Source organism: Dendropsophus ebraccatus, chromosome 4 (genome assembly GCF_027789765.1).
Source record: "Dendropsophus ebraccatus isolate aDenEbr1 chromosome 4, aDenEbr1.pat, whole genome shotgun sequence".
NCBI classification, from domain to species: domain Eukaryota; kingdom Metazoa; phylum Chordata; class Amphibia; order Anura; family Hylidae; genus Dendropsophus; species Dendropsophus ebraccatus.
Genome location: NC_091457.1, coordinates 39,993,130 through 40,235,762, shown reverse-complemented (window position 1 = coordinate 40,235,762; position 242,633 = coordinate 39,993,130). Strand labels below are relative to the sequence as shown.

The 242,633-nt window shown below is 43.8% G+C and overlaps 1 protein-coding gene across 1 annotated transcript; it reads left to right on the top strand.

The window, feature by feature from the left end:
• Positions 1-20,976: 20,976 nt before the first annotated feature.
• Positions 20,977-219,791, top strand: LOC138789264 (mucin-2-like). The gene is made up of 43 exons (XM_069967868.1): positions 20,977-21,901; positions 24,484-24,596; positions 31,094-31,244; positions 34,453-34,484; positions 45,424-45,598; positions 48,772-48,870; positions 49,462-49,497; positions 53,816-53,851; positions 59,388-59,423; positions 68,472-68,855; positions 87,917-87,973; positions 89,803-89,859; positions 94,445-94,498; positions 97,165-97,227; positions 99,990-100,031; positions 104,448-104,504; positions 109,223-109,276; positions 111,946-112,008; positions 114,785-114,826; positions 128,884-128,937; positions 132,445-132,507; positions 171,141-171,194; positions 171,993-172,024; positions 175,507-175,635; positions 177,442-177,540; positions 179,588-179,719; positions 180,654-180,755; positions 183,727-183,855; positions 183,947-184,045; positions 189,294-189,422; positions 189,509-189,607; positions 191,350-191,478; positions 191,570-191,671; positions 197,799-197,927; positions 198,016-198,117; positions 201,458-201,577; positions 204,675-204,773; positions 206,664-206,789; positions 210,640-210,738; positions 213,042-213,170; positions 214,138-214,183; positions 216,517-216,625; positions 218,854-219,791. Exons 1-43 carry the CDS (start codon positions 20,977-20,979, stop codon positions 219,002-219,004), a joined length of 4,938 nt encoding a protein of 1,645 aa, XP_069823969.1. The 3' UTR covers positions 219,005-219,791.
• Positions 219,792-242,633: the final 22,842 nt, after the last annotated feature.

The following is a 242,633-nucleotide window of genomic DNA, read 5'->3' as shown; positions in this document are numbered from 1 at the left end:
CAAAATTATCGCAGAGCCCTGATGGTAGCCATGGAACCCGGAAGCCTCAGGCTTCCGGTTTCTAGCTACGGAGGCCGGCGGGGGGAGGGAGGGAATAGAAGATGCGCGCTGTGCGCTCTGCCTCCTCTCCTATGTCCCCTGCCGCTGTCACAAGATTATGACAGCGGCAGGGGACATAGGAGAGGGGGCAGAGCTAGGGACATCAGCTTATGGAATCATTATGATCCCATAAGCTGATGTCTTAAAATGACCTGGGCATTGAGGAATCAATGGTCCCAGGTCGTGGAAAGGTTAACATGCATTTTCTGATGCAAAATGCATGTTAAAAACACATAACTAGGGCGTATGCTGGTCTTGATAAAAGCCCCCCTATAAGTTTATCAAGTTTAGTTGTAACTGGATTGTCAATGGATTGAAAACTGGACGATACCACGAAAGTGGTGGCCAATGATTTCTACTCTGAAAAGTTATAAATGGTCTATCCCATGGTTCAGTACCTGCTTTAGTTTGACTTATTTATTAATGATGTAGAGGATTGACACACTTGGACTTGGGCACACTGGAAGACATTCAAACGCTGTTCCGGTGGTATACAGTCTTACTATCTCCGTGCCATAACCATTGCCCGCCTAATGGGTGTTCGGTGGGGGGTGCTGGGGGGCACAGCATGGTCTCCTCCGGCGCCAAATTTACCATGATTTATGCCTGATAGCAGGTGAGAATCACGGCAGAAATCTACACCTGCTTAGGAGCAGGTGTAGATTTCTGTGCACGCCGTATTTACCTAAGAGGCATGCCGGGATTGGTAATCTGGCATTCTGGCAAATGCCCAGTGGGCTGGCCAGTTGTTCCGCAGCTGCACGTCTGCACCGGCCTTCTTCAGTGGTTGAGAGAATAGCGCAACCTTTGACTTGAACAAAATGTTTTTTGTACATTAAAATTACTTACTGAAACGCAAATCGAACAATACATGCTATTTCAAAGATTTAAGTATACAGCTAGTTTACTTAAAAGCAAAAAACAAACAGGTGACCTAAAAGTAATCTATAAAGTAAAAAATCCATCCTAGATTATGTCTCTTTGTTTTCTTTGTGTTGTCTACTGGCAAATCCTGATTCGCTGAGAATCGCGTCGTCCATTCACTTTGTTCTGTGAAGCGAATTCAGTGTGATTGGCTTCGAAATGTGCTAAACATGGCAGCCGCACATGTTATCTTACAGTTCTGTCACTTGGCAGGAGCAAGAAATTATTCACAATCCCTTGTGGCCGTCCAATCACCTGCAAGCCCCTCTGTGATGTCAGCACCTCCTCCTCACCCTGTATATAGTGTTGTCCACTTTCTGGAGGCGGGCAGAGAGATAAAGGGAAAGAGAAGAGAGAATGGGAGAGTCAATTGTGGGTGTCTGTGGGTGCTGTGGGTCAGGTTATGTCAGTGGGAGAAATGGTCAGTGCCCATTGAATCCAGGCTGTGGGTGCTGTGAAGACAGTGTGCTTTCAAACCAGTCTGTGGGGGCTGTTAAGCCAGCATTGTGCAATCAAACCAGTCTGTGGGGCTGTAAAGCCAGCAGTCAGGGGCGTAATGTGCAGTGCTTTGTGTTGTGCTTAGGGGAGGGGGGCCCCTTAAAATTTTTTGCTAAGTGACCCAGTGTTTACTAATCCATAAAAAGCAATGTTGAGGCAGCACATCCAAAGAACTTCGCTTTTATTCACACCAGTGCATAAACTGGTGTGAATAAAAGCAAAGTTCTTTGGATGTGCTGCCTCAACATTGCTTTTTCTGGATTGTTATACGTACCTGGGTCCGGTTCGGTGAGACTAGCACCCACCTTTTTTTCTTTTTTCTGGTGCTGCTGGGACTTGTTTTTTCTTTGTCAGTCTTTACTAACATGCTGCAAAACAAAAAAAGGGTTAACAAGCAGAAGACAGAGATCTGTGCTTCACTGCAAAGATAACCTCTGACCTCTGTTCTGCAGCTGCGCAATCAAGTAGGAAAATGTGCAGAGCTCCATGCAGAGGTCAGGGGTTATCAGTGCACCAGCAGTAAGGCAGATATCTCCTTGTCTTCTGAACTTACTTGCACACTTACTTACACACTGCAGTACATAAGGGGTTAAGCAGATGGTAGTCTGCTCGTGCACCTTTATATTTAACCATAGCCTTATAGGTAAAAACAGTGGACTGTCATAGCAAGAAGCCATTGGCTCTCTGCTCTGCCAGTCACTCTTGAGGCTGCAGCCAGGATTCTGCCTCTGGCCACAAAAGATTATATATATATATATATATATTTTATTTTATTTTTTTGGCAACATCACAGAGCATTATATATATATATATATATATATATATATATATATATATATATATATATATATAATCTTTTGTGGCCAGAGGCTGAATCCTGGCTGCAGCCACAAGAGTGACTGGCAGAGCAGAGAGCCAATGGCTTCTTGCTATGACAGTCCACTGTTTTCACCTATAAGGGCCCATTAGAAGCACTTATGGTTAAGTACATAGGTGCAGGTGAAGACTACCTTCTGCTTAACCCATTAAAGTGACACTGTCACCCCCTTTTTGCATTTTGACTGCTCTCCACAGGTGTAAAGGGTAAATGTTGCAGCTTTCATTACTTATTTTATATTATTCGTCATTGTGCTTGTTCAGGTAAAAAGTGTTTTTTATTATCTGTGGATTGGTATATGTGGACGGGCTTCGCGGGCTAAGCGTCACTTAGCCCCGCCCCCATCCGTGACGTCATCGCCGCATAGGCCCTGCCCCCTCAGCATCCATTGGAAGGGTCAGCCTAAAGATCTAGGCCCCACCCCCCTAGATTGACCCACACCAATGGCCGCTAAGGGGGCAGGGCCTATGCGGCGATGATGTCACGGAGGGGGGGCGGGGCAATGTGGCGCATTAGAGACTAATCATGCCCCTTTGGCGCAGTAACAAGTGGATACAAGTACACTTTTCACAAGAACAAGCACCATGATTAATAATCTGAAATAAGATATGGAGACAGCTAAATTAGTCATTTAAATGTTTTTAATGATGTAAAAATGACAAAATGGGGTGACAGTGTCACTTTAAGTACTGCAGTGTGTAATTAACCCAGAGTTCAGAAGACAAGAAGATATCTGCCTTACTGCTGGTGCACTGATAACCCCTAACCTCTGCACAAAGCTCTGCACATTTTCCTACTTGATTGCGCAGCTGGAGAACAGAGGTCAGAGGTTATCTGTGCAGTGAAGCATAGATCTCTGTCTTCTGCTTGTTAACCCTTTTTTGTGTTGCAGCATGTAAGTAAATACTGGGTCACCTACACACTGCAGTACATAAGGGGTTAAGCAGAAGGAAACATGCTCTTACCTTCTCCCCCAGGCCCCCCTCCTGCAGAGCCTGTGGGGGCTGTGGGTGAAGTTAACACAGTGTTTCTGCCCAGTGAAGTTCTTGCTTAGTCGGATTACTGGGTAGTTGGTTCTTGTAAATCTTCACTGTACAGTAAAACACACGTGGCTGAAATATTATTGAGATTCAAATCCCCATAAAACTGTCCCATCTATTGAGGCACCAGTAGTGGCACTATTCACCATATAAATCAATTATTTTACTCCATCTTAATTTATTTAGCTCCCTAAACCATTCATGTAAGAAAGCAAGGTAGCCTGCCGTTCAGCAACAAATTGTTGCTGGTAGTTGGAAGATTTAACAGCCAGTCACCATGCGTGACCATACAAATGGGACATGAATGCTACTATTCCTTGTCACAAGTGTCACAAGAAGGGGATGGGTATTGTCGTATTGTTGTTTAAGGACAAGATTTGGCATGGGATTCTCAATTCTTTCAGACAATGGAGTGGTGGCGTTACATGTGCTGACACATGGACGTTGAAGCTGGGTTTGAACCCAAACCCTACTTTATGGTCACAGATGCTACATATAGCATAAAGTCTTTGCCGACACAGAAAAAAATGCCACACTACTAATAGCAGTGGGTGGGTCTTTGTGGCAGGCTAGCCTGTTGTCCAACCCCGCTGCTGCCTTGCGTGGCTGTGCCTTCCTGAACACCAGTTTGTTGACCAGCTGACACTGTGCCCCACCCCCTTGATTGGCTGATTGATATTTTTAAAAATGTGACATTTTCCAATTTTTGACATGGTCACACCAACAGCTATTGAACACAGTATTACTCTTTAATAGCCCCACAATTGTAGCTACTATAGTTTGGCTATTTTAATAAGAATCATTTCCATGCGATTCACAAACATTCGCAAATGAGGCCGATTATTTGCGCACCTCACAATTTTCAACTGCTTCGCTGCATCTTTAGTGTTAACTGCATCTAGTTGAATTTTAACCCTTTCAATAGTGCATGGGACACTAGGGATGAAGGTTAGTTTCTTACCTTCATCCTCTGCACCATTTCCGTGATATTAGCAGTTAATCCCTTCACTAATAAGTTGTTTTGGTGCACTGGGGATAGGAATACCACCCCTAGTGCATCGATCCGCCCCCAGTAGCCCTGCTTCTCCTATAGAATATCATCAGAGTGGGACGGCTGAGGTTGAATGTAAGATTATCTTACTTGTTCCTTAGCAGTACAGTACTACAAATTATCACTCTTTAAAATGACAGTGAGCACTAAAAAATAAGTACATTGTAATGGCATGGTAAGCAAGAATCAAAACTATTACTATTGTTGTTTTTTTAAATTAAAAATGTAATCCCTTAAGGACACCTTCTAAAAGCCAATGTGCTTTTATTTTTCCATTTCCAAGGCCATGTTAGGGATTGTTTTTTCAAGAACAAGGTACTTTGTAATGGTGTCTTGGGAAAAAATAAAAAAAAATTTCACATTTTTGATTCCTGTGTTTTCATTATATGTCAGTCTAAATACAACAATGCCCATGTTTACTTTGTTTTTATAATGTTTTGCTATCTTGTAACTTTTTTGCAAATAATTACGATTAAAATGGCCGTATTGTGACTCTTATAGGGCTAATTTTTTGCATAATGAACGCTAGTTTTTATTGCTACCATAATTGTGTAGATGGGAGGTTTTGATCATTTATATTTTTTTTATAGATAAACTGTAGAAAAAAAATCAGCAATCTTGGTGTTTTATCTCCTTTTAATTTGCGCCATTTACTGTGCAGAAACAATATTGTTATATTTTAATTTATGGGACAAATGCGCATGCTACAATACAAAAAATGTTTACCGTATTTTCCTGCGCATAAGACGACTTTTTAACCCCGAAATATCTTCTTAGAATGGTCGCCCCATACGGTGGGGGAGCTCGAAATTGGCTGCATTCCTACCGTATGGATCGACCACTATAAAAAAAACAATTCTACTCACCTGTAACCTTTTCCCGGCAGCCGCACGTCTCCTGTCCCCTTCCCGGCTCAGGGAGTGTGACGTACACTGCCTGCCCCGGAGATCCCCGAAGCTCTCCCGGGCAGCCAAGCATCTCATCGGAGAAGCTCAAAGCCACTCAGCCGCCAAGAGAGCTTGGGGAGAATGACAGAGGCTCTGGAAGTCCCCAAAGGCTCTGTCATTCTCCCAAAGCTCTTACGGCAGCCGAGTGTCTCCAAGCTTCTCTGATCAGATGCTTGGCTGCCCGGGAGAGCTCTGGGGACCTCCAGAGCAGGCACACACTGCCTCACACACTGAATCACACTGCCTGCATCAGGAACAGGACAGGAGACGCTCGGCTGCCGGGAACGGGACACAGGTGAGTTTATTGTTGTTTTTTTTTCTTTAGCTGCAGCTAACACCTGCCTGATTGCAGGAGGGCTCCAGCTTGTAAAGCCTGATGCAGGCAGGGAGGGGTTAACATTTTCCGGCATATAAGCGAACCCCTCTCAGGCTTCTTAAAAGTCAGGGGTCATCTTATATGCCCAGTCGCCTTATACACCAGAAAATATGGTATTTTTTTATTTTTACATGTTTAGGCAAAGTTCACACAACGTAAATTTTAAATAAATAATGATGACCATTGCAACTCCGGCCTCTATTTATTGAAAATTAAAATTAAAATAACATTGTGTCCTATGGAATCTCTGTATACACTCCGGCCAGAATTCCATGCGGCCGCATAGAAAAGTGACATGTCAATTTTGTGCGCCCGCTATTCATTGAAACTAACATGTGCAGACAATGTTAAGAACGGTTCCAGTGGCACTTTACATTGTCTTCTATGGTGATTTGAAATGCGGGCACACCTGAATGCGCCAAATCCAATTGAATTCCAATGCAAAAGAAGTGAAGTTCATCCTGCAATCTTGGCCAGCGTGAAATTCGCTGACATCGGCCATTCCATGACACGCTGTCTAACTAAGTGTGAACCCGGCTTAACTTTGTAAAAATGGGTGAGGAGTTAAACTTTTTAACAGGACAGTAACAGGAGCCGCTTTAAAGGGGGTTACTGACAGGCGGTGTTTGGGGGCTGCTGATATCAGATGGTCCTCACCTTTTATGACGCGAGCTCAGCTCCTGACCTTGCTTCATAGTTCTGTAACAAATAATGGAATACGGGAACGTCATGGGTTGTTCATGCAGATCTAGGGGTTAAATAATGTACATAAATCTAAAAAGATCAAAGATATTTGTTAAAGCATCTGAAAATTAATGTCCACAAAAAGAAGGCCTATAACAATATTCTCTGCTTCACTTTCCTGCAGCTTAGTATCAAATGGCCCTAGTGCTGAATGGTAACAAAGTTTATTAACAAAACCATGCTTAACCCCTTAGTGACCGCCGATACGGCTTTTTACGGCGGTCACTAAGGGCCCTTATTCTGCTGCCATCAGCTTTTTACGGCGATGGCAGAGAATAAGGCTACGGGGCCGGGACGGCACCCCCCTTACCGACGATCGCCGCTATTAACGTTATAGCGGCGGCCGTCGGTAAAGGAGATTACCGGTGCTGCCGCCGCCTTTCATCTCCCTCCGCCGTGAATCTACGGCGGGGGGAGATGAAATAAGTGTCCCCCAGACCTCAGATCAGCCCCCCCTAGTAGGGCGATCATTAACCCCCCTCCTCCGGCGGCCATCATTTCCAAGATGGCTGCCGCCATCGCTGTGAACCGACTAATGTCGGTTCACAGAGATGGAAAAGTTAAAATGAATGAAAGCCCCATGCTCTCCGCCACCGGAGGTAGCGGAGAGCATGGGGCAGTCATCGGGGACCCCCCTGTTGGGTCCCGGTACAAGCGATCAGCGGTATATACTATATACCGCTGATCGCTTGTACCATGTGCATCCAGGCACTTTTTATCCCCTGTCACCATGAATGATTGGTGACAGGGGATAAAAAGTGATGTCCCCCCACCCCCCAAGTCGCCCCCCACCCCCCCTGTCACCCCCATCCCCGAGTCACCCTCCCCTTCCCCATATACTCACCAGCTCCTGGAGCTCCTTCCTCCTCGACGTCCTGGCTGGTTATGAAGTGCGCATGCGCTTCACAACCAGCCAACTCTGAAAATTTAAAGTGACAGAGACCAATTTGGTCTCTGTCACTGAACTATGATTACTGAGATAGAAAATATCACAGTAATCATAGTAATACAGTGAAAATGAATATGTAAAGTACAAAAAGTGACAAACATACAAAAAAATAAAACACACACTTTTTATCATAGTAATAATTGCAGTTTACTCCCAAATTACCCCTAACCCCTCCCCAGATTACCCGTAACCACCGCACGTTGCCCGTAACCACCGCACGTTGCCCGTAACCACCGCACGTTGGCCGTAACCACCGCACGTTGGCCGTAACCACCGCACGTTGCCCGTAACCACCGCACGTTGGCCGTAACCACCGCACGTTGCCCGTAACCACCACAAATTGCCAGTAAACCCCTCCCGATTGCCCGTAACCACCCCAAATTACATGTACCCACCCCAGATTACCTATAAGCACTTCAGTTTATCAGTAACAATCCCAGATTGTCTGTAACCCTTCCAGGTTGCACATAACCCCCCCAGGATGCCTCTGACCACCGCACGTCGCCTCTGACCACCGCACGTCGCCTCTGACCACCGCACGTCGCCTCGCCTCTGACCACCGCACGTCGCCTCTGACCACCACACGTCGCCTCTGACCACCACACGTCGCCTCTGACCACGCCACGGCGCCTCTGACCACCCCAAATTGCCAATGACCCCCTCCAGATTGCGGTGCCCATGCCAGATTACAGGTATCCACCCCAGATTGTCTGTAAGCACTGCAGGTTGCCCGTAACCACCCCACATTGCCCGTAACCACCCCAGATTGTCTGTAAGCACTGCAGGTTGCCCGTAACCACCCCACGTTGCCCGTAACCACCCCAGATTGTCTGTAAGCATTGCAGGTTGCCCGTAACCACCCCACGTTGCCCGTATCCACCCCAGATTGTCTGTAAGCACTGCAGGTTGCCCATAACCACCCCACGTTTCCCGTAACCATCCCAGATTGTCTGTAAGCACAGCAGGTTGCCCGTAACCAGCCCACGTTGCCTGTAACCAGCCCACGTTGCCTGTAACCAGCCCACGTTGCCTGTAACCAGCCCACGTTGCCTGTAACCACCCCACGTTGCCGTAACCACAGCAGGTTGCCCGTGACCACCCCACATTGCCCATAACCACCCCTCGTTGCCCGTAACCACCCCACGTTGCCTGTAACCACCCCAGGTTGCGGTAACCACAGCAGGTTGCCCGTGACCACCCCATGTTGTCCGTAACCACCCCACATTACCTGTAACCACCTCAGGTTGCCCATAACCACCCCTGGTTGCCCGTAACCACCCCACATTACCTGTAATCTCATTTATTTTATTTTATTTTAGTAACTGCGCTATTCTAATAACCATTACTAGCTGCGGTTTTGCTCCTGTAAATTGGCGCTCCTTCCCTTCTGAGCCCTGCTGTGTGCCCATACAGTGGTTTATGCCCACATATGGGGTACCGTTGTACTCAGGAGAACCTGCGTTACAGATTTTGGGGTACGTTTTCTCTCCTGTTCCTCGTCAAATTGAGAAATTTCAAACTAAACCAACATATTATTGGAAAAATTCGAGTTTTTCATTTTTACTGGCCAATTTTGAATACTTTCCTCTAATACCTGTGGGGTAAAAATGGTCACCACACCCCAAAATGAATTCTTTGAGGGGTGCATTTTTCAAAATGGGGTGACTTTTGGGGGGAATCTATTCTGCTGACACTACAGGGGCTCTGCAAACGCACCTGGCGCTCAGAAACTTCTTCAGAAAAATCTGCACTGAAAATGCTAATTGGCGCTCCTTCCCTTCTGAGCCCGGCTGTGTGCCCATGCAGTGGTTTATGCCCACATATGGTGTACCGTTCTACTCAGGAGAACCTGCTTTACATATATTGGGGTGACATTTCTCTCCTGTTCCTCGAGAAATTGAGAAATTTCAAACTAAAGGAACATATTATTGGAAAAAAATCGAGTTTTTCATTTTTACTGTCTACTTTTGAATACTTTCCTCAAATACCTGTGGGGTCAAAATGCTCACCGCACCCCAAAATAAATTCTTTGAGGGGTGCACTTTCTTAAATGGGGTGACTTATTGGGAGATTTTACTCTGCGGACACTACAGGGGCTCTGCAAACGCACCTGGCGCTCGGAAACTTCTTCAGCAAAATCTGCATTGAAAAAGCTAATTGGCGCTCCTTTCCTTCTGAGCCCTCCTGTGTGCCCATGCAGTGGTTTATGCCCACATATGAGGTACCTTTTCACTTAGGAGAACCTGCGTTACAAATTTTGGGGTACTTTTTTCCTCTTATTCCTCGTGAAATTGAGAAATTTCAAACTAAAAGAACATAATATTGGAAAAATTTGAGTTTTTCATTTTTACTGTCTACTTTTGAATACTTTCCTCTAATACCTATGGGGTCAAAATGGTCACCACACACCAAGATGAATACTTTGAGGGGTGCACTTTCCAAAATGGAGTGACTTATGGCGAGATTTTACTCCGCTGGCACTACAGGGGCACTGCAAACGCACCTGGCGCTCAGAAACTTCTTCAGCAAAAATTGCATTAGAAAAGCTAATTGGCGCTCCCTTCCTTCTGAGCCCTGCTGTGTGCCCATACAGTGGTTTACGCCCACATATGGGGTACCGTTGTACTCAAGAGAACCTGCATTACAAATTTTGGGGTGCTTTTTGTCTCATATTACTTTTGAAAATGAGAAACTTTAATCTAAACGTATATATTTTTGGAAAATTAAAATTTTCCATTTTTTACTGCCTAATTGTGAATACTTTCCTCCAGCCCCTGTAGGGTTAAAATGCTCATTATACCCCTAGATTAATTCTTTAAGGTGTGTTTCCAAAATGGGGTCACTTATGGGGGTTTTCAGGATACCAGACTTCTAAATCCATTTAAAAAAAGAACTGGTCCCTAAAAAAATCAGTTTCACGAAAATGTGATAATTTGCTGATAAATTTCTAAGCCCCATAACACCCTAAAAAAGTAAAATATGTTTACCAAATTATGCCAGAATAAAGAAGACATATTGGTAATGTGACTTAGTAACTAATTTATGTGCTACGACTTTCTTTTTTTAGAAGCAGAGAATTTCAAAGTTCATAAAATGCAATTTTTTTAAATTTTTCATGATATTTTGATGTTTTTCACAAAAAACACACAAAGTAGTGACCAAATTTTGCCACTAACATAAAGTGCCATATGTCACGAAAAAACAATCTCAGAATCGCTAGCATACGTTAAAGCATCACTGAGCTGTAAGAGCATAAAGTGAGACAGGTCAGATTTTGAAAAATTAGCCTGGTCATTAAGGCCCAAACTAGCTGCAGCACGAAGGGGTTAACATGAAAGCATTGTTGTTGCTGTAAACAAGTAAAGGGTGCAAGACATGTCATGTATTTCAAATGTGTATACTCTGTATTTCAACATGAGATATTTTTTTTTACATTTAGATTGGTTAAAATAACAGTGTCTCACTTTCTCCTTTTTCTGCAGATACTGTAATATATATAAACTATGAAAACAATACCAGCTGTGGAAATAGAGTGATATGTAACAAATTTTGTAAAATAAAAACAGAGCCATTGCCATGTCCAACTACAAAAAGAAGTACTACAGCTAGGCCACAAACTACTCGCACTACACCCAGAACGCCATTCACGGGCACAACAAGATCTACAACTAGATCTACAACTAGGTCTACAACTCGCACTACACCCAGAACAACACTATTTACGGGCACAACAAGATCTACAACTAGACCACCATCCACTACTACAAGAAGTACAACTCGACCCACTACATTAACTCGCACTACACCCAGAACAACACCATTTACGGGCTCAACTAGGTCTACAACTAGATCTACAACTAGGTCTACAACTAGGTCTACAACTCGCTCTACACCGAGAACAACACCATTCACGGGCACAACTAGATCTACAACTAGACCACCATCCACTACTACAAGAAGTACAACTCGACCGACTACATTAACTCGCACTACACCCAGAACCACACCATTTACGGGCACAACTAGGTCTACAACTAGACCTACAACTAGGTCTACAACAAGGTCTACAACTCGCTCTACACCGAGAACAACACCATTTACGGGCACAACACGATCTACAACTAGACCACCATCCACTACTACAAGAAGTACAACTCGACCCACTACATTAACTCGCACTACACCCAGAACAACACCATTTACGGGCACAACTAGGTCTACAACTAGACCTACAACTAGGTCTACAACTAGGTCTACAACTCGCTCTACACCGAGAACAACACCATTTACGGGCACAACTAGGTCTACAACTAGACCTACAATTAGGTCTACAACTCGGTCTACACCAAGAACAACACCATTTACGGGCACAACAAGATCTACAACTAGACCACCACCCACTACTACAAGAAGTACAACTCGACCCACTACATTAACTCGCACTACACCCAAAACAACACCATTTACGGGCACAACTAGGTCTACAACTAGGTCTACAACTAGGTCTACAACTCGCTCTACACCGAGAACAACACCATTCACGGGCACAACTAGATCTACAACTAGACCACCATCCACTACCACAAGAAGTACAACTCGACCGACTACATTAACTCGCACTACACCCAGAACCACACCATTTACGGGCTCAACTAGGTCTACAACTAGACCTACAACTAGGTCTACAACTAGGTCTACAACTCGCTCTACACTGAGAACAACACCATTTACGGGCACAACTAGGTCTACAACTAGACCTACAACTAGGTCTACAACTCGGTCTACACCAAGAACAACACCATTTACGGGCACAACAAGATCTACAACTAGACCACCATCAACAACTACAAGAAGTACAACTCGACCCACTACATTAACTCGCACTACACCCAGAACAACACCATTTACGGGCACAACTAGGTCTACAACTAGACCTACAACTAGGTCTACAACTAGGTCTACAACTCGCACTACACCGAGAACAACACCATTCACGGGCACAACTAGATCTACAACTAGACCAACATCCACTACTACAAGAAGTACAACTCGACCGACTACATTAACTCGCACTCCACCCAGAACCACACCATTTACGGGCTCAACTAGGTCTACAACTAGACCTACAACTAGGTCTACAACTAGGTCTACAACTCGCTCTACACCGAGAACAACACCATTTACGGGCACAACTAGGTCTACAACTAGACCTACAACTAGGTCTACAACTCGGGCTACACCAAGAACAACACCATTTACGGGCACAACAAGATCTACAACTAGACCACCATCAACAACTACAAGAAGTACAACTCGACTCACTACATTAACTCGCACTACACCCAGAACAACACCATTTACGGGCACAACTAGGACTACAACTAGACCTACAACTAGGTCTACAACTAGGTCTACAACTCGCACTACACCGAGAACAACACCATTCACGGGCACAACTAGATCTACAACTAGACCACCATCCACTACTACAAGAAGTACAACTCGACCGACTACATTAACTCGCACTACACCCAGAACCACACCATTTACGGGCACAACTAGGTCTACAACTAGACCTACAACTAGGTCTACAACAAGGTCTACAACTCGCTCTACACCGAGAACAACACCATTTACGGGCTCAACAAGATCCACAACTAGACCACCATCCACTACTACAAGAAGTACAACTCGACCCACTACATTAACTCGCACTACACCCAGAACAACACCATTTACGGGCACAACTAGGTCTACAACTAGACCTACAACTAGGTCTACAACTCGCTCTACACAGAGAACAACACCATTTACGGGCACAACAAGATCTACAACTAGACCACCATCCACTACTACAAGAAGTACAACTCGATCCACTACATTAACTCGCACTACACCCAGAACACCATTATTTACGACCACAGCTAGGTCTACAAGTAGACCTACAACTAGGTCTACAACTAGGTCTACAACTCGCTCTACACAGAGAACAACACCATTTACGGGCACAACAAGATCTACAACTAGACCACCATCCACTACTACAAGAAGTACAACTCGATCCAGTACATTAACTCGCACTACACCCAGAACACCATTATTTACGACCACAGCTAGGTCTACAACTAGACCACCATCCACTACTAAAAGAAGTACAACCCGACCCACTACATTAACTCGCACTACACCCAAAACAACACCATTTACGGGCACAACTAGGACTTCAACTAGACCTACAACTAGGTCTACAACTAGGTCTACAACTCGCACTACACTGAGAACAACACCATTCACGGGCACAACTAGATCTACAACTAGACCACCATCCACTACTACAAGAAGTACAACTCTACCGACTACATTAACTCGCACTACACCTAGAACCACACCATTTACGGGCACAACTAGGTCTACAACTAGACCTACAACTAGGTCTACAACAAGGTCTACAACTCGCTCTACACCGAGAACAACACCATTTACGGGCTCAACAAGATCTACAACTAGACCACCATCCACTACTACAAGAAGTACAACTCGACCCACTACATTAACTCGCACTACACCCAGAACAACACCATTTACAGGCACAACTAGGCCTACAACTAGACCTACAACTAGGTCTACAACTCGCACTACACCCAGAACAACACCATTTACGGGCACAACTAGATCTACAACTAGACCACCATCCACTACTACAAGAAGTACAACTCGACCCACTACGTTAACTCGCACTACACCCAGAACAACACCATTTACGGGCACAACTAGGTCTACAACTAGACCTACAACTAGGTCTACAACTAGGTCTACAACTCGCTCTACACAGAGAACAACACCATTTACGGGCACAATAAGATCTACAACTAGACCACCATCCACTACTACAAGAAGTACAACTCGATCCACTATATTAACTCGCACTACACCCAGAACACCATTATTTACGACCACAACTAGGTCTACAACTAGACCTACAACTAGGTCTACAACTCGCTCTACACAGAGAACAACACCATTTACGGGCACAACAAGATCTACAACTAGACCACCATCCACTACTACAAGAAGTACAACTCGATCCACTACATTAACCCGCACTACACCCAGAACACCATTATTTACGACCACAGCTAGGTCTACAACTAGACCACCATCCACTACTACAAGAAGTACAACCCGACCCACTACATTAACTCGCACTACACCCAGAACAACACCATTTACGGGCACAACTAGGACTACAACTAGACCTACAACTAGGTCTACAACTAGGTCTACAACTCGCTCTACACCGAGAACAACACCATTTACGGGCACAACAAGATCTACAACTAGACCACCATCCACTACTACAAGAAGTACAACTCGATCCACTACATTAACTCGCACTACACCCAGAACACCATTATTTACGACCACAGCTAGGTCTACAACTAGACCTACAACTAGGTCTACAACTCGCTCTACACAGAGAACAACACCATTTACGGGCACAACTAGATCTACAACTAGACCACCATCAACTACTACAAGAAGTACAACTCGACCGACTACATTAACTCGCACTACACCCAGAACCACACCTTTTACGGGCACAACTAGGTCTACAACTAGACCTACAACTAGGTCTACAACAAGGTCTACAACTCGCTCTACACCGAGAACAACACCATTTACGGGCTCAACAAGATCTACAACTAGACCACCATCCACTACTACAAGAAGTACAACTCGACCCACTACATTAACTCGCACTACACCCAGAACAACACCATTTACGGGCACAACTAGGTCTACAACTAGACCTACAACTAGGTCTACAACTAGGTCTACAACTCGCTCTACACAGAGAACAACACCATTTACGGGCACAACAAGATCTACAACTAGACCACCATCCACTACTACAAGAAGTACAACTCGATCCACTACATTAACTCGCACTACACCCAGAACCACACCATTTACGGGCACAACTAGGTCTACAACTAAACCTACAACTAGGTCTACAACTCGCACTACACCCAGAACAACACCATTTACGGGCACAACTAGATCTACAACTAGACCACCATCCACTACTACAAGAAGTACAACTCGACCCACTACGTTAACTCGCACTACACCCAGAACAACACCATTTACGGGCACAACTAGGTCTACAACTAGACCTACAACTAGGTCTACAACTCGCTCTACACAGAGAACAACACCATTTACGGGCACAACAAGATCTACAACTAGACCACCATCCACTACTACAAGAAGTACAACTCGATCCACTACATTAACTCGCACTACACCCAGAACAACACCATTTACGGGCACAACTAGGTCTACAACTAGACCTACAACTAGGTCTACAACTAGGTCAACAACTCGCTCTACACCATTTACGGGCACAAGATCTACAACTAGACCACCATCCACTACTACAAGAAGTACAACTCGACCCACTACATTAACTCGCACTACACCCAGAACAACACCATTTACTGGCACAACAAGATCTACAACTAGACCAACATCCACTACTACAAGAAGTACAACTCGACCCACTACATTAACTCGCACTACACCCAGAACAACACCATTTACGGGCACAACTAGGTCTACAACTAGACCTACAACTAGGTCTACAACTAGGTCTACAACTCGGTCTACACTGAGAACAACACCTTTTACCGGCACAACAAGATCTACAACTAGACCACCATCCACAAGTACAAGAAGTACAACTCGACCCACTACATTAACTCGCACTACACCCAGAACAACACCATTTACGGGCACAACAAGATCTACAACTAGACCACCATCCACTACTACAAGAAGTACAACTCGACCCACTACATTAACTCGCACTACACCCAGAACAACACCATTTACAGGCACAACTAGGTCTACAACTAGACCTACAACTAGGTCTACAACTAGGTCTACAACTAGACCACTATCCACTACTACAAGAAGTACAACTCGATCCACTATTTTAACTCGCACTACACCCAGAACAACACCATTTACGGGCACAACTAGGTCAACAACTAGACCTACAATTGGGTCTACAACTAGGTCTACAACTCGCACTACACCCAGAACAACACTATTTACGGGCACAACTAGGTCTACAACTAGACCTACAACTGGGTCTACATCTCGCACTACAGTCAGAACAACACCATTTACGGGCACAACTAGATCTACAACTAGACCACCACCCACTACTACAAGAAGTACAACTCGATCCACTACTATAACTCGAACTACACCCAGAACAACACCATTTACGGGCACAAGTAGGTCTACAACTAGACCTACAACTGGGTCTACAACTAGGTCTACAACTCGCACTACACCCAGAACATCACCATTTACAGGCACAACTAGGTCTACAACTAGACCTACAACTGGGTCTACAACTCGCACTACAATCAGAACAACACGATTTACGGGCACAACTAGATCTACAACTAGACCACCATCCAGTTCTAGAAGAATTACAACTCGATCTACTACTTCAACTCGAACTACACCCAGAACAACACCATTTACGGGCACAACTAGATCTACAACTAGACCACCACCCACTACTACAAGAAGTACAACTCGATCCACTACTATAACTCGAACTACACCCAGAACAACACCATTTACGGGCACAAGTAGGTCTACAACTAGACCTACAACTGGGTCTACAACTAGGTCTACAACTCGCACTACACCCAGAACAACACCATTTACGGGCACAACTAGGTCTACAACTAGACCTACAACTGGGTCTACAACTCGCACTACAATCAGAACAACACGATTTACGGGCACAACTAGATCTACAACTAGACCACCACCCACTACTACAAGAATTACAACTCGATCTACTACTTCAACTCGAACTACACCCAGAACAACACCATTCACGGGCACAACTAGATCTACAACTAGACCACCACCCACTACTACAAGAAGTACAACTCGATCCACTACTATAACTCGAACTACACCCAGAACAACACCATTTACGGGCACAAGTAGGTCTACAACTAGACCTACAACTGGGTCTACAACTAGGTCTACAACTCGCACTACACCCAGAACAACACCATTTACGGGCACAACTAGGTCTACAACTAGACCTACAACTGGGTCTACAACTCGCACTACAATCAGAACAACACGATTTACGGGCACAACTAGATCTACAACTAGACCACCATCCAGTTCTAGAAGAATTACAACTCGATCTACTACTTCAACTCGAACTACACCCAGAACAACACCATTTACGGGCACAACTAGCTCTACAACTAGACCTACAACTGGGTCTACAACTCGCACTACAGTCAGAACAACACCATTTACGGGCACAACTAGATCTACAACTAGACCACCACCCACTACTACAAGAAGTACAACTCGATCCACTACTTTAACTCGAACTACACCCAGAACAACACCATTTACGGGCACAACTAGGTCTACAACTAGACCTACAACTGGGTCTACAACTAGGTCTACAACTCGCACTACACCCAGAACAACACCATTTACGGGCACAACTAAGTCTACAACTAGACCTACAACTGGGTCTACAACTCGCACTACAGTCAGAACAACACCATTTACGGGCACAACTAGATCTACAACTAGACCACCACCCACTACTACAAGAAGTACAACTCGATCTACTACTTCCCTTCGAACTACACCCAGAACAACACCATTTACGGGCACAACTAGATCTACAACTAGACCACCACCCACTACTACAAGAAGTACAACTCGATCCACTACTTTAACTCGCACTACACCCAGAACAACACCATTTACGGGCACAACTAGGTCAACAACTAGACCTACAACTGGGTCTACAACTAGGTCTACAACTCGCACTACACCCAGAACAACACCATTTACAGGCACAACTAGATCTACAACTAGACCTACAACTGGGTCTACAACTCGCACTACAGTCAGAACAACACCATTTACGGGCACTACTAGATCTACAACTAGACCACCACCCACTACTACAAGAAGTACAACTCGATCCACTACTTTAACTCGCACTACACCCAGAACAACACCATTTACGGGCACAACTAGGTCAACAACTAGACCTACAACTGGGTCTACAACTAGGTCTACAACTCGAACTACACCCAGAACAACACCATTTACGGGCACAACTAGGTCTACAGCTAGACCTACAACTGGGTCTACAACTCGCACTACAGTCAGAACAACACCATTTACGGGCACAACTAGATCTACAACTAGACCACCACCCACTACTACAAGAAGTACAACTCAAACTACTACTTCCCTTCGAACTACACCCAGAACAACACCATTTACGGGCACAACTAGGTCTACAACTAGACCTACAACTGGGTCTACAACTCGCACTACGGTCAGAACAACACCATTTACGGGCACAACTAGATCTACAACTAGACCACCACCCACTTCTACAAGAAGTACAACTCGATCCACTACTTTAACTCGAACTACACCCAGAACAACACCATTTACGGGCACAACTAGGTCTACAACTAGACCTACAACTGGGCCTACAACTAGGTCTACAACTCGCACTACACCCAGAACAACACCATCTACGGGCACAACTAGGTCTACAACTAGACCTACATCTGGGTCTACAACTCGCACTACAGTCAGAATAACACCATTTACGGGCATGACTAGAACTACAACTAGACCACTATCCACTACTACAAGAAGTACAACTCGATCCACTACTTTAACTCGCACTACACCAAGAACAACACCATTTACGGGCACAACTAGGTCAACAACTAGACCTACAACTGGGTCTACAACTAGGTCTACAACTCGCACTACACCCAGAACAACACCATTTACGGGCACAACTAAGTCTACAACTAGACCTACAACTAGGTCTACATCTCGCACTACAGTCAGAACAACACCATTTACGGGCACAACTAGATCTACAACTAGACCACCATCCACTACTACAAGAAGTACAACTCGATCTACTACTTCCCTTCGAACTACACCCAGAACAACACCATTTACGGGCACAACTAGGTCTACAGCTAGACCTACAACTGGGTCTACAACTCGCACTACAGTCAGAACAACACCATTTACGGGCACAACTAGATCTACAACTAGACCACCACCCACTACTACAAGAAGTACAACTCGATCTACTACTTCCCTTCGAACTACACCCAGAACAACACCATTTACGGGCACAACTAGGTCTACAACTAGACCTACAACTGGGTCTACAACTCGCACTACGGTCAGAACAACACCATTTACGGGCACAACTAGATCTACAACTAGACCACCACCCACTTCTACAAGAAGTACAACTCGATCCACTACTTTAACTCGAACTACACCCAGAACAACACCATTTACGGGCACAACTAGGTCTACAACTAGACCTACAACTGGGCCTACAACTAGGTCTACAACTCGCACTACACCCAGAACAACACCATCTACGGGCACAACTAGGTCTACAACTAGACCTACATCTGGGTCTACAACTCGCACTACAGTCAGAATAACACCATTTACGGGCATGACTAGAACTACAACTAGACCACTATCCACTACTACAAGAAGTACAACTCGATCCACTACTTTAACTCGCACTACACCAAGAACAACACCATTTACGGGCACAACTAGGTCAACAACTAGACCTACAACTGGGTCTACAACTAGGTCTACAACTCGCACTACACCCAGAACAACACCATTTACGGGCACAACTAGGTCTACAACTAGACCTACAACTGGGTCTACATCTCGCACTACAGTCAGAACAACACCATTTACGGGCACAACTAGATCTACAACTAGACCACCATCCACTACTACAAGAAGTACAACTCGATCTACTACTTCCCTTCGAACTACACCCAGAACAACACCATTTACGGGCACAACTAGGTCTACAGCTAGACCTACAACTGGGTCTACAACTCGCACTACAGTCAGAACAACACCATTTACGGGCACAACTAGATCTACAACTAGACCACCACCCACTACTACAAGAAGTACAACTCGATCTACTACTTCCCTTCGAACTACACCCAGAACAACACCATTTACGGGCACAACTAGGTCTACAACTAGACCTACAACTGGGTCTACAACTCGCACTACGGTCAGAACAACACGATTTACGGGCACAACTAGATCTACAACTAGACCACCACCCACTTCTACAAGAAGTACAACTCGATCCACTACTTTAACTCGAACTACACCCAGAACAACACCATTTACGGGCACAACTAGGTCTACAACTAGACCTACAACTGGGCCTACAACTAGGTCTACAACTCGCACTACACCCAGAACAACACCATCTACGGGCACAACTAGGTCTACAACTAGACCTACATCTGGGTCTACAACTCGCACTACAGTCAGAATAACACCATTTACGGGCATGACTAGAACTACAACTAGACCACTATCCACTACTACAAGAAGTACAACTCGATCCACTACTTTAACTCGCACTACACCAAGAACAACACCATTTACGGGCACAACTAGGTCAACAACTAGACCTACAACTGGGTCTACAACTAGGTCTACAACTCGCACTACACCCAGAACAACACCATTTACGGGCACAACTAGGTCTACAACTAGACCTACAACTGGGTCTACAACTCGCACTACAATCAGAACAACACCATTTACGGGCACAACTAGATCTACAACTAGACCACCATCCACTACTACAAGAAGTACAACTCGATCTACTACTTCAATTCGAACTACACCCAGAACAACACCATTTACGGGCACAACTAGGTCTACAACTAGACCTACAACTGGGTCTACAACTCGCACTACAGTCAGAACAACACCATTTACGGGCACAACTAGATCTACAACTAGACCACCACCCACTACTACAAGAAGTACAACTCGATCCACTACTTTAACTCGAACTACACCCAGAACAACACCATTTACGGGCACAACTAGGTCTACAACTAGACCTACAACTAGGTCTACAACTCGCACTACACCCAGAACAACACCATTTACAGGCACAACTAGGTCTACAACTAGACCTACAACTGGGTCTACAACTAGGTCTACAACTCGCACTACACCCAGAACAACACCATTTACGGGCACAACTAGGTCTACAACTAGACCTACAACTGGGTCTACAACTCGCACTACCGTCAGAACAACACCATTTACGGGCACAACTAGAACTACAACTAGACCACCATCCACTACTACAAGAAGTACAACTCGACCCATTACATTAACTAGCACTACACCCACAACTAAGTCTACAACTCGCTCTACACCGAGAACAACACCATCAACAATCAGAACTACTATTGGTAAGTTATTTCTCTAGCTATGTTTTTTAAGGAGAAACTATATTCACCCCTTTCCCAAGGATACATTCTGTGCTGTAGTGCCTAAGTGTATTTTTTCACAGTTAATGTTTACTTTTTACTGGTACCAATTTGGAGTATGTATGATTTTTTTTTTTTTTTAATTGTTTCATTTTTTTGGGGGGTGGGGGTTGGGGGGGGGTAAGGCAAAATAATGAATAGAAGAATCATATATATATCTTTAACTAATATAAAATATTAAAAATATTAAAAATATTAATAGAGCAATGTCCCATTGTGTTCAATGGAATTTCCACTCTGTTGTTCACACTGCAGAATTTTCTGCCGCAGATCTGCTTTCTGCCCAAAGAATTGACATGTTAATTCTTTGGGTGGGTTCACACTGAGGAGTCCAGGCGGATCACATGGCTTGCCCCGCTCATACCGTGCGCACCTGCGCCCATGCCATAGACTCCATTCTATGGTCAAACGGATTGCGCCAAAAAAAACTGACATGTGTGAACCCACCTTTTCAGCGGATTCTGCTAGAGGAATTCTATAGAAGTCAATGAGGCTTAAATTCTGCTTGTTCTCAAATTCTGCTCCTATTCTGCCAGAGCTGAAAAGATGAGGAATTTCAAGCAGAAAATTTTCCTCTTCAATTACTCGCCTATTCCTACAGCATTTTTTAAATAATAAAAGAAAGTGGGGACTATTGAAACAATATGGAAGAGGAGAGAGACCAAACAGCTAATATGAGTACTCTAGTGTCATAAATGTTTTTATTACACTGGGGGCACAGTTCAATTAAATATACTTCTTGTCTGATACTTATCCACTCAGCCAATCCCTGCAGCCAGTTATTAACTGAGTGGGCAAATCTTTCTGAGACATCCTGGAATCAGAAATAATTAGTGATGAGCGGGGCACCTGAAGGTGCAGTAATTAAAGCTGCAAGTGTCTGTGTAGCTGAATATCACTATTTTTATTTTTACAGTGTCCCAGCATTTAAAAAATGTACTTTTATAATACTGCAATATCTTTTAATATACTAGGAAGACAGGCAGGTGGAAGAGAAGAAGCGAAGGCGAAAGGAATTAGACAATTAAACATTTGAATCTCCAATTTTAAGCCACTTGGCCACACAATTTTCACTGCAGTTGAGAATTTATGACTGGATTCAGACCTAACATTTTTCTCATGGTCCCTAAGATATTTCTCAGCCACAAAAAGAGTGGAAATAAATTGCAAGTATTAAGCTAATAGACTTATCCATCATCTCAAGGCTTTATTTGCCATTGCTAGGTGTACTAAACTGTTACATTCTATAAACATTTCTTTGAATGCTTACCATGGACATACTGTATGTACTCAACCTTAACTTTAGTCAAGGATTCCAATTTCTCAAAAATTCCTTTCAATACAATATCACCGACAACAGAAGAGGATTTCTATAACAATCACTGTGTGTCTACATATTTGCAAACACAGTGTATACAATTGTGTCAGGAAATCACATAGTTAAAAAAGCAGGTGATTTTACACATATATTTTTATATAATATAATACATTTTTATGTTACATACATTTCAAGATACAGTTAAGAAAAGGCACATCTGTAATATTACTTTTCTGCCTCAGAAGTTGTTGCAGAAAAAGTGTGTGGGTCTGCCATTTTGTTTGACTTGAAATATAATTTCTTTTTTTTTTTTTTCATTAAAGGAGAAGTCCAGGGAAATTTTTTTATTAAACTATTGTATTGCCCTCCAAAAGTTATACAAATCACCAAGATACACTTATTACAGGAAATGCACATAAAGTGCTTTTTCCCCTGCACTTACTACTGCATCAAGGCTTCACTTCCTGGTTAACATGGTGATCTCACGACCCGATTCCCAGAGCTGTGGCTGCTGGAGAGGATGAATGCAGGGGGACACTGAGGGACACAGGGCACTGGAGGGACACTGAGCATCCCTCTGACATCATCCTCTTTAGCAGCAACAGCCCGCACAGCTCTGGGAGTCGGGTCGTGACATCACCATTTTATCCAGGAAGTGAAGCCTTGATGCAGTAGTAAGTGCAGTGAAAAAAAATCACTTTATAAGCATTTCCTGTAATAAGTGTATATTGGTGATTTGTATAACTTTTGGGGGGCAATACAATACTTCTCCTTCAATGCTTTCAGTTTTTTTAATGTTATAAAGGAAATTATTGTGTAAAAATATTAAAGGGAAACTATCATCAGGTTTATAGAAAGAAACCTGCTGATATGTACCTGTTGCGGCTGAGGTGCTAATTCCGACACAGTCTACTTTTTCTTCTTTGTGGCGCCATTTAAAAGTTAAATAACCATGCAAATTAATAATTTTGGTGCACTACCTGCCTACCTGCCATGTAACACCCACTGCCCAGTGCACCAAAATGCCTAATTAGCATATTTATTTAGGTATACATAACTCCTTAACATTAAGAAGACCGGCACCAGAATGAATACCTTAGCCACAACATTTATATATACCATATTCAGTAGTTTACTTTTAAGCACAAAACATAAAATATTGACGCATCTTAACTTTCTACTACAGCTACTTCAACAACTAAGACACCTATTACAAACGTAACAACCGTATTGCCATTTACAACAACAACGAAAGAACCAAAGGACGCTACTTTAACAGGATTTACCTTTACACGAACAGTAAGTACCTGTCTGTTGGCATTCTACTTTATATTGGTATACTGGTTTCTCCTTCTACTGTAATAATTTACTGTATATGCTCCACACTGAAAGGATGACCTGAAATACTTACATAATTTTTTAGGCATAATTTGAATAAGGGTACAAACCCACACAGCGTATACACAGCAGATACGCAACAAATACGCAGCAAATACGCAGCAGATTTGTTGGTACAGATTTGATGCTGTGTTCAGTTATTTAGATCTAATCTGCTGCGTGTTTGCTGCGTGTTTGCTGCGTATTTGCTGCGTATCGCAGCAGTAAATACGCTGCTTATACGGTGTGTGGGTTTATACCCTTAAAGAGGATTTTTCATCGCAAGGTGTGAAACTAGGCATATATTATGACATCAGTGTTTAAAGTAAAAATTTAGGGGGAGATTGATCAAGATGTGCCCCTTACGTATGCAGCAGAAAAGGGGCAGATTTGCCTCTTGTCCGTGAAATATATCAGCTGTAGCCCCGCTTGCCTGATTGGCGAGCAGTGGGGGCTCGACAAAGTGAGGAGAAGGTGTGGCCTCCTCTCACTACAGAGTTATTAGGATCTTTTAGGCGTAAATTATAATACAAAACTACATGTGCTCCTGAGCAGGTATTGATTTGTTTGGCAATGCCAGTGCCAGATGCATGGCTGGCTGGCTTTACTAAGAGGCATACGTCTCATTGTAAATCCTCCCGGGGAAAAAGACACAAGGCTTTATTTGGGACTGGTGTACATGCTCCTTGATAGACATAGCCATATTATGAGTTATTTTTTTGGTTCTGTTACTGTTCTGTTTGGTTCTAAGTACTGTTTGCAAACGAGGTTAATAAAAGGTGGCTGCCCCCTTTAAGAGGCACAAGTCTCTAATAAATTTGGCGTTTATCATGGACAATCTGTGTCAGACTTGGATATCTACATTAGCATTGAGCTGGATCAGTTTAATGTCATAATTGACACCAATTTCTGTCATTAATCACAATAAATCCACCTGGCTGCAAGGAGACCAAACACCCTTATCTAAGCCTCACCTGCCTTTTCTAAATGTGGCAGCAAAGTGATGCAGCAAAGTAAAAAGTCACAGTTTTTTGTGTGCAAAACTATACTTGTGCAAAAGCATTTCAACTTTTGTTTACCAGAAAACTGACATACAGCCTTAAAAAATTCCCCACATAGTCATTTTACTGTGTTGTTGTAGCAGGAAATGTTATTGCTCCTTATGAAACTTGCCCTCTGGAGTGGCAGTGCACATGGGGGGACATTTACTAAGTCCTGCGTTTTTTACGCTGGGCTTACAAATGTCCCTGCAGCCCCAGAGCTCAGGGGATTTATGTAGAGGCGCACTGCCTCTACATAAATCCCGATTGCACTGAGCCCATCTGTGCGGAAATTTTCAGCTCAGAGCTGGCGTAGGTTTCAGTATTATTTGCGTTGCCCCCTCTGCGAGCTGCCGCACCCCCCAGGGACGCCCCCTCTCTGCCCCACTGGCGAAGGTGGCGCAGATGGGGCAGATGCGAAAAAAATATTTGCAAAAATACCATTTGCGAATATTTTTACGCCGATCTGCCCCATCTGTGTCTAAAAAAGGCATTTACGCCTTTTCATACATGTCCCCCCTTGGTGCTCTTATCCCGTATGATCATGAACAATCTTCCCTCTTATTTAACCCCTAGACTACCAAGGACGTACCGGTACGCCCTGGAAATCTGTCCCCAGATGACCCTGGGCGTACCGGTACGTCCTTTGCTGTGGAGCGCGCTTCATAGGAGGTGGGGGCCGGCTGCAGTGAGCAGCCCAGCCCTCACCGTTAATGACTGGCCACACTGGATCGCACTGCAGCGTGTCATTAACCCCTTAAATGCCGCAAACCGCGGCTTTTAAGTGTAAGTGACAGGGGGAGTTTGACACTGCGGGGGTCCCGATTGTTGTAACGGACTGCCGGAGGACTCTCACCTTCTTCCGTGTGATCCGATGGTGCTTTGCTCACTGAGCCTGCACTGAGCCAGGCTCAATGAGCAGATCGCCTATCACACTGATCAATGCTTTGCCTATGGCATAGCAATGATCAGTGTAAGAAATCAAAGAAATGTATGTAAAAGTCCCCCAGAGACTTACACTACCCCAAAGCCCCTCCCCCAATAAAAGTTTAAATCACCCCCCCTTTCCCATTATATAAATGAAACATATAAAGATAAATAAATAAATAGACATATAATATATCGTAGCATGCGTAATTGTCCAATTTATTAAAATATAACAAGCATCATCACTAACAGCAAACAGCATAGACGAAAAGAACGAAAAAAGTGCCAAGATTACTGATTTTATGTTACATTATATATAAAAAATTTTTTTTATAAAAAGTCCGATCTTCACAAATATGGTGTTAATAAAAACTAGAGATCATGACGGAAAAAAATGACACCCCATACAGCCCTGTAGGTAAAAGAATAAAACCGTTATAAGCATCATAAGGATTTCATAAAAAAAAAAAATATATATATATATATATATATATATATAACATTAGAGAATCTGTGTAAACCTGCATATAGTTGTGTTCGGACTGACCTATTTAATAATGGCATCATGTCACTTTTACCGTATAGTTCATTACGTAGACACAGGAACCCCCCAAAAGTTACCATATTGCATTCTTTTTTACGATTTCACCAATTTATATCTTCATAAATAATAATTTTGGGGTTCCATCATACATGTTATTGTAGAATGAAAGACGCCATTACAATGTACAACTATTCCTGTAAAAACAAGCCCCCACATGGCCCTGTAGATAGAAAACTGAAGTGCTAGAGCTCCTAGAAGGGGAGGAGGAAAAAACACAAAAATCTAAATTTGCACAGTCCACTGGGTCATTTTGGGCTTGGTCCTCAAAGGGTTAAATATATATGTATCTGCAATTTTTCGATTTTGTATTGTTTTTAGTTTTAGAACTTTTTCTGTTGTCTAATGATTGTTAGCATTTTTTCTATGGCACTCTGCACATACTGAGGTGTATGTATAGAAAACTATTTTGCTTATAAATAGTTATATACACTAATTCAATTTATAGACTTATTTGTTCATTTAATGATCCACAAGGGCTTGTACTATTGGGTATTAATCCGCAAATTTCTTGTGTTTGTTCAGATTTTTTGGGTGTGACATTTGTCATTTAATAAAGACTAGAAAATGTACCCAGCGTTGCCCGGGTATAAAGTGTCAGTGTGTTAATTAGATTTGTTCCAAGGTCGCCCAGAAGGCAAATCTATGCCCTTGTTTTTTTTTGTTTACGGGGAAATCGCCAGGAGCCCTATATACACCTACATACACTATATACCCCGACAGTTCTGCACTGTTTATGTAAATTGTAGGTTAGAAATGAACTAAAAACTTTAAACATCCTAAATACCTAATAGCCAAACTAAGATGTCATCATGTGATCAGACTGTATACAGAGCCTGGTTATATACAACATTGTCAGTGTTATATACAGCCTGGTTATATGCAACATTGTCTGTGTAATAGACAGCCTGGTTATTTGCAACATTGGCAGTGTTATACAGTATACAGCCTAGTATACAACATTAACAGTGTTATACTGAGCCTGGTTATATACAACATTGGCAGTGTTATATACAGCCTGGTTATATACAACATTGGCAGTGTGATATACAGCCTTGTTATGTACAACATTGGTAGTGTTATGCGGAGCCTGGTTATATGCAACATTGGCAGTGTTACATACAGTCTGGTTATATACAACATCAGCAGTGTTATATATACAACATTGGTAGTGTTATGCTGAGCCTGGTTATACAACATTGACAGTGTTAGTAGAGGTCCTGTATACCTGTAGTATATAGTTGGTGGAGGTCCTGTATATCTGTAGTGTATAGTTGGTGGAGGTCCTCTATATTTGTAGTGTATAGTTGGTGGGAGTCCTGCATACCTGTAGTGTGTAGTTTAGGTCTCCCCCCACCAACTGCAGACCATAAGTAATGTGTGTGTGCAGAAAACCTGCAGCTTATAATAATAAGTGCATACACAATCCTGCATCATCATAATCTGGCCCTCTTCGGCACTACCTTTCATCTTTGGTGAGGACAACACAGAAGAGGTTTCAAAGTTTCTAATATTTTATACCCCCCCCCCCCCCGCCGGTAGCCCCCGTACTGTATACACTCCCCCCTTTCAGGTACTCCTATACTGTATACACTCCCTCCCTGAAGGTGGCCCCCATGTTGTATACACTCCCCCCGAAGCTAGCCCTCATACTGTATACACCCCCACCCCTGTGGGTGGCCCCCATACTGTATACACCCCCACCCCTGTGGGTGGCCCCCATACTCTATAAATTCCCCCACTTGCAGGTAGCCCCATACTCAATACACCCCCCTCCTTGCAGGTAGTCCCTATACTGTATACACTCCACCCCCGTAGGTAGCCCCCATACTATATACACTCCCCCCCCTTACAGGTAGCCCCCTTTACTGTAAACACTCCCCCCCTGCAGGTAGCCCCCGTACTGTATACATTCCCCTCTGCAGGTATTCCCCATACTGTATACACTGCCCCCCTTGCAGACAGCACCCATACTGTATACATTCCCCCCTTCAGGTAGCCCCCATGCTGTACAAACTCCCCTCTGCATGTAGCCCCCATGCTGTATACACTCCCCCCTGCAGGTAGCCACCATGCTGTATACACTTCCCCCTGCAGGTATCCACCATGCTGTATACACTCCCCCCTGCAGGTAGCCCCCCATGGTGTATACATTCCCCCCATCAAGTAGCCCCCATGCTGTATACCCCCCCAGGTAGCCCCCATGCTGTATACATTCCCTAACACCCCCTTACTGTATACATTCCCCAACACCACCACCCAGCAGGTAAGCCCCTTACTGTATACACTGTGTATACACTGTACACTGTTAGGGTGCCTTCACACCTACCGGATCCGCAGCGGATTTCACGCTGTGAATTCGTAGCGAAATCCACTGTGGATCCAGTGTCATTCAACCCTATGACACTACATACTCTCAGTGGGATTGACATCCTGCTGCGAGTATGTAAATTAACCCCCTCGGCAGCCAAAGGGTAACTTACACTGACAAAGGCATCCATCATCCCACCCTCACAGACAGCTATTAGATCATGCAGGCTCCCCTCCAGTGTGTTCAGCGCTGTGCTGCTGCTGCTGGGCACGGCTCTCTCCTCACGGCTCTGGACGTCCCCCCCCCCCCCCGAAGCAAGCTGGAGCGGTGTGTGCAGTGTCCAGAGCCGTGAGAAGAGAGCTGTGCCCGGCAGCAGCAGCACAGCGCTGAACACAATGGAGAGGAGCCTGCACGATCTAACAGCGGGATGATGGGCGCCTCTGTCAGTGTAAGTTATGCTCCGGCCGCTATGGGGGTTAATTTACATACTCGCAGCGGGATGTAAATCCCCCTGCGAGTATATAGTGTCATAGGGTTGAATGACACTGGATCCGCAGCAGATTTCACTGTGAATTCGCAGCATGAAATCCGCTGCAGATCCGGTAGGTGTGAAGGCACCCTTACTGTATTTATTTCTGTGGATCTTTTGTGAGGCAGCTGGCCCTAGCAACCAATCAGATTCCAGCTCCCTTTGAAAATGAAAGCAGTAATCCTATAGGTTGCTGAGGCTCCCAACTGTCATTTCTGCTGGTCAGCTTCAGCACTAATTATATCACCTGTGTGCAGTGTGGAGATTTTCCCGTTCATCTCTATGGGGCGCTCTTACCCCTCCCCTCCTGTACATCTTGCTGGGACGGGACCTTTGCTCTAACCTTCCTGGGAACCCAATGTATCGGTGGGCCAAATTTGGGGTCAAACGGTTCAGCCGTTTGGAAGTCTATAGGGGACAGACGGACAGACAGACAGACAGATAATGACTCAAAATCACAAAAACTGCCTAAGGGGCCCTTGCACACTACGGAAATCAAGCGATTCCGTGCGTGCTCCCGGTTTACATCTGGCCGTCCCATAGGCTTCAATCTAGGCACAGGCAGATTTCACTGTCTCTCCAAAGAATTAACATGGCAATTCTATGAGCGGACGGCAGAGCCTGCTTGACCGTGACCATAGAATAGAGCCTATGGGACCAGCAGAACTTTAAGCATGAGCACAGGGGTGGGGGAGGGGCGTATAGTGTGTGCAAGTGCCCTAATTCTTGGACGATGTAAACCTAGGTTATATGCCTTTCTTATATGCCCTCTTTAGCTGTTTTGAGTAATATTAGTATTTTGGCCATCAACATGCCAAGGTTCCTAGAATAGAGGTCATTCTTTTCAGCAGCTTATTTAAATCCTTAAAGGGTTTGTTTGTTTGTTTGTTTGTTTGTTTTTTTAACATTTCGTATAAGCCATATTTCCATCTAGAAAGAAAGTTTGTATGATTATATGTGGGTTTTTATTTAATTAATTTTTATTTGTTTATTTTAACTTTTTTTTTATAGACTCCAGCTTATTGTGAAGCTGCACCTTGCTATGAGCAAATGTTCAATCTCAGTCAGCTAGACTGTCCAAATGTACCGAAACCCAAAGAGTGCACTAGTTTTCTACGGCAGTATGATCCACTCGATTGTTGTTTCATATATACCTGTCCATGTAAGTAATTCTTAATGTATTCTAAATACATAAAGGAATGTACATAAAGGTTGTAAATAAATCATCATCATTGTGCAGTTAAAAGAATACACAGTGAGGCCAATTTATCATTGGTACCATTCCTGGTTATCATTCAACTCCGCGGTTGGTTCCGGCTTCTTGAGTCATGATGTTACAGGCCCTCTCAGCCAGTTGCCATCTCTGGCAGGACATCGCTGCATTCTCTGACTGGGTGGGCTTGCAATGGCACAAACCAGAACCTAAAAGCAGCAGAAATGTTTTGTTATGTAATTTGCATAATATAAAAACATCCACAGGGATATAAAAGAACATGCACCAAGTAATTTGTATTATAGCCCATAAACTATTTCATGCAAGAAAATGGGGCTTTCCAATTCGGCTCCCCCCTCAATGGCAATGTTCAGTAAAGGCCCTATTTCACGGGCCGACTGAGAGGAGCAAAGGAGTGCCATTAAGCGCTTGTTTGCTCCTTGTTCCCTGCTCGCTGCCGCTGCTATTCCACTATTTCGCTATTCCGGCAGCAGCGAGCGGGTGAGTCCAGGGGGTGCCGCGGGGAGGCGCGGGGGGCTGCCCAGGTGATCGCTAGATCGTCCGGGCAGCCCATAGCATACAGCAGCGGTCTGCTGCTGCCGCTCCTACTCCACGGAGCGATGGCAGCAGATCGTTGCTGTATGAGTTGTTTGTCTTTCAACATGTTTGAAAGACAAACGACGCAACGATCAGCCAACATGAGCGATGTCGGCTGATTGTTGCCTTCTATTCCAAGGGACAATCATCGTCCGTAACGGCCGATAATCGTTCCGTGTAATAAGGCCTTAAGAACAGACTCAGGCATGTTAAATTTTAAATTCCAAATCCTCTTATTAGGTAGATAAGCCAGCCAAAGGAGTCTGGCTATGACTTTATCCACTAAAAATGCAAGCTGAGGGTGCATATGTATGAAGTGATGAATAAGTATTACCCGAACATGTGGAGAGTTGCTCTTCTGCCGTATAGGTGGTCAAACTGTACATCTTGGCTATTGGCTGGTATAAAATTGATAAGAGCCAGCAGCAGTTACCTCTGCTCCACACGTACACAACATGAGGATCCTCCACATCATCCAAACATCAAAGAAAAGCAGGTCACAGCGTAGCCAGAGGCAACAGATTAGGAGTGGACGAAGGTTATTCCACTGTTCCCAAACAAACAACAACATTTTGGCAGATACAGTCACCTTTATCATGCTTGACACTTTTAAAAGTGTGGAGGGCGGACTTTGCATAAAATGCCCCTGTGGCCTGGCCCATTTCAGAAGCCTATGCCTCTTAATACATCAAACACATTTTCACCAGCATGATTTTATCTAAAGCGACTCTGTACTCACAATCTGTCCCCCCCCCAAACCACTTGTACCTTCAGATAGCTGCTTTTAATCCAAGATCTGTCCTGGGGTCTGTTCGAAAGGTAATGCAGTTATTGTCATAAAAACAACTTTTAATCCGGCAGCGCTGTGTCTAAAGGCCAGGGCTTACATTTGTATATGCATTAGGCTGGCACCACCTCTCTGTCCTTCCTCCCCACCCTCCTCATCATTAGGAATGATCCAGGAACATTTACTGCTGTTTGAGCTTTGCACAGGTGTATTAACGATCCAGCCCATGTTCATTATACACACAGGTGGGGAATAGGAAGCAATCTTCCTGGAGCATTCCTAATGATGAGGAGGGTGGGGAGGAAGTACGGAGAGGTGGTGCCAGCCTAATGCATATACAAATGTAAGCCCTGGCCATTAGACACAGCGCTGCCGGATTAAAAGTTGTTTTTATGACAGTTACTGCATCACCTTCCGAACGGACCCCAGGACAGGTCTTGGATTAAAAGCAGCTATCTGAAGGTACAAGTGGTTTGGGGGGGGGGGGTCAAATTGTGGGTACAGAGTTGCTTTAAAGGGAACCTGTCACCCCCCGTACCGGGGTGACAGGTTCCCGACCCCCCGTTAGAGACCCCTATACTTACCTCATCCCGCCGGGTCCCGCTTCTGGATTCAGTCGGGTCCCGGAGATCTCAGCCGCTGCAGCCCGGCGCGCGCGCTGAGAGATGAGTCCAACACCCATAGAGAATGACAGGAGAGTCCATTCTCTATGAGCGTTGGACTCATCTGTCAGCGCGCGCGCCGGGCTGCAGCGGCTGAGATCTCCGGGACCCGACCGAATCCAGAAGCGGGACCCGGCGGGATGAGGTAAGTATAGGGGTCTCTAATGGGGGGTCGGGAGCCTGTCACCCCGGCATGGGGGGTGACAGGTTCCCTTTAAGACTATTGCATGAAATGCTGGTTCAAGTAAATCTCCCTCGAAACATTCAAGAGTGAAAAAAAAAAAAACATGATCCGTTGGCCACATGTCACTAAAATGCAGTAGCCAATCAGCACACAAGTTTGTCCTCACCCAAAAAGTTGCAACTGTCTACAGGAAAATAAACATAAAAATGCATCTGTGTGACTTGCTAATATTGTGATTGTGATTCATCCTTTACAACTAAACAGTGTGTTATTGTCTCTACCTCCCCGGCTCCTCTCTCCTAAGACAATAAATCATCTTTTGATGTACCAGGAGGCTTGGTTGGATCTTGTCTCTTCACTCATGAGTGATGTTACCATCTGTCACCAACCCTTACAACCTACATCACCATTCCCTGTGATATACACATAAATATGCAGTGGGGAAAATAAACATTTGATACAAATTTTTATCAAATTTGTATTTTCCCCACTGCATATATCTTTACTGTGATGTTTAGGGAGAATGTTTACAACATGTTGCCATGTTCAGACATGGAATAAATGCAGCAGGAACGGCAACCTCATCAATTGCCTGTTGTAAAATGAGATGCAATAAGGGTAAGGAACTGGCAGAAGTGCTGTGGATAAGGATTAGGTAGGGTGGGAGGTTTCTCATGAAGAGCTGAGGGAAAACAAAGCATTCTGGGAATTGAAGTACTCAGCTAAATGGATTTCTGGTGGTTTAAGAACTGGGACAGTCAGGTAAGCAATGCTATATGCTTCTGCAACATGCTTAGTGTGTTTTTTTATTTTTTTTTATTTTAGAGGACACTCTTAATGACAAAATTGATACAGGTTAGACTGTCTATACATATTTAAAAAGAAAAAATACATTTACATAACAACATTATTTGCTTTTCCCCTCAGTCTGTATAGGTGCAAATGAACGCCAATATAAGGTAAATTTTCTGCTTTATATTTTTATTTACCATAAAATGTCTTCATGATTATAGACAATGAAGTACGATGAGAAAAAACCACAATCAGAGGGAATAATTCTTAGGAAAGACATCTAAAGCACGTAATTCCATCCCCGCCGATTGACTGTTAGCAAAAAGGGTGGATTTGTACCTTTGCTCCCAACTTGAATGTCTATGTTTACAACAGCCCCATGCACAAGCTCATGTCATAGAAGACATACTATAAAGTTAATCCCAGGCTTACACAGGCTGTCCATACACAGGCTGGCTTACACTAGCATTAGTCAGATCCATTTTGCATCTGTATTATGACTACAAATGACTGTGGGTGTGGTCGCCCAGAGACAGGGCACTCGACACTGTCAGACCGGCCTGACTCCTTCAGTGATGGTCAGGTAGAGAGCTTATTCAGCCCACTATAGGAATCTAAAACCTCGAGATTCCTGCATATAATAAACCCAGGGAACTTACCCTGGGGCTGAAGGACCTCCAGTGATGTCACTGACTAATCACATGACTTTCAGTTTCAACTACTGTTCTGGGTGTGCTCTACTATGTAAGTAAATACAATATGTAGTGTGTGTGTATGTATGATATAGCAGAGGTGTGTATGTAGGATATAGCAGAGGTGTGTGTATGATGTAGCAGAGGTGTGTGTGTGTATGATATACAGTAGCAGAGGTGTGTGCATGATATAACAGAGGTGTGTGTATGATATAGCAGAGGTGTGTGTATGATATAGCAGAGGTGTGTGTATGATATAGTAGAGGTGTGTGCAAGGGCTGGCTGGAAGATTTTAGTCTGGGGGCAAGCACACAGCACTGGCCCATGAGTAGCAGGCTCGTGGTCCATCCTTCAAGGACCACACTAGCCCTTAACCTCCCCACATCAGTGCAGGGAAGGTAGATGGCAACCCGGACCTGTACTTCCTCCTGAGGCACTAGTTTGAATAACATCTTCGTCCCCTCCAGTCATTTGTAAACAGGGAATTCCTACTGTGCCCTGTGAAGGGGTCGGAAGTCACTTTCCTGTATATGGGACAGCTCAGCACTGACACGGAACTGTCCCATAGACTTACATTGAGAAAGTGACTTCTGGCCCCTTCACACAAAGCAGTAGGTATTCCCTGGTCACAAATGACCAGAAGGACTGGAGACATTATCCGAACTGTTGGAACAGTGCTGCTGGAAGAGGTACATGTGAGGGTTGATATCTACCGTCCCTGCACTGATGTGGGAAAGGTAATAGTAGATAAGGGCTGGAGTGGCCCTTTAAAGGGAACCAGTCAGCACAATTGTGATGATTTGGTTTTCAGCTGCACAGTATTAATCTACTGTGCAGCTCCCCAAGGCTACCAGCCACTGAGCATAAGATGGTGGGAAAGCAGGGTGACCACATCATACTGAGTATAAGATGGTGGGAAAGCTGAGTGACCTCCGTCATACTGAGTACAAGATGCTGGAAAACTGGGTGACCTCAATCATACTCACTACTATACAAGATGCTGGAAAGCTGGGTGACCACATCATACTGAGTATGAGATGGTGGGAAAGCTGAGTGACCTCCGTCATACTGAGTACAAGATGCTGGAAAAGCTGGGTGACCTCAATCATACTCACTACTATACAAGATGCTGGAAAGCTGGGTGACCACATCATACTGAGTATGAGATGGTGGGAAAGCTGAGTGACCTCCGTCATACTGAGTACAAGATGCTGGAAAGCTGGGTGACCTCAATCATACTCACTACTATACAAGATGCTGGAAAGCTGGGTGACCACATCATACTGAGTATGAGATGGTGGGAAAGCTGAGTGACCTCCGTCATACTGAGTACAAGATGCTGGAAAGCTGGGTGACCTCAATCATACTCACTACTATACAAGATGCTGGAAAGCTGGTGACCACATCATACTGAGTATGAGATGGTGGGAAAGCTGAGTGACCTCCGTCATACTGAGTACAAGATGCTGGAAAGCTGGGTGACCTCAATCATACTCACTACTATACAAGATGCTGGAAAGCTGGGTGACCACATCATACTGAGTATAAGATGGTCGGAAAGCTGTTTGACCACATCATGCTGAGTATAAGATGGTGGGAAAGCTGAGTGACCTCCGTCATACTGAGTACAAGATGCTGGAAAGCTGGGTGACCTCAATCATACTCACTACTATACAAGATGCTGGAAAGCTGGGTGACCACATCATACTGAGTATAAGATGGTCGGAAAGCTGTTTGACCACATCATGCTGAGTATAAGATGGTGGGAAAGATGGATGACCACATAATACCGAGTACAAGATGGGTAGAAAGCTGGTGACCTCCATCATGCTGACTACAATACAAGAGGCTGGGAAACTGGGGTTTCTGTATTTCACCATAGTTTTTATCACTTTTGCCCCCCCCAAACAATACCCTCTGTGGGTATAGGCAGGCCCCCATCCATGGTTTATTCTTCCTTTCAGAATACCCCCCTCATGTGTGCACCCCCTATAAGTAAAAATAATAATAAACAAAACAACAAACACCTATACTTATATGTACAGTATCCTCTATGTACTCCTGTATATATCTCTTCCTGTATATATCTATCCTTGATGCACTCCTGTATATGCCTCCTCCTGTATATACTGTATATGTATCCTCTGTGCATGCCAGTACAGTATATATGTACTTCTGTGTATGCCTCCTCCTTTAATTATATGTATCCTTTATGTACTCCTCTATACTCCTCTTATGTCTCTTTCTGTATATATATTTCCTCTATGTACTTCTGTATATATGTCTCCTCTATGTACTCCTGTGTTTGCCTTCCCCTGTATATATATTTGTATCCTCTATGTACTGCTATGTTGGTCTCCTCTGTACCTTACTTATTACCTGGCTTCCTGCAGAACACCATCTTCTCTGTCCTCAGGCTCCTCTAGTCAGATGCAGAAGTGACAGCTGGTAGGAGACAGTGGCCTCTAGTGGCCGGAGGAAGAAAGCAGAGCAGTTTGCTTTTAACTACAAGCCTCAAAGGCTTAGTTAAAAGCATGGGGGTCGGCACAGGTCTTGACATCATGGCCGTTTCTAATGGCAGGCGGGCCGGGCGAGCACACGGGGCGCGGACAGCTACGGGGAGCTGGTGGCACCCCCCAGACCTTACCTAGCGGTGCCCGGCTGGCTTCCCGCCCCATCATCTGCCCCTCCACCCCATCACATGCCCAGATCGCTGCCATTGCACCAACACCTGCCCGAGACCGCGCTCAGCCACTCAGGACCTGCCAGGCTGCCGCGGCCCCCGCACACATCTTCTCCCTCCAGCAGGTGCAATGACGTCATATCACTGCGTCTGCAGGAGGGAGAAGATGTGTGCGGGGGTGGTGGCGGCCTGCTCCTCGTAGCTGGAGAAAAGGAGAGGAACCCCCTGTATGCTATAACAAGGTGAATATAAATGTTTTTGTTGTGTGTGTGTTTGGCAACTGGGGGGGGTTGGGGGAATTATTACTCTATGGACAAAGCATGGGGGCTTATTACTATGGGGGGAGCACGGGGGGGGGTTATTACTATGGGGGTGAGCACAAGGGGCTTATTTATATGAGGGGGGAGCACAGGGGACTTATTTCTTTGGGGGGAGCACAGGGAGACTTATTACTATGGGGGGGCACAGGGGGGCTTATTACTATGGGGGAGCACAGGGGGGGCTTATTACTATGGGGGGAGCACAGGGGTCTTATTACTATGTGGTAGAGCACGGGGGATTATTACTATGGGTGGAGCACAGTGGGATTATTACTATAGGGGAGCACGGGGGGGCTTATTACTATGGGGACAGCACAGAGGGGGCATTACTATGGGAGAGCACAGGGGGGCTTATTAGTATGGGAGGAAGCACAGGGGGGCTTATTACTATGGGGGAGCACAGGGGGATTATTACTATGGGGGAGCACAGGGGGGATTATTACTATGGGGGCAAAGGGGAGGCTTATTACTATAGGGTAGAGCACAGGGGGATTATTACTATGAGGGGAGCACAGGGGAGAATATTACCATGAGGGAGCACAGGGGGGATTATTACTATGGGGACAGCACAGGGGGGCATTACTATGGGGACAGCACAGGGGGGATTATTACTATGCAGGATGCAGCACAGGGGGATTATTACTATGCAGGATGCAGCACAGGGGGATTATTACTATGCAGGATGCAGCACAAGGGGATTATTACTATGGGGACAGCATAGGGGGGGATTATTACTATGCCGGATGCAGCACAGGGGGATTATTACTGTGGGGGCAGCACAGGGGGATTATTACTATGGGGGAAGAGCAAGGGGGGATTATTACTAGGGGGACTGCATAGGTTGGATTATTACTATGGAGACTACACAGGGGGATTATTACTATGGGGGAAGAGCACAGGGAGGATTATTACTATGGGGGAAGAGCACAGGGTGGATTATTACTATGGGGACTGCACAGGGGGGATTATGACTATATGTGGACAAACAATGGGGGGATTATTACTATGGGGGAGCACAGGGGGATTATTACTATGAGGACTGCACAGGGGGGATTATGACTATATGTGGAAAAACCATGGGAAGATTATTACTATGGGGGAGCACAGGGGGATTATTACTATGGGGACTGCACAGGGGGGATTATGACTACACTACCGTTCAAAAGTTTGGGGTCGCCCAAACAATTTTGTGTTTTCCATGAAAAGTCACACTTATTCACCACCATACGTTGTGAAATGAATAGAAAATAGAGTCAAGACATTGACAAGGTTAGAAATAATGATTTGTATTTGAAATAACATTGTTTTTACATCAAACTTTGCTTTCGTCATAGAATCCACCTTTTGCAGCAATTACAGCATTGCACACATTTGGCATTCTAGCTATTAATCTGTTGAGGTAAGCTGGAGAAATTGCACCCCACGCTTCTAGAAGCAGCTCCCACAAGTTGGATTGGTTGGATGGGCACTTCTGGCGTACCATACGGTCAAGCTGCTCCCACAAGAGCTCAATGGGGTTCAGATCTGGTGACTGCGCTGGCCACTCCATTACCGATAGAATACCAGCTGCCTGCTTCTGCTGTAAATAGTTCTTGCACAATTTGGAGGTGTGTTTAGGGTCATTGTCTTGTTGTAGAATGAAATTAGCTCCAATCAAGCGACGTCCACTGGGTATGGCATGGCGTTGCAAAATTGAGTGATAGCCTTCCTTATTCAGAATCCCTTTTACCCTGTACAAATTTCCCACCTTTCCAGCACCAAAGCAACCCCAGACCATCACATTACCTCCACCATGCTTAACAGATGGCGTCAGGCATTCTTCCAGCATCTTTTCATTTATTCTGCATCTCACAAACGTTCTTCTTTTTGATCCAAACACCTCAAACTTGGATTCATCCGTCCACAACACTTTTTTCCAGTCCTCCTCTGTCCAATGTCTGTGTTCTTTTGCCCATCTTAATCTTTTTCTTTTATTGGCCAGTCTCAGATATGGCTTTTTCTTTGCCACTCTGCCCTGAAGCCCAAAATCCCGCAGCCGCCTCTTCACTGTAGATGTTGACACTGGTGTTTTGCGGGTACTATTTAATAAAGATGCCAGTTGGGGACCTGTGAGGCGTCTGTTTCTCAAACTAGAGACTCTAATGTGCTTATCTTCTTGCTTAGTTGTGCAATGCGGCCTCCCACTTCTTTTTCTACTCTAGTTAGAGCCTGTTTATGCTGTCCTCTGAAGGGAGTAGTACACACTGTTGTAGGAAATCTTTAATTTATTAGCAATTTCTCACATGGAATAGCCTTCATTTCTAAGAACAAGAATAGACTGTCGAGTTTCAGATGAAAGTTCTCTTTTTCTGGCCATTTTGAGCGTTTAATTGACCCGACAAATGTGATGCTCCAGAAACACAATCTGCTCAAAGGAAGGTCAGTTTTGTAGCTTCTGTAATGAGCTGACTGTTTTCAGATGTGTGAACATGATTGCACAAGGGTTTTCTAATAATCAATTAGCCTTCTGAGCCAATGAGCAAACACATTGTACCATTAGAACACTGGGGTGATAGTTGCTGGAAATGGGCCTCTATACACCTATGGAGATATTGCATCAAAAACAAGACAATTGCAGCTAGAATAGTCATTTACCACATTAGCAATGTATAGAGTGTATTTGTTTAAAGTTAGAACTAGTTTAAAGTTATCTTCATTGAAAAGTACAGTGCTTTTCTTTCAAAAATAAGGACATTTCAATGTGACCCCAAACTTTTGAACGGTAGTGTATATGTGGACAAACCATTGGGGGATCATTACTATGGGGGAGCACAGGGGGGATTATTACTATGGGGGAGCCCAGGGGGATTATTTTTATGTGGGAAGAGCACAGGAGGCTTTTTTTTCTATGTGGGGCACAGCAGGGGATCCTATATACAGGGGGCAACCCACATACCTACTGACTTTACTGCACAAGACAAAAAAAAAGTGGAAGTTGTAAAAGTGCAGAGCTTAAGATGTTTGTCTGGCAGATTCACAAGAGATAAATTGTGGCTGCAAGAAATCATCATGGAGGCCTGGACCAGAAGAGAAGAGGAAAAGGAAAGTGATGTCTCAGATCAAAGAAGAAATCATCTGTGAGTCACTGAATTAGTTTTTTCTTTTTTTAATGGGAGGGGAAGGGGGGGGGGGGCGCTTTTAGCGAGCTTCGCTCTGTAGTCAAAATTACCTAGAAACGGCCCTGCTTGACATCATCGGGGGCGGAGCTTCAGTGGCAGCCCGAAGCACAGACCAGTCCCTCAGCACTGTTTAGGTGGCAGAGACAAGAGCGCTGGGGCGGTAAGAAGCTGCAGCATGGCCCTGAGACATTCAACCAGCTGTCAAAGCTGTGGCAGCTGAGCAGCCCTATAGTGTACTGGGGAAGACCGGCCCAGGGGGCAGATGCCTCCAGCCCACTCCTAGGCGTGTGTTTGATATAGCAGAGGTGTGCATGTATGATATAGCAGAGGCGTTTGTTTGATATAACAGTGTGTGTATATGCAGCAGAGTCGGGTGAGTATATGCTAGCCCTGTCATTTTAATAAACGTTGACCCCTTCATTGCATTATCCCATTCATAGCCTTCGACAACCAGGGAAATTTAATTAGCATGAAAAAATATTTTTTCTGTTTTGTAGTTGTCTAAACCAGGGGTGCATCTTGTAAAGCGAAAAATCGGGTAATATTCAACACTAGTCTTACCCAGCTACACTGACATTTTCCAGTCAGCATGAGGCTATAGTTACACAACTTGTTTCAAGTCTCATTTTGAGCCATCAGCCAACAGCTAAAGAAAATGGACCAAAGGAAAAACATCTGAAAATAAGCTAAAAAAAAAAAAAAAAAAGAAGCTATGAATAGCAGAAGAAACTTGCAACACAGAGTTATATGCATTTTTAGTACATAGAGACGGTATTTAGCAAGATTGAAAGTTCAGGAGCAATTTTTATTGTAGAAAAAAGTCCATCAAAAAACTATATACAATGGCAACAGGACGTTTCAGCTTTTTGAGGACCTCCACCCCCAATATGGCGAACACCCCCGTGGGTGGAGCTGTCTTTATAGACCACTGCATTAAAGGGTTAAACAGTCAGGAATGGACTGCTTTACACCCCTGTCTGTTGCAGTAGGGTCGCGGCTGTGTGTCACAGCCAGTACCCTGCTGATGGATCTCAGGGAGTTCACACACACACACACAGTCTGCCTCAATCTTGGTCAGGGAAAACTGTACTGGTCTTGGTCAATCAGCCTGACCATATATAATATATTCCTATGCGACCTCTGGAGAACAAAAAAATCTATGAAAATATCACTACAATACAAAACTGTATTTTTTCATTGAGACAAATGAAATTATTAGCATCTGTGTGCTATGTAATGAATATTCAGACGCTGGGCATGTTGGTTATTAACATAACACCATACATTAAGGTGTAGACCCGTGGTTCGAACTTGAAAACAAAAGTTTGCCCACCTGTACTTTAACCCGAACTTTTGCATGGAATCAAACCCTATGGAAGTTTGATATAGATCAAGTTTGCAATATACTTTCATAATTTTTTTTTAGTTATCATGGAAAATACGGCACTTCCTGTGTCTTGATTGTTCCTGTCAGAAAACAGGAAGTCCCGTGTTTTACAAGTCATCTGAGTGCTTAGAGAGAAGGCGGTCATGTGAGTGATGGACACATTGAGCTGTGACTCTCTGTACTGGTCAGACTTCCTGTGTTTAGTCTGTTTTTTCAATCAGCACAAGTCAAAATCAGCACAAAATAATGCATATGGAATGGAATGTATATGGTAAACTTGCTTTATTTCACACTGTTGATTTAGATTTTGAAAGTTATAAGGACAGTGACACTTTAAGTTTTTTTTCTACCTACCTTTCTCAGCCTGCAGCGCCAACCTCATCATACACTAACCAGCAGCAGAATGGAAGTGGGGCACATTACGAGCGGTATTATACACCAGGGTCACATGTCCCCTACGGGGAATGGCTGGGATTGCCAGGGCACTGGAGCTGCATAGAAAGTTTGCTGATTGGCTGCTGAACCATCAGCTAAGCAGCCTTTCAGCAAACTTTATTGCAGAACAACGAACAGATACACAAACAGGCATGTTACGGTTGTGTAACACTAAAGACACTAAAAACCTTAGCCTACTGAAAAGATTGCACCACAGAAGAAAAGCTGTAACCTCATTGTACGTCGAGGGCTGTGCCTGGTGCGGGATTAGAAAAAGTTAAACATTTTTGCGCAAACCCCCAGGTTGCACAAACATTTTTATCTCAGTCTGCATCACACTCAAGTGGATGGGAAGGGATTGTGCGAAGAGTGACATCTTTCATAGACTGTACTGCAAAGCTTGGTGTCATCTTCAAAGAAGATGGTGTATCCTCTATATTTAATAAACAAGTTAAACAGAAGGGGGCTCAGGACTGAACCTTTGGGTACACCACTTATAACCGGGGACCATTCAAAGTGAGAATAATTAACCACCACTGGATATGGTTTTTAAGCCAGTTTTCAATCCAGTTATAAACAACTTTCTAAATTCATAGACCTTAATTTACCCATCAGGCATCTAAGGGGGACAGTGTCAAACACTTTTGCAAAGTCCAGATGCACTCCACCCACAGCCACCCCACTATCCTTGCTTTTACTCACCTCTTTATCAAACTTACTAGGTTGGTTTGACATTGTGTCCTCAGTAAAACCATGCTGGTTACCAATTATAATACTATTACATTCTAATTATTGCTGTATGTGGCCCTCCATAGGCCCCTCAATTGATAAAGTGACTCTGTATACACCAACCCACCCCACCCGAGCAAACCACTAGTTCCACCTATTGATGAGAGTAAGTTCCTACCTGCCATGTTTTTTAAAATGCGCCTGGTGCCTTGGTTAAAGCAAAAAATTGACTTTTAATGTGTAGCAGGCGAGTAAAACTGGTGTGGCCTAGAGTGTCTTTGCCCCAGGTCTGCGACACCTCTCCTTTCTTCCTCCCCTTCATCCTCATGATTAGGAACACCCCAGAGAGGATTTCTCGTATTGATCATTTGTCTAAACTGCAAATGTGCTGTTTTGACGCAGTTTAGACAAGCAATGAATGGAAATCCTGCCTGGTGGTGTTCCTATTGATGAGGAGGGTGGGAAGGAAGAAAGAAGAAGCGTTGTAAACCTGGAGCACAGACACCCTAGGCCACACAAGTTTCACTTGCCTGCTAAAGATTAAGGTTATGTTCACACACAGTTTTTTTGCTCAGTATTTTGCAACCAAAACCAGGATTAAAAACCCAGAAAGGCTATGTTCACACACTGTTGAAATTAAGTGGATGGCCAACATTTAATGATAAATAATTGCTGTTTATTTTAAAACGGCTGTTGTTTTGAAATAACGGTAATTATTTGCCATTAAATGACGACCATGCACTAAATTTCTATAGTGTGTAAACATAGCCTTTCTGGGTTTTCAATCCACTCCTGGTTTTGGTTACAAAACACTGAGCAAAAATACAGTTTGGACACATAAGGGGAGATTTATGAAACATGGTGTAAAGTGAAACTGGCTCAGTTGCCCCTAGCAACCAATCAGATTCCACCTTTATTTTTTAAATAGTCTGTGAGGAATGAAAAGTGGAATCTGATTGTTTGCTAGGGGCAACTAAGCCAGTTTCATTTTACACCATGTTTGATAAATCTCCCCCTTAGCCTAGAGGTCATTTTTTTGCTCTAACCGGTTTGGTGGGGGTGGGTTGGTGGATACAGAGTTGCTTTAAGCTTACCAGTCTATGCTAAGAGCCTTCTTTGCTCTACATTTGTCTCACGACCTTCTGTACAATACCAGTCACTAGAAAGTCTCTAAATGTTATAAACACTGAGAAATTATCTGTGGTTTTAGAACATGTCACTTTTTCCCAGTACTAATACTATGGACATTTGTTTTCTTTATACCATGTAGTGTTTATTGATGGGGGACTAACTAAATGTCTATTTATAGTTATTGTCACCTGTCTGTCAATTACATTTTTTGTTACTACAGATACAGTAAAAAAAAATACAGTAAGCTGTTTTATCCTAGTGAAGCGGCCCAATTTTCCTCGCTTCTTGTGTTATTCTTCTATTTTTATCCAGTATTTTTTTTTGTCTCAATGAAAGAAAGATATATTTGATACCATCTATTCCATTTATTCCATTTTTCTAGGTTTTGTTGTTCTCATACAAACCTAGTTTGAATGTAGATATGCAGATATTCCCTGATGTTTTTTTATGATCATGCTATACTGCAGTTTAGTTTAATTAGCTATTATTTTCAGGCTTTTAAAAAAATCTAAAAAGTGCCTTTTAAGAAAATTTGACATGCCTTCTTGGTATTTTTTCACCTCTTATCTAGATTGACCAAACATGGATAGAGGATTGCCAAATATGCAAGTGCACATCAACTACTGACATAGTATGTAAAGCAGTTAATTGTTCAACTCCTATAAAACATCAATGTAATGAAACAGGATCTCAACTCGTGAAGATTGTAGATCCAGATGATCCTTGCTGTTCTATCTACCAATGTGGTAAGTACATAGAGCAAAATAAAGTACCGGCCTTCCTTGCCTTATACGATGCAATAATAATAATAATAATAATAATAATAATAATAATAATACAGTACCAACTGATTCTGCAACACTTCACATAGATTTGTCAACTTCTTGTCCTCATTAGGGCTCACAATTTAAATTCACCTACAGTATCTGTATGCTTTTTGTATGGGAGGAAACCCATGTAAACACAGGGAGAATACATATTCCTTAAAGATGTTGCAATTGGTGGGATTGGTAAGGCTACAGTGCTAACTAGAGATGAGCGAACCGGGTTCGGGTTCGAGTCCATCTGAACCCGAACGTTCGGTATTTGATTAGCAGTGGCTGCTGAACTTGGATAAAGCTCTGAGGTTGTCTGGAAAACATGGATACAGCCAATGACTATATCCATGTTTTTCACATAGCCTTATGGCTTTATCCAACTTCAGCAGCCACCGCTAATCAAATGCTGAACGTTTGGGTTCGGATCGACTTGAGCATGCTCGAGGTTCGCTCATCTCTAGTGCTAACCACTGATCTACCATGCATCACTAAGCTACAAAGAGCTTAATTATTATTTTTTTTTAACAATACAATGTATGCAAATGACTGATATATTCAGTCACAGGGAGTGAATGCACTGGCTTCACATCACTCTCGTCTTGGCCTCCTCCTGCCAGTCAGGATTGATTGACAGCCTGCAGAGAATGCAGGACGTCTTCCACAAAAGCGAAATAAAAAGTGATTTAAAACTAAAATCTATGCACAAATACTGATACAAACTAAACAACAGAGTGCAAAATATTAACCATTGCAAAGCTCCATATATTAACCCCTACCTGTTAGCCATATGGCTATATACCTTCCTACTGCCGATGCCCCATGCAGAAGGAGTGTATATACAGTATATATATATATATATATATATATATATATATATATATATGTTCCTGCCGTTAACAGGTTTTAATGTCTGTGGGCTCCTTTTGTGTGAGCCCTGCACACATTAGTGTCCCTAGAGGGACTTATAAATGTAAAAAAAAATAAAATGAAATATAAAAAAAACCTCCTCCAATAAAGTTAAAATCACCCCCTTTTGTATTATACAAATAAAAGTATGTAAAAACATAAATAGGCCTGTTTGGGCCTTAAATCCTGGGGCCTATTTTTCAAATCTGACCTCTCTTTCTTTATGTAGTTATAACTCTGCTATGCTTTTAACTATCGCGGTTATTCTGAGATTGTTTTTTCTTGACATATTCCTATTTTTGTTTGTGGTAGATTTTGGTTGATACACTCAGTAGTTTTTTGTAAAAAAAAACAAAAAAAAAAAAACATTTGCCCAAAAATTTTAAAAATTTACATTTCTTTATATTTAAAACTCTCTTTTCCTAAGAAAGATAGTCATGCCACATGAATTAATTATTAATGCAACATCTACAACATGTCTACTTTATGGTGACGTAATTTGGTGAACACCCACTTACTTGTTAGGATGTTAGAGGGCTTTGAAATTTTGCAGCGATTTTTCAAATTTTCATTTCAAGTGTGACATAGCCTCTTCCTGCTGCCCGATCATTGTTAGGGACCTCAGGGGGAGGCAGGGAGAGAATGACGTTCCGGGAACGTAATTTTCCATTAACTACCTGCAATACATGACGTTCCCAGAACGTCATTTTGCGGCAAGGGGTTAAAGAAATTAAAGAGTGAAAAGGTTCTGAAAAGTATAAAACATGAAGAATATAAGTTGTAGAATACAGATGTCAGAACATGTCAGATTTACCACATGGGGTACCAAATGGTATAAAACACACACACACACACACACACACACACACAAATTTTGAAAACTGCAGATAGTTTTGTGCAGTTCTCACAAATAATTTTTAGTTTTTCAGTATATTTGTGATAAGCAACAGATGTTGAGCCACTGTGCCACTCAACCTGTTTGGCTTTGGGTCACACCAGAGAGCAGAGGCCGTGTACCCTTCAGGATGGGGAAACTAGACTTAGGGTCCCATTCCACCGGCCGAGCAGGGCCCGATCAATGATGTAAATGAGCTCCAATCTGCTAGATCGGCGCTCGTTTACTGGGCCTATTCCAAGGCCCCGATGATCGTTAAGCGAGGTCTGCAGGGATATCGTTACCGAAAATTTTCTGTTACACCAATATGATATTAATTAAAACTAGAGATCATGACACAAAAAAAGATACCCCAACCAGCCCTGTAGGTGGAAAATTAAAAGCGCTATGGCTCTTAGAAGGCGAGGAGGAACATTGCATTAATTTGACCCGGTTATCCGGGCACCAATGACCTCGGTCATGAAGGGGTTAATGTACACTAGTGTATAGTAATGAACACTGGTGTAAAAGTGAAAAATGTTTAAAATGCATGAGTTTTGCATAATATGCATGAGTTTTTAATTTTATTATTCATGTTTTATTGTTACTATATTTTCTAATAGTAAACAAAGCACTGCCATTGTTAGGATAGGGACAGGGAAACACAAGGACAGGTGAGCCCTGAAGCTGGCACCTGCCCCGCTGCCCCTACCTATTTGCCGCAGATGCTCTAATATAGCAAACGGACAACTGGACGGCAGTCCCTGATCTCACTAAAGTGAAAACACAAAACAAGACAAGACAATACACAACACAATGAAGGGAAGTCAGAAATCTGGGTCAAAACCAGCCGAGCAGCAAAGTACAAAACGGTGTCCAAAGGGGTAGTCAAATTGTCAATAGCAAAAGTCAGGTTACCAGAAAATGAATACAGGGAAATGCTAGATCAAGTAACACTAGGGTGAGCTAGGCATTTTCACAGGCAAGAAACATGAGGCAAGTGTAGATACTTATAGGACTAGAAGTCCCAGCCCAGCTCAGATACTGGGACAGCTAACTGGGAGAGTCAGAAGTCAGTCACAATCACTCTGATCACAAACACCTAGTGCTGATCTGCTGGGTGAGTGCAACACTGGACTCTGCTATAACCAGGAATAGCAGAGCAGAGTAAAAACATGAAAAGCAGTCTGACTGCTATGGACGCCGAGCTGAGCACATGACTCGAGTTCTAACAGCCAATATATGTAATTCAAGCTTTAATTACTTATTGTAGCAAAGATGGAGAATTGCTGTGTACTACATTTATATCTTTTCTTTGTAGTGTGCAATATAAGTTTATGCAAGGACCCAATAAACACGTGTGGTTCTGGAACAAAGCCAGTGTACTCACGGGATGGTTGCTGTTATGAAATTAATTGCGGTAAGATCCTTCAGTGATATATATGTCTTTCTTAAAAACTTTCAGAGCAGTGAACTAATGATAAGTCTCTATGGTTATTACTGTAAATCAATAGGATTGTATGTTTTAAATCAATTTAATCCAATTTTTCCTTCACATTGACACAAGAATTGATGTGCTTTTTACTCATTTGACCTAAGAAATCATCCAAAATGTTTGAAGAACACAAGTGGCCAAAACAGGGAGAGAATATTATATATCTATATCTATCTGTCTATCTATCTTATCTATCTATCTATCTATCTATCTATCTATCTATCTATCTATCTATCTATCTATCTCCTATCTATCTATCTCCTATCTATCTATCTATCTATCTATCTATCTATCTATCTATCTATCTAATCTATCTTATCTATCTTATCTATCTATCTCCTATCTATCTATCTATCTATCTATTTATCTATATATCTTATCTATCTATGATATCACAGAAAGTAATATCTGATGACTATCACGAAAATAAATAAATAATGTTAATAGCCGAGTGGTACAATGATAAGATCAGTTTGTATTGCTAATTTTGTTTATTTGATTACTCTTTGTTTGTAGAACCTGAAACCACAACCAAAACAATCCCAAGGACAGGTATGATTATACAAATGTATTGAAAAGTGATAAAATATAAAGCGACAATCTTCTCCCCCTCCCCCAACCACTTGTACTGTCGGATAACTTTTAAACCTGGCGTGGCCTCTCCATTCCTTCTCAACACCCTCCTCATCAAAAGGATGCCTCTGGCCAGGATTTCTCCTATTCTTCACTTGTCTAAACACAGCACATGTGCCTTAATAATTCAGCACTGACAAGTGATGATTAGGAGAAATCCTGGCCAAGAGAATTCCTAATGATGAAGAGAGACGGAGAGGTGGTGCAGGCCTAGGGCACAGACACTCTAGGCCATGCCAATTTGACACCGGGCTCCAAATTTAAATGTTGTTTTTTATGACAATAACTGTATCACCTGCTGAACGGACCTCAGGACAGATTGTGGATTGAAAGCAGCTATCCGACGGTGCAAGCGGTTTGGTATGTGTGTGTGTGTGTGTGGGGGGGGGGCAGATTGTTGGCACAGAGTTGCTTTAAAGGGGTTGATAAAGAAGACATAGCAGTGCTGAATACTGTATTCTGGTTCCTGGGCCACATAGACAGTGTGCTGAGTAGTCATTTTCTGTGCGTCATTTTCAGGAAGTATACAGCACTGTTATATCTCCCGCAGCATAAAAAAGACTCCTTTAGGCCATGTTCACGTAACGTGAGAGACCGGCCGTTCCGTGACCCCGGCCGGGTCACGGAACGGCCGATCCCTGCCCGGATCATGCCGGCCGGATGATCTTTCTGGCCGCAGAGCTCTGATGCGGGCGCATCAGCGCGTGCCCGCATCAGAGCTTCCCATAGCACACAGTGAAGTGAGCGGCCGGAGCCACTTGCTTCACTGTGTGAACTGACAGGGTTTCCTACGGGCGCAATTCACTGAATTGCGGCCGCAGAAAACTGACATGTCTGTTATTTGCGGCGCCGCACGGATCCCGGCCGGAGCGTATACGATGTGTACACGCTCCGGCCGGGATCTCATTTTAAATAAGGCATTGTTCCACCCCGCAAAAAGTACGGCCGTACTTTTACGTAGTATGAACATAGCCTAACACGTACAGGATCTGCAGCAGATCCACAGAAGATTTGATGCCGCTGATTTGAAGCTGCAGATTTGTTTTGAATCTACAGCTTCAAATATGCACCATCAAATCTGCAGCTCCTATACAAGTAAACGCACCCTTAGGCTGGTTTTGCATAGACTAAACTTCTGTTCGTCACAATAACGCCAAAGCCCAAAAAAGCCAATCACACTTAAAGTAAAAAATGCCAGAAAAAAAGCCAAAATAACTAGAGATGAGCGAACCGGGTTTGGGTTTGACTCCATCCGAACCCGAACATTTGGCATTTGATTAGCAGGGGCTGCTGAAGTTGGATAAAGCTCTAAGGTTGTCTCGAAAACATAGATACAGCCACATAGCCTTAGGGCTTTATCCAACTTCAGCAGCCACCGCTAATCAAATGCCGAACGTTCGGGTTCGGATCGACTCGAGCATGCTCGAGGTTTGTTCATCTCTAAAAATAATCTTTGACAATTTTTCTGCCATTTTTTTGGAGGCCAAAAAAAAAATGCCACAAAAAAAAAAGCTATGTTCACATTTAGTATACCACCATCTTTTGCATAGCAACAAGTGGTGCTATGCTACCGGACACCGGGCAGCATTCAGCGTGTTCCTGCAGCACATACTGCTGTATCAGCTGCAGGAACATTATCTTTTTACAATTGAATTGCGGGCACCGTTGGGTGTGTTTGCAATTCAATTAACCATTGACTACAATGTAAAGTACGACTGCTGGCTATCTTTTACGTTGTGTGAACTGCTACATTCATTCGTTCTCAAGAACGGACATTAAAATAACAAAGTCGGAACACAGCGAACGGCATTGCATTCAATGCAATGCCGCTGCTGCAGAAAAGGTTGGACGCTGATTTCATTGCATTCAGCATTCATTCTTTTCCAAAGAACAACAGTGTGAAAACAAAGCCTTTGGCTACACTGTCTTTTTTGTTAAAGTAACAGCCCTCATTTTTATTTGAAATAATGGGCGTTGTTCGCAGTGGCCATCAAATTAATGTTCAGGACATTTTGCGTCTGTTATTGAGCGAACAACGAAGGTTATTATGAGTATCAGATAATGCTGTTGAAAATCGCTGTGTTAACATGGCCATAAATGGATTTAAGTTAAAGGGGTTGACCACTTTACAGTAAAATAGTTCAGTGTACAGTATTAGTAAGTATACTGTATATACTGACAGCAGCTCCCCGTATACCTCATAGAGCTAAAATCAGACTCTCCTCCTAAAGGCTGTGCTACTTTGCTCTGTGGTGAGCCTGTCCATAATATGGCAGAGCATGGACCAGCTTTTGACCATGCCCCTCCCTCAGTGTCCACAAGTGAGCCTGTATATGCCTATGGAGGGCACTGGGGGCGGAGCATGATCACATGCTCCTACATGTCGGCCACCTTATGGACTTACCACAGAGCAGGGCAGCCCAGCCTCGAGAAGGAAAGTCCCCTAGCACACAGGGAGCTGCTGATAGTAGGTGCTGTGAGTACTCTTACTAATACTGTACACTGAACATTTTTCCTATTAAAGAGGTTGTCCAGCGAAAAAAAAATTCTTTCAAATCAACTGATGTCAGGAAATTATATAGATTTGTAATTTACTTCTATTTAAAAATCTCCAGTCTTTCCATACTTATAAACTGTTGTATGTCCTGCAGGAGGTGTTGTTTATTTACATTCAGAAACAGTGCTCTCTGCTGACGTCTCTGGCCAAGTCAGGAACTGTCCAGAGCAGGAGAGGTTTTCCATGGGGATTTGCTGCTGCTCAGGACAGTTCCTGACTCAGGCCCCCTTCACACGTCCGGAAAAACCATCCGGATTTCCGGACCCATAGACTTTAATTAGTCACGGACACCCTTCCCGATTTTTCCGGAAGGGTGTCCGTTCCGGAAAAAATAGGACATTTTCGATTTTTATCCGGAATTCCGGCCCGGACGCCCCCATAGAAGTCGATGGGAGCGCCAGAATCACAGGCACTTTCCTGATGTACATCAGGAAAGTGCCCGTGATTCCGGATGGTTGAGAGCCCGCCGGCCCCCGCAACCACAGGCACCCCTGCTGCCCCCCCCCCCCCCCACACACAGACATCAGCAAAGGGCTGTCCGCCGCCCGATCAGCCAGCCGCGCCCCCTGCCGCCCCCCACCCCGGGACCGGACAGAACATCAGCTACCCGCCGCCCAAACAATCCCCCCCCAGCCCCCCGTCCCCCACCACCCGGAGAACTCACCACTCCTCATCTCTGTCCCCCGGACCAGACAGCAGCCGCCTGATCATTGAAGTCGCCACTCTTCTCTGCACCCCCACCGGCCCGGGACTCACCACCAGCTGCCACCGCCGACAGGTGAGATAAGACATCCCGCCGCCCCCCCCCCCCAGAACTAAAACTCCCGTCACGCAGGCCAAGATGGGAGTTGTAGTTCGGCAGCCTGTGGCCATCCAGGTTGCAGAAGTACAACTCCCATCATGCCTTGCTGGCAGGCCATGATGGGAGTTGTACTTCTGCAGCCTGTGGCCATCCAGGTTGCAGAAGTACAACTCTCATTATGCCTCTGCTGGCAGACTATGATGGGAGTTGTACTTCTGCAGCCTGGTTGCAGAAGTACAACTCCAATCATTCCTTGCTGGCAGACCATGATTGGAGTTGTAGTTCTGCAGCCTGTGGCCATCCAGGTACACTAGGGGATGTGTGGGTACCTGTGATGTATGTTGGCATACTAGACCATATTAAGAACTATTTTTTTTCTCATCAGGAAATCCTGAAGGTTTTTCCTGATGGTTTCCTGATAGTTTCCTGATGTTGAAAACGGATTACTGTCAGGAAATCCTGATACTTTCCTGATGACATTTGAGGCCTCCTGATCAGGATTTCCTGACAGTAAAAACTGAATGGGGCCTCAGCCAGAGATGTCAGCAGAGAGGACTGTTTCTAAATGTAAATAGACAACACTTCCTGCAGGACATACAACAGTTTATACGTATGGGAAGACTGGAGATTTTTTTAATAGAAGTAAATTACAAATCTGTATAACTTTCTGACATCAGTTGATTTGAAAGAAAAATTTTTCGCTGGACAACCCCTTTAAGCGGCACAACCCCTTTAACATGTTATCATAGATATCACAGAAAGTAGTATCTGATGACTATCACAAAAGTAAATAAATAAAGTATATAGCAAGGTGGTACACTGATAACATCAGTTTGTATTGCTAATTTGTTTATTATTTGATTACTCTTTATTTGTAGGCTCTGAAACCACAACTAAAACAATCACAAAGACAGGTATGAATAACGACATTATACAAATGTGTAGGAAAGTAATTTAAAGGGATTGGTAAAGGAGACATAACAGTTCTATATACTTCCCTGTCTCACTCTGCTGCAAAATCCCAGGCCACATAGACAGTGTGCTGAGTGGTCATTTTCTGTGCGTCATTTTCAGTAAGTATACAGCACTGTTATATCTCCCGCAGCATCATAAAAGGCCAATGACACAGCGCAACTCTTTTAGGCTTGTTTCACACAGACTAAACTTAAAAAGAAAAAAAAACTTTTTTTTTTTTTTTTTTTTTTTAATAGCAAACACCATGGCCAGATCTTAGTTTTAAGTCAATGTAATTTTATGAAATGCCATACTTACACGCCTTTTTTTTTTGCATTTTTTCTCTCTTCTCTGGCTTTTTTATGGGCTCTGTGGCAGTTTTTTCAAAACACAGCATGGTGACGGTTTGGATTTTTTTTTCCTGCAAACTGTGGTGTTTCTCTCCAATAGAGTTCAATGTAATTTCTTCTGTCAAAAACGCCAAAAAGGCAAAAAAAAAAAAAAAAAAGCCAATCACACCTAAAGTGAAAACACCAGAAAAAAACACTCCTGGTTTTGGTTGAAAATAGACTGACCAAAAACCCTGACGGAAATACTGTGTGTGAATATATCCTAATTGTGTGAACTTATTTCTAATAAAGGGAGTTAATATCAGTTTATGGACATGCTTATGCAGTCAAGAGGTGTGAATTTTTACACTGAGGGGTGTATACCTAATAGAACAGGTGTATACCTAATAGAAATCTCTTGGCTATCTTCGCACTACGTTTAAAATACAGAAAAGGTGGCCGTTTTTTCTATTTAAAAAGATGTCTGTTATTGACATGATTTAATTGACATTGATGCAGTGCATTAAAGTGAATAGAATGACATATGTCCAATGCACATAGTGTATTAAATAAGGGACGTTGTCTGAGCAGCCGTCAAAATAATTATCATGGCCATTATTTTCGGACATCTATTGCAAATGCCAGATGTTATTTTCCTTTTTACCATTAAATTCAATGGACCTTTTAATTAAAGACACACCCAAAGGCCAATTAGTCCACCTAATTGTGCGTTTACACATAGAGATTTATCTGACAGATTTTTTTAAGCCAAAGCCAGCAACAGACTATAAACAGAAAACAGGTCATAAAGGTAAGACTGAGACTTCAACTTTTCTCAAATCCATTCCTGGCTTTGGTTTCAAAAATCTGTTAGATAAATCTCTCTAAGTGAACAGAATAATGTACCGACAGCCATTAACTGTCATTGACCATGCCTTCACAATACAGTTGGGTTGCTTGTTGACATCCTTCCATGTTGACTAAATTTATCAAAACACAATAAAGAGGTACTATGGGCTATATCACTTAACTCCCTGGCTCCAGCGCCAGGTCCTGGATCGCGCCGCCCTGTTCTCCTCTCCAGCCACCACTTTCTCATCTGAGCTGCGGCTTGAGACCTGAAGTCTCAAGGCAGCTCAGCCAAACACATGGTTTTACTATAATCCTATAAAGCAAGCTCAGATGCTGATTAGAAGCATGCTTACATGTGCGGCACCCGCCTTCTTTACTGAGTGGCTGAGCGGACCTGAGACGTCACGTCTCGGGCCCGCGTCAGACACCCGGAAGCAGCCGGGAATGGGCACCGGAGCGCCGCGATGTGGGACCCGCAGCTGGAACTGGGGAGGTGAATGGACATCTTTTCCCTCGGCCACCTCGTCCCCGTTCCCAGTGCAAAAGTGCCCCCGCGCTGGAGTACCGCTTTAAGGCAGGATTGACCAGAGCAGTAATGGACATTCATGTTGACTACTGCTGTGCCTGCCCTTGCCTCCATGTTGGCTATTGCTGGGCCTTCACTGGCATCCATGTTGACTACTGCTGGGCCTTTACTGGCATCTATGTTGACTTCTGCTGGGTCTTTACTGGCATCCATGTTGACTGCTGTGCCTGCCCTTACCTTCCTTGTATTGTGCATTTCAAACCATATTATCTGTGGATGTCATCTTATCTTATGGGTGTCCTATGCCATTCTTTCACCAGTACCTTCTACCTTTTTTCAATGTTGTAGCCGTTTTTAAGGCAGGATTGACCAGAGCAATGGACATTCATGTTGACTACTGCTGTACCTGCCCTTGCCTCCATGTTGGCTATTGCTGGGCCTTCACTGGCATCCATGTTGACTACTCCTGGCCCTTTTACTGGCATCCATGTTGACTACTGGTGTGCCTGCCCTTGCCTCCATGTTGGCTACTGCTGGGCCTTAACTGGCATCCATGTTGACTACTGGTGTGCCTGCCCTTGCCTCCATGTTGGCTACTGCTGGGCCTTAACTGGCATCCATGTTGACTACTGGTGTGCCTGCCCTTGCCTCCATGTTGGCTACTGCTGGGCCTTAACTGGCATCCATGTTGACTACTGCTGTGCCTGCCCTTACCTCCATGTTGGCTACTGCGGGGCCTTAACTGATATCCATGTTGACTACTGGTGTGCCTGCCCTTGCCTCCTTGTTGATGGGCCTTCACTGGCATCCATGTTGACTACTGCTGGGCCTTTACTACCGAACGTTTGGCATTTGATTAGCAGGGGCTGCTGAAGTTGGATAAAGCTCTAAGGTTGTCTGGAAAACATAGATACAGCCACATAGCCTTAGGGCTTTATCCAACTTCAGCAGCCACCGCTAATCAAATGCCGAACGTTCGGGTTCGGATCGACTCGAGCATGCTCGAGGTTTGTTCATCTTTAAAAATAATCTTTGACAATTTTTCTGCCATTTTTTTGGAGGCCAAAAAAAAAATGCCACAAAAAAAAAAAGCTATGTTCACATTTAGTATACCACCATCTGTTGCATAGCAACAAGTGGTGCTATGCTACCGGACACCGGGCAGCATTCAGCGTGTTCCTGCAGCACATACTGCTGTATCAGCTGCAGGAACATTATCTTTTTACAATTGAATTGCGGGCACCGTTGGGTGTGTTTGCAATTCAATTAACCATTGACTACAATGTAAAGTACGACTGCTGGCTATCTTTTACGTTGTGTGAACTGCTACGTTCATTATTAAAACATCCGTTCTCAAGAACGGACATTAAAATTACAAAGTCGGAACACAGCGAACGGCATTGCATTCAATGCAATGCCGCTGCTGCAGGAAAGGTTGGACGCTGATTTCATTGCATTCAGCATTCATTCTTTTCCAAAGAACAACAGTGTGAAAACAAAGCCTTTGGCTACACTGTCTTTTTTGTTAAAGTAACAGCCCTCATTTTTATTTGAAATAATGGGCGTTGTTCGCAGTGGCCATCAAATTAATGTTCAGGACATTTTGCGTCTGTTATTGAGCGAACAACGAAGGTTATTATGAGTATCAGATAATGCCGTTGAAAATCGCTGTGTTAACATGGCCATAAATGGATTTATAAGTTAAAGGGGTTGACCACTTTACAGTAAAATAGTTCAGTGTACAGTATTAGTAAGTATACTGTATATACTGACAGCAGCTCCCCGTATACCTCATAGAGCTAAAATCAGACTCCCCTCCTAAAAGCTGTGCTACTTTGCTCTGTGGTGAGCCTGTCCATAATATGGCAGAGCATGGACCAGCATTTGACCATGCCCCTCCCTCAGTGTCCATAAGTGAGCCTGTATATGCCTATGGAGGGCACTGGGGGCGGAGCATGATCACATGCTCCTACATGTCGGCCACCTTATGGACTTACCACAGAGCAGGGCAGCCCAGCCTCGAGAAGGAAAGTCCCCTAGCACACAGGGAGCTGCTGACAGTAAGTGCTGTGAGTACTCTTACTAATACTGTACACTGAACATTTTTACTATTAAAGAGGTTGTCCAGCGAAAAAAAAATTCTTTCAAATCAACTGATGTCAGAAAGTTATATAGATTTGTAATTTACTTCTATTTAAAAATCTCCAGTCTTTCCATACTTATAAACTGTTGTATGTCCTGCAGGAGGTGTTGTTTTATTTACATTCAGAAACAGTGCTCTCTGCTGACGTCTCTGGCCGAGTCAGGAACTGTCCAGAGCAGGACAGTTCCTGACTCAGGCCCCCTTCACACGTCCGGAAAAACCATCCGGATTTCCGGACCCATAGACTTTAATTAGTCACGGACACCCTTCCCGATTTTTCCGGAAGGGTGTCCGTTCCGGAAAAAATAGGACATTTTCGATTTTTATCCGGAATTTCGGCCCGGACGCCCCCATAGAAGTCGATGGGAGCGCCAGAATCACGGGCACTTTCCTGATGTACATCAGGAAAGTGCCCGTGATTCCGGATGGTTGAGAGCCCGCCGGCCCCCGCAACCACAGGCACCCCTGCTGCCCCCCCCCCACACACAGACATCAGCAAAGGGCTGTCCGCCGCCCGATCAGCCAGCCGCGCCCCCTGCCGCCCCCCACCCCGGGACCGGACAGAACATCAGCTACCCGCCGCCCAAACAATCCCCCCCCAGCCCCCCGTCCCCCACCCCCCGGAGAACTCACCACTCCTCATCTCTGTCCCCCGGACCAGACAGCAGCCGCCTGATCATTGAAGTCGCCACTCTTCTCTGCACCCCCACCGGCCCGGGACTCACCACCAGCTGCCACCGCCGACAGGTGAGATAAGACATCCCGCCTCCCCCCCCCCAGAACTAAAACTCCCATCACGCAGGCCAAGATGGGAGTTGTAGTTCGGCAGCCTGTGGCAATCCAGGTTGCAGAAGTACAACTCCCATCATGCCTTGCTGGCAGGCCATGATGGGAGTTGTACTTCTGCAGCCTGTGGCCATCCAGGTTGCAGAAGTACAACTCTCATTATGCCTCTGCTGGCAGACTATGATGGGAGTTGTACTTCTGCAGCCTGGTTGCAGAAGTACAACTCCAATCATTCCTTGCTGGCAGACCATGATGGGAGTTGTAGTTCTGCAGCCTGTGGCCATCCAGGTACACTAGGGGATGTGTGGGTACCTGTGATGTATGTTGGCATACTAGACCATATTAAGAACTATTTTTTTTCTCATCAGGAAATCCTGAAGGTTTTTCCTGATGGTTTCCTGATAGTTTCCTGATGTTGAAAACGGATTACTGTCAGGAAATCCTGATACTTTCCTGATGACATTTGAGGCCTCCTGATCAGGATTTCCTGACAGTAAAAACTGAATGGGGCCTCAGCCAGAGATATCAGCAGAGAGGACTGTTTCTAAATGTAAATAGACAACACTTCCTGCAGGACATACAACAGTTTATACGTATGGGAAGACTGGAGATTTTTTAATAGAAGTAAATTACAAATCTGTATAACTTTCTGACATCAGTTGATTTGAAAGAAAAATTTTTCGCTGGACAACCCCTTTAAGCGGCACAACCCCTTTAACATGTTATCATAGATATCACAGAAAGTAGTATCTGATGACTATCACAAAAGTAAATAAATAAAGTATATAGCAAGGTGGTACACTGATAACATCAGTTTGTATTGCTAATTTGTTTATTATTTGATTACTCTTTATTTGTAGGCTCTGAAACCACAACTAAAACAATCACAAAGACAGGTATGAATAACGACATTATACAAATGTGTAGGAAAGTAATTTAAAGGGATTGGTAAAGGAGACATAACAGTTCTATATACTTCCCTGTCTCACTCTGCTGCAAAATCCCAGGCCACATAGACAGTGTGCTGAGTGGTCATTTTCTGTGCGTCATTTTCAGTAAGTATACAGCACTGTTATATCTCCCGCAGCATCATAAAAAGGCCAATGACACAGCGCAACTCTTTTAGGCTTGTTTCACACAGACTAAACTTAAAAAGAAAAAAAACTTTTTTTTTTTTTTTTTAATAGCAAACACCATGGCCAGATCTTAGTTTTAAGTCAATGTAATTTTATGAAATGCCATACTTACACGCCTTTTTTTTTTGCATTTTTTCTCTCTTCTCTGGCTTTTTTATGGGCTCTGTGGCAGTTTTTTCAAAACACAGCATGGTGACGGTTTGGATTTTTTTTTCCTGCAAACTGTGGTGTTTCTCTCCAATAGAGTTCAATGTAATTTCTTCTGTCAAAAACGCCAAAAAGGCAAAAAAAAAAAAAAAAAAAAAGCCAATCACACCTAAAGTGAAAACACCAGAAAAAAACACTCCTGGTTTTGGTTGAAAACAGACTGACCAAAAACCCTGACGGAAATACTGTGTGTGAATATATCCTAATTGTGTGAACTTATTTCTAATAAAGGGAGTTAATATCAGTTTATGGACATGCTTATGCAGTCAAGAGGTGTGAATTTTTACACTGAGGGGTGTATACCTAATAGAAATCTCTTGGCTATCTTCGCACTACGTTTAAAATACAGAAAAGGTGGCCGTTTTTTCTATTTAAAAAGATGTCTGTTATTGACATGATTTAATTGACATTGATGCAGTGCATTAAAGTGAATAGAATGACATATGTCCAATGCACATAGTGTATTAAATAAGGGACGTTGTCTGAGCAGCCGTCAAAATAATTATCATGGCCATTATTTTCGGACATCTATTGCAAATGCCAGATGTTATTTTCCTTTTTACCATTAAATTCAATGGACCTTTTAATTAAAGACACACCCAAAGGCCAATTAGTCCACCTAATTGTGCGTTTACACATAGAGATTTATCTGACAGATTTTTTTAAGCCAAAGCCAGCAACAGACTATAAACAGAAAACGGTCATAAAGGTAAGACTGAGACTTCAACTTTTCTCAAATCCATTCCTGGCTTTGGTTTCAAAAATCTGTTAGATAAATCTCTCTAAGTGAACAGAATAATGTACCGACAGCCATTAACTGTCATTGACCATGCCTTCACAATACAGTTGGGTTGCTTGTTGACATCCTTCCATGTTGACTAAACTTATCAAAACACAATAAAGAGGTACTATGGGCTATATCACTTAACTCCCTGGCTTCAGCGCCAGGTCCTGGATCGCGCCGCCCCGTTCTCCTCTCCAGCCACCACTTTCTCATCTGAGCTGCGGCTTGAGACCTGAAGTCTCAAGGCAGCTCAGCCAAACACATGGTTTTACTATAATCCTATAAAGCAAGCTCAGATGCTGATTAGAAGCATGCTTACATGTGCGGCACCCGCCTTCTTTACTGAGTGGCTGAGCGGACCTGAGACGTCACGTCTCGGGCCCGCGTCAGACACCCGGAAGCAGCCGGGAATGGGCACCGGAGCGCCGCGATGTGGGACCCGCAGCTGGAACTGGGGAGGTGAATGGACGTCTTTTCCCTCGGCCACCTCGTCCCCGTTCCCAGTGCAAAAGTGCCCCCGCGCTGGAGTACCGCTTTAAGGCAGGATTGACCAGAGCAGTAATGGACATTCATGTTGACTACTGCTGTGCCTGCCCTTGCCTCCATGTTGGCTATTGCTGGGCCTTCACTGGCATCCATGTTGACTACTGCTGGGCCTTTACTGGCATCTATGTTGACTTCTGCTGGGTCTTTACTGGCATCCATGTTGACTGCTGTGCCTGCCCTTACCTTCCTTGTATTGTCCATTTCAAACCATATTATCTGTGGATGTCATCTTATCTTATGGGTGTCCTATGCCATTCTTTCACCAGTACCTTCTACCTTTTTTCAATGTTGTAGCCGTTTTTAAGGCAGGATTGACCAGAGCAATGGACATTCATGTTGACTACTGCTGTACCTGCCCTTGCCTCCATGTTGGCTATTGCTGGGCCTTCACTGGCATCCATGTTGACTACTCCTGGCCCTTTTACTGGCATCCATGTTGACTACTGGTGTGCCTGCCCTTGCCTCCATGTTGGCTACTGCTGGGCCTTAACTGGCATCCATGTTGACTACTGGTGTGCCTGCCCTTGCCTCCATGTTGGCTACTGCTGGGCCTTAACTGATATCCATGTTGACTACTGGTGTGCCTGCCCTTGCCTCCTTGTTGATGGGCCTTCACTGGCATCCATGTTGACTACTGCTGGGCCTTTACTGGCATCTATGTTGACTTCTGCTGGGTCTTTACTGGCATCCATGTTGACTGCTGTGCCTGCCCTTACCTTCCTTGTCTTGTCCATTTCAAACCATATTATCTGTGGATGTCATCTTATCTTATGGGTGTCCTATGCCATTCTTTCACCAGTACCTTCTACCTTTTTTCAATGTTGTAGCCGTTTTAAGGCAGGATTGACCAGAGCAATGGACATTCATGTTGACTACTGCTGCACCTGCCCTTGCCTCCATGTTGGCTATTGCTGGGCCTTCACTGGCATCCATGTTGACTACTCCTGGCCCTTTTACTGGCATCCATGTTGACTACTGGTGTGCCTGCCCTTGCCTCCATGTTGGCTACTGCTGGGCCTTAACTGGCATCCATGTTGACTACTGGTGTGCCTGCCCTTGCCTCCATGTTGGCTACTGCTGGGCCTTAACTGGCATCCATGTTGACTACTGGTGTGCCTGCCCTTGCCTCCATGTTGGCTACTGCTGGGCCTTAACTGGCATCCATGTTGACTACTGCTGTGCCTGCCCTTACCTCCATGTTGGCTACTGCGGGGCCTTAACTGATATCCATGTTGACTACTGGTGTGCCTGCCCTTGCCTCCTTGTTGATGGGCCTTAACTGGCATCCATGTTGACTACTGGTGTGCCTGCCCTTGTCTCCTTGTTGCTGGGCCTTAACTGGCATCCATGTTGACTACTGGTGTGCCTGCCCTTGCCTCCTTGTTGGCTACTGCTGGGCCTTAACTGGCATCCATGTTGACTACTGGTGTGCCTGCCCTTGCCTCCTTGTTGGCTGTCCACCCGGGGAAAGCAGCTCAACATGAAGATTCTTGTTATCTTCTCTCCTCCTCCTCTTCCTTCAATTCTCAGCCAACAACTAAGTCTTCTTCCGCCATGCAGTGTCTGGCCTAATTATTGGGAGGCTCAATTGCTTCCTCACTCATTTCTAATGGTTCTCTGTGTCCTCACTGCCATGCTCTGAAGTCACACTATGTCTGCGGTGGAGTAGGACTGGTTGCCGGGGGCCCGCCGATCATGTCCCCGCCAACCAGCCAGCTGTTTTATTTTATTTTTACTCTTACTCAGTGTCAGGCCTAATTTTTGTGAGGTTCCACGACTACCTCATCTAAAGGCCGGTAATGGCCACTTTTTTTTTTTTTCTAACCTTCAATTTAAATTTTAAAATCAAATCGACTTCAATTCAAGTGTTATTTTGCAGGGCTGTCTGGTCATCTATTGTATTTCCAAGATACACGCCACTGTTCAAAGAAACAGACAGTGATAATGGTGGATCCTAATTTAGCATCCTTGTGTTGTCCATTTTGTACCAGACAATCTGTGGATGTCAATTTGCGGGTGTTCTCTGCCGTCCTTTCATTTTTTAGCTCGGGGCCTCTAAAGAAGACTGTATTGTTATTCTTCGTCCCTAGAGAGATGCCTATCACTCAAAACTGCATGAGGGTGTGAGGCAAAATCTAGCCATAATGCGGCTATTTTAGTTTTAGGCGCAACAGCACTGCCGTGGGTAAGCGCCAACAGGCGGTGCTTCAAACTGATGAACAGCACCTTCTACCTTCCTTGGATGTTTTAGCTGTTTTGAAGGCAGGATTGACAAGGCCTTTCATCAGTAGCTTCTAACCTTCCTTGGATGTTGTCGTAGCCTTTTTGAAGGCAGGATTGACCAGGTCTTTTTAATACACAGGCTACCGCACTTGACGTCTCTTAGAGACTCTTTAAAGGATTGAAAGTGTATCCGTTCAAATTCCGGGGCCTCTTAGGAAGACTGTATTGTTCTCTGTGTCCTCACTGCCATGCTCTGACGTCACACTACGTCTGCCGAGGAGCGGGACTGTTTGCCGGGGGCCCGCTGATTGCGCCCCCGTCAACCAGCCAGTTGTTTTATTTTATCTTTTTTGGTCTAGCCGTGGCCGGGGCCTCACCACCCCCGGTCGAGAGGCATCAGGTGTACCCTTGATGGTGACTGACAGCTGGCCTAGCCAGTTAGCTGTCAGCACCCGGGTTTGTGTCCACTAAATATCCCAGCCCTTGGACTCCAATTTTTGGGTGGGCTCACTTGCTTCCTCACTCACTTTTAATGTTTCTCTGTGTGCTCAATGCCATGCAGTGTCTGGCTTAATTTTGGGGAGGCTCACTTGCTTCTTCACTCACTTTTAATGGTTCTCTGTGTGCTCAATGCCATGCTGTGTCTGGCCTAATTTTCGGGAGGTTCACTTGCTTCCTTACTCACTTTTAATGGTTTTCTGTGTGCTCACTGCCATGCTAGGTCTGGTATAATTTTTGGAAGGCTGACTGGCTACCGCTTCTACCTTGTTCACTCTGTCCTCACCGCCATGCTGTGTCAGGCTGAAATTTTTGGCTGATTCATGATATGCTACCTCTGTTTTAATGGTTCCCTGTGTTCTCACTGCCATGCTGTATCAGGCTGAGTTTTTGGGTGGTCCCTATACCTACCTCTGTTTTAACCAGGCTGTTGCACAGTATTAGGCATAATGGTGGCATTAGGCAGCCTCAGAGGCATGCATACATGCTGCACCTGCTTTTTCCTGTCCATTTCCGTGGTGTTTCCATCATTTTCTGAGGTTGACAGGTTTTCACACGACCTTCCCCCTACCGAACTTAGGTCCCCTGCAAAAATGCTCGAGTCTCCCATTGACTTCAATGGGGTTCGTTACTCGAAACGAGCACTCGAGTATCGGAAGATATTCGTCTCGAGTAACACGCACCCGAGCATTTTAGTACTCGCTCATCGCTAGTCATTACTCCTTTTATACAATAATTCAATACAATAATTCATTACACTAAGACTATGTTTACACATAGTAAAATAAATGTAGAAATACGGCTGTCATTTTTAGATCAAAATACGTATTATAAGTATTGTCAATATAATAATGCACTCTGTTGAAGTCAATGGGAAGTTTTTCGGCGATGCCAGCCTGTATTTGATATATATATATATATATATATATATATATATATATATATATGCAACTACCTCTGCACTGAGGTCATTATTTTTGAGTAAAGAGGGTGGGACTTCAAAAGAGGGAATGTGGCATGTCAGATATACTACAATTTACTACAGAAATTGTTATTTATGGGGGAATCCACACCAAAGATATGTCAGATATAAAAATGTCTTAAATGCCTCAGTACCTCCCCTCCCCCAATTTGTTTCTGATATAACATAATGTCACTCACTAAGGCTATGTTCACACAACATCAAAAATAGAGAAAAGGCTGCCGATTGTAATGGCAATGCATTGAAGTCAAGGGGAAGACAGACGTCCAATGCACACAATGCATTGAATAACAGACGTTTTTACCGCGGACGTCAAAATAATGAACATGATCATTATTTTCTGACCTCTTTTGCAAACAGCGGACGTTTTTTATTAGTTGTTCACACACAGTTTTTCTTTTGTCAGCATTCTTTCTCCGTTTTTACTTTTCAATTCAATGGACTTTTCAATTAAGACACACGCAAAGGCCAATTAGTAAACCCTGCGCCAGTGTTATTGTCACGTACCGGCACGTCCATCTGGTGGAACGATGTGCAGATTTGGACGCTTTGGTACATGATGATGGGGGAAGGGGTTAAAGGGGTTGACCACTTTACAGTAAAATAGTTTAGTGTACAGTATTAGTAACTGTTCTCACTGCATATAATGACAGCAGCTTCCTGAGTGCCTCATATAGCTAAAATCAGACTCCCCTCTGTCTGCTTCACTGCCTGTCAATCATCCCCCTTGAGCGCGCTGACAGGCAAAGAGCGGTGACTAGTGACGGGCAGGAGCCGCCCAGATGACTACCACCACACCTCTGCCTGTCACATGCCCGGGTTATTAAACCTCTTTTTCTTGGGTATACAGCTCCTCCCGCTAGCCACGGCCGGTATGTGCCGCAGGCTGCTCTAAGCTGTATATAGCAGTTCAGGGAACCATATCATCCCAATTGGGCTGATTGGTTCCCTTTAACCCTTAGGCGACCCTGGACGTCCCTGCTCGGTACTCGATTGCTTCTGGCTGCAGCAGCCGGAAGCAATCAAAGTGCCTATCTCATCGATCTATCGTGTATTAGTATACAGGATAGATCTCAATGTTATTAATAAAAAGCCCCCTCCCCTAAGAAAAGTTTGAATCACTCCCCTTTTCCCATGTTATAAATAATAATAATAAATAAACATGTTTGTTATCGCAGCGTGCGTAATCGCCCAAACGATTAATTCATCATATTCCTGATCTCGCACGGTAAATGGTGTAAGCGTAAAAAAATCCCAAAGTGCAAAATTGCGCATTTTTGTTCGCATTAAATCCAGAAAAATTGTAATAAAAGCGATCAAAAAGTCGCATGTGCGCAATCAAGGTACCATAGAAAGAACACATCATGGCGCAAAAAATGACACCTCGCACAGCCCCATAGACCAAAGGATAAAAGCGTTATAAGCCTGGGAATGGAGCGATTTTAAGGAACATATATTTGTTAACAAATGTTTGAATTTTTTACAGGCCATCAGATACAATAAAAGTTTTACATGTTTCATATCGTTGTAATCGTAACGACTTGAGGAACATATATAACAAGTCAGTTTTACCCCAGGGCGAGCGGCGTAAACACGAAATTTCACCACACATTGATTTTTTGGGGGGGTTTTGCAGTGTCCTTTATGAAAAAATTCAGCATGTCCTTGCAAAGTACAATTAGTTGCGCAAAAAATAAGGGCTCATATGGGTTTCTAGGTAAAAAAATGGCCTTTTAACCCCTAGACGACCCAGGGCGTATAGTTACGCCATGGAAGTCTGTCCCCAGACGACCTAGGGCGTAACTGTACGCCCTGGGTGTTTCTCCCGCTATGAAGCGTGCTCCGGAGCGGAGCGCACTTCATAGCAGGTGGGGGCCGGCTGCAATCAGCAGCCGGGACCTCACCGGTAATGACACGCTGCAGCGATCGCGCTGCCGCGTGTCATTAACTCCTTAAACTCCCGATCACTTACCGATCGGGACCCCCGCAGTGTGACTGCGGGGGTCCCGATCGGTAAAACGGACTGCCGGAGGTCTCTCACCTGCCTCCGTGCGGTCCGATCGGCGATCTGCTACTCTAAGCCTGCACAGGCAGGCTCAATGAGCAGATCGCCGATAACACTGATCAGTGCTATGCCTATGGCATAGCATTCATCAGTGTAGAAATCAAACTAATGTATGTACAAGTCCCCCAAAGGGACTTCAAATGTGTAAAAAAAAAAAAGTTAAAAACACTAACACACTACCCCAAAACCCCTCCCCCAATAAAAGTTGAAATCACCCCCCTTTCCCATTATATAAATAAAACTTATAAAAATAAATAAATAGGTAAACATATAATATACCGTAGCGTGCGTAATTGTCCGATCTATTAAAATATAACAAGCGCCATTGCGAACGGTAAACGGCGTACACGAAAAGAGGGAAAAAAGTGCGCGGATTACCGATTTTATGTTACATTATATATATAAAAAAATTTATAAAAAGTGATCAAAACGTCCGATCTTCACAAATATGGTATTAATAAAAACTAGAGATCATGGCGGAAAAAATGACACCCCATACAGCCCCGTAGGTGAAAAAATAAAACCGTTATAAGCGTCACAATAGTCCCATTTTATTTATAATTAATTGCCCAAAAAAAGGATTTCATTTAAAAAAAATATATAACATTAGAGAATCTGCGTAAACCTGCATATGGTTGTGTTCGGACTGACCTATAGAGTAATGGTATCATGTCGCTTTTACCATATAGTGCATTACGTAGACACAGGAACCCCCCAAACGTTACCATATTGCATTCTTTTTTGCGATTTCACCAATTTATATCTTCATAAATAATATATTTGGAATTCCATCATACATGTTATGGTAAAATGAAAGACGCCATTACAAAGTACAACTATTCCTGTAACAAATAAGCCCTTACATGGCCTGTAGATAAAAAACTGAAAGTGCTAGAGCTCTTAGAAGGGGAGGAGGGAAAAACGGAAACACTAAGATCAAAATTTGCGCGGTCCACTGGGTCATTTTGGGCCTGGTCCTCAAAGGGTTAAACACAAGGAGGGAAAAACGAAAACGCAAAAATTTAAATTGGCCCGGTCCTCTAAGGGTTAAACATGGTAAATTTAGGTAAGGGAAGTCTAAATACCTCTTGTGCCCATAAGACCTGTACAAAAAGAAGAACATGGATAAAAAAAAAACTAAATCAGACAACCTCTTTCTGACACAATGGAAGTGCAAATGTACAGGGAGAGAGAATTAGGCGGGGAGAGATTTTAAAGATCCTAATTTAGTCTAAGTTTCTATACCTGTGCCCATATGGCTTGTACAAAAAAACAAGGGTTTGTCCATAACAACCATTCAAAAGCAGCTTTGAGAGAAAGTTTCTATGATTGTTTGTTGTGTACAGATCTGACACTTTTTCATAGAACAGTTTTTATACAAGGACCCTGTGCAGGGTAGCTATTGCACACTTTGTATGGGCACCTATAAATAAAAAGGTTACAAATGATCACTTTTGTTGAACTGATATACATGCCAATCTTTTGTCTTATTGCATTTGACAGCCTCTATTTGTGGGTCTGTTTGCTCATGGTCGGACTGGATTGATGTGTCTACTCCTTCTCCTTCCCAAAATGGAGGAGAATATGAGACATATGAGAACATCAGGAACACAGGAATAAAAGTGTGTGACAAACCACAGAATATTTCCTGCAGAGCAAAGGATAATCCCTTTACCCCAATTCTCCAGCTGGAACAGATTGTGAAATGTGATGTCTCCACTGGGCTTACCTGTAACAACAGAGATCAGGCAGGGCTCCAGGCGGAGTGCCTCGACTATGAGATCAGTGTGTACTGCTGCGATATTTCTTGCTCAACAGCAATCCCTAAAACCGAAGGATCAACAACTACTGTAGCTACAAGAACTACGCCCAGAATTTCTGCTACAAGTAAGTCGATAATAGAAAACGTATGTTATTGACACACTGTATCTAATCTAATCACACTGCTCTGTATCTAATCTTACTGTGTGATACTGTATGCCGGGGCTCTATCTGATCCCACTGTGTGTTATACCATCTGCTAAGGTGCTGGTCAGTGAATGGAGGGATAGGCCATGCCCGCTTGCAGTCAGGCAGAAGAAAAATTCATTGATTCTTCTGAGCCAAACAACTGTATCCCCAACAACTGTATCTAAGCGAGCACATACACTATCAACACAGTTTAGGGCTCTTTTTAAAGGGAAACATGTGGGCTTTTTATTTGAGAAATTTCATTTTTTGGCTACTTAAATTATAGTTACGCTTTATAAGTGTACGTTCACACGTACCTACTTGCAGTGGAAATCTCGCTGCAAGTTTTGCAGCGAGACCCGCTACAAGTTACGGTTCTGGCAGGCCCCTGTCAATACATACTTGCAGCAGTTTGAAAGACCGCTGCGAGTATTTATTGCAGCCGCCCCCTTAACCCCTTCAGCTGCCGCTTGGCTAACGCGCTGTCTGTATATACATTACCTGTCTCCTTGCCGCACAGGGTCCCTGCATCCTGCTCTGCCGCCCAGCCAATCAGTGTGTTGCCCAGCCAGATTGACTGGGCGGGAGAGAAGGACGTCAGGACCCTGTGTGGCAGGGAGAGAGGTGATGTATATACAGAAAGCGGGGGAGCCGAGCGGAAGGGGTTAAGGGGGTGGCTGCATTACATACTCGCATGTATGTATTGACAGGGGCCTGCCAGGACCTTGACTCGTAGCGGATCTCGCTGCTAAACTCACTGAGAGATTTACGCTGCGTGAACGTCAGTGGCGTCGCTAGGCAGTTTTATTCGGGGCTTATGCCCCGAATAAAATGCCTGCTGCCCCGGATCTCTTCTACCCCGCTCTTGCGAGCCAGATGCGGCTCTTTTGGTGGCCGCATCTGGCTCGCAGATTGCAGCTGCTGCTGTCCTCCTTACCTACTGGCCGCCCACAGCGCCCGGACACGCTCCTCCATCCAATCAGCGGAAACCGGGAGTGTGCGGCCGCTGCGGTGGGCCGTGGTGCACGCATCCAATTAACGCGTGCGCTACGGCCCACCGCAGCGGCCCCACGCTCCCGCTCTGAGCTGATTGAGTTGTAGGAGCACCTCCGGCCGCTACGGTAGGTGAGGCGGACAGCAGCAGCCGCGACTATCTAGGAGGAGGTGAGCAGGCACGGGGGGACAGAAACGGGCAAGAAGCACAGGGGGAAAGAAGCAAGGGGGGAGAGAGACATGGGGGAGAGAAACAGGAGAAAAGCATGAGGGAGAGAAACAGGAGAAAAGCATGGGGGAGAGAAACAGGAGAAAGTAACAGAGGAGAGAAAGCATGGGGGAGAGAAACAGGAGAGATAACCATGGGGGAGAGAGACAGGGGAGAAAGTAACAGAGGAGAGAAAGAGGGGAGAAAAGCATGGGGGAGAGAAAGAGGGGAGAAAAGCATGGGGGAGAGAAAGAGGGGAGAAAAGCATGGGGGAGAGAAAGAGGGGAGAAAAGCATGGGGGAGAGAAAGAGGGGAGAAAAGCATGGGGGAGAGAAAGAGGGGAGAAAAGCATGGGGGAGAGAAACAGGAGAGATAACCATGGGGGAGAGAAAGAGGGGAGAAAGCATGGGGGAGAGAAAGGGGAGAAAAGCATGGGGGAGAGAAAGGGGAGAAAAGCATGGGGGAGAGAAAGAGGGGAGAAAAGCATGGGGGAGAGAAAGAGGGGAGAAAAGCATGGGGGAGAGAAAGAGGGGAGAAAAGCATGGGGGAGAGAAAGGGGAGAAAAGCACGGGGGAGAGAAAGAGGGGAGAAAAGCACGGGGGAGAGAAAGAGGGGAGAAAAGCATGGGGGAGAGAAAGAGGGGAGAAAAGCATGGGGGAGAGAAAGAGGGGAGAAAAGCATGGGGGAGAGAAAGAGGGGAGAAAAGCATGGGGGAGAGAAAGAGGGGAGAAAAGCATGGGGGAGAGAAAGAGGGGAGAAAAGCATGGGGGAGAGAAACAGGAGAGATAACCATGGGGGAGAGAAAGAGGGGAGAAAGCATGGGGGAGAGAAAGGGGAGAAAAGCATGGGGGAGAGAAAGAGGGGAGAAAGCATGGGGGAGAGAAAGAGGGGAGAAAAGCATGGGGGAGAGAAAGGGGAGAAAAGCATGGGGGAGAGAAAGAGGGGAGAAAAGCATGGGGGAGAGAAAGGGGAGAAAAGCATGGGGGAGAGAAAGAGGGGAGAAAAGCATGGGGGAGAGAAAGAGGGGAGAAAAGCATGGGGGAGAGAAAGAGGGGAGAAAAGCATGGGGGAGAGAAAGGGGAGAAAAGCACGGGGGAGAGAAAGGGGAGAAAAGCATGGGGGAGAGAAAGAGGGGAGAAAGCATGGGGGAGAGAAAGGGGAGAAAAGCATGGGGGAGAGAAAGAGGGGAGAAAAGCATGGGGGAGAGAAACGGGAGAAAAGCATGGGGGAGAGAAACAGGAGAGATAACCATGGGGAGAGAAAGAGGGGAGAAAGTAACAGAGGAGAGAAACAGGGGAGAAAGTAACAGAGGAGAGAAATGGAGGAGAGAAACAGGAGAGATACCATGGGGAGAGAAAGAGGGGAGAAAAGCATGGGGGAGAGAAACAGGGGAGAAAAGCATGGGGGAGAGAAACAGGGGAGAAAAGCATGGAGGAGAGAAACAGGGGAGAAAAGCATGGGGGAGACAAACAGGGGAGAAAAGCATGGGGGAGACAAACAGGGGAGAAAAGCATGGGGGAGAGAAACAGGGGAGAAAAGCATGGGGGAGACAAACAGGGGAGAAAAGCATGGGGGAGACAAACAGGGGAGAAAAGCATGGGGAGAGAAAGAGGGGAGAAAAGCATGGGGGAGAGAAACAGGGGAGAAAAGCATGGGGGAGAGAAACAGGGGAGAAAAGCATGGGGGAGAGAAACAGGGGAGAAAGCATGGAGGAGAGAAACAGGGGAGAAAAGCATGGGGGAGACAAACAGGGGAGAAAAGCATGGGGGAGACAAACAGGGGAGAAAAGCATGGGGGAGAGAAACAGGGGAGAAAGAATGGAGGAGAGAAACGGTAAAAAAAGCATGGGGGAGAGAAAGAGGGGAGAAAAGCGGGGGGGAGAGAAACAGGGGAGAAAGCATGGGGGAGAGAAACGGGAGAAAGCATGGGGGAGAGAAAGAGGGGAGAAAGCATGGGGGAGAGAAAGAGGGGAGAAAAGCATGGGGGAGAGAAAGAGGGGAGAAAGAATGGGGGAGAGAAAGAGGGGAGAAAAGCATGGGGGAGAGAAAGAGGGGAGAAAAGCATGGGGGAGAGAAAGAGGGGAGAAAGTAACAGAGGAGAGAAACAGGAGAGAAAGCATGGGGGAGAGAAACTCAGAGGGCCCGGGCCCCGGATGTTTTAGGACCCTAGCAACGCCCCTGGTGAACGTACCCTAAGAAAGTAAAAGTCAGGGCGTGGCTTTCTTAGGAGAATATAACTACTGCATCAAGGCTTCACTTCCTGGATAAAATGATGATGTCACAACCTGACTCCCAGAACTGTGCAGGCTGTGGCTGCTGGAGAGGATGATGGCAGAGGGATGCTCAGTGTCCCTCCAGTGCCCTGTGTCCCTCAGTGTCCCCCTGCCATCCTCCTCTCCAGCAGCCACAGCCCGCACAGCTCTGGGAGTCGGGTCGGGACATTACCATGTTATCATGGAAGTGAAGCCTTGATGCAGTAGTAAGTGCAGGGAAAAAAGCACTTTATAAGCATTTCCCATATTAAGTGTATATTGGTGATTTGTATAACTTTTGGGGGGCAATACAATACTTTAATAAAAAGAATTGCAGGACTTCTCCTTTAAAGGAGGTCAGATCTTTAAATTTCCTGATTTTTCAATGCAAGTCCAGAAAAGATTAATATTGTCTGTTCAATGATACCCAGCTTCTATGCATCTCTTTGATATGTCACAAAATACCATGGAGTGGTTTCACATCAATTAGCATCGGTTACCCTATATGCTCGGTAGAGGAAGTTTCACCTAAGAAACTATTGAGGACCATGGTTTTCATATCCTTTCATATTAATGTCTAGTTTAAAAAGCTATAATTTTGCACTGTAAAGGGCATATATAAGTGTTGAAGTTATGGTAGGTTCAAATGTTGTATGACAAGTAAAAAGAGCTTGATAGTTGACCATGTGTAGCTGTTTTTCAGCATAAGTGCAGATTCACATCTCAAGTTTTGTGAAATGAAAGTGACACTTTAAAGCGAATGTACCACTGGTACATTGTTTTTGTGATTTTTACATGGATGGACATGGAGATGCCAGTGCCGCTGTCCTTTTAGACCGCGTCCTATTTCCCGCATGCTACGCAGGTCCAGCAGGGGGCTCTCTATATGTAGAAGCCTATGGCACTGTATTGTTTCTATGTCTATGTCTATGTAAAGTAATGGAATGTAGTGTACAGTGTGCTTTATTGACTAAATACATCTATGGAATACTTTAGGGAGCAAGTGTGCTTGCTCCCCAAAGTATTCCATAAATGTATTCAATCAGTACATTAGGAGGACACCGAGCAGGGAGGGAGAGAGGTGCCCGTGCATCTACCGCCCCCCTCCCTCCCTGCTCGGTGCTGCTGCCACATATATACTGTACTATTCTTCCTATTATCTGCTCATAGTATCTCCATCACCAGTAAGCCCGCCGATCCGCCTCCGCCGCCTGTACACTGGACTATATGCACTGAACTACTACTCCCATCATCTGCTCATAGTATGAGAAGATGATGGGAGTAGTACCAACATTATCCCTATCACATGCCTGCCGCCGCTGATGCCGCTGGGAGCAGGGGGGAGCCACTCATCACACAGGGGCTTCTGTGCAGGAGCCATCATGCCCCCTCCGCTCCCCCCTCCTCCTCCTTCCATGATCCGGGGAAACTCCCCACTATTCCATGGCTGACTCCCAGCCGCCGATCTCCGTTCACCAGGGCCGGATTAAAGGGAGGGCACAAGGGGCATGTGCCCAGGGGCCTCCACCACTAGAGGGCCTCCACCAGCCCAAACCCAGAAGTGGTATCTTTGAATGGATTCTTCCTGTCAAGCTTCCGGGTGCCTGTCTCCTGCCGAGGTCCTCACTCCCCCTTGCCCCTCCCCCTCACTGAGGAGAGGACTGCGTGGGACCTTAGCAAGGAAACCTGATCTCTCCGGCAGGGATGTGACATCATGGAGCATGCTGGAGCATCTGTCACAGTGGCTGACAGGCTGAAGGAACAGTGAAGAGCCAGAAGAGAGAAGACCTTTCATCTACCCAGATCAGGTGAGTATGAGGTTTGTTTTGTATTGGCACATCAGAGCAGGGGTATATACTATAGAGGAATATATCAGAGCAGGGATATATACTATAGGGGCATATATCAGAGCAGGGGTATATACTATAGGGGCATATATCAGAGCAGGGGGCATATACTATAGGGGCATATATCAGAGCAGGGGTATATACTATAGGGGCATATATCAGAGCAGGGGTATATATATATATATATATATATATATATATATATATATATATATATATATATCCTGTGTGCAGCATATGACATGTTGCCTGTGTGCAGTGTATGATATATAGCCTGTGTGCAGCCTATGACATATAGCCTGTGTGCAGTGTATGGTATATAGTCTGTGTGCAGTGTATGGTATATAGTCTGTGTGCAGTGTATGATACATAGCCTGTGTGCAGTGTATGGTATATAGCCTGTGTGCAGTCTATGATATATTGCCTGTGTGCAGTGTATGGTATATAGTCTGTGTGCAGTGTATGATACATAGCCTGTGTGCAGTGTATGGTATATAGTCTGTGTGCAGTGTATGATACATAGCCTGTGTGCAGCCTATAATATATAGCCTGTGTGCAGTGTATAGTATATAGCCTGTGTGCAGTGTATGGTATATAGCCTGTGTGCAGCCTATGATATATACCCTGTGTGCAGCATATGACATATAGCATGTGTGCAGTGTATGGTATATAGCCTGTATGCAGCATATGATATATAGCCTGTGTGCAGCATATGATATATAGCCTGTGTGCAGTGTATGGTATATAGCCTGTGTGCAGTATATGATATATAGCTTGTGCACATTGTATGGTATATAGCCTGTGTGCAGTGTATGATATATAGCCTGTGTGCATTATATGACATGTAGCCTGTGTGCAGCTATGTATGCCATGATCCTTAGGGTACGTTCAAATGTACCATATCAGCTATAGATTATACACAGCCTTTAAGTACTTTCTGGGTGCTCCTTACTGCTTCAGGTAGTTTATATGGTTGGGAACTGAAGATAGAACTTAGACTTGCAAGTCCAGATTCTGCTTGAACTGCATATGCTAGCTGTGGTGGCTAACACAGTGGGCAAGAGAGCACAGAAAGTGCTAAAGTGCTGTGTTCTCGCATTGAATTAAGTGGGAACACACTGCGATGCTCACCCCATCCTGTCTCTAGATCCTGGCATCTTCCTCTGGACTGCAGCCTCTAGGGACCATCATCTGCAGAACAGAGGAGGTTGCTGAGCCTTACAGCCAGGAGTGAGGAGGGGTAGGTACTAAGTCCCCTACAGTAAGAAGCCACCTGTATAGAATGCTGTATGGTTTATTTGTGGGGAAAGAAAATGGGGGGCCCCCAACAAAATTGTTGCCCAGGGCCTCCACCACCCTTAATCCGGCCCTGCCGTTCACACATACCGACTCCTGGTGCTTCCCGATGTCCGCACTGACCATCCTCACCCACACACAAAGGCTTCGTGCTGGTCGGGCAGGGAGTCAGCCATGGGATAGTGGGGGGGTAGTTTGGTGTATCAGCGCTCTTACTGGTGATGGATATCGGCACTGGTACTGCTCCCCCATCATCTGCTCATACTATGAGCAGATGATGGGAGGAGTAGTACAGTATGTATGTGGCAGCAGCACCGAGCAGGGAGGGAGGGGGGAGGTACTGTAGATGCACGGGCAACTCTCTCCCTCCCTGCTCGGTGCCCTCCTAATGTACTGATTGAATACATTTATGGAATACTTTGGGGAGCAAGCACACTTGCTCCCTAAAGTATTCCATAGATGTATTCAGTCAATAAAGCACACTGTACATTCCATTCCTTTACATAGACATCCATAGAAACAATACAGTGCCATAGGCTTCTACATATAGAGCGCCCCCTGCTGGACACTCCTTTGGAATTACACCCTGGTTCAGAGAATTCTAACACTCCATGATCTACTAAATTAACCCTTTAAGGACCAGGCCCAAAATGACCCAGTGGACTGCGCAAATTTTGATCTTAGAACAGGAGGAGGAAAAAACGAAAACACTAAGAGCTCTAGCACTTTCAGTTTTCTATCTTAAGGGCCATGTGAGGGCTTGTTTTTTACAGGAATAGTTGTACTTTGTAATGGCGTCTTTCATTTTACCATAACATGTATGATGGAATTCCAAAATTATTATTTATGAAGATATAAATAGGTGAAATCGTAAAAAAGAATGCAATATGGTAACGTTTGGGGGGTTCCTGTGTCTATGTAATGCACTATATGGTAAAAGCGACATGATACCATTATGCTATAGGTCAGTCCGAACACAACCATATGCAGGTTTATACAGATTCTCTAATGTTATATACAGTATATATATATTTTTTATGAAATCCTTTTTTTTGGCAATTAATTATTAATAAAATATTTCTATTGTGACGCTTATAACGGTTTTATTTTTTCACCTACGGGGCTGTATGGGGTGTAATTTTTTCCGCCATGATCTCTAGTTTTTATTAATACCATATTTGTGAAGATCAGACGTTTTGATCACTTTTTATTAATTTTTTTAATATATAATGTAACATCAAATCGGTAATCCGCGCACTGGGAGTTTCCCAGGACTGGATCCAGCTTTTTCCAGCTCCAGGGGAGGAGCGGCATGGAGTGGAGCAGACTTCAAAGCCCCACAGCCTCATGAGCAGAATGCTGCTAGGAGCTAAGTGTTTCGCTTCTTTCCTACTGTAGATACGCTCATCTCTACGCAAAAGCATACATGCCCAACTGCTTCTCCATTCAAGAAGAGAACACGGTACCACAGTACAGTACTGTATCTCCTGATTGCTGGGGCCCCCAGTGATAAGATATAGCACTGTACTGTATTTCAGTTGCAGAACTTTCTGCATTCTTTTATACTTTTTGGTTTGCAGTGTACTGATGTTATACTGTACTGGTGTTATACTGTACTGGTGTTATACTGTACTGATGTTATACTGTACTGGTGTTATACTGTACTGATGTTTTGCTGTACTGATGTTATACTGTACTGGTGTTATACTGTACTGATGTTATACTGTACTGATCATGATGTCAAACTGTACTGATGTTTTACTGTACTGATTAGAGATGAGTGAACGTGCTCGTCCGAGCTTGGTACTCGATGGAGTATTAGGGTACTCGATGGTACTCGTTACTCGGACGAGCATCCCGCGATACTCGAGGAAATCTCATCATCCATTTCCTGTAAGTTTGCGCTCTTTTTTGCAGCCAATAAACATGCAGGAGACTCTTTGGTACATCCTGCGATGACGTGGGACCCATACATGTCGATAGCAGCGATTGGTTGGCCAGATCAGATGACCCTGCCATATAAAGCTCGGCGCCGGCAGTACTCGCTTCAGACGCATGCTGTGAGAGATCAGGGACAGAGCTGCTGCTGGTCAGGGAGAGTGTCGGTGTAGGATTTATCGTTCCAGTAGGCACGGTATATACTAGCAACATAAACAAACAGCCCTTTTCAGGGCTTAAAAGCTTTTATTAATACTATTACTACAGACTGCTGGCTGGGAGTTGCAGTGCTGCTACCGCGATTTAACCAGCACACTATGGTGACCGGCTGCTGGCAGAAAGGGGGCATTAGGTGTTGCATACACACCCCTAAGAAGTTCTCAGTGTACTCCTTTTTGATTTTGGGGCTGGTGGTCCTGGTGCACTGCACTGTATAGCTGGGATTTGTAGTGCATCCTGCATAGAACTTACTTCACTGCTCATTGTATTGGGGTGACAAAGTGTGTACAGTTGTTGCCCATACCAGATAGCACCGTCAAGCCCCCCCTAAACTAGTGTGTACTTCACTGTATAGCTGGGATTTGTAGTGCATCCTGCATAGAACTTACTTCACTGCTCATTGTTTGGGGGTGACAAAGTGTGTACAGTTGGTGCCCATACCAGATAGCACCGTAGAGATCCACCAAACCATTGGTTACTACAACTATTTTTCAAGAAATCTGTATTTCGTACGCAAGGCCTATCTCAGTTCCATACTGTGCAGTGTCCATAAAATGGTGAACCCCAGGGGAAAGGGTCGAGGGCGTGGTCGTAGGCGTGGGGTTCCAAGTGATGTGGTTGCTGGAGGGCGGGTTTTAGGGCAGGGTGACACAGCAGCACCTGTTGAGGAGGTAGCAGTGGCACACCGCAGACGTCCACTCCCTAGCTTCTTTGACCAACTTACAGGGTCTCAAGGTAGACCGTTATTGAAACCGCAGCAGTGTGAACAGGTGATCATGTGGATAGCGGATAATGTGTCCAGTAACTTATCCACCACCCAGTCTTCAACGCAGTCCGCCCACGCTACCCAAGGGAGTGGAACCCTTGCTCCATTAGCTCAGCCTCCCTCCCCACAGCCTGGCCCCTCCAGGGAAAGAAGGGATTCTGATCCACCAACATGCTCCCAGGAACTGTTTTCTGGACCCTTCCCTGAGTCAGAGCAACCGGAGCAGTCGATCTGTCCTGATGCCCAAACTATGCAGCTCACGCAGTCAGTGGGTGAAGAGAGTGGGGACTTGCAAGCGGGGTTGGAAGAGGTGTCTGATGACGATGAGACCCGGTTGTCAGACAGTGAGGTTGTTGTCATGGATGTAACTCAAAGTGAGGAGAAGAGTGAGGAGCTGGTGGATGAGGACAAGGTGACTGACCCGAGCTGGGTGGATAAGCCTAGTGAAGACCGTGCTTCTGAGGGGGAGGCAAGTTCACCCGCAGGACCGGTTGGAAGAGGAAGAGGGGTGGGCAGAAGGAGAGGCAGGGGCAGAGCCAGTAGATCAGCAACTGTTTAACGGAGTCAAACTCCCGTGGCCAGGGCTAGATGTTCCGAAGTCTGGAGGTTTTTTAAAGAAACTGCGAATGACGGACTGTAGTGTGTAACGTGCGCCACGCCAGGATCAGCAGGGGAGCCACCACTACCAGCCTAACCACTACCAGCATGTGCAGGCATATGAGTGCTAAACACCCCACTCAGTGGAACCAAGGCCGTTCAGTGACTGCAAGTCGCACCCCTGCTCCTTCCCCTGTGTCAGGTGCTGGCTCTGTCTGTCCCCCCGCCCAGGCCCCAGGCACGAGCGCCTCCCACCCTACACGCACCGCTTCACCTCCACTATGCTCCACACCCTCCAGCAAGGTGTCCAAGCGCAGCGTTCAACTGCAGCAGACCTTTGCACGGAAGCGCAAGTACACGGCCACTCACACGCATGCACAAGCCCTAAATGTGCACATAGGCAAACTGCTGAGCTTGGAGAGGCTGCCCTATCGACTGGTAGAGACAGAGGCTTTTAGGAACCTCATGGCGGTGGCTGTCCCTCGGTACTCTGTCCCCAGCCGCCACTACTTTTCACGGTGTGCCGTCCCAGCCCTACAACAGCACGTGTCGGATAACATCATCTGTGCCCTGACCAACGCGGTCAGCGACAAGGTCCACCTAACCACGGACACGTGGACAAGTGCTGGCGGGCAGGGAGGCTTCTGGCCTAATTGTTGGGAGGATCACTTGCTGCCTCACTTACTTGTAATGGTTCTCTGGGTGCTCAATGCCATGCTGCTTCTGGTCTAATTTTTGGGAGGCTCACTTGCTTCCTCACTGACTTGTAATAGTTATCTGTGTGTTCAAGGCCCTGCTGTGTCTGGCCTAATTTTTGGGAGGCTCACTTGCTTCCTCACTGACTTGTAATAGTTATCTGTGTGTTCAAGGCCCTGCTGTGTCTGGCCTAATTTTTGGGAGGCTCACTTGCTTCCTCACTGACTTGTAATGGTTATCTGTGTGTTCAAGGCCCTGCTGTGTCTGGCCTAATTTCTGGTAGGCTCACTTGCTTCCTCACTGACTTGTAATGGTGTCAGAAAGTTATATAGAGTTGTAATTTACTTCTATTTAAAAATCTCAAATCTTCCAGTACTTATCAGCTGCTGTATGCTCCACAGGAACTGGTTTATTCTTTACAGTCTTACACAGTGCTCTCTACTGCCATCTCTGTCCATGACAGGGACTGTCCAGAGCAGTAGCAAATCCCCATAGAAAACCACACTCACTCACATCATTACTGTATGCTTATCTGTGGCACCTACCCACCCCAAAAATCTATTCATGTACGACAATGGCAAGCCTAAAAACTTGGATCATTTCACACACTGCTATAGGAACAAGGCAAAATATTATCTTGCCACACCTGCCATGGGACATACTTCACATTGCTATTCCCACAATTGATTTATCTAATTGGATGACCCTGGGTTTTTTTAGATGTAAGCCAACTGTTCCGAGAAGGCATTCTCCACTTGCCTAAAGAAGATCTGAGAAAGTGAGACACTATCTCATGTCAAAGAAACACACCTTACTGAAATACAGTACTGAGCTTTTTTTAACCCTTTAGGGGAGTCACAGAAATAAAAGTGTGTAAGAAATTTTAAAATTTTAATTTTCTGTGCAGAGATTGTAGTGTAATCCAATATCTTTCATAATGATAAACCTATTAGCAGAGAAATGCACCCCAATATTGATTGCCCCGTTTCTGCAGTTTATAGAAATACCCCATATGTGGCCCTATTGCATTGTTTGACGCAACCACAAGCCTCAGGTATAAAGGAGCGCCTAGTGAATTTCAATGCCTCCGTTTTATTTGGTCATTTTTGACCGTACCACTTCAAGTTGGCAGAGGCTCTGGGGTGCCAAAACCTAAAAAACACCCCTAAACTACACCCCTCAAGGAATGTAACAAGGGGTGCGGTGAGCATTTGGACCCCACAGGTGCTTCACAGATTTTCAGTGGCGTAAAAAAGGAAAAATTCTATTTTTTTACACTAAAACGTTGTTCTAGCCTTCATTTTTCATTTTGACAAGGAGATAAAAGAAAAAAAACACCAAACGTGTAGCGCAGTTTCTCCCGAGTACGGAAATACCCCACATGTGGACATAAAGTGCCAAGCGGGCGCAGGACAAGCCTCCAAAGTGAAGGAGCGCCAATTGGCTTTTGGAAGCTGGATTTCACTGGAATTGATTTCAAGGGCCATGTCGCATTTACAGAGCCCTCGTGCTGCCAAAACACTGGAAACTTCCCACAAGTGACCCCATTCTGGAAACTACACCCCTCAAGGAATCTAACAAGGGGTGCAGTGAGCATATGGACCCCACTGGTGACGGGCACAAATGTGGAACAATGTGACATGAAAATGAAAACTTTCATTTTTTCACTTTCACGTCACAAATGTTCCCGTCATCAAGGGGTCCCTATCCTCACTGTACCCCTTGTTAGATTCCCTGAAAGGTGTAGTTTCCAGAATGGGGTCACTTGTGGGGGGTTTCCAGTGTTTTGGCAGCACGACGGCTCTGTAAATGCGACATGGTGTTCATCATCCATTCTGGCCAAATCCAGCCTCCAAAATCCAAATGGCGCTTCTTCCCTTCGGAGGCTTGCCCTGCACCCACATGGCGCTTTACAGTATGTCCACATGTGGGGTATTTACGGACTCGGGGGAAATTGCTTTACACATTTTGTGTGTTTTTTTCTCTTTTAACCCCTTGTGAAAATGAAAAAATTAAAGCTAAACCAACATTATAGTGTAAAAAATTTAATATTTCATTTTCACGGCATATTGTTCCACATTTGTGCCCGTCACCAGTGGGGTCCATATGCTCACTACATACCTTGTTACATTCCCTGAGGGGTGTAGTTTCCATAATGGGGTCACTTGTGGGGGGTTTCAACTGTCTTGGCTACACAGAGGCCTTTTAAATACAACAAGGCCCTCGAAATCCATTCCAGCCAAATCCAGCCTCCAAAAGCCAATTGGCACTCCTTCCCTTTGGAGGCTTACCCTGCACCCGCATGTCGCCTTAAGTCCACATGTGGGGTATTTCTGTACTCAGGGGAAATTGCTCTACACATTTTGTGTTTTTTTTTATCTTTTAACCCCTTGTGAAAATGAAAAAATCAAGACAAGATAAATGATTTAGTGTAAAAATTTAACATTTTTTTACACTAAATGTTGGTCTAGCCTTGATTTTTTCCATTTCAACAAGGGGTTAAAAAAGAAAATGAATGCAAATGTATGGGTAATTTCCCCCGAGTACGAAAATACCCCACATGTGGACATAATGTGCCATATGGGCACAGGGCAAGCGACCAAAGGGACAGAGCGCCATTTAGAGTCTGGAATGGAGGATGGAAGGCATGTCGCAATTACAAAGCTCCTGTGCTGCCAGGACAGTAGAAACCCCCCACAAGTGACCCCATTCTGTAAACTACACCCCATAAGGAATCTAACAAGGGGTGCAGTGAGCATATGGACCCCACTGGTAATGGGCACATATGTAGAACATGTGCTGTGAAAATAAAAAATACCATTTTTTTATTTTTATGGCACAAATGTGCCAGTCACCAGGGAGCCATATCCCCGCTGCACCCCTTGTTAGATTCCTTATGGGGTGTAGTCTCCAGAATAGGGTCACTTGTGGGGGGTTTCTACTGTTCTGGCCGCACAGATGCTTTGTAATTGCATCATGGCATCCTCTAATGGGATTGGCGGCCATATCTATTTAGCTGGGGAAAAGGGACAATTCTAATTTATTTGGGGATATTAGGCCAATTATTAGTTTATAAGGTTAAAAATGACAGGTGTCCATCAGATTCAACCTGTGTTGATCCAGAGGAAGGCAAAAAAAAAACCCTCGTAAGGCAGACGACAGTAGCCTCATCACTGGGAAAAAATTCCTTCCCGACTCCATAATGGCGATCAGAATAATCCCTGGATCAACGTGACCCCTGAAATAGGAATAAGACGGAATTTAGAAAATGTAGAACTCCAATGACGTGTGGTACGCCTTGAAGCCTTGATCCAGTATGCAGAGGCCGGGGTGATCAGGACAGGTGTCACACTGGAAAATGGTGTCCTTCCTGATCCCCCTGTTACGCCACACTCTGCACTACTTCTGGGGTCTCCTGTTTTCCAGTGTGGGGGACGTCACCTGGAAAATGTTGTCCTGGTATGATACGGGGTCCCTCATATCCCGAAGCGATGGGTCCGCTCCATGGCTGCTAAATATTAGGGCTCTATTACTGCTTCAGATATTTTTGGATTGTGCCGCAAGCTACAGTAGCTCGGGCAGCGAGGGACCGGAAGAGGGGGATGCTGGTATAAAAGTTATCCCCGTACAGGTGGTAACCTTTATCCAGCAGTGGGAAGATCAGTTCCCGAACGATCTTCCCACTAACTGCGAGGATGGGGGGGGGCATCTGGGGGCAGGATTCGGGTGTCCCTTCCTTCATACACTCTAAAGGTACATGCACACTGCGAAATGGCGAAGGATAACCCTTTGTGCATTCCGCAGCTGGCACCCACCGGCGGACTGATGGAGCCGTGCGTCTCCGCTCGTGTCACACTCCATTCTATGAACGTGTTCATTTTTTGGACGGACGACGGAATCCGCACGTGCATAGAATGGAGTCTATGACACGGGTGGAGATGCACACGCCTGCATCAGTCCGCCGGCGGGTGCCAGCTGCGGAATGCACAAAGGGTTGTCCTTCTCCATTCCACAGTGTGCATGTACCCTAAATCTGTAAGTGTACCCTGAGGTACGCTCACAGAGTTTGTAGAATTTCACGCCATACTGTGATCTCTTATTGGGATGGTACTGTCGGAAAAGACGTGTCTGGGGGGGCAGCGTACGCTATGCTACCCCCAGACACGTCACTGGATGATGATGATGAGGATGAATGGAGGGAAAAAGGATCCCCCCATTCATCCTCACTGGCTGTTTCGGTGTCGGAGGCAATAATAGCATATGCGTCCGCCACCGAAAACACCCTGGGGGCCATCTTTATACGGGGATTGGTATATGGGGTATGTAAATGTGTGTAAAACTTTATTTCATGTAATGTAATGTAATGTTTTTTACGTTTTTTTGACAGTAAAAAAAATATCCCTACGCCAAGAAAGCAGTTGCTGATAAATGCTGCACTTATGTGCGGCATTTATCAGCAGCCAGTAGTGGTAGGATATAGGGGGTAAAAAACGCCCCTACGCCAAAAAGGAGAAGTTGCTGATCAGCTGCGCACTTACGTGCGATGCTAATCAGCAATCAGCGGCGTTAGGGTGCATAAAAAGGAAAAAAAAATTGGGGGAAAAAAAACAAAAAAACTTTTTAACCCAAAGCAATTGATCAGTGAATAATATTCACTGATCAGCCGCTAGGGGGCAGTAGAGCGACGCTGGCGAAGACTTCCGAGGCCCGCCGAAGCCCGAGGAGCCGAACATTTCCGAAGTTAGACGACGCTGGACCCGACGAAACCCGGAAGCGACCTGATGAAAACGCGAGGACGCCGCGGACTGCAGATCTTCGCTTCGGATGCCCAGATCAGGTGAGTATAGTGCACCTACACTATACACACCTGTTCTGCACCCCTCAGCTACCTAGCTGAGGGGTGCAGAACCCGGGGACACTGTTTTTTAACAGTTTGATCGCCGTGATGGGCCGGCCGGTAGTGGCCGGCCTATCACGCCGATCGTGGGGGTGGCATCGGCGCCATCTTTCCCCAGGACACTGATGGCAATTGGTGCTGTCTCGGACAGCACCAATCGCCATTGCTTTCCGGGTCACCGATGACCCGGAAAGCTGAATTTAGCTGCTATATGCTGATCTGTATTGTGTGTTAATCACCCCCCGTGCCGACAAGCAGGGATGGCCTGCTATACATTATAGCAGGCCATCTTCCCCGATCGCTGTGTGTGAACGTAATTGTACGCCCGTTTGCGTTAAAGCCCACCCTGTGGGGGCGTATACTTACGCCCGATGTCGTCAAGGGATTAAAACAGAAAACCTTTCTTGCCTGGGACAGTTTCTGTCACGGACAGAGGAGGCAGCAGAAAGTACTGTCACACTAATAATATATTCCTTCCCTTTAAAATGTAACATTTAATATACTCTGTTAAAGCCAGACAAGCGAATGCACACTATGGGGGAGATTTATTAAACATGGTGTAAAGTGAAACTGGCTCAGTTGCTCCTAGCAACCAATCAGATTCCACTTTTCATTCCTCACAGACTCTTTGAAAAAGGAAAGGCGGAATCTGATTGGTTGCTAGGGGCAACTGAGCCAGTTTAACTTTATACCTTGTTTGATAAATCTCCCAAAGGACTGTCCAGAGATGTAAGCAGAGAGCAGTAGGCCGACTGAAAAGAAAACACCATTTTCTGTAGGACATACAACAGCTGGTAAGTATGGGATAACTTGAGATTTTTAAATAGAAGTAAATTATAAATCTATATAACTGTCTGAAACCAGTTGATTTGAAAGAAAAAGATTTTTGTTGGATAACCCCTTTAAGCCTACAAATCTGCCTGGCCTGTTCGTTTGTAGCCTGAAGATGCTCCAGATAGGAGTGAAACTAGTTGCTCATTGAATGACATAAGATTTTAACAACTTCCTACTAGTGGTGATTATTTACCAGTTCGGTGGGGATAGACTGCAGTTATCCCCTTTCCTATCTAATAGTTAAATGTTCTAGATACTGTTATACAGCTAGCACCACTGAGCGCAAAAGAAGTTATTAATTTGTGTACTAGCACCACCTAGTGGACGTGTTTTTAAATTCACAGTGTGCATTCACTTGTCTGGTTTTAACTGAGTATATTAATGTTACATTTTGAAGGGAAGGAATATATGATCAGTGGTGAGGTCATGGTCCTATGTGGGTTTATTTTTTTCGATTATAAGTAGATCCTTACCTTCCTATATTATATAAATATCATTTGTGTTATTGTATAGACTGTGAAGAATACACCACTTCCTGTAGCATATAGCAGCTGATAAGAACTGCAGGACTTAAAGGGGTTGTCCGGCGATAAAAAATTATTCACAGAATAACACACATTAAAAAGTTATACAACTTTGTAATGTATGTTATGTCTGTGAATGGCCCCCTTCCCCGTGTTTCCCCCCACCCACGCTAGACCCGGAAGTGTGGTGCATTATACTCACCGCATCTCGTGTCGTCCACGGTCTCCGATCGTCAGCAGTGACGTCTTCTTCGGGAGGCCGGCGGATCTTCCCGAGTGCCGGCCACCCTCTGCAGCGTCATCCGAAGCTCAGCCGCGATTGGCTGAGCATAACTGTGCTCAGCCAATCGCGGCTGAGCGGCTGATGACGCGGCCACGTCATCAGCAGCTCAGCCGCGATTGGCTGAGCACAGTTATGCTCAGCCAATCGCGGCTGAGCTTCGGATGACGCTGCAGAGGGCGGCCGGCACTCGGGAAGATCCGCTGGGCTCCCGAAGAAGACGTCACTGCTGAGGATCGGAGACCGTGGTCGGCACGTGACAGGTAATGTATAGCGCACCACACTTCCGGGTACACGGGTGGGGGTGGTGGGACACGGGGAAGGGGGCCATTCACAGACATAACATACATTACAAAGTTGTATAACTTTGTAATGTGTGTTATTCTGTGAATAATTTTTTATCGCCGGACAACCCCTTTAAGATTTTTTAAAAGAAGTAAATTACAAAGTTATATAACTCTCTGACACCAGTTGATTTAAAATATTTTTTGCCAGAGTAGTACCCCTTTAAGGCTATGTTCACACAACATATTTATTGGCTGCTCGACAGCCCTATTTTAGGACAACTCTGTATAACAATAGTCTTCATGAAAAAACAGTCATCGTGATGAAAGTCCTAAAAGGTTGTTGAAAAGACGGTGTGTGAAAAAAGCCTTAACCCCTTCAGGACTTGACTGATTTTGGCCTTCAGGACCAGAGCCCATTTTTTAAATCCATCCTGTCTCACTTAACGTTGTAGCTATGTGATGCTATAATTTTTCTTTCTGATTCTGAGGTTGTTTTTTTTTGTGGCATATTGCACTTAAGGCCGATATATAAAAAAAAATTTGTGAAAAATTAAATTTTTTCATAACAAAATGACAAAATTAGCATTTTTCTCCTTTAAAATTTTCTGTGGTCATGGCGCCGGTTAAAATATGTTAAAATGTTATTGCCAGTGTCATTATGCATGCGGCGATACTAAATATGTGTACTCCCCCCCCCCTCCACCCCCAACATTTATTATTATATTGGGATTATATGGGACTTATATATGTATTTAACTTTATTGTGAATATTTTTTTTGTGTGCGTGTGTGTGTGTGTGTGTGTATATAGGTCTATCACCAGCTAGGAGTGTAGCACTGGAGGTGGCCCAGCCCTCCCCCAGTGGTAGGAAACCGCCTCCCCTCTGCAACGCGCCTTTATTAGAATCAATGGAGCCGCATCACAGGGGGGAGGGCGGATCAGCACTCTGGGGCTTCACCCCCAGTGCTTCACCCCTGGCCGGTGTTTGGAAATAGACCGGTGTTATACACGGTACCCGAGCTGCGGTTCAAAAAAAGGACTGTGGCACCGGTGCCTGGTGTGCCAGTCGATTTGTAGGGCAGCCAGAAGCCTTATGCTTACCTACATGCTGTCCAATCGGCAATCAGCTCCTAGAGTCTGTCTCAGGCCGACTCTACTAGCAGAGCGCCAATCTCATTGATCAATTCTATACAGCTACCAGCAGCCGGGTACTCATGATGGACAGCAGTGATCATGCTGCTGTATATAGACTGCAGCTGATGTTATGGGCACCTCTGACACTTTCCTGTAACTAAGAGATCAGTGTGTATTGCTATGTACCTTTACCTGATTATTATTTCTTTTTTTTTCTTTTTTTTTATGCAGCCCCTAAAAGCGCTACTACAGTTACTACTAGAACTATGCCAAGAATGTCATCAACAAGTGAGTGAATAATAGAAAACCTTTTTTAATAAATTCATGGTCAGCACAGAGTAGAGGTGCATCTTTCTTTCTTATTTGTAATTCTTTGAAGTGATACTGTCACCCCCTTTATGGATGAGGACTTCTCTGCACAGCTGAAAATCCTAAATTTTGCAGTTTTCCTTGCTTACTTTATAATAGATTTCTTGGTGCTTGGTCTAGTGAAAAATGTTTTTTATTGTTGGTGAATTATGCCACCTGGGTGGGGCTTTACGACTGCTATGCCACCTCGCCCCGCCCACATCACCACTGTAGGCCCTGCCCCTCTGTGACGTCATTGGTGTCTAGGCCCTGTCGCCTCAGCTGCCATTAGAATAGGCCAACCTAGAGGGAATGAGGCCTAGACCTTTAGGTTGGCCCATTCCAATGGCTGCAGAGGGGACGGGACCTAGACGCCAATGACGTCACAGAGGGATGGGACCTACGGCGCCAATGTGGGTGGAGATATGGGGTTTCACACCTGATAAGTTTTCCCCCTACACCACTGTTCACCAACAATAACATGCATTTTTTGAGGTGAGAGACTAGAAAGAAATTCTTTATTTGGTCAGATATCAAATGTCCACAACTATGTCTAGTTGTGGCTTTATGGATTCAAAAATGTGCTGTTTATAATAATCAACATGACCCAAATTGGCAGAATATACCGGTGCTCACATGTCAGTACCTAATGTCTTTCCCATTCTGTCTGCAGCAGTGGTGGTGAGTGTAATACCATATTCATACCTGTGTTGTTTGGGGGCAGCCTTCTGGGTTATGGGCGGGCATTTTGGGTTTGGTCCTGTGACATTGGGGTTGCGGGGCCATTCCATGGCATCCCTTCCCTGCATGTGCACGCTTTGCGGGGTTGGCGGTCGCTGACCGACACAGTGTGGAGTAAGCGTAGGGACCCGTGTGAACCAGGGGACCTGCACATGGTACACGGGGCAATATGGTTTGATCAAATTATATACCAACTTCCTGGCCTTGGTTTTTAAAATAGGCCTAGCGGCAATAGTATCAGCCATAGGTGGGATGTGCAGGCGCTCCTTTCTTTCCACATTGAGGGCAGAATAAAGGTATATATATCATGGCACAAAAGGAAGGGTTACAAGCCATGGTTAAATAAACTTCTATCGCTGTATTAATATGGCCTCGTTGTATGCCGTTACACTCTTTTTGTATGACTGTGTGTGGCCCTTTGTACAAAGGGACTGGTAACTCTGCATTCTTTTATCTTGAGCATGGCCTGATAGCTAGCTGAGAAGGAGTGCTTCAGATCTAATGCTTTAGACAATGACAGTCAATGACAGACACCAATGACTCTACTAGCAGAGATCTCACTGATCAATGCTATGCAGCTATCAGCAGCTGGGTACTCAAGACGGACAGCAGTGATCTTTATTTATTTCATGATATGAAATACCTTTCCGCGAAAAAATAGGACAGGTCATAGTGTGGATGGCGGCACGGATGCCTCCCCCCACTCCCATCTCCCCTGATTCCGGCTCCCATCTCCACGCTCCCGGCTCTCATCTCCCCTGCCCCTGGCTCTCAGCTCTTCTGCTCCTGGCTCTCAGCTTCCCCGCTCCAAGCTCTCATGGCCCACGCTCCTGTTTTCAGCTTCTCCGCTACAAGCTCTCAGCTCCCTTCTGCCCTGCTCCTGGCTCCCATCTCCCCCGCCCCTGTCATCGGGCTGCGATCTCACCTGCTCCTGTCACTGGCTCCAGGCTGCTATCTCCTCTGCTCCCAACCCAGTGAAGAACAATGGACATGTGAATGAGGCCTTACCAAATTTTTCTTTTATGCAGCTCCTAAAAGCACAACTACAGTTACTACTAGAACTATGCCAAGAATGTCATCAACAAGTGAGTGGATAATAGAAAACGTTTTAATAGATTCTTGATCAGTACAGAGTAGAGGTACAACCTTTTTTGCAATTCTTTAGGTCAAATTTTAAAAACACATTACAGTTATATAATATTTATTGCTGTCTAACTTTGGCTTTATGGATTTTATGGTTTAGACAATTAGACAATGACAGACACCAGTGATCTAGTAGTAAAAAGTCCAAAAGCATCCAAGTGAAATAATCTTCCAAGCTTTATTGGAGGATCAAGAACACAATACACCGTTTCGGTTTACATTTAGCCTTTCTAAAGTATAAGATTACATTACACCAGTGCAGGAATAAATGTGCAGAGGGAAAATCCCTCACCAATTAGAATAGTGGGTGGATCCCTGGACCAAGACACAAAATAAGGGAATGCAGGAAGAAGTGGACCAAATGACCACTGTAATATGATTCCATATATAAACAAGCCATTTATTAATTAATATAAAAGTACTAAGAATAGAAATTAAAATCAACTCTGCCCATGTACTAGTTTAAACATAGTAAAATATGCCGATCTACCTGTGCTCTGTGTGAGAAAGGTGTCCGCATCCATGGCCCCATGTTGGGGTTTCCAATGATTCATGTCAGAAGTCGTGCGGTCAGGCAGGGTGCCAAAGGTGACGTCACGCAGGATCTCCCGCACGTGCCGGCAAGTCCCAGAAGTGATGTCCAAGAGGGGGCTATTCTGCTCATTGTGAAGGAAAACGCTGACGCTAGGATGTCTGTGGTTGCGCAGTCATCAGCACTAACTACGGACATCCTAGCGCCATCATTCCCCCTTCAGAACGAGCAAGGTGTGATGTAATGTTATACTTGATGAGCATGGTGTAATGTAATGTTATACTTGAGAAAACTCAATGTGAGCCGAAACATCGTATTGTGCTCTTGATCCTCCAAGAAAGCTTTGAAGATTATTCCAACTAGTTGCTGTTGTACTTCTTGTTACTAGATATCTTGTGCACTTGGGATTGTGGACCAACCAGTGTGCATCTGTAATCTGCTACATGTGGACTTTCGGGTGCTGTTGGACTCTTCTTCTTTTCCAGACACCAGTGATCAGCTGATGTCCTCCTTTAACTCTAATGTCACAATGTACACTGCTCAAAAAAAATAAATAAAGGGAACACTAAAATAACGCTTCCTAGATCTAAATGGATGAATATATGCAGGGCCGATTCTAGCTTTTTTGCTGCCTGAGGCGAAAATTAAAAATTGTGAAGCAACTATTCCCACGTCGATACCTCAGCTATAAGTAAACTTATTAATTTCTCATTGTGTATTATGATGTTCTGCAGAACCTCATAATACACCCCAGATGCTGCAGAACCTCATAATACACCCCAGATGCTGCAGAACCTCATAATACATCTCAGCTGCTGCAGAACCTCATAATACATAATACAAAAGTTATACAAGTTACATATAATTGTAATCATACTAACTTGAGAAACATGTATAACAAGTCAATTTTTCCCTAGGGCAAACTGCGTAAAGCCCCCGAAAATTAAAAAATTTACTTCACCACACATATAATTTATTTCTGGTTTCACTGCATATTTTAGGAAGAAATTACATCTGCCATTGCAAAATACAATTAGTGGCGCAAAAAATAAGGGTCTCTAGGTGGAAAAATGCACACGCTATGGCCTTATATACACAAGGAGGAAAAAACGAAAGTGCAAAAAAGAAAATGGCTGTGTCCCCTAAGGGTTAAGAGGAACCCGGGGCCAACCACACCAGCATATGGTCTCACAAGGGGTCTGAGGATCACGGTACCTAATGGCAGTCAGGCTACCTCTAGCAAGCACATGGCCCTCAAAATGCCATCCCACACCAATACTGACCTATTGCCAAACCCACTAGCATGCTGAAGGATGTTGCAGGCACCAGATTGTTCTCCACAGCATCTCCAGACTCTGTCACGTCTGTCACATGTGCTCACTGTGAACCTTCTTTCATCTGCGAAAAGCACAGGACGCCAGTGGCAGTGTTGGCAGGGGCGTAGTTAGAATTCACGGGGCCCCGTAGCAAAAAATTGTAAGTGACCCCCCTCCATTATGCACAATATAGTAATATATATATATATGTGCATCTTGTGGCCAGAGGCAAAATCTTGCCTGCAGCCACAAGAATGATTGGCAGAGCAGAGAGCCAATGGCTGCTTGCTCTGTCAGTCCACTGTATTTAACTATAAGGGCCCATTAGGAGCGCTTATGGTTAAATACATAGGTGCAGGTGCAGACTACCTTTTTCTTTACCTCTTATGTACTGCAGTGTGTAAGAGACCCAATGTTTAGAAGACAAGAGATATCTGCTTTACTGCTGGTGCACTGATAACCCCTGACCTCTGCATGGAGCTCTGCACATTTTCCTTTTTGATTGTGGCAGGCAGCCTGAACAGACGTCAGGGGTTATCAGTGCATTGAAGCAGAAATAGCTTGGTCTTCTGCTTACTAACTTTTTTTGTGTGCAACATGTAAGTAAACATTGGGTTACTTACACACTGCAGTAAATAAGGGGTTAAGCAGAAGGACACAGGATGCTCTTATCTTCTCTCCTGCACTGCCCCATGCCAGCTGCTTACCCTGCCTCTATGGTAGCCTTGCTACTGCGTGCTAAGCCATGAGCACAACCCCCATCTGTGGATGTCGGGCCCTTATACCATCCTCATGGAGTTGGTTTTCTAATCATTTGTGCAGACACATACACATTTGAAGCCTGCTGGAGGTCTTTTTGCAGGGCTCTGGCAGTGCTCCTCCTGTTCCTCCTAGCACAAAGTCAGAGGTAGCGGTCCTGCTGCTGGGTTGTTGCCCTCCTACGGCCTCCTCCACGTCTCCTGGTGTACTGGCCTTTTTCCTGGTAGCGCCTCCAGCCTCTGGACACTAAGCTGACAGACAAAGCAAACCTTTTTGCCACAGCTCGCATTGATATGCCATCCTGAACTAGCTGCACTACCTGAGCCGCTTGTGTGGGTTGTAGAGTCTGGCTCATGCTATCACGAGTGTGAAAACACCACCAACATTTAAAGGGACCAAAACATCAGCCAGAATAGGTACTGAGAAGTGGTCTGTAGTCCCCACTTGCAGAACCACTCCTTTATTGAGTGTGTCTTGCTAATTGTCAATAATTTTCATCTTTTGTCTATTTCATTTGCAAAAAAATATGTAAAAATTGATTGTGGATCAGTGTTGCTTCCTAAGTGGACAGTTTTATTCCATAGAAGTTCGATTTACTTGGAGTTACATTGTGTTGTTTAAGTGTTCCCTTTATTTTTTTGAGCAGCATATCTAGATCTCAGCATTTAAAGTGTCACTGTCGTTTGATTTTTAGTTTTTGATTTTAGTACAGGCGATTTTAAGAACCTTAGCTGAAAAATGCATTTTTATCATGAAAAAGCAACTTGACGCTCTTCTCCCTGTCTTCATGGTTTTCTATGGATAGGGGAGGGGTGGAGGGAGATAAAGCACCAAAACAGGACAAGTCAGCACTGACCTGTATAACCTCTAAATAACAGCTTTCACACAGCTTCCACTGTGTAATCCTTTGCTCTCTGCTGGCGACTAATCTCCCTCCTCCCCCTCCCCTCTCCATAGGTTAGATGGGGTCGACTGTAAAAGAGTCAAGATTTCCTGATAATGAGCAGTGAATGAGAGAGATGAGGGAGGGGGAGGGGACATGGGGAAAGTATTTTTGAATGCAGATAATGGCATATTCGCCTAATAAACCCAATTACAAAGTTTCCTAAAATCACCTGTACTTAAAAAAAAAAACCGCAATGACACTTTAAGTGTGTCAGTGAAAGATGCAGCAGCTTGTCTTAAACAATTGTATGGGGTCCCAATTCATTTGTAGGGCAGCCAGAAGCCTTATGCCCTATTCACACATCCTGTTCCTGTCCGCAATTGTGGATCCGCAGAAAAATAGGACCAATGTATTTCAATGGACCCATACACACTTCCGTGTTGTGTACTGGGCTGCAATCCGTTCCGCAAAAAAAAAAGGACAGGCCCTAGTACGGACAGTAACTGACACACCCAATACAACTCTATGGGGTCCGTATTTTTTTACGGATGCAATACGGACTGAATTTGACGATTGTTACTGACTTAAATTTGCGGATTGGAAAAATATACTGACGTGTGAATAAGGCATTATGCTTACCTAGATGCTGTCCGATCAGCAATCAGCATCTAGAGTCTGTCTCAGGCAGACTCTACTAGCAGAGCGCCAATCTCGGTGATCAATGCTATGCAGCTATCAGCAGATGGGTACTCATGACGGACAGCACTGATCACGCTTTCTGCCATTGACCCCTCAAACGACATGATATGAAATATGTACTAGCAAGACTGCTGTTCATAGCAACTATATTTTATTGGTGTCTTTTTAGATAGCTACATAGACTGCAGCTGTATTTTGTTATTATTTTACTGTGAGTTAACATAGCCTAAAAATTAATTATATGCTTGGTTGTTATTGGCACCTCTTACACTTTCCTATAACTATGAGATCAGTGTGTATTACGATTAACCTTTACCAAAACATTTTTAATACAGCCCCTAAAAGTGCAACTTCAACTACTAGAACTACGACAAGAACGTCACCTACAAGTGAGTGAAGAATAAAAAAAACATATATTAATAGATTTGTGGTCAGTGCAGGATAGAGGTTCAACTTTCTTCCATATTTGCAGTTCTTTAAGTCAAATTTTAAAAACACATTACAGTTGTAAAAAAATGTGTTGTCTATAACAATCATTCACATTGGGGGGTATAAAACTGTCTGCAATAAGAGTTGAGGTTTCAATTTGAGAGAGCTAGTTAGGAAATGAAATCTGAGCTATGATTGGTTGATACTGACACATCCAGACTGTGCTGGCATTCTACCCAGTGCGTGCCGCAAGTCCAGTTGGACTTTCTGTAGGAAACTCCCAGGTTGCTACTTTCAGGGAAGGACCTCGGCAACCGGCAACAACTGAAGGAGTGCTGGAGTCTGCAGGATGCACCGTTGGGATGTAGTTCAGACTGGAGCTGGTCTAGAACTAGGAATGGCTGGAGTAGCAAGAAGATCGCTAGGAAGTGTCAAAAAGCTAGGAAGCACAGATGTGGTTTCTGACTGACAACAATAACTGAGCAAAGAGGTGAGGAGGTGGAGACTATATATACCCTGAGGAGAACATTCTAGAAAACTCCAGAGTCTGTGGGCTGACCTATAAGTACAGGTGGGCAGGCGAGTGTCTGCCACTAGAGGGAGCTCAGTGTTCCAGGAGGCCAGATCAGGGCAAAAACAAAATCCAGAGAAAAATCCGGCTGAGAGGAAGGGAGATTATCACAGCACAGTGCAACCTAGAGTTGGAGGGGATAATGGACAAGGCCATGTTCTCAAGATCTTTCTTCTGGTCCACAGCCTTTCCAATCTACCAAATAGTAAACTTACCCTCTCAAACTTTTCATATTCAAGATCTCTTTAACCTTGTAGACATTTTCAGTGCCAGACACTGGGGAAGGAGAAGTGATTTTACAAGAGTACCGGTTAAGGGAAAGAGGCTTTAGGAGAGACATGTGAAACCAGTTGGAATACACAGAGATAGAGGCAAACAGAGCCATTTTTCAAAATTGGTCCACCACAAGCCAGATTACAGAGCAGCTTAAGGAAAGGGGAAGATGGCAATATGTGACCAATGACTCTCCAGTACAAGCAACAGAAGACCAGCAGGCTTTTAGTGAGAACTGTTATTGTAGGCACAGTACCAGTAAGCGGCCACAAACTTTTCTACATCTTGAACCAGAGTTGGCCACCAATAATGCCTGGAAAGTAAATCAAGGAATCTGCGTACCCCCAAATGGCCAGCTATGAGCCAAGATCACAGCGGAGACACCATGACGTGTTTCTCAACGTCAGTGAATCTAAGACTTGCACCCTGGAAAATCAAATGTGCAAAAATACTGCAGAGACACCATCACATGTTTCTTAACATCAATAAGCTAGCCAGACCTTCCTCCGGGAAGGAGCAACCAAGCCAAGTAAGGTCTCCAGTTAAGGAAACCATCCAAGCAAGGTATTCATCCACAGACAGCTGTTTCGGGTTGTAAGCCCCTCATCAGTGTTGAGTAGGATTCTGGCTAGTAGGAGCAAAGCTGTAAACTGTAATACTTTATAAAACTGTAATACCACACAATCTGTTTAACCTTTTAAATACTAAGATAATTGTTAATGATGGTATTTGCTGGGATAATCTGCCAGGATCAGATTGAAGAACGATCTCTGCCCTTGCACATAGGTGTTAGTTGTAATATAAAAACCATTTCCTATCATATACGAAGCAGGCTCAGCTTGTAAAGCCTGCACCATATGCAGTACACACTAAGCCGCATTAAAAAGACTTATTTATTATTACTTATTAAAAAGACTTACAAGGGGTTAAGATACAAATTACAAGTTACACATACAAGATACAAGTTAAAATACAAAATGTAGGACAGAGAGAGGTTATGTTCAAAAGACGTCAAAAATAGAGAAAAGGCAGCCGATTTTTATGTTTAAAAAAACGTCCATTATTGCCGCGATTTAACTGACTACAATGGCAATGCATTGAAGTCAATGGAAATACGAACATCCAATGCAAACAATGTATTGAATAACGGACGTTTTTACCGCAGACTTTAAATAATGAACATGATCATTATTTTCGGACGTCTCTTGAACACAGCGGGCATTTTTAGTTGTTCACACACAGTTTTTTTTTGTCACTGTTCTTTCTCTGTTTTTACTAATAAATTCAATGGACTTTTCAATTAGGCCGCATCCAAAGGCCAATTAGTCCACCTAAACTAGAATAATGAACAAACATCAGTCATTGCACTAAGGGGAAGCCAGGCTGCTAAATGACGTCCATTATTTTAGACTCAAATGACGGGCGTCATTTTAAACAGAGCTGTAAAAACGTTGTGTGAACATAGCCAGAGACTGATTATATAGATGCTAACTTGGATAAGACTATCAACAGGATATTCAAGTATCAAATTTCCTTTTCGTGTGTCCTTAGCGTCTGTCCAAAAACATTAGAAAAGATATATATTGTATTGACCCGACATCATGGATAATAAAATGTCTGTATTTAACCATTCACATTGCAGCTATAATGTAAAGTGCGGACATGAATTATATAATTGATTGTTATAAGCAGCTCAGACAATGTTAGCCTTTTGTCCCATTTCCTACAACTCAGATCAGTGTGTATTGTAATCCTTTACCTGATTATTTCTGAACCCCCCAGCAACCCGTAGATCAGGAACTACAGAAACAGTAACAACAACTGCAAGAACCACGACCAGAACAAGTAAGTGCATGAAATGAAACATGTTATGATGGATTTATGGTCTGGAAAGTAATTTTTCGATTAATGATCGATCAATAATAGTGGCCATTTTACTGGAAGTAATTTACAGTTTAGGGCTATGTTCACAAACTGTCAAAATGATGTCCATTTTTAAAAAAAATAGCCATTGTTTAAAAATAACATGTTTTTGCGGTTAAATGACATTCATCCAGCAAAAACTGACCTCACTTTGATGGTTCTTCTTCTGACTGTTGTATGTAAAGACTTGCTTATTATTGATGGTTATAGTTTTACTGCAGCCACTAAACCCTTATCTACAAGAACTGTGGTCGGCATTTCAACTAGTGAGCAAATACTAAAAAACACGTTTTCATGGATTTATGGTTTGACATCCCTCCACGTAGAAGGATGGCCTCACATCCTTCCTGACATTTGTTGACATCCTTCCGCGTGGACTAAACTTATTAGAGCACCTTAAAATTGTTGTTTTGTTTTGATTCAGCTTTTATCACTAAGGAAGAATCTGAGTGCACATTTCTGCAGGGAGAATAGGGCTATCACCTGATATCTAATAAAACAGAAAGCTAAGGCGAACAACCAATTTATTTCCTTCCTGGCTGGTCCACATTAAAGGGGTAGTGCGGCGCTTAGTAATTATTCACAAAATAACACACATTACAAAGTTATACAACTTTGTAATGTATGTTATGTATCTGAATGGCCCCCTTCCCCCTGTTTTCCCCCACCCACGCTAAACCCGGAAGTGTGGTGCATTATACTCATCTGTTTTGTTTCGACCCCCGGCCGCGATCTTGTGACAATGATGTAATCTTCGGGAAGACGGTGGAACCGCTCCGACCGCCCCTCATGCCGGCCCCCCCTCTGCCGCGTCATCAGCTGCGATTGACTGAGCATAACTAAGCTCAGCCAATCGCGGCTGAGCAGCTGATGACGCGGCAGAGGAGGGCCGGCACGAAGGAGGGCTGGTGCGATCCGGCCTTCCAAAAAGACGTCATTGTCCCCAAGATGGCGGCCGCTGTTGGCACGAATCAGGTATGTATAGTGCACTATACTTCCGGGGGGGGGGGGACACGGGGAAGGGGGGCATTTACTAACATAACATACATTTCAAAGTTGTATAACATGCTGAAGGATGTTGCAGGCACCAGATTGTTCTCCATGGCATCTCCAGACTCTGTCCCGTCTGTCACATGTGCTCACTGTGAACCTTCTTTTATCTGTGAAAAGCACAGGGCACCAGTGGCGAATTTGCCAATCCTGGTGTTCTCTGGCAAATACCAAGAGTCCTGCACAGTGTTGGCAGGGGCGTAGCTAGGATTCATGGGGCCCCATAGCAAAAAAATTGTAAGTGCCCCCCCTACACTATGCACAATACAGTAATATATATATATATATATATATATATATATATATATATATATATATATGTGTGTGTGCATCTTGTGGCCAGAGGCATAATCCTGCCTGCAGCCAAAAGAGTAATTGGCAGAGCAGAGAGCCAATGGCTACTTCTACTGAAGTAGAAGCGCGCATGCGCGCGAAACAGCTGTAATCACCCTGCTTCGTCAGTGCTTGGCGTCTACTATGTGGCCCTGGATGTCCGTAAGTTTTTAAATGCACGCTTAAATAAAGAAGAGATCACGAATCTGGTGAGTGCCCTCATCTTTCTTCTCATAAAGTGGATTTGTATGCTTCCTGTATTCTCCTGAGTGAGCACCAACCAGTGATCCTAGATAAAATTTATACTAAGTTTAACAACTCCGAACAACAAAAAAAGCTCCTAAGCCGGAATCAGCAGCAGTGCCGGTAACTGTGTACTTTCTTTTGTAAGTAATAAATTTACTTACCCATCCATCCTGCCCCCTGCTCGCCCCCGGCCTGCACTGTAACCAGGGCCGCCATCAGGGCAGTAGTATTGTCGGGAGTGCTGTAAGGGGCCCGGGCCAGGTGACTCACAGAGAGGGGCCTGGGGCTGCTGCCAGTACACTGCAAAGCTTAGTGAGGAAAACGGACTTTTACAGACCTGTTCTTCTTACTAGCTGCAGTCTGGGGGTCCTGCTCCCCTCCCCTGTGCTGTGTGGAGGTCTCACCAACTCTCCCCTCATGGCTTTTAGTCTCTATCCTACTCCGTGCAGAGGGGGAGGGGCAGGAGCATGGTCCCGGTGAGAAGGGGGAGGACAGAGGATCTGCAGGTCCTGTGAAGATGTAAGCAGCTCCATCATGAAATGCTGGGAGTGTTAGTGTTGTCATAGGCTGTCAGTACATGCTGGGAGTTGTAGTGTTTTCACAGGCTGCCAGTACATGCCGGGAGTTGTAGTGTCACAGGCTGTCAGTACATGCTGGGAGTTGTAGTGTTGTCACAGGCTGCCACAATGTAGATCTCAGCATTTAAGTGTGTCAATGACAGGAGCAGTGGCTTTAATTGACCAATTGCCTGGGTTGCCAATCGATTTGTAGGGCAGCCAGAAGCATTATGCTTAGCTACATGCTGTCCAATCGGCAATCAGCTCCTAGAGTCTGTCTCAGGCTGACTTTACTTGCAGAGCGCCAATCTCATTGATCAATTCTATGCAGCTACCAGCAGCCAGTTACTAATGATGAACAGCAGTGATCATGCTGCTGTATATAGACTGCAGCTGCTGTTATGGGCACCTCTGACACTTTCCTGTAACTAAGAGATCAGTGTGTATTGCAGGGTGTAACCTTTACCTGATTATTATTATTTCTTTTTTTTAATGCAGCCCCTAAACGCAGAACTGGAACTGTGCCAGGAATACCATCAAGTGAGTGAATAATAGAAAACCTATTTTAATACATTCATGTTCAGTACAGAGTAGAGGTACAACTTTCTTTCTTATTTGCAATTCTTTGAAGTGATACTGTCACCCCCTTTATGGATGAGGACTTCTCTACACAGCTATAAATCCTAAATTCTGCAGTTTTCCTACCTTACTTTATAATAGATTTCTCGGTGCTTGGTCTAGTGAAAAATGTTTTTTATTGTTGGAGGATTATGCCACCTGGGCGGGGCTTCCCAACTGCTATGCCACCTCTCCCCACACACATCACCACAGTAGGCCCTTCCCCTCCGAGACGTCTGGTGTCTAGGCCCTGCCACCTCAGCAGCCATTGGAATAGGCCCAGAGCCGGCCTTAGGGTAGATGGCGCCCTGTGCGAAACTGTCTTCTGGCGCCCCCCCTCCCCCCCAAACACACACACACACATATATATAGACATACAGGGCAGAGCTTCTGCTGTCCCTGCGTCTGTGCTGTTTCTGCAACAAAGTAGTTGTTCTTTTCCAATTTTAGGGTACAAACACACGCGGCATATACGCTGCGTATTTACTGCTGCGATACGCAGCAGATACGCAGCAGATTAGATCTAAATAACTGAACACAGTATCAAATCTGCTGCGTTTCTGCTGCGTATCTGCTGCATATCTGCTGTGTGTGTTTGTACCCTTAGACAACCTTATTTAAGGAGTTATCCAGGATTCAAAAAGGCATGTCTACTTTCTTTCATAAACAGCTCCATTCCAGTCCTCAGGTTGTGTGTGGTATTACAACCCAGTTCCATTGATGTGAATAGAGACAAGCTGTAATACCACATACAACTAAAAAGTAATAATACATTAACATAAGACAATACTCAACACTAAATATAAGCAGTATGCCCTATACATGCCCCAAATAGTAGTCAGGCAGCTCAGTGCCACCATATAAGCAGGTAGCTGTAGGTAGGTAGTTATAGGTAGGTGTGGTAGCTGTAGGTAGGTAGTTGCAGGTAGCTAGTTGTGGGTAGCTGTAGGTAGGTAGTTGTGCGTAGCTGTAGGTAGGTAGTTATAGGTAACTGTGGTAGCTGTAGGTAGGTAGTTGTGCGTAGCTGTAGGTAGGTAGTTATAGGTAGATAGCTGTAGGTAGCTGTAGGTAGTTATAGGTAGGTGTAAGTAAATAGCTGTAGGAAGGTAGTTATAGGTAGGTGTAAGTAAATAGCTGTAGGTAGCTGTAGGAAGGTAGTTATAGGTAGGTGTAGGTAGGTAGTTATAGGTAGCTGTGGTAGTTATAGGTAGGTAGTTGTAGGTAGCTGTAGATAGTTGTGGGTAGCTATAGGTAGGTAGCTGTAGGTAGGTAGTTGCCACCCCCTCCCCCCGATGTAGGCACTGACAAACACACATACAAGAAAAACAGACACTTTAACTCACCTGGCTCCCGCCGTGCGTCTCCTCTCCTCAGCTCAGAGGACGTCGCTCCAGTGACGTCACTCGGCCGTCGGGGCGCTGGACACGCTGACGATCTGTCACAGAGGCGCTTGGGCATGCAGAGACAGCTTCACATCTATCTATATAAATGTGTGCTGTCTCTGTCTGCAGGAGCGCTGGCACACTATAGGAGGAGGAAGGCGCAGGGCGATCAGCCATAGAGGCGGCCGGGCAGAGAAAGGCAGCTTTGCATACTTATCTGGTGTAGAGAGAGGAACACAGACATACACAGCATGCATTATGTGACAGTGTCGTGCTGTGTATGTCTGTCCGCCCCGATCGCTCCCCCAGCTGGCCGCCCGGCACCCTGCTCCTATAGTGGTTTCTAATGGCGCTCCTGCAGGACATACAGCGTTCCTCTCTACACCAGATAAGTATGCAGAGCTGCCTTTCTCTGCCCGGGCGCCTCTATGGCTGATCGCCCTGCGCCTTCCTCCTCCTATAGTGTGCCAGCGCTCCTGCAGACAGAGACAGCACACATTTATATAGCTAGATGTGCTGCTGTCTCTTCTGCCTGAGCGCCCCCCTGCTGGCCGGGAGTGATGCGCCCTGTGCAACCGCACAGGTCGCACACCCCAAAGGCCGGCCCTGAATAGGCCAACCTAGAGGGGATGAGGCCTAGACCTTTAGGTTGGCCCATTCCAATGGCTGCGGACGGGACGATACCTAGACACCAATGGCGTCACAGAGGGGTGAGGCCTACGGCGCCAATGTGGGTGGAGATATGGGGTTGCACACCTGATAAGCCTCCCCCTACACCACTGTCCACCAACAATAACATGCATTTTTGAGCTGAGAGACTATAAAGAAATTATTTATTTGATCAGATATGAAATGTCTACAACTATGTCTAACTTTGGCTTTATGGATTCAAAAATGTGTTGTTTATAACAATTATTCACTTTGAGAGGATAATAAAGGTATAAATTGAGGGATAGAAGCTTATTTCATCATGGCATCATGGCAAGGAATGGTTACAAGCTATGGTTAAATAAACTTCTATCGCTGTATTAATATGGCCTCGTTGTATGCCGTTACACTCTTTTTGTATGACTGTGTGTGGCCCTTTGTACAAAGGGACTGGTAACTCTGCATTCTTTTATCTTGAGCATGGCCTGATAGCTAGCTGAGAAGGAGTGCTTTAGATCTAATGCTTTAGACAATGACAAGCAATGACAGACACCAATGACTTTACTAGCAGAGATCTCACTGATCAATGCTATGCAGCTATCAGCAGCCGGTTACTCAAGACGGAGAGCAGTGATCACACTGCTGACTGCTGTAGACCCCTCAAATACCCTCACGATATGAAATACATACTAGTAAAATTGCTGTTTTAGCAACCAGATTTTAGTGGCATCTGTTTAGATGTATGTAATTGAAAAAAAAAAAAAAATCTTCATGCAGCCCCTAAAAGCGCAACTACAACTATGAGAACTGTGCCAAGAATGTCATCAACAAGTGAGTAAATATTAGAAAACATGTTTTAATAGATTCATGGTCAGTACAGAGTAGAGGAACAACTTTCTTATTTGCAATTCTTTAAGTGAAGTTTCAAAAACACATTACAGTTATATTATATTTATTAGAGTCTAACTTTGGCTTTATGGATTAAAAAAACAATTCAGTGAGGCATCGACTACCGACCTGGAAAAACAACATTGAGAATGCTGGAGCTCTAGGATCCGAGGAATAGCTACAACTATCAGCCTAATGCTTACCCATATGCTGTCTGATGAGCAATCAGCTCCTAGAGTCTGTCTCAGGCAGACTCTACTAGCAGAGCGTCAATCTCACAGAATAATGCTATGCAGCTATCAGCAGACGAGTACTCAAAACGGACAGCAGTGATCACGCTGCTATCTGCCATTGACCCCCAAACGCCACAATAAAAAAATATACTATATATATATATATATATATATATATATATATATATTGCAAACATGAGAAAAAAAGAATTGGCTGCACCTTACACCCACGGCTGACACCAATGCCTCTCGGCTACATTTAAAAACCAACGTAAGAATGTTGGTATACAATTTGTAGGCCAAAAGACCTGCACGCGGTACTTGAGGCAATATGGTTTGATCAAATTATATACCAATATTCTGGCATTGGCTTTTAAATATAGCCGAGAGGCATTAGTATTAGCCATGGGTGCAGCCATGCATCCTTTCCTCTAGGTTTGCATTTATGCATATATATATATATACTGTGTATATATATATATATATATATATATATATATATATATATATTTATTTATTTATTTATTTATTTATTTTTTGCTATTATTTTACTGTGCGGGAACATAGCCCCAAAATGAATTATATTATATGAATGATTGTTATAGGCACCTCTGACAATTTCCTACAACTATGAGATCAGTGTGTATTGCTATGAACCTTTAGGCCTTATTTACACGTCCCGTAAAATTGTCCGTGGTTGTGGATATGGACAATTTTAAGGCCCATGAAATCCTATGTGGGCATTAACACGATCCGTGCCATCATCCGCGCTGTGATTCTTGCTGCGAAAAAATAGGACAGATCATAGTGTATATGGCGTCATGGATGCCTCCCCCCGTTCCTATTTCCCCCGCTCTTGGCTCTCATCTCCCCCTCTCCCGGCTCTCAGCTCTTCCGCTCCTGGCTCTCAGCTCCCCCGCTCCTGGCTCTCATGGCCCACGCTCCCGGCTCCCAGCTTTTCCGCTCCAAGCTCTCAGCTCCCATGTGCCCTGCTCCTGGCTCCCAACTCCCCCGCCCCTGTCACCGGGCTGCAATGTCACCTGCTTCTGTCACTGGCTCCAGACTGCTATCTCCTCTGCTCCCATTCCAACGCAAGGATGCAATGAACAGACGTTCAGCGTTTTTCACAGAGCAGACAAAACAATGGACATGTGAATGAGGCCTTACCAAATTTTTCTTTTATGCAGCTCCTAAAAGCGCAACTACAGTTACTACTAGAACTATGCCAAGAATGTCATCAACAAGTGAGTGAATAATAGAAAACGTTTTAATAGATTCTTTATCAGTACAGAGTAGAGGTACAACCTTTTTTGCAATTCTTTAAGTCAAACTTTAAAAACACATTACAATTATATAATATTTATTGCTGTCTAACTTTGGCTTTATGGATTTTATGGTTTAGACAATTAGACAATGACAGACACCAGTGATCTAGTAACAAGAAGTCCAAAAGCATCCAAGTGAAATAATCTTCCAAGCTTTATTGGAGGATCAAGAACACAATACACCGTTTCGGTTCACATTTAGCCTTTCTAAAGTATAAGATTACATTACACCAGTGCAGGAATAAATGTGCAAAGGGAAAATCACTCACCAATTAGAATAGTGGGTGGATCCCTGGACCAAGACACAAAATAAGGGAATGCAGGAAGAAGTGGACCGGATGACCACTGTAACATGATTCCATATACTGTATAAACAAGCAATTTATTAGTTAACATAAAAGTACAAAGAATAGAAATCAAAATCAACTCTGCCCATGTACTAGTTTAAACATAGTAAAATATGCCGATCTACCTGTGCTCTGTGTGAGTAAGGTGTCCGCATCCATGGCCCCATGATGGGGTTTCCAATGATTCATGTCAGAAGTCATGCGGTCAGGCAGGGTGCCAAAGGTGACGTCACGCAGGATCTCCCGCACGTGCCGGCAAGTCCCAGAAGTGATGTCCAAGAGGGGGCTATTCTGCTCATTGTGAAGGAAAACGCTGACGCTAGGATGTCTGTGGTTGCGCAGTCATCAGCACTAACTACGGACATCCTAGCGCCATCATTCCCCCTTCAGAACGAGCAAGGTGTGATGTAATGTTATACTTGATGAGCATGGTGTAATGTAATGTTATACTTGAGAAAACTCAATGTGAGGCGAAACATCGTATTGTGCTCTTGATCCTCCAAGAAAGCTTTGAAGATTATTCCAACTAGTTGCTGTTGTACTTCTTGTTACTAGATATCTTGTGCACTTGGGATTGTGGACCAACCAGTGTGCATCTGTAATCTGCTACATGTGGACTTTCGGGTGCTGTTGGACTCTTCTTCTTTTCCAGACACCAGTGATCAGCTGATGTCCTCCTTTAACTCTTTAAATGTCACAATGTACACTGCTCAAAAAAATAAAATAAGGGGAACACTAAAATAACGCTTCCTAGATCTAAATGGATGAAATATTCTCATAGAATACTTTGTTCTGTACAAAGTTGAATGTGCTGAGAACAAAATCTCACAAAAATCATTAATGGAAATCAAATGTATTAGCCAATGCAGGGCCGATTCTAGCTTTTTTGCTGCCTGAGGCGAAAATTAAAAATTGTGAAGCAACTATTCCCACGTCGATACCTCAGCTATAAGTAAACTTATTAATTTCTCATTGTGTATTATGATGTTCTGCAGAACCTCATAATACACCCCAGATGCTGCAGAACCTCATAATACATCTCAGCTGCTGCAGAACCTCATAATACATAATACAAAAGTTATACAAGTTACATATAATTGTAATCATACTAACTTGAGAAACATGTATAACAAGTCAATTTTACCCTAGGGCAATCTGCGTAAAGCCCCCGAAAATTAAAAAATTTACTTCACCACACATATAATTTATTTCTGGTTTCACTGCATATTTTAGGAAGAAATTACATCTGCCATTGCAAAATACAATTAGTGGCGCAAAAAATAAGGGTCTCTAGGTGGAAAAATGCACACGCTATGGCCTTATATACACAAGGAGGAAAAAACGAAAGGGCAAAAAAGAAAATGGCTGTGTCCCCTAAGGGTTAAGAGGAACCCGGGGCCAACCACACCAGCATATGGTCTCACAAGGGGTCTGAGGATCACGGTACCTAATGGCAGTCAGGCTACCTCTAGCAAGCACATGGCCCTCAAAATGCCTTCCCACACCAATACTGACCTATTGCCAAACCCACTAGCATGCTGAAGGATGTTGCAGGCACCAGATTGTTCTCCACAGTATCTCCAGACTCTGTCACGTCTGTCACATTTGCTCACTGTGAACCTTCTTTCATCTGCGAAAAGCACAGGACGCCAGTGGCAGTGTTGGCAGGGGCGTAGCTAGAATTCACGGGGCCCCATAGCAAAAAATTGTAAGTGACCCCCCTCTATTATGCACAATATAGTAGTATATATATATATATATATATATATATATATATATATATATATATATAATATATATATATATATATTATATATATATGTGCATCTTGTGGCCAGAGGCAAAATCTTGCCTGCAGCCACAAGAATGATTGGCAGAGCAGAAAGCCAATGGCTGCTTGCTCTGTCAGTCCACTGTATTTAACTATAAGGGCCCATTAGGAGCGCTTATGGTTAAATACATAGGTGCAGGTGCAGACTACCTTTTTCTTTACCTCTTATGTACTGCAGTGTGTAAGAGACCCAATGTTTAGAAGACAAGAGATATCTGCTTTACTGCTGGTGCACTGATAACCCCTGACCTCTGCATGGAGCTCTGCACATTTTCCTTTTTGATTGTGGCAGGCAGCCAGAACAGAGGTCAGGGGTTATCAGTGCATTGAAGCAGAAATAGCTTGGTCTTCTGCTTGCTAACTTTTTTTGTGTGCAACATGTAAGTAAACATTGGGTTACTTACACACTGCAGTAAATAAGGGGTTAAGCAGAAGGACACAGGATGCTCTTATCTTCTCTCCTGCACTGCCCCATGCCAGCTGCTTACCCTGCCTCTATGGTAGCTACGCTACTGCGTGCTAAGCCATGAGCACAACCCCCATCTGTGGATGTCGGGCCCTTATACCATCCTCATGGAGTTGGTTTTCTAATCATTTGTGCAGACACATACACATTTGAAGCCTGCTGGAGGTCTTTTTGCAGGGCTCTGGCAGTGCTCCTCCTGTTCCTCCTAGCACAAAGTCAGAGGTAGCGGTCCTGCTGCTGGGTTGTTGCCCTCCTACGGCCTCCTCCACGTCTCCTGGTGTACTGGCCTTTTTCCTGGTAGCGCCTCCAGCCTCTGGACACTAAGCTGACAGACAAAGCAAACCTTTTTGCCACAGCTCGCATTGATATGCCATCCTGAACTAGCTGCACTACCTGAGCCGCTTGTGTGGGTTGTAGAGTCTGGCTCATGCTATCACGAGTGTGAAAACACCACCAACATTTAAAGGGACCAAAACATCAGCCAGAATAGGTACTGAGAAGTGGTCTGTAGTCCCCACTTGCAGAACCACTCCTTTATTGAGTGTGTCTTGCTAATTGTCAATAATTTTTATCTTTTGTCTATTTCATTTGCAAAAAAATATGTAAAAATTGATTGTGGATCAGTGTTGCTTCCTAAGTGGACAGTTTTATTCCATAGAAGTTCGATTTACTTGGAGTTACATTGTGTTGTTTAAGTGTTCCCTTTATTTTTTTGAGCAGCATATCTAGATCTCAGCATTTAAAGTGTCACTGTCGTTTGATTTTTAGTTTTTGATTTTAGTACAGGCGATTTTAAGAACCTTAGCTGAAAAATGCATTTTTATCATGAAAAAGCAACTTGACGCTCTTCTCCCTGTCTTCATGGTTTTCTATGGATAGGGGAGGGGTGGAGGGAGATAAAGCACCAAAACAGGACAAGTCAGCACTGACCTGTATAACCTCTAAATAACAGCTTTCACACAGCTTCCACTGTGTAATCCTTTGCTCTCTGCTGGCGACTAATCTCCCTCCTCCCCCTCCCCTCTCCATAGGTTAGATGGGGTCGACTGTAAAAGAGTCAAGATTTCCTGATAATGAGCAGTGAATGAGAGAGATGAGGGAGGGGGAGGGGACATGGGGAAAGTATTTTTGAATGCAGATAATGGCATATTCGCCTAATAAACCCAATTACAAAGTTTCCTAAAATCACCTGTACTTAAAAAAAAAAACGCAATGACACTTTAAGTGTGTCAGTGAAAGATGCAGCAGCTTGTCTTAAACAATTGTATGGGGTCCCAATTCATTTGTAGGGCAGCCAGAAGCCTTATGCCCTATTCACACATCCTGTTCCTGTCCGCAATTGTGGATCCGCAGAAAAATAGGACCAATGTATTTCAATGGACCCATACACACTTCCGTGTTGTGTACTGGGCTGCAATCCGTTCCGCAAAAAAAAAAGGACAGGCCCTAGTACGGACAGTAACTGACACACCCAATACAACTCTATGGGGTCCGTATTTTTTTACGGATGCAATACGGACTGAATTTGACGATTGTTACTGACTTAAATTTGCGGATTGGAAAAATATACTGACGTGTGAATAAGGCATTATGCTTACCTAGATGCTGTCCGATCAGCAATCAGCATCTAGAGTCTGTCTCAGGCAGACTCTACTAGCAGAGCGCCAATCTCAGTGATCAATGCTATGCAGCTATCAGCAGATGGGTACTCATGACGGACAGCACTGATCACGCTTTCTGCCATTGACCCCTCAAACGACATGATATGAAATATGTACTAGCAAGACTGCTGTTCATAGCAACTATATTTTATTGGTGTCTTTTTAGATAGCTACATAGACTGCAGCTGTATTTTGTTATTATTTTACTGTGAGTTAACATAGCCTAAAAATTTATTATATGCTTGGTTGTTATTGGCACCTCTTACACTTTCCTATAACTATGAGATCAGTGTGTATTACGATTAACCTTTACCAAAACATTTTTAATACAGCCCCTAAAAGTGCAACTTCAACTACTAGAACTACGACAAGAACGTCACCTACAAGTGAGTGAAGAATAAAAAAAACATATATTAATAGATTTGTGGTCAGTGCAGGATAGAGGTTCAACTTTCTTCCATATTTGCAGTTCTTTAAGTCAAATTTTAAAAACACATTACAGTTGTAAAAAAATGTGTTGTCTATAACAATCATTCACATTGGGGGGTATAAAACTGTCTGCAATAAGAGTTGAGGTTTCAATTTGAGAGAGCTAGTTAGGAAATGAAATCTGAGCTATGATTGGTTGATACTGACACATCCAGACTGTGCTGGCATTCTTCCCAGTGCGTGCCGCAAGTCCAGTTGGACTTTCTGTAGGAAACTCCCAGGTTGCTACTTTCAGGGAAGGACCTCGGCAACCACTGAGTGAACAACTGAAGGAGTGCTGGAGTCTGCAGGATGCACCGTTGGGATGTAGTTCAGACTGGAGCTGGTCTAGAACTAGGAATGGCTGGAGTAGCAAGAAGATCGCTAGGAAGTGTCAAAAAGCTAGGAAGCACAGATGTGGTTTCTGACTGACAACAATAACTGAGCAAAGAGGTGAGGAGGTGGAGACTATATATACCCTGAGGAGAACATTCTAGAAAACTCCAGAGTCTGTGGGCTGACCTATAAGTACAGGTGGGCAGGCGAGTGTCTGCCACTAGAGGGAGCTCAGTGTTCCAGGAGGCCAGATCAGGGCAAAAACAAAATCCAGAGAAAAATCCGGCTGAGAGGAAGGGAGATTATCACAGCACAGTGCAACCTAGAGTTGGAGGGGATAATGGACAAGGCCATGTTCTTAAGATCTTTCTTCTGGTCCACAGCCTTTCCAATCTACCAAATAGTAAACTTACCCTCTCAAACTTTTCATATTCAAGATCTCTTTAACCTTGTAGACATTTTCAGTGCCAGACACTGGGGAAGGAGAAGTGATTTTACAAGAGTACCGGTTAAGGGAAAGAGGCTTTAGGAGAGACATGTGAAACCAGTTGGAATACACAGAGATGGAGGCAAACAGAGCCATTTTTCAAAATTGGTCCACCACAAGCCAGATTACAGAGCAGCTTAAGGAAAGGGGAAGATGGCAATATGTGACCAATGACTCTCCAGTACAGGCAACAGAAGACCAGCAGGCTTTTAGTGAGAACTGTTGTAGGCACAGTACCAGTAAGCGGCCACAAACTTTTCTACATCTTGAACCAGAGTTGGCCACCAATAATGCCTGGAAAGTAAATCAAGGAATCTGCGTACCCCCAAATGGCCAGCTATGAGCCAAGATCACAGCGGAGACACCATGACGTGTTTCTCAACGTCAGTGAATCTAAGACTTGCACCCTGGAAAATCAAATGTGCAAAAATACTGCAGAGACACCATCACATGTTTCTTAACATCAATAAGCTAGCCAGACCTTCCTCCGGGAAGGAGCAACCAAGCCAAGTAAGGTCTCCAGTTAAGGAAACCATCCAAGCAAGGTATTCATCCACAGACAGCTGTTTCGGGTTGTAAGCCCCTCATCAGTGTTGAGTAGGATTCTGGCTAGTAGGAGCAAAGCTGTAAACTGTAATACTTTATAAAACTGTAATACCACACAATCTGTTTAACCTTTTAAATACTAAGATAATTGTTAATGATGGTATTTGCTGGGATAATCTGCCAGGATCAGATTGAAGAACGATCTCTGCCCTTGCACATAGGTGTTAGTTGTAATATAAAAACCATTTCCTATCATATACGAAGCAGGCTCAGCTTGTAAAGCCTGCACCATATGCAGTACACACTAAGCCGCATTAAAAAGACTTATTTATTATTACTTATTAAAAAGACTTACAAGGGGTTAAGATACAAATTACAAGTTACACATACAAGATACAAGTTAAGATACAAAATGTAGGACAGAGAGAGGCTATGTTCAAAAGACGTCAAAAATAGAGAAAAGGCAGCCGATTTTTATGTTTAAAAAAACGTCCATTATTGCCGCGATTTAACTGACTACAATGGCAATGCATTGAAGTCAATGGAAATACGAACATCCAATGCAAACAATGTATTGAATAACGGACGTTTTTACCGCAGACTTTAAATAATGAACATGATCATTATTTTCGGACGTCTCTTGAACACAGCAGGCATTTTTAGTTGTTCACACACAGTTTTTTTTTTGTCACTGTTCTTTCTCTGTTTTTACTAATAAATTCAATGGACTTTTCAATTAGGCCGCATCCAAAGGCCAATTAGTCCACCTAAACTAGAATAATGAACAAACATCAGTCATTGCACTAAGGGGAAGCCAGGCTGCTAAATGACGTCCATTATTTTAGACTCAAATGACGGGCGTCATTTTAAACAGAGCTGTAAAAACGTTGTGTGAACATAGCCAGAGACTGATTATATAGATGCTAACTTGGATAAGACTATCAACAGGATATTCAAGTATCAAATTTCCTTTTCGTGTGTCCTTAGCGTCTGTCCAAAAACATTAGAAAAGATATATATTGTATTGACTCGACATCATGGATAATAAAATGTCTGTATTTAACCATTCACATTGCAGCTATAATGTAAAGTGCGGACATGAATTATATAATTGATTGTTATAAGCAGCTCAGACAATGTTAGCCTTTTGTCCCATTTCCTACAACTCAGATCAGTGTGTATTGTAATCCTTTACCTGATTATTTCTGAACCCCCCAGCAACCCGTAGATCAGGAACTACAGAAACAGTAACAACAACTGCAAGAACCACGACCAGAACAAGTAAGTGCATAAATGAAACATGTTATGATGGATTTATGGTCTGGAAAGTAATTTTTCGATTAATGATCGATCAATAATAGTGGCCATTTTACTGGAAGTAATTTACAGTTTAGGGCTATGTTCACAAACTGTCAAAATGATGTCCATTTTTTAAAAAAATAGCCATTGTTTAAAAATAACATGTTTTTGCGGTTAAATGACATTCATCCAGCAAAAACTGACCTCACTTTGATGGTTCTTCTTCTGACTGTTGTATGTAAAGACTTGCTTATTATTGATGGTTATAGTTTTACTGCAGCCACTAAACCCTTATCTACAAGAACTGTGGTCGGCATTTCAACTAGTGAGCAAATACTAAAAAACACGTTTTCATGGATTTATGGTTTGACATCCCTCCACGTAGAAGGATGGCCTCACATCCTTCCTGACATTTGTTGACATCCTTCCGCGTGGACTAAACTTATTAGAGCACCTTAAAATTGTTGTTTTGTTTTGATTCAGCTTTTATCACTAAGGAAGAATCTGAGTGCACATTTCTGCAGGGAGAATAGGGCTATCACCTGATATCTAATAAAACAGAAAGCTAAGGCGAACAACCAATTTATTTCCTTCCTGGCTGGTCCACATTAAAGGTGTAGTGCGGCGCTTAGTAATTATTCACAAAATAACACACATTACAAAGTTATACAACTTTGTAATGTATGTTATGTATCTGAATGGCCCCCTTCCCCCTGTTTTCCCCCACCCACGCTAAACCTGGAAGTGTGGTGCATTATACTCATCTGTTTTGTTTCGACCCCCGGCCGCGATCTTGTGACAATGATGTAATCTTCGGGAAGCCGGCGGAACCGCTCCGACCGCCCCTCATGCCGGCCCCCCCTCTGCCGCGTCATCAGCTGCTTAGCTGCGATTGACTGAGCATAACTAAGCTCAGCCAATCGCGGCTGAGCAGCTGATGACGCGGCAGAGGAGGGCCGGCACGAAGGAGGGCTGGTGCGATCCGGCCTTCCAAAAAGACGTCATTGTCCCCAAGATGGCGGCCGCTGTTGGCACGAATCAGGTATGTATAGTGCACTATACTTCCGGGGGGGGGGGGACACGGGGAAGGGGGGCATTCACTAACATAACATACATTTCAAAGTTGTATAACATGCTGAAGGATGTTGCAGGCACCAAATTGTTCTCCACGGCATCTCCAGACTCTGTCACGTCTGTCACATGTGCTCATTGTGAACCTTCTTTTATCTGTGAAAAGCACAGGGCACCAGTGGCGAATTTGCCAATCCTGGTGTTCTCTGGCAAATACCAAGAGTCCTGCACAGTGTTGGCAGGGGCGTAGCTAGGATTCATGGGGCCCCATAGCAAAAAATTGTAAGTGCCCCCCCTACACTATGCACAATACAGTAATATATATATATATATATATATATATATATATATATATATATATATATATATGTGTGTGTGTGTGCATCTTGTGGCCAGAGGCATAATCCTGCCTGCAGCCAAAAGAGTAATTGGCAGAGCAGAGAGCCAATGGCTACTTCTACTGAAGTAGAAGCGCGCATGCGCGCGAAACAGCTGTAATCACCCTGCTTCGTCAGTGCTTGGCGTCTACTATGTGGCCCTGGATGTCCGTAAGTTTTTAAATGCACGCTTAAATAAAGAAGAGATCACGAATCTGGTGAGTGCCCTCATCTTTCTTCTCATAAAGTGGATTTGTATGCTTCCTGTATTCTCCTGAGTGAGCACCAACCAGTGATCCTAGATAAAATTTATACTAAGTTTAACAACTCCGAACAACAAAAAAAGCTCCTAAGCCGGAATCAGCAGCAGTGCCGGTAACTGTGTACTTTCTTTTGTAAGTAATAAATTTACTTACCCATCCATCCTGCCCCCTGCTCGCCCCCGGCCTGCACTGTAACCAGGGCCGCCATCAGGGCAGTAGTATTGTCGGGAGTGCTGTAAGGGGCCCGGGCCAGGTGACTCACAGAGAGGGGCCTGGGGCTGCTGCCAGTACACTGCAAAGCTTAGTGAGGAAAACGGACTTTTACAGACCTGTTCTTCTTACTAGCTGCAGTCTGGGGGTCCTGCTCCCCTCCCCTGTGCTGTGTGGAGGTCTCACCAACTCTCCCCTCATGGCTTTTAGTCTCTATCCTACTCCGTGCAGAGGGGGAGGGGCAGGAGCATGGTCCCGGTGAGAAGGGGGAGGACAGAGGATCTGCAGGTCCTGTGAAGATGTAAGCAGCTCCATCATGAAATGCTGGGAGTGTTAGTGTTGTCATAGGCTGTCAGTACATGCTGGGAGTTGTAGTGTTTTCACAGGCTGCCAGTACATGCCGGGAGTTGTAGTGTCACAGGCTGTCAGTACATGCTGGGAGTTGTAGTGTTGTCACAGGCTGCCACAATGTAGATCTCAGCATTTAAGTGTGTCAATGACAGGAGCAGTGGCTTTAATTGACCAATTGCCTGGGTTGCCAATCGATTTGTAGGGCAGCCAGAAGCATTATGCTTAGCTACATGCTGTCCAATCGGCAATCAGCTCCTAGAGTCTGTCTCAGGCTGACTTTACTTGCAGAGCGCCAATCTCATTGATCAATTCTATGCAGCTACCAGCAGCCAGTTACTAATGATGAACAGCAGTGATCATGCTGCTGTATATAGACTGCAGCTGCTGTTATGGGCACCTCTGACACTTTCCTGTAACTAAGAGATCAGTGTGTATTGCAGGGTGTAACCTTTACCTGATTATTATTATTTCTTTTTTTTAATGCAGCCCCTAAACGCAGAACTGGAACTGTGCCAGGAATACCATCAAGTGAGTGAATAATAGAAAACCTATTTTAATACATTCATGTTCAGTACAGAGTAGAGGTACAACTTTCTTTCTTATTTGCAATTCTTTGAAGTGATACTGTCACCCCCTTTATGGATGAGGACTTCTCTACACAGCTATAAATCCTAAATTCTGCAGTTCTCCTACCTTACTTTATAATAGATTTCTCGGTGCTTGGTCTAGTGAAAAATGTTTTTTATTGTTGGAGGATTATGCCACCTGGGCGGGGCTTCCCAACTGCTATGCCACCTCTCCCCACACACATCACCACAGTAGGCCCTTCCCCTCCGAGACGTCTGGTGTCTAGGCCCTGCCACCTCAGCAGCCATTGGAATAGGCCCAGAGCCGGCCTTAGGGTAGATGGCGCCCTGTGCGAAACTGTCTTCTGGCGCCCCCCCTCCCCCCCAAACACACACACACACACACATATATATAGACATACAGGGCAGAGCTTCTGCTGTCCCTGCGTCTGTGCTGTTTCTGCAACAAAGTAGTTGTTCTTTTCCAATTTATTTAAGGAGTTATCCAGGATTCAAAAAGGCATGTCTACTTTCTTTTATAAACAGCTCCATTCCAGTCCTCAGGTTGTGTGTGGTATTACAACCCAGTTCCATTGATGTGAATAGAGACAAGCTGTAATACCACATACAACTAAAAAGTAATAATACATTAACATAAGACAATACTCAACACTAAATATAAGCAGTATGCCCTATACATGCCCCAAATAGTAGTCAGGCAGCTCAGTGCCACCATATAAGCAGGTAGCTGTAGGTAGGTAGTTATAGGTAGGTGTGGTAGCTGTAGGTAGGTAGTTGCAGGTAGCTAGTTGTGGGTAGCTGTAGGTAGGTAGTTGTGCGTAGCTGTAGGTAGGTAGTTATAGGTAACTGTGGTAGCTGTAGGTAGGTAGTTGTGCGTAGCTGTAGGTAGGTAGTTATAGGTAGATAGCTGTAGGTAGCTGTAGGTAGTTATAGGTAGGTGTAAGTAAATAGCTGTAGGAAGGTAGTTATAGGTAGGTGTAAGTAAATAGCTGTAGGTAGCTGTAGGAAGGTAGTTATAGGTAGGTGTAGGTAGGTAGTTATAGGTAGCTGTGGTAGTTATAGGTAGGTAGTTGTAGGTAGCTGTAGATAGTTGTGGGTAGCTATAGGTAGGTAGCTGTAGGTAGGTAGTTGCCACCCCCTCCCCCCGATGTAGGCACTGACAAACACACATACAAGAAAAACAGACACTTTAACTCACCTGGCTCCCGCCGTGCGTCTCCTCTCCTCAGCTCAGATGACGTCGCTGGACACGCTGACGATCTGTCACAGAGGCGCTTGTGCATGCAGAGACAGCTTCACATCTATCTATATAAATGTGTGCTGTCTCTGTCTGCAGGAGCGCTGGCACACTATAGGAGGAGGAAGGCGCAGGGCGATCAGCCATAGAGGCGGCCGGGCAGAGAAAGGCAGCTTTGCATACTTATCTGGTGTAGAGAGAGGAACACAGACATACACAGCATGCATTATGTGACAGTGTCGTGCTGTGTATGTCTGTCCGCCCCGATCGCTCCCCCAGCTGGCCGCCCGGCACCCTGCTCCTATAGTGGTTTCTAATGGCGCTCCTGCAGGACATACAGCGTTCCTCTCTACACCAGATAAGTATGCAGAGCTGCCTTTCTCTGCCCGGGCGCCTCTATGGCTGATCGCCCTGCGCCTTCCTCCTCCTATAGTGTGCCAGCGCTCCTGCAGACAGAGACAGCACACATTTATATAGCTAGATGTGCTGCTGTCTCTTCTGCCTGAGCGCCCCCCTGCTGGCCGGGAGTGATGCGCCCTGTGCAACCGCACAGGTCGCACACCCCAAAGGCTGGCCCTGAATAGGCCAACCTAGAGGGGATGAGGCCTAGACCTTTAGGTTGGCCCATTCCAATGGCTGCGGACGGGACGATACCTAGACACCAATGGCGTCACAGAGGGGTGAGGCCTACGGCGCCAATGTGGGTGGAGATATGGGGTTGCACACCTGGTAAGCCTCCCCCCTACGCCACTGTCCACCAACAATAACATGCATTTTTGAGCTGAGAGACTATAAAGAAATTATTTATTTGATCAGATATGAAATGTCTACAACTATGTCTAACTTTGGCTTTATGGATTCAAAAATGTGTTGTTTATAACAATTATTCACTTTGAGAGGATAATAAAGGTATAAATTGAGGGATAGAAGCTTATTTCATCATGGCATCATGGCAAGGAAGGGTTACAAGCCATGGTTAAATAAACTTCTATCGCTGTATTAATATGGCCTCGTTGTATGCCGTTACACTCTTTTTGTATGACTGTGTGTGGCCCTTTGTACAAAGGGACTGGTAACTCTGCATTCTTTTATCTTGAGCATGGCCTGATAGCTAGCTGAGAAGGAGTGCTTTAGATCTAATGCTTTAGACCAGTGATTTTCAACCTTTTTTGAGCCGCGGCACACTTTTTATACTTAAAAAATCCCGGGGCACACCACCAACCAAAATGGCACAAAATGACACTAAAACAGTACATATTATACATATAGTTCACGGAGTTCACTCTTGGGGGTTTTAAATCAGCTTCTTATCACCACAAGAGCTGCTTTTTAAGCCCTCAAGAGTGACATATGCCGGGCAGAGATCCTTTCAATAAATTATTCATTTTAAAAAAGTGAAATAAAAAAGGATAACCCCCTCATATATACAATCCCATGTAACCTCATACATACAGTGCCATGTATTCCCATATATATATATATATATATATATATATAACAGTCCCATGAAAACTCATACATACAGTCCCACGTATATGAGCACATAATTATCAGCACCATATACTGTGGTGATGTGCACTGTATAGCCACAGTATATGGTGCTGATAATTATGTGGCTCATATAACTGCAGTATAAAGGGGTACAATGAGACGTACTATGGCCATGAGGCCAGAGTACAAGTGCCCCCTGCTTTGCCCTCATACAGTAATAATGCCCCCTGCAGTATGCCCCATATAATAATAATGCCCCCTGCAGTATGCCCCCATATAATAATAATAATGCCCCCTGCAGTATGCCCCATATAATAATAATGCCCCCTGCAGTATGCCCCCATATAATAATAATGCCCCCTGCATTATGCCCCCATATAATAATAATGCCCTCTGCAGTATGCCCCCATATATTAATAATGCCCTCTGCAGTATGCCCCCATATATTAATAATGCCCTCTGCAGTATGCCCCCATATATTAATGCCCCCTGCAGTATGCCCCATATAATGCCCCCTGCAGTATGCCCCCATATAATGCCCCCTGCAGTATGCCCCCATATATTAATGCCCCCTGCAGTATGCCCCCATATATTAATGCCCCCTGCAGTATGCCCCCATATAATGCCCCCTGCAGTATGCCCCCATATAATGCCCCCTGCAGTATGCCCCCATATATTAATGCCCCCTGCAGTATGCCCCCATATAATGCCCCCTGCAGTATGCCCCCATATAATGCCCCCTGCAGTATGCCCCCATATATTAATGCCCCCTGCAGTATGCCCCCATATATTAATGTCCCCTGCAGTATGCCCCCATATAATGCCCCTTGCAGTATGCCCCCCATATAATGCCCCCTGCAGTATGCCCCCATATATTAATAATGCCCTCTGCAGTATGCCCCCCATATAATGCCCCCTGCAGTATGCCCCCATATATTAATAATGCCCTCTGCAGTATGCCCCCATATATTAATGTCCCCTGCAGTATGCCCCCATATAATGCCCCCTGCAGTATGCCCCCATATAATGCCCCCTGCAGTATGCCCCCATATATTAATGCCCCCTGCAGTATGCCCCCATATATTAATGCCCCCTGCAGTATGCCCCCATATAATGCCCCCTGCAGTATGCCCCCATATAATGCCCCCTGCAGTATGAGAATATGCACCAATAGTTTTAAAAAAAACAAAACAACAAACCATCATACTCACCTAATCGGCGCTGTGTGTTCTCCCTCCTCTTCAGGCTCCGTCCTGTGAGCCGCGGCGACTGAACCTCCGGCAGGCGTGATGACGTCACATCATCACACCTGCCGGAGAGGTCACGTCCCGGCCTCCCATAGGCTGCTGGCATGAAGTGCCGCGGCCTATGGGAGTCAATGTCAGAGCAGGACGCTGACAGGTCCTGCTCTGACATTGTGCGCGATTGAATGTTTCGCCCGCTCACTGTGTGAGCGGGCGGAACATCAATCCATCGGCATATCCCTAGAAGCTGCGCGGCCGCAGCTTCTAGGGATATTAAAGGGACAGTTTCTAATTTCCGACCGGGATCCCGCGGCACAGCTGGCGGGTTCTCACGGCACACCAGTGTGCCGCGGCACCCCGGTTGGGAAACGCTGCTTTAGACAATGACAAGCAATGACAGACACCAATGACTTTACTAGCAGAGATCTCACTGATCAATGCTATGCAGCTATCAGCAGCCGGTTACTCAAGACGGAGAGCAGTGATCACACTGCTGACTGCTGTAGACCCCTCAAATACCCTCACGATATGAAATACATACTAGTAAAATTGCTGTTTTAGCAACCAGATTTTAGTGGCATCTGTTTAGATGTATGTAATTGAAAAAAAAAAAAAAAATCTTCATGCAGCCCCTAAAAGCGCAACTACAACTATGAGAACTGTGCCAAGAATGTCATCAACAAGTGAGTAAATATTAGAAAACATGTTTTAATAGATTCATGGTCAGTACAGAGTAGAGGAACAACTTTCTTATTTGCAATTCTTTAAGTGAAGTTTCAAAAACACATTACAGTTATATTATATTTATTAGAGTCTAACTTTGGCTTTATGGATTAAAAAAACAATTCAGTGAGGCATCGACTACCGACCTGGAAGAACAACATTGAGAATGCTGGAGCTCTAGGATCCGAGGAATAGCTACAACTATCAGCCTAATGCTTACCCATATGCTGTCTGATGAGCAATCAGCTCCTAGAGTCTGTCTCAGGCAGACTCTACTAGCAGAGCGTCAATCTCACAGAATAATGCTATGCAGCTATCAGCAGACGAGTACTCAAAACGGACAGCAGTGATCACGCTGCTATCTGCCATTGACCCCCAAACGCCACAATAAAAAAATATACTATATATATATATATATATATATATATATATATATATATATATATTGCAAACATGAGAAAAAAAGAATTGGCTGCACCTTACACCCACAGCTGACACCAATGCCTCTCGGCTACATTTAAAAACCAACGTCAGAATGTTGGTTTACAATTTGTAGGCCAAAAGACCTGCACGCGGTACTTGAGGCAATATGGTTTGATCAAATTATATACCAATATTCTGGCGTTGGTTTTTAAATTGACACTGTCACCCCCTTTGTGCATTCTGACATCTCTACACAGGTGTAAAGGATAAATTTAGTGTTTTTCATACCTTATTTCATATCATATGTCATGGTGCTTGTTCAAGTAAAAAGTGTCCTTTTATCAACTGCAGATTGTATTAAGTGGGCGTGGCCTCGCGGCATTAGCGCCACATAGCCCCGCCCACAACGGCACAGTTGGCCCCGCCCCCTCGCCGGCCATTGGAACAGGCTGGCCGAAAGGTCTAGGGCCAACCATGCCGTTGTGGGCGGGGTTAATTGGTGCTAATGCCACGCCCACTTAATACAATCTGCAGTTAATAAAAGGACACTTTTTACTTGAACAAGCACCATGACGTATGATATGAAATAAGGTATGAAAAACACTACATTTACCCTTTACACCTGTGTAGACATGTCAAAATGCACAAAGGGGGTGACAGTGTCACTTTAAATATAGCCGAGAGGCATTAGTATTAGCCATGGGTGCAGCCATGCATCCTTTCCTCTAGGTTTGCATTTATGCATATATATATATATATATATATATATATATATATATATATATATTTATTTATTTATTTTTTGCTATTATTTTACTGTGCGGGAACATAGCCCCAAAATGAATTATATTATATGAATGATTGTTATAGGCACCTCTGACAATTTCCTACAACTATGAGATCAGTGTGTATTGCTATGAACCTTTAGGCCTTATTTACACGTCCCGTAAAATTGTCCGTGGTTGTGGATATGGACAATTTTAAGGCCCATGAAATCCTATGTGGGCATTAACACGATCCGTGCCATCATCCGCGCCGTGATCCTTGCTGCGAAAAAATAGGACAGATCATAGTGTATATGGCGTCACGGATGCCTCCCCCCGTTCCTATTTCCCCTGATCCCGGCTCCCATCTCCGCCGCTCTCGGCTCTCATCTCCCCCTTATGGATTTTATGGTTTAGACAATTAGACAATGACAGACACCAGTGATCTAGTAACAAGAAGTCCAAAAGCATCCAAGTGAAATAATCTTCCAAGCTTTATTGGAGGATCAAGAACACAATACACCGTTTCGGTTCACATTTAGCCTTTCTAAAGTATAAGATTACATTACACCAGTGCAGGAATAAATGTGCAGAGGGAAAATCACTCACCAATTAGAATAGTGGGTGGATCCCTGGACCAAGACACAAAATAAGGGAATGCAGGAAGAAGTGGACCGGATGACCACTGTAATATGATTCCATATATAAACAAGCCATTTATTAATTAATATAAAAGTACTAAGAATAGAAATTAAAATCAACTCTGCCCATGTACTAGTTTAAACATAGTAAAATATGCCGATCTACCTGTGCTCTGTGTGAGAAAGGTGTCCGCATCCATGGCCCCATGTTGGGGTTTCCAATGATTCATGTCAGAAGTGCCGGCAAGTCCCAGAAGTGATGTCCAAGAGGGGGCTATTCTGCTCATTGTGAAGGAAAACGCTGACGCTAGGATGTCTGTAGTTGCGCAGTCATCAGCACTAACTACGGACATCCTAGCGCCATCGTTCCCCCTTCACAACGAGCAAGGTGTGATGTAATGTTATACTTGACGAGCACTGGTGTAATGTAATGTTATACTTGAGAAAACTCAATGTGAGGCGAAACATCGTATTGTGCTCTTGATCCTCCAAGAAAGCTTTGAAGATTATTCCACCTAGTTGCTGTTGTACTTCTTGTTACTAGATATCTTGTGCACTTGGGATTGTGGACCAACCAGTGTGCATCTGTAATCTGCTACATGTGGACTTTCGGGTGCTGTTGGACTCTTCTTCTTTTCCAGACACCAGTGATCAGCTGATGTCCTCCTTTAACTCTTTAAATGTCACAATGTACACTGCTCAAAAAAAATAAATGGAACACTCAAATAACGCTTCCTAGATCTAAAAGAATGAAATATTCTCATTGAATACTTTTGTTTTGTACAAAGTTGAATGTGCTAAGAACAAAATCTCACAAAAATCATTAATGGAAATCAATTGTGTTACCCAATGGAGGCCTGGATTTGGAGTCACACACAAAATTGTGTGAAAAACACACTACAGGCTGATCTAACTTTGATGTAATGTCCTTAAAACAAGTCAAAATGAGGCTCAGTACTGTATGTGGCCTCCATGTGCCTGTATTACCTCCCTTGGTATACTCCTGATGAGGTTGCGGAGGGATCTCCCCCAAGACCTGGACCTCACTCCTGGACAGTCTGTGGTACAACATGACGTTGGTGGATGGAGCTAGACGTGATGTCCCAGATGTGCTTAATCGGATTCAGGTCTGGGGAACGGGCAGACCAGTCCATAGATTTAATGCCTTCATCTTGCAGGAACTGCTGACCCACTCCCGCCACTTGAGGTCTAGCACTGTTCTGCATTAACCTCTAGCTGCACCAGGACGTTATTGAACGTCCTGGTGCCACTAGGGGAGCTCAGTGGGGGGTCGCTCTAAACTGCCGTGATCCCAGGTGCTATATGCAGCCCGGGACCGCGGCTATTAGCGGGCACAGTTTGATCGCTGTGCCCGCTAATTAAGTATTTAGATGCAGCTGTCAAAGTTGACGGCTAATAATAATAATATTTATTTATTTGTATAGCGCCAACAGATTCCGCAGCGCTTATTTAAATATATAAATACATTACAGGTTATATATTAAATTATACAATGAATAAATTACAATAACAAATTAGTGACCTGCTCTCAAGAGCTTACAGGCTAGGATGACTGGGAGTAACACGAGAGGCAACAAGTGCTTTATTTGTCAATGTTCCAGTCATTGTACATGGAGTCTCTAAGTGCCTATAGGCGGCTGGGCAAGCCAGTCACATTCCATTTTCTAAGCTCAGATAACAAGGACAGTGTACCTAGCACCAAAGAAGTTATAGAGAGGGGATAGCAAAGGGAGACGAGATTACGAAATGTTATAAGCACGCCTGAAGAGATGGGTCTTCAGGGCGCGCTTGAAACTGGGGATGTTGGAAATAAGTCTGAGGTCTTTGGGTAAAGAGTTCCAGAGAACTGGTGCAGCACGAGAGAAGTCTTGGAGGCGGGAATGAGAAGTTCTTATTAAAGAAGAGGTTAGTGTAAGGATGATAGGTGGAGATGAGGGAGGAGATGTATGGAGGGGCAGAGTTGTGGAGAGCTTTATGGGTGAGGGTGAGGAGTTTGAACTGTGTTCTATATTTAATGGGTAACCAGTGCAGTGACTGGCACAGAATGGAGACGTCGGTATAGCGGCTGGAGAGGAAGATTAGCCTGGCTGCTGCGTTCAGGATAGACTGGAGAGGGGAGAGCGTAGAGAAAGGAAGACCGATTAGTAGGGAGTTACAGTAGTCAAGATGGGAATGGATCAGGGCGACAGTAAGAGTCTGAGCGGTGTCAGTGGTGAGAAATGGACGGATTCTGGAGATGTTTTTGAGATAAGGATGACAGGAGCGTGTAAGAGCTTGGATATAGGGAGTGAAGGATAGGTCAGAGTCTAGCATGACCCCCAGACATCGAGCCTGATGCACAAGAGTTATGCTAGTACCACAGACTGAGAGGGAGATGTCGGGTTTAGGTTTGTTAGAGGGAGGAAATACAAGAAGTTCAGTTTTAGAGAGATTAAGTTTGAGGAACAGAGAGGTCATAGTGTTAGAGAGAGCAGATAGCTACATCTAATTGCTTGCTATTGTCCTTCCCTGGTGGTCTAGTGTGGGATCGCTGAGGGGCGATCCCCACATCACCTCCGGGCCCCGGTCTGTGCCGTAATGGCGCTGATCCTGGCTTGGCATTCTATTGCTTTCGGCTGCAGCAGTCGAAAGTAATAGAACATAGATTTCATTAATCTATGCAGTATATCTATACTACAAAGATCTCAATAAGAGATCAGAGCAGTGATATTAGAAGTCCCCCAGGGGGACTTCTAGTATGTGTGTAAAAAAAAAAAAAAAATGTTTTGTTTTTTTTATTAATAATAATCCCCTCCTCTAATAAAAATTTTCCCCTTCCCCATTTTATAAAAAAAAAATAATAAATGTTAGGTATTGCCGCGTGCGTAATCGCCCGAACTGTTAAATTAACACATTCCCGAACTCGCACGGTAAACGGCGTAAGCACATAAAAATTCCAAAATGCTAAATTGCGCATTTTTGGTCGCATCAGATCTATAAAAATTGTAATAAAAAGCGATTAAAAAGTCACATATGACCAAACAAGGTACCAATAGAAAGTATAGATCATGGCGCAAAAAATGACACCTCGCACAGCCCCATAGACCAAAGGGTAAAAGCGTTATAAGCATGGTAATAGAGCAATTTTAAGGAACCTTTTTTTAAAAGGTTTTAATTTTTTAAAAGCCATCAAATAAAATAAAAGTTATACAAGTTACATATCATTGTAATCGTACCAACTTAATGAACATGTATAACAAGTCAGTTTTACCCTAGGGCAAACGGCGTAAAAACAACCCCCTCTCCCACCCAAATAAACCAAATAAAAAAATTTATTTCACCACACATATAATTTATTTCTGGTTTCACAGCATATTTTAGGAAAAAATTACGTCTGCCTTTGCAAAGTGCAATTAGTGGCGCAAAAAATGCTATGGCCTTATATACACAAGGAGGAGAAACGAAAGCGCAAAAATGAAAACTGGCCAACCGCACCAGCATATGGTCTCACAAAGGTTCTGAGGATCACGGTACCTAATGGCAGTCAGGTTACCTCTGGCAAGCACATGGAGGGCTGCAGTGTCGGACTGGGCCACCGGAGGACGGGTGGGTTCTCCGGTGGGCCCCTCCCCCACTCCCACTGCCTGTCTAGCAGCTGGGACCCCCAGACAGCCATAGGATGATGCTGCCTGTCCTCAGTGGGCCACCAGCTGCAGCAGGATAAATACATGGTTTTGCCGTGTCTGCCCGACTCTGAGGAGACAGCCCCGGCAAAACCATGTCCTGGGTAGTCCCGGGAAGCTCCGCCCGTGCCATGGAAAGCCACACACTCAAGCGATCTCACTCAAGCAGAGCAGGGAGAGGAGTCGCTGAAGCACTAGAGGAACAATACAGGTGAGGTAAGTATAGTGGTTTTTTGTTTTAAATACAGATGGAGGGGCTAAAGAATGATAAGGGAGGTACTGGTATGCTGATGAGGGGCAAAAGGATGAGAGGGGTACTACTATGATGATGGAAGGGCAAGAGGATGAAGGGGGAAGGAGGATGATGGAGGGGTAGTGATATGATGGAGGGGCAGGAGGAAGAAGGGTGTAGTAGTATGATGGGGTAGGAGGATGATGGATGGGTAGTAATATGATGGAGAGGCAGGAGGATGAAGGGGTAGTAGTATGATGGGGTAGGAGGATGATGGATGGGTACTAATATGGAGGGGCAGGAGGATAAAGGAGTAGTAGTATGATGGGGTAGGAGGATGATGAATGGGTAGTAATATGATGGAGGAGAAGGAGGATGAGAGGGGTAGTAGTATGATGATGGAGGTGCAGGAGGATGAAGGGGTAGTAGTATGATGATGGAGGTGCAGGAGGATGAAGGGGTAGTAGTATGATGATGGATGATTTGGTCAGTAACAGTGTGATGGTATGTTTAGAGGTACAGTATGGTGATAATATATATATTAGTTCTGTTCTGGGGTCACTTCCACACACTGAGCCCCCACATAACTATGTATTCTGATCTCCCACAAAGCATTCAGTGTACAATACACCAAGAATCCTCCAGGTACAACAGCTGCAAGCAGTACAACTCCCAGCATTTATGATAGTCTGCATCCCTCAGGATACGCGGGGAGTTGTAGTACATATGAGCTGCCACTGTAGAGACATATAGTGCTGGACCATGAGGGCTGATGGTTGTAACAGATTACGGTCACCAGAAGCTTCTGCACAACAATCATTAAAGGTTTGTTCTGTCTGAAGCTACATCTCCCAACATACCCTTCATTAAAGCTTCATAAGTGTAGGGTATTCTGAGAGTTATAGTTCGACTGAAAACATGTCATTCACAAGGGAGTTGTCGCAGATCCAGAGGAATCCAGGATAGGGCCGGGTCAGTATGTCGCTTTTTACCGATTCTTCTTTGGTGGGCCCCAAGGATCCCTTCCTCTGGAGGTATCCCAGTCCGACACTGGAGGGCTGTACGGCCCTCCAAAGAAATGACCTACTGCCAAACCCACTAGCATGCTGAAGGATGTTGCAGGCACCAGATTGTTCTCCACGGCATCTCCAGACTCTGTCACGTCTGTCACATGTGCTCACTTTGAATCTTCTTTCATCTGCGAAAAGCACATTTATGTGTGTATCTTGTGACCAGAGGCAAAATCCTGCCTGCAGCCACAAGAATGGCTGGCAGAGCAGAGAACCAATGGCTGCTTGCTCTGGCTTTCTTTACCCCCTTATGTACTGCAGTGTTTAAGTGACCCATTTTTCAGAAGACAAGGAGATATCTGCCTTACTGAAGGTGCACTGATAACCCCTGACCCCTGCATGGAGCTCTGCACATTTTCCCACTTGATTGTGGCAGGCAGACAGAAAAGAGGTCAGGAGTTATCAGTGCATTGAAGCAGAAATATCTTTGTCTTCTGCTTGTTAACTCTTTTTTAGTGTGCAGTATGTAAGTAAACATTGGGTCACTTACACACTGCAGTACATAAGGGGTTAAGCAGAAGGACACAGGACGCTCTTATTTTCTCTCCCGCACAGGGCCCATGCCAACTGCCTACCCTGCCTTTATGGTAGCTACGCCACTGGGTTTTGAGCCATGAGCACAACCCGTATCTGTGGATGTTGGGCCCTCATACCATCCTCATGGAGTTGGAGTTTCGAACCGTTTGTGCAGACACATACACATTTGTAGCCTGCTGGAGGTCATTTTGCAGGGCTCTGGCAGTGCTCCTCCTGTTCTTCCTTGCAGAAAGACAGAGGTAGCGGTCCTGCTTCTGGGTTGTTGCCCTTCTATGGCCTCCTCCACGTCTCCTGGTGTATAGAGATGAGCGGATCGTCGGACTTTTGGTCCGACTGCATCGGCGCTCTCTCATCATGCCTTTGATCCCGGCAGCATACTTGCGCTCCCGCGAATATGCGGCCAGAATATTCCAGGGAATTCAACAGGGATTCCCTGGAATATCCTGGCCGCATATTCCCGTGAGCGCAAGTATGCGGCCAGGATCAAAGGCATGATGAGAGACCGAACTGCTTTCGGACCAAAAGTCCAAGCAGTTCGCTCATCTCTACTGGTGTACTGGCCTGTTTCGTGGTAGCGCCTCCAGCCTCTGGACACTAAGCTGACAGACAAAGCAAATCTTTTTGCCACAGCTCGCATTGATGTGCCATCCTGAATGAGCTGCACTACCTGAGCCACTTGTGTGGGTTGTAGAGTCTGGCTCATGCTACCACAAGTGTGAAAACACCAGCAACATACAAAAGTGACATAAACATCAGCCAGCATAGGTACTGGGAAGTGGTCTGTAGTTCCCACTTGGAGACCGCTCCCCTCTGCGTGCTGCTGCATCCCACGTAATGCCCCCTTTTCGCCCCACTGGAGAAGTTGGCGCAGATGGGGCAGATGCGAAAAAAATATTTGCAAAAATACCATTTGTGAATATTTTTATGCCGATCTGCCCCATCTGTGCCTAAAAAAGGCATTTACTCCTTTTCATACATATCCCCCCTGTTGTCTATTTCATTTGCACAACAGTATGTAAAAATTGATTGTGAATCAGTGTTGCTTCCTAAGTGGACAGTTTTATTTCATAGAAATTTGATTTACAGTACTTGGAGTTACATTGTGTTGTTTAAGTGTTCCCTTTAAATGCTGAGATCTAGATATGCTGCTCAAAAAATAGTGTCACTGTCATTTACATGTTTTTTTGCTGAAATCAATGGTACAGGCGATTTTAAGAACCTTAGCCGAAAAATGCATTTTTATCATGAATAACTTGAAGCTCTCCCCTCTGTCTTCATGGTTTTCTATGGAGAGGGGATGGGTGGAGGGAGATGAGGCACCAAAACAGGACAACAAAGAGTTCATTTACAGCTACATCACTGGGCTATCTCCTCTGAAGTTAGCACTGACCTCTCTGACCTATGAATACCGGCTTTCACACAGCTTCCACTGTGTAATCCTTTGTTCTCTGCTCTCTGCTGGCAACTAATCTACCTCCTCCCCCCTCCCCTCTCCATAGGTTAGATATGGCTCAACTGATGTAAAAGAGTCAAGATTTCCTGATAATGAGCAGTGATTGAGAGAGAGGAGGGGGACTGTTGTTAATAGCAACTATATTTTATTGGCGTATTTTTAGATACCTACATAGACTGCAGCTGTATTTTGCTATTATTTTACTGTGAGTGAACATAGACTAAAAATGAATTATATGCTTGGTTGTTATTGGCACCTCTGAAACTTTCCTATAACTATGAGATCAGTGTGTATTACGGATGGTCCGTGGAGAGGGTGGATAAAGCGGGAAGACCGCCTGGAAAACTGGCTGTATCCCGGTTTTCTAGGCGGTCCTCCCGCTGTATCCACCCTCTTCACGGAGGTTTTAGACAGCGGGAATCATTTCTGAGAGTCCGGGTTCGGACCATCCCTAGTGTGTAATACTATTAACCTTTACCAAAAATTTTTTTTTAATACAGCCCCTAAAAGTGCAACTTCAACTACTAGAACTACGACAAGAACGTCACCTACAAGTGAGTAAATAATAAAAAAAAATATATTATTAGATTTGTGGTCAGTACAGGGTAGTGGGACAACTTTCTTCCATATTTGCAGTTCTTTAGGTCAAATTTTAAAAACACATTACAGTTATATTACATTTACTTTAGTCTATCTTTGGCTTTATGGATTAAAAAATGTGTTGTTTATAACAATCATTCACATGGGGGGTGGATAAAACTGTCTGCAATAAGAGTTGAGGTTTCAATTTGAGAGAGCTATGCTGCGTTTACACGGAACGATAATTCGCCCGATCGTACGATTATCGATGTTGGAGTAACGTTTTTTCATAACAATCAGCGTTTAGACGGTACAATATATCATACGGAAAATTTGTTTTGCGATCGCTTAAGCCTATCTCAAACATAAGAAAAATCGGTGAACGACTGTTTACACAGAACGATATGCGAATTTTTTACGAATGACGATTTTAGAACATGTTGTAAGATCAAAATGAACGATTTCTCGTTCGTCGTTTGATTGTTCGCAGCATTTACACGTACGATTATTGTTCAAATTCAATCGTTATTGTGCGAATTCGCACGAAAATCGTTCCGTGTAAACGCAGCACTAGTTAGGAAATGAAATCTGAGCTATGATTGGTTGATACTGACACATCCAGACTGTGCTGGCATTCTTTCCCCAGCGCTTGCCACAAGTCCAGTTGGACTTTGCTGTAGGAAACTCCCAGGTTGCTACCCTTAGGGAAGGACCTCGGCAACCTCAGAGTGAACAACTGAAGCATTCCTGGAGACTAGGTGCCCCTCTTCTCTGGTTAAAGTGCAGGATGCACCGTTAGGATGTAATTCAGACTGGAGCTGGCCTAGAACTAGGAATGGCTGGAGATCCAAGTAGCAAGAAGATCGCTAGGTGTCAAAAACCCAGGAAGCACAGACGTGGTTGCTGACTGACAACAATAACTAAGCAAAGAGGTGAGGAGGTGGAGACTATATATACCCTCAGGAGAACATTCTAGAAAACTCCAGAGTCTGTGGGCTGACCTATAAATACAGGTGGGCAGGCAAGTGTCTGCCACTAGAGGGAGCTCAATTCTCCAGGAGGCCAGATGAAGACAAAAGAAACATCTAGAGAAAAAGCAGGCTAAGAGAAAGTGAGATAATCACAGCACAGTGCAACCCAGAGTTGGAGGGGGTAATGGACACGGCCACGTTCTCAAAATCTTTCTTCTGGTCCACAGCCTTTCCAATCTACCAAATAGTAAACTTGTGCTTTCGAACGTTTCATATTCAAGATCTCTTTAACCTTGTAGACATTTTCAGTGCCAGACACTGGGGATAGAAGTGATTTGACAAGAGTACCGGTTAAGGGTAAGTGGCTTTAGGAGGAACATGTGAAACGAGTTGGAATGCACAGAGATGGAAACAGACAGAGCCATTTTTCAAAATCGGTCCACCACAATCCAGATTACAGAGCAGCTTAAGCAGAAGACCAGCAGGCTTTTAGTGAGAACTGTTATTGTAGGCACAGTCCCAGTAAGCGGCCACAAAATTTTCTACATCTTGAACCAGAGTTGGCCACCAATAATGCCTGGAAATCAAATCAAGGGATCTACGTACCCCCAAATGGCCAGCTATACAGGAGGCATGACCCTCGTCAAAATCTGTTTACTAAAGCTTGACTGCATGTATTTCTTGCCCGGAGGGATCTCTCTCTGTCTCACTGATGCAGTTGTGAGAGGGGAATGTATGTATTGCGGATCTGAAAAAAAGTGTGTGGCATTCGTTGCTCTAGACAGTGGTTCTGCCTTGCAAAAGAACGCTGGTTGACCTCTGGGAGATCAACCAAAACACAGCAGAGACACCATCACGTGTTTCTCAACGTCAGTAAACCTAGGACATTGCACCCTGGAAAATCAAATGTGCAAAAATACTGGAGAGACACCATCACATGTTTCTCAACATCAGTAAGCTAGCCAGACCTTCCTCCGGGAAGGAGCAACCAAGCCAAGGAAGGTCTCCAGTCAAGAAAACCATCCAAGCAAGGTATTTATCCACAGATAGCTGTTTCGGGGTGTAAGCCCCTCATCAGTGTTGAGTAGGACTCTGGCTAGTAGGAGCAAAGCCTAGTAAGTGCATGCAAAATAACTCTGGTTGATCTTAGGGAGATCAAACAAAACACGGCAGAGACACCATCACATGTTTCTTAACATAAGTTAACGTAGGACATTGCTCCCTGTTTCTCAAGCGTCTGCCTCAACTTCATTGTTCCATGATAACTCAAAGGCCAGGGTCGGGAACTGCACTGCATATTGGCCCACAGAGGGGGGGGGGGGGGGTGGTCAGTGATACATTGTCTACAGACCTGGAAGAACAACATTGAGGATATTGGTGCTCTAGGATCCAAGAAATACCTAGATGGGTTAGAGAGTTTTTTGGGTTTTTTTTACGTGCACTTTCCTGATAATATAAAAAAAATAATGTAATAAAACTGTAATACCACACAACCTGTTTTACCTTTTTAAATACTAAGATCATTGTTAATGATGGTATTTCCTGGGTTTATCTGCCAGGATAAGATTGAAGTACAATCTCTGCCCTTGCACATAGGTGTTAGTTGTAACATACAACCATTTCCCACCATATATGAAGCCTGCACCATATGCAGTACACACTAAGCCGCATTAAAAAGACTTATGGGTCAACAAGGGGTTAAGATAGTGGAAATTAGAAAATGTAGGACAGAGAGAGGCTATGTTTAAACAACGTCAAAAATAGAGAAAAGGTGGCCGATTTTGATATTTAAAAAAACGTCTGTTATTGCTGCGATTTAACTGACTGCAATGGCAGTGCATTTAAGTTAATTGAAAGACGGACGTCCAGTACAAACAATGTATTGAATAACGAACTTCAAAATAATGAACATGATCATTATTTTCGGATGTCTTTTGCAAACAGTGGACATTTTTAGTGGTTCACACACAGTTTTTCTTTTGTCACTGTTCTTTGTCCGTTTTTAGTAATAAATTCAATGGACTTTTCAATTAGGCCGCATCCAAAGGCCAATTAGTAACCCAAACTAGTATAATGTACAAACATCAGTCATTGCACTAAGGGGAAGCCAGGCTGCTAAATTATGTCTTTTATTTTAGACTCAAATGACAGACGTCATAGTAAACAGAGCTGAAAAAACGTTGTGTGAACATAGCCAGAGACTGATTATATAGATGCTAACTTGGATAAGACTATCAACAGGAAATTCAAGTATCAAATTTCCTCTTCGTGTGTCCTTAGGGTCTGTCCAAAAACATTTGAACCGATATTTATTGTATTGACCAGACATCATGGATAATAAAATGTCTGTATTTAACCATTCACATTGCAGCTATAATGTGAAGTGCGGACATGAATTATATAATTGATTGTTATAAGCAGCTCAGACAATGTTAGCCTTTTGTCCCATTTCCTACAACTCAGATCGGTGTGTATTGTAATCCTTTACCTGATTATTTCTGAACCCCCCAGCAACCCGTAGACTAGGAACTACAGTAACAGTAACAACAACTGCAAGAACCACGACCAGAACAAGTAAGTGCATGAAATGAAACATGTTATGATGGATTTATGGTCTGGAAAGTAGTTCTTCGATCAATGATCGATCAATAATAGTGGCCATTTTACTGGAAAAAAGCTGTCTAGTAGCACCTCTATATAGTACTGTGTGATACTACATGTTTTGTACTGCTCCTTACCTATTCCAGGATAAGTTGCTCCTTTGGGCACCAGGTGAGGGTGTCTTTATTTTATTTTTCTGAGGCCTTGTGTAAACTGTCCAGGAACCTAAAAATGCTCCAGTTTTCTACATAAAAAATAATTTACAGTTTAGGGCTATGTTCACACACTGTCAAAATGATGTCCATTTTTAAAATAAGAGCCATTGTTTTAAAATAACATCTGTTTTTGCCGTAAAATGACATCTGTCCAGCAAAAACTGACCTCATTTTGATGGTGTGTGAAAATAGCCTCCAGTAGCTTCTTCTGACTGTTGTATGTAAAGACTTGCTTATTATTGATGGTTATTGTTTTACTGCAGCCACTAAACCCTTATCTACAAGAACTGTGGTCGGCATTTCAACTAGTGAGCAAATACTAAAAAACACGTTTTCATGGATTTATGGTTTGACATCCCTCCACGTAGAAGGATGGCCTCACATCCTTCCTGACATTTGTTGACATCCTTCCGCGTGGACTAAACTTATTAGAGCACCTTAAAATTGTTGTTTTGTTTTGATTCAGCTTTTATCACTAAGGAAGAATCTGAGTGCACATTTCTGCAGGGAGAATAGGGCTATCACCTGATATCTAATAAAACAGAAAGCTAAGGCGAGCAACCAATTTAAATCCTTACTGATCATTAATTTACAGGCTAGGCAGGGAAAAGAGTGTATGGAGCTGAGGCCACACCACATGCAGCCCGTCATTCTGAATCCAAAAAATGTCCGTTATTTTGCGATAACATCCGTTATCTCCAAATTATTTGGTCTCAGGGGTGTCCAAAAAGATGGACATCAAACTGCCAAAAAAAGACGGTCTGTAAATTTTCTATATATTGTATTAAAGTAAAACAAAATAAAAAAGCATTTTTATTGACAGTTATGCTTTAAGGCAAGTTTTAAAAACATATTATAAATTTATAATATTTATGCCAGTATAATGATTTGGGGCATTATGGATTTAAAAAAAAATGTGTTTTTCATAACAACCATCTACATTGTAGCTATAGGGTACATTTACACTGTGTAAAAATAACAGGAAAATATGACCATAATTTTGAGGAAAAATTAGCGCTGTAATTTTCAAACTATAATGTGCCCCATTGAAGTCATTGGGATACCAGGGCAGAACATGTCTTTTATTTCCAAACAAACGTAGTCCAAAAACATTGTGTTAACATACCCTTATAAGCAAGTTAAAAATGTTTTATATGATTGGTTATTATGGGCAAATCTGACATTTTTTTGCAGTAGGAATGTGTATATATATATATATATATATATATATATGTTTTTAACGTGAAAGGATTTTACCATGAGCTATGTCAGTGTGGACAGCCCCGATTTATTAAAATATAACAATATTGTTCCAGCACGATGAACAGCGTATACGAAAAAACGTTAGGATTGCTGTAAAAAAAGTAGTAAAACATTAGAGAAGGTATGAAAACAGGGCTATAGTTGTATTTGGACTGGTGTGTAGAATAAAGATATCATGTCAGATTCACCATAAAGTGCTTTACGTAGACAGAAGAACATTTTTTTCCGATTTCATACCATAGATAATATTTTTGGGGTTCTGTTATACATTTTATGATATATTAAGCACTTGTTTCTGAAAAAAACAAGCCCTTACATGGACCTGTAAATGGAGAAATAAAAGCGCTATAGCTCTTAGAAGGAGAGGAGAAAAAACGAAAATGCAAAAATGACAATTTTGGCCATTTTGGACTTGGTCATGAATAGGTTAAGCGATTTACATGACAATCTCATGTCTTTTTGTATTTAGCAACCTCCAACTGTAAACCTGTTTGCTCATGGTCAGAGTGGATTGATGTGTCTAATCCTTTAAGTGTGTGAGAAACCACAGAATATTTCTTGCAGAGCAAAGGACTACCGGCTATTCTCACTTCTCCAGTTGGTACAAATTGTGAAATGCGATGTATCCATTGGGCTCACTTGTAACAACATAGATCAGAAATCAATCCTGTCCCCTATTTGCTATAACTATGAGATCAGTGTGTATTGCTGCAATCTTTTACCTAATTATTGCTTAACTGCAGCCCCTACTGCTAACACTGTTACAAGCATTTTAACTACAGGTAAGTGGTTAAATACAAAAAAAAAAAAAAAATGAAATATTTCGATGGATTCAGGACTTCTGCTGGAATATTGGGGCTAGGCAACCTGGTAATCAGAGGGGAGAGGGTTGCTGTCAGAGGAGGCTTCCAGGGAGATGATGTGATCCACTGCAGGTGTCAGTCTTGTCAGTCTGCAGCAGCTGAGCTCTGGGGGTATTTTTTGCTGTTGGCTGGCACAGTGAGTTTAGGCAGTGCACAGCCAACATTAAAGAGGATGTACCACCAGTAACATCCTCTTTAACCTGAACCCACGGACTGAACAGCGGCGGCACGGGGAAGCCGGTGCCGCGGTCCGTTTTCTCAGACCGAGGCCCGGTTCATGGCCGCATCATGGAGGGGAGGGAATTCCCTCCCACTTGGGGCGGGCCGGCCTACCTCCAGTGCTTGAGCACCGGCCGGTTCCGGTGCATAGAACGGCGCCGTGCACGGGATCCGGGCCTCGGTCCGAAAAACGAACCGCGGCACCGGCTTCGCCGTGCCGGTGCCGTTCGATCCATGGGTTCAGGTTGAAGAGGACGTACCTGGTGGTACATCCTCTTTAAGGATGAGGTGGCTGCTTCACACAGTGCTGTAATGGATACCTGATCCACTGTTCCCTACCTTATTAAAACTTAGGTGCAGGTTTTACACTTAAACTTAAATTTGCACAGCATGATGTAAAACAATAGTTTGCAGCCAGGGACATCAGCTCAACTTGTCAAGGGGACCTATCAGCCTTCTAGACTAGGCGTTTTACTGTCTGTGCAGACTGTACATAGATTGCATGGGCAAAGCAATAGAGCATGTGATCCTCACCAGCAGTTGCAGCCAAAGTCTCATTCCTGTAGGCATCTGCTTGTACACTCCAGACCCTGACCTTCAGGCACCAAGGAAGCTGGAGGGGCCCTCCTGAGGTTGAGGGCCCAGGTAATCGCCCAGGGCCTCCAACAGCCACATGCCATCACACAATGTCTTCCTCCTTCTCAGGCCATCCCATAAGGACTGTTGGTACATTGAGGCTCCTCATCCTAAAGCCACACCCTAAGCACTGGTGGACACCAGGGCTCATCTTCCCCCTCAGGCCACCCATAAACACGACCAGACTCCCAATAAGCACCTCGCTCACAACACCTGTACCACGCTGCCAACCTCCTGCCATACATTTTTCCACTGAGGTTTCACTTTTATACAGGGCCGGAAACACAGGGGCAGAGACACAGCTCCATAGTGACACAAACACAGGGCTGTAGATGCAGCGTTGTGTTGGTGTTTAGCAGGCTTTTTTGGCACTGGTTTTGATGCGTTTTTGTGGTGGTGGGTTATGCCGTGTGCAGAAATTCTTGAAACAGCCATTTCACTCAAAGCAAGCAATTTGACATTAAAAATCACCTTTTGCCATGAAAGAGCGCACATTTTGTGAGTTTTTGCTGCAAATGAGCCCCAATAGTCCCAATAGTGTTGATGCCATTGCTGTTTTATTGCAGTTCCTTTACGTTTCGGTTTGGACAAACTTGAATTTTACATTGGAATTCGGGAAACCTGATGAATTGAACTTTTGAAAAGTTTCTTATCTCTAAATATTATAGATATTTGGAATGCGGGAGCAAACAGTAAATTATGTGAATTATTTGATTAGCTGTTATGAACATCTTTGAATGTTTTTCCCCTTTTTATCCCCTTTGCTACAACTGTGAGATGAGTGTGCATTTCTGAGAACTTTTACCTTATTTATCTTTAACTGCAGCCGCTACAGCAGCAACTACAACATCGGCTGCAACCAGGGCCGGATTAAGGTTGGTGGAGGCCCTGGGCAACAATTTTGTTGCCCCCCCCCCCATTTTCTTCCCCCACAAATAAACCATACAGCAATCTATACAGGTGGCTGATTACTGTAGGGGACTTAGCACCTACCCCTCCTCACTGCTGTCTGTATGGCTCAGCATCCTCCTCTGTTCTGCATATGATGGTCCTTAGAGGCTGCAGTCCAGAGGAAGATGCCAGGCCCTAGAGACAGGATGGGGGAGGGGTGAGAATCACAGTGTGTTCCCACTTAATTTAATGCAAGAACAGAGCACTTTAGTACTTTCTGTGCGCTCTTGCCCACTGTGTCAGCCACCACAGCTAGCATGTGCAGTTGTGAATCGCAGGCAGAACCTGGACTTGCAAGTCTAAGTCCCATCTGCAGTTCCCAACCATATAAACTACCTGAAGCAGTAAGGAGCAACCAGAAAGTACTTAAAGGCTGTGTATAATCTATAGCAGATATGGTACATGTGAATATACTCTAAAGATCATGGCATATATAGCTGCACACAGGCTACATGTCATATGCTGCACACGGGATATATATACCTTATGCTGCACACAGGCTATATATACACCATATGCTGCACACAGGCTATATATCATAGGCTGCACACAGGCTATATATCATACACTGCACACAGGCTATATATCATACACCACACACGCTATATGTCACATGCTGCACACAGGCTATATACCATACACTGCACACAGGCTATATACCACACACTGCACATAGGCTATATACCATACACTGCACACAGGCTATATACCATACACTGCACACAGGATATATACCATACACTGCACACAGGTTATATGTCATAAACTGCACACAGGCTATATACCATACAGTGCACACAGGCTATATACCATACACTGCACACAGGCTATATGTCATATGCTGCACACAGGCTATATATCATAGGCTGCACACAGGCTATATATTATAGGCTGCACACAGGCTATATACCATACACTGCACACAGGCAATATATCATAGGCTGCACACAGGCTATATACCATACACTGCACACAGGCTATGTATCATACACTGCACACAGGCTATGTATCATACACTGCACACAGGCTATATATCATACACTGCACACAGGCTACATGTCATATGCTGCACACAGGCTATATATATATATATATATATATATATATACACACCTCTGCTCTGATATATGCCCATGTAGTATATGCCCTCGGCTCTGATATATGCCCCCATAGTATATGCCCCCTGCTCTGATATATTCCCCTATAGTATATACCCCTGCTCTGATATATGCCCCTATAGTTTATACCCCAGCTCTGATATATGCCCCTATAGTATATATCCCTGCTCTGATATATGCCTCTATAGTATATACCCCTGCTCTGTTGTGCTAATACAAAACAAAACCTCATACTCACCTGATCTGGGCAGAGGACAGGCCTTCTCTCTTCTGGCTCTTCTCTGTTCCTTCAGCCTGTCAGCCACTGTGACAGATGCTCCAGCATGCTCCATGATGTCACATCCCTGCTGGAGAGATCAGGTTTCCTTGCTAAGGTCCCACACAGTCCTCTTCTCAGTGAGGGGGAGGGGCAAGGGGGAGTGAGGACCTCGGCAGGAGACAGGCACCTGGAAGCTTGACAGGAAGAATCCATTCAAAAACCCACCAGGGGGGAGTCTGAGCCTGCCGGGAGGGAGATGCTTACACAGGATTAACCCTACACCTCCCTCCCTCCCTGGACAGCATGCAGTGTGGCCAGTGCTGTGTCCAGGTAGGGTTTACACATGCTTTTTGCGCGTGGGACTGGCTCCCAGACACCACTTCCGGGTTTGGGCTGGTGGGGGCCCCCTAGTGGTGGAGGCCCCTCGGCACATGCCCCTTGTGCCCTCCCTTTAATCCGGCCCTGGCTGCAACTACTACAATTGTAGTCAGCATTTTATCTACAATTAAGTGAATAATAGAAAACATGGTTTTATTTTTATTCAGGGTCAGTGTGGGGTACAGATATAACTCATTTACTGCAATTTTTAATCCTGGCCAATCCTGGCTTTTCAGTTTATATCACTACAAACGAACATGTAGATTGCAGCAAACTTTGCCACTATCAGTTGGTATTATTTATTTTTAAACTGCCTTTGATCCCAGAGCGCTGTACATATAAGGGTTACCTTACTGCATTAGCAGTCGAGACACAATTTAGGGCCACGTTCACACTCTGTATTTTTACAATAAATAACGGCCGATGTTTATTTACAGCATGAAAAATCCCATTAGTGTGCATGGAACAACGGCTGTAGTGTATACCGGCCGCACAAAATAATTGACAGGTCTGTTTTATGCGGCTGCTATTTTGCAAACAGCAGCCGTACAAAATAGCCTGTGCTCATAGTGTAAAGTACGGCTCCTGGACGTACTTTACATTGTGGTCCATGACTAATTGGAGTGCAGGCACACCCGAATTTACCCGCACTCTGATTGAAATCAAATGATGTTCATCTCGCCAATACTGTAGTATCGGCTGGGTGAACATGTGAGGCACAGGTTGTTGTTTGACACGGCCATGTCACACAACAGCCACTGTTTTTGCCATGTGTGAATATGGCCTTGAAGTGAAATGCACCAAAACAAGATAGAAATATACTGACAAATTTAGACATTTGTTGCAGTTAAAACTATTTTTATTGGGCAAAAATGAGAAAACATTTTATCAAAGTTAAACGCAAATATATATGCTTCTCAAAATAGCAGTATGAGAATATCCCCTTATTGACCACAATATAAGTAGTCCAGTCCTGGTCTCTTATGACAAATATTGCTGATATGTGCCAAATAGCTCAGCTGTTGCATGACAAAAGGGTTCTAGCTACCATAAGCAGAGATACCACTAATCCATGTAGTTTAATAGATCCTGTGGTTAAACTGTGATTGCAGCATCCACATGATTTCTGACCATCAGTCATCCCACTAGCGCCTTGTGACACAATTGCTAGGACACAGATGGTTTACATGACAGAAGGGGGCCTAATGAAGGCCCCCAGGTATGTCACGCATTTGATTCAACTCGGTTGTGCCCCAGCATGGCCATATTCTTTGCTTGTCAGCTTTAGGGCCAGTTCACATGGAGTAAAACTGGCGGAATTCCGCAGCGGAGATCTCTGCTGAGGAATCCCGCCGGCCTCAGTGTCATACAAGCAGTCAATGGGAGGGCTTGTGCGCCTCCTCTCTCCATGCCTCTACGCTGGAAAGGATTGACATGTCAATTCTTCCGAGCAGAGAGGCGCAGAGAGAGGAACTGGCCCTTCGTGTGAACTGGCTCCTAAACCAAGCTACAATAGCAGTGGAGTGTATTAAATGAGTGATTGGAAGATTGGATGTCAATGTACTGTCACAGGACAAATAAATAGTAAAAGCAACAATATGACAAAATGGGGCTTCATTGACTATATTAATCAATCCATACTCATGGTGAACACGCTTACCTAGGGGTCCTCCTGTGACACCTTTGGGTGCCTCACTAAACACTCTAGGAGCAACTTCTAAGATGGAGTTGACTCGGCCATCTCGGCCAAACACTGGATGCAGCATCATCCTACTTTGATCCGTGATTGGCTGAGCGGGCTATCACTGACAAAGTAATCCTTCTCAGGAGTATCGGCAAGAGTGTTCATCAGCGGATTCAAAGATGTAACAGGGAGTGTGGTAGGTAAGGTGTAACAGGGAGTGTGTTAGGTAAGATGTAACCAGGGAGTGTGGTGGGTAAGAATAGGTTGTGTATTATTTTTTACACTGCACAAGCACACAGTTGTGCCTCTGCCATGACCGAAAATGTGAGACTGCATGTCATGATACTCTTCTGGGACTAATATATAGTAAAAACTAAAGTTTCCCAAAATGTAATATTATTACATTTAAAAAAATCCCACGATCCTCATCCTCATCTTTTTCCATTACAATTTTATTTTTTTTTTAAAGAAAAATAATACACATTGGGGATAACTGGAGATGATCAAATCTACAGTATTATCAAAGCAAATTGCTTTGCTACGCTTGGCCAGTCAGCTGCATTTTAACTCTGCTTCTATCTAGGTCCCTGACAAAGCTGGATGCAGTCCTGGGAAACTTATGCCCAGATTGCATTTAGCTTTTCCAGGCACCCGGAGCAGAACAGGCAGTATTTTTAAATACAGCTCCTAAAGGCACAACCGTACAAATTCCAGGTAAGATTAATTTAAATGAATTCATGTATTACTGTGTTTTTATAGTACCTTACATTTACATTTATCTAGATATATTAAAAATCTTTATAACTTTCTGAAACCAGTTGATTTCAGTAAATGAAATTACTTGGTGCTGGTTTCTCACTGGAACAGGAGCTAAGGAGTGCAGGGCACTCTCCAATCTCCTAAGATTCCACTGTATGCAGTGGAGAACAGGAAGAATGGTGCTTAAAACTCTATTCTGGTGCCAAATTTAAACTAGATGTGTATTACAGAGATGACTATCATGCACAGTTCTGAATGATAGTCTGCTCTGATTAAAGCATTGGAGGTGCACTTAAAATTTTTGCAGTTTCATTTTTACTCTTTCTCTTCTATACAGCATACCTCTTATTTTTTCATCTATAGAGTAATATGAGGACATGCTTTTTTAAGAAACTATTTGTACTTTGTAACAACATCCTTAATTTTACCATAAAATATACAGTACTGAGAAACAGAAACATTTTTAATTGTGAGGTAGGTAAAAAAAGAAATGTAAATTTGCAAATATGCCAGCCATCACGGTCTCTGTCTGTAGCACCTGTTATAGCATGTATTAAAGCTATTTAGAGATCAAAGGGAGTAGGAAGCCAGACAACAGTGCACTGGGCTGCTACCCTACACAGCCAACTGCCAAATCTTAAAATTATCTACAGTATATGTTGTAAAGATGAGTAAACTTTTCAAATGTTTAATTCGGCAGTTTAGTCGTACTTTGCCAGAAAGTTCTTGTTTTTGAGCACCGAACCTTAAAGTAAATGTACCATCAGGCCGAGGCTGAAGCACTGGAGGCGGGCTGACTTACAGCCAGTGGGAGGTAACCCCAGCTGCTTTATGATACGGCTCTATTGATTCTAATGGAGACGTGACATAGAGGGGGGGGGGTTCCTCCCACTGGGGGTGGGTTGGCTTTAGCCTGGGCCTGATGGCATATTCACTTTAAACAAACAGCATTAAAACAGCTTAACAATTGCAGGTACAATAATCCGACTATAGTGGCTCTTTTGCCATGAAAACCACCAAAATTCTGTGTTTTTTCAAGTTTCAATGCCCCCCTGATTTCAATGGAAGAAGCGTCAAAAGCGCATGTTTGAAAACCACGTTTAAAATGAAGTGACATGTCACCTCTTGGGACAGCAAAACTGCACTTAAAAATACATATAAAAATAAAAAAATGTGGCAAAAAGTTTTTTTTTAAAATAACTGTTAACAAACCCTTAGTCTCAGTGACTTCACAGAGTCAAGACAGGTATAGGATTTATTTACATCTTACTTGCACCATAACAGGTTTGGATGCATTAGCCACAGTGTAAGTGACCCCACAGGGTCTAGGACATAATGTTGAAGGTGGCAACTCCAGCAGCACTCTTTTGGACCCACTAGGGCCTAGAACAATCTGTTGACAATTAAAGCAATAGCCCCAGCAGAACTTACTTGGACCCAGTAGTGCCTAGAACAGCCAGTTGACCCTGGAAGCAGTAGAAGTAGCAACATTCTTTTTAAATCAGTAGGGCCTAGAACAGCCAGTTGTTTGTGGAAGAATTAGTAGAAGCAGCACTCTGTTCGACCCAGTAGAGCCTAGAACAGCCATTTGAGATTGGAAGCAGTAGCACCAGTAGCACTTTCTTCGACCTAAACAATTGAGGGTAGAAACCAGTAGCACTCACCTGGACCCAGTGGAGCCTAGAAGAGCCATTTTATGGTGAAAGCTGTAGTAGCACTAACTTCAGTCATTTGCAAAGGAAGAAAGGCACAAAGAAAAATGTGTGTGTACATAAAAGCCTGGTTTGAAATTTTAAGTAATGTTATTGTTGAGCTGAAGGGGACAGTGAAATGTAAAAAAGAACCCTTAAATATGACCTTGTCAAGTAGGATGCGGTTAAATAGGCAGAAAACCCCACCCGCAAAATCAAGATCCATGAGGTGTAAAAAGGAATAGAAAAAGGCCCAAGTTCAAGAAGTCTTTGCGTCTGTTTTAGGATCTTAAAAAGTGGCAAAATTTTCTTCTCCTTAAAGCGACTCTGTACCCACAATCTGACCCCCCAAACCGCTTGTACCGTCGGATAGCTGCTTTTAGTCCAAGATCTGTCCTGTGATCCATTTGGCAGGTGATGCATTTATTGTCCTAAAAAACAACTTTTAAAGTTGCAGCCCTGTGTCAAATTGGCGTGGCCTAGAGTGTGTGTGCCTAAGCCTGCCCTGCCTCTCTGTCCCTCCTCCCCACCCTCCTCATCATTAGGAATGCCCTGGGCAGAATTTTTCCTATTCATCACTTGTCTGAACAGTGCACATGTGCTGGATGTGTTCACACAAGTGATGAATAGGAAAAATAATGCCCAGGGCATTCTTAATGATGAGGAGGGTGGGGAGGAGGGACGGAGAGGTGTTGCAAGGCTTGGGCACACACACTCTAGACCACACCAATTTGACACAGGGCTGCAACTTTAAAAGTTGTTTTTTAGGACAATAACTGCATCACCTGCCAAACGGACCCCAGGACAGATCTTGCATTAAAAGCAGCTATCCGACGGTACAAGCGGTTTGGGGGGGGGGGGGGTCAGATTGTGGGTACAGAGTCGCTTTAAAGTTGGAGAAGCTCTCCAGTTTAAAAAATTTTCATAATTGTTTTGGTGAGAACCTTGTTGAATCAGGGTCTACAGGTTATGACAAGACATGCATATAAAGAGAGATTAGTTTGAGTAAGTGCAGCCACCAGCTGGCTTGAACTGAGAAGGGGAAAAGCAAATATCCATTGCGAGTGTGTAAACCCATACAAACTAACAGTATTGGGAATTGCTATGGATTTTGCTGCAGAACTAGCAGCGTGAAATCCGGTGTGAGTCTGGTATGTGTGAACCCACCCTTACGGTGCATTAACATGTCGCTGCGAGTCTACTGCAGGTTTTAGGCAGAAGCTCAAAACAATCAACCACGTGTTAACGAACCCTAAATACGACAAGGTAACATGTCTTTTGGCAGCAGATTTTTGCTGTTACTAACTTTTGAAGGCTCTTTTATCACAGTTAGTTTAACAGCACGTTGTCATGTCATGTCCACTGCGATTCAGCCATCTGTCTGACCTCCTGCTCTTTCTTAGTGTACTTGTCTTCCGGTATCTTCTCACTTGTGGTGGGCAGGCTTCCACAGGGATTGGGCTCTTTCTAGTGGCTGGCATATGCCTGTTCCCTGCATTTATAGGATCAGCACACAAGTTCTAGTGGATTCTAAGTTAATCTTCCAAAGGTATTTGTAGCCATTCCCTCCAGACCTTTGTGCTAGGTTGTTGGTGTTGTTCCAGTCAGTAACCACATCTGTGCCTCTTGGCTCTGTGCCATTTCTCTTGCTTCCTAGCCACATTCTTCCCATTTGAATCTTTGTTTCAGCTTTTGCTCTCTGTTCAGCTACAGTCTGATTGATGTTATCACATTGAAACATTGAAGTTTGACCGTGGAAGAAGAACATCTAGTTCCGGGCTCCAGGACTCCTTCATTCCTTTCAGTTGATACTGGGGACCTTCACTGAGTGAAGCACCTGGGAGTTTCCCACAGCAAAGCCCATCCTGCCTTGCAGCGGGCTCTGGTGGAAACCAGGGACTCCTTTGCTTTTCTGAAGAGGGTACATCCGTACTCCTCAGTGATCCAGGCATCCCCCTCCTCGTGCCTGGACAATCTGTTAGACTTAGAAAACAGCAGCTCCTGTTATGTATACCCCATCAGGAACACTTGCTAGAACCTTATTCCACTCACTAAACCACAAGAGCAGTTAAAACATTGGCACAAACAAGAACCCTATGCAGAAGTGTTTTGTGGTATCTAACTACCCTTGTGATATCAAAATAACCCCAAGAACAGCAATCGCCCAGTCACATCATGATGCTTGTCCAGAAAAGCAGAACAGTTATATTATAATTCCTTGGCACAGGTGCCAGGTATTGGACTGCACAGCTACCGTTAACAACAGAGCAAATTTCCTCTTTGTAAACCATGGTTATATTTGTTTTTGGATGATACTGTTCTTTGGGTTGTATAGTGCACTTTTAAGAACCATTAAAGGTCAAGTATGAGATTAGGACAATTATGCGATCACAGGGGGTCCATCCTCTGTGCCCCCCTCAGATCTGTAAATCAGTGTCCCGCCTCCCTTGTCATGAATGAAGCTGTGGGTGCTGCTGCTCCATTTATTCTCTGTGGAGCTTCCAGGGATCTCATAAGGAATCTCATATCATAAGCTTAAATCAGAAATCTCCTTTTAGCTAGTGTAGAGATAGATACCTGGCATTTGGTCACACCATGGGCATTAAATTTGATGATGGGGTTCAGTTTTTTCAAATGTCTCCTAATTGACAAAGCCTGGTCGTGATGGTAGGCCATGACAAAGCTATTGCACACTTACTCATGGTAGTACCCCAGTTTGACCTCTCTCTCTTAGGCTGGGTTCACACTACGTATATTTCAGTCAGTATTGTGGTCCTCATATTGCAACCAAAACCAGGAGTGGATTGAAAACACAGAAAGGCTCTGTTCACACAATGTTGAAATTGAGTGGATGGCCGCCATATAACAGTAAATAACTGCCATTATTTCAATATAACAGCCGTTGTTTTAAAATAACAGCAAATATTTGCCATTATATGGCGGCCATCCACTCAATTTCACCATTGTGTGAACAGATCCTTTCTGTGTTTTCAATCCACTCCTGGTTTTGGTTGCAATATGAGGACCACAATACTGACTGAAATATACGTAGTGTGAACCCAGCCTCACAGTGTAAAGTAGTCTCACATTTATGTGCCACAATTGAGACTGGGCTATGTACTAATCTACTACCTTCTTCTGTACTGTATTCACACAGAAAAACACTATGACAGACAACATGAGTAGGGATAATGTAAATCCTCCAATAAATGTAACCAGCCTAACCCATCATACTTCCTATACTGTTCTCTAGTCTTCACCACTGCATGTCTGGTCCCGGGGTAGGTCTTCCTCTGTGGGCCGGCATTATGGTTACAAACAAGTTTAATGGTGCGATGAGGTGAGGAGTCATTGAGGTGGGGCCCAGAGCATCCATGCAGCGGATTGACTCCCTACCTTGCCACCAGAATAAAACTTGTTTTTAACTAAGGATGGTCCGAACCTGCCGAGGTTCGGGTTCGTATGAACCCAAACGCTCGGCATGAGTTTCCCGCTGTCTGCCCGCTCCGTGCAGCGGGTGGATACAGCGGGAGGACCGCCTAGAAAACTGGTATACAGCCTATGGCTATGGCTGTATCCCAGTTTTCCAGGTGTTCCTCCCGCTGTGTCCACCCTCTCCACGGAGCAGACAGACAGCGGGAATCATTGCCGAGAGTTCGGGTTTGTACAAACCCGAACCTCGGCCGGTTCGGACCATCCCTATTTTTAACTATAATACCGGCTCCAGAGGGAAGGCCCACCCTGGGACCTGACATGGCGTAGTAAAGACTAGAAAATGGTTTCAGTGGTTTGGGGTGGTGGCGGCCGGTATCAATTCGCTTTAAAATCCACAAACCACCAGGCCTAGATGGCATCCATCCCAGAGTTTCAAAGGTATTAAGTGTGATGACTGATTATGTAAAATGCATACTTAGTTCAGTAATAAAACCAAATTAGTTTAACACAGTAGGAGTAGAGTGTGAATAATGATTATGTAAGGCACACAGTTAGTTCAGTGACGAAACCGAATTTGTTTAACACAGTAGGAGTAGAGTGCGACCGATTGGTAAGAATGCCACATTCTGGTTAACTTACCCCCCTGTGGGCCAGTCTGTGGTCCATTAAGGAGGCAGCCGGGGAAGGGTTAACTTGGTACCTGACATTTGGTACCTAAAACTGCTTTAGCCGCTGATTGACTGGGATGACACTTGTGCAGGGTTAATCAGTTGCTGCAATGATGTCCCACCGCAGCCACTGATTAAGTTGAGTGATGACATCTTTAAGGAGCCAAAGCCTGGTACACTTCTAGCTCAGTATGCCAGGATCTGGTATAGAATGTCTTTGGTAAGTATAAAGATTATATGGGACTGTTAAGGGACTGTATTCATTTGACTCCTGACGAAGCTCCAGTAGGGAGCGCTATGTGTGGAGTACTCTTATCCACATTGGGATTATGGGATTTTTATGCTTCCTCCCACAGGTTTGACTAGCTGGACATATCAGATACTTAGGTATCATGGCTTATATTAGGACTTGTAGGTAAATGAAGGATTTACTTTTACCCATTCAGTGGAGCAAACTCCGTTGTGAGCCTGCCATGTGGTTTTTGGTGTTTGCAATATTTGAACTCTTTGAAGACCAGGCCAATTTTCATTTTTTGCGCTTTTGTTTTTTTCCTCCTCGTGCTTAAAAGGCTATAGTGCTTGCATTTTTCCCCCTACAAACCCAAATGAGCCCTTATTTTTTTGCGCCACTAATGGTACTTTGCAATGACAGACTTAATTTTTGCATAGAAAATTATTTGTGCAGTGGAATTAAAATAAAATGCATTTTTTTTCTATTTGGGTGGGTTTTGTGTTTACGCAGTTCGCCCTATGGTAAAACTGACATGTTATCTATTGTTGTGACATTATCAAAAATTTTAAAATGTCCAATTTTAAAAAATGTCAATCAGCAAGTCAATCATTTAACTTTCACCTTGGACAGCAGTGGACCTTGGTGGATCAGTGGCGTAAAATCTATAAACTTTCTAAAAAACTTTAACACGTTCCAATGTCCTTTCAAGTACCCTTTCACCTCCCCTTATGTGGCTTTGTTTATATCCCTTGTTAGTTTAAGTGTCACCAATATAAGTGCCAATTTAATTTTGATATATTTGGTTTTGATTTTAATTTTGATTAAAATAAATTGTCCTCTGCAAGGATGTCAGAGTGTCTAAAGAAGTCTGGCCCTTTTCAGGGTTTGACCAGTGGCAGCGGGAGAGGTAGCAGTGAAGGGGACTAACTACCAGGAACTAACTACCCTTTTATAGAAGTGACCGGGTCTAACCTCCCATTGGTGGTGACAGTGTTAGAAAAAAGAGAGGGAAGAAGTGTAGTTGGTGGTTTGTGTGTGAGGTACCTGCATCAGTGATTGGTCAAGCAGCAAACAATAGATAACCTTTTTCTTTTAGCTGTGCTTACAAATAGGGGCGAGAGAGACACTATGTGGTAATGGTGTAAAAAGGCACCCATCATCCTAGAATGTGATACTTGACAGATTTATCTTTCAACAGGCGGTATAAGACTTAGTGGCTACCAGGACACTACAACATCCTTTCTATGAATCTGGTTCCAAAACTGAACAGCATACTCCAGATGAGGCTGCACCAAAGCTTTATAAAGCAGTTACATTATATCCCAGTCCCAAGAGTCAATGCCTTCAAGAGTCACTGTCGTTAATTTTTTTTGCAGAAATCAATAGTCCAGGCGATTTTAAGAAACTTTGTAATTGGGTTTATTAGCCAAATCTGCCATTATCTGCATGTAAAAAGCCTTTTCCCAGCCCCCCCCCCCCTCCTTTCCTTTCTATCATCCACTCCTCAGAATCAAGAAATCTCAACTGTTTTTTCATCAGTCGGATTTATCTGGTCTATGAAAAGGGGAGGGGGGAGGGGAAGGGAGCGGGATTAGGGGGCAGCAGAGAGCCTAGAACAAAGGATTGCTCAGCAGGGGGGAGCTATTCAGAACCCTAATTAGAGGTCAGAGAGGTCCTGGTGACTGTCAGAAAAGAAAGCCTGCGATGTGAATGTAAATTAACTCTTTGTTGTCTTTGTTGCTGCCTTTACTTTCTCTCTCCATAGGAAAACCATGAAGACAGGGGGGAGAGCTTCAAACTGCTTTTTTATGATAAAAATTCATTTTTCGGCTAATAAATCCAATTACAAAGTTTCTTAAAATCGCCTGGACTATTAATTTCTGCAATAAAAATTTTAACGACAGTGACACTTTTACTATCCTGCTGACTAGGGATGGTCCAAACCTGCCGAGGTTCGGGTTCATATGAAGCCGAACGCTCGGCAGCAGATTCCGTGGAGCGGGCGGATCCAGCGGGAGTAACGCCTGGAAAACTGGGATACAGCCTATGGCTATGGCTGTATCCCAGTTTTCCAGGCGGTCCTCCCGCTGGATCCGCCCGCTCCACAGAGCGGGCAGACAGCGGGAATCATTACCGAGGGTTCGGGTTCGTACGAACCCGAACCGAACTCGGTTCGGACCATCCCTACTGCTGACCTTAGAAACAACTGATTGACATTGCATGCCGTTCTGTAGTCTATTATCTATGAGTACACCCAGATCCTTCTCTACTAATGCCAGTGTACATGTTTAAATTATTGTGTTAAAAGATAGTTTTTTCATTAATAAAAAAAAAAACCATCCCATAATAATAGTTTAAATCAACCCCCTTTTTCCATTTTATAAATTAAATAAAGAATATTTGGTACTGCCTTGTCCAAAATCACTCAAACTATTAAATTATCGAATTCCTGATCTCACATGGTGAATGACATAAGCGTAAAATATGCCAAAGCAAAAAATTGCTAATTTTGATTGCATCTATCTTAAAAAAAATTGTAATAAAGGCTATATTCACACGTTTTTTTCAGCTCCGTTTAAAATTACGTCCGTTATTTTGAGTCTAAAATAACGGACGTTTTTCGAAGCCTGGCATCCCCTTAGTGCAATGACGGGTGTTAGCACATTATTTTACTAATTGCCCTTTGGTTGCGGCTTAATTGAAAAATCCATTGAATTTAATAGTAAAAACAGAGAAAGAACGGTGACAAAAGAAAGACTGTGTGTGAACAACTAATAAAAAACGTCCGCTATTTGCAAAAAACGCCCGAAAATAATGTTCATGTTCATTATTAAATTTTTAAATAGCAAAATCGGACGTTTTTTCTCCATTTTTGACGTTGTGTGAACATAGCCAAAGAGTGATTAAAAAGTTTCCTATACGCAAACAAGGTGCCGATAGAAAGAACAGATCATGGAGCAAAACACCTCACACAGCCCCATAGACCAAAACATAAAAGCGTTATAAGGATGGTAATAGAGCACTTTTTTAAGTGATTATGATCATGTTCATTATTTTGATGTCCGCGGCAAAAACGTCCATTATTCAATACACTGTGTGCATTGGATGTCAGTCTTCCCTTTGACTTCAGTGCATTGCCATTGCAGTCAGTTAAATCTCGGCAAAAACTGAAGTTATTATAAATATGAAAATCGGCCGCCTTTTCAATATTTTTGATGTTGTGTGAACATAGCCTTAAGAACATTAATTTTTTTTTTTTTTAAAGCTATCAATAAAAGTTTTATAAATCACCTAGCGTTGTAATCGTACTGACATAGATAACATGTCAGTTTTAGCATAAACACAAAACCTCCCGAAAAAAAAATTTAAAAATGTTTTATTCAATTTCTCCATGCAAATAATTTTTTTTTTTTCGGTTTTACTGCATGTTTTATAGAAAAAATTCAGTCTTTAGTTGCAAAGTACAATTGGTGTTACTAAAAATAAGGGCTCATGTGGGTCTGTAAGTGGGAAAATGCTAGCACTATGGCCTTTTAAACACGAGGACGAAAAAACTAAAGTGTGAAAACAAAAATTGTCTCAGTCCTGAAGGGGTTAAACTAATAGATATATGTCATTCTTGTGTCTTATTGTATTAACCCCTTAACGACATCGGGCGTAAACTTACGCCCTCGCGCCCTGGTACTTAGCGCATCAGGGCGTAAATTTACGCCCGATGTTTCCCCGATCGCTGCGTGTTCACACACAGCGGTCGGGGAAGATGGCCTGCTATAAATCATAGCAGGCCATCATAGCTTCACGGCACGGGGGGTGGTTAACACCCCCCGTGCTTACGATCGCCGCTATTGGCTAATCAATTCAGATCAGCCAATAGTGGCGATCGGAACCTTTCCGGGTCATCGGTGACCCGATGACCCGGAAAAAAATGGCGGTCGGTGCTGTCCGAGGACGGCGCCGACCGCCATTACTGTAAAAAGTAATGTTGATCGCCGTGCCACCGGCCCGATCGCCGTGAACGGCCGGCCGGCCGTTCACGGCGATCGGGCCGGTGGCACGGCGATCAGAGTCCCACAAAATAATAAATACCTGCCCTGGACCCCTCAGCTAGGTAGCGGAGGGGTCCTGAGCAGGTATTTGTACATTACTCACCTGTCCCGGGCTCCTGATCGGTGTCTTCCGGGTTCGCGGCGTCCTCCGTCATTACGTTCGGTCTTCGGGTCTTTCCGGCGGTCCCCGTCGTCTTCTCTCGGCTATTTTCGGCTCCAGCCTCGTCAATTTCCGGATTTTGCGCTCTGCTGCCCCCTAGCGGCTGATATGTGTAATACACTTATCAGCAGCTACAGGGATATTCAGAATATAGAAAAAGTTTTTTTTTTTTTTTCCAAATTATTTTTTTTCTATTTTCCGCACCCTATCGCCGCTGAGTGTTGATCAGCATCGCACGAAAGTGCGCTGCTAATCAGCAACTCCTCCTTTTTGGCGTAGGGTGTTTTTTTTCTGTATTCTACTGCCACGGTCTGCTTATAAGTGTCGCGCATAAGTGCGGCATTTATCAGCAACGCCTTTGTTGGCGTAGGTTTTTTTTTATACTTACTGTAAAAAAAACACGTAAAAAACACTACATTACATTGAATAAAGTTTGACACTACACCACTACATACCCCATATACTAGTCCCCATATAAAGATGGCCCCCAGGGTGTTTTCGGTATCGGACGCATACGCTATTGTTGCCTCCGACACCGAAACAGCCAGTGAGGATGAATGGGGGGATCCTTCTTTCCTCCATTCATCCTCATCATCCAGTGACGTGTCTGGGGGTAGCGTAGCGTACGCTGCCCCCCAGACACGTCTTTTCCGCCAGTACCGTCCCAATAAGAGATGGCGGTATGGAGTGAAATTCTACTAACTCTGTGAGAGTACCTCAGGGTACACTTACAGATTTGGGGTACGTGCACACTGCGGAATGGCGAAGGATAACCCTTTGTGCATTCCGCAGCTGGCACCCGCCGGCGGACTGATGCGGGCGCGCGTCTCCACCCGTGTGAAAGACTCCATGTTATGCATGGGCGGATTCCGTCGTCCGTCCAAAGAATGAACACGTTGGACGGAGAGCGGAATCCGCCCGTGCATAGAATGGAGTCTATGACACGGACGGAGACGCGCGCCTGCATCACTCCGCCGGCAGGTGCCAACTGTGGAATGCACGAAGGGTTATCTGTCGCGATTCCGCAGTGTGCACATACCCTTAGAGTGTATGAAGGGACACCCGAATCCAGCCCCAGATGCCCCCCTCCCCCCCCCCCCCCCCCCCCATCCTCGGAACAAGTGGAAAGATCGTCCGGGAACTGATCTTCCCACTGCTGGATAAAGGTCACCACCTGTACGGGGATAACTTTTATACCAGCGCCCCCTCTTCCGGTCCCTCGCTGCCCTGTAGCTTGCGGCACGATCCGAACATATCAGAAGTAGTAATAGCGCCCTAATATTTAGTAGCCATGGAGCGGACCCAGCGCTTCTGGATATATGGGACCCTGTATGGCACCAGGACAACATTTTCCAGGTGACGTCCCCCACACTGGAGAAAGGGAGACCCCAGAAGAAGTGCAGAGTGTAGCGTAACAGGGGGATCAGGAAGGACACCATTTACCAGTGTGACACCTGTCCTGATCCCCCCGGCCTCTGCATACTGGATCGCTCCAAGGCGCACCACACGTCACTGGGGTTCTACATTATCTAAATTCTGTCCCTTATTCCTATTTCAGGGGTCACGTTGGTCCAGGGATTATTCTGATCGCCATTATGGAGTCGGGAAGGAATTTTTCCCAGTGATGAGGCTACTGTCGTCTGCCTTACGAGGGTTTTTGCCTTCCTCTAGATCAACACAGGTTGAGTTTGATGGACACCTGTCATTTCCAACCTTATAAACTAATAATTGCCCTAATACCCCCAAATAAATTAGAATTGTCCCTTTTTCCCAGCTAAATAGGTATGGCCGCCATTCCCATTAGAGGATGCCATGATGCAATTACAAAGCCTCTGTGCTGCCAGGACAGTAGAAACCCCCCACAAGTGACCCCATTCTGGAAACTACACCCCATAAGGAATCTAACAAGGGGGGCAGCGGGGATATGGCCCCCTGGTGACGGCCACATTTGGGACGTGAAAATGAAAAAAATGGTATTTTTTATTTTCTCGGCACATGTTTTACGTAAGTGCCTGTCACCAGTGGGGTCCATATGCTCACTGCACCCCTTGTTAGATTCCTTATGGGGTGTAGTTTCCAGAATGGGGTCACTTGTCGGGGGTTTCTACTGACCTGGCAGCACAGGAGCTTTGTAATTGCGACATGGCCTCCATCCTCCATTCCAGCCTCTAAATGGCGCTCTGTCCCTTTGGTGGCTTGCCCTGTGCCCATATGGCACATTATGTCCACATGTGGGGTATTTTCGTACTCAGGGGACACTACCCTACACGTTTTGTGTTCATTTTCTTTTTTAACCCCTTGTGGAAATGGAAAAAATCAAGGCTAGACCAACATTTAGTGTAATTTTTGTAAAATTTTTACTCTAAATCATTAATCTTGTCATGATTTTTTCATTTTCACAAGGGGCTAAAAGATAAAAAAAAACACTAAATGTGTAGAGCAATTTCCCCTGAGTACGGAAATACCCCACATGTGGACATAAAGCGCCATGTGGGCGCAGGGTAAGCCTCCGAAGGGAAGGAGCGCCATTTGGTTTTTGAAGGCTGGATTTGGATGGAATGGATTTTAAGGGGCCATGTTGCATTCAAAAGGCCTCTGTGTTGCCAAGACAGTTGAACCCCCCCACAAGTGACCCCATTATGGAAACTACACCCCTCAAGGAATGTAACAAGGGGTGTAGTGAGCATATGGACCCCACTGGTGACGGGCACAAATGTGGAACAATGTGGCGTGAAAATGAAATATTACATTTTTTACACTATAATGTTGGTTTAGCCTTGAATTTATCATTTTCACAAGGGGTTAAAAGAGAAAAAAACACACAATATGTGTAGAGCAATTTCCCCCGAGTCCGTAAATACCCCACATGTGGACATAAAGCGCCATGTGGGCGCAGGGCAAGCCTCCGAAGGGAAGGAGCGCCATTTGTTTTTGAAGGCTGGATTTGGATGGAATGGATTTTGAGGGGCCATGTTGCATTCAAAAGGCCTCTGTGTTGCCAAGACAGTTGAAACCCCCCACAAGTGACCCCATTATGGAAACTGCACCCCTCAAGGAATGTAACAAGGGGTGTAGTGAGCATATGGACCCCACTGGTGACGGACACAAATGTGGAACAATGTGGCGTGAAAATGAAATATTACATTTTTTACACTATAATGTTGGTTTAGCCTTGAATTTATCATTTTCACAAGGGGTTAAAAGAGAAAAAAACACACAATATGTGTAGAGCAATTTCCCCCGAGTCCGTAAATACCCCACATGTGGACATAAAGCGCCATGTGGGCGCAGGGCAAGCCTCCGAAGGGAAGGAGCGCCATTTGGATTTTGGAGGTTGGATTTGGCTAGAATGGATGATGAACGCCATGTCGCATTTACAGAGCCCTCGTGCTGCCAAAACACTGGAAACCCCCCACAAGTGACCCCATTCTGGAAACTACACCCCTCAGGGAATCTAACAAGGGGTGCAGTGAGGATATGAACCCCTTGATGACGGGCACATTTGTGCCATGAAAGTGAAAAAATGAAATTTTTCCCTTTCACGTCACATTGTTCCACATTTGTGCCCGTCACCAGTGGGGTCCATATGCTCACTGAACCCCTTGTTAGATTCCTTGAGGGGTGTAGTTTCCAGAATGGAATCACTTGTGGGGGGTTTCCAGTGTCTTGGCAGCACGAGGGCTCTGTAAATGCGACATGGCCCTTGAAATCCTTTCCAGTGAAATTCAGCTTCCAAAAGCCAATTGGTGCTCCTTCCCTTTGGAGGCTCGTCCTGCGCCCCCTTGGCACTTTATCGCCACATGTGGGGTATTTCCGTACTCGGGAGAAACTGCGCTACACATTTTGTGTCTTTTTTTTCCTCTTATCCCTTTAAGAAAATGAAAAATTGAAGGCTAGAACAACGGTTTAGTGTAAAAAATAAATTTTTCTTTTTTCACGCCATATTGTTCGGAAAATCTGTGAAGCACCTGTGGGGTCCAAATGCTCACCGCACCCCTTGTTACATTCCTTGAGGGGTCTAGTTTTCTAAATGGTGTCCCTTTAGGGGTGTTTTTTAGGTTTTGGCACCCCAGAGCCTCTGCCAACCTGAAGTGGTACAGTCAGAAATGACCAAATATAACGGAGGCGTTGAAATTCACTAGGCGCTCCTTTGTATCTGAGGCTTGTGGTTGCGTCAAATAGCGCAATAGGGCCACATATGGGGTATTTCTGCAAACTGCAGAAACGGGGCAATAATTATTAGGGTGCATTTCTCTGGTAATAGGTTTATAATTATGAAAAATATTGGATTACAATAAAATCTCTGCACAGAAAATTAAAATTTTCAAATTTCTTACACACTTAGCTTTTATTTCTGTGACTCCCCTAAAGGGGTTAAAACACTTTCTGGATATGCTTTTGCAGAGTGTGGGGGGTGCAGTTTCTGAAATGGGGTGCTTTGTGGGGCTTTCTAACATACAGGCCCCTCAAATACACTTTGAACCTGAACAGGTCCCTAAAAATATCTGATTTTGAAATTTTACTGAAAATTTGGAAATTTGCTGCTAATGTTTTAAGCTTCCTATTGTCTAAAAAAAATTAAAGATCGTTTAATAAATGCCGCCAACATAAAGTAGACATGTTGCTAATGCTATTTAATATATAATTTATGTGGTATAACCACTTTCTGTATACGCAAAAAAGTTTCAAAGTTGGAAAAATGCAGTTTTTCACATTTTTTCACATTATTTGGGTTTTTTTCATAAAGATTTGTTATGATTATCGACTCCAATTTACCAGAAATGTAAAGTACAATATGTCACGAGAAAACAATCTCAGAATCAGCCGGATAGGTAAAAGCATCCCGAAGTTATTAATGAATAAAGTGACACTGGTCATATTCATAAAATTTGTCTCTGTCATTAAGGCCATTTCAGGCTCTGTCCTTAAGGGGTTAAGCAACTCCCAAATGTGAACCTTTTTGCGCATGGTCGGACTGGATTGATTCATCTTATCCTAATCCTGGTCTAAATAAGGGAGATGATGAGACATATGAGCACATCAGGAGCACAGGAATTAAAGTGTGTGAGAAACGACTGAATATTTCCTGCAGAGCATCATCCTTTCCTGATAGCACACTTCTTGGGGTGGGACAGATTGTGACATGTGATGTATTCATTGGGCTCATCTGTAACAACAGAGATCAGATAGGTGGCACTGAGGATTATGGTTGCTTGAACTATAAAATCCAAGTGTATTGCTGTGGTCTTTTACCTGACTATTGCTTAACTACGGCACCTAAAACGGGAACTACAACAACTACTAAAACTATGGCCAGCATTTTACCTACAAGTAAGTGGTTATTAGTAAAAATATGTTAATGAATTCAGGGTCTGTTTAGAGTAAGGCTGCAAACACACTTGCCGTATCCCCAGCAAGTTTCTCGGCTCTATGCTCTCAATGGCAGATAAACTTGCAGCAGGGATGTACTTGCCGCCGGCTCCGGCTTCCTCCGGCTTGCTTCGGGGCTCCTGACGTCTTCACGGCCCACTCAGCCAATCAGTGCGCTGCGGCGGGACGTGTCGAGAATCAGCGGAGGAAGCTGGAGCTGGGATCAGGTGACATATAGTCTCCGGCGGGGTTAACGGGGTGGGCTGTGGACAAACTCGCAGCAGGGATGTACATCCCTGCTGCAAGTTTGTCTGCTATTGAGGGTACAAGTCTCGCTGCGAATACACAGCAAGAAACTCGCTGCAGATATGGCAAGTGTATTTGTACCCTTAAAGGGGTTTTCCAGGAAAAATTGATTTTTGATATTAGGAAAGGGTTAACCAAGGTTAACCCTTTTCTAATATACTTCACTATCATTACTTGTAAGCTCTTGGAGATCCCCTGGGTGGTCATGTGATTTGCCTGTTCCTGAGCTTCTGACTTCCTTTCACATCCCGGACCAGAAACACAGTGTTTCCGGTTCGGTGACGTCAGGTGCTGTGCCTGCATGTTACCTCTGATATAGCTGGAAGCTGCTGAGACCTGTGTGTGGAGAGGGGGAGGGACTCGGGTATTGATGCTTTTTGATTGGCTCTCGGCAGCAGCACAGACTTCTACAGTGTCTCTCCGTCCCCAGAGTGAATCACACTCTGCTGCTTAGCAGGCTGCATCCCTTCCAGAGTTACAGCATTGAGAGTCACTCTGGGAGGGGGGGGGAATGCTGTGTGTCTGTGCTGCTGCCGATCTGATAGCTCTCTGTCACACCACAGAAATCATCTCCACCCCGTCCTAAGCCACCCCTACACACACACAGGGCTCATGTGGGGAAGCAATCAGTGTAAACTTTCCTATAGATAGAGCTGCTGCTGCTGGTGTCCTCCGTGTGTCTGGGTGGAGGTAAGGACAGGGGTGGAGATGAGCTCTGTGTGGCAGAACACTTGTGGACTATTTTCCTTCTTCTTCACAAGCTTCTGCCAATGGTGCAATGGTAAGTGTCAGGATTACCATGCTCACTGACCAGGGTTCACATCCTGTCACAGTCTTTTTTTTTTTTTTACCATATTATTTTCGAATGATGGCTTGTGCTAAACATTGTGGTGATTGTAGTTCCTCTGCTAAGAAGAAACACTGAGGGTATTATACAAACATGATGAATTTTCAAAGAAAATGCTCCATTGACAATACCTATTGACTCTATACCTTCTAAAAGTGCCCTGGATACCAGTATACATGTATTACCTAACCAAATCTATAAATAAATAATAAAATGAACTCTATTTGCTATATATATATATATATATATATATATATATATATATATATATATATAAATAAAATTTATTATTATATGGTGGCAAATATGATTTGATGTTGGTTAGGTAATACATGTATACAGATATCCAGGGCAGTTTTAGAAGGTATAGAATCAATAGGTATTGTCAGTGGAGCATTTTCTTTGAAAATTCATCATGTTTGTATAATACCCTCAGTGTTTCTTCTTAGAGGAACTACAATTACCACAATGTTTAGCACAAGCCATCATTCGAAAATAAGGGCCCATTCACACAGAGTAAGAACGGCGGGATTGTCCGCCACAGAATGTCAACCGGCCAAGTGTCATAATGACGCTGTATGGGAGGCACGCGCGTTGCATCTCTTGGCGCTGAAGAATGAACATGTTAATTCTTCAGCACGGGGAGAGGAGCAGCGCGCGCCTCCCATACAGCGTCATTATGACACTTAGGCTGGCAGCATTCTGTGGCGGACAATCCCGACGTTCTTACTCTGTGTGAATGGGCCCTTATTTTCGAATGATGGCTTGTGCTAAACATTGTGTGTGAACGGGCCCTAAGACGGGGAAAAATAAAATAAAATCAAACTTTGGCACAGGACCTGAACCCTGGTCAGTGAGCACAGTAATCCTGATATTTACCACTGCACCATAGGCAGAAGCTGTGGAAGCAGGAGGAAAATAGTCCAAAAATAGATCTAATTCTTAATAAATAAAAAGAATTAAAAATAGAAAAGATATATATTTTAGTCAGTTCATTATAATGTTACAATGTTACAATTTGACATGATTTTATTTTGGTTAGGTAAGAAAGCCTATGCCTTAGCCCAGGTTCACACTATGTAAAAACAATGGTCGTATTTCATAGCAACTAAGGCCATTGTTATGAAATACGGACGTTGTTTTTACATAGTGTGAACCTGGCCTGAGGCTGCAGCACATGAGGTATTTGATTAGCTTGTTATAAACTGCAATTCCAACTCTGGCCACTGGGTGTGCTGTGTAAGTAAACAGACAGAGCAGCCTGTAAACAAACAATACAAGATAAAAAAAGAGCTGTTTCATCTCATGAGAAGCCGATAGAGAAGAAAAATGTATATGGGGAGGTTTTTCTTGACTTGGGCAATAATGCTAGATGTTTTTTGAAAAAAACTAAAAATCTAAAAACACCTCTTTAACCCCTAGACGACCCTGGACGTAACGTTACGTCATGGAAGTCTGTCCCCAGACGACCCATGACGTAACGTTACGTCATGGGCATTCCGCGCTGCAGGGGGTTAATAATAACATATAAAGTAAAGATCGCTGCTGATCCTTTCAGCAGCGACCTTTTACTCACCTGCAGCCGCGGAATCGCGTCCCCCACGCCATCACGATCGCTGTGATTGGCTGGCCAATTAAGGGCAGCCAATCACAGCAATACCAGTGCATTGTGGGCCGGTATGACGTTAGAAAACCGTGATTGGTGCTGTCAGAGACAGCACCAATCACGGTTATGCCGGACGCCGTGTACCACGTGACCCCCGCCCCCCGATCACCCGGATTGGCCGTTTGCCAGTAACTGGGCAATCACGGGCGAGGCGGGCGTTTCAAAATATTGATCCCTCCCTGCTCGCCCTCCTTTTCGTCAGGATCGCCGAGCAGAGAGGGTGTTTGTGAGTTGCCCGCTGCTGCCCCGTTGTGCGCCGTCATCGCCCCCCCTGTGCCATCGCCCCCCTGTGCCATCGCTCCCCTGTGCCATCCGCCCCCCTAAGAGATCCGCCCCTGTGCCATCCGCCCCCCTGTGAGATCCGCCCCCCTGTCCCATTCCCCCCTGTGCCATCGCCCCCCCCGTGCCATCGCCCCCCTGTGCCATCGCTCCCCTGTGCCATCCGCCCCCCTGTGAGATCCGCCCCTGTGCCATCCGCCCCCCTGTGAGATCCGCCCCTGTGCCATCCGCCCCCCTGTCCCATTCCCCCCTGTGCCATCGCCCCCCCCTCTTCCCATCAGCTACTGCCCCCCTTCCTCCCCTGTCTTCCCCCTCTTCTCCCCCCTGTCTTCCTCCTCTTCTCCCCCCTGTCTTCCTCCTCTTCTCCCCCCCCTGTCATCCTCTTCTCCCCCCCTGTCATCCTCTCCTTCTACCCTGTGCCCTCCCACTGTTCTTGTGCTCCCCCCCATCTGTGCCAGCCTCGTTGGTGGCATAGTGCAGGGTGATCAGCCAGCAGTGCCCACTGTGTGCTGCCTGGCTGATCTCCTGAAATTTGTGACTGTGCAGCAGCAGTAGTTCTACTGCTGCTGCTGCTCCTGTCTCTCTTGTTCTGATCAGTGACTCATCACTGATCAGCAACAAGTGGGCACAAATTTTTTGCTTGTTTTCCCCTGCGCCACTCCGTGCTGCCCGTGCTGTCGCATCCGTCGGTGGCATAGTGTGTGCAGGGAGATCCTGCTAGCAGCATCCTCTGTGCTGCTAGCGGTCCCCCTGCCTCTCTTTGCCCCCCTCAGACCGTTCCTCCGCACCGCCCCCTCATCTGCCCACCTCACTTTCCCACCCCTGTGCCAGCCTCCCCCTGCCTCTTTTTGACCCCTCAGACCGTTCCTCCACCAGCCTCACCTGCCCACCCCTGTGCCATCCTCCACCTGCCCACCCCTGTGCCATCCTCCACCTGCCCACCCCTGTGCCATCCTCTCTGCCCCTCTTTGCCCCCTCAGACAGTTCCCCCCCACCTCACCTGCCCACCCCTGTGCCATCCTCCACCCTTGCCTCTTTGTTCCTCCAACCCCCACCCACCGCCCCGTTTCTCTTGTTCTGATCAGTGACTAATCACTGATCAGCAACAAGTGTGCCCCTTTTTTTCTCTAACAAATACTTTTTTCCCCCTTTTTTTGCGTCCGTGCTGCCCAGTCCGTCTGCCTCTCTTTGCCCCCTCAGACCTCACCTGCCCACCTCACCGACCCACCCCTGTACCAGCCTCTCCCCCCTGAGTCACTTTGCCCACTCAGACCGTTCCTCTGCCACCCTCCCCCTCACCTGGCCACCTCACCTGCCCACCCCTGTGCCAGCTTCTCCCCCCTGACTCTCTTTGCCCACTCAGACAGTTCCTCCGCCACCCACCCCCTCACCTGCCCACCCCTCTGCCATCCCCCCTGTCTCTCTTGTTCTGATCAGTGACTATTCACTGATCAGCAACAAGTGGGCACAGGTTTTTTTTCCCTTGAAAAGTGTAAGTGTAAAAAACACACACACTACACATAAATAAATTTTACTGATTTACATAACCCCCCATATCTAAATCTTACAAAAATGTCCCATCGTCTGTATTCGGCTGAAGAGGCATATGCTCTTATTGCCTCTGACACCGATACAGCCAGTGAGGGAGAAGAGGAAGACCCTACTTTCCTCGTTTCGACCTCCTCCTCCTCCTCTTCATCATGTAGCGATGATGAACCCCCAAGGCGCCGAAGGCGTCCAAGGCGAACGCCTCGGGCAGCCTCCCCCGATCTCCACCCCAGTGACCCCATCTCCACCCCAGCCCCCCATACAAGTGAGCCCATCTGGACCCCAGTCCCCCCCAATTTTGAGCCACAGATTCCCGATTTTGTGGGACAATCGGGAATCCAATTTGACCCCTCAGGCTTCACTGAAATAGACTTTTTTAAGCTCTTTTTCAGTGATGAACTGATAAGTCTGATGGTCGTGCAAACTAATTTGTACACCCAGCAGTTTCTGGCTCAGCACCCCGTCTCCTCTTTTTTTTTCGGGATCCCACAGCTGGACCCCAGTTGATGCAGCAGAAATGACCACGTTTTGGGGTCTTCTGCTGCACATGGGGCTAGTTAAAAAACCCCGAATTAGGCAGTATTGGAGTGTGGATATTTTATATAACACTCCAATACACCGGATGGCCATGACAAGGCATCGCTTTGAGGCCATCCTCAAATTCCTGCATTACAACGATAATGCAAGGTGCCCCCCCCGAGATGATCCCTCTTACGACCGCCTATACAAAATTAGGCCGGTCATTGATCATCTTGCGGCCAAATTTTCGGAGGTATATATCCCAGGGAAATATATCTCCATTGACGAATCCCTTGTCAGCTTCAAGGGGAGAGTCCAATTTCGCCAGTACCTTCCAAGTAAGAGGGCAAGGTACGGCATCAAACTCTACAAACTCTGTGAGAGTACCTCAGGGTACACTCACAGATTTAGAGTTTATGAAGGGAGGGACACCCACATCCAACCTCCAGAATGTCCCCCCACTCTGGGAGTTAGTGGGAAGTTTGTGTGGGAACTGATGTTCCCACTACTGGATAAAGGTTACCACCTCTACGTGGATAACTTTTATACCAGTCTCCCTCTTTTCAAATCCCTCAGTACCCGAGCTACTGTAGCTTGCGGCACTGTGAGGAAAAATCAGAGAGGCCTCCCGAGATCTCCTGTGGCAGAAGTACTGCGACGGGGTGTCTTCAAGGCCCATTGTAGCGACAACCTGGTATTAGTCAAATATAAGGACAAACGCGATGTCCTTATTTTGACTACTATCCATGGTCCTGGCACGACCCCTGTCCCTGTCCGCGGTACCACCGCAGTAGCACTCAAACCCGATTGTATTTTGGACTACAATCGGTATATGGGAGGAGTTGATCTTTCAGATCAAGTCCTAAAGCCATATAGTGCTCTGCGGAAAACAAACATCTGGTACAAAAAGTTAGCCGTGCACATGGTCCAAACGGCAATGTACAACGCGTTTGTACTTTACCGTTGTGCCGGCCACCCTGGGAAATACCTCCAGTTTCAGGAGGCAGTTGTCAAGGCCCTGATTTTTTGTGGAGGAGAAGGAGGAGGGCCTAGTACTTCTGCAGCTGCAACTGGAGGTCCCCGTATCGTGCCAGGGCAGCACTTTCCTGGCGAAGTCCCTCACACTGGCAAGAAGGGCAAAAGCCAGAAAAGGTGTCGCGTGTGCTACAAAAGGGGGTTTAGAAAGGACACGTGTTTTCAGTGTGATACATGTCCTGATAAACCTGGCCTCTGTATAAAAGAATGCTTCAAGACGTACCATACGTCCATGGAGTATTAATTCCCAACCTGCAAAATTTCCAAATTTGTCCTTTCTACTTCTGATCACTGGTCACTAGAGATGAGCGGACCGTTGGACTTTTGGTCGCTCTCTCGTAATGCCTGTGATCCCGGCTGCATAGTTGCGCTCCCGCGAATATGCGGGCAGGATATTCCAGGGAATTCAACATGGATTCCCTGGAATATACTGGCCACATATTCCCGGGAGCGCAAATATGCAGCCAGGAACACAGGCATTACGAGAGAGCGCCGATGCCATCGGACCAAAAGTCCGAACAGTTCACTCATCTCTACTGGCCACATGTAGGGTTTATTTTTATTTTATTTTATTTTTATATAGGGTACATAGGGTCCATTTACACGGAAAGATTATCTGCCAAAGATTTGAAGCCAACGCCAGGAATGGATTTGAAAGAGGAGAAATCTCAGGCTTTCCTTTATGACCTGATCTCTGATCCAGCTTTGGAAACAGACTATAAACAGAGATCAGGTCGTAAAGGAAAGTCTGAGATTTCTCCACTTTCAAATCCATTCCTGGCTTTGGCTTCAAATCTTTGGCACATAATCTGTCAGATAATCTTTCTGTGTAAATAGACCCATACACGGCATAATTAGTGGAGGGCAGACTTTCCATGTCGGCATCACATGCCGATGTGGAAAGTCATACTGGCCTGACAGTTGAGCTTCTATGTTTCAACTGTCAGCCAATGCCGTGCCTATCTGCTAATTTAGACCTCAAATACACATGGGCTCCCAAGGCCCATTGTATTTGCAGGCTTATAATTAGAGCCAGATTTAGATTTTTTTTTTCTAGAAGGAACATACACGGCATAATTAGGGCATGATCACACTGAGCAAAATCGGGGGAATTCCAAAGCAGAGCTCCACTTGTCTCAGTCTCAAACAGTGTTAGTATGGGAGGGCTCGCGCGTCTCCGCTCAAAGAATTTACATGTCAGTTCTTTGAGCGGAGGCGTGCAAGCCCTCCCATAGACACACTGGTTTACACTGGGGCAGGTGGAATTCCAACGTTTTTGCTCGGTGTGAACGCACCCTTAGGGCCAGTTCACAATGAGTAAACACGGTGTAAATCCCACTGTGCTCAGTGTGCTGCTATAAGTGAATGAGAGGACGCACGCTAGTTTGAGCGGAGAGGACAGGGAGCGGACCAGCGAGCACCCTCTCAATCACTTACAGCAGCACACTGAGCACGGCGGAGAGGTCCGCCACGGAATAACGCCGTGTTTACTCAGTGTGAACTGGCCCTTTAGTGGAGGGCAGACTTTCCATGACGGCATCAAATGCCGACGTGGAGAGTCATACTGGCCTTACAGTTGAGCAGTGTGAAAATTGGCATTTCTAATTTTCAACTACTGCAGCACATTCAGTCCAGGAAAATAAATTTTTGAAATGCTTTTGCACCCTACACCTCCTAAATACATTTCTTGGGTGGTGTAGTTTCTGTAATGGCGTCCTTTTGCTTGGGCATTTTTCTATTTATTTTCCTGAGAATGTCTGCAACTGTCAGCCAACTCCGTGCATGTCTAATTTATTTTTCTCTTTTAACCCTACCTATGTGCCTGTCACCAGTGAGGTCCGTGTAGCATGAGGGCTCAAAAGGGCATTCCGGCCTCAAAAGGGCACTCTGTCCTTTTGGAGGCTTGTCCTGTGCCCACATAGCAATTCATTTCCACACCTATATGCAAAGTGGATACCCCCCACAAGTGGGGTCCATATGCTCACTACACCCCTTGTTAAATTCCTTGAGGGGTGTAGTTTCCATAATGGGGTCACTTGTGGGGCATATCTACTGTCTTGGTAACCTGGGGGCTTTGTTAATTTAACATGGCTTCAATGATCCTTTCCGGCCTCAAGAGGGCACTCTGTCCTTTTGGAGGCTTGTCCTGTGTCCACTTAGTAATGTATGTCCACTTGTGGGGTATTTCCCCCTTTGCTCTGCTCATTCCCCATCCACCCCACTTTTAACCCCTTGAGAAAATGAAAGATTCCAGGCTAGACCAACCTTTTAGTCTAAAAAATTTAATTTTTTATACTAAAATGTTGGTCTAGCTTAGAATCTTTCATTTTCACAAGGGGTTAGAAGAAAAAAATACCCCCTAAACATGTAGAGAATTTGCCCCCGAGTATGGAAATACCTCACATGTGGACTTAAAGTGCCAAGCGGGCGCAAGGAAAGCCTCCAAAGGGAAGGAGCACCGTTTTGGAAGCTGGATTTGGCGAAAATAAAGGACGGACACCATGTTGACTTTACAAAGCGCCTGTGCTGCCAAAACAGTGAAAATACCCACAAGTGACCCCATTATGGAAAGTACACCCCTCAAGGAATCTAAAAAGGGGTGTAGTGAGCATATGGACCCCACTGGTGGAAGGCACATAGGTGGAACAATGTGCTGTGAAAATGAAAAAATTCATTTTTAAATTTTTACAACCCATTGTCCCATATTGTGCCTGCCACCAGTGGGGTCCATATACTAACTATACCCCTTGTTACGTTCCTTGAGGGGTGTAGTTTCCATAATGGTGTCACTTGTGGGGGGTTTCTACTGTTTTGGCAGCACTGGGCCTTTGTAAAGGCAACATGGCCTCCGTCCTCCAATCTGGCCAAATCCAGCTTCCAAAATCCAAACGGCGCTCCTTCCCTTTGGAGGCTTTCCTAGCGCCCACTTGGCATTTCACGTCCACATGTGGGGTATTTCCGTACTCGTGGGGAAATGCTCTACATGTCTAGCAGGTTTTTTTCTTTTTTAACCCCTTGTGTAAATGAAAAATTTGAGGCTAGACTAACTTTTTGGTCAAAAAAAAGTAATTTTTCATTTTCTTAGCAGATTGTGCCTGCCACCAATAGGGTCCATATGCTCACTACACCCCTTGTTACGTTCCTTGAGGGGTGTAGTTTCCATAATGGTGTCACTTGTGGGGGGTTTCTACTGTTTTGGCAGCACTGGGCCTTTGTAAAGGCAACATGGCCTCCGTCCTCCAATCTGGCCAAATCCAGCTTCCAAAATCCAAACGGCGCTCCTTCCCTTTGGAGGCTTTCCTAGCGCCCACTTGGCATTTCACGTCCACATGTGGGGTATTTCCATACTCGGGGGGAATTGCTCTACATGTCTAGCAGGTTTTTTTCTTTTTTAACCCCTTGTGAAAATGAAAAATGTGAGGCTAGACTAACATTTTAGTTAAAAATATAAAATTTTTCATTTTCATGGCACATTGTTCCACATTTGTACCGGTCACCAGTGGGGTCCATAAGCTCACTATACCCCTTGTTACGTTCCTTGAGGGGTGTAGTTTCCATAATGGTGTCACTTGTGGGGGGTTTCTACTGTTTTGGCAGCACTGGGCCTTTGTAAAGGCAACATGGCCTCCGTCCTCCAATCTGGCCAAATCCAGCTTCCAAAATCCAAACAGCGCTCCTTCCCTTTGGAGGCTTTCCTAGCGCCCACTTGGCATTTCACGTCCACATGTGGGGTATTTCCGTACTCGAGGGGAATTGCTCTACATGTCTAGCAGGTTTTTTTCTTTTTCAACCACTTGTGAAAATGAAAAATTTGAGGCTAGACTAACTTTTTGGTCAAAAAAAAGTAATTTTTCATTTTCTTAGCAGATTGTGCCTGCCACCAATAGGGTCCATATGCTCACTACACCCCTTGTTACGTTCCTTGAGGGGTGTAGTTTCCATAATGGTGTCACTTGTGGGGGGTTTCTATTGTTTTGGCAGCACTGGGCCTTTGTAAAGGCAACATGGCCTCCGTCCTCCAATCTGGCCAAATCCAGCTTCCAAAATCCAAACAGCGCTCCTTCCCTTTGGAGGCTTTCCTAGCGCCCACTTGGCATTTCACGTCCACATGTGGGGTATTTCCGTACTCGGGGGGAATTGCTCTACATGTCTAGCAGGTTTTTTTCTTTTTTAACCCCTTGTGAAAATGAAAAAATGTGAGGCTAGACTAACATTTTAGTTAAAAATATAAAATTTTTCATTTTCACGGCACATTGTTCCACATTTGTACCGGTCACCAGTGGGGTCCATAAGCTCACTATACCCCTTGTTACGTTCCTTGAGGGGTGTAGTTTCCATAATGGTGTCACTTGTGGGGGGTTTCTACTGTTTTGGCAGCACTGGGCCTTTGTAAAGGCAACATGGCCTCCGTCCTCCAATCTGGCCAAATCCAGCTTCCAAAATCCAAACAGCGCTCCTTCCCTTTGGAGGCTTTCCTAGCGCCCACTTGGCATTTCACGTCCACATGTGGGGTATTTCCGTACTCGGGGGGAATTTCTCTACATGTCTAGCAGGTTTTTTTCTTTTTCAACCACTTGTGAAAATGAAAAATTTGAGGCTAGACTAACTTTTTGGTCAAAAAAAAGTAATTTTTCATTTTCTTAGCAGATTGTGCCTGCCACCAATAGGGTCCATATGCTCACTACACCCCTTGTTACGTTCCTTGAGGGGTGTAGTTTCCATAATGGTGTCAGTTGTGGGGGGTTTCTACTGTTTTGGCAGCACTGGGCCTTTGTAAAGGCAACATGGCCTCCGTCCTCCAATCTGGCCAAATCCAGCTTCCAAAATCCAAACAGCGCTCCTTCCCTTTGGAGGCTTTCCTAGCGCCCACTTGGCATTTCACGTCCACATGTGGGGTATTTCCGTACTCGGGGGGAATTGCTCTACATGTCTAGCAGGTTTTTTTCTTTTTTAACCCCTTGTGAAAATGAAAAATGTAAGGCTAGACTAACATTTTAGTTAAAAATATAAAATTTTTCATTTTCACGGCACATTGTTCCACATTTGTACCGGTCACCAGTGGGGTCCATAAGTTCACTATACCCCTTGTTACGTTCCTTGAGGGGTGTAGTTTCCATAATGGTGTCACTTGTGGGGGGTTTCTACTGTTTTGGCAGCACTGGGCCTTTGTAAAGGCAACATGGCCTCCGTCCTCCAATCTGGCCAAATCCAGCTTCCAAAATCCAAACAGCGCTCCTTCCCTTTGGAGGCTTTCCTAGCGCCCACTTGGCATTTCACGTCCACATGTGGGGTATTTCCGTACTCGGGGGGAATTGCTCTACATGTCTAGCAGGTTTTTTTCTTTTTCAACCACTTGTGAAAATGAAAAATTTGAGGCTAGACTAACTTTTTGGTCAAAAAAAAGTAATTTTTCATTTTCTTTGCAGATTGTGCCTGCCACCAGTAGGGTCTATATGCTCACTACACCCCTTTTTACGTTCCTTGAGGGGTGTAGTTTCCATAATGGTGTCACTTGTGGGGGGTTTCTACTGTTTTGGCAGCACTGGGCCTTTGTAAAGGCAACATGGCCTCCGTCCTCCAATCTGGCCAAATCCAGCTTCCAAAATCCAAACGGTGCTCCTTCCCTTTGGAGGCTCTCCTAGCGCCCACTTGGCAGTTTATGTCCACATATGGGGTATTTCTCTAAACTGCAGAAACAGGGCAATACATTTTGTGGTGCATTTCTCTGGTAATGGGTTTTCTACTATGAGAGAAATTGGATTACAATATAATTTGTGCACAGAAAATTGAAATTTTCGATTTTCTTACACATTTAGCTTTTATTTCTGTGACTCAACTAAAGAGTTAAAAAAACTTTTTGGGAGTGATTTTGAACAGTTTAGGGGGTGCAGTTTCTGAAATGGGGTGATTTGTGGGGGGGTTATTACATACAATCCCCTTAAATTCACTTCAAACCTCAACTGGTCCCTAACAAAAGCTGATTTTGAAATTTTCTCGAAAATTTGGAAAATTGTTGCTAAACTTTTAAGCTTTCCAGTGTTTTAAAAAATTGAAAGCAAGTTTAAAAAATGCTGCCAACATAAAGTAGACATATTGCTAATGTTATTTAGTGTCTAATTTATGTGGTATAACTATTTTCCTTACAGGCAGAATATTTCAAAGTTAGAAAAATGAAAATTTTCACAATTTTTCACATTATTTTGTGATTTTTCATAAGTATTCGCTATAAATATCCACTCAAATTTACCAGTAATTTAAAGTAGAATATGTCACGAGAAAACAGTCTCAGAATCATTAGGATATGTAAAAGCATCTAGACATTATTAATGGATAAAGTGAAACAGGTCAAAATCACAAAATTTGGCCTGGTCCACTGGGTCATTTTGGGCCGGGTCCTCAAGGGGTTAAGTTACATTTTTTTTTAATTTGACAATTTTTTGAGTCAAATGTTAAAAATGGGTCAAAATAGTGTCAGAGGTTTTCGCTTTAGGGCTATTGCTACATTGTAACTTTGGTCGCAATTGTGCACTTCTTAATTTTAGTGAACGGTGTTGTAGCGCGACTGGGATATAGCAAGACTCCAGTTTGAAAGATAAAGGCAAAAAAAAAATAATCCATCCTTGAAATATTTTTGGTCACAGGTTGCAAGTAGTATATGATTTTACCACTACCATGTTACCACTGACCTTAATGCAAATAAAGTACAACTGTGACTTTTGTAAACATTGACCTCGTCCCATCTATATATAAAAAAAAATCCCATAAAAACAAGATGTACTAATTATTTTGTTCGCCTGATTTGAATGGGCCTTGCTGTTGTTTTACCAAAGTTACTGTGTAACCCTGGTCTATTATGCAGATGACTAAATTCTGCCATTAGTTGGTTGATATGTTTTATTTCAGATAAGACACAAAAAAAGGCTAAAAACTGTAATAAATTAAAGTTGTTTTTTTTTTATTAAAACAACAATGATAAAACTTTATTAAATATATAGTACATGTACGGTATTGTCTTATTTGTAATGAATATAAAGTAAAGAGCATATTGTTTATAATATGCAGAGGACTGATTACTTTGCCGCCTGTTATCTGAGGATTTTCTGCTCATCTGTACTAAAAACTCTAACATAACCAGATTGTAAATGCTTGTTGCAGTTGTAGTGTTCACAGCTACAATTTCTAGAATGTACTGACAGTCTACAGCTGTTGTAGTTGGAAGGTCCTAGGTACATTGTACACTACTTTGTGGAAGATCAGAATTATGTTTGTGGAAGTGACCCCAGAACAGCACTAATAGGGTATATAACAAATGGTTAACATATTATCACTAATTATATCACCATACCGTCAAACAGTTACTGACCAAATCCAGTAAACCAAGAACAAAATTACTAATATTACCAGTGTATAAGAAACAAATATTATTGCCACATCTACAACTCCACTATTACATCCACCATGTCAATACTAAATAAAATCAGCTATATAAAAAATTATTTTCCCTATAGTCTGATCCCTATAGAGGTAGATACTAGTGGTACACATCTTCTGTGCACCATATAAGTTATTCCAGTGCAGTTACATTCAGTGACTCACAGGGGGCTTCTTTTCTGATCAGAGTCATCATCATAAAGACTTCTTCTGGTGATACTTTGTCTCTACAGAATCTGTTGGAAAACATTTTAAGCTCTTGGTTGTTGCTCCATCCTCACCTTTATGCAAACTTTCCATCTCTATTGCTTCACATTGTAAGAGTTCCCCCGTTGTGCCTAATATGCCCTTCTGTGCTCCCATATAGTACTTAGGTCTTTTGTGTGTATCAATATATACCTCTCTGTACAGTTACCCCAACCCAGTCAGTAGTACCCCCATGTAGCCACTCCTCCCCTAGGTGGTCTCCCCATCTAGGCATGCCCTTTCAGGTAATCTCCCCAGTATGTAGTATTCCCCATGTAAGAAATCCCCCCAGATAATTACGCTCAAACCCCCCCCCCCCCTCCACACACACACAGATAGATACATACATACACACACACACACACACACACACACACCAGTAGACATTTCCTTAAAGATAATCTTTCAAAGCAAAGTGGAAAGCAGGAATCAGCAGAGGGTGGCAGAATGAGTACACAGTTGAGACTGGAAGATCGCACAGCAGGAGGGGAATGAGTGAAATATTTGGATGCTGCATTTTAAAATATGGTAATATCAGAACATAAAACTTGTTCCATGAAAAACAAAACCCTCAGGCATTTAAGTCAACAGAAAAGCAAAATGGCCAGGGAACATTTCCTATACAGTATATCATAAATACATCACTAGGCCAGGTAAGGGAGAAAGTAATATCTATTGATTTCTGCTAACAAAAATATAATGTTGTTAATAGCAAAGTGCTACAATCATAAGATCACTTTGTATTGCTAACTTCTCTTTACCTGATTGTTATTTCATTGTAGCTCCCAAAACCACATCCATACAAATTCCAATTTCTACCACACGTTCAAGTATAGGTAAGTAAGTATACAAATTATAGGAAAGTAAATTAGGTGGATGCATACATTACCATGATTCTTACAGAACCATCCAGATTAAGGTTAGGTTCACACTACTGTATGTAAAAATGACGTCTGTCTTTCATAACAGCTATTATTTTAGATGTTATGTGACATTACGCCTGTTGTTATGAAAGACGGGCGTCATTTTTACAAAGTGTAAACCTAGTCGCTGCAGATCCTATATGTTTGAGAAGACCTTAAAGTGACAGTCACCCCCTTTTGTGCATTCTGACATCTCTACACAGGTGTAATGGGTAAATTTAGCAGTTTTCACACCTTATTTTATATCATACGTCTAGGTACTTGTTTAAGTAAAAAGTAATCTTTTATGAACTGCAGATTGTGTTAAGTGGGCGGGGCCTTGCGACAGTAGCGCAACATAGCCCCACCCCCTTTGCGGCCATTGGTGGGCCGACCTAGAGGGGGTGGGGCCTAGACCTTTAGGCCAGCCTGTTCCAATGGTTGGTGAGGGGGCGGGACCAACGGTGGTGTTGTGGGTGGGGATAAGTGGCACTAATGATGTGAGGCCCCGCCCACTTAACATAATCTGCAGTTGATAAAAGATGACTTTTTACTTTAACAAGCACCATAATGTATGTTATAAAATAAGGTATGAAAACCGCTAAATGTACCCTTTACACCTGTGTAGAGATGTCAGAATGCCCAAAGGGGGTGACAGAGTCACTTTAAGAATATATCTTATTTTAGGAATACAAAAAATCATGTTTTCTTTATTTTTTTTATCTTCAAAAGGTGTGTGCGTGGTTGGCAACAAATTGTACTCGGTAAGTTTCTATATGGAAAGTAATTATTGTAAAAATAAAAAAAGCTTCTTTTATTGGCAGAATAATTCAGCAAATTACAACAATATAAAACTTTTTGGTTTTAGGATCCATAGTATGTATATTACAGATATATGTATGTCAAAGCTGGAGTCACTTTAAAGCGAATGTACCATCAGGTATATCGCTTAAAGTATTACCCATGTATAAAATTTATGCAGATATGCAGTCGGCACTACAGTCCTGTTCACATGGTGCGCCAATCACATACAATGATACCAAAAAATACAGTGGTTATGCTGACCAATGTAGAAAGACACAGTAATATGCATTCAATATAGAGGAAAAAGGTCCCCACTCACCAAATGCTGAATCTTCTGAATAAACTTTATTTTGTAGAAACCGCAGTGACACAGTGTGGATTCACATGGGCAGACGCTCACAAAAAAGCAGTTACAAGCATGTTTCACACGTTCAGCGCTACTTGGCACTGCGCTGAAGCGCTGAACGCGCAACACAGGCTTGTAGCTGCTTTTATGTAGCATCTGCCCAAATAAATCCACATTGTGTCACTGCGGTTTCTACAAAATAAAGTTTATTCAGAAGATTCAGCATTTGGTGAGTGGCGACCTTTTTCCTCTATATTACATGCATATTACCCATGTATAGAACGGCGTGGGGAAGCCGGTGCCGCTGTCCTTTTTTTGAACCACAGCTTGGTTCCCGTGTAAGGAGGTGAAGCACTGGAGGCGGGCCGCCCGCCCCCAGTGGAAGAATACCTCCGCCCCTCTATGACGCAACTTCATTGATTCTAATCGAGGTGAGGGGGTTTCTGCCCACTGGGGGCAGGGTGAACTTCACAGACAGCAGCCGTTTTGTGACACTAGCAATAGCTATCAGCCCTTGCCCTCCATTTTCTTCTGTGACAGCTTCTACATATTCTAAATATTAGCTCTGTCCACAGGGGCAAGGCTAAAATCAGTGGGGAATTCCGGCCAGCCCATGGGAGGTTACCTTCCCCACTCACCTGATGCCTCAACCTGTGATCATGTTCAGTTGGAGGAACAGGAAACAGGATATTGACGTCACAGGAAGTGAGGGCCCTATTATACAGAGCAATAATCTTTCAAATCAGGCCAATTTGGCCGATCATTGCTCGGTGATCAGCCGATGACAACGATCATCCTTACCTAAAATCATCGCCTGCTGACCACGCATCGATATGTGTAATAGCGATGCAGGGCTGACGGCTGATGAATCTGTAAAGAAAATAATAAACTATATACATTATCTCTCCATGCTCCCTGCAGCCATCAGTACAACTTCAGAGCTGGTATATGATGTGACAGGCTGCTTAGCCAATCACTGGCGGGGATGGGACCAGTGATTGGCTGAGCAGCCTGTCACTTCAGAAACTGTCTCTGAAGTTGTACCGGCGGCTGCGGAGAGTGTGGAGAAGCCAGGAAGGCACCGGGGAGCGAAAAGAGGTAACTTATACAGTTTATTATGTACTTTATACAGCAAGGGCTGCACGGACATCACTAACAATGTCTGTGCAGCCCTTGCTGCACGATAATTGAGCCATGTAATAGGCTCAGTATACAAGCACCGATCTTGCAGAAATCACAAGCAGACTGGTCATGTGACTGGGAACAGAAGAGGAGCTAGAAGTAAATGATAACAGTGTATATAGAACATACAAGAAAGGAGGGATATGCAAAATAGTTCTTACCCCACCTAGGAAAGGTTCCTTCAAGTCAATGTTTCACTCCATCTAGGATGACTAGGGATATATGCCAAGCCAAAAATGTCTCCAAAAGGAAAGATTAGCTGTTTTGGGGTTGTTGATCCTCATCAATGCTGACTTGTGAGCAGCCTATCAATGTGGTTCAAAGGGATACTTAGTGCCCCTCAGGAGAGACCGCCATAAAAAAAGTCTATTCCTTATCAGCCAAAATTTACCACTTACCTAAAATACAATGTGTCACAAAAAAATTTGATCACTTGCATAATATAAAGCATCCTACAGCTATTTCAGTTTAAAGTAAGACAGATATTAAAAAGCCGAAATTAGCTCGCTCCTGAAAGGGAAAAAAAAACAGGTTGCACACTAACACTTAATTGTTATCCAACTGATTGAACACCTGACTCTAATTTCACCATCAAATTGTCTGCTAAAGAAAGGCACTCCAAAAAATGTATTATTGGATTATTTTCATCAATAAATAAAAGACCAAGTCTAAAAACTGGCCCTATTCGTTCATATGGACATCATAATCATAGAGTGTCACCTACATTTGTCAGTTGTAAACATAGTTTGTCCTGGGTTAAAGTGAATATACCACTACTCTTATGAAAAAATAAATAAATAAAATACTAATTATATATACATATATATATATATATATATATATATATATATATATATATATATAATATATATATATTTTTTTTTACTAATGGGACAAGAAACTTGTCTTTAAATAAAAAAAAAATGAGGATGCCAATGCTGTGATACTGTACTAAGAACAATGTACATATACCAGTTAAGAAAGTGGTTTGCAAATTGCTGCATTGCTGATCTTTAGCACTTTAAAGTGTACCCGTTGTTATAACTTTCAAGATCTAAATCTAACAGTAGATGTAAGATAAAGCAAGTTTGACATATACATTCATTTTTTGTTGTTATCATGCTGTAAAACAAAGCTATACTTACAAAAAATCCAGGTCCAGTCTCCTGAAGGCAGATTTTCTGACTTGTGCTGGTTGAAAAAAAAAAAAAAAAAAACACAGACTAAACACAGGAATTCCGGCCAGTCACAGCTCAATGTGTCCATCAGTCACATGACTGCCTTCTCTCTGTGAGCACTCAGCCTGGGAAACACTGGACTTCCTGTTTTCTGACTCTTTGAGAAAAAAAGAGTCAGAAAACAGGAAGTGCAGTGTTCTCCATGATAACTATAAAAAAAAAAAAATAATGAATGTATATTGCAAACTTGCTTTATATCACATCTACTTTTGGTTTAGATTTTGAAAGTTATAACGAAAGGTACACTTTAAGCAATGTTGTCAGGGTCTTTAAAGTGTACCTCATCCATCATATACTGACCTTATGCCCCCCCTCCCCTCCCAAAGACTGCCCAATAAGTATTGGATAAGAACTTTTAAGCTGTGCATCTGTGGTGCTGTTCATCATCACCATTGGGACCTCTTTGGGGATTTGCCCAACCTAATCCTGGAAGATTTCAAATGATTACTTCACCAGCTTCTATTTAACAAGGGGTTGTCCTCCTGATCTATCACGGCAGACATTTATTATTGGATGTTCAGTATTGTCTATATTACAGCAAACAGGGTCTTGATAAAATGCTGTCTATAATGGCTTAAATAAGACAGACTAGTACTATTGTTATATGGTGGTGCATTATATGCATCCTTCTTTCTTTTTTTTATCCATTTACATAGAGTTTATCTTTCTTATACAGACTGGAGCCATAGTGCCTTCTAATCCTGGCACCTGCACACAGTGTGTTTGCTCATCTATTTTTAATAGCCTAACCAAGCTGAATGAAGTGATATGTGTACCAATTTTCTGCAATAGACAATGTGCATCGGTATGTATAATATTTACAGTATATATGACTTCTTTAATAAAATAATACTTACCTTTCAGTCCAAAGGATTAGACTTTGTGTACATCAGTAATCTCAGGACAAAATAAAAATCTGGACAAATTAGAAGTAAGAGAGCATTCACACGTTCCCCAATCACAGTCCGTGCATGGACGATGACACACTGTCAGTACAGTAGTGGGAAAATGTAAACAGCATGAATGACAGGAGAACTCCATTCTGTAGCACATGATCTGTATTTACGGACCGTGCACAGAACGTGTAAATGCCCCCTAAGCTATTAATAGACACAAGTAATTAAGACATATATATCCATCAAGTTCAACTGAAGAGGAGAGAAGATAGATGAAGGGAGGGGCTAGTGGTTGATAAGGGGGGGGGGGATGTGATTTAATATTTCTACATATGCATTCCTGAGTGTGAACAGCAGATTGAGGAGTATTGAGATAACTAGTAGCCAAGACGTTATGTTTTTTATTCTGGAGTAAGGGGGCATTTTTGATGAGTGACGTAATGTTAGGAATTATATACAGTAGACTATCAAATGGAGGGAAACATTTTGAAATGACATTGACTATTTAGTGTATTACCTTATAAATGTGCTCTCCCTCTTTTTTACTTTGTTTTTCCAAAATTAATAGAAACAAATTCTCTTTGATACCAATATAAAATGTGCCAAGTTTATCATATTGACGAATAATGTATACTGAATTTGGTGCATGATTGTGGATTTCTATTCCGGGTTATGGAGAATAGACAGATTGCACAAAAATGTTGTGAATTTTTTAAAAAGTCCCAGATATTGTGTTTTCAAAAAATAAGACCTAGCTGCAGGCTTTTTGGAGTGGGCTTGAAGTCAGCGAACCAGATCCCTGGTACTGGGAGGCTAAGCCATATTTGAGACAGATTAATAAGAAGATGCACAGTAAGGTATATTGAATAGGGGGGGATAGAGGGTATGTGGGCAAACTACAGAGGGGGGAGAGGGGTGTAATGTATGGAGACTAGCTGCTGAGGGGGATGTATACATTATGGTGGGAAAAACTACAGAGCTGGTTGGAGGTGTAAAGTATGAGGGACCTTACTGCAGAGGGGGGAGGGGTGTATACAGTATGGGGGGGGGGAAGAATTACAGAGGGGGAGGGAAATATACAGTATGGAGGCCTAACTACAGGGGAACTTACAGTATAGGTGCTTAACAATGGTAGGACATACAGTATGGCAGCTAAATAATGTAAAGAATGGGGCCTATTTTCTCCAAAAATAAGACCTACAAAAAAGCTCTTTCTTAAGCAAAAAAAAATAAAAAATAAAATATTTCTGAAGAAACATGGTAGTGCATTTAAAAGGACACTTAAACACTTAAATCATATTCCATTTACATAAGCTGTGGCCAAAAAATAAAATGTGTAGTAGTAGTAGAGGCAAAGTGGATGTAGTAGTAGATATGGGGAGTAGCAGTATTGGGAGTAGAAGTATCAGGAGAGGGAGTAGTAGTTAGCAATAGTACTGGGAGTGGTAGCAGTATTGGGAGTAGTGGTATCAGGAGGGGGGAGTAGTAGCACTTAAAAAAAAAAGCTGTAAGCAGCAGTGTGCATAAGTTGTTATTCCAAAGCATACGTATTTATCATATATCATATCTTACTTGTTTCTGAATAGTGGGTAATCCTCGCTGATAGAAATTGATTTTTTATTGCACAACTAATATATCATGGTATTTGGAATTCAAATGTGATTAAATATTAAGACAAAGATCATTTTGGACAATTGGGTCTGTTTTCACTTCAGGGGGAGGTATATCAAATTATCCCAGGAGAGTGTTGTGGGAGATGTGTACAAACATCATGCGTTGTTGCAACACCGGATGGACAGAATAAAGAGCTAGCGGTAAGTAGCTTTCATTATGTAGAGTCAACTCTCCCTTTATGTAAATACCATACAACAGATGCACACCTTTATAATTACATGCAAAAACTTTACGTGGCAAAATTAAGCATTAAACTAATTCTATCAGTACTAATTGTGCTTCCAGAATAACTGCAGATCTTTGTGTTGTAATACACTTTGCGTTACTTTTCTGACACCATGGCCCTTTTCACACATCAGTATTATACTGCTCACTATTACAGATCTGTAATTGCTGACAGTATAGTAACCACTGATTTCAATTGATCCTTTTACACAATTTTACGGATCTGTAAACGGGCATGGATCACCTATGACTATGAATGGGTATATGCAATTGTGGAGGGTTGTGGACGCACATTCCAAGTGCCGTCTATATCTGCAGGTGGATGTGTAGCTGTAATTTATAGGTCAAGAGAATAGGGCCAAAATGCAAAAGTAAGCATTTTCATAATGTAAAACATTTGCAACATTACTTACTTTTGCATTATCTGACAAAAAATAAAAGTTTAGTAGGTGAAAATACCCCTTTTTATGGCTATTAGCATCACTTGAATGGGAACACCTGCAGTTAGGCTGGGTTCTCTTTTCCATATTCAAATAATTTAAAGGGGCTTTCCCATGACAAAGCATTTTCCGCCAGCTAGGCTGAAGATGGCAGGAAGCTGTTTTATTTGTAGGACAACTGTAACATAAAAGTAAAATTTTGTCAAACTGCTGTAATGGTAGAGCAATAGGCTGGCAGCATTCAGGAAATGAACACAATCATGGTTAGGTATTTGCCGTTAAAAATACCATTGTAATACAGCATATCTAGGAGCATTGTACAAATTTTTTATGCAATTAGGCCACACCCAAAGGCCAATTAGTAACCCCAAACTGGAATAATGTACCAACAGCCGTCATTGCACTAAGGGGAAGCCAGACAGCTAAATGACTTCCTTTATTTTAGACTGAGCTGAAAAAATGTTGTGTGAACATAGCCATACAGATATGTACATAGGTCTTCCTAAAAATTAAAAATTTTTCGAATTTACTTGCCAACCCTGTTTACAGATGTTTCATGCCTTTAAGTAGCCTTAAATTACAAATACTGGTAAAACCTGATTGACATTTATACCACATTACCAGGAGCATTAGTAATTTTCTTAAAAATTGTCAAAAAAGTACAGATGATGGCTATGTTCACACTACGTAAAAGTACGGCCGTTGTTGCCATCGGCAACAACGGACGTACTTTGTACAGGTGAACAATGCCTATTGTTCTATGGGATCCCGGCCGGAGCGTATACACATCGTATGCTCTCTGGCCAGGATCCTGCACGAGGCCGCAAATAACTGACATGTCAGTTTTCTGCAGCCGCAATTCAATGAATTGCGGCCGTAGGAAACCCTGTCAGCTCAAACAGTGAAGAAAGCACCTCGGCCGCTTGCTTCACTGTGTGCTATGGGAGGTTCTGATGCGGGCGCATGCTGATGCGCCCGCATCAGAATCCTGCCGCCGAAAGATCATCCGGCCGGTACTTAAGTACTGGCTGGGATGATCAGTGCAGAGACCGGCCATTCCTTGACCCGGCCGGGGTCACAGAACGGCCGGTCTCTCACGACGTGTGAACATAGCCGTACTGTGCATACATAGTACCTGGAAAGATACATTTGGAGACTTACATTTGTGTAAAGTAAATGCTGTCTTATATACTGAAGAGGGAGATTTATCAAGCATGATGTAAAGTGAAACTGGCTCAGTTGCCCCTAGCAACCAATCAGATTCCTCCTTTCATTTTGAAAAGAGTCTGTGAGGAAAGTAAAGTGGAATCTGATTGGTTGCTAGGGGCAACTGAGCCAGTTTCGTTTTACACCATGTTTGATAAATCTCCCCCTAGGTCTCTAGCAGTACACTAGATATCATTAAATCCCAATAATAATACGACAACAGTGTGCTACTTAGTTTACTAGTTACTAGTTTTCTAGTTGCCAGGGTAAATGGTATCTTATTCTCATTAATGATTCTTTTATCTCTTCTTTTTAGCCTGGAGAAAGTTGGTCCCCTAACAATAACAACTGTACAATTTATAAATGTACCAAGGTGGCAAATTTACTACCAATTACTAGTGTGACAGCTGCAAACTGTGAATTTAAAAGCATAAAAGACTGCAGTGTTGTAAGTTGAAAATATTAAATGCATCTGTGCTGTACTTAGAGCTAGAGTGTGTGGCAAGAGTTGAGGTAAATTCTGGGGGGAAATTCTATTACATTGCATAGCCGTGAATAGGTCTACATCAATAGGCCTACAACTGCTATATTTCATAGTTAAAAGGATTGTCTCATTTTGCCTGAATGTTTGAGTGAATGTTAAACAGGATTGTTTAAAAGCAAATAGGTAAAATTGGATATGTACTACACACATTATATAAATATGCAGTTTTTAGGTACATTTATATACTTCACAGTTATATCCCTCACGGGTCTGAACTGTGAACTGTTGCTGTGCAACAATACACACACTTTTCCACATTCCCTTTGCTTTAATGCACAGTGGAGAATAACTGCCAATACTTCCAGGAGAGACCAGGGGTTTGCAGTTAAACTGAGCATATGTGACCAACTTAGTAGATGCCATAAGGTGGTCATAATCAAGGAGGACAACATGTTCTCAAAACAAAGCAGGTACATGGGGATTAGTAAGTATAGGTCTCTCATACAGTACGTTTTCATATATAGATATGGTTAATTTTACATTATTCATTAGATTAGACGACTTAATTAGGGATGGTCCAAACCTGCCAAGGTTCGGGTTCGTACCAACCCGGACTCTGGGCAATGATTCCCGCTGTCTTAAACCTCCATGGAGAGGGTGGATAAAGCGGGAGGACCGCCTAGAAAACTGGGATACAGCCTATGGCTGTGGCTGTATTCCGGTTTTCCAGGCGGTCTTCCCGTTGTATCCACCCTCTCCATTGAGGTTTAAGACAGCGGGAATCATTGCCGAGAGTCCGGATTCGTACGAACCCGAACCTCGGCAGGTTCGGACCATCCCTAGACTTAATGATCTTATTAATAAAATCCCTTTAACTGCGTTTTTTTCTTCAAAACAGGGTCACCAATATTTACCGCCATCTGCCAGCCAGTGCTGTGGTAAATGTGTACAGTCTAACTGTGTGATATCTTTTGGTGTTGGAAATGTAACTCTCCTTTTGGTAAGCAATTTTACATCCTTGTCCAGCCTTGATGTCTGTTGTGACTAAGCTGCTGGTGCAGGCACTATGGCAGGTTGTACCAGCACAACACTGATCTAATAGATCAATGCAGTGCATATGCATTGCATTGATCTATGTAAGCAATGAAATGACTGCCTATATTAGTCTTTAGTTCAGTCTATATTAGTTATATTTTTTTAAATATTCCCTAAAAAGGCATATCAATTTGGTAATAACAAAATTATACCGACCTTCAGAATGAAAATACTATGACATTTTTGCTGCATGGAGAACAATGTAAAATGAATAAACAATCTTTTTTGATAATCTTTCTTTACTAAAAATAATATAAAAATAAAAAACAATCAGTGTGTCACACATGCACCACAATGGTACATATGAATCTGCTTACTTGTATCACAAATTTTTTTTTAGTACCCTAGTACCCAAAGCCTTCGAAATGATAGCTACAAATATTCCTGAATAAGAGGAAGCCCCAAAATTCACTATGTGCTCTATCATGTCTGAGGCCAGTTTAAGGGGTACTCTGGAGAAAAAATGTTAAAATCAACAGGTGTCAGAAAATTATACAGATTTGTAAATTACTTCTGTTTAAAAATTTCAAGTCTTACAGTACTTATCAGCTGCTGTATGCCCTGGAGGAAGTGGAGTTTTTTTTTTGTCCGTCTGACATAGTGCTCTCTGCTGCCACCTCAGTCCCTTACAATAGCTGTCCAGAGCATGAGAGGTTTTCTCTGGGGCTTTGCTACTGCTCTGAACAGAGGTGGCAGCAGAGAGCACTGTGTCAGACTTAAAATAATACGCTTCTTCTTGCAGGGCATACAGCAGCTGATAAGTACTGGAAAGCTTGACATTTTTTAATAGAAGTAAGTTATAAATCTGTATAACTTCCTGACCCCAGTTGATTTGAAAAATTTTTGGGGGAGTTTCTCAAATTCACTTCAGAACTGAACTGGTCCCTTAAAAATTTCCTGAAAATTTGATCTTTACAGCTAAACTTTCTAAACTTTTACAACATTCTAAAAAATTTTGCCAGCATAAAGTACAGTAGATTTGTAGTTAATGGGATTTAATAATGTGGCATAACTTTTTTTTTACAAGAAGAGAATTTAGAAAAATGCTATTTTTCCCACATTTTTCACAGAATTGTTCACATTTTTCACAGAGTTTTTAGAAAACACAAGCATAAAGTAGAATACTGTATGTCACAATAAGAACTCAATCATTTGAATAAGTAAAAGCTATTACCAGCTAAAGTAAGTGGGCAATGGCTTTTATTTAATCTTTGGTTCCTTGGACTCCCTGTCTCATATACAGATGGATAGTTTTAAAGCGGTCCCAGGTCCAGCACATAGAAGAGCGAGTGGCACAAGAGAATATTCAAACTGCACATACATGAAGGATATTCTGATCAGTATAAAAAAATAACATGAGAAAAAAAGATAATAGGTTGAACATTATGTGATGATGTCTTCATGAGGGTTTGAAATGTATAAAATGTAAAAAATTACAGTATATAGCATACACACCTGCTTTCAACCAGCCAAGTCCAGCGATGCTTCTCTTTTCCTCCTACTGTATGTTTCTTTCCTTGCATGATGCGAATCTTTTAAGCGAACCACTACAGTAGTTGAAACAAGAATAGAATACTGAGTTCAGTAATCAAGTGTAGGGTGGCCTGGGGACATTGCTGCTCTAAGAAAGTATCAAACAGGGGAAACAGCTTTTTTTGTTATGGTAAGACACCTAGCACTCATTTTTTATATATTTTGGACAATATAAAATAAAATGCATCTTTAGGCCACATTCACACTCTGTATTTTAGCAATAAACAAAGGCGTTGTAGTAGGTTGCAACAGCAGCCGTTGTTTATTGATTACAATAAAGTGAATGGAACAAAAGCCGTAGTGTTTACACCCTGTATGGCCGTTGTTCTCTGTGGCCACACAAAAAAATTGTGGTCTATTTAAATAGCCGATGCTCACAATGTAAAGTATGGCTCCTGACCGTATTTTACACTGTGGTCTATGGCAAATTGAAGTGCGAATGCCCCCACATTCTAATAAAATCAAGCAATGTTCATCCGGCCGATACTGCAGTATCAGCCTAGTTAACATCTCAGGCATTGGCCGTTGTTTGACACAGCTGTGTCAAACAACGGCCGAGGTTCTCACAGTGTATGAACATGGCCTTATAGTGGTCAAAGCTCCTTTTTTTGATAGAGAAGGTGAAATTCCTTGTATAGTGGAAAATTCATGAAAACTGTCTAACAAAAAATGTCTTTATTGAACATGGCGGACTACCTGAGTGCAGCCCTCTTTTCAAATCCAGCTCTTGATATATGAAGTCTAATATTGGAAAAGTTGTGGCTAGCCTGGTATTTCTCAGGCAGTGAAAATGTAGTATTACACATCATGGAGCAGAACCACCCCTGCATGAGATGATTGGGATATGTACCCTCCTTCTCCACACATCAGAAGGCTTACTTCCGAGATTGGTATAATCATAAGTGAGTGTCAGGCAGAAGAAGCCACCTTCTGCTCTCTCTCCCCCCCCCTTCCCCTAGCAACCCCTTTAACAAAACTTTTTCACCCATGCTGACTACACAATGTCAGGTGTGATAATGTCATGTAAATGTCAGGTGTGTTAAATTAGGACTTTAAATATTAGAGCATATGGTGCCCAAAGCTGGACTGCTAAATATCTGCTCTGTTAGGTCTGACCTATCCATGTGCTTAATAGGGTAGCTTGTTATGTGCCGATGGCTGTTGGCAGACGCTGATACATTCCAGGAAGGAAAGTGGCAAAGGCATCAGATGTCAAGCAATGAATTGAAAACATGTACTAAACTTGCTGGGCTACCTGATCAATTGTTCTAGAGTGCAGCAGCATCCTGTGAAAAATAGTAACAATAATTCAGTCTTAACGGTCTACTCTTTCTGGTTTTCAGGATGGAGTCACTATTCCTTCCCCCACAAACAAGTGTGTCTCTATTTCATGTAAGAAGGAACTGGGACAATTTCTTGTAACTTCATCAGCACCGTCCTGCCAGTACAAGAATAACCAGAGCTGTAAAATTGTAAGTAGTGAATTAACTTGTTCTGTGAAGCTGCTTATTTTCCCGGATTTACCGTTCAATAATGATCTGTATTGCTGACTTTTATGTTTAGGGAGAAGTCTTTGTGCAACAACCTAATGAATGTTGCGGCCAGTGTGTCCAAAGATTTTGTGTTGCTTTTGCATCAGTTGGAGTGCCCAGTCTTCTGAATGTGAGTTAACATATCTGTTATTTTTCTGTAGCTCAGCGTTTCTTACAGTCAATTCAGTCTGATAGATAAATAGCAAATAATGTACTGAAAAGAAGCACATACTGTAGCTTTTGTGGCCTCCAAAACAAAAAATGCCAGAAGAGCTGTCCAAGATTTTCTTGGCTTTTTTTTTTTTTTTTTTGCAGTCTTTAACTTTAGTTGTGAATAGCTTTCCTTTTTTTTTCCTCGTTTCTTTTTATTTATTTTTCAATTTTTTTTCTTTACAAAAAGAAGAGTTGACAGAATTGTAACCACCAAACAAGAAAAGACATTGATTGACAGTGTATTTTAACAGGCACGCAGGCCCTAAGGGTATGCTCACACTGAGCAAATAAATGCCCAGTGTCCTGCAGTGAGTGAATGGGAGGGCGTGTGCGTCCGCTTCCTCCCCTCTCCTCTTAAAGAATTGACATGTCTCCCATAGTCAGGCAATAACACACTGAGGCAGGCGGGATTCCGCCACATAATTCCTGCAGCAGAATTCCACCTGATTTGCTCAGTGTTAACATACCCTTGCAGTCATATAGTTATTGCAAATATGGATTATGAGAGTAGTTTTGAAAACGAGGCTACAATTCGCAAAGAGATGTTCAGAAAAGTCTGATAAAAATTAACAAAAAAAAAAAAAAAATATGTACATTCCATGATAGCAATATGTGATACATCAATGAATTTTGTAAAAGTAGGGAAGGTGAAGGGAGGGGGAAGTGAATTTAAGCCTTTGGAATTTTTGAGATGAACAGAAGGATTCCGTTGAACTTTGTGGAGAGAAACACCACCAATTGCAGAAAAAACGCTGAACCCTCAGCATGCTGTGTTTTGGAAAAAATGCTGAAAAAATGCCAGAGAGGAGAGAAAAATGCCACAGGAAAAAAATGCTAAGTATGGCATTTCATAAAATGCCAGTGACTTCAGATAACATCTGACCAGCAAGCGTTTTTGCTCATATAAATGTGCGGCTGTGGCTGCTGGAGAGGAAGGTGGCAGAGGGGATGCTCAGTGTCCCTCCAGTGTCCTGTGTCCCTTAGTGTCCCCATGTCATCATCCTCTCCAGCAGCCACAGCCCGCACAGCTCTGGGAGTCGTGTCGTGACATCACCATTTTTGCTCCTGTTTGGGGGGTAGGTTTAAGGGAGGGAGGGGTAAAAATCTGAAATCTGATGCAGGAAGGGGTTAAAAATGAAAAGTGGGCATGTCCCTTTAAAACCCGCTAGCAACATATTTATGAAGCAGATCATAATTTTTTAAAAAGATTTTCCATTTAAAAATCAGCCACTTCGAGTGTGGTCGGATGGTCGGGTTTTAGTTCTGTTGTGTGAAAAACCCAACAAATTTGCTAAGGGCAATCAGAGACTATATTCTCACCAAGTTAAAAAAAGGCTTCTGCTTTTTTATATTTTAAGTTCTTTATTTGATTTAAGCATTTTATTTGACTTCAATGAAATTGAAGTCGGGGGTATGGCCCCGCAGCCTAATGGAGTAGACGCAGACTGTGTGTGCTCCGCTTTAGCACAAGGTTTTACCTGCAAAACCCAGCAACCACCTGAATTCAAGTCCAAGAGACACCCCCAAGCTTTACTTTACACAGGGAGCGGGATCCATTCAAGACACCAGCGCTATTAGGAGCAGTTGACCAAGTTGACCAGAGCGCCGGTGAGCAGGATCACCTTTCCACTTCCCCACAAGCATCCTCGGTGAGTGAAGGGGAAGCCTCCCGGGAAAGCAACTATGACAGCCTACGTGCTCAGCGCAGCATGGCCCCCGGGTTCCCCCTGCTAGCACTTCTCACCAGCTGCAGGGAGCTGATGACTGGGCCTCAGACAGTGATCCTCAAACACAAGTTACCCCACCAGAGGATGCCCTAGATACCCTCCCGCTGTCTGACACGGTACTCACGTCCAGTGAAATGGGAGACATGCTGCAGGTCCTGAGAAAAGTCTTTCAGCAAGACATCAATGCTCTGTTTAACCCCCTGTACTCCACAGTAGATGAATGGGGCACAAGAGTAGAACATACTGAACACAAAATGGAAGAGTTTGCCTCCTCTCATAATTTCCTTATTAAATCACATGAGAGCTTGGTGAAGAAAGTACAGCTACTTAGATCTAAGATAGCAGATTTGGAGGATCGCAGCCGCAGAAATAATGTCAAACTGAGAGGTGTGCCCAAGGACATTCCTGCTTATGTTTGTGACCTCATTAAAGTGGTCCTCCCTCACTGTTCTGACCGGGACTTAGAAAAAGATAGGGTGTACAGAGTCCCTAAACCAAAGCACTTGGAGCCAGATGTACCCAGGGACATTTTGCCTAGGGAACACTTCTTCTAAATAAAAGAACAGCTAATGGAGTATTCAAGGAAAAATGCCGGATTGCCTGCACCGTATCATAAAGTGGCGCTGTTTGCTGATCTCTTGGCTAATACCCTGCAAATAAGACAAGCGATGTTACCGATTACTCTATGCCTCCGACATAACAATATCCTATACCACTGGGGATTCCTAGTACGACTACTGATCAATAGAGCAAATAATATTTAGGTGCTCAATATGGTAGACGAAGGACACAAGCTGCTCGCTTCCTGGGGACTCGAAGTGCCGCTGCCTTGAAGACAACGTGGCCCTCCATCGAAACTCAGTGAGCACTGAACTGTGGGCAAGTGAATTGCGCATGTTTCTTTTTATAGAATGTGCTCTGAGGGAGTGATGGAGAGCTTCTGGTTTTAAGGCTTCAGGTTTATACTCCAGTTCGGCTATTTCTGATGATAGCCATCTTTGTTTTATGGCTCTGTTTTTACTTTGTTAGTAGTTCACAATGCCATTCTGATGTATACTGTTGTGCACAGTATTGCCTGACATTAGACCTTCCTTGAGGCACGTGTTCTCGTGCTGGGAGACACTATGGTATCACCCACTGTGATAGCATCTGACCAAGCGGGCTTTGTGGGTGGGAGACAAGTGTTCCACAATACCAGGAGGATGCTACATGTCCTTCACCACATAGAAAAGAAGCGCCTTTCGGCATTGTTGCTAGCCTTCAATACCGAGAAGGCATTTGACAGGCTATGTTGGTCCTATACCTCCTCAGTTCTGCAGCAGATTGGGTTCACTGGTAATATTTTAAAGCGACTCTGTACCCAAAATCTGCCCCCCCCCCCAAACCACTTGAACCTTCGGATAGCTACTTTTAATCCAAGATCTGTCCTGGGGTCCGTTCGGCAGGTGATGCAGTTATTGTCCTAAAAAACAACTTTTAAACAGCCCCGTGCGCAACGGGAGTATCTGTGCCCTAACTTTGCACCACCCCTCCTTCCCTCCTCTTCATCATTAGAAATGCCACGGGAACATTTTCTCCTGTCTGAACATTGCACAGGTGCCTTAACGCTCCAGCCCATGTGCCGTGCTTACACAGGTCAGTAATAGGAGACAGTATGCCTGGAGTATTCCTAATGATGAAGGGGGCAGGGAGGAGGGACAGAGAGGTTGTGCCAGCCTAATGCATACACAATCTAAGCCCCGGCCATTGGGCACGGGGCTGCCAGTTTAAAAGTTTATTTTTTAGGACAATAGCTGCAGCTATCCAGAGGTATAAGCGGTTTGGGGGGGGGTGTCAGTTTGTAGGTACAGAGGTCGCTTTAAGTGCAATGAAGGCACTGTACTTCCTGCCTTCTGCGTCCCTGTTCACAAATGGAGCCCTTTCTTCAGTCTTCAACATAACCAATGAAACACGGCAAGGCTTCCCCCTATCCCCATTAATTTTCACAATTTCAATGGAACCCCTTGCCCAGCTTGTACATCTAGACCTGTCTAACCATTAACGGCCTTTCCCATATTATTACTCTCTATGGGGCTGATGTAATCATTTCCTTAATTGATCTTTTCACTTCGCTCCCCAAAGTGATGTCCCATATTTCCACGTTTTGCCAATTATAATATCACTTGAACTCCCAAAAGACACAAGCCTTGCCCTTTCAACTATCAAATCAAATTATCCTCAATAAAAGTGACAACAGCACTCACCAAGATGTCAGTGACATGGATGCTTTATTTCAGGAAGATACAAACAACAATAACAGGTACATTCCAATGGTAATAGCGACTACCGTTTCGTGCTTGTGAGCTAGCGCAAAACAATTGTCACTCTCACTATTGGAACGCATGTTTAGTCATGTGTTTAGTCTATTTTTTTCAACCAGCACAAGACTAAAAAGCTGCCTTCAGGAGATTGGACCTGGATTACTGGTAAGTAAAGCTTTTTTTTTTACAGCATAATAACTTAAAATAATATTAATTATAATAATAATAATAATGAATGTAAAATGCAAACTTGCTTTATTTCGCATTTAATGTTGATTTAGATTTTGTAAGGTTATAACGACAGGTAAACTTTTAAAAACAAATCAGCCACCCCTAGTGTGGTGAGATGTTAGGGTTTAGTTTTGTCTTGTGAAATACCTGCCAAACTTACTAAGGGCAATCATAAACATTAATAAGTCTGTCAGTCTTGGAAACTAAAACCCTGAGGTGTGGGGTTCTTAAAACCATTCAATCTTAGTAAATCAGGGCCCTTGACTTCTGGGGGAGGGCTCACTGTTACTACTATGAATGGTGTGATCCTCTGCTATCCATGTATAGGTGTTGCCTTTCATTGATAATAAAAGAGGAGAATGCAGTTGAAGGTTTATTTTAAAATAAAGATAGTAAAATGGAAAATTAGAAAAAAAAAACAATATGATAAAATTTTTAATATATGTATGTTTAACAGAAAGACATCATCTAAACAATAAGTCCTTTTCTAATGACAGATTCTCTTAAAAAGGAACCAGTCAGCACGATAGTGCTGATATGGCTCCCAGCTGCACAGTATAGATCCACTGTGCATCTCCCCCGAGCATACCAGCCGCATTTGCAGCGGTAGCTTGACATCGGGGAAAATGTAGTTTTTTCAGGACATGTGAGGCAGAGAGAGGGGCGGCAACTAGTCATCTGGGCAGGGAGCCCATGATTAGTCAAAGCTCTCTGCCTGTCAGCACGGTCTAACGTATCTCTCTGTCTGTCTATCATCCCTGCAGAGGGCGCTGATAGACAAAGGGCCGTGACTAGCCTCTCCCGTCTTTGCACCCCAGAATAAAACTACTTTTTACCTTTAAATATAAAGAGCAGTACAGTCCAGAAAAACAGGAGGTCAATCTTAATCTACTCTTTCTGTTTACAGGAAGGACAAACAATTTTTTCACCCAATGACACCTGTATATCGTATTCATGTATAAAAGCATTCGGACAACTTAATACAGTTTTATCAAAAGAGACCTGCCAATATAACAGCTCCAGCAGCTGTAAACCTGTAAGTAGTGAATGAACCTGTTCTGTAAAACTATTTTACTGATGTATTTTTGAACCTGGAATGATAGTGTTCATTTTTATTCACAGGGTGAAGAGTATGTGAAATCTCCTAACCAGTGCTGTGGTCAATGTGTCCGAAATTTTTGTGCTGTTATTATAGCGACTGGAGAAACTAAACTTCTGAAGGTATGTTGACATACAGTATATGTTGTTTCACTCTAGTAAAGCTGCCTTTTCATCTTATCAAACTGTACTATAGGTTACGATCCTGCTCACTGCACCTACAGTATACACAGAGTACTGTGTAGCTCCAGAATTTTTTTTCAGCATGATTATTATGATGATTATTATGTAACACATTCAATTTGTTTTAATAAAGCATATCTCTACCTTTTGTAACATTTAAAATTAAATTAACTCATTCTTTATTTCCTTTACACAAGATCATTTTTATACTTTTGCACCATTCTCAACCTTAGCTTTTATAAGAAAAAAAAAAGTAAAAAAAAAAAAATGATTTTTTTTTTTTTTTGTTTTACTTTTGTTGGTTCTTATAAAAACTAAACACTTGACCTATATATAATGTTATTTATTTTCTAAAACCAAACAAAAAAACGTTTTGATACGTCATACAGACATAGCAAAAGTGTCTATTGGAACACTGAGACCCTGACAAATCTCGAGAGAAAGTAAGGAAAAATATGTGTTGCATTAAAGTGTCACTGTCGTGAATTTTTTTTTTTTGCAGAAATCAATAGTCCAGGCGATTTTAAGAAACTTTGTAATTGGGTTTATTATCCGAAAAATGCATTTTTATCATGAAAAAGCAGTTTGAAGCTCTCCCCCCTGTCTTCATTGTTCTCCTATGGAGAGAGCTAAAGAAAAGACCAAAACAGAACAACAAAGAGTTAATCTACAAATCCCTCATGGGATATCTCCTGTGACAGTCACCAGTGACCTGTCTGAGCTCGGATTACAGCTGTCACCCAGCTCCGTGCCTGTAATCCTCTGTTATCTGCTTTCTGCTGCCGGCTAACTCCCTCCTTCCTCCTCCCCCCTCCCCTCTCCCTAGAGCAGACAGAGTACATCTCCTGCAACAAGTCACTATTTTCAGATTTTTTAGAGTGGATGAAAAAGAGGAAGGAGGGGGGGGACCTGGGAAAAAGCTTTTTACATGCAGATAATGGCAGATTTGGCTAATAAACCCAATTACAAAGTTTCTTAAAATCGCCTGGACTATTGATTTCTGAAAAAAAAAAAAATACGACAGTGACTCTTTAAAGACTATAGAAACCTTCACTTTTTTTTATTTTTCATTTGTTTCCTAAGTGCAAAATTAAGCAAATTGCCAAATGGTCTTTGAAATTCCTTACCATATAGCTGCTACTCAGAATATGGGCCAGTTCAAACTTTGGAATCAGCTAGGAAAATGTTCCGCCTAGAATCACCTCTGCACAAATTCATTTTTCATTTAGTAAAATTAATTCTTTTTTTCAATTCCACGCTGAAAAATTTTATAACAGAAACTCACTGCTCAATTAATTTCAATGGGATTCCACCAGCGGAATCCACCAGAAGACTAGACATGTCAATTCTTCTGGTGGAAATCAGATAAGGCGTGGAAAATTCCGTACGGAAATTCCCCTGTGTGAACTGCAGAGCGCAAATTCCATTGAACACAATGGAATTTGGCTCTGCACTTTATTTTCAGGTGGAATGTTCAGTGAGGAATCAGCACTGAAATTCAGCACTGATTCCTCAGTGTCAACTGGCCCTAAGATAACTTGATGGGCTTTTTGCTCTCTCAGTGCTATACAGAACAGGAAGGAGATTACAATCAGCTCAGATATTAAACAGGACTGCAGTTAGGCTTTTATTACATATGAAGAACTGTATAATCAACAGAATGTACTGTTTTTGGTTTTCAGGAAGGACAATCTGTTTCCATCTCTAACAACAACTGTTTGGTGTATACATGTGTGAAGTTAGCAGGACAACTTACTACAATTGCAGTAAATAAGACCTGCCAATTTACCAGCTTACAGAGCTGTAAATCCGTAAGTAATCTATTCACCTCTTACAAGAAAATGCTTTTTTTTATTGATTTACTTTTAAATATTGATCTATTTTATTTACTTTTATATTTAGGGGGAAGAGTATGTGCCACCTACTGCTAACCAGTGCTGCGGGCAGTGTGTTCCAAAGTTTTGTGTTGTTATTTCACCAACTGGAGGCATTCAACTTCTGGATGTAGGTTAAAATTTAATAATAATCTTTATGTAGTGCCAGTAAAATACTTTAAATGTGGGATAGTACTATAACAAAACAAAGATGTAATCAAAGAAGTAATTAAAATCAACAAAGAAGTGGAAGTAGTGCAGCGGCTGTGCTTATGATTGATTGCTGCAGGATACATAAGACAACCACAGCAGTGATCCCAATAACTTGCTGTAGGGTCCACTGGTGGTTTATCATGTTGACAGAAGTATTGCCGTATGCAGTGTTATCCCTCCTGTCAAACTGAGAGCAGAAACAGAAATATATCCTGAAACATGCTCATAATGGGCAGTTGCTTAACAAATCGGATGTATTCAGCTTTTATCACCCAAAATACCTATCTTTGGCTCCCACTCCAGCCTCTAATAATGGCTTTAAATGTGTCCCAAACTATATACCCAGGTGCTGTCCCCCAATTCAATTACCATAATTCCCTAAATTCTTCTTTTATTTCTCCTTATGCTCTATTAAAGTCAACCAATGTTGACTTTTCCCCGGATTTTCCCTGCGTTTTTTTCCATCCAAATGTGCTGCCATCCAAATTCCTCTATCACTTTAGCTAGTTTTAACTTAGTCTCTCCACGAGAAATTACCCCTATTCTTACCCTACCCATCTTCCCATTCAGTATAGCATTAAAATCCCCCATTACCAGTATAGGACAGTTGTTTTTCCCTGTGGAGTAAGCAAATAGGATTTCCAGGATAGTAGTTCTAAAGGGGAGAGGAATATAAATGAATGCATGTATACATATCAATCTTACAATGGAGGAAGACATAACACCCTTCTTTATAAATTTTTTTGTCAAATAACACCCAACCAATTTTTTGATACTCCCTTCGAATAATTAGAGTACACCGAGTGATAATAATTAGAATACCATAACTTGGAAAAGACATGCACTGTATCCCTAGTAAAATGTGTTTCGAGGAGACATACTATCGCAGGAAGCACTTTTCTAATGTAATTCGCTACCGCCAATCAATTTATCTGAAAGTCCTCTAACGGTTTATCTACCATTTAATTCCTGAGATAGATGAAATGTGAAAAAAAACACAAACCCCAGCCCCCCCTCCCTTGGCACCCCCAACACCAGTTGTACCCAGAAGGACTGGAGACTACGAATATCACACAGACACCAACAAAATTAGTTGTACACAGAAAAAAACGGTTGCAGGTAGTATCACAAAGTCACCATCAATGTTAGTTATACATAGGAGTGGTTGCTGCTATTATATCAAAGTCACCAATAATGTTATTTGTGCACAAGAAAGCAGATTGCAGGTAGAATCATGAAATCACCATCAATGTTAGTTATACATAGGAGGGCTGGTTGCTGAAAATGTCTCAGAGCCCCCACATATGTACTGTAAGTTGTACACATACTAGACGTATCTCAGAGACTTCACCAATGTTAGTTATACACCGAAGAACTGGATGCTACTGGTCTCACAGAATCACCAACTTACTGAGTTGTACCCTGCAAACTAGTTGTTAATAGTATCTAAGTCACCATCAATGTAAAGGCCCTATTCCATGGGCCACGGGCCAGCTATTACACATGGTGACAGCGAGCGGGTGAGTGCGGGGGGGGGGGGGGGGGGGGGGGGGGCGGGAGGGGCTGCCAGGGTAATCGCTAGATCGTCCAGGCAGCCCATAGAGGATAGTGGCGGTCTGCTGCCGCCGCTCCTATTCCATGGGGCGACTGCAGCAGATCGCTGCTATCACGGTCGTTTGTTTTTCAGTATGTATGCACAGGGAACTTACCTCGTAGCGGATCTCGCTGCAAAACTCACAGCAAGAGTTGCCCTGTGTGAAGGTACCTTAAATGTTAGTTGTGCACAAGAGGACTGATTACTGCTAGTATCTCTGAGCCACCACCAATGTTAGTTGTACACAGGAGGGCTAATTAATGCTTAAAGTGTCACTGTCATTTAATTTTTTTCAGAAATCAATAGTACAGGCGATTTTAAGAAACTTTGTAATTGGGTTTATTAGCCGAAAAATTTATTTTTATAATGAAAAAGCAGTTTGAAGCTCTCCCCCCTGTCTTCATTGTTCTCTATGGAGAGGGCAGGAGTAACAACAAGGAGTTAATTTACAGCTACATCACTGGCTATCTCCTCTTACAGTCAGCACTGACCTCTGAATACTGGCTTTCATTCAGCTCCCACCATGTAATCAGACAGGGGCATGTCTGATGCAGCAAGACACAATTTCCTGATAATTTGCAGTGAATGGAAAAGAGGAGGGAGGGGGGGCCTGGGGAAAGTCTTTTTGAATACAGATAATGCCATATTTGCCTAATAAACCCAATTACAAAGTTTCTTAAAAACACCTGTACTATTGATTTCTGCAAAAGAAAAAAAAAAAAAAGACAATGACTCCTTAACCCCTAACGACTGCGGGCGTAAATATACGCACTGGCAGCCTATGCCTTAACGCAAACGTGCGTACATTTACCCCCGCGGTTTCCCCGATCGATGTGTGTACAAGTGACCCCATTATGCAAACTACACCCCTCAGGGAATGTAACAAGGGGTGTAGTAAGCATATGGACCCCACTGGTGACGGGCACAAATGTGGAACAATGTGGTGTGAAAATGAAATATTATATTTTTTACACTATAATGTTGGTTTAGCCTTGAATTTTTCATTTTCACAAGGGGTTAAAAGAAATAAAAATGGGGTCACTTGTGGGGGGTGTCGAGTCTTTTGGCAGCACGAGGGCTCTGTAAATGCGACATGGCCCTTGAAATATATTCCAGTGAAATTCAGCTTCCAAAAGCCAATTGGTGCTCCTTCCCTTTGGAGGCTCGTCCTGCGCCCCCTTGGCACTTTATGTCCACATGTGAGGTATTTCCGTACTCGGGAGAAACTGCGCTACACTTTTTGTGTTTTTTTTTCTTCTTTTATCCCCTTGTTAAAATGAAAAATTGAAGGCTTGAACAACGTTTTAGTGTAAAAAATAAAATTTTTCCTTTTTCACGCCACATTGTTCTGAAAATCTGTGAAGCACCTGTGGGGTCCAGATCCTCACCGCACCCCTTGTTACATTCCTTGAGGGGTTTAGTTTTCTAAATGGTGTCCCTTTTAGGGGTGTTTTTTATGTTTTAGCACCCCAGAGCCTCTGCCAACCTGAAGTGGTACAGTCAAAAATGACCAAATATTATACGGTAATGACCTAAATAATCTCTGCACAGAAAATTTTCTAATTTCTTACACACTTAGCTTTTATTTCTATGACTCCCCTAAAGGGTTAAAAAAAAACTTCCTGGATGTGCTTTTGCAGATTTTGAAATTTTACTGAAAATTTGGAAAATTGCTGCTAATGTTTTAAGGTTTCTAATGTCTAATGAAAAAATGAAAGATAGTTTAATAAATGCCGCCAACATAAAGTAGACATGTTGCTAATGCTATTTAATATATCATTTATGTGGCATAACCATTTTCTGTATGAGCAGAAAAGTTTCAAAGTTGAAAAAATTCATTTTTTCACAATTTTTCACATTATTTAGTTTTTTTTTTTCATAAAGATTCGTTATAAGTATCGACTCCAATTTACCAGAAATGTAAAGTACCATATGTCACAATAATCTCAGAATCAGACGGATAGGTAAAAGCATCCCGAAGTTATTAATGAATAAAGTGACACAGGTCATATTTATAAAATCTGCTTCGGTCCTTAAGACCATTTCAGGTCCGGTCCTTAAGGGGTTAATTATGCATTAAAGGACTAGTTGCTGTTAGTATCTCACAGTCACCATAAATGTTAGTTGTACACAGGAGGACTGATTACTGCTGGTTTCTCAAAGCCACCATCAAAGTTAGTTATACACAAGAGAGTCACCATTAAAGTTAGACATACAAAAGAATGCTTATTGCTAATAGTATCCCAGAGTTACACACACTGTTAAACTTAAACAGGAGAGATTTTTACTGCAGCATCAATTTCAGTTACTTGAGGTGTCCTGGATTAACATATACCAGTCACTGCATTGCTGGAGCAACTCTGTTTACCAAACCAGACTTCACTTTCCATCAGCTCCCAGACAGCTGATCCTCTCACTACCTCTGTCTAGGTAGCCTACAGCCCACAATACACAATTCAGCTGAGGAAGCTTATGTGATACTTAGAGATGAGCGAACCTGGAGCATGCTTGAGTCGATCCAAACCCAAACTTTCGGCATTTGATTGGCGGTGGCTGCTGAACTTGGATAAAGCCCTAAGTCTATGTGGAAAACATGGATATAGTCATTTGCTGTATCCATATTTTCCAGACAACCTTAGAGCTTTATCCAACTTCAGCAGCCCCAGCTAATCAAATACCGAACGTTCGGGTCCGGATCGACTCAAACCCAAACCCGGTTCGCTCATCTCTACGCTCGGCATCAGATTCCCGCTGTCTGGTCACTACGTGCAGCGGGTGGATACAGCGCGAGAGTTCGGACCATCCCCAATCTCTAGTGATAATCTGTTCAGACACAGATAACACAAGGAAACTGAGGAATTTTATTAGTTGTCATCCAGTGACAGCGATGAAGCACAGCAGAGCAGGCCTGGTCAGCCTAGTACATCCACAGTCTCCTATGCACCTTAAAGAAGCAGTTCACAAAAAAAAAAAAATTTGGCCCCCCCCAGTAGCCGCTGGCATGTATACTCACGGAAGATGATCGATGTCCCGCGGCGTAGCTCCGTCCCGCGGTGCCGTTCAAATCTGGCGCGCGCTCACTTCTGCCGGCGCTGTGACTCCTCTTCTCTCCCTTGTAATTTGAACGCCGGAAGTCACGCGCTTCCATAGAGAATGCATATAAGCGAGTGACTTCCGGCCTATAATGACAGCTCAGAGAAGAGGACTTACAGCGCCGGCGGAAGTAAACGCGCGCCGGATTTGAACTGCACCACGGGACCGGAACGGAGCTACGCCGCTGGACATCGATCATCTTCTGTGAGTATACATGCCAGCGGCTACCGGAGGGGGGCAAAATTTTTTGGGGTGAACTGCTTCTTTAAATTCTTGAAGTCATAAAGTGTATATATTACAAGGCTATAATGTGCTTTATGCACTTTGTCGATAATACACAGTATCTCCCAGGAGGTAACCTGAGTTTTGATCTGCTTAATAAAGATAAGGCCTCTCGTAAAACATTTTAATTCAAAATTGACAGAAGCATACACGCCAAAGAAAAATATTGCTATTGACTGAATCCTTAGTTTTGTTCAAAGGGAGGTTAAGATTCTGGCAAATCTACTGGCAAGACATGGAAAAAAGGTATACGTTCTGGGTGCAAGGTAGACAGTCTGGGTGCATGAAGGTATATGAGTGAAAAGATTCCAAATAGCCTTCTGAAATGTTCTCCTAACCCTAACATAAGTGGCTGGATAGTCTGGGACCTAAATTCCACAGTTGGATAAAGGTTACCACTTTACCTGTATACAATTTCTACACAAGTGTGTCCTGTGTGGAAGAACTTGACTGGCCTTCTCAAAACCATGACCTCAGGCCAATTGAACAGCTATAGGATGAACTAAAAGAGATTTTCAGATGGGCCTGCATTATTGTTTGACTGGATGAATGGGAAAAAGCCCAAAGACACCTCAGAAAAAGTGGAAACCGCTATAACTGCAAGTAGGGATCCACTTCATATTAATGGCTATGGATTAAGAAATAGATGTCCCAATATTTTAGTTTTTTATAGATACCATCTGGAAGTGGCACAACTCCATGACCCAAGGAAATGGTACAGTTCCATAACTCTGAGAAAATTCCAGACCCATGCTCTTTCATAAGCTGCTTGGTCATATGGACCCGCATGAATATGCTCCACCCCAAAAAAAGGTTTAGCCATGTCTCTTACCCCAACTCTCCCCCCTTCTGTCTCCTACCACTGACTTAAGCAGGAAGCAGCATCACTGTGTTGGCCAAAGCAGCAATGTTTTCTATAAAATAAAGGAAATATAATTATTTAAACTTGCCAGATAAAGTACTAAGCAGAACAGTACAGCATAGAGTGGAACTTGCAGTCCACCAATTTCCATTGCCAATACAGCCAGTAAAATACAGTAGGTCAGTCTTAACAATCTATTCTTTCTGGTTTTAGGAAGGTAAATCTATTTCTTTCCCCAATGATATCTGTACATCTTACACATGTTTGAAGTCAGCGGGACAACTTGTTACACTTGCAACAAAAGCGACCTGCCAATTTAACAGCTCAAGGAACTGTAAATCTGTAAGTAATAAATTAACCTACAGTATTCTGTAAAAATGCTTATATTCATTGGTTCAATTATTAACAGTATACAATAAAATACATTTAGGGTGAAGAGTATGTGCCACCTACTGCTGACCAGTGCTGCGGACAGTGTGTCCAAAAATCTTGTGTTGTTATTATACCAACTGGAGACATTAAACTGCTGAAGGTATGTTAAAATTACATTATAATATTAATGTTTTAAAAAAAATGGGAACAAAAAAGTTAAACTGGTTCCCCCCTACCTATCATTAACATTAGGGATGGTCCGAACCTGGTTCGGGTCGGGTTCGTACGAATCCGAACCCTCAAAAATGATTCCCGTTGTCCGCCCGCTCCGTGGAGAGGGTGGATACAGCGGGAGGACCGCCTGGAAAACTGGGATACAGCCTATGGTTATGGCTGTATCCCAGTTTTCCAGGCGGTCCTACCGCTGTATCCACCCGCTGCACGAGCGGGCAGAAAGCGGGAATCTGATGCCGAGCGTTCGGGTTCATACGAACCTGAACCTCAGCAGATTCGGACCATCCCTAATTAACATTAATATTAAGGGCCCATTTACCTGCCGCGGACTCCGCTCAGAATCCCGTCTACCTCAGTGTCTCAATGTAATGTTTTGTACGCCTCTACTCTCCACTACTCCCCGTGTAAAGAGTTGTCTAATATGACAGCCACAGAGATCCCATGAATTCCCCTGGCTGCCACGAAAATTGATTGGCATCCAGATCAAGGGGGTTAATTGATTGGCATCAGGTACCTCTGATTCCGGTCACTAGAGATGAGCAAACCTTCCAAAAGTTCAATTCAGCAGGTTCGGTGAATCTTGTCGTAAACTTCAGGTTCATTTGAACGGAACCTCAAAGTGTCACTGTCGTTATAACTTTCAAAACCTAAATCAAGAGTAGATGTGATATAAAGCACATTTGCAATTTACATAAATTATTCTGTATGAAATATCATGCTGTAAAGCAAAGCTATACTTACTTGTATTCAGGTCCAGTCTCCTGAAGGCAGTTTTTCAGTTTTGCACTGGTTGAAAAAAAGAGACTAAACGCAGGAAGTCCTGCTTATCTGCTTGCTCACAAAGAAGGAGGTCATTTGATTGACAGATACATTGAGCCGTGACAATCAGTAGTGGCCGGGAATTCCTACCTTTGATCTTCAATTAGCACAAGACTAAAAAACTGCCTTGAGGAGACCTTGATTATAAGTAAGTATAGCTTTTTATAAAGCATAATAACTAAAATAAAAGAATAAAGAATGTAAATTGCTCACATCATCTGTTGATTTAGATATATAAGTTATAACGACAGTGACTCTTTAAACGAACTTCACTAAAACAACTAAATGTAAAAAATGTCAAATTGATTTTACTGGAAGAAGTGTCTGTTTAGAGCATTAATTCTTGCCATTTTGCAGTATAAACCCTCCCCCCCCCCCTACACTCACAAAACACATCAAAACTGGCACCAGAAAAGCCTGCTGAACACCAATAGAAAGGTGCATCTATGTCCCTGTGTTTCCTTCTCAGGGGAGCTGCGTCTCTGCCCCTGCATGAAAGTAAAAGTACAGTAAAGGAAAATATGATGACGGGTTGGCAGTGTGGTGCAGAAGCTCCTGAGAGAGATGCTTGCCTGGAGTCCGGCCATCCAAGAGTGCTTATGGGGTGGCCTAGAGAGGAGACAGAGTCATGGCAAGTGATGCCTTCATCACCACCACCGAGCTACAGAGAGGCTAGGGGTGAGGAGACAGTTCCAGGCAAACCACCATCATGATACTAAGGGCTCATATTGGGCACAGAAACTAAGATAAGTGGCTGGAGTCTAGTAGTCCCAGAGAGACCATCTTGTCTTAGCCCCCTAGGTACCCTTAGTGGCATAAGTTTATTTCCAGGCTCAGTAGTTGACCCAGACAGGGAATTTGGAGCCACGCTTAGGCCCAGAACACTATCAGACAGACCGGACACCCCTTTATGTGGTGGAACCTACTCCCTCCAGTCTACCTCAGGCGCTGGTTCAGGGAAAAGAAACAGCAGGAGGGGCAGTGCAAAGATATTTGGAATGTCCGAACTTGGGAGAACAGTGTCCTGAACAGAGACAAACTGTCGTCCAGGAATTTGATAAAGTTAGAGGATACAGCTTTGTAAAGTATCCAGCGTGGCCATTGTCACCACTCTGTTAAGAGGGACTAAGTCCTGGACTACATGCACAATCTTAAACCCAGTGAGCAGGTGGAGCACACCCCTATGTGGGGGCCAGGTGGGTAGTGGCTTCTGCAATCACCTGGCCAGGTGTGTTGCCTCAGGTACCTCATTCATCATCAGCAAAACCTGAAGTGTAGGAGGAAGATCCAAAACAGCCTGCCCAGGCCCTGCTTGACATGCTTGAGGGTCTGTGTTTGACACCGTTGCCAGGAGCAGAAGCCATCCCTTCTTTCAAGAAGCCAGTCCGCCAGTCCCTCCTACTTCCAAAAGAGTCCACATGTGAACAGGCACCATCTCACCTCTTTTGAGGCAGTCATTCCCCAGAACCAGAGGGGGTATCTTCCAACATATTGGTTGCCACTTCTGCATCCACAGGCTCTCAACTGTATGTACACCATCAGGAGTAATTGGATGCCCAGATTTCTCAGGCTCCACAGGTTGAGGTCTCTTGGCCCTGCATAAGCAAGGTGCCACAGTAGGTACAGTTAGAGAGCCTCTGTTATGCACCTTTAGGCTGTGTTCACAGAACGTAAGTTCCGTAGTAATCACGGCCGTTATTGAAAATCGATTTTCAACAACAGCCGTGATTACTACGGAACTTAATTTGTGCTGCAGCTGAGGGAATCCCGGCCAGAGTGTATACACATTGTATACACTCCGGCCGGGATCCCTAGCAGCACCGCAAGAAAACTGACATGTCAGTTCTCTGCGGCCAAAACGGTCACTGCACACAATGGAGCCGCACACTTCATTGTGTGCAGCGGGGAATTCGGATGCGGGCGCACACTTATGTGCCCGCATCTGAATTCAGCAGCAGTGAAGATCATCCCACCGATACTGCAGTACCAGCCTGGATGATCTTTTCTGACACGGCCGTTCCGTGACCCAGATGGTCTCGCGCTGTGGGAACATGGCCTGAGGTAGTTCTGCTTTATATTATGTAGGCCCAATTAGGCACACACCTCAAGGTGGTAATGTAAGGGCCCTACTACATAAAGCAGTTATTTGGCCAATATCAGCTGTTATGGCCGATAATCGTTATGTGCCATAGAAGACAACGATCAGCTGAGATGCATGATGTCGGCTGATCATTGTCTTTTAACATTTTGAAAGAGGAACGATGCAGATAGTAACAACCTGCTGCCATTGCTCCTATGTGCCCCCCTGCAGCTGCAAGTGCCCCCCTGCACTCACCTGCTCAATGTTGGCGCGTGTAATAGCCCTGTGTAATAGGGGCTTTAATGTTAATTTGAACTGATAGCAACCCAACTATATAAGATAATCTTTTTTTCCTTTCTCTTTAAAGGAAGGTGACTCGCTGAAAAGTGATGACAAGTGCATAACATATAACTGTTTAAAAATAAGTGAACAATTTCTCACGGTTGCAACAAAAGAAAATTGCCCAAGTAGCCGCAGCTGTGGACCTGTAAGTTGCTAGAAAAAGGTCATAATCATTATGCTGGTTAAGCTGGTTTCATTCAATCGGTTGAACAAACGGCAAGACTATACTCGTCCTGGTGCTGTTCACATAGCATACAGCAGTCTCAGGACTATCAATACGTCCTGGCTATTTATGGCAGCCCCCAGCTGTTGACAGCTGCCAGGGGCGCTGCTAATAGCCGATATGAAGTGATCATCCGTGCTAGCTATTGAGCCATTTAGATGCCGCTGTCAAAACTGATAATGCAATTAAAATGGCCTAAACATACCTCATTTGTGGTTTAGGGGTCTCTTTGAGGCTTCCCGTGGCTGCATGCCTTCAGCCTGTCTCCAGAAGGCTGAAGCAATCAAGTGCCAATTGACAGATCAGTGAAGTAAATATAATCATGGTTTGGCTTAGTAGTGCCCTAGGGCAGTGTTTTTCAACCTTTCCATGCCGAGTACCCACAAGGATGTGATCAATTTAAACTTTTTCCTTAATAAGGTCAAGATCTGCTGCCATAGGCTCTGTATACAGCAGTTGATTCCCAGATCAGATTACCCAATAACAATATGACTGATCTGTAGGACCCAGTAATAATGCTTAAGGGGTTAAATATATGTGGAATCATTCCCCCTTCTAAAGATTAACAATTCATTCCATATTTATTATCTTTTCAGTCTCCCTTCCTCAGTTCTGAGCTTGCTGCTTTCTGCTGAAGACATAGAAAACTGTATATGAGCTGTTCATTCCATCTCCTCATCCTTCCTCCTACCTTCCGAGACTGCTCATGTAAACACATGTAAACAGTGTTGATATTTCTGCACTCTGCAATGCTGGGAGGGTTAATCTGAGGTCAAGTTGCTGATGACCTCTTGGCATTACAGAGTACAGATACAGCCAGTCAGGGACACTGTTTATATGTGTTTACATGAGCTGTCTCAGAAGGTAGGGGGGAGGAAGGGAACACGGAGAGAACACCTCACACACTTTTTTCTGTGCCCAGCAGAAAGCAGCAGCTCAGTACTGGGAGAAGGAGACTAAAAAGGTAATAACAAGTATAGAAGGAGTTGTTAGTCTTTGGGGGGGGGGGGGGATGCATAACCCCCATTTTAGCTGAGGGGAATACCTCTTTAAGCAATGTGAATTAATAATGCTACCCGTAGCCAATAATAATGCCCTCTTATCTAAAAATACATTTCCATTCCCCAGTAACAATGCCCCCTGTAGCCATTAACATTGCCCTCTCCTCAATGATAACTCCCCCTGTGGCCAGTAATAATGTCCACCTTGTAGCTAAATGCATTGCTTCCTGTAACCAGATATGCCACCTTAAGACAGAAATGCCCAATGTAGCCAGGTATGTGTTTTGCAGCCACGTATGCCCCCTGCATCCAGATGTGTGGTTTAATATACCACTTTCTGTTAGGTATGCCCCCTGCTGTCAAATGTCTGTTGGTGCCAAGTATGTCCCTCGCAGCCTGCTTTGCCCCTGGCTAGGTATGCCCCATGCAGCCAGATATGCCCCTAGCCAAGCATGCCCCTGCAGCTGGATATGCCCCTAGCCAGGTATGCCCCTGCAGCCTGATATGCCTCTAGCCAAGTATGCCCCTGTAGCTGGGTATGCCCATAGCGAGGTACGCATCTGCAGCTGGATATGCCTCTAGCTAAGTATTCCCCTGTAGCTGGATGTTCCCCTAGCCAAGTATGCCCCTGTAGCTGTATATGCCCCTAGCCAGGTATGCCCCTGCAGCTGGATATGCCCCTAGCCAGGTATGCCCCTGCAGCCTGATATGCCTTTAGCCAAGTATGCCCCTGTAGCTGGATATGCCCCTAGCCAGGTACGCCCCTGCAGCCTAATATGACTCTAGCCAAGTATTCCCCTGCAGCTGGATATGCCCCTAGCCAGGTATGCCCCTGTAGCTGGATATGCCCCTAGCCAGGTATGCCCCTGTAGCTGGATATGCCCCTAGCCAGGTATGCCCCTGTAGCTGGATATGCCCCTAGCCCGGTATTCCCCTGTAGCTTGATATACCTCTAGCTAAGTATGCCCTTATAGCTAGATATTTCCCTAGCCCGGTATGCCCCTGTAGCTGGATATTCCCCTAGCCAGGTATGCTCCTGTAGCTGGATATGCCCCTAGCGAGGTATGCCCATGTAGCTGGATATTTCCCTAGCCAGGTATGCTCCTGTAGCTGGATATTCCCCTAGCCAGGTATGCCCCTGTAGCTGGATATTCCCCTAGCCAGGTATGCCCCTGTAGCTGGATATTCCCCTAGCCAGGTATGCCCCTGTAGCTGGATATTCCCCTAGCCAGGTATGCCCCTGTAGCTGGATATTCCCCTAGCCAGGTATGCCCCTGTAGCTGGATATTCCCCTAGCCAGGTATGCCCCTGTAGCTGGATATTCCCCTAACCAGGTATGCCCCTGTAGCTGGATATGCCCCTAGCCAGGTATGCCCCTGTAGCTTGGTATGCCCCTAGCCAAGTATGCCCCTGCAGCTTGATATACCTCTAGCTAAGTATGCCCTTATAGCTAGATATTTCCCTAGCCAGGTATGCCCCTGTAGCTGGATATGCCACTAGCCAGGTATGCTCCTGTAGCTGGATATGCCCCTAGCCAGGTATGCCCATGTAGCTGGATATTCCCCTAGCCAGGTATGCTCCTGTAGCTGGATATGCCCCTAGCCAGGTATGCCCCTTTAGCTGGATATTCCCCTAGCCAGGTATGCTCCTGTAGCTGGATATGCCCCTAGCCAGGTATGCCCCTTTAGCTGAATATTCCCCTAGCCAGGTATGCCCCTGTAGCTGGATATTCCCCTTGCCAGGTATGCCCATGTAGCTGGATATTCCCCTAGCCAGGTATGCCCATGTAGCTGGATATTCCCCTAGCCAAGTATGCCCATGTAGCTGGATATGCCCAGACCTAGTTCAGACATGAGAATTTTGGAGTTTTACTGATTTGTAAATCTGAAAGAAATGGGGAAAAAAATAATAACAAGCAGGTCTGATAATTTTGAAGATCTAAAATCTTTTTCCATTTCTATATTGCCTATTTAAGGGTGTAGTCGGTTATCAAAATAAAAGTACTTTCTTTAATTTAGGGTGAAACCTATGAAGTTGCTGTCAATGAATGCTGTGGAAGATGCGTCCAAAAGACATGCGTGGTTTCTCTATCTACGGGAACAAATATCACTTTGCAGGTATGTTTTTCCAATAAGCACCTACAATTATAAAATATTCATAGTTGGTATTATTAACTTGTCAATGATGAAAAGTGAAATACCCTAGATAGAGAGTTCAGTGAGAGAAAAATAAAGCTGATTGAAAGAGACCATGCTAGGGAGAAGCTGGTGGTAGTGCTTTAAGCCACTCGGAGTCTTGACAACAACACCAACTTTATGGCCCTGCCTACCAGACCAAGACTATACACCTGGAAAAAACATAGATGCATGAAAAGCGTACAGCAACATAAAATCTGTCCATCCAGTATAATAGAAACAGAAAATCCTTAAGCTTACTTTCCAAAAGTAGCCAATAGATGGTCCTGTTCTAAGATACGCATCTTCCTGAATAGTAGGAAACTGGGAGAGTAAGTACTGTTGAGTGAATGGACTAGGTACTCTAGACTAATATGAGGTACTTATTAAGAATGATATTGGGTATTTCCAATATGATACTACAGTATTGGTACAGAAAATGGCGTATCTATATAAAGCACCAGTGCTTTGAAAATACTGTATACCCATTAACCCAGGAATAAGTTATATATGATCACCTAGTTCCTGCTACAAAGTGCTGGAAAATAAATAACTGGATATCACAGGAACTGTATTGCTCTGCATTGGTATTGTATTGGGGGTGGGGGCACTGTACCGGATCTATACACTCTATGCGCACCATATTGCTTAATAGGGTTATCCAGGCTTAGAAAAACATGGACACTAAAGGCCCTATTCCACCAACAGATCTGACGACAGATTATCTGCCAAAGATTTGAAGCCAAACCCAGGAACAGACTATAAACAGAGAACATGTCATAAAGGAAAGACTGGATTTCTCCTCTTTTCAAATCCACTCCTGGGTTTGGCTTCAAATCTTTGGCAGATAATCTGTCGTCAGATCTGTTGGTGGAATAGGGCCTTCACTTCCAGAAACAGCACCACCCTTGTCATCAGTTTGAGTGTTTTTTTTTAGCTTAGTTTCACTGATGTAAGTGGAGCAGAATTGTAATACCACACAAAACCACAGGACAGGAGTGGTGCTTTTTTTGTAAGTAGCTGTGTTTTTTTTCTTATCCCAGATAACCCCTTTAAGTACACACTTTAATATATACATAACTGGGTACTGAACTGACACTGTATTGGTAGCACCTCTTCTGGCTCTGTATAGGAGGCACAGTACTCTGTACAGGGGGCATGTTCTGGTTCTGTATAAGGCTACTGCATGGGATCTAGGCATGTGTCGTACTAGCTCTACCTAAAGGTTACTCTATTGGATCTGTATAAGGGTCCTGTTTAGTGACTTTGTATATCACAGCACTGTACTACAGTAGCTCTGCTACATAAGGACACTGGGCTAGAATTGCCATGGGAGGTCACTTACCTGGCTTTGCTACTGTATATGGAGTTATCACTACTGATAACTAAGCTGATAACATTATTTTGAATTATTTAACATTAAAAGGAGAAATTTATTTCTAATATAAAAAATACTCCATAGTTTGAACTGCAGATGACAAGCTGTGTTTTTGGTGATAGGTAGTGAGATAGAGAGGAGGTGAGTGCTGGGGGACTGAAGAGGGAAGACCTTTTCTACTCCTCAAACAACCTCTTTAGGCAGATTTTCTGCTTCTGAATATTACTTTGGTAATTTTACTTTTTTTGTTTTAAGAGATTTTTCTTTAATGTGGTTTTCTGGACAAACTACCTGGAGATTATAGTGCCAGGTGTTTTTAGGTGTTATCTATAATATAATTAACAGTAAATGCATTTGATAATCTAGAAAATCTGCTTACGCGTAGATTTCTAAATGGAATATTAATAAACAGATTGGTTTAGCAATAATTACTTTTTCTATTTCTTTTTTTTAAGCCTGGACAGACTGCTGTTGATCCTGATCCTTGTACCTCCTATAACTGTAAGAAAGTAAATAATAGGACTATTACCGAAGTGCAAAAGAAGATATGTAAATACCAGAGTGTTAAGGATTGCCAAGCGGTATGTAAAATTATAAATTAAGTTATTAAAATTGAGTTTTAATATATTATGTTACCATTAAAGTAGAGTGATTTTGCAATATAAAAGGGAAGAAAAAGGGAATCAACAAAGGGAGTTGTTCACCAAAAATCTTTTTCTTTCAAATCAACTGGTGGCAGAAAGTGCCAGAGATTTGTAATTTACTTCTATTAAAAAAAATCTCAAGCCTTCCTGTACTTATCAGCTGATGTATGTCCTTCAGGAAGTGGTGTATTCTCTCCAGTCTGACACAGTGCTCTATGCTGCCATCTCTGTCCATGTCAGGAACTGTCCAGTGCAGCAACAAATCCCCATAGAAAACATCTCCCACTGTCTAGACTGGGTAGAATACACCCCTTCCTTTAGGACATACAGTAGCTGATAAGTACTGGAAGATTTTAGATTTTTTTTTTTTTTTTATAAGTAAATTACAAATCTTTGGCACTTTCTGGTTGATTTGAAAGAAAACTACTATTACTTTTGATAAAACTTTTGACCTGCCATACAGACATGCTGCATAGCTGAAATACAGAAGAAAACACAGAAAACTACTGTATTGCACTGCAGATACTAAGATATATGCATAAGACATTTTTTCATTGCAATAGTGCTATTGAAAAACTGAGATTGTTAGCTTACTATTTGATCAGATAGTGTGTAGCACCCTCCATGGCAAGGTGACCTCAGTTTTGACCTTAGAAAATTATTTTCTAAAGTTATGTACCAACTGAACACTTCTAATCTAATCTAATTCTAATCTAAATCAGCAACTAGATACTGCTGTTATTTTTATATTTGATAATCGCAAAAATCACCATCCCTTTTTAAATGGTCTCTGTCATTAAAGGGGTACTCCAGCAGGGGGGGGGGGCACTTTTTTGCTGGGACTGGGGAGGAGGTGGCCGAGGGAAAAGACATCCACTCACCTCCCCGGGTGTCTGACGCGGCCCGAGACGGATCCCGCCTCCTTCACTGAGTGGATGAGCGGACCTGAGACGGCACGTCTCGGGCCCGCGTCAGACACCCGGAAGCGGCCGGGCACCGGAGCGCGGAGATGCGGGACCCGCCGCTGGAACCGGGGAGGTGGGTGGACGTCTTTTCCCTCGGCCACCTCCTCCCCGGTCCCAGCAAAAAAGTGCCCCCCCCGCTGGAGTACCCCTTTAAAGAAAAAAAAAAACATGTGAGAGATATATAGTGGTCGTCTCCTCACTTGTTCTACCGATTGGTCAAGGTCAGGGACCCTCACCGATAAAAACTTTTGACATATGTCTCTCTGACATGTCAAAAGCTATACATACTTTACATATCACACACATTCCACAAAGATACACTTTTGTCATAGTTAAGCCAATAAAAAACTATGTATGCATTTTTCAAACATTTCTTTGTGACATAACCCACCCTACTCTTCAGGCCTCAGTAGCTGTAGAAAAAGATTAACACAAATAAGATGAGGAAAGCTTCCAGGGCTACAGAGCAGCATTGTAAAGAAACTCACTCAATAGACAACAAGTAGGCTTCACTTTCAAGTCTGCACTCACCTCTGCTAAAAAGAACAATTTCACTACTGTCACATCTTCTCACAACCCAGACAACTACAGTGAAACTTCCCCAAAAGACCACCTCTATGAGAAAAACACCCTCTTTACCAGGCCACATTTTTTGTGATTTTGGGTTCCCACCATATATTTAGCATATTGGCCATCTTGCTCAAGAAGACCCCACCCCCCACCCCCATGACCACTTTTTGTGCAATTTTTGGGAGTCATCTCAAAGAGGTTTCAGTGTTTTTAACCCCTTTTAGGTAGATTTGTGCCCCTCCATATGCCACCCCAAGCTGCTGGTACATTTGTGCAGTTGGTAATAAATGATGTCCATTGCTGTCTTCCAAAAGAGTCCTGGTGTCATTACATGCAAAAAAAAAAAGTAGTTATTGGGAGATAACTTTTACTTCTTAGGGTCCATTCACACTGAGCAAAATAGGTGTAAATTCTCAGCGGAATTCGCGCTGCGGACTCCGCTCGGAATCCAGCCTGCCTCACTGTCTCAATGTGACTGCTCGCATGCCCCTGCTCAAGGAACTGACGTGTCAATCCTTTGAGGGGAGAGCGGAGATGCCAAAGAGAATGCATCGAGACATTGAGGCAGGCAGGATTCCGAGCAGAGTCCACAGTGCCAGTTCAGCTTGGAATCTCTGCCTGTTTTGTTCAGTGTGAATGCCTCCTTACTAGAGATGAGCGAACCTGCCGAGGTTCGGGTTCGTATGAACCTGAACTCTGGGCGTCTGATTCTCTCTGTCTGCCTGCTCCGTGAAGAGGGTGGATACAGCCTATGGCTATGGCTGTATCCCAGTTTTCCAGGCTGTCCTCCGGCTGTATCCACCCTCTTCACGAAGGGTGCAGATAGCGGGAATCAGATGCCAAGAGTTCAGGTTCATACGAACCCGAACCTCGGCAGGTTCGCTCATCTCTACTCCTTACTCATCCCAGCTGACCACATTTACACATCTGTAGTTCTGTCCACGGATAGGCCCCAATATGGACCCGTAACATGTACGGGTGTCAGTATGGGGCCATAGAAATGAATGGGCCATTATACTGTCTGCATTTCTGGGTCTGCAAGTCAGACACCATTAGCGGATGTGTGAAAAGGGCCTTAGTGTTTGTTGCCCTTGTTGTATTAAAGCTCCCTTTTGTAATGAGCCATTTGCATAACATGATTTAACTTGGTACTTTATTAAAAAAAAATGTATAGTATGGTACCGTGTTAGCCAGAAAAATCCATATCGTGGTAAATACTTGAAATCAAAGTATTTTAGGAGTGATACCTTTATTGGCCAACAGACTGAAGGAGATTTTCCAAGAATTACCTCTTCTTTCATTCAAACAACCCCCGAATTTAAGAAACCTCCTTGTAAAGAGCGCTCTGACATCAACAACAGAGACCGGCACCTTCCCTTGCAATAACAGAAAATGCAGCACATGTCCCCACATATTGCAAACTACCACAATCCGCATCCCCAATACACAGCGGGACTACACAATCACCAATGCTTTCTCATGTACATCCTCCAATGTCATGATGTCCAATACATAATAAAGTGTACATGATGCCCCACAGGGATTTACATTGGGGAAACAAAACAGAAACTACAAACTAGAATGAACTTACATAGACATACAATAAAAAGAAGTCTCATCACCCCTGTTGGCCAACATTTCTCAGGACTGGACCATGGAATAACAGATTTAAAGGTTATGGTCCTCAAAGGTCACTTCCAGAGTGACAGAGAGAGAAAAGTGTGGGAATTCAAATTGATAAAAACATTCCAGTCATTAACACATGGATTAAACCTGGCATCTGGATTTATGACCCACTACACTCCACAGATAAGACTTAACTGACCAACAATCCTGGACTTCCAAATAAGCTTTAATTTACAAGTCTTTTTTATTGCCATGGCTTATCTATGTGATGTATATACCCCCCCCCCCCCCCATTCACAGATGTCTCCCCCTTCTTGTTTGTAACATCCCTAAAATGATGTGCTGTTTCTGTAAGTCATTCATTTGTGAACTTGTCTGACAAAGGGATCTTGTGAATCCCGAAAGCTCACAGCTCTAACAGTTTTTTGTTGGCCAATAAAGGTATCACTCCAAAAATACTTTGATTTCAAGTATTTACCACGATATGAACTTGGTACTTTGCAATCATTGATCTTTATTGACATTAAGCTTCAAATCCCTTTGAAAATGTCAATTGATGATATATATTTAATTCAACATCAATATGACCTACCTAAACTCCTGGACTTTATCTGTCTTAACTACAGAATGAGAAGTTTAATGTTTCCAGTACAGAGTGCTGTGGTCAATGTATACCAACAGGATGCTATATTATAGCGCCGAGTGGAGAAAATACAACTTTGAAGGTAGGTGGAAAGCTTAAAGATTCTGTCAATGATTATCATTCACAGATTACCTGTCCATAGTGAATGTTACTGTAAGATCAGTCAAGGGGATCTAAGAAAACATGCACTAAGCACTGCTCTGAGAATTTTCTTTCTGACTTTTACACCTCAAGCACAAGATTATATTATAGCTCCAAATGTCCGCTACAGTCCCAACTTTCCAAAATTACAACAATAACTGTAGCGATAGCATTATCACAGCTAGTGTGACTATAATGTATATTACTCTGTACTGTGTATGCCATTGCCATTGAGTTACAATTATTGTCCAAACTAGACAATCATATATCATATACCTAAACGATCAGCTGACTGCTGCCCCTCCAACTGTTGAACCCTCCGGAGATCTGTAGGTAGCCACACACTTCTACAGCATAATCCCCTGCAGGAGAAATGTAGTATACAGTATATGTACTATTCGGTTGTCTTAATGCGGAGATGGAGAACCTTCAGAGGTACAATGTGTCATACCCCAGAGAAAACTGTCTATCTTTATGAATGTTACAAATTGTAATATACAGATATATATATATATATATATATATATATATATATATATATATATATATATATATACCTCCAGATATACAGTTCTATATAATAATTAAAGGGTTATTTTTGTAGAACCACCTTGAGAGCCAACTTCATTCGGGATTGTAGCTTTCCAACAGCTGTCCTAATGGGACAATGCTTTTTATTATAGATGAGTAGAGGAGCAAATTTACAGTAGTAATGAAGAAAATTTGCTTATCTGCCGGCTGCCTTTTAACTCCCCGGGTGCCTGGAAACTGGATCCAGTTCTGGGAAACTGGGAGAAGTTTTCAAGTTCTGATTCCAGCTTTTCCAGGCACCCGGGAAGGAGCAACGGTGAGTTAAAAGGCAGCCGGCAGATAAGCAGATTGCAGATATAACAAAGCAATTTGCTTCATTATTACTGTAAATTCGCTCACCTCTAATTATGAGTTACAAGCTCATGTATAGGTTTTAACATAGGGTACATGTTAAGATGAAGTGCTGTAAGGATATAAGTACTGTAAGGGTAGCTTCACAGACACCGTATCGCAGCGGATTTTCTGCTGTGGATCCACAGCGTATGTGCAGCAGATCCACAGCAGATTTGATCTAAATAACTAAACATAGCATCAAATCTGCACCATCAAATCTGCTGTGGATCCAGTACGTGTGAACGCACCCTAAAACAGAAACCTTTTTCAAATTGGATATACTGTATATCTGTGCCATTTACATTATTTTACATTAAATTATTTACTTTTAAAATCTAGTTGTTAGCAAGAAACTATATAGCTCAAGACCCATGCTAGTTTTTTATTACAAAATATAAAAATGAGGATTAAAAAAAAATATAAAAAAAAAATACAAATAATGCAATATCTTATGTATTTTATGTTGAGGACAGGAGCTTCTTTAGTTTCTCAAACAGCACACACAGTGTGCACTAAAAATAAAGAGCAGCCCTCATCTGGTATACAAAGGAGCAACTAATCCTGGCACAGATAGAGAGTAGTACAGGAGATGTAAGACCATATTACACGGTCCTATAATCATTGGAAGCAAGCGACGATCTGCTAGACACCGCTCAAAAAAGTATTATACTCACCTCTCCACGCTCCCTGGTGTCCTGCTGCCTTTTCCCCGCTGACCACAGCCGCTGCTGGAGCTTCCGTAGCGGTCTCTTCAGTGACGGGCCATTCAGCCAATAACTGACTGAGACGGGACAGTGCAGCGGCCAATAATTGGATGAGTGACCTGTTACTTCAGAGACCTATCAAACAGCAGCAGCTGCAGAGAGCAAGAAGAAGCCAAGGGGACACCAGGATAGGTAAGTATATACTTTAATAATATTTTATATACCCTTGTCATCAGCTGTCTGCCATGCTACCGATTACATGTAGCAATGTCCAGATGGCGGCTGATGATTTAATAATGTGCTTAAAGACAACGACCAATGGTTAGCTCCTCACTATTCATTACCTTTATTACACAAAGCGATATCAGCCTGGTTCGGCAGATAATCGGTCCGTCTAATATGGCCTTAATACTACACTATACTATAGAGAAGTCCTACTAGTCATCACATAAAATACCTAACATCATAGAAAGGCATCATTATATGCTGAGTGTGGTTTCATGTTACAGTGGCTCAGGAAAGACCACTGTATGTATAGCAATATAGCAATCTGATATTTTTATTGCATGTAAGCATTATAAGTCATTTATACTTGTTTTAATCTATTCTTTATAAGGCAGGGGAATCATGGTCTCCAAAGAATAACAAATGTATATCTTATGGATGTATCCAAGTCAGTGGATTGTTTTATTCTGTTGCAAACAATAAGACCTGTGAAGCTGTGAAACAGGAAGACTGTGAATCCGTAAGTCATACATCCTGAAGGAATTAAACATTAGAAATGCATTGAGCACTTCAATGATAGAGTACCCAGTGATTCTGGTTGTGTGTGAGTATGACAAATTTTCCCACTTAATGATCGCACAGAGGGTTGAATTTACTATTGATTTCTGGGTGTTTGACATTGGCATTGTATGGTTTGTATTTTTTGTGGTATTTATCATTTTGGTGCACATTTGTCAATAAACTTTAGAGATTTAGAAATGTTTGGCTGCTAATAATGTATTCTGCAGTTTTAGGCTAAGTTCCCACAACGTATTTATTCAATTAATAACGGCCATTGCTGCAGACTGCAACATCCGCCGTTATTAATTGAATAAATACATTGCATTGACTTCTATGGAATCCCGACCGGAGTGTATGCTACGTGATTCCTTGCGGCCGCACCAAAAACTGACAAGTTAGTTTTGTGCAGCCACTATTCATTGCACCCGTATCCCAATTAAAAAGTTCATCTGGCTGGTACTGCAATATAATATGTCCCAGAATACAGTGCAGCACAGATTACTGCATCATAAAAGCTTAGTAAGTATATATATATATATATATATATATATATATATATATATACAGTATATTGAAGAGCTGATGGTTAATTACAACAGCAGCTAAAAGAAATATAAATGCAATGCAGAAATATAAATGAAATATAACCTGGAGCACTCATAGTTGCGTGCCACTGTTAACAGAGGTTGAAGCATTCCAGTTTAACTCCTCTTACAAGACACCAAGTAAAAGGTCTAACCTGTTGGTTTTTGCTATGTCAATCCAGTGAGATTATTAACGCTAATATGTTAATAATTCTGGCAATGGCCAAGTATCTCATGTGCAGACCTTTCCCTCTTTTAATCTTTATTTTTTTTCCACTTATTATTTTATTCATTAATTCATTCAATGTTTTTTTTTTTTTTGTTTTGTTTTTTTTTTAACAGGGTTCTATTGAAGTTAGTGCGGATGGGTGCTGTTCAAAATGCAAAGGTAAGATTACCTTCAAAGAAGAGAAGGAACAACATAAAACCAATAATTATAATGTCAGTTTTCCAGTCAAAGTAGACATAACATCAGGTCTATTAAATTCTTGCTATAATTTCAAAAAACTTTGACATGTTGTAGAGGCCTGTGTTCTGCTAACTCTTAAGCAAAAGGTTCAGATACATTCGGGACCAATTAAGATACAATCCAATTTTATTAAATAAATGAATAAAAAGATTATAAGCAATATATAGAAGGATTATATACAGACGGTATGGCAGACATACAATAACCACTTACAGACTATTCTATACCTGACGCTCAAAATAGCGGCTGATATACTACAAATAACCACAATTAGTCCTAGTATCCAGCATGTTAAATGTTTTGAGCCAGGGTTCTGGGTCTTCAGACCCCCACCAATTACTAGAAAATTTTAGCTGAAGCACTTAGCTGAGTGCTTCTCTGCTCACTGTAAGAGATGAAATCCATAGGGGAGATGGGGAGAAATCCATAGGGGAGATGGGGAGAAATCCATAGGGGAGATGGGGAGAAAAGTACTCCGCTGAGTGCTTCTCCTTAGTTTTTCAGCAATAGGTGGAGATCTGAACCCCCAGACCCCAACTAATTAAAACTGTTATTAAAACTGTTGACATGCCTCTACAAAATGTGAGAAGTTTACTGAAATGCTAGTAAAACTTTAAAATTAAATGCCAACAAATTATATGACCAATCAACAGCTTTTTCTGTGTCCTTTATATATAAAGTCCTTAAACGGGTATTCTGGATATATATTTTCTATATGTTCCTGGGGTCGCTCTTCTCCCTACTCATCTAGGCATTAATGGTCCACTTAGGCAATCATTGGGCGCAAATGTGTCCTGTTTTAGTTACTGAGTGGGCCATCACAGACAAGAGGAGTCTGTCTTGGAAGGAAAAAGAGTGTTTAACCCTGGGGGACCAAGGTAGGTGAGTATGCATTTTTATTTTCAAAGCAGCCCCAGCAACATTTATTTAAAAAAAAAAAAGGCATGTATTCAGGTATGACAGTCATTTTTGAAATATTGCAATATGGTTTTTAGATACATTGTCTGCTGTCTCAGGAGGCTGGGCTGGATCTTGTCTCTTAAGTTCAAGCCCTGCCCTCTGGGTGATGTAACCACCTTTGACCAGTCAGCCCTGCCATACACACATATTTGTATGGAGAAAAATAAAAATGAGATGTGTTAATACCATGCTGCCACATGCTGAACAAGGCAACAGGCAGAGGAGCAGATAGGAAATGAATACAACAGCTGGTTGCAGACTGTAAGGCCATTAACACATGTCAGATTTGTTGAAGACTTGTTGCAGACATATTTCTTAACAAGTAGGACATGGCTATGACTGAGCCAGAGTCAAAAAGAGCGCTTGCAGAATCCAAAGTGCCTGCTGAAGATCCAAGATCCATGGATCAAAATGTGTTGCATAGTAGTTTTAATCAACTTTCATTGGTATTTTGATTCTACCAGCGCTCTTTTTGGGTCAGTTCTTTTTTCACAACCATCTCCTGGTCATTCAAAAGTATGCTAGTCTGTACCCGAGCTTCATATGCCAGGAGAACAAGGAACAGATAACTGCTGTAGAGTTGGAGCCTACAGTAGAGTTGTGCCTACCCTTGCACAACTCTAAGAGGTGAGACGATTTCCTTTGGGGTTGACATTTCTGCAACTCAAAAATTAGTTATATTCAACTGAATGAGAATATAATAATATCTATTATTATAATATACACAAGGATTTTATGTTGTGTTAATCTCTTTATGTGTATAACTTTATACACCATAAAATCTTAAGCATATAAACTACAACTTAAAATCCACAGTATATACAATATATTTGCACATGCCCTAAAAAAAAATAATAATTAGAATTCAGGTCTGCTAATAACATACCCTAAAAAAATGTAAAATGAAACCATAGCTTTGGGAGGGGAACTATCAAAAGTGTTGAGGTAGAGATTTCTGACACAAGCAATACCATACTGTATGCTTTGCAGCATTTTCCCTGACATTAGAATACCCCTTTAAAAGCTAAGGACACTGTGTAATACAGTACTTATTTTGGTGTAAAAAAAATAAATAAAAAAAATTGCAATTATTTTTCTGCAGCCTCTCTGTTTTTGCAAATGTTGCTTTGTTATGTCTTATTAAGAAATATTGTTTTAAAAAACGTGTTTTTACTGCAGTTCAAAGTTCAGAACATTAACAAAAAATATATACAGTACAAAAGTTTCCATAGCCTTTGCAATTATTGAACTTGCGCCTTGTACATGTAGCTGATTAATATTTCTTCTTTTAGCTCCAAGGAATTGCAGACTTGACCTTCGCAATACAACTCTTGTAAGTGGGGATTGTTCACTGAATGTAACCATTCCACACTGTACTGGAGTCTGCACAAGTCCTACACCGTAAGTATTTTAAAGGAAACATGTTCCTGCATCAGATAGCGGCTTGTGAAAGTATTACCCTCTCGGCTTTCCACCTACTTTGTTATTCTACAACCTGTGTTTAATTTGGGTTGTGTGTTATGCATCTGCACAAAACAGCCTAAGTTGCTGAATATTAAAAAAAAAAAATTACATAGAAAAAAATTGAAAAATTGAAACATGCATATGTATTTACCCCTTTAGGGCTATGAAGCCCCTCAAAAGTTCAGGTGCAATCAATTTTATTTAGCTGTCAAATACCTAGTAAAATAAAGTCCCCCTGTGTGCAATCTCACAGTCCCTTAAGAATAAACACAACTTTTCTGAAAGGCCATAGAAGCTGCAACACTATTAAGCAACTACAGAGGGGGGAGGGAGGTATACAGTATATGGGGGCCTTACTGCAGAAGGGGGGGTGTATACAGTATGCGGGGGGAACCACAGAGAGGGGAGAAAGGTATACAGTATGGGGCCTAACTGCAGGGGAACTTATAGTATAGGAGCCTAACAAAACAGTATGGTGGCTAACTACTGTAAAAAGTGGAGTTAAGTGTAGGGGCATACAGAGTTTCTAGGAAAATAAGCCCTAACCCTTCTTTCTGAGGAAAAAAAATAATAATATAAGACCCTGTCTTATATCAGAAACACAGTAGTTTAAGAACTTTTCCAATAAGTTAACTTTCTTAAGAAACTTAAAAAAAAAAAAAAAAATCTGAATCTATATAAATTTAAGGTATTAAAAGCTGTCTCAGTGAAATAGAAGTATTTAAAGTGATACTGTTACCCCGTTTCTGGATAAGGACTTCTTTACACAATTGTAAAGCCTAAATTCTGCAGTTTTCATACCCTACTTTATACTTTAAATTTCTTAGGGCTTGGTCTAGTGAAAAATGCTTTTTTATCGTTGTGGATTGTGCCCCCTGAGCCCCACCCACGCTCCTCTCCAACATCGGCGTGGTTGGTCCCGTCCCCACAGCAACATCGGCATCTAGGCCCCGCCCCCTCTGCAGCCATTGCAATAGGTTGACCTAGAGGTCTAAGCCCCACCCCTTCTAGGCCCATCCCTATGGCCGCCTAGGGGGCCGGGCCTTGACACTGATGAGGTCATGGAGGTGGGGCCTATGGCGCCTATGTGGATGGGGCCAAGTGGTGCTGCGTCTGTGAAGCCCCGCTTAGGTGACACGAACCACCAATGTTAAAAAGCATTTTTCACTGGACCAAGCACTAAGAAATCTATGATTTATTTTAATTTATTTGTATAGTGCCAACAAATTCCAGCGATTTTTATAAAGTAATGTATAAAAACTTCATTATTTAGGCTTTACAGCTGTGTAGAGACGTCCTCATACAGAGAGGGGTGGCAGTGTTACTTTAAGGTGTTTTAGTGGTACCCTAAATTTAAAAGCTGCAGTTCGCAACCTGCTTCTACCATGTCTTTCCGAAAAATAAGATCTACCCCGAAAATAAGACCTAGTTTCATTTCGTCGGCTTATTGGAGTAGGCTGGAAATACAAGCCCTACTCCAAAAATAAGCCCTAGTTAAAGTCAGGTGACCAGATGCTTGATGCTGGGTGGCTGAGCATTAGCCAATGACTGCCAGACTGCTCCGCCCCAACCTGCTTAACACAAGCTACAGGGAGGCAGGAGTGGTAAGAAAATGCACAATAGGGGACATTAAATATGGGGGACAAAGGGTACATGGGCCAAATATAAAGGGGGGGTTCAAAGTATGATGGCTATCTGCATTGGATGTATACAGTATAGAGGAACAACAGAAGGGGGAGATATATATAAAGAATGGGGAAAGAACTACAGAGGGGGGAGGAAGGTATACAGAATGTTGGCCTAACTACAGGGGAACTTACAGTATACGACCATATAAAATGGGGCTATGGTGTAGGGGCATATAGTGTTTCTACGAAAATAAGACCAACTCTAAAAATAAGTTTCAAGACTTTCCTCATTTGTGTTCCCCACATGAGAGGCTATGTTCACATAATGTTTGTTTTCAGCTATAATTATGGATGATTAAAACAAATCAGAAGGGAGGGAAAAAGAAAAGTAAGAAAAAAAAATTGCAAGAGAAACTGTAAAGAAGAATAGATGGAGGGTGTGGGTTAATAATGGAAAGGAATACCGTCTTTGAGAGTCGCAGGAGGAATGGATGAAATGTTTTAATTGCTAACTAACATGATTGTTTTTGCCCATAGGAAAAATAGTGTGGAACCACAATGTACATGCTGCAAAAATCTCAGATCAAGAAAAGAAACAGCAAGATTAACATGTAAAACTGGAACTACTATTCCTTTCCAATATGACTATGTTGAAAGCTGTGGATGTAGCATCAATATCTGTCAATAGTTCTGTATACTAGCATCTACTTTGTAAGTCATTTCTGTTCATTTTCACACATTAAGATTTGTCCAATAGCATTGCAATCGTAAACATGATCACTTATACAATCCAAGTAGCAAAAATATTAACGTTCACACATTGCAGTACTGTTGTGGTACTGCGTCATTAACGCTAGAGTAGAACAGCAGTACTGCCATGATACTGCAAGTTGTGTGAACATAGCCATACAACCCACAGTAGTCCTATTAGTATAACCTGACCAAACCCATCAAATGTATTCCTGCACATATATCATTAAATCAAGTAAGAGACAAGTCATCATTCACGATGGTGTCTCTGATAAAGCAATCATTAATGGCCATGGTGTGTTTTTTTTTTTTTAAATGTAAACAGGTTTGTTAAAATACAGAGACAACAAAGACATAAATTATTATCTAAATCAAACCCAAAACATGTGAACACTACTGAAGGGGAACTAGATGTTGAGGTCACACCTGGGCCCTGAAGCTTAAGGCACATCCAGATAAGAACTCAAAAAGTTAAATACAGAATAATCAGTAATTTATTTTTCATGCAATGTTAACTTCAAATTCCTATTATATGTGTCTGTAAATTCATGTTTTACGCTAAATGACATCCCAAATAACTTCTAGTGACCAGTAGAAGCTATACAGTGGACTTTTCGGCATGTGAATCGTATGAAATTTCACTTTGCTTACATTTTAACTAGAGGGATAAATCAGTAACTAAGTTGTATACAAATTAACAGTCCTAAAATTATTGCTCATTTGATTTTGTTCAATAAACTGTCTACTTTCCAATGTTGCTTTTTAAGTACTTAATAAAACTGACTGCTGCTAAACTTGAGTCTTGAAATTTGTATGAATAATCTTGCATGCATTGTACACTACTTTTTATAGCTGTTACTGTATTACAAAGCAGACATAATAGAGAGCCCACATTTGCATTGTTCCTAATTTTTATGCAAAAAAAAAAGGGACAGATTGTCACTCTCTCCATTTCAGGGGGCGAGACCAGCCTGCCAGTAGTGCGTACTCACACACACACGCACGCACGCGCATACACACACACACTTACTACATACTTGCATACATACAGCAAGTCACATCACAGCACTTACTACTTTCAGACATAGGGGGAGATTTATCAAACTGGTGTAAAGTAAAATTGTCTCAATTGCCCCTAGCAGCCAATCAGATTCCACCTTTCATTTTTCAAAGTGTCTGTGAGGAATGAAAAGTGGAATGTGGTTGCTAGGTGCAACTAAGACAATTCGGCTTTACACCAGTTTGATAAATCTTCCCCATAGTGCTTGTGAAAGTGTCCTATATGGAACAGGCTGCACTGTGCTGGGGGATGACAGTACTATAGATGGTATGTGGAGGAAGACAAGGTTACTTATACAATTGTTCTGCAAGGTGCTATGTGAGTAGAAAGAGACAGCAGAATAACAGCAGTTACACCAAGCACTGCACTTCTGCTGCTGAGATGATATGGGGACTTCACTTTCTGATTGCCTGATGACAATCAGTTTACATTGCAATGCAGATCAGCATTTCAATGTTAAGTGCCTGTCATAGGCAAAGCTGATCAGCCTTAGAGTTGAGTCTGATGAGCCACCATAGCTCATAGCAACCATTAAGGCTATGAGATCACCCCACACTGCCCCTATGGTAAACGGAGGGAGAATCTTCCCTCTGTTCTGCACTATAGACGCTGCGATCGCAATCATCGCAGCATCTATAGGGTTAACTGTCAGCATCGGAGCACGGCTCTGGTACTCAGAATTGCATCAAGTCACTGGCTATCACTGACATTCGGAACCCACTGCAGGATGGCAGAGGTGCAGCTCCTCTGCTTGTTTCACCCCAGGATGTAACTTTATATCCCTATGTGGGAACGCACCGGAAAAAGGGACATACAGTTGTGTCCACAGCCCCGAAGGGGTTAATATTTGCTACAGAAACCTTTGTTTGCAATTACAGAGGTCAGACGTTTCCTGTAGTTCTTGATCAAGATCGCACACGCTGCAGCAGGGATTTTGTCACACTTCTCTATACAGATCCTCTTCAGATGATGTTTTGGATCCATACAGATCCTCTTTCATGTTTTGGGCAACATTGAGTTTCAGCCCTAGGACCTTGAAATGCTTCTTATAGAACTACCACAACTCATCTTCAATGCTCTTACTGAGGTAAGGAGGTTGTTAGCCAAAATCTTGTGATACATGGCCACATCCATCCTCCCTTCAGTACAGTGCAGTCATTCTGTCCCCTTTGGAGAAAAGCACCCCCAAAGCATGATGTTTCCATCCCCATGCTTCATGGTCGAGACTGTGTTCTTGAGGTTGCAATCCTTCTTCACAGTGAGTGGAGTTGATACCAAAAAGTTCTACTTACGTCTCATTGGACCACATGACCTTCTCCCATGCCTCCGTTTGATGATCCACATGGTCATTGGCAAACTTCTAACAGGCCTGGAGATGTATGCCAAGAAGCAACTAAGTAAGATTGCAACTAAGAGTGATTACATGCAGCCACATCTCCATCTATAATGACGTCTTTAACAGGCAGGAAGGAGGACATAGGACCTCCATTCTGGAGAAAGGCGACTGCACACTCTGAGGTAAGACACCCAGCAACACATGATTGGGTCCCCAGTTAGAGCTTTCAGTACATAGGACTCTTTCCCCCCCATGCCCCTGCTTAACCAAATAATATCAAATACTGGTATCATAGTGAGTGTGTGCTTGTACCAGTGCCTTTATTTGAGAGTGGCCTCACAACAATCCAGGATGCCAGACAATAAATGGAGCCAGGGCCAATGTTAGCTTTTCTGCTGCCTGAGGCGAGAACTTAAACAGCTCCCCCCTCGAAAATCAGAAGTAAGGACGTTTTACATGCAGAAAATCACCATACATATTACCATCATAGGAAACACACTACCACTGCTTAAACCCTTTACGACCAGAACGTAACTATGTCCTGGGGAGGGGAGTTCAGAGGGGGAGCTGCGCAGTGACCCCGTTCTGAACTGCCGCAATCACGGCTGCTATCAGTAGCAGGGACCGCGGGAGTTAGCAGGCACAGCAATTGGTTAGCTATTTAGATGCAGCTGTCAAAGCTGACAGCTGTATTTAAATAGCTATTGTCTTCCATCTGTAGTTGTCTAGAGCAGTGTTTTTCAACCTTTTTAAGCCAAGTACCCCCATGCGACGAGTTGCTCCAGCCGAGTACTCCCAAGGAAGTGATCCATTATAAACATTGCCTTAGGGTATATTCACACATACTTTTCACAGCGAAATTCCGCTGTGACACTCTACTGTTATGGCCTATAGCTCTAGATTCTCACAGCAGATTTTCATTTCACTGCGAGAATGTAGCCACTGCCTATTTAACCAGTTAGCTGCCTGGTCTTGAACAGATCATACTTACCTGCCCGCACTCCTACCTGCTTCTCAGTCTCATGGGTCATTGACGGCCTGATCATCCAATCAGTGGCTGCAGCAGGACAGCGTACTGAGCAGGTTGTCAGTGAGCTTTGAGCCAGAGAAGCAGGTCAGAGCACACACATGGAAGCATGATATGACCCTTTCAGCTAGAAGCCAGATATATCCCCTGCAGCCAAATACATCCTTTGCAGCCACATATGCCCCTTTTGGCTAGGTACTGTATGCCTCTTGCAGCCAGGTATGTCCCATGGAGCCAGATGTGCCCCCTGGAGTCAGATATGCCCATTGCAGCCAGATATGCTGTCTGTAGCTAGGCATGCCCCCTACAGTCATAAATGTTTCTAGATGTCAGGTATGTCCCCTGTAGCTGGATATGTCTCTACCAGACAGATTTGTCCCCTGAAGCTGAATATGCCTAATACTGCCATATTTGTCCCATGGAGTTGGATATGTCCCCCTGCGGTCAGATAACTCCCCCTTTCGTAGCCACATACCTCCCCCATGTAGCCCGATAATTCCCCCTATGTAGCCAGATATCTCCCCATGTAGTCAAGATACCTTCTTCTATGTAGCTAGATACCTCCTCCAATATAGCCATATACCTTCCCCATGTACAGTAGCTAGATACCTCCCCCTATTGCAGCCAAATATGTCCTCATGTAGCCAGATATCTCTTTATTTAGTTAAATACCTCCCCATGTTGTCTTCTCCATCCGGCCCAGACCACCCTGATGATTTCTTGCAGCTACAATTCATCTCTTGCCAGAGAAACTGCCAAAGAACTTAGGCTCCTGACTTTTCCTTTAACTACCCTCCCATTTTCCTACCTATAGGCTCCCGTACAGTAATCATCCGGAGTAAAGTGACCCCATATGTAGGATCCACCATATAGTAATAATGTCCCACTGCTGTGTCCTCCATATAGTAATAATGCCCCATGCTGTGTCCTCCCTATAGTAATAATGCCCCATGCTTTGTCCTCCATAAAGTAATAATGCCTCCTGCTGTGCTCCATATAGTAATAATAATGTCCCCCTGCCGTGCGCCCATATAGTAATAATAATGTCCCCTGATGTGCCTCCATATAGTAATAATGCCTCCTGCTGTGTCATCCATATAGTAATAATGTCCTCTGCTGTGCCTCCATATAGTAATAATACCTCCTGCTGTGCCTTCCATATAGTAATAATACCTCCTTCTGTGCCTTCCATATATTAATAATACCGCCTGCTCTGCCTTCCATATAGTAATAATATCTCATGCTGTGCCTTCCATATAGTAATAATGTCCTTTGCTGTGTCGTCTATATAGTGATAATGTCCCCCTACTGTGCCCTCCATATAGTAATAATGTCCCCTGCTGTGCCCCCATAGTAATGATGCTGCCTTCCCTTCCCTGCCTCCATAGTAAATGCCCCCTCACCTGCTATGTCCCCATAGTGAATGCCCCCTGTTCTACTATGCCCCCATAATACTGCCCCCCTGCCCCCATAGCATAGCAAAAAAGTCATGCTCACCTAATCTGGCCATGAAGCGGGTCTTCCTCTCTTCTCCAGCATCTGAGCCACGGGAAAAATCACATCCAGGCCTCGAGCTGCAGAGTGAGGTCCGGGTGGGGGGGGGGGGTAGGGGGAGACAGAGGAGGGAGAGAAGGAAAGAAGGGGAGAAAGGAAGTGAAGGGGGAGAAGAGGCAAAGGGGGTAAAGAAGGTGAAGGGAGTAAAGGGGCAGAGGTAAGAGGAGGTAATGGGGGAGAGGAGGAGAGAGTGGGTTGGGTGAAGAGGAAGAGAGAGGAGGTAAAGGGGGTGAGAGGAGGTAACAGGGGAGAGGAAGAGAGAGAGGTAACAGAGAAGAGGAAGAGAGGAGGTAACAGGGGAGAGGAAAAGAGAGGAGGTAACATAGGAGAGGAAGAGAGAGGAGGTAACAGAGGAGAGGAAGAAAGAGGAGGTAACGGGAGAGGAAGAGAGAGGAGGTAACAGAGGAGAGAAAGAGAGAGAAGGTAACAGGGGAGAGGAAGAGAGAGGAGGTAAAGGGGTGAGGGGGAGAGAGGGGGAGGAAGAGGAGGTGTTGGGGGAGAGAGGAGGTAATGGGGGGCAGGGAGAGAGAGGAGGGAAAGAGGAGGTAATGGGAAGAGGACAAGAGAGAATGAGAGAGAGGTGAGGGGAAAGAGAGGTGGTAAAGGGGGGAAAGAGGAGGAGGAAAAGAGGTGATGAGGTAGAGGAGGAGAGAGGGGAGGTAAAGGGGAGAGAGGTGGATGGGCAGAGGAGGTGGAGGCAGTAGAGAGGAGGTGGAGGGGCAGAGAGGAGATGATGGGGGTAAAGAGGAGATGATGGGGTAAAGAGGAGGTGGAGGCAGTAGAGAGGAGGTGATGGGGCAGAGAGGAGAGGATGGGGGTAGAGAGGAGATGAAGAGGGTAGAGAGGAGGTGGAGGGGCAGAGAAGAGATGATGAGGACAGAGAAGAGGTGGATGGGAAGAGAGGAGATGATGGGGGTAGAGAGGAGGTGGAGGGGAAGAGATGAGATAATGGGGTAGAGAGGAGATTATGGGGTGGAGAGGAGATAATGGGGTAGAGAGGAGATGATGGGGTGGAGAGGAGATGATGGAGGTAGAGAGGAGATGATAGGGGCAGAGAGGAGATGATGCGGGCAGAGAGGAGGTGGAGGGGGCAGAGAGGAGATGATGGGGCAGAGAGGAGGTGGAGGGGCAAAGAGGAGATGATGGGGTAGAGAGGAGATGATGAGGGTACAGAGGTGGTGGAGGCAGTAGAGAGGAGGTGATGGGGGCAGAGGGGAGGTGATGGGGCAAAGAGTAGGTGATGGGGCAAAGAGGAGGTGATGGGGGCAGAGAGTAGGTGATGGGCTAGAGAGGAGGTGGGAGGGGCAGAGAGGAGGTGGAGGGGGAAGAGAGGAGGTGGGGGGGCAGAATGGAGGGGATGGGGCAGAGAGGAGGTGGAGACAGTAGAAAGGAGGAGGATTGGGCTGAGAGGAGGTGATGGGGGCAGAGAGGAGGTGGAGGGGCAGAGAGGAGATGATGGGGTAGAGAGGAGATGATGGGGGTAGAGAGGAGGTGGAGGCAGTAGAGAGGAGGTGATAGGGCAGAGAGCAGATGATGGGGATAGAGAGGAGGTGGAGGTGGCAGAGAGGAGGTTGAGGGGCAGAGAGGAGATGATGGGGCAGACAGGAGGTGGAGGGGCAGAGAGGAGATAATAGTGGTAGAGAGGAGATGATGGGGTAAAGAGGAGATGATGGGGTAGAGAGGAGGTGAAGGGGGCAGAGAGGAGGTGGAGGGGGCAGAGAGGAGGTGGAGGGGCAGAGAGGAGATGATGGGGAAGAGAGGAGGTGGAGGGGCTGAGAGGAGATGATGGGGCAGAGAGGAGGTGGAGGGGGCAGAGAGGAGATGATGGGGCAGAGAGGAGGTGGAGGGGCAGAGAGATGATGGGGCAGAGAGGAGGTGGAGGGGGCAGAGAGGAGATGATGGGGCAGAGAGGAGGTAGAGGGGCAGAGATGAGGTAGAGGGGCAGAGAGGAGATGATGGGGAAGAGAGGAGGTGGAGGGGCTGAGAGGAGATGATGGGGCAGAGAGGAGGTGGAGGGGGCAGAGAGGAGATGATGGGGCAGAGAGGAGGTGGAGGGGCAGAGAGATGATGGGGCAGAGAGGAGGTGGAGGGGGCAGAGAGGAGATTATGGGGCAGAGAGGAGGTGGAGGTGCAGAGAGGAGATGATGGGGGTAGAGAGGAGGGGGAGAGGATGCGATGGGGGGGCATTTGGCGTGGGGGGAGGGCATGTGCTATTCTGAGAGGGGTCTGGCCAGGTCAGAGAACCAGCGTGGGGGTAGTGGTGCGTGGGGTTAACCTACCGGGGGCTCCTGCAGCAGTGGATTGTGGACCGGGAGATGCCCGGGGGATGCCCCATCTCCTGGTCCACAATCCACTGCTGCAGGAGCCCCCGGCGGGGAAACCGCGCGCACCACTTCCCCCTTGCCACTGACTTTCTTTGAGCTGGTCCAGCGGCCGCATGCGGGGACATCAGCCTCCAGCCGCATCTCTTTTCCGCTGCACGGGTCATCTCCGGCCATTCGTCCCCAGGTTGCCGCCTATCCTCTGGGAGCCCGCGGCTCGACGTCGCTCCCCTATCCGGCTGCCGCGGGGGAAGAGCGTGCGCCGGAGCTGCGACTTCATACTTCCACTAGCAGCCTCACCAGGCCCCGTCCCCTACAGAACACTGGTGAGCTGCGGCTGGGGGAAGGATGTTAGAGCAGCGGCGGTGATCGTGCCGGGACATTGCTTAGTGATAGCAGTGTCCCGGTACCCAAAGCAAAAATGTGTTTTCCCTCCCCCCTCCCGCGTACCCCCTCAGCCTGCCTGGGGTGCGCGTACCGCAGGTTGAGAAGCCCTGGTCTAGAGGGAGGATCACCCCCACACCACACACCCACCTCTACGATATGATCCATTCAACTTACCTGTCCGGGCCTCAGCGTTCGGAAGTTGACAAATCTGTTCTGTAGCAGACCAGAGTACTACAGCACTGGTCTAATTGATCAGTAATACCACATCAATGACTAATTACTTTAATACAACAACCTCATCCAAAAGTTGTAAAATGTCATTGAGGCTATGTTCCCCCACAGTGTTTATACAGTGGGGAAAAAAAGTATTTAGTCAGTCACCAATAGTGCAAGTTCTCCCACTTAAAAAGATGAGAGACATCTGTAATTTACACCATATGTAGACCTCAACTATGGGAGACAAAATGAGAAAACAAATTCCGAAAATCACATTGTCTGATTTTGTAAGAATTTATTTGCAAATTATGGTGGAAAATAAGTATTTGGTCAGTAACAAAATTTCATCTCAATACTTTGTTCTATATCCTTTGTTGGCAATGACAGAGGTCAAACGTTTTCTGTAATTCTTCACAAGGTTGGCACACTGTTGTTGGTATTTTGGCCCATTCCTCCATGCAGATCTCCTCTAGAGCAGTGATGTTTTGGGGCTGTCGCTTGGCAACACGGACTTTCAACTCCCTCCAAAGGTTTTCTATAGGGTTGAGATCTGGAGACTGGCTAGGCCACTCCAGGACCTTGAAATGCTTCTTACGAAGCCATCCTTCGTTGCCCTGGAGGTGTGCTTTTGATCATTGTCATGTTGAAAGACACAGCCACGTTTCATCTTTAATGCCCTTGCTGATGGAAGGAGATTTGCACTCAAAATCTCAAGATACATGGCCCCATTCATTCTTTCATGTACCCGCATCAGTCGTCCTGGCCCCTTTGCAGCGAGACAGCCCCAAAGCATGATGTTTCCACCCCCATGCTTACATTAGCTATGGTGTTTGATGGATGCAACTCAGTATTCTTTTTCCTCCAAACACGACAAGTTGTGTTTCTACCAAACAGTTCCACTTTGGTTTCATCAGACCATAGGACATTCTCCCAATACTCTTCTAGATCATCCAAATGCTCTCTAGCAAACTTCAGACGGGCCCGGACATGTACTGGCTTAAGCAGTGTGACACGTCTGGCACTGCAGGATCTGAGTCCCTGGCGGCGTAGTGTGTTACTGATGGTAGGCTTTGTTACATTGGTCCCAGCTCTCTGCAGTTCATTCACTAGGTCCCCCCGCGTGGTTCTGGGATTTTTGCTCACCGTTCTTGTGATCATTTTGACCCCACGGGGTGAGATTTTGCGTGGAGCCCCAGATCGAGGGAGATAATCAGTGGTCTTGTATGTCTTCCATTTCCTAATTATATCTCCCACAGTTGATTTCTTCACTCCAAGCTGGTTGCCTATTGCAGATTCAGTCTTCCCAGCCTGGTGCAGGGCTACAATTTTGTTTCTGGTGTCCTTTGACAGCACTTTGGTCTTCACCATAGTGGAGTTTGGAGTCTGACTGTTTGAGGGTGTGCCCAGGTGTCTTTTTATACTGATAACAAGTTTAAACAGGTGCCATTACTACAGGTAATGAGTGGAGGAAAGAGGAGACTCTTAAAGAAGAAGTTACAGGTCTGTGAGAGCCAGAAATCTTGATTGTTTGTAGGTGACCAAATACTTATTTTCCACCATAATTTGCAAATAAATTCTTACAAAATCAGACAATGTGATTTTCGGGATTTCTTTTTTTCATTTTGTCTCTCATAGTTGAGGTCTACCTATGATGTAAATTACAGACAACTCATCTTTTTTAGTAGGAGAACTTGCACTATTGGTGACTGACTAAATACTTTTTTTCCCCACTGTACTCAGTATTTTTGCAACCAAAACCAGGAGTGGATTGAAAACACAGAAAGGCTAAGGTCACACACTACTGAAATTAAGTGGATGGCCGCCGTTTAAAGCGGCACTATCATCAGGTTCTTCCCAGAGAACCTGCTGATATGCCGCAGTAGCTGTGTCCCTCAGTAGTGTTTGGCCATTACTTTCACCCCTTCCTCCCCCACACTGTTTCTAAATTACTTGCATAAGAGCATTTAGGGCGTTGCTTGGGGCCGTAGAGCATCGCGACACACCACCCAGCCCGCCCCCTCCAGTCCCGCCCACTATGCATATTCATATATGCATAGTGGGCTCTATACACGGCACCTGCGTAGAGAAGCAGTCCCGTCACCGATCCTCCTGGAGGTCCCTCAGGATGTACGTATAAGATAAATTTAGGGTAGCTTCACACGTACCGCATTGCTGCGTTATTAACGGTGCGTTTTTATCGCTGCGTTTTTGGTGCAATTTTTACATGCGAGTTTTGATTTTCACATGAAAATCATGTGAAAATCAAAATGCGGATGTAAAAAAACGTAGCAAAAATGCAGCGATAAAAACGCACCGTTAAAAGCGCACTGTTAAAAACGCAGCGATACGGTACGTGTGAGGCTACCCCTAAATATTGAGGAACTTCCAAAAGGATTGGTGGCCCGGGGGATTCACACATGCGCGGGAAGCAACCCGTCTCCAACAGGACTGCTTACCTTCGCAGCCGCCGTGTATAGAGCCCACTATGCATATATGAATATGCATAGTGGGTGGGACGGGAGGGTGCGGGCTGGGCACGGTGATGCTCGCCGGCCCCAGGCAATGTCCTAAATGCTCTTATGCAAGTTTAAAAGTTGTTGTTTTAGAAAAATAACTGCATCATCAGCCGAACGGACCCCAGGACAGATCTTGGATTAAAAGCAGCTATCTGACGGTACAAGCGGTTGGGGTGGGCAGATTGTGGGTACAGAGTCACTTTAAACTTTTGCAGGGATGGACCTGAGAACACACAGCACACAAGAACTGGTTGCAACAGGATGGCTACTAGGGCCCAGTCACTTAAAGGTGACAGTTCTTCAGCAGGGAGGCAAAGACTTAGTTTTCCTGTGTTGAGGCAATCAGGTTAACCCCTAGGCGGGCGGTCAGCAGCTTGTGGCGCAGCAGGAAAAGAGCAGGCTGTGCTGGTACAGTGTAGCAACTCCCCAAGTAGCAAGGTTGAATCCAGGTGACAGTTACCCCATCTTTGAGCTTAGCACTGCATAATAGTTTCTCACACAAAAACTTCTGTCTCTCTCCAACTCCAATCAACAACTGACTGAAGACTCTAGGGCCTTGGCCTAAGCCAGGCCTGGCTTTAGACTGCAGCTGCAACTCTCTCTCTTTTTCTCTGTCTTTCAGTGTAGCTAACTGGACAAAAGACCCTGCCAGCAGAAAAAACCCTCCTTAATGGGGGTGACCAGGACTAACCTCCTATTGGTGGGGAAAATACTAGAAAGAGGAGAAGGGAGAAGTGTTACAGTTGGGGAGTGTGTAAGGTACCTGCAGCAGAGATTGGATAAAGCATAACACAGAACAAACAGTAGTTAACCCTTAAGTTTCCTTCAGCTGTGCACAGAATAGGGGAAAACAAGACACCAAGTGGTGATAGTGCAAAGTGACATCCATCATCCCAGAATATGACACTGGACACAGTTGCCTTTGGACTGGTGTAATACAGGACTGTATTGGGACACTACATAAGGACAAGCTTCACTCAGTGGGTGGTGTCTCCCCTGAATTCTCTGAACCCCCCTAACCTCTCTCTAGTGATGCATGTGAGTTTCTTTGGCTGCCACCCAGTTATGAGTAAAAATCCTCCTCCTTCTCCTCCAAATCATAGAAAACTCTTCACTGGCTGGACAGTTGTGTTCCTTGGCCGCTGATGGTACAGCAACCCACTCTCCGAGCCATGTGTGAACAACTGGCCCGACAATTGTGTGAATGGGCCGTCTTCCCCCTCATCCACTTCTTCCTGTGCAACAATCACATCATCATGACCTGAGATGTTTTCTCGAGAAGGCATAGGATAGGGATGGTAGCGATGGCGATGGTGTCTTTAGTGCTAACCATATTATTTGCGTATTAAAGGCAGCACAACATGGCACACACATACCACATGCATGTCCTCTCATTGGTGGCGAAGTGCTGTCCGCACTGTGGCTCACCTACACATTCTGCAGCTTAAATTTCATTACCTCCTGCCGCTCGCAAACTTTCTGCAGTATATTTAAGGTGGCACTAAACCTTATGGTCACATCACATATGAGTGGTGAGTGGGAAGGCCAAAATTATGCTGCAGGGTACACAGGTGAGCAGCAACAGGGTGAAAATGTCTAAAATGTGCACACAAGTAAGGCACTTTATGCAGTAGCTGTGTCATTTCAGAGTTATGTCCCAGGAATCTCTGCATCACAAGGTTTGTCATATGCACCAAGCGAGGGATGTGCATCAAACCTGTTTGGCTCAGAGCTTGGCTAGGAGCTTGAGATTTAGACCGTTATTGCACACCACCTTGACAGGCTGGAGATTCAGCGACAGCAAGCGCTCATCTGTCTGCTGTTTGATACCTTTCTGCAGCTCTGCCGAGTTGGCAGGGTAGGAACAGGGGGCAATAATTGATATCTAGCAATCCTGTGTGGCGGGAGGACTTGCACCAAAACACTTGCCATCTCAGGCCCAGCTGCCACTACATTAACCTACATTAACCACTACACTACAATTGGTGTTGCTTAGCGCAGACTTTATTTTCTCCACAACCTCCGTCAGGGATGTTCAACCTAGAAAGGTAGTGGCGTCTGCGATTTCTAGTGTTGTGGAATATGTGCACGCTATATGAGTGCAAATTATGCAATTTCCGAATGCTTTCCTTGGATGGTGTGGAGATACTTGTAGATGTGGGGAAAAGGTGGCCCTGTTGCTCGGGTGTGGGAAGGTGAGGCTGAGACAACTGAGGTAGAAGAGGAAGTTTCTTTTTTTTCTTTTTTTTTGTGTCTAATCCGCTTTTTAAATTTTTTATATTAAAGTGCCTAGTTACACAGGTGGTGCTCAAATAGTTAAGATGTATGCCTGACTTCTGGCCCTGCCGGCTCAATGTGTTAACCACCAGTGTCTTGTCATCAGCATTTGAAGTGTTATGCCAGTGAGTTCCTCTGAGCTGGCTTTAGTGTGCTCAGTGCCTGGGTGCAGTGGACTGAATCGACGAACCAACTGGCTATGTGTCACTCAGTAGTTGGGGCTGAGTGTCCACCACCTCTTCCTTCGGCCTCTCTTGGGCTTCAGTCCATGTAGAGTCTTGGACCTCGCCATAAACCCTCGCATCATCTCCCTCCTCACCGCTACCCTCCATAACCTCCATATCACTTTGTCTTTACCCCTTGTTAAATATTCCTTTTCCCTGCTGCCCTCCCTGTTGCTCTCCAAACTGCAGAAAGTCGCAGCCGTTTGCATTTGGGATCGGCATTTGTCACAGATCTCCCTTGTCCATGTGCACAGAAGTTTTTGAGCCTCAATGTACTCAACTGGGGCCGGGCCCCTGAAATCACTGCCATCATAGTTGTCACAGCAATAGTGTCTGCTCAAAGACCTGGGGCTCATACTGCTTAGCTGATTTGTAAGGGGGCGAGGTGAAGGGTTCTATGCTTTCAGCAGCAGAGAAGCAGGTGGAAGATAAACCCATGGAAGTGGAGGCATTCTTGTCTAACCACTTAGAGAGTGGTACTGGGGCCTAGTAATTACAGAAGCTCAATCACCACCACCAACAGCAGTACCAACACCACGTCCCTTCTTTGATGTCATCTACATTTTTTGCACACACAATTATTGGGAACACTGACACTGTGAGTGCATAAAACTAGGCAACACCCAGAGAATTTCTGTGAACGGCACTGATTTTGTGTAACTCTGTGATAGGTTTTATTAAGCAAAGGAGTTTCCGAATTTCAGAGAGGTTGAGGCAGGTAAGGGAGCAGTCTGATCTGTGAATCCAAATAAAGGTGTTGGGCATAAATAAATACATAAATACTTAAGGCCCTATTCCAAGGAATGATTATCGTCCGTATTCGGCCAATATCAGCCGTTACTGTTGATAATCATCCCGTGGAATAGGAGGCAACGATCAGTCAACATTGTTCATGTCGGCTGATCGTTGAAGTTGTTTCTCTTTCAACATGTTGAAAGACAAACAACTTATATAGCAACAATCTGCTGCCGTCCCTCCGTGGAATAGAAGCAGGGGCAGCAAACCGCCGCTATATCCTATGGGCTGCCCAGACGATCAATGAGCACCCCGGGCAGCCCCCCCCCCATCTCGCCGTGCCCCCCCCGGACTCACCCGTTTGCTGCTGACATGTGGAATAGCGGCGCAGCGGGCGGGGAACGAGCGCTCATCTGGTCCTCTCAGTTGGCCTGTGTAATAGGGCCTTTAGGGCCTTTACCTTCCCCCTGGTCCCTTTGCTCCTGTATTTGGGGACCTGATGGGCTTAGCCAATCACTGGCTGCAGCAGTGTCCCATCTCAGCCTGTGATTGGCGGAGCCTTCAGGTTCCTGCATTTTGCGGGGAAAAAAATTAACTCACCTCCCTTGCACTATTGCCACTGCTGCTACATCTCTCCCCTGCTGCACAGCACCACTTTATGTCTGTGTCACAGAAGGACCTTCCCTGAGGAGATAGCCTAGTGGCTGAGATGAAAGACCTCAGGTGGCCACTGATAAACTAAAGGCCCTATTCCACGGAACGATTATCGTCCGTATTCGGCTACGAACGATAATCGTCCCGTGGAATAGAATGCAACGATCAGCCGACATCGTTCATGTCGGCTGATCGTTGCAGTCGCTTGTTTTTCAACATGTTGAAAAACAAGTGACTGATATAGCAGCGATCTGCTGCCGTCGCTCCGTTGAATAGGAGCGTCGGCAGCAGACGCTGCTGTATCCTATGGGCTGCCCGGACGATCTAGCGATCCACCGGGCAGCCCCCCCCCTGCAGCTCCTCGCCGCCCCTCCCGCACTAACCCGCTCGCTGCAGCCGCGGTGAATAGCAGCGGCAGCGAGCAGGGAACGAGGAGCAAACGAGCGCTGAGAGCGCCCGTTTGCTCCTCTGACGACCCGTGGAATAGGGCTTTAAAAAGGAAGGGCCTTATCTGGCACAGACACAAGGAAGTGCAGCACAGCAGAAGTCTGACACCTAGAAAGGACAGGGGAGCAAGGGAAGTAAGTATATATTTTTTTTTCCATTTAAAGTAGCTTTCCAGCCTTTAAAATAGTTTTAGCCATGATTTTCAGGCGGTGAGGTGTTGGTTGTCTGTACTGGAGCCTTTTGCTATCTGCAAACCAAGAAGTGCAAGGCATACCCATCAGACAATCATTGGCTAAGGCTTGACATTGTGTAATAGTATATGTGCAGCCAGCAAGTGATGGCAGCAAAAAGATACTGTGCTTGTTTACCCAGCTCTGTAATGTGCTGTGTAAACGGCCCTGATTAACACCTTTAGTTGCAATCTTTGATAAATCTGCATGTAAGACATGCACATGTTGCTGTGAACTTACCGCTGTATTGCTGAACATTGCTGCTTAATTAGCAAAGAAAAAAATCCCCAACACAATAAAAAAATCCCAAAGCACAATTCAATATATACAAACAAAAGGGAAATATGAATATTCTTTATTTGTTGTTTTAAAAAAAAGTATAAAAAACACACTCTCACACAGGCACCAACACATGAAACACATGAAAAAAAAATTGTTACAAAAAGGACACTTATGACCACACAAATGCAAAAAATGGGATTCCAGGACACCACCAAATGAAAATATCTAGTATAATGATGTTGCCATCATACAATGTTCCCCCCCTACACATGGAATAAAAATCAACAAGTATACATACAGTAAAAGTGCAACTGCTTAAACCATGTCACAGGGCTTAAATGGTTAAAGGGGTAGTGCCACGTCATAACTGTGCTCAGCTGCGATTGGCTGTGATTGGCTGAGCACAGTTATGATGCGGCAGAGGAGGGCCAGCATGAGGGACGGATGGAACAGTTCGGCCAGGCTCCCAAAGACTACGTCATTGACCCAAGATGGCGGACGGGGGTCGAACGAGATGCAGTAAAATGCACCACACTTACGGGTCTAGTGTGGGTGGGGGGAAACACGGGGAAAGGCGCCATTCACATACATAACATACATTACAAAGTTGTATAACTTTGTAATGTGTGTTATTTTGTGAATAATTGTTTAGCGCCAAACTACCCCTTTAATACAACCAATAGGCAGTAACATGAGGGGGAAAGAATACACATAAAATATGCAACATCACAAGGACAAGGGGGGGCTGAGAGTAGGGCACTAGTATGCCTATCACACATCCCCTGCCACATACCTGTGAACCAGCAATGGAGGGTCTCGGGTCCACAACCCGACACATGTTTCGCTACAATAGCTTCCTCTGGGGTTAACATTAAACTGCGTATTTCGTTAAACTGTGGACTATAATTGGTTGAGAAAGTAACAGGTTTAAGCATGTTATTGTCAGGATTTTGATTAGACTGTATAACATTTATGGTGCTCTATCTTGCAAGTGATAAGACCTAACCTTCCGTTCTGCTATACATCTTGCTCTGTGTATAAGGTGAATTTTATAACCCCATAACCAGGAGTCTTTGCTCCAAATCATCTGCACAAGATGCATAGGCTTCCTGGGTTGAACAGTTGCGGGCAAGACGAATATATAGAGGTCATCTATATAGCGGCCATACCAGGCTATGTAGTACGGGTTATGGGCGCTATATAGAATGACCTCTTCCCGGAAGGTCAAGTAAATATTTGCGAGAGAAGGTGAGAAGCTGGCCCCCATAGGGCAACCGAGAATTTGTAAGTAGAAATCATCCAGAAACTAAAATTTTTTTTTGCAAGAAGAAAGCGAGTGACAGTGAGAATATAATCCATCAGCACTTTACTGTAGTTACTGTACTTGCCAAGGTGGAAAGCCAGTGCATGGACCGCCATATCATGCGGGATATTAGAATATAACGCAACCACGTCACATGATAGCCAAGATCCACCATGCATGACTGGTGACTTCTCCACACTGGCAAGCAAACTTTTACTATCTGTCACATATCCCATTTTTCTTACTGCCAGTGGTTAAAGCAAATTATCAAGCCATATGCAAAGCCTTTCCAAAAGTGACTCAATACCCGAAAGAATGATGCGCGTTGGTGGAGGGAACTAATTTTTATGCGTTTTTGGTAACGCGTGAAAAACCTGAACCACAGCATGTGGAGGCAAAAAATATTGGGGCAAATTTATCAAGGGCTTTGCGCCTATTTTTTGGTGAATAATTGGTTTTTTTTCCCAGTTTTGGTCTAAGTTCTATTTATGAACCAGTATTCGAGTGGCGAATATTTTTAAGATGCAATTTTTTTTAATGTCTGTTTTGAGTATTCACCCAAAGGTTTGCTTAATCCGGGATTAGCGCCCAATTTATCATTTGCGACTTTTTTAAAAATCGCACAAACAGGTGCAGGCTTATGTCTAGTCAGTACCAGGTGAATATGCTTGTGCAATTTTTGCATTTTTGCGACTTTTTGTGCGACTTTTTACTTAGATACATTTATTATGGCAGTGCTACATGTTAATAAATCAGTCCCAGATCAGTCAGATATTGGAACAAAATACACACCAATCCCCATTAGAATAGTTGCACACATTAGACTCCTTAGTCCCTCACTGTTTCTGCTCATCACTCAGTATCCAAAACTCTGCTCCTATGCCTAAAATGTCAATAAGACTTTTTTTCACTGCTTCGGTAGGATCAGACAAAAGTCGTTTGTATGTGTTTGTGTCCTTAAGGATTTTATGTACCTCCCTCACACAGTGGCGTAGCTACCATAGAAGCAGGGATGGCGTTTGCTATGGGGCCTGTGGAGGGAGGGGGCCCAGGGAAGATAAGAGCCTCCTGTGTCCTTTTGCTTAACCCCTTATTTACTGCAGTGTGTAAGTGACCCAGTGTTCTCTAACATGCTGCAAAACAAAAAAAGGGTTAATACAGAAGACAATTAGCTCTCTGCCTGACTACTCTGATAACCTCTGACCTCTGTTCTCTGAGTTCCTACAGAGGTCAGGGGTTGTCAGTGCAGGAGTAGCAAGGAGAGAGCTAATTGTCTTCTGTATTAACCTTTTTTTGTGTTGCAACATGTAAGAGAACACTGGGTCACTTACACACTGCAGTAAATAATGGAGAATACTAATAAAATTCTTTTGGACACAGAAAATACCATTATTGAAGGTATTTTCAAAAATGGACGTGTTCCAACAAAAAGTGGAGGAGGCGGTGACTGGGTTGAGTAATAAAGCTGCAACCCCTGCAGCACCCTCATGTTATGTTTTCCGTAGGGGAAGGGGGGTGGTTAGAGATTCACATGGCACAGTTACTTTATTAACCCCTTCCCCACTTGATTACATTAGGGTGCTACAGTGTAGGGGTTACTATATTCGGGGGGGGGGGGGGGGGGGGGAATGGCACAGTTACTTTATTAACCCCTGCACTGCAGCACCCTAATGTATTCTTCCTATTTCTTACTGACTTAACTGAAGGTCATTGTAATAACAAAAAAACCCTCAAAATTATTCCAGTATTTCTTCTTTTTTTTTTTTTTTTTTTTTTTTAAAGATGTTTGAACATAGCCTAAAGGACTGGGTCATCAGACCCACAGGCAGACCAAAGTACATAGAGTAAAATAGACATAAAAATGTGCAAGTAACCTGCTTGTCTGAAACCAACCTTATTTTGATACACTACTGTGTGAAATTCTGCTAATTTTGTGGGCTGATGAGATTTGTGTGCCAGGGCTGCATTTTGGTCTCAGTCTGGCCCTGGGAGTTAGGGTATTACACAGGAAATTTGTCTGTAAGGGAAAGGATAGCTCTTACTGAACTTGCTAATAATCCATACCTTGTCATACGTAAATCAGACAAGGGCGGTTCAGTGGTTGTCCTGGATAAAAAGTTGTATGTGAGGGAGGTACATAAAATCCTTGAGGACACAAACACATACAAACGCCTTTTGTCTGATTCTACCGAACCAGTGAAAAAAAGTCTTATTGGCATTTAAGACACTGGAGCAGAGTTGGGGATACTGAGTGAAAAGCAGAAACAATATCTTGTGGTTCCTGTTTTTCATGCGTTACCAAAAACACATAAAAATCTGTTCCCTCCACCAATGCGCCCCATTGTTTCGGGTATTAAGTCACTTTTGGAAAGGCTTTGCATATGGCTTGATAATTTGCTTCAACCACTGGCAGTACGAACAATGGGATATGTGAGAGATAGTAAAAGTTTGCTTGCCAGTGTGGAGAAGTCATCAGTCATGCATGGTGTATCTTGGCTATGATGCGACGTGGTCGCGTTATATTCTAATATGCCGCATTATATGGCGGTCCATGCACCGGCTTTCCACATTGACAAGTAAAGTAACTACAGTAAAGTGCTGATGGATTATATTCTCACTGTCACTTGCTTTCTTCTGGCAAATAATTTTTTTCAGTTTCTGGATGATTTCTAGTTACAAATTCTCGGTTGCCCTATGAGTGCCAGCTTCTCGCCTTCTCTCGTAAATATTTACGTGGCCTACTGGGAGGAGGTCATTCTATATAGCACCTATAACCCGTACTTAGGCTGCATAGCCTGGTATGGGCGCTATATAGATGACCTCCTCCTGGTGTGGAGGGGGTCAAAGAGCGAAGCTTTTGACCTGGTGCGTTATCTGAATCGTAACACCATGAATTTACATGAATTTCATGTTACAGTATGAACCAGTGGCTATAGCCCTCCTGGATGTTTAGTTACAGTTTCTTGAGGGAAAAATAGTAACAACTCTATGGGGAATAGCATTTTACACGCCAGGATAAGTCACCCACCCCATGTCACCCGTAATCTTCCTATCGGCAAATTTATTTGTCTTGCCCACCACTATTCAACCCAGGAAGTCTATGCACCTTGTGCAGATGATTTGGAGCAAACACTCCTGGTTAGGGGTTATAAAATTCACCTTATACGCAGAGCAAGATGTATAGCAGAACGGAAGGATAGGTCTTATCATTTGCAAGATAAATGTTATACAGTCTAATCAAAATCCTGGCAATAAGATGCTTAAACCTGTTATTTCTCAACCAATTATAGTCCACAGTTTAACGAAATATGCAATATTGTGAAAAAATATATACCACTCTTTTTTGCGGATACCAAATGTGAACAGATTCTAAATGTAGGAATCAGGTATGTTGCACAGAGGGGTCAGACCCTTGGAAATCTCCTTTCTCCTAGTGATATTAGGGGGAGGGATACAGGTATAGAGAATTGGCTTAATACCACAGTTTTTTTTTCTGTTGTGCGGTACCGTGTTGGGGTTTATGTTTTTTTGTATCCAAACGATGACAAGTAGTTTCTAGTACTACGGGTCGAGATCTGATCCTTTATTAACTGCAGTTCCACACACACGGTTTATGTTGCACACTGCACTGTGAGTGATCTGCAGTATGTGGGTTCTACTATCAGGAAACTCAGGACCCGCATCAAGGAACACCTGAGTGATGTACGTACTGTAATTCAGACTAATAACTATTGCTCACTCTCTGTTTTTTTTTTCTTTTTTTTTTTGATTAAAGGGTTTTTACCGTGCAATGCATCGGTGTGTTTTTAGCTTTCTTTTCTTTGATTTGTTTTTGTGATGAACCCGTTGATGGAATTTAGTTTTCTAGTATTATACACAGTCTGGTTATATACAACATTGGCAGTGTTGTTATATACAGCCTGTGTCAGGGCCCCTGGGAACACAGAGACACAGGACAAGTGGGCCCTAAGGCTAAGACCCCCCACACTGTCCCTACCTACTTGCAGAGCAGGCCCTAAACGACCGTCCGCAACTGGGTGGCGTTTCCTACGCTGCAGTAAGTGCTAATACAGACAAGACAAAGTACAAACGAACAAGGTACAATGACAGCAGACAAGGCAAAGCCACAAAAAAACACACAGAAGGACAGGACCAAGAAAGCAGCAAGGAACAGAAGACCAAACGAACGGAGGACAAAAGACAGGGATGAAACAAGGTAACGATGGAGCCAAAGCCAGAGATACACCAAGGTAATGGTGGAGCCAAAGCCAGAGATAAAACAAGGTAACGGTGGAGCCAAAGCCAGAAATACAACAAGGTAATATTGAAGCCAAAGCCAGAGAACATAGCAAGATGAACTGGGGACTGCACAAGGAACACTGAGGAAAAGCAAGGCACACTGAGGACTAAAGGAGAACACTGAACCAAAAGACAAAGAAGGCAATAAACAAGCAAAGGGATCAGAAACTAGGAATACAGACAATCTGAGGAAAGGCAGGATCTAGCTGACAGACAAGCTGAACAACGCTATCAAGAGCACAGACTGAAGGGAGGGAGAAGCTTATAAGGGAGCAGAAGTCCCGGACTCCAAGCAGATAGGCTGAGCAGGAGAAACACCGAAAGCCAGAGGAGAAGAGACCTGTCAATCACAACACAGCAGACACAATCAGTAAACAGACCACAGCAAGGAAGGTGCAGGGAGAACAGGAAAACATGGACCGGATCACAGATTACATAAGCAGAGAACACAGTAAAAGCAGGAACGGATCATGGCCAAAAGCGCAGTCTTTGGCGCAGAGGTCGAATCTTCGCAGCAGAGAGTGGCACTGATGCCTTTTCAGGCGCGATCATGACAACCTGGTTATATACAACATTGGCAGTGTTATACACTGAGCCTGGTTATATACAACATGGTAGTGTTAAACACAAAACCTGGTTATATAACACATTGGCAGTGTTATATAGAGAACCTGATTAAATACAACATTGGCAGTGTTATACACAGAACCTGGTTATATACAACATTGGTAGTGTTATATACAAAACCTGGTTATATTCAACATTGGCAGTGTAGCCAGGCTTAACATATGTAGTAGCCAGGGTAAACTTGATCCCTGACACAGCAATTGTGTCAGGGAGCTATGTTAAGTCAATTAGAAACCCTGGCTACTACTCATGTTGAGCCTGGCTACATTTGTATACAGAGCCTGGTTATATACAACATTGGCAGTGTTATATACAGAGCTTTGTTACATACAACATTGGTAGTCTTATATACAGCTGGGTTATATAAAACATTGGTAGTGTTATATACAGCCTGGTTAATATACAAAATTGGCAATGTTATTGCCAGGTCCATAGACATAAAGATTTTTACTTGATGGAACTCTGGAGCAGAAACCTACAATTGTCCATGAGGAAAACAAGCAGAATTCAGATTAATGCCGCCACCTGCAGTGATCAGCCATTGCAAATTATGCTTGACAGAAAACTGCAGTCATCTAAAAAATATTGTTTCATCTAAATTAATCGGTGGAATCTGTATATACCTGTAGTGTATAGTTAATAATAATATTATTATTATTAATATTATTATTATTATTATTATTATTTATAAAGCGCTCTTAATTCTAGAGCGCTATAAAATAGATAGGGGTAGCAAGCAGGAACAGCAAGATCAGGACACATTACATGAAGGCAAAAGACAGGATGGTACATGGGGAAAGAGGACCCTGCCCGCAAGGGCTTACAATCTATTCTGTATACCTAAGTATATAGTTTTTAGGGGTCCTGTATACCTGTATTGTATAGTTGGGGTGAGGGGGCTATATACCTGTAGTGTATAGTTGGGGGGGTCCTGTATACCTACCTGTAGTGTGTTGTTGGGGGAGTTTTTTTTTTACCTGTACTGTATAGTTTGGGGGGTCCTGTACACCTGTAGTGCATAGTTGGTGGAGGCACTGTATACCTTTAGTTTATAGTTTTAGGGTCCTGGATACTGGTAGTTTATAGTTGGGGGGTCCTGTATACCTGTACTGCAGAGTTTTGGGGTCCTTTATACCTATAGTGTTTAGCTTAGGCATCCTGTATACCTGTAATGTATTGTTGGGAGAGGTGCTGTATAACTGTAGTGTATAGTTGGGGTGTCCTGTATACCTGTAGTGTATAGTTTGGGGATCATGAATACCTGTAATGTATTGTTGGGAGAGGTGCTGTATACCTGTAATGTATTGTTGGGGGAGTGGCTGTATACCTGTAGTGTATAGTTGGGGGGTCTTGTACACCTGTAGTGTATAGTTTGGGGATCCTGTATACCTGTAGTATATAGTTGGTGAAGGTGTGGAGTTGGGAGGCCTGTGCACCTGTAGTATATAGTTGGGGGGTCCTGTATACCTGTATTGTAGAGTTGTGGGGGTCCTGTTTACCTCTAGTGTAGAGTTTTGGGGTCCTGTATACCTGTAGTGTATAGTTGGTGGAGGTGCTGTATACATGTAGTGCATAATTGGTGGAAGTGCTGTATACCTGTATTGTACAGTTAAGGGTTCTGTATACCTGTAGTGTAGAGTTGGTAGCGGTGCTATATACCTGTAGTGTATTGTCTCTGGGTCCTGTATACCTGTAGTATAAAGTTGGGGGTCCTGTATACCTGTAGTACTGTATATAGTTGGTGGAAGTGCTATATACCTGTAGGGTATATTTGGTGGAGGTGCTGTATACCTGTAGTCTATATTTGGGGGGGCTGTATACCGGTAGCGAAGAGTTGTGGGGTCCTGTATACCTGTAGGATATAGTTGGTGGAGGTCCTGTATACCTGTAGTGTATAGTTGGTGAAGGTCTTGTATATCTGCAGTATATAGTGCGAGGGTCCTGTATAGCTGTAGTGTAGAGTTTTAGGCTCCTGTATACCTGTAGTGTATAGTTTGGGAGTCCAGAATACTTGTAGTATATAGTTGGTGGAGGTCCTGTATACCTGTAGTGTATAGTTTGGGGGGTCCTAT

Excerpts from the sequence above, each read along its gene's own strand:
- LOC138789264 (XM_069967868.1), top strand. The coding sequence starts at position 20,977 with ATGACTAGAACTACAACTAGACCACTATCCACTACTACAAGAAGTACA. Across the intron at positions 68,856-87,916 it reads GCCCAGAATTTCTGCTACAA|CCCCTAAAAGCGCTACTACA; the intron begins GTAAGTCGATAA and ends TTTTTTATGCAG. Across the intron at positions 97,228-99,989 it reads AAGAACCACGACCAGAACAA|CCCCTAAACGCAGAACTGGA; the intron begins GTAAGTGCATGA and ends TTTTTAATGCAG.